The 288,358-nt window shown below is 41.7% G+C and overlaps 1 protein-coding gene across 11 annotated transcripts; it reads right to left on the bottom strand.

Moving 5' to 3' along the window:
• Window positions 1-49,060: 49,060 nt before the first annotated feature.
• Window positions 49,061-278,276, bottom strand: esrrga (estrogen-related receptor gamma a). 11 transcript variants are annotated; one of them, XM_070889448.1, is made up of 10 exons: window positions 277,608-277,895; window positions 276,124-276,174; window positions 261,791-261,883; window positions 261,262-261,343; window positions 122,245-122,657; window positions 119,633-119,749; window positions 88,432-88,542; window positions 85,764-85,925; window positions 54,631-54,900; window positions 49,061-52,079 (listed from the first exon to the last, which is right to left on the bottom strand). In XM_070889448.1, the coding sequence occupies exons 4-10, from the start codon at window positions 261,276-261,278 to the stop codon at window positions 51,835-51,837; spliced, it is 1,335 nt and encodes a 444-aa protein (XP_070745549.1). In that variant the 5' UTR covers window positions 261,279-261,343; window positions 261,791-261,883; window positions 276,124-276,174; window positions 277,608-277,895; the 3' UTR covers window positions 49,061-51,834. The 11 variants fall into 11 exon arrangements, with proteins under 11 accessions (XP_070745549.1, XP_070745551.1, XP_070745552.1 ...); XM_070889450.1 differs by lacking the exon at window positions 276,124-276,174; XM_070889451.1 differs by lacking the exons at window positions 261,791-261,883; window positions 276,124-276,174; window positions 277,608-277,895 and adding an exon at window positions 278,245-278,276.
• Between the last annotated feature and the right edge of the window lie 10,082 nt (window positions 278,277-288,358).

Below are 288,358 nucleotides of genomic sequence, written 5' to 3'. Positions count from 1 at the left end.
GAACGGATGCCTCCCCATAAGTAACTCCTTCCTGGCTGGAGTAGCGGGTGGAGTTAGATCCCAGCCACCCTGGCCACCTTCCCTCGTGGGTGTAAACGGCGAGCTCTTCCACACCTAGTGTGCCACCCTCTGCAGTCACGACCGGTGCTCTTTCTCCCAAGCACCCATAAATGAGGGATTCTTCCATGTTTCCTCGGCCGCCGCTGCTGCTCATCCTTATCAGGGCGAGCAGGAACATGACCATTCTCATGTTGTTCTCCTTGCTGTAGGGGCACATAAAACAGATTGTCCAGCACTGAGAAAAGCTTTCTGGCTTGACAAAGATGACCGAGTTCCAATTTGGGCTCATTTCTTCTCAGACACACAATACAGTCTTTAATCGGCCGGCTGTTTTATTCAGTTCCTTATGGAACTGATGTCTGCTTTTAACTTTTGTCTCACAACCATTTTACTCTTATCTTATCGGTGCTTCCTTTAATAGCTATACCGGTAGATTCTTCCTACTCCTGGGTGTTACCCGGCCTGTGCCTCTTTTAATAGCTGCACAGGTGGATTCTTTCTCTTACCCCTGGATGGGCCTTTACACGTTTTCCCCAATAACTATTACATTATGTCCTTATCATTACACAGATAATCGTACACTACTCTAAATTACTCACTAGACATACTCAAAATCATATTACTATATATGTACATCTGCCACCCGTCTCCGGGTGGCCAGGTTAATTCCTGCTTTCTTTCTTTCTTCTTTTGCCTCTGGGTGTCCAGCGGGGCAGTAGTAAGTCGGCCTGTACCGCAGGACCCGGAGTGTCCTGACTGGGTGTGGGTTTGAGTCCACGCTATCGGGGGAACGTCCCCTCCGGTGCTGCAGCACACCGCTCCTTTGGGGGTAGCTGCATGGTTCATTTCATCCCCTGGGGGTTCTGCCTGGTCAAGGGCTACGGGCTGGGGACTCCCACTTGGTGGCTGGTCCACCGCTATCTCTTCTGGGGGTCCCTCATCACCCGAGGCTACCGGCTGGGTGTCCCTGCTCGCGGGCTGGTCTCTGACCTTAGGTACCCTTTTGCGGCTGGTCCCTTTTCCGGGGCTGAACCACTGAAATTGGAGTGCTGGTGAACACGATGTTTTTGGCCGTGGTGTGCGGGGAGTCCTTCTTAAGGCTCTGACTTCTGGGGGTGCGTCCGAGTCCCAAATGATTGGGGGGACAGCTCCTCCAGTAACACAGTCTACCGCCCCTCTAGGTGCAGTCTGTGGGTCTGCCACGTCCCCTGTGGGAATTCCACAGTCGGGGACTGTTGGCTGGGGGTCCCTGTCTTTAGTACGGTTTACAGGTTTTGGCTGTCCCTTACGTTTAGCTGCTGCCCCTGGGTTGAAAAGTTTGCACTGATTTATGTGGAACCACTTTGTACGGCGGGGCAATTTTGTGGCATAGACCATGGGGCTTGCCTTGTGACAATGTGGTACGGCCCTATGTACAGTGCCTCGAAGACCCCGACTAGCATAGTTCCTCGCCATAACCTGGTCCCGTATTTCTCATTCATGGGGTTTGCGGGGTTCTAGCAGCAGTTGGTTGCTCCGATGCTGTTTTCCCATGTTGTTAGCAGCCTGCCAGTGAATCTGTTTAAGGTGTTCAAACAGATTCCTGACAAAGCTGTCCCGGTTCGCTTCCCTAAGCTGACCTTACGTGAGTCCCGGGGCTAACACATGGGTGGGGGTTCGCATGGCTCTGCTGGTCATGAGCTCGTACGGGGAGTATCCCGTGCTCTTTGACTGGCTGGCCTGGATCCCCATGAGGACCAGTGGTAGGACTTCTACCTACCCCTTGGGTGAGTCCCCTGTCTCTTTGCACAGCCTTTCTTTGATGGTGCGGTTTAAACGCTCCACAGGCCCGGATGACTGCGGGTTGTGGGCGACATGCCATTTTCCTTTGGTGCCGAGCACCTTAAGGGTCTCCTGCATCACCTGCCCGGTGAAGTGACTCCTTTGGTCGGACTCCACATATTGTGGTAGTCCCCATCGGGAGAATACTTATCTGACCAGGATCCTGTCTGCTCCCAGGGCAGTGGCTGTTCGGCATGGGAAGGCTTCCACCAATTTGGTGAATACTAGGCAGTACTTGTAGCCTTCCTGGGCAGTGGGTAGGGCCCGATGTAATCGATTTGGATCGACTGCCAGGGTCCCTCTACTCTCCTAATATGTCCCATCGACACCTTTCTTTTCTGGGGGTCAGGGCTGTTGGCCGCGCACCAGACAGCTAGCACAGAACTCGCAGACATCTTTCCTGAGTCCTGGCCTGTTGCACTCATCGCCAAATGGTCTCAGGTCCAGGGTGTCCTGCTCCTGGACCCTCGTGGGCCAGCTGGAGGAATTCTCTCCGGTTCTATTGCGGTACTACCCATTGCTCCCCCCTGAACAGCATGTCTTCTTTAATGGCGATTGCTGTAGTGGGTATGGGCCGTCTATCCTTTCCCCTTTATCTAGCGTGTTCAGGACAGTTTTGAGGACGGGGTCTTGGGTCTGAACCGTTTTTAGGTCCGGGGGCAAAGCTATCCCTGCCTTCCCTGCCGTCCCCATCATGCCCCTGACTGCTGCGATGGGTCCTGGGTTGTGCGGATCCCAGAGCTTGCCCGTGCAGGCCCCCTGCTTGGCTAACATGTCAGCCTGCTGGTTTCCCTCGCTATGGGGTTTGGTGGTGGAATGTGCCTTCAACTTATGTTTGTAAATATTCCCTTCCTCCCTTACGGCTTTCATGATCTTTTCCAGTAGGGGCTTAATTGCCAGGGGTATCCAGTTTGCGGATGTGTACCTGCGACGGGACCAGATAGACAGGTACTCCGTACACGAATTGCGTGTGAACATACTGTCCGAGCAAATCGTGTATGGGGTAGGGAATTCTTCGGGGTGTGTGACTACGTACACCACCGCAGACAGTTCAGCGTGCTGGGCGCTCATAGTACTGGGGAGTTTAATCGCCAGGGCACTGCTTGCCTCGGGATCATAAACTCCACAGCCTGTGAGTCGTTCACCCGCAGATACTGTGCTTGAACCATCCACATAGATTCCCCGGCCTGTGGGATGTAACCCAGCCTGAAAGCTTATGTTAATTTCCCATACCCCTTCTACGGAACATCGGTGGGCTGTCCCTGGATAAATCATGTTGGCTGTGAGTCTTGGCTCGCAGAGACCCTTTACCCTTAGGTCCATTTGAGAGAGGAGCAGGGTCCAGCAAGCAATGCAGGCACTGCTCACTGTCCCGTCCTTGATTCTCCCATCCAGGAGCATTTGGGTGGGCGTATGGTGGGTAAGGAATACAATAGGGGACCCCCCTGTGAAGATCAGTGATCTTCTCACAGCCCAGTGAGTGGCTAGGAGGTGCCGCTCACAGTTGGAGTATCCCTTCTCCACATCTGTGAGTATCCTGGAGGAGTAGACCACTGGTCTCAGCCAGCAGTGCCGCTCTTGGAGCAGTACTGCACTCAGGCTGTCCCCACTGGCTGCTACCTCCAGGAAAAACTCTTTACCCCCATCTATGGCCCCTAGGGCTGGCGCGGTCTCAAGTCTTTCTTGAGTTGGATAAATGCTGCCTCGCAACCTTTGTCCCATTCCCACTCCACTCCCTTGTGTAGGAGTCGGAGCAGAGGGGCTGCGGTGGCTGCATAATCCTCAATTAAATCTCTGCAGTACCCTGTTAGCCCTCGAAAAGATCTTACTCCTGTCACTGTGTTGGGGGCGGGTAACTTCTGCACTGCTTCCCATCTAGCTTTGTCAATGGCTCTCTCCCCAGCGCGCACAGTCAGTCCCAGGAATTTTACTTCATTCAGGCCGATCTGTGCCTTCTTGGGGTTTACTTTAAATCCCTCTTCTTTCAGCAGCTCCAGCAGCTCAGCCAGCAGTGAGCCATGCTCCTCCCCCTCATTGGTGAACAGGAGCAGGTCGTCCACATTCTGTACTAATTGCTGGGGTCTGCTGAAACTCTTTAAACAGTTGGCCATACACTGATGGAAAATACTGGGGCTGTTGTGGAAGCTCTGAGGGAGACAGTTCCAAGTGTATTGCTGTCCTTTAAAGGTAAAAGCAAACTTGTACTGATCTTCCCTTCTTAAAGTTATGGACCAGAACGCATTGGAAATATCCAGCACCATGAAGATGGTCGCGGAGGCTGGGATACTTCCAATGAGGTCGGCGACAGCAGCAACGGTGGGTGCACAGGTGGGGATGTTACAGTTGAGTACTCGATAGTCCACTGTGGCTCTCCAGGAGTTGTCCGTTTTCTTAACCGGCCACAATGGAGAATTCACATGTGTGGCTATTGGTCTCTAATACCCCCAGTTTAACCAGCGAACCCAAGGCTGTTTCCATGTCTGCCTCTGCCTCCTGGGGAAGTTGTACTGTTTCCGTGGTCGGGTCATGGGGTCCCCATCTATGCTAACCTCGACCCCGTTTATTCTCCCACGGTCGTGTTTGTGAGTGGCAAAAGCCGCAAGGTTTTTCCTCACATATTCTTGGTATTCTATCGGGGTGTTACTGACCAGTGATTCAAGGTCGTAACGCTCCTTTGGCTTCATGGTGCACACCGTCCCTTTTCCCTATTTTCCCGGGATAACCATCATCTCACTCTCCTGTCCCGTACAGACTGACCCCCAAAGATAGTGGTTTCTTAAATCCACTAGGATCCCATGGCCTATGATGAAGTCAGCCCCCAGGATCGCTCTCCCTTCCTGTTCCCAGTTCATCAGGACACAAGTCCACTTATTGTGGAGTGTACCTAAATGAATGGAAAGCAAAATGGAGAATGAGCCAATCTGTTCAGTGCCTGTGAAACCCACCAAGCTGTAGGGGACCCCATTAGACAGAGGTGAGGCGGCGGGGTTAGCTGCATAGACAAGGGCGCTTGAGGGTCCGGTGTCCAGCAGGTAAGTCCCTTTCACCTTCTCCAGCTCCATCTGAACGGTCGGTCTCCCCCATGCATCATACTCGTGGGAGCACAGGTGGACAGGCTGCGACTGTCCTAGTCACGGTTTTGGTTGGGAGAGGGCAGATGGGATTTCGGTACCGGTGGCGGTGACTACCTTCCCAGGGCCATCTAACATGGTCCGGAGTGCGGTTAGGAAGGTATCGAATGAGTGGGGAGGGATTGGCTTATCTGTCTCGGCCCTTTTGGCCGGGGCTGGAGAACTCTTTCCTGTGCTACTCTTCCAGGGATTTCTAAAATCTTTTCTCCAGTGCCCACTTTTTCCGCACCCGAAGCAGGTATGTTTTGTATCGGAGGGGTTACCCCCCTCGTGGTGCCATTCCCTCTTATCCTGGCTAGGTCGGATTTCATGGACCCTTCCCTTTTGTGGGAACTCTTCCGTCCCTCTGCCGTTCCGGTAAGCTAAGGTCAGTTGCTTAAGCACTCCCTGTTCGGTGGCTTGGGGATCACTTGGATCGAACCAGGCCTCAGCCTTGGCTCTTATTCAGGGTAAACTGTTAGCTACTAGGCTTCGGTGCCAGTGGGCTAACTCGCCCGGGCTTAAGTTATCTCAGTCGATGTTCCCACTACAGGTGCTCTGGTACACAGGCCACAGTCGGTCTGCGAAAGCCTGTGAGGTTGCTCTTGCGAGCTGCACTATTTTCTCCACTCTGGAGAAGGGACTCCCGTCATTGCAGCCCATGGCTTCTAAAATGTCTTTTTGGATGGCAGCAAGTGTTCTCTGTCCCCTTTTGCTCTCAGTAGAGAGGGACTGGTACAGGGATAGGAGAAGCATCTTTGCCATTTCTGCATCAACACACCCATTAATATCCCCTGCCTGTTCCACCTCCACAAAGTGAACTGGCATGTATTCAACCAGCATTGTAACCCATGTATAATCTGACCTAAGTTGTACACTGTGAGAACACTGACCACTAGGTGGTGAACTTGTGGGAGACACTCCTAACCTGGATCTTCAGATATAAAAGGGGAAGCTCCTCCCACTTCCTGCACTTGAGTGCTATGGAATAAAGGACAGGTCACACACTGACCTTCTCTCAAGCATGGGCCTCGTGTGCATTTATACTGTATAGTAAGGACGTATTAATAGCGACAAGAAACTGGGATTTAAACCACGCGAGCATGGCCACTAGCAGAACAGACGAGAGGTACTGTGTTAAGGAATGGTTGGGGCAGAGATTCAACATTGTTAAAGCAGCACCCAGTTCTCCAGGCAGACAAGGGCAGTCAGGCTTGCCCCAACATGTAGTCGAACCCAGAGGGGGAGATAATGTAAAGCTGAACGGCGATTCACGCCATTGCAAGTGACAATGCAGCCAGTAATGGGGCCATCAACGCTTGTTAATGGCGCACTCAAGGACAATAACAGATGCAGTCAGGGATGATCGACTGGCAAGGGACCTTTTGTTTCAAACAGCAGCTCATGCTGGAGGCGTGGAGGCACACACTCAGCTGGAGTTTGCAGAGATGAGCAAAATACCTGCAGAAATTGCAGAAATGAACACTGGGGGAAATCGCTGGAAGCTGAAGTTCAGCGAGTTCATGTGGAGCATGTATACAGTTCATACACCAGGACGCCACCGACAATGATGAAAGTGCTCCTCAATGGCATCCCAGTATCAATGGAGCTAGACACGGGGGCCAGCCAGTCCCTGATGGGTATCAAACAGTTTGAAAAGTTGTGGCCGTCCAAGGCCAAGAGGCCAAAATTATTGCCGATTGACGCACAGCTACGGACTTACACAAAGGAAATCATTCCGGTGCTAGGCAGCACCACAGTAGTCGTGACCCACAAAGATTCGGAAAACAGGTTGCCACTCTGGATTGTCCCAGGGGACGGTCCCGCACTACTGGGGAGGAGTTGGCTTGCTGTCATGAACTGGAAATGGGGCGATGTCAATGCAATTTCCTCTGTGGAGCGAGTATCATGCTCACAGATCCTGGATAAATTTGACTTATTATTTCAACCCAGCATTGGCATTTTCATGGGGGCCAAGGTAGTGATTCACATAAACCCAGACGCCAGGCCAGTACACCACAAGGCCAGAGCGGTGCCGTACGTATTGCGGGAAAAGATAGAAGGCGAATTGGACCGCCTGCTGAGGGAAGGCATCATCTCGCCAGTCGAATTCAGTGACTGGGCGAGCCCGATTGTGCCGGTGCTCAAGGCGGATGGGTCGGTCAGGATATGTAGCGATCAATCGGGTGTCACTCCAAGACCAGTATCCGCTACCGAGAGCGGAGAACCTCTTTGCGATGCTATCCGGTGGCAAACTTTTTTCAAAATTGGACCTGACCTTAGCTTACATGACCCAGGAGCTGGCGAGTGAGTTGAAGAAGCTGACCACCATCACGACACACAAGGGATTGTTTGAGTACAACAGATGTCCGTTCGGGATTCGCTCGGCCACCGCGATCTTTCAACGAAATATGGAAAGCCTCCTCAAGTCGATTCTAGGGACGGTGGTTTTTCAGGATGACATCCTCATTACGGGTCACGATACTGAAGAACACCTCCACAACCTGGAGGATGTGCTACGCAGACTGGACCGGGTAGGGCTGCGACTGAAAAAGGCGAAGTGCGTCTTCCTAGCTCCAGAGGTAGAATTCCTGGGGATGAGGGTAGCAGCAGACGGGATCATCCCTACTGCGTCCAAGACGGAAGCGATCCAGAGAGCACCCAGACCCCGTAACACGACGGAGCTGCGTTCATTCCTGGGGCTCCTGAACTATTTTGGTAACTTTCTTCCCAAATTGAGCACGCTGCTAGAGCCGCTACACGTGCTCCTTCACAAAGGTCGTGAATGAGTCTGGGGGGACAGCCAGGAAAGAGCTTTCAATAGAGCACGCAATTTGTTATGTTCCAACAATCTGTTAACGCTATATGACCCATGTAAGAAACTTGTGTTAACGTGCGATGCGTCGTCCTATGGTGTCGGGTGTGTGTTGCAGCATGTCAATGCCAAGGGTCAGTTCCAGCCGGTAGCTTATGCCTCCAGAAGCCTGTACCAGGCAGAAAGGGGGATGGTAGAAAAGGAGGCGCTCGCATGTGTATATGCGGTAAAGAAAATGCACCAGTACCTGTTTGGCAGGAAATTTGAGCTGGAGACAGATCACAAACCCCTAACGTCCCTTTTGGCCGACAACAAGGCCATAAATGCAAACGCATCGGCCCGCATACAGAGGTGGGCACTCACGTTAGCTGCCTATGACTACACAATTCGGCACAGACCGGGCACCGGAAACTGCGTCGATGCACTCAGCAGGCTCTCACTAGCCACCACTGAGGGGGCTACCGAGCATGCTGCTGAGATGGTCATGGCTGTTGAAGCTTTCGGAAGCAAAGGCTCACCCGTGACAGCCCGTCAGATTAAAGTCTGGACAAATAGAGACCCGCTATTGTCTCTAGTCAAGAAATGTGTCCTGAATGGGGACTGGGCAGCCACGTACAGGGCATGCCCTGAGAAATTTAAACCATTTCACAGGTGCAAGGATGAACTCTCGATTCAGACCGATTGCCTACTGTGGGGAAACCGCGTAGTCATGCCCCAGATGGGCAGAGAGGTGTTCATCAGAAAACTCCACAATGAGCACCCGGGCATTGTCATGATGAAGGCAATTGCCATGTCATATGTTTGGTGGCTAGGGATAGACGCAGATCTGGAACTTTGTGTTCGCAGGTGCAACACGTGTGCCCAGCTGGGCAATGCGCCCAGGGAAGCCCCTCTTAGCCCCTGGCCATAGCCCGCCAAGCCTTGGTCACGCATCCATGTGGACTACGCAGGTCCTTTCATGGGAAAAATGTTTTTGGTTGCAGTAGATGCCTACTCCAAATGGATTGAGTGTGACATTTTAAATTCGAGCACATCCTCTGCCACGGTAGAAAGTCTACGGGCAATGTTCGCCGCCCACGGTCTACCGGACATCTTGGTCAGCGACAATGACCCGTGCTTCACAAGCACTGAATTCCAGGACTTCATGGCAGGCAATGGGATTAACCATGTTAGAACGGCACCGTTCAAGCCAGTCTCAAACAGCCAGGCAGAACGAGCAGTGCAGATAATCAAACAGGGGATGCTCAGAATCCAAGGGGGTTCCCTCCAATGCCGCTTATCACGCCTCCTGTTGGCCTACAGATCCTGATCACACTCGCTCACAGGGGTTCCACCCACAGAGCTGCTAATGAAAAGGACACTCAAATCCCTTATACACCCCACCATGAAAGAAATTGTCGAGAGCAGGCGCCAGTCACAATATGACTACCATGACAGGAATGCGAGGGCGCGATGTATTGATGTAAATGACCCTGTTTTTGTCCTCAACTACGCTGCAGGGCCCAAATGGCTCACGGGCACTGTGGTTGCCAAAGAGGGAAATAGGATTCTGGTAGTTAAACTTACCAATGGACAAATCTGCCGCAAACATGTGGATCAAACAAAAAGGAGGTTCAGCAACCCCATAGTTGAAGCAGAGGAAGAACACGATGTAGAGTTAACTCCACCACAGGTGACCGAACACAGGAACCAAAGGGAGGAGAGCCCAGTCACTGTGGGCAGTCCGGACAGGCCTGAGGCACCGCAAACAGCAGACACTCAGGCCAGCGCCCAACAACCGGAGCCCCAACTCAGGCGCTCTACAAGAGAGCGTAAACCACCAGAGAGACTCAACCTGTGATCCCAATAAGACTTTGGGGGGGGAGGTGATGTCATGTATTCAACCAGCATTGTAACCCATGTATAATCTGACCTAAGTTGTACACTGTGAGAACACTGACCACGAGGTGGTGAACTTGTGGGAGACACTCCTAACCTGGACCTTCAGATATAAAAGGGGAAGCTCCTCCCACTTCCTGCACTTGAATGCTATGGAATAAAGGACAGGTCACACACTGACCTTCTCTCAAGCATGGGCCTCGTGTGCATTTATACTGAATAGTAAGGACGTATTATGAACCGAGAGGTCTCCCTTTGGAGTGAGCTTTCCCAGGTGGCTTATCATAGCCCTAAGCTGTTGGGGAGTGTGGGGGCCACAAACTGACTTTCCAGGGGCCCTGGACCCCGGCACTGGGTGTGGGCCAAACTTCTGTTGCCGGACCGAGCATATTGGCCCTGGTTCTGGCTTTCCCTGTTCAGGCTGAAACTCGGCGCCGCAGGTGGTGGTGGTTCGCTATCCCTGTCTGCCTCGCAGCTCGTTTGCCCCTCCTGCTGCTGTACCGGTGTAGTCACTGGTGCTACAGGTGGTGGCTGAAGAGTTTCTTCCTTCTCTTCCAGGTTTACCTGGGGCATATCCGGGCTTATTAGGCATACCATGCCTTTTACCTTGGACAGAGCAAGGTTTAAACTTTTGATTTGTTGCTGGCAGGGACTGTGGTCTCCCAATTCAAACCCATTAGTGCTAGCTACTTTATACGCTGCCTGCACATCTTTTAATTTTTCCTGGAGCTCTTTTATTGTAGGGTGAGGCGAGTGCTTTCCTCCCGCAGCAACTTTTCATTGTTTTTGGCCTCGGTAACCTGACATTGAAAATAGTCCTGACTGTTTTTAAACCTTTCCATTATCTGGGTCCTTTCCTGTTTTAGCTTACGGAGTTCTTCCCATAATCTTTGTTCGGCCATAGCCCTTTCCTGATAGTTCTCTGCACATTCCCATAACGCTGCCTCTAGTGTCTCATTGGTTTTGTCTAAGAGTTGGACCTGTCACTGTAGACAGACCAACCAAATGGCCTTCTCTACTGCTTCTTTGTGATCCTTGCTTGCTGTCCACTGGGCTGCAGCGTCAGCTGGACGCTCAGCGCGCAATAGACCAAGCACCCATTCTTTAGTGACACTGACCTTTTTATACACATAGGAGGAAATCCTTTCTTCCATCTTGGTTCTTTCCCCCAAACCAGCACTCTCTGCATCACACTCCTTGTACCAGAGTCCTGCCACGGTCGCCATTTTGTAAGGTGCCAAGGGTCAGGTTCACCTCTGACCTACTTGAGCAGTTTGAATCGCTCCCACTCCCTTGGGTTCTAGACTCTGGGTTTATTGGGGGGTGTGATAAAGTGCAAAGGACAACTGGTTTGATGCAAAAGAACTTTGACTTTATTACAGACAAGAAAATACAATGTCAGACTTATAATCACTCCAATAAAGAACAATACATTACACATTCAAAGGGGGTTACAGTAAAAATTACACCTCCCACCTCCCAATACCTAATCTTAGCTAGGTTAGACTCCAGGGCAGGCAGGGACTATGCTTACCAATCCTTTCTGGTCAGTTAGCGGTAGTTCGCGATTTCGGGGTTAGTTGAATTCTGTAGGTTCTGCTTGCCATACCCCGAATGTCAGAGAAGACTTCTTAATGCGCAATCTTCAGTTGGGTTGAGTCAGCTGATGCGGTAAGGCGCGTTTTGGATCTATGGGGTAAGTACCCGGATTCCTTCGTTATAAATAGGTTCAAAGTCTCTTTAGGTAATGTTTTCACCTGTTGGTAGTTAGGACTTAGATTGTAGAGTGGAAACTTTCGATTCTTTGGTTTCTTTCTGTTGGATGTTTGTTTCGAGTTTGGTCGATCGCGGTGGTTTTTCGGTGGTACCACGTTGGCTGTGGTTGGTTGTTGCTGCAATGGTGATGTTCTTCCTTCCCTCAGGATTTCAGGACTTTGAGGCTGGAGAAGTTAGTTTACAACTGTCGCGTTGGTTTCTCTCCCTTCTTGATGACATCAGCGTAGTATGGTACTAGGCGTAGTATGGCATACCCTCGGATGTATGGCCTAGTGTGTCATACCATCTGTAAAAAAAGGGGGCCAGTTATACGGTTTGAGTTGTCCTAATCTTCACGCCAAATCAGTCCAGAATTCTTTGTTTAATTTTGGCGGGCTTGACTTTTCTTTGTAATATTTTGGCGGGCTCGTTAAAAGTTATTATGTGTTTGGGGGGGTTGCATTTCTAAATCTGTTTCCTGATGGAAATATTAGCTTGGTAATTGCAATGTCCTTTTGTGCTTGGTTTTCGCATACAGACTGTAGTGGGCCCTTTTGTTCTTATTCATCTCTGAGTTATTGTTGTAATGTAAATGCCTCTTGTGAAGCAGGGTTTTCGAGTATCCATTCCTCCAGATAATTTACCTTAGTCCCAACACCCAGACAGTTCCAATCGTCAAGTTGACTTCTTTAGTTCTTTAGGCCTGCCCACAGACTTGAATTTGTCTTTTAAAAATCCAAAATTCGATTAAAGTTCGTAGTTTCTTCCATAAGCACTTTAGGATTTCCAACTTTCTGGTAGATAATCCCAAATTAAATTTCCTTTCCAATGACCCCAAACACTGTGGGATTCCCATGAATTTTTACCTTTCAGGAGATAATTCCAGAGTGTGGGATCTATGTGGCTGACTGCACAGCCATCAATGGTATAATGAAGGAAGAGGAGGATCCAGTAGAGGCCCCAGAATAGAGAGTTTAGGGGGGATTTAAAGGCTGGAGGAGGTTATAGAGTGAGGGAGGGGTGAATCGATGAGAGGATGTAATCACAGGATGAATATTTTAAAGTAGTCACATTGGGTAACTGTCAATGAGGTCAGGTGTGATGGACAAGCGTGACTTGGTGTGGGATAAGATATGGGCAGCAGAGTTTTGAATTAGCTAAAGTTTCTGCAGGGTAGGATGCTGGCCAAGGAACGACTGGAATAATCAGGTTTGGAGGTGACAAAGGCATAAATGAGGGTAAGGTCCACTATAGCAACTGTACTTCCCATGCAGCATCTGTTTCATATGGTGCTGAATTTCATATGGCGCTGAAGAGTTGATCAGAAGCTCCAAATTATCTCCCTAATCCTCTTTATCTCTCCATCTCCGTCCCCCCACTCCTCCTTTTAGAATGCATCATGAGACTATATTTCATCAGTGGCACCTCCACCACTGAGAAGGACAAGAACAGCATGTGGATGGGAGCACCATCAGTTCCAAATTCCTCTCCAAGTCACACACCAGCCTGACTTGGACATATATCATCGTTCTTTCAGCGTCATTGTGTAAAAATCCTGGAACTCCCTACCCAACAGCATTGTGGGAGCACCTTCAACACACTGCAGTGGTTCAAGAAGAAGAAATGCATTGTTTCTCTGGGAAACAATGGATGGGCAATAAATGCCAGTGACATCCACATGCTGATAATCAATGTAAAAAAGGTATCCTTTTCAGGGTTTTAATGAGTTTCATGCACAATAGGTACACAGGCTATCAATGCCACATTGCTTCCAGATTGCATTTATCAAGTGCAATGTGCAATGGATGCTGAGCAGGCCCAATACCTGATAATATGGGGCACAGGCATCTGATGTACAGCAGTGCTATGTGCTGGACATCACTTTATTGGTTCCTTTTTTCTGCACCCTCACACCCTCCACTGCTCCCAATTCTGTCTACTCTCTTAAAACTGATGACTCAGACTATGGTACAGTTCCAACTGCAACAACTACCCTCAGTACCTCACCCGAGTGACTATTTTTCATGTTAACAAATTATTTGTATTTTATTCTAACTATTGGTAAAGGAATCTTTCCTGTGTACCCATTCCCAGCTCATTTCCTGTATAATATTTGCAGTGATCTTTCATTTCCTTGCTCATACTACTCATGTGTAATGGGAAGCGGGCAGGGAAGTGGAGCTGAGTCCATGATCAGATCAACCATGATCTTATTAAATGGTGGAGCAGGCTTGAGGGGTCAAATGGCCTACTCCTGCTCCTATTTCTCATGATCTTATGTTCTTATGTAATATGAGATGTTGTTCTGTTAAAAGTAAGTTTCTGTTTTCCTGCTGCAGTATTATTTCATGTACAAGAAACAGTAATGTGCCATTTTACAGCTTTCAGTTCTGCAATATGAGGTACTGTTACAGATTTATTTTCCTTTGTACAATGGATTCTAAACCTTTGACTGGGAAAAACTGACAATGCCTGCCCACTCCACCACAAATGTAGTATCCATTACCTAATTGTGGATAAGTATTGACAGTGGCTACAGAGAAATCCTATTCTTCAGATTGTTCCATATAATGTGCCGAAAATTCCGGCCTCGCCGGGTCTGTACGAAGTGCGCACGGATCCAGCGGGGCCTCGCAAAAGCCGGTTTTCGAAGCAAGATGCGCATGCGCCAAAAACCGGCTTTTCCGATCTGTCAAGATTTCTCCTTGACAGATCCTCCACATTCCTGGGAGAAGGACATTCGCACCGGAGAGATCGGGCTATTTGCCCAATTCATGCCCAGCGACTGTCATTCAAACTTTTATGCCTGGTAAAAGCAGGTGCATAGCTTACTTTTGCCAGCGTAAGCGTTTTAAAAGATATAAAAATTAAATTTAATAATTCATTTTTATGTTAAAAACCATGTTCATTAAGGTAAGTTTATTTTTAACCCGATTAAAACACATTTAAAAAATTCCCCCAAATATTTTTTTCTAAAACATTTAATTACATTAAATTTTAATTAATTTTAAATATGTGAGTTGCTTTTTTAAAATTTATTATGCTGTGTTTCTTGTTTTAGGAGGGTTTTCTCATTGATAGTAATGGAAGTCTGTACAAATGCAGATCCCATTATTATCAATGAGAATACTAGACAGTGATTGGTGGTCCAGGCCCACGTGACTCCAGCATTTCCATACGTATGGGGAAGTCATCTCCCCGTACGATGCGTATCGAATGAAGGCTTCCGACCGGAATCAAAGGTGCCTCTGTGAGCACCGGGTATTTTCATTAAAAAATTTTGTATCGGAGGGGTTCATCTGAAGGAAGCCTCCGACCGCAATTTTCTCCCAATTATTATGTTTGATGCAAGCAGCTTCCATGAGGAAATCAAAGAATGAAAGGAGAAAGTAAGGAATGAACAAAACCACCTATATAAAATAATCACAGCAATCTTGTCTTGTTTTCTGTGGAAAATGTACATGCTGTGTTTCTACGGCAATTGGACAACAACAGAAATGTTCTTTATTATTACTAAGTGCCCGGTATAATGGCTCAACAATACTTCTAAATGTCACTGATAGTTATTCTCTGGTGTTTTGAAGTGGCGGTATGAACGCTGTCAGTTGTACAGCTTGGTTAAGCCTCACTGTTTCTGTTCAGGTAATGGTCCTCAAGTCACCAGCGTAAATCTCCAGAGAACAACCACCAGCAGCAGCTGCAGATGTAATGTACAAATAGAATAGAGGAATAGCTTCAGGGGCTGGCTAAAACTCAAAACTACACATTAGTACTCTTGTGATACCTTTGTGAGTGTCTTTCTGAAACACCAGTTGACCTTGTACACAGAGGTCTACATCTCTTTTCAGACTTCATTGAGGTGAGGAGTAAAGTGCAATAGTTGTCACTGCTGAGTGGAAGCTTTAAACAATAGTTATGTCAGCTGAAAATTCTGCTCATTTAAAGATTGAATCCCACTCAGTGACCAATGCAAGTAGATGTCAAAATCAGTAAAATGTTTGATATATAAATATCCTCCTTTTCCAGTCCAAATTACATGGTTTTCCACTTCTTACAAAAATACATTTTGGATAAAACACTCTGTAATTATTTGTATAATTTTAAAATCTAGAAAGTTTCGTAGAAATATTAATGAGGATGAGACAGTTCACACTATCATTGCCTCAAGTGACAATGTCATACTTGATTAAGTTAAAACAAATTATTGTATCACGTGCAGTTTCCCAAGAAAGTGATGCTCAGCAAAATACTTAGTGAAAATGAAAAAGCAATTGTGATGTTACACCACTCTTGGGGGCTCAATTTTGGCCATGACTTGCTCCAATTTTTTTGGAGTAAATTGGTTTTTCTGGCGTAAGTTAAAAAATGCCACTTTCCCCAATCAACTTGCCCCAAAGTAACTCAGTTAGGTACGATTGTTTTTTGTTTTGTTTTTTTTTCAATAAAGGGCGTTCCCAGCCACTTACGCCAGTTTTGGCCATTTATGCCACTTTAGCCAGCTAAAACTTACTCCAAATCGACTTAGGTCAGTGTATGTAGCCAGCTCTGAAAAATCTTGCGTGCAATTAAGAAATTGGCGGAGATTAGTACATTTAAAGCACCAAGACTTACAAAGCACTAAACAAAGCACAAAAAGTAATAAGCAATCAATCAATATCAAATAAAAAATAGAAGTCCTACCTTTATGCCAGAAACAAGTTTTTTTTTCAAAGTTCCAACCAGTTGGGTTTTACAATATATCACAGGGCTACCATTCTTAAGGACAGTAGATGTTAGCTCATCAAGACGGTTGGTCCTTTTTATTTTTTGCCTTCAACCTTCCCTTTTCCTTTCTTGTTGTGCTTATAGACAAACCGCATGTTCCTCAGAAACTTGGGATCAACTCCTTTCAGGGGCTCAAATCGCCAGAAACAAGTTGCTCGCGGGCCGGTGCGAGAGACCCATGAGCCAGGGATAGGGGAGGCAAACATTGGGGCATCCCATTGGCCAGGGAAAGGGGCGATGTGCATCGGGTCCTGCTGACAGCTTGCAGGACACGCTGGGAGGGCGAGACTCCACTGCGCATGCGGACAGCTGCCGGCAGTGTTTTCATGCAGGGCTGTAGCTCCGCACCCCCCCACTTCACCATGGATGGCGTGCCAGGACCCGGGACATGCGGCAGAGGGGCCAGGATACTCAGTAAGTTTTTTGCCGCTGTTTTGAGCGCACAAAGTCGGCGCATCTTGGCTGAGTGCGCCAAAAAAAGGGGTTGGGGAAAATCTAGCCCTGGGTCCTTACAATGAGTACCCCAGTATTTGTTTATTTTTATATATATGTTTTTTTTTAAATGCTGAAACCTCATTAATTATCACCACTCTCTACCTCCAGCACTACAACCACCCCCATAAATTCTCCATTCCTCTGGTTCTGGCCTTCTGTGCATGTTCCCCTCGCTTCACCCCAATATTGGTGGCCGCTTAGGCCCCGTGCTTGAGTATTCCCTCCTTAAACACCACCACCTCTCCACCTCCCTTTACTCCTTTGAGACCCTCCTTAAGACCCACCTCCTTAACCTGTCCCCTCCTTCTTTAGTTCAGCATCCATTTTTTCCTACCCCTATGTCAAGCACATTGGTGCATTTTTCTACGTTAAAGATGTTACATTAATATACGTTGCTGTTGTTATTGTTGTTGTGTAAATTGAATAAACAGAATTGGAAGCAATCTGATATGGGAAAATACTCCAAATAGTGCAGATGGAAAATTAAAACAACACTTAAACAAGTACCACATATAGTGTGGAAAATGGTGTAGGAAAGGATAAAGAGAAAGACTGGACCATAATAAAGAACAAATCAGAAGGAGCAGGAATTGAAAAGAGTAAGATTGGTAAAAATATTGGAGTCAGGATTGAGTGGTTTGTATATAAGGGCACAATCCATTCAAAATAAAATTGGAGCTTTGGAAACATTAATAACTATGGAGAGGTATGAAACAGTAACTATAATAGAAAATTACCTTAGATTTGGACAGGACTGGGTTCTAACATTTTCAGGAGAGAATGAGAGGGGAGAAAGGGATTGGAATCACTGTATTATTATAGATTCAATCTCAATGGAATTTCTAGGGGGTTACGTTAAGAAATAATCCAAATTAATAAATTTAAAAAGAATAAAAAATAAATTATAGTTCTCAGAGTTTGTTACAAGTCACCTAACAGTAGAAATGAGATAGAGGGGGAGATTTTTAATCAGTTCAGAGAAATAAAAAAGAAAAAGAGACCAAAAATATTGGATGAGTTTAGACCAGCAAGGAAGGAAACATTACTTCATTTAGTTCTGGAAAATTAAGTGGGGCAAATAATTGATGCGAGAGTGGGAAACAATTGGGAAATAGGGACTATGCCATACGTGGAATGTGAAAATAGAAAAGAATAATGAAGAGTCAAAGTTAAGGGGGCGGAAATTAGGCATCGCCATTTTGAAGCTTTAATCCTGGTGGAGCACTAAGTATAGCATCTTTAAAATGTTTGCGTCTCCCATCAAGAAATTTGCTTGAATCGGACCAAGAGCTGAAGGGGACTAAATAAATCGTTGCACACTTGACCTGGGGGGAGCACTACTGAAAATGTTCACACTAAATTTTGGAATCCATTGCTCATGCTCTGAAGTCCGAGTCTTAAAGGCATGGCAAGGTACGGACGCGCATCTGCAGCTCCACTTCCTCAGTGTCTTCAGAGCAGGAAAATATGGAGCAAGGAGGAAAGCAGCGAGCACACCGTCTCTTGGCCACAGCCTTTGAGGCCTTGCTTGAGGCAATGGAGAGGCGCAACAATACGCTACAGCCAGGAGGGGGATGAAGGCCATCGCCAAGGGTGTTCAGGAGGCTGTGGAGAGAGGTGGCCCAGCATGTCTCTGCCCGTGACACGATGCCCAGAACAGTGACACAATCTCACAAAATGTTCAACGACCTCACTAGGGTCATCAGGGTAAGTACCCTTTTCATTCACCATGCAATGCATTCATGTGAGCCTCACTGTCTCACACAATGTAAAGGCTTTGCAGTGCCAACCCCTTCTCTATTTGTACCAGGCCATGCTCCTCATTGCTGGAGCCACCCTAAAACCTCTCTATCACCTCATCAGGCATGCCCCGCCCTTCCAAGCATCTCTCACCTTCTAGCTCCAGACTCAGCCTGAGACCACCTACCAACACCTTTTAACTCTTCATGTGCGGTCACAGGCTTTCAGCTTTATACTTACTCGTAGCTCTTTGTCTCCAAGTCCTACCGTTAACACATCCATTGTGTGTTGCCACACAGGCTGAGATGCAGAGATGCACATCTTGGGACATTAGTAGCGAGTCACTTACTGCAGACATATGTGGCACATGAGTAGCTACAGACCCACTAACAACTTCTTGTTTTGGTCATTGCAGTCCAAACTCACCCACAATAGGAGAGAGCAGTAGCGGACGGGTGGAGGAGAGCCTGACCTCACCGAGGTGGAGGAGTTTCAAGACCCCTATAGTCTGCTCTATGAAGTTGCGGCTGGTGGTATGAGGGCGAAGTTGTGCAGCATGCAGTACACCACAATGAATAGTGAGACCTGTTGAGGGGAATATTGAAGGCTGCCTCCAAAACGGTTCAAGCATCGGAATCACTGCTTCAGCACCCCAATAATCTGCTCAATGACATAGAAACATAGAAATTTACAGCGCAGAAGGAGGCCATTCCGGCCCATCGTGTCCGCGCCGGCCAACAAAGAGCCGCATGGCCCTTGGTCAGCAGCCCTAAAGTTTACATATAAACCTATGAACAATGATGGAAAGGCAAAGAGCACCCAGCCCAACCAGTCCCCTGCACACACAACTGTGACACCCCTTATACTGAAGCATTCTACACGCCACCCCAACCAGAGCCATGTGATCTCCTGGGAGAGGCAAAAACCAGATAAAAACCCAGGCCAATTTAGGGAGAAAAAATCTGGGAAATTTCCTCTCCGCCCTATTGAGGCGATCGAAACTAGTCCAGGAGTTCACCCTGGCCGTATTCGATTCTCTGCAGGTTACGGCACTTTAAGTGCCCATCCAACCATCTCTTAAAAGTGGTGAGGGTTTCTGCATCCACCACTCTTCCAGGCAGCGAGTTCCAGATCCCCACAACCCTCTGAAGAAGCCCCCCCTCAAATCCCCCCAAAACCTTCCACCAACCACCTTAAAACTATGCCCCCTCGTAATAGACCTCTCCACCAATGGAAATAGGCCCTTACTATCCACTATGTCCAGGCCCCTCAATATTTTGTACACCTCAATGAGGTCTCCTCTCAACCTCCTCTGTTCCAATGAGAACAAACCCAGCCTATCCAATCTGTCCTCATAACGTTGCGGGTGGCAGCATGGCTCTCATCGTAGCGTTCCTCAGGCTGTGTGGTGGGGTTGTGGAGGGGGGCCATTAGTCAGGTGGCCAGGCCGTATCCCTTGTCCCCGAGCAGTCAGCCTTGGCCTTGTCATGGTGGCTGAAACAATCGCGGAACAGTGCTCTCCAATAGGACAAATGCGTCATGTGCGCTTCCAGGATAGCGAGCATTGACTGCGAGGATGCGCTGCGTGTGGTCACACATCAGCTGCACATTTAGGGAGTGGTATCCCTTTCTGTTTCTGAATACCTCTGCATTCTGGAATGGTGCATGCAAGGCCATGTGCGGCAGTCAATTGCTCCTTGAACCCTCAGGAAGCCCGTTCTTCTGGCAAAACCACATGCACGCTCATTCTGTTTCTCCCTGGTCATCAGGAAGGTAATGAAGTCCATTCGACAGGTGTAGAGAGCCCGTATGACATCGTGGATGCAGCGATGTGCTGCAAATTGTGAGATGATGCATATGTCCCCTGATGCAACTTGGAAGGAGCCAGAGGCATAGAAGGTGAGTGCCACCGTGACCTTCACTGCGACGGACAGCGCAGTCCTGGTGCCGATGTGAGGCTGCAGGTTTTCCTGCAGGAGATGGCATACCTCTGTAACTACCTCCTTTTGGAAGTACAGCCTTCTGACACACTGCTCCTCCGACAGGTCCAGGTATGAGCGTTGCTGCCGGTAAAGCCATGGGCTAAAGCCTCCTGCCCCGACGTCTAGGGGCTGTCCTCCTTCGGCCGCTGACATGGCCAACAGCCCTTCAATCTTGCTGCCGCCTTATAGGAGCATGTGGAATGCGACGCTGGCGGCATAATAATGCCCCCATTAAAGTTTTCCACTTCAGTTGTTAGCAAGCTGTAATGTTAGGTCTGTCTGCCACTGCAAACCTGGAGGCTCACGCACCGTGCTCTGTGTAAATGTTGCACTGACTGTGACCTCCGAGGGAAGTGCTTCCTCATCACTTTAAGAAGCCACCAGTTAACGACTATGGAAGGTTGTACCGACTGTTTTTTCAGGCGTGATTAGTGGCTGTCGCTAACTGAGGCGGTCGCACCTAATTTAGCGAGCGGGGTGCTAGCGTGGTCATTGCACCAGGACTAACGTCGTGATCTGACTGAAAGTCAGCAGCCAGGTGCTAACGTTTGGTGCCACCGGTAAACCTCAACTAAATTTTACAGCAGGGTGCTGCAAGCTATTATGCCCGCATTAACGCCCCTCTTGGCCATTAACTGAGGCGCTAGAAACCGAAAATCCAGCCCGAGAATTTTGGAAGGGAAAAGGCAATGTTCAGTGAGATAAAAAGGGCGCTGTCCCAAATTAACTGGCAGAAAAGTTAGAAAATAGATTGACAGATCAGCAGTGGAAAATGTTCAAATATGAAATGGGTGTAATGCAAAATAGAAGTTTTCTACTAGGTGTTGAAAGGGTGCATCAACGAAAGGAGTTCTTTGGATAAATAGATTAAAACTAAAGTGCCACTTAAAATCATCATCATCATAAGCAGTCCCTCGGAATCGAGGAAGACGTGCTTCCACTCCTGAAGTGAGTCCTTTGGTGGCTGAACAGTCCAATATGAGAGCCACAGACTCTGTCACAGGTGGGACAGGCATTCGCCGAGGGAAGGGGTGGGTGGGACTGGTTTGCCATACGCTCTTTCCGCTGCCTTCGCTTGAGCTCTTCACACTCTCGGCGGTGAGATTCGACGAGCTCAACGCCCTCCCGGATGCACTATCTCCACCTAGGGCGGTCTTCGGCCAGAGACTACCAGGTGTCAGTGGTGATGTTGCACTTTACCAGGGAGGCTTTGAGGGTGTCCTTGCTGCCCACCTTTGGCTCGTTTGCTGTGAAGGAGCTCTGCATAGAGCATTTGCTTAGGGAGTCTCATGTCTGGCGTGCGAACTATGTGGCCTGCCCAGCGAAGCTGATCGAGTGTGGTCAGTGCTTCAATGCTGGGGATGTTAGCCTGGACGAGGACACTAATGTTGGTACGCCTGTCCTCCCAGGGGATTTGCAGAATCTTGCGGAGACATCGTTGGTGATATATCTGCAGCGACTTGAGGTGTCTTCTGTACATTGTCTATGCCTCTGATCCATACAGGAGGATGGGTATTACTACAGCCCTGTAGACCATGAGCTTTGTGGTAGATTTGAGGGCCTGGTCGTCAAACACTCTTTTCCTCAGGTGGCCGAAGGCTGCACTGGTGCACTGGAGGTGGTGTTGAATCTCCGCATCAATGTCTGCTCTTGTTGACAAGAGGCTCCCAGGGTATGGGAAAAGGTTCTGTGGATAAATAGATTCAAACTAAAGTGCCACTTAAAAGGTAGACATATGAAACACAAATTGGGCTGGATTTTCGGCTTTGGTGATTTTGGGGCGATAATGGCAGTGGGGTGGTCCTGATACCGGCCGGGAACTGTTTACGCCCTAGTCTGAAAAATTTGGCATAAAAGAGGTTCAATGATTGGGGGCGCTAAATCAGGCATTACACCAGAAACTTTTAGCGCCCGAGCCGAAAATTGTGGCTGTAAAAAAGATCACCATTTTGTGCATGCGAAGATGCGTTTCAGGTTTCCCGGGTGAAGTTGGTATTTCTGGGTGTGGCGGCTTCCTGCGCACATGCGCAGAAGACTCGGCCAAGTAGTTGAACTTCTACAGAGATGGAGCAACATGCCAGATGTTTTTCCCAAGAGGTTTCTGAGGCCATTAGTTATGGCTGTGGAACAGAGGTGGAGATCATTGTATCTTGTTGGGGGAGGGAGACTGCTGCCCTGCATATATATACGCATCTGGCGTTAGATAGCACAGGAGTGCTCAGCAGCTGACATGGTGGCCAGGACTGGCACTCAATGCAGGCAAAAATGCAACGACCTCACGAGTGTCGTCAGGGTGAGTACCCTTAACATTTATGCTGCCAAAATCAATGTCTCACACAATATTAAGTCTTTGATGGAGATGCCCCTTCTCAATGTGTTTCAGGCAATGGTGTGGTTGTAGAATGCAGCAGAAAGCTGAACTCTATCTTCCCCAGCCATTACCTCTGCATCCAGGTTGCACATATCCTCTTGCACCCTAATCGGTGTCAAGCCTCCTCGAACTACACTGGCACTGATGAAATGCGTTTCATTGGCATAATCATGAGTTGCTTCTCTACCTGCTTCAACAGCCACACACATTGAAGTGAAGAAATTTGCACATGCACACAGTCGCAGCTATTGAACTATGGAAAGCATATGTGACACAGCAGGAGGTGGACCCTTACTGAACCCTTCTTCTTGTTCTTTTTTCAGGCAAAACTTTCCTGCAACAGATGGGAACAACTCCGGACAGGAGGCGGACAGCCTGAGCTCCTTGATCTAACAGAAGTTGAGCAACGAGTTTCGGCACTCATGGGCACACCAGTTTGCACCATTGCCTGGGGCGATGCCGAGTCCCCATCAGGTAGTGAGGTTATGCAAATGGAACACACAACTGATGTAACTTCATTGGCACCTAATCTGAAGTCGCCTAGCCCCTTTACATCTACATCTGCAATGCGACCTTCCTCCCATCACCCTCCCCCCCTCCCCTTCTATTAACCACACATCTGTTCTTTTCTGTTTGCAGATGACCAGCGACAACCTGCAATGCCTCCTCGGGAGCCTTCTATATCTGGGCACAATGGAGACAATGAGGGAGGTGATGAAGGTCTGCAGCCTGAACCGCAGAGCCCAGCAGTCACCACACAAGCAGAGACAAAATCTGGGAAAGAGGCTGATTTTCAGGCTCCTGGCCACAGTGGCCTACAGCAACGCCGAGTGGGAAGGGAAGTTCGGAGGCCAGCTCTCTGGAGGCTGAGTCAGCACAGAGGTCCTGCTGAAGAACAGGCAGACGAGGATCTGGACTTGGTGACAATGTCCAGGAGAACACACAGATGCACCGTGAGCTCATGGGTGCATTGGGTAGGATCCCCCAGAGCATAGACAAACTTGCTGCGAGTGTTGCAGAGACTGCCTCACGCATTATCTCTGCATCTCAGGACTCCAGCGAGGCCATCCTTGACCACTCACAGAGGTAGTTGGCCTTCAGCAATGACAGTGGCGTGCCCTTGATCATGTTGCAGAATCAATCGCATTGCAGGCACAAGCGACAATGCAGCTTGATGATGTCGGGAGCAGTGTCGAGGTGGTGCATGGAGAGGCGTGAGTTCCGGGGTTGGCGAGAGGCCTATAAAGGCCCAACGTGGCGGCAGTCGGGAGCAGCGTCGAGGAGGTGCGTGGAGAGGCGTGAGTTCCGGGGTCGGCGAGAGGCGTACTGGTGCAGCTATAGGGAGAAGGCAAAAAAGAAGTAGAAAGAAACAGAAAGGTGACGTCACAGCCAAGGGGGTAAGTGATTGGCTGGTGATTGGTGAGTAGTTTTCTTTTTTCTCTTCTATAACAGTGAGTAAACTTTAGCATTGTTGTTGCTTATCAAAGGGTTAAGTCATGGCAGGACAGCTCGGTCACGTGTTATGCTCATCCTGTACCATGTGGGAACTCAGGGACGACACCAGTGTTCCTGACGACTACGTGTGCGGGAAGTGTATCTGCCTCCAGCTCCTGACGGACCGCGTTGCGGAGTTGGAGCTGAGGGTGGATCCACGATGCAGAGAATGACATGAGTAGCACATGTAGCGAGTTGGTCGTACCGCAGGTAAAGGGTCCACAGCCAGATAGGGAATGGAAGACCAGCAGGAAGAGCAGTGCAAGGAAGGTAGTGCACGGGTCCCCTGTGGTCATCCCCCTGCCAAACAAATACACTGCTTTGGATACTGTTGGACGGGGATGACTCATCAGGGGAGGGCAGCAGCAGCCAAGTTCATGGCACCATGGCTGGCTCTGTTGCACAGGAGGGCAGGAAAAAGAGTGGGAGAGCGATAGTGATAGGGGATTCAATTGTAAGGGGAATAGATAGGCGTTTCTGCGGCCGCAACCGAGACTCCAGGATGGTATGTTGCCTCCCTGGTGCAAGGGTCAAGGATGTCTCGGAGCGGGTGCAGGACATTCTAAAAAGGGAGGGAGAACAGCCAGTTGTTGTGGTGCACATTGGTACCAACGACATAGGTAAAAAAAAGGGATTTGTTCCTACGGAACGAATTTAAGGAGCTAGGAGCTAAATTAAAAAGTAGGACCTCAAAAGTAGTAATCTCGGGATTATTACCAGTGCCACGTGCTAGTCAGAATAAGAATCGCAGGATAACGCAGATGAATACGTGGCTTGAGCAGTGGTACAGCAGGGAGGGATTCAAATTCCTGGGGCATTGGAACGGTTCTGGGGGAGGTGGGACCAGTACAAACCGGACGGTCTGCACCTGGGCAGGACCAGAACCAATGTCCGAGGGGGAGTGTTTGCTAGTGCTGTTGGGGAGGAGTTAAACTAATATGGCAGGGGGATGGGAACCAATGCAGGGAGACAGAGGGAAACAAAAAGGAGACAAAAGCAAAAGACAGAAAGGAGATGAGAAAAAGTGGAGGGCAGAGAAACCCAAGGCAAAGAACAAAAAGGGCCACTGTACAGCAAAATTCTAAAAGGACAAAGGGTGTTAAAAAAACAAGCCTGAAGGCTTTGTGTCTTAATGCAAGGAGTATCCGCAATAAGGTGGATGAATTAACTGTGCAAATAGATGTTAACAAATATGATGTGATTGGGATTACAGAGACGTGGCTCCAGGATGATCAGGGCTGGGAACTCAACATCCAGGGGTAGTCAACATTCAGGAAGCATTGCTGGTTAAGGAGGAGATTAATGCAATAGTTAGGAAGGACATTAGCTTGGATGATGTGGAATCTATATGGGTAGAGCTGCAGAACACCAAAGGGCAAAAAACGTTAGTGGGAGTTGTGTACAGACCTCCAAATAGTAGTGGTGATGTTGGGGAGGGCATCAAACAGGAAATTAGGGGTGCGTGCAATAAAGGTGCAGCAGTTATAATGGGTGACTTTAATATGCACATAGATTGGGCTAACCAAACTGGAAGCAATATGGTGGAGGAGGATTTCCTGGAGTGCATAAGGGATGGTTTTCTAGACCAATATGTCAAGGAACCAACTAGGGGGGAGACCATCTTCGACTGGGTGTTGTATAATGAGAGAGGATTAATTAGCAATCTCGTTGTGCGAGCCCCTTGGGGAAGAGTGACCATAATATGGTGGAATTCTGCATTAGGATGGAGAATGAAACAGTGAATTCAGAGACCATGGTTCAGAACTTAAAGAAGGCTAACTGTGAAGGTATGAGGCGTGAATTGGCTAGGATAGATTGGCGAATGATACTTAAGGGGTTGAATGTGGATGGGCAATGGCAGACATTTAGAGACCGCATGGATGAACTACAACAATTGTACATTCCTGTCTGGCGTAAAAATAAAAAAGGGAAGGTGGCTCAACCGTGGCTATCAAGGGAAATCAGGGATAGTATTAAAGCCGAGGAAGTGACATACAAATTGGCCAGAAATAGCAGCGAACCCGGGGACTGGGAGAAATTTAGAACTCAGCAGAGGAGGACAAAGGGTTTGCTTAGGGCAGGGAAAATGGAGTACGAGAAGAAGCTTGCAGGGAGCATTAAGACGGATTGCAAAAGTTTCTATAGATATGTAAAGAGAAAAAGGTTAGTAAAGACAAACGTAGGTCCCCTGCAGTCAGAATCGGGGAAGTCATAACGGGGAACAAAGAAATTGCGGACCAATTGAACAAGTACTTTGGTTCGGTATTCACTAAGGAGGACACAAACAACCTTCCGGATATAAAAGGGGTCGGAGGGTCTAGTAAGGAGGAGGAACTGAGGGAAATCCTTATTAGTTGGGAAATTGTGTTGGGGAAATTGATGGGACTGAAGGCCGATAAATCCCCAGGGCCTGATGGACTGCATCCCAGAGTACTTAAGGAGGTGGCCTTGGAAATAGCGGATGCATTGACAGTCATTTTCCAACATTCCATTGACTCTGGATCAGTTCCTATCGAGTGGAGGGTAACCAATGTAACCCCACTTTTTACAAAAAGGAGGGAGAGAGAAAACAGGGAATTATAGACCGGTCAGCCTGACATCAGTAGTGGGAAAAATTATGGAATCAATTATTAAGGATGTCATAGCAGCACATTTGGAAAGAGGTGACATGATAGGTCCAAGTCAGCATGGATTTGTGAAAGGGAAATCATGCTTGACAAATCTTCTGGAATTTTTTGAGGATTTTTTGTAGAGTGGACAAGGGAGAACCAGTTGATGTGGTGTATTTGGACTTTCAGAAGGCTTTCGACAAGGTCCCACACAAGAGATTAATGTGCAAAGTTAAAGCACATGGGATTGAGGGTAGTGTGCTGACATGGATTGAGAACTGGTTGTCAGACAGGAAGCAAAGAGTAGGAGTAAATGGGGACTTTTCAGAATGGCAGGCAGTGACTAGTGGGGTACCGCAAGGTTCTGTGCTGGGGCCCCAGCTGTTTACACTGTACATTAATGATTTAGACGAGGGGATTAAATGTAGTATCTCCAAATTTGCGGATGACACTAAGTTGGGTGGCAGTGTGAGCTGCGAGGAGGATGCTATGAGGCTGCAGAGTGACTTGGATAGGTTAGGTGAGTGGGCAAATGCATGGCAGATGAAGTATAATGTGGATAAATGTGAGGTTATCCACTTTGGTGGTAAAAACAGAGAGACAGACTATTATCTGAATGGTGACAGATTAGGAAAAGGGAAGATGCAACGAGACCTGGGTGTCATGGTACATCAGTCATTGAAGGTTGGCATGCAGGTACAGCAGGCGGTCAAGAAAGAAAATGGCATGTTGGCCTTCATAGCGAGGGGATTTGAGTACAGGGGCAGGGAGGTGTTGCTACAGTTGTACAGGGCCTTGGTGAGGCCACACCTGGAGTATTGTGTACAGTTTTGGTCTCCTAACCTGAGGAAGGACATTCTTGCTATTGAGGGAGTGCAGCGAAGGTTCACCAGACTGATTCCCGGGATGGCGGGACTGACCTATCAAGAAAGATTGGATCAACTGGGCTTGTATTCACTGGAGTTCAGAAGAATGAGAGGGGACCTCATAGAAACGTTTAAAATTCTGATGGGTTTCGACAGGTTAGATGCAGGAAGAATGTTCCCAATGTTGGGGAGGTCCAGAACCAGGGGTCACAGTCTAAGGATAAGGGGTAAGCCATTTAGGACCGAGATGAGGAGAAACTTCTTCACCCAGAGAGTGGTGAACCTGTGGAATTCTCTACCACAGAAAGTTGTTGAGGCCAATTCACTAAATATATTCAAAAAGGAGTTAGATGAAGTCCTTACTACTAGGGGGATCAAGGGGTATGGCGAGAAAGCAGGAATGGGGTACTGAAGTTGCATGTTCAGCCATGAACTCATTGAATGGTGGTGCAGGCTAGAAGGGCCGAATGGCCTACTCCTGCACCTATTTTCTATGTTTCTATGTTTCTATGTGATGGGGTCGATGAATGCTGCCATGCTTTCTGTCTTCCTCATTGTCCAACGGGGAAACGACGGTGCCAAAGCAGGCCACCAAGTTATGTTGACACATCGTGCTCCAGATGCTGAGGCCTAGCCCCGTCTGAATGTCAGTGGTTCGCAGGAGATGGAAGGTGCTGTCATTCCTCAGGCTGACTGCATTACGGATCCCATCACTGATTGTTGGTCCACACCCGAGCCATCGGAGACTGCTTCCGCCAATGTATGGGAAGGAGATGAAGGGAAGGGGGATGGGAAATGCCTGTCGAAGACACAGTAAGGGTTGGAAAAATCTTGAACACATGCTCTGGGATGTATAAAGTACTCCTGTAAATAGTTTTTGGTTATCAATTAAGTTGTCACAACGTTTGTTGCAGCAGAACGTTGTTTCTTCTTTTATTTGCTTTTGCATCTTTATAGTATCATTTGATCTTGTTGGGGGGGATTGTTTGTAAATTTTTCAGATAAATATTTCACCTTGACCATTTTCCTTTGGTGCCCTGCGTATCATTGCAAAGCTCAGCGTAGCTGTGCCTTTATTGTAGCACAATGCATGGCCAGTATTAGATGCATGCCTCAGCTTCCTCCATTCAAGCAAACCAGTCCATTATGAGGTGACCGGGTGCAGCTGCATATGTCCCATACTGCTGTCTCGAGGGAGCCGGAGCCATAGAAGGCCAGCACCAAAGTAAGCTTCACTGCGACGGGCAGTGCAGTCCTGTTGGCACTGGAAGGCTGTAGGTCTGCCTGGAGGAAATGGCATATCTCTGTCACCACTTCCTTTCGGAAACACAGCCTTCTCACACACTGCTCCTCAGAGAGCTGGAGGTATGAGTATTGGTGCCTGTAAACCCGTGGAGTGTAAGCCCTCCTCCCCAGATGTCTTCGACCTCTCCTCATCCGTAGGCCGACATGGTTATCAGCCCTTCTCCTAGCTTGACACCGTCCGGCAATAGTATGAAGCATGATACACTGGTGAACTAATATTGGCCCATTAAATCCTCTCGCGGACCCTGTAAGAAAACTATAATGCCAGATAAAAGTACAGTTTGCAAGTCTCAGCTACATACAGCTTTATATGCACTTCTGTTCCAGTGAATGTGAAGTGTGATATAGGATTCTTGTCTCCCTGTTTAAAAACGGCGCCAATACCGCCTGCTGCACCCTGAGAATGCCTGTTTTTCAGACGTTTCCTATGGCGTGCGTTTAATGAGGGTGTCGGGCTGAAATTTGCATCCGGGGCACTAGCGCAGCGTTGCACGAGGATTGACATCGTGATCTCAGTGAAATTCGAGGGCTGGACATTAAGTTTTTGCGCCGCTGCAAACCATTAGCTGAAAATGCAAGTCAGGTGGTAGAAACATAGAAACATAGAAATATAGAAACATAGAAACATAGAAAATAGGTGCAGGAGTAGGCCATTCGGCCCTTCTAGCCTGCACCGCCATTCAATGAGTTCATGGCTGAACATTCAACTTCAGTGCCCCATTCCTGCTTTCTCGCCATACCCCTTGATCCCCCTCGTAGTATGGACTTCATCTAACTCCTTTTTGAATATATTTAGTGAATTGGCCTCAACAACTTTCTGTGGTAGAGAATTCCACAGGTAAAAGCTGTACGCCCGCCATTACGCCTAGAAAAGTTATTTGCCGCCCAAAGTGACCCGAAAATCCAGCCCAATGCTTGCAAATGATTGCGGAAGTGAGAATGTAGGTGTATAAGGGAAGCAGATGGAAAAGTTGTTGGAGAAAAAGATTTTGTTCTGAAAAAATGCAGAATTCAAAATGGATGTCATCAGTTCTCTAGGCTATTAAAGGAAGTCAGAAAGGACATAGCAGAGGCTCTGACACAATTTTGCAATTTTCCTTATATACCCAACTGTTTAATGCAACCACGTCTACTCAAGAAAAGAGGATAAACTGAGTAATGATATATAATTTTATTTTAATTCTCAGGCTGATAAATCCCCAGGACCTGATGGTCTTCTTCCCAGAGTACTTAAGGAGGTGGCCTTGGAAATAGCGGATGCATTGACAGTCATTTTCCAACATTCCATAGACTCTGGATCATTTCCTATGGAGTGAAGGGTAGCCAATGTAACCCCACTTTTTAAAAAAGGAGGGAGAGAAAACAGGGAATTATCGACCGGTCAGCCTGACATCGGTAGTGGGTAAAATGATGGAATCACTCATTAAGGATGTCATAGCAGTGCATTTGGAAAGAGATGACATGATAGGTCCAAGTCAGCATGGATTTGTGAAAGGGAAATCATGCTTGACAAATCTTCTGGAATTTTTTGAGGATGTTTCCAGTAGAGTGGACAAGGGAGAACCAGTTGATGTGGTGTATTTGGACTTTCAGAAGGCTTTCGACAAGGTCCCACACAAGAGATTAATGTGCAAAGTTAAAGCACATGGGATTGGGGGTAGTGTGCTGACATGGATTGAGAACTGGTTGTCAGACAGGAAGCAAAGAGTAGGAGTAAATGGGGACTTTTCAGAATGGCAGGCAATGACTAGTGGGGTACCGCAAGGTTCTGTGCTGGGGCCCCAGCTGTTTACATTGTACATTAATGATTTAGACGAGGGGATTAAATGTAGTATCTCCAAATTTGCGGATGACACTAAGTTGGGTGGCAGTGTGAGCTGCGAGGAGGATGCGATGAGGCTGCAGAGTGACTTGGATAGGTTAGGTGAGTGGGCAAATGCATGGCAGATGAAGTATAATGTGGATAAATGTGAGGTTGTCCACTTTGGTGTTAAAACAGAGAGACAGACTATTATCTGAATGGTGACAGATTAGGAAAAGGGGAGATGCAACGAGACCTGGGTGTCATGGTACATCAGTCATTGAAGGTTGGCATGCAGGTACAGCAGGCGGTTAAGAAGGCAAATGGCATGTTGGCCTTCATAGTGAGGGGATTTGAGTACAGGGGCAGGGAGGTATTACTACAGTTGTACAGGGCCTTGGTGAGGCCACACCTGGAGTATTGTGTACAGTTTTGGTCTCCTAACTTGAGGAAGGACATTCTTGCTATTGAGGGAGTGCAGCGAAGGTTCACCAGACTGATTCACGGGATGGCGGGACTGACCTATCAAGAAAGACTGGATCAACTGGGCTTGTATTCACTGGAGTTCAGAAGAATGAGAGGGGACCTCATAGAAACGTTTAAAATTCTGATGGGTTCAGACAGGTTAGATGCAGGAACATTGTTCCCAATGTTGGGGAAGTCCAGAACCAGGGGTCACAGTCTAAGGATAAGGGGTAAGCCATTTAGGACCGAGATGAGGAGAAACTTCTTCACCCAGAGAGTGGTGAACCTGTGGAATTCTCTACCACAGAAAGTTGTTGAGGCCAATTCACTAAATATATTCAAAAAGGAGTTAGATGTAGTCCTAACTACTAGGGGGATCAAGGGATATGGCGAGAAAGCAGGAATGGGGTACTGAAGTTGCATGTTTAGCCATGAACTCATTGAATGGCGGTGCAGGCTCGAAGGGCCGAATGGCCTACTCCTGCACCTATTTTCTATGTTTCTATGTTGTGGGTGTTACTGACAAGGCTAGCATTTATTGTCCATTCTTGTTGCCTTTGAGAAGGTGTTGGTGTGCCTTGAACGACTGAAGTCCATGTGGTGAATGTGCTCCCATAATACTGTTAGGTAGGTAGTCCCATGATTTTACCTCAGCTACAATGAAGGAATTGTGATTTCTGTCCAAGTCAGGGTGGTGTGTGACTTGGAGGGCAGCTCGGAGGTGATGGTGTTCCCGTGCACCTGCTGCCCTTGTGCTTGGATTGGAAATAATGTACCTTTCAGGTCAGTGCTGGGTCCATCTTTGTTCTTTCTCTCTCTCTCACTCTCGCTCTCTATTATGATGCAAAAGTAGAGGGTTTAAAAATAGTGAGGAGAAGTGTAAAAGACTAGATATAGCGATAGTTTGCAGAACAGACAGACGGTTTGCAGATACAATTTAATCCCTCTCCTCGCCGACCTCTCGGAGGCCCAGAGGTTGGTGAGGAGAGGGAGGAGCGGAGGTTGGAGAGCAGTAGGAGGCCCGGAGGCTGGCGAGGAGAGGGAAGAGCGGAGATCAGCTAGGATTGGAGGACGGTGTTGGCGAGGACCGGAGGTCGGCAAGGTGCAGGAGGAGCGGAGGTCAGCGAGGCCCAGAGGTCGGCGAGGAGAGGGAGGAGCGGAGGTCGGCGAGAAGCGGCGGGCGAGGCCGGAGAGGTAGGGGCCCAGGAACGGCGAGGTCGAGGTCCAGGAGTGGCGCAGCATGGACTAGCAGGGGGCTCGTGGCCAAGGAAAGGAGCAGCACGGGCCAACAGCGAGGTCGTGAGGCCGCCACTGTGTCCTATGAATCCCAGTATAGACAGGACCTGCAAGAAACAGAAAGGAGGACAGTAGGAGTACGTGTGTGTGCATGTACTAGGCCCATACATCGGAGCCTGGTCTCCAGTCATCTTGGATCCCCTTGCCACTGGAACAAGACCTTGCTCTGCCAAGACTGTGTGCTGGCTGAAGTGCAACGACCACCACACGTTAAAAGAATTCACACACAGGCATATTCCACCCTTCAAAATGAAGTTCTGGACCTGGAACATCAGGACCCTCATGGATAACCCCAACAGTGGCAGACCGGAACGTCATATTGCTATCATTGCCAGGGAATTCAGACATTTCGATGTAGACGTTGCCGCCCTAAATGAGACCAAGTGAGCAGGGGAAGGCCCGCTCAAAGAACAAGATGGTGGTTACACCTTCTTTTGGAAATGTAAACCAGAATAAAAACGCCGCCTCCACAGGATAGGCTTCGCCATAAAAAATGAGCTAGTGGGCCGTCTCAGAGACTCCCCTTGCGGGATTACTGAACGCCTTATGACTCTTCGGTTCACCCTAGCCTCACCCTCACCAGTGCGCGACGGTCTTCAGTGCATTCGCCCCAACACTGGAAGCTACAGATGAGACCAAATAGGAATTCTACTCCAGCCTCGAACAATCCCTGCCCCGAGTATCAACGGACGACAAGCTGATCCTTCTTGGCGACTTCAATGCCAGAATTGGAAAAGACACAGACCTCTGGGGAGGTGTGATCGGCAGAGAGGGGGTGAAGAAAGCCAACTCCAACGGTACCCTCCTCCTGACCAAATGCTTAGAACATGGCCTTGTCATTATCAACACCTTGTTCCGTCAGAACGAGAAGTATAAGGCTTCATGGCAGCACCCTCGCTCCAAGCACTGGCATCTGCTAGACTACATCATCGTCCGAGCGAGGAACCGCAAGGACGTGCGCATCACCCGCGCCATGACACGAGCTGACAACTGCTGGACGGACCACCGCCTAATCTGCTCTGTCATCACCATCAACATAGCCCCAAAAAAACAATGGCAACAAAAACAATGCCACAGGAAAATCAACGCTGGAATACTCAAAGACCCTGCTAAGAAAGCCTAATTCAGCCAGCGCCTCTCAACCAACCTGATGACTCCCAGTGACCCAGAGAGACAGAGCAAAGTGGCCCTCAAAGCCTCCATAATTAGCACCTGTGAAGAGACACTTGGTCACTCGACCAGGAAACACCAAGACTGGCTCGACGAGAATGACCAGGAGATCCAGAAGCTAATAAGCTCCAAGCACAAGGAATTCTTGAACTGGAAACAGCAACACAACTCAAGAACAATAAAGCAGCTCTACAGGCGTCAGAAGGCCAAGGTCCAACAAAAAACCTGTGAACTAAAGAAGAGATGGTGGATGGAGAAAGCGCAGGAGATCCAACAACTAGCCGACAACCACGATGTGAGAGGAGTCTTTAGCGCCGTCAAGACTACCTATGGCCCAAGCACTCAAGGCCCTACCTCGCTGCTGACCAAGAACGGAGAGGTACTCATCAAGGACAGAGAGGCTGTCAGTGCTTACTGAAAGGAGCATTCGAAAACCTCCTGAACTGAGACTGTCTTCGAAGCGAGTGTTCTCGACTCCATCCAGCAGTATGCTATCCGCCACCATCTCAGCGCAACCCCAGCCCAACATGAGGTAGAAAAGTTCATCCAACAACTAATGAACAACAAGGCCTCAGGAGCAGATGGAATCCCTGCCAAATCACTAAAACATGGCGGAGAAGCACTGTTGATGCGAATACATGATTTCATTTTTCTTATTTGGAAGGAGGAGAGCATGCCAGGGATTTCAGAGACACCGTAATCGTGACCATCTTCAAGAAAGGTGACAAGTCCGATTACGGTAATTACAGAGGTGTTTCCCTGCTGTCTGCCACAGGGAAAGTCATCGCAAGAATCCTCCTCAATCGCCTTCTCGCTGAGACTGAAGAGCTCCTCCCACTAAGGGGCACAATGGACATGATCTTCACTGTGCGGCAAATCCAAGAGAAATGCAGGGAACTGCGGCAATTCCTGTACATGGCCTTCTTCGACCTCACAAAGGACTTTGACACTGTCAGCCGTGAGGGATTATGGAGCGTCCTCAAATGTTTGTCACCATCCTTCGCTTGCTTCATGATGACATGCAAGCCGTGATCCTGACCAACGGATCTACCACAGACCCAAACCACGTTCGAACCGGGGTCAAGCAAGGCTGTGTCATCGCACCAACGCTCTTCTCGGTCTTCCTTGCTGCAATGCTGCAATCTCACCCTCAGTAAGCTCCCTGCCGGAGTGGAGCTAATCTACAGAACATAAGAATATAAGAACATAAGAATTAGGAACAGGAGTAGGCCATCTAGCCACTCGAGCCTGCTCTGCCATTCAACAAGATCATGGCTGATCTGGCCATGGACTCAGCTCCACTTACCCGCCCGCTCCCCATAACCCTTAATTCCCTTACTGGTTACAAATCTATCCATCTGTGATTTGAATACATTCAATGAGCTAGCCTCAACTGCTTCCTTGGGCAGAGAATTCCACAGATTCACACCCTCTAGGAGAAGAAACTCCTTCTCAACTGGGTTTTAAATTGGCTCCCCCGTATTTTGAGGCTGTGCCCCCTAGTTCTAGTCTCCCCGACCAGTGGAAACAACCTCTCTGCCTCTATCGTGTCTATCCCTTTCATTATTTTAAATGTTTCTATAAGATCACCCCTCATCCTTCTGAACTCCAACGAATAAAGACCCAGTCTACTCAATCTATCATCATAAGGTAACCCCTTCATCTCCAGAATAAGCCTAGTGAATCGTCTCTGTACCCGCTCCAAAGCTAGTATATCTTTCCTTAAGTAACATGACCAAAACTGCACGCAGTACTCCAGGTGCGGCCTCACCAATACCCTGTACAGTTGCAACAGGACCTCCCTGCTTTTGTACTCCATCCCTCTCACAGTGAAGGCCAACATTCCATTCGCCTTCCTGATTACCTGCTGCACCTGCAAACTAACTTTTTGGGATTCATGCACAAGGACCCCCAGGTCCCTCTGCACCGCAGCATGTTGTAATTTCTCCCCATTCAAATAATATTCCCTTTTACTGTTTTTTTTTCCAACATGGATGAACTCACATTTTCCGACATTGTATTCCATCTGCCAAACCTTAGCCCATTCACTTAACCTATCTAAATCTCTTTGCAGCCTCTCTGTGTCCTCTACACAACCCGCTTTCCCACTAATCTTTCTGTCATCTGCAAATTTGTTACACTACACTCTGTCCCCTCTTTCAGGTCATCTATGTATATTGTAAACAGTTGTGGTCCCAGCACCAATCCCTGTGGCACACCACTAACCACCGATTTCCAACCGGAAAAGGACCCATTTATCCCGACTCTCTGCTTTCTGTTAGCCAGCCAATTCTCGATCCATGCTAATACATTTCCTCTGTCTCCGCGTACCTTTATCTTCTGCAGCAACCTTTTGTGTGGCACCTTATCGAATGCTTTTTGGAAATCTAAATACACCACATCCATCGGTATACCTCTATCCACCATGCTCGTTATATCCTCAAAGAATTCCAGTAAATTAGTTAAACATGATTTCCCCTTCATGAATCCATGTTGTGTCTGCTTGATTGCACTATTCCTATCTAGGTGTCCCGCTATTTCTTCCTTAATGATAGCTTCAAGCATTTTCCCCACTACAGGTGTTAAACTAACCGGCCTATAGTTACCTGCCTTTTGTCTGCCCCCTTTTTTAAACAGAGGCGTTACATTAGCTGCTTTCCAATCCGCTGGTACCTCCCCAGAGTCCAGAGAATTTTGGTAGATTATAACAAATGCAAAACAAACGGGCATCTGTTCAACCTCTGCTGCCTCCAGACCAGATCCAAGATCGTCCCATCCTCTGTCATTGAATTACAGTAAGCAGATGATGCTTGTGATGAGAGCATGGGCCTTACACTAAACATCCGTAACACAAAGCTCCTCTACAACCTTGCCTCCGCCACACAGCACTGCCCCCCAATTATCAAAATCCACGACCAGGCCTTGGACAACACAAACCATTTTCCATACCTACTGTCAACAAGGGCAGACATCGACGACGAGGTCCAACACCGCCTTCAGTGTGCCAGTGCAGCCTTCGGTCACCTGAGGAAGAGAGTTTTTGAAGACCAGGACCTCAAACCCAGCACCAAGCTCATGGTCTACAGAGCAGTAGTGATAGCTGCCCTCCTATATGGTTCAGAGACATGGACTATGCACAGCAGGCACCTCAAATCACTGGAGAAGCACCACCAACGCTGCCTCTGCAAGATCCTGCAAATCTATTGGCAGGATAGGCGCACCAAATTCAGTGTTCTCATTCAGGCCAGCATCGAAGTACTGACCACACTTGATCAGCTCCATTCGACGGGCCACATCGTCCGCATGCCCAACACGAGATTCCCAAAACAAACGCTCTACTCGGAGCTGCGGCAAGTGAGCCCCAGGTGGGCAGAGGAAACGCTTCAAGGACACCCTCAAAGCCTCCTTGAAAAACATCCCCACCGCCACCTGCGAATCCCTGGCCCAAGACCGCTCAAAGTGCAGGAAAAGCATCCGGGAAGGCGCCGAATTCCTCCAGTCTCTTTGCTGGGAACAAGCTGCAGCCAAGCATAGACAGCAGAAGGAGCGCATGGCAACCCAAGCACCCCACCAACCCTTTCTTTCAACCACCATCTGCCCCACCTGTGACCGAAACTGTAGGTCCCGCATTGGACTCATCAGTCACCTGAGAACTCATTTGAAGCAAGTCATCCTCAACTCTGAGGGACTGCCTAAGAAGAAGAAGAAGACAATTTAATGCAGAGTGTGAAGTGATGCATTTTTGGAGGATAAACAAGGCACAGGAGGAGTTAGTGTGCACATCAAACATCTGCTGGAAGAATGTAGTCTGGACCAGCAAAGTCCTCATCTGTGTCCTTTGCAGCAGAACTAGTGTGCGACATCATCCTCTGGTGAGCTGGCACCTGCACTCTCCTTTCCCCTGCCCTGGCTGCAGCGCACTTGTGCCCAGTGTCTCAATACCTGCAGATCCCGCCTCGATGCTATCCTCTAAATTACGCGTAGTGTCAGTATCTGAGCTGGTGGCTGCAAATGTGAAATCGAGTGACAGTGTGTCTTCAACTGCACTGTCTTCCTGCTCTTCCACCACTGCCTGGGCAGGTTGCAGATCTTGGGTATCTGAAATGAAATTGGGACAAGGTTTGGGTTGTGATGGGGGGAGAAGAGAAAGTAAGAAGCGCATGGATACACTACCTGCAGCTTGTAAGTCAGAAGAGAGTTGGTGATGAGGAAGAAGTGAAATGTGAGAAGGAGGATTACATATGACAATATCGTTATCTTCAATGGCTTCGGCCCCGCAGTTAGCCACGGCCTCAGCAATGGTCCTTCCCACAATAACCAGCACCATCTCCTCCATGGGGGTTAGATCATGCAGGCGTGCTTCTCCACCTCTGGTTAGTTGTTGCTGCCTCCGGTTGTGTGCCACCTTCTCCTGCAAGTGAAAGAGATGTGTGTCAGTGAGTGACGTACAATCTGTTTGGGTGCTGTTACTGTCATGATTGAATAGCTGGCAGTGTGTGCAAGTTGTGGAATGCAAGTGTGAGGCTTGCAACAGTGCTAAGTATGTGAGGGTGAAGTGAAGCATATAATGTTAGGCATAAGATTGTTGGTAGGTGAGTGATGGGGATGTGATGAATTGAGCAGTGGCTGAGGCTAGTGGTGCAGTTGGTAGGATATGGCATTTGAAGATGCATTCACTGACCTTGACGACTCGTGTGAATTTATTAGACCACTTCCGGCCCTGCATCCACGTTCTTGGGGCTGTACTCCTTGCATTAACCTCCATGGCTATCTGTTCCCACTGCCTTCTCATCATGTGTGGAGGGCCTCCTGCCCCTCTGCAGATACAGGACATCTCTCCTCCTTTCTGTCTCATCCACCAAGATTTCTAGTGCAGCGCCTGCTCTGTCTGATGGTCAGCCATTCTTCTTTCTTTCCTACGTCAGACTCAGTTGCAGAATGACTCCCAGCATCTGCTGCAGCCACAATGCACCTCCCCTTTAAGAGGTGTAGGCTAGCTTTAAGTAGTGCAGGCTAGCTTTGAGTAGTGCAAGTTACAAATGATATTGGGCCCCCTGCTGATGCGTGCAGCCAATGAACAGCGCGGGAAGTGCTGGCTGCACGCAGAAATCATTATAATTAGTAGGCAGCATGAAGTTGGCGTGCTGCCTGATTCCACTCTATGAGTGTGGTTCAATCGCACATCTCGATCCCCTTGCCTGTTTCTGGGGGCTAACCAAGTAATAGCCCATAGAGTAAAGGGGCAAAGATGTAATGATAGCTATTTACAAGGCAATGATTAGGTTATATTTATAATAGTGCATAGTTTTGGGGATCTCATTATAGAAAGAACATTAGAGCTATAGAGAATGTACAGTCTAGATTCACTGGCATGACCCCAGGAATGAGAAACCATAAGAAAGACTTGGATTTATATAGCACCTTTAACGACCACCGAACGTCTCAAAGTGCTTTACAGCCAATGAAGTACTTTTGGAGTGTAGTCACTGTTGCAATGTAGGAGTTAACTGTAGTTAGGAGGAGAGACTTGAAGCTATTTCCACTGGAGCAGAGAAGAATATAAGGAGATCTAATCGAGGTTTTTTAAATTATGAAGGGTTTTGATCAGATGAATAGAGAAAAATTCTTTAAAATTGGCACTGAGAGAGCATTGTTTATGCAGTGAGTTGCTAGAGCATGAACTGCTTTGTCACAGGGAATAGTTGAGGCAGGGACCTTTGCATATTTTAAAGGAAGAGTAGATAAACATTTGAAGTGGAGGAAGTGGCAGGACTATGAGGAGAGAACGGGGCAGAATGATTATTTTGAATTGCAGATACAATTTTGCGCTATAAACCTCTATGGCTCTATGTCTAGTTGAAAATTACGAGGAAAGCAACTAAGTAAAGAAATATTAAATGCTTCAGTTGAACATTCCAAATAATGTCTCCCTAGTTCTTAATTCTTTTTCACAAATGTATTTTGTTTTTCCCTGTGTAGTGCACTTTATCAGGCTGAGATGTGCTCTATAGCAGTTTGATGAAAGGAATGTTAGAACAGCTCTGGGCCACTGCCCTCCAAATGTTCTGTTTCCCTATATAGCCTCTGCTTTGTGCCTCCTCACAGCAGCATGAATAAATAAGAAATTCACTGCATGAGGAACTGTGCATGCAGCACTGTCACAAGTTCACAATTAGCCAGCCAGTGCTTTGTGTGTACTCAAACTGACTTAAGTGGTGGGACAGTCAGCAAACAGATGGTTGGGCTACAACACAACTGATGAGTTTGAATAACATCATAAACCATTAGAAGAGATCAATTCATTGGTTTCATCCAAATTAAGAGGTTCTGTTATAATTTAATGCACTTTTACCCTGCTGCTAGTTACGTATCTGTTGTTCTAGAGCTATTTATAAATTGGGAACACAATCAAATGTAACAACATCACAAATGTGAAGCACGAGTGGGTAAATAAGCCATTAGAACCCCTAGATTGTATTATTGTCCATAGTTTAGTGTTAATTCATGTAAAGCTAAGCCACTTTTTACCTATTATCATTAAAAAGTAGTCATAGGGATTTGTAGACTCCATCACTGAGCATTGTGAACGCTGGAGTCTGGGATTAAACAAACCTTGAGAGTAATTTCTGGTTTTGTTATTTGTTTTTATTTCATTTTTTCCAGAGGTTTCTCCTGATCTTAATTCTGCCTGCATGACACATCTTTCCCCAACTGAGACAACAATCTAGTCCTTTGCTTCTTCTAATGCCACTCTTGTGCTGGCTGCTGTGAGTTGCGGATAAGCAGACTGGATAACCAACGTTAATTATTCCCCCTCCGTCAGTACCAACTTTTCAAGCTATTATTTTCTGTCTCTTTTTCTGAAATTTCATTTTATTTTCTCCTCAACTTTTTAGTAAGGGTCTCCCCAGGCCATGTATCATTCCCTGGCCAAAAGAACAGGTCAGTAACCTGCTCTCAGACCTCTAAATACCATTCCCAATCCACTCAGGAAGACATTTTAAATGAATTAGGCAGGGGGAAGGGCACCAGGATGAAGCATTACAGAGGAGATACAAGGTCCACAGAGGGCTAGAGAGATAAACATCATTGGAATAAAAATTAGTTCAGAATAGGAGGGATCAGATGAGTGGTGGGGGGATTCAAGCAGACTAAGATGGGTTTAGAGTGCATGTGCGCAATGCCCGGAGTGTGGTAAATAAGGTTGCTGAGCTGCAGGCACAAATAGCAACATGGGATTATGGTATAGTAGCAATAACAGAGACCTGGCTCAAACAAAGGGAGGAATGAGCACTAAATATATTCCTAGCTACAATGTAATCAGTAAAGATAAGGAAGGAAAAAAATACATTATTGACCAAAGATACTGTTACAGCACATGATATAGAAAATGGTGTACTTGATGGTTCAAAGACCAAATCTATTTGGTCGGAATTAAGGAACAATAGAGGAGCTATTACACTGTTGGGTGTATACTATAGGCCACTGCATAGTGGGAAGGAGATAGAGGAGCAAATTTGGAGGAAGACTGCAGAAAGATGCAAGAGTAGTGATATAGGGGATTTCAATTATCCTAAAATAGACTGGGAAAATAGGCAAAGAGGGGGAGGAATTCCTGAAATGGGTACAAAGGAACTATACTGACCAGTATGTTTCCAGCTCAAGGAGGAAGGAAACAGTGCTGGATCTAGTTTTTGGGAATGAAGTAGGGCCAGTGGAGCATGCTTCAGTGGGAGAGCATTTGGGAAACAATGGTCACAATATCATTAGGTTTAGAGTAATTATGGAAAAGGACAAGGAAAATCAAATGTGAAAATATTCAATAAATACTAGTAAAATTGAAGCTCGTGGGATTAATTGGTCAGTGGATGCATGGATTAAAAAAAATGGCTAAGGGACAGAAAGCAGAGAGTCGTAGTAAATGGTTGTTTTTCAGACTGGGGGGGAAGTGTGCAGTGGTGTTCCTCAGGAGTTGGTGTTGGAACTGCTGCTCTTTTTTGAACATTAATGACCATTGGGTGCACAGGGCATAATTTAAAAGTTTGCAGATGACACAAAACTTGGAAATATAGTAACCAGTGAGGAGGATATAAGCGAAATGCAGGGAACAGCACCGACCCCTGTACATGGCCTTCTTCGACCTCACAAAAGCCTTTGACAATGTCAACTATGAGGGATGATGGAGCGTCCTCCTCAAATTTGGCTGTCCTCAAAAGTTTGTCACCATTTTCTGCCTGCTCCACGATGACATGCAAGCCGTGATCCTGACCAATGGAGCCACCACAGACCCATTCCACATTCGGATCGGGGTCAAGCAAGGCTGTGTCATCGCACCAATGCTCTTCTCGATTTTCCTTGCTGCAATGCTCCATTTCACCCTTGGCAAGCTCCCCGCTGGAGTGGAGCTAAATTACAGGGCAAACGGGAATCTGTTCAACCTCCGCCATCTCCAGCCCATATGCAAGGTCGTCCCATCCTCCATCATCGAACTACAGTAAGCAGACGACGCCCGCGTGTGCGCACACTCGAAGCTGAACTCCAAGACATCATCAACACCTTCACCGAGGCGTATGAGAGCATGGGCCTTACTCTAAACATACGTAAGACAAAGGTCCTCTACCAACCTGCCCCCGCCACACAGCACTGCCCCCCAGTTATCAAAATCCAAGATGAGGCCTTGGACAACGTGGAAAATTTTCCATATCTCGGGAGCCTACTGTCAACAAGGGCAGACATCGACAACGAGGTCGGCTAAGGAAGAGTGTGTTTGAAGACCAGGACCTCAAACCCAGCACCAAGCTCATGGTCTACAGAGCAGTGGTGATACCTGCCCTTCCATATGGCTCAGAGACATGGACTATGTACAGCAGGTACCTCAAATCACTGGAGAAGTAACACCAATGCTGCCTCCACAAGGTCTTGCAAGTCCATTGGCAGGATAGGCGCACCAACATCAGCGTACTTGCTCAGGCCAATATCGCGCACATTCTGAGGCTGAACTCCAGGATATAGTCGACGTATTTACTGAGGCATGCGAAAGCATGGGTCTTACGTAAGACAAATGTCCTCCACCAGCCTGTCCTCACCGCACAGCACTGCCCCAAGTCATCAAGATCCAAGGCACGGCCCTCGACAATGTGGACCATTTCCCATACCTCGGGAGTCTCTTATCAACAAAAGCAGACATTGATGAGAAGATTTAACACCACCTCCAGTACGCCAGTGCAGCCATCGGTTGCCTGAGGAAAAGAGTGTTCGAAGACCAGGCTCTCAAATCTACCACCAAGCTCATGGTCTACAGGGCTGTAGTAATACCCACCCTCCTGTATGGCTCAGAGGCATGGACCATGTACAGCAGACACCTCAAGTCGCTGGAGATATATCACCAACAATGTCTCGGCAAGATCCTACAAATCCCCTGGGAGGACAGGCGCAGCAACATCAGTGTCCTCATCCAGGCTAACATCCCCAGTATTGAAGCACTGACCAAACCTGATCAGCTCCGCTGGGCAGGTCACATAGTTCGCATGCCAGACACGAGACTCCCAAAACATGTGCTTTATGTGGCGCTCCTTCACGGCAAATGAGCCAAAAGTGGGCAGCGGAAACATTACAAGGACACCCTCAAAGCCTCCCTGATAAAGTGCGACATCCCCACTGACACCTGGGAGACCCTGACCAAAGACCACCCTAAGTGGAGAAAGTGCATCCGGGAGGGCGCTGAACCTTTCGAGTCTCGCTGAGAGCGTGAAGAAATCAAGCGCAGGCAGTGGAAAGAACGTGCGGCAAACCAGTCCCACCCAACCCTTCCCTCAATGACTATCTGTCCCACCTGTGACAGAGTCTGTGGCTCTCGTTTTGGACTGTTCAGCCACCAAGAACTCACTTCAGGAGTGGAATCTTCCTCAATTTGGAGGGACTGCCTATGAGGATGATGACTCGCTCAGGCCAATATCCCCAGCATCGAAGCACTGACCATGCTCAATCAGCTCTGCTGAACAGGCCACATCACCCGCATGCCTGCCACGTGACTCCCAAAACAAGCACTCTACTCTGAGCTCCGACACGGCAAACGCGCCCCAGGTGGGCAGAGGAAACGCTTCAAAGCCACCCTGAAAGCCTCCTTGAAAAAATGTAACATCCACACCGACACTTGGGAATCCCTGGCCCAAGACCGCCCAACGTGGAGGAAAAGCATCCGGGAAGGCGCTGAACACTTTGAGTCTCTTCGCCGAGAGCAAGCTGCAGCCAAGCGTAGACAGTGGAAGGGGTGCGCGGCAACCCAGGCTCCCCACCCACTTGTCCCTTCAACCACCATATGCCCCACCTGTGACAGAGACTGCAGCTCCCGCATTGGACTCTTCAGTCACCTGAGAACTCATTTCCAGTGTGGAAGCAAGTTATCCTCGACTCTGAGGGGCTGCTTATGATGATGATGGATAGTACCAGACTTCAGGAAGACGTAGGTAGACTGATGACATGGGCAGACACGTGGCAGATGAAATTTAATGCAGAGCAAAGTGAAGTGAAGTGATTTATTTTGGTAGAAGGAATGAGGAGAGGCATTATAAATGAAATGTTACAATTTTAAAGGAGGTGCAGGAACAGAGAGACCTGGGGGTGTATGTAGGTGATTTTTGAAGGTGGCAGGACAAGTTGAGAAAGCTGTTAAAGAGGCAGATGGGATCCTAGGCTTTATAAATATAGGCATGGAGTACAAAAACAAGGTTAGGCTAAACCTTTATAAATCACTGGTTAGGCCTCAGCTGGAGTATTGTGTCCAATTGTGGGAACCATACTTTAGGGAGGATGGCAAAGCATTAGAGCGTGGAAAGACTTCAGTTACGTAGAGAGACTGAAAACAAACTGGGAAGAAACTTGCCTTAGAGCAGTGAAGGTTAAGGGGAGATTTAATAGAGGTGTTCAAAATATTGCAGGGTTTTGCAGAGTAAATAAGGAGCAAGTGTTCCAGTGGCAGAAGGGTCGGTAACCAGACGATATAGTTTTAAGGTAATTGGCAAAAGAGCCAGAAGTGATATGAGGAACAGTGTTTTTACACAAGTTGTTATAATCTAGAATGTACTACTGAAAAGATAGCGGAAGCAGAGTCAATAATAAGTTTCAAAAGGGATTCGGCTAAATAATTGAAGAGGGAAAATTTGCTGGGCTCTGGGGAAAGAGCAGGGGAGTGGGACTGATTGCACAGCTCTTTCAAAGATATGGCACGGGCACGATGACCTAATGGCATCCTGCTGTGCTGTATCATTCTATGATTCTACGATAAGGTGAATGATAAAGCTCTGGAATGCCTCCTTACCAATGGAATTTTCCTTTTTTCTTGGGAAATGCTTGGTGCTTCTTTTAACAACAGAGCTGAAATTGCATGGGGCGATTATAGGTGCAAACCTACATTTTCTCACAACATAATAGATTCCCAGAACGCCTTTTTAATCATTTAAAAATTCTTAAATTAGTGTTTACTTTCTTTGAGCATAGCTTCCTGGAAGTTCAATTGAAATTAGTGACATTTACAGGTTGTGATAGCTTTTGACATCATGATAGAAGAGGGTTGCAACAGGACTAATGAAAAAGTTCCTCAGGTGTATATCTGTACACATGACAGGAAGTACCAGCAATGTGATAATGACCAGATAATCTATTTGAGTGATTGAGGTTAAATATCAGCCTGGACACTGGGGATGACTCCCCCGTTCTTCTTCAAAATAGTGCTATGGGATCTTTTACGCACACCTGAGGGAGCAAACTGGGCCTCGGTTTAACGTCTCATCCGAAAGATGGCAACAGTGCAGCACTCCTTCAGTATTGCACTGGAGTGTCAGCATAGATTTTTATGCTTAAGTCTATTGAGTGGGGCTTGAGCCCACAACCTTCTGACTCAGAGAAAGAGTTCTACTGCCTGAGCCATGGCTAATATGTTTCATTTATGGAAACAGAAGAGTGTATGCTAGAGGGAAACAATGAAATCCACTTTTTGGTCCTCTCATCCCAGAAAAAACATAACCCTGTTAATAAAAACATTCTAAAATAGCCCTTATATTTTCTCAAAAACTAAGGCTGGAATTTTCCAAGGGGTCAGCAGGTGGGATCGGTGGCAGGTTGGGTGGGAAGTGTTTTTTTTTTAACAGTGGGTCGAGACCTACCTTTCCCAATGTTAGGTCTGTCAGTGCTAACTCATTCATCATCATAGGCCTTGTTAACAGACTTTTTTTTAAACTTATCTTTTCACTTTAACTTAATGGGCACAGGAACCACGATGTTCGGGGACCACGGCTGTCAACCTGACGCAGGAGTGCAGTGGCCATTGCTCCAGCTGATTCCTTGACAGCTTCAAATATACTGTAAAAGCTCCCACCTGCCAGATCTTCACTTTCCTCAGCCACAAGCTGTTTCTCAGTCCATTTCCAGCACAGATTCTGCAGGCTTTCCACTTTCCACCAAGTATCACCTCTTTGGAAGAACTCTTTCACCATTGACAGAATGCTTCTGTCATCTGTACTTCACCTGCCATCTATTCAATCAAAATGGCTGCTCTTTATACTGTCTCACCTTCGTCCTCAGAATCCGATCATGATGAGCCCCAACACCAGCAGCATCAACAACACCAACCTTATCCTCAATTACCTGATGCTGCACAGGAAGAAAGCATCAGCACCAGACAACATTGCTGTCCGGGAGACCAGTGATGGCCTCACCATGGCCACATTTACTTCACTTAATGCTGTACACCCTGACTGCCACATCATGCACCAGGTTGGCACCACCCCACATCCACACCATAAAAGCATCCCTATAATGTCCAAGCCATTCCTTTCACACTCACCCCCATTGCACCCCCTTATGTCGCATCATTCACTGCAACTCACTAAGCCACTTCCAAAGGTGCACACAAATCTGTCCAAGGCAGCAAAGTGTTAAAAATAAAGGTTTCAATGTTTGACACCACATTAACAGAAACTTTACATGAACATTCGATAAAACACCCAAATGCCTACCATTGTGTGTTGTTAGTTGGTATGATTAGACTAGGATGAGGGTGAGTGTGAGGGGTGGCTAGTGAGATGGGCATGTGATAATGTAGATAGAGAGCAGAATGGTGTCGGACACTGTTCCCTCTGGTCCCTGGTGGCTGTCTCCGACCGGCATGACTTCAATGGCTGGGCATCTGCTTCCCGCCAACTTCTCGACCGTTTTGGTCAGGAACTCTTCAAGCGGCATGCAACTGAGGTCTGGCCATTAAAATATTTTATATTCATCATATTTTTCCACTAAATTTAATGAAGAGACAAAAATATAGCATACATTGGCGTTATGGAAGGCGACAGCCAAGAATGTCCAATCCTTAGCGCTAAAAAAAGAAAGTATAACAACTGGAGGTATGGAGGTCGGGGTGGGGAGTGAAGAATGAAACTTTAAAAAGGGAAGTAGAAGATTTCCCAAGAAACCGAATGTAATAAATATCCTCATTACTGAGAAACAATTAAAAAAAATCAAAAGCCCCAAGTTCCAGGGGAATGCTCACTCCAAATCCAAGGGTGTCAGCACCTTCACTGACACCAAACCAAATCCGCCCTCGTTTGCTAGAGCAGCCAAAAGCAGCTCTGCCTGATGTCCCACCAGGACCAAAGGTAAAAGTGATTTTTTTTTCCAAGTCTTCAGCTCCAAAAGGAGCTATTTAGCTTGCAAACAAGGGCTCCTTCCAAGATCGATTACCTTAGCCTAGAAGAGGTCTGAGACTTCCAGAAGGCCTCAAAAGGACTCATGCCAGCACTCAGCTGGCGTGACTACTGATGAGGCCTTTTAGGGACTTAAAGGGTGAAATTTCCACAGAAAACCTGGGAACTCCCCTAATAAACCTCTGATATACAGGGGATGGGTGGGGGTTTTATCCATCAAAATTTAAAAGGCCAGGACCAGAAATTCGGTGTAACCAGGTTCTGCCCCAAATTCCAAGCCCTCCCCAGGTGGAAAGTAGACTTTCCTTCCTCTCCAGCCCCAGCAATTTCAGGGTCTAAGCTTTATCCTATTTTGTAGCCCTGAGGAATAGTGAACAAACTTCAAAAATCAAACATCAATCAGTCATAAACGTTTCAGCATATATGCACTAATTTAAGTTTTGAAGCAGAAATTCTAATTTAGCCCAGGATATGCAATCAATTTAAAGATCAATCTGTCCATCCATTTGTCTCTCTTTTTATCTATAAACAATTTCAGACCAGGGTGGAGGTTGGATGGGTGGAACATTGACGGGACAATTTCCTCTAATAAATATTATTTCCCAATGCCCAGAATCTTAGAGATCAAAAATTACTGTGTATTGATTAGTCCTCATTAAGTACGTCTTTGCGGCCCACCACACACTGCTCATTTAGAAATCCCTGGTTCTGCCCTGTTAACTGCAGCACACTCTTTGGGTTACAAAATCTTCTGAGAATATAGAAAAGTAGAGCTGTTTACACTAATTAACATGCCATTGCTGCTTTGTGTTTTAATCAGAATGCAGTAAGGCTCAATCAGTGAGCTCCTGGTAGAGTGGAACATTCTAATAAAATGTCTTTGTTGTGGATGATAAAAGGGTGTTGGTAAGTTACACTACCAGCAACAACAATAAAAGATTTGACATTGATGCTTATTTTTTTCTATCGAGAATTAACATCTCTTTTGTAGTAACTTTGTGAGGGTATTGGATCATTTTTTTAAATTTTGTTTCTTCCCTCCATCTCAGTCGCCTTGGGTCACTCATTATTGGGATTGAGAGTACAGACAGGATATCTCCTCACCAAGGCTGCCGTGAAAAGGTATGTGACCATGGCCTGATAATGACACCACCTCCACCCTGCTCCGCCTGATTAACCCTGCCTCTTGTGTGGGTGCCACTTGATCTCCTGTCAGCAGTTAAGGTCAACAGCTCAGGTGGGGAAGGGAACTGTAAACTCCTCTCCCTGTAACAAGCAACATTAGAGCTCTACACTTTGGTGCCTCTATCTCAAAGCATGACTGTATTTTTGTGGTGCTATGTAGTTTGTAATGATAGCAAAGCTAGATATTAGAAACAAGCATCTGAGTTTTGAATCTGGCCACAATTAGTGCACTTGCACAAGTGAGAATCAATGAATCTCATTACTTGCTGTGTAGAGGTCCCATTATCACGAGATTATAAAAACAAAACATAAAACTACAATATTTTAATTTTGTTGAGCTCTGCTCCTCCAAAAAATACACATTCTACAAACTCGAGCATGTAAAAGTGGAAGCTTGTTTAATATTGCTCTACCATCATCCTGAAAGGCATAATTAGAGTACACATTGGAACTGATTAAAGTTACAGAATCATTGTCTCCTTTTGCATTAACAATATATACAATATAAAATAAATACATTTACACAAATGGACATTTGTCAGAGCACACAGTATGATACACGTCACAAAAATATACAGTTGATTGTTTACAGATGTGAAGCACAAAGCTTGCCTAGACCTACAGACATGGTTTTTCACTACAGGTTAAACTTCAACTCCTGGTATTTGTAGCTTTTTTAAAACTTTTTTTTTCTGCTTTTAAACTTTGCATGTAAGACTGCCGTAAATTGTTTGTAGGCAGGTAAACACAGATGCATAAATAATTTAAATACAACCACCAACACCCAACATTCTCTTCTATATAAGAAAAATAGCTGTTTATAATTTTTTTTATATTATTTTGAAACTTGTCTTTTTTTAAAATGCAAATAGTGGAATAAATATTTGTTCTGATTGAAATGCAAGTGCAACTGTGAGGAGTCACACAATCATATTGCCATAATTAAGCAGAAAAAAAGATAATTGTAAAGAAAAAAAAAGAAAAAATAGATATAGCTTAAAACAGAGAACCTTCATTTTAACTATCTCATTTTGCTGCTCTGAGTACTGGTAAATGAGACTTCGCTGCTGGTTCTAACCATAAGCATGCGCAAAATAAATCTTAAATCCTTCCCTTGCACTCCACAGAGCTAAGCTCCTATTACTCAAAATCAGCACCTTACTCCCAGGAGTTGGATTTTTTTTTAAGGGCCGTGCCAGCTTCTTAGTTCCCTATTACAGCTATAAACTTCAAGTTATTGACCACCTGAATGAGCTGCTAATGATGAATAAAGTCTAGAATCACAGTACAGTCAATTCTCTACTGAGAAACCACAATCTACTATATAGTCTCGTACGGCTAATGATACACAGTATTTATAGCACAAGGTTGATGCATACCGTCAACCTTTTTGTCTTTTTCTTTTTTTTTGTTCAAAGCACACAATGTAGCAGTAGTTTGGGAAACTTGTATGCACCAAAAACTTGTAACGACACAAAGCTGGTTTTAACAACCATTTGAGATGTTTGAACATAGCTATATTTACAGCATTTAAAAATTAGACATTTACCTATTGTTTGGAAATATTCAAATTCTTTTCTAAGATATACATTGTTATTCTACAATAAACTGTTACGCAAAATATCCCTTTTTAAATTAATGATTTAAATGTGTATTGTCGGAAGAGATATTTGTTCTGATTCTTAAACTATTTGTTCTTATTATTAATAGGAGCAATCTTATCACCAGTAAGGAATAGAATACACTATCTCCTGAGGAATTTTACATCCATTACTGTCTCTAATTCTACCCTGTGTCTAATGCGTACAATCACAAGAATCTAACACCACAATAAGAACAAGACAACAGTCTTTGAATTCAACTAAAATTAGAAGAACACAGCAAACATGAAACATTGCAAGCTGAACTACAACATTTTTTTTGTTTCCAATACATGACCTCAGGTTAGGCTCACAATCTTTGATTACATATGTGTACACAGAAGAGGATGTCACATGGTACAACAGGGAGCAGCTACTAATACTGACATTTGAGTACTTGGTACAGGTTAGCGCCTTCATTTGTTTTTAAAATGTAGCAAATGTAGCCTTTAAGGGGGAGGAAAAACATCTGATTAGTTACTAAATCAAATTTACACCTTAACAGTCATGTTTTGAATGGTTAATAAATATGCCTGTAAAGTACATTATTTTACATTAGTACCATATTTCCAAAGTATGCTGGGACAAGCTAGTGTATAATCGTGTTGCATTGGATTCAATTGTCAGATCGACTAGTCTATCAATAAAGGTGTAATCTAATTGCAATAATGAACTTGAAGCTATGTATTACCTTGTGTTAAAGAAGTTGAGGATTTTGACTGAACTGGCACTCAACATAAATTGCATCCATAAAAAGTATGCACCTTCTCATTCACTATTGCTTAAGATAAATTCACAGATTAATAAAATGGCTGTAGTGGTAAAGCTGGTACAAAAAACCCATAAACAACATCAACAACAAAGGTTTTAAAAAAAGTTTTGTTTGTTCTTCGTAACTGTCCATCGTTTTTCCAGCCAGCAAATAAATGCAGTATTTTCAGTATTGCATGACTGAGTAAAGCTTACTATTCCCTGAAATAGACATAGTTCCTAACCTAAGAAATATCTGGAAGACTTGAAAACAATTAAGGAATTAAATGGCTGTAACTGATCTAAGGTGGAAAAAATGCAATGAGAAGAAGCAGCCAATGCAACGCTGTTCCGTTGCCTAATTACAGACTGTTCATATGGAACCTAATACTGCATTCAGTCAATGCACTGTACTGTTAGGTAAAACAGTTGTCAGTCTGAATCCTTTGTTGATGGGGATATTTCTCTTCTTATTAGTTCAGTGGCATCCATATTATGGATTCCCATCCTTTGGCAGGGCTGGCTTCCTTCTCTCTCTTCATTTAGAGACCTCATTAAAAAGTTCAACAGCAAAATCTGCATGAAAAAATCCTAGAAGAATGAGAAGTTGAAAGCTGCTTCACAGTCATACTGCTAAATATCAGTGCAGTTTTTTTTTCAATTAAACACTACAGTTAACTTTTGTCTGGTTCAATTCCTACGTTTCTTCCCTTTGCTGTGGCCTGACCCATTCTGTGTGTTTTCATGGGAAGGCCGAGGTTCCTCTAGTCAGACCTTGGCCTCTAGCATTTCCAAGAATAGTTTGTGCATGGGAACTTTGCCTTCCAGTTTGATGTTGTAGAAATGCTGCACAGCTTTGGTAGAGGTCTGCCGGAGAAGAGGGAGAGTCATCAGTAGCTTACCAGCACGCCGTGGGTCTTCCCCATGCTGCCCAGCCTCATAGTCCTGCAGGGCCTCATGCAAGACATCTTGCAGCTTCTGAACGGCCTCAACATCTTCTATGTGCATTGAATCTACAAGACAATAAGACCAACATGAAAGCTCTGTTAACACCAGTGCAATTGAAAGAATACATGTGTATAATGGCATTTTAAAAACTTCAACTTATGGATCAAGTATACTTATTGCTTCAATCGTGCTTAAAATACTGATCAGCGGAAACACACTTAACTGCAAGTTTAAACAAAGCATTCTCAAACCTTCAAATAAAGGAACACTACATAGCTGTTTCACTTAAAAATTCATCTAATATCTGGATTGTGTTCTATGGATTTTAACCATCTAACATCTGCCTGTGTTGGAATTTAATAAATAAGTAAAGTATTTAGAAATATATTTTTGTCATTTAAGTTGTGTTAATTGCCCTCTACCTTGCTTTCCTTTACCAATGATATGGAGAAGCTTACAGGAAAGCTCCAAATAGACAACAACTGCAGCAGTTAATAGGGGTAACACTGTCATTTATAATCAATGAGCATATCACAATAAAATGCCAAAATAAATTCAACTTAATAATTTAAGAGGTGAAAAAAGCATTCTAAAAAGACAAGCTTTCCATGAAGTGGTGGAAAATTGGCCTTTTCTCTGAATATCAAGGGTACTTCAGCTTTTATTATGCTTTGCTTTCTTAATTCTCTGCAATGGTAATTAAGTTCTGTTTTGGTTTCCAATTTATTAAATATTTTATTTATTTTAGTGAGACTGTTTTTTTTCTATTTATTTATATATGTATTTCTGTTCATTTTAAAGAACACATTTCACAGCACCATGAATCACCAGTGAAAATGCTGCAATATGGCCTGGAGTTGAAAGTTTTACCATCAATAAAACTACCGGCATTTTCTACGATCTATAGTTTATAAAATATGAAGATTGGTATGCTTAATCTTCTTGCAATATTTTCTTTCAAGTTGTAACTGTGTGTCATGTGTATTTGCAGCACTCCAGCATAGGTCTTACAACTTCAGCTGTATAATTCCTGAAATGCTAAAATCCAGAGGAACACAAGTCTCATCCACTATCGCTCAGCTACAGTGTGATCTTATTGTGAAGCAGCTTAAGTCCCATTTGATGACATAAATAGGATTTTAGTCCTGCATGCAAAATGGAAACTGTGCAAATATATAACATATCCAGACAAAATCAAATCGGAAGCAAGGGGGAAAGTTTCCAAACCAATCTAGTAAAGAAGAAAAAAAATAGTGGATTAGTTGTCTGAAATTGCTGAGTTTAGAAATGTCATTGACAGCTGATGGGCTACTGCTCCCATCTTACTCTTGTTCCCTCATCAAAGCAGTGAAGTGCCAACAACAGTTCCTGAGACAAATAGAAAAAGTGCAACTTTTTGTTGAAACAATTTCCCTCCCATCAATCTGGGAATTTGCACATCAATATATGAGATGAACTGTTAATTACAAAATCAATTAAAAAATAATTTTCAAAACAGTCACGCTTTGGTTCTCTGGGGTACAATTTGGCAGAAGGTTCATCTCGGACCCACCAAATCAAGAGCTGTCATCCGAAAATAAGCAAAAGCAATCTGGTTTTTCATTTTTCAGCGTGGCTGAGCCCAGCCTGAGATTGATCAGCACATATGGCCTCAGAAAACAAACTGTCAATACCTTGAATGCTGTAGAATTTGAACAAATGGCTGTCCTCCCATTCAGCTACTCATTGCATTCCATTTAACAGATTTTATTGACAGTTTCCTTCTTGTAATTAAAGAGAAAACTACTGGCCGGCAACCAAGATAAAGTTCAAAGATTAGGTCAAAACAAAAGAAGGCAGGGGGAAATGGAGGGACATGGCGTGATTGTCAACGGTACACAACATCAGAGCTGTTATTGACACACAGGTAGCTAACGATCAGCATGTTATTAAAGAGTGATCTATCATGAACTTTATGCAAATGCTAAAGTGCCTAAAGACCGCGATAAAGCATTGGGGAGAAGGGAAAAAACAACAAAGCACAAACGATTTTATTCATGATTCATTCCCAGTTGCTTCTGCACTTTAAATTCAAATGTGGATAATGCTGGAAAAATTAACCACTTCTGTGCTGGTACAGTGCGTATGCAATTCAGTAGAAAAAATATCTGCTTTTTAGATCTTTATGACAATGCTCTGAAAGCAAAACTAGCTAATTGAAAACAGATTTTACTTTTAAAAGCAAATTCTTAATCCCGAGTGAAGCAGTACAATATGTCTGACTTTGCTAAACTAGCAACATCATTAAGTTAATGATTTTAAATGATTTATTTTATATAAAACTGTAACTGACAATATCAATTTCTCGCATACATTGTCAATTGCCTTTGTCCAACAATGAATAGCTTATTTTATAATGGGAGTAAAGGTAAGTAATGGACTAGAGACAAAATATTTGGCTTTTCTTTACAAAATAGACTATATATTTCAACCAGAATAAAGTACTCTTTCATTTTCCTATTTGCTCCATTGGGGACCTCACCAACACAGAAGGGGTTAAAAAAGATTGGGGATGGGGGGGGCAAGAAAAATAATGACTTATTGAAACTGTGCCAACAGTCAAGCAAATCTGCCAACCTGAATTAGCAAGCGCTATAGCTTTGAGGGTGACAAATTCTTCTTTCTCCAGCTTCATGCTCTTGTATTTCTTTACCAGCTGCAGTATGGCGTTATTGAGATCAAGAAGCCCAGCTAGCTTTGACTGATCTTCATCCATGATGTAGTCTTCAGCATAAACCAGCTCATCCTCAAAAGACAGTGACCTGTACACAATCCCCAAGATCAGAATCTCCATCCAGGCACTCTGGAGGAGACTCATCTGATCAGCCAGAGATAATGTGGAGAATCCTGGAAAGAAAAACAGGGCATAACAGTGTTACAATGCCACACACTGTGGAAGCATGTAGCTAAGATTACAAGAAACATCAAATTACTTTCAATTCACTATTAACATCCCTTCTCACCCATCAAAAAAACCTGAATCAATCCACTAGAGATTCACAAAAACAACTTATTCACTCTCAATATCGTGAGGGTTTTTGGGTGGCGGCGGTAGGTGGTGGAGAGGAGGTGAAGGGAGAAAACCTGAGCTAATCAAAGAAAATAATTTGGGTGTGTGAGGAGAGGGAAGTTAAATGAGCAGGGATTGCCATTTCTTTGATTAAATGCAGTAAATCATGGTTCGGCTATAAGGAAACTTTATAGGCTTTACTACAATCTCATTTTGCAGCATGCCAAACATTTCAAATTTATTTTTGTTCTGTCAGTGTTATCACATATTTAATATCACATTAATATCATGGAATCTTAATATATATTGCTCAACTCTACTGCTCTGATTAATTGCTTGATGATACAAACACAGTGGTGAGGACTAGGTATATTCTACTAGAGATCACTGTTGCACTGGCCCCTCCTACAGTAGTGAAGTAGAAGTGTTCCTTTTGGCTGTAGTTCTTCCTGTTCACCCTGTTGCAGATTGGAAGCTGTGGCTCTTGAATATCATTCAGGGTAAGCAAATGGCACAAATGAATGTGGTGATATCACTGTTCACCCTATATTATTCACCTGGAAATGAGCAGATATTTTGATGCAATTCAAGAATTTGGGTGGATGTAGAATCTAAAGTTAACATTTAAACACAGTTGTTTTGCAGGAGAAATATCTAAAGTCCAATGTTCAGGGTAAATGGGGTTATACGTGATTGAAATCATAATTTATATTTTATTCCTTCCTACAAATTTGTCTTGCACTGAATTTTGTTCCTGTTCCATGGCATTATATACGAGATTGACACTGCTTTCACTATTGGTGAGATGGAGGTAACACAGCTGTGGTAACAGAATAGCAAATCCGTCACTATTTTATCAGGGGAGGGGGAATTTTAAAACATCTGTTCAAGCAAGGCTGTCACGCTGAAGGCTTCGCTACATGAATCAGTTTGCTTCATCCCCGTCTAACTAGACCACTAATGGCAAACAGCTCATTATATGTCTTTCAGGCTATTGTTTATACCAACTATAGCACTAATTTATTATCTCCTCACCGTTAAGATCTACAATCTTGTTAACAGGACAAGAACGGTTTACAGCTTTTGAGGTGGTTTTTCTGGCCTGCCAGTGACATGCAATGGAATGCCAGTTGGCAGAGCCGACCAAAAGCACTTAATAAAATCATCAAAGGGGATTAACCATGCTTTCAAAGTGAGTGTGTGTGTTCACACATATTTGAAGGGAGTGGGTAAAGGGAGGGCAGGTAACAAATTATGGTAACAGCTTTCAACAGCATAACTCATCACCAATAGCAACAGCGTTATTGAACATACCTGTTCATCTTGCTCTTTTTCAACAATAATATTTCTGAAAGGTTCAGATTGTCTAATTTTGATACAACAACTTTTATCTGAAGTCAGGGCACCATTTAAACTCTCCAGAAATAACACAAGGGACTGCCAGTTTGCCGTCATGTTGGATGCTACCAAATGGTGTCTTTGTTAGATAATGCTGATGACCCTCTCTTCAAATTCTGAAAAATATTCCTCAGAAATATTTTATAATAATGATACAACCTGCTAACAAGAACACTATTTCACATCTGATTTACCGGGAAACGGCTCATTCTTTCGTTTTACTCCCATAGTACCACCCCTCCCCCCTCCAGAATTACCAGATGGTCTGTATGTGTGGCCTGCAGCACCTTCCTGTGATGAAGCCTTTTTTTTACCCTACCCAGCCACTGCTGTTGGTAAATAATTAGATTTACACATTCTCAATCTACACACATCTTCGGTCTAATAATTAAAAGCAGGATGATTAGTTTATTGAGTGGAAGGAGGAACTTTTTTTTATTGAGGCCTATCAATGATTTTATCAGGGCAGCACTTTTACGGTTGTCATGTGGGTGCAGGCATCCAATTTTTCTTATCTGACTGATTAATACAAACGCTGTTTCAGGATGCATTAATTAACAGATACAAATCTACGTTCTCATGAAGGGATCAATAAAGAGAAGAAAAGAGGCATCAAAGTGAATTTAGTGCTGATGATGGAGAAGGCACTGTATTGACATTTACGTGTGTGGAAACTCCAAAGTCTCCCCAGTTCTGCTGCAGGCCTCAGCAGCGATGCTAATGCCAGCGGTGCTTGTCCAGCACTTTTGGATAGGTGAAGTGATGCACTTCAGTCAGCTGAATAAGTCTAAGCATCTGAGTGTATGAAGGGCAAAAAATATCTGCCAGCAACTCTTTAAAAGGCACTTATAGTTCGAACAAGAAAACAAATGTTTCTTTCCAAAAATAAACGGTTGTTATCACAATTAAATGAGTTCCAAGATGCTCTATACAATTCATTATTTTGAATAATAGTCCTGCTTGTCTATTTATCAGCAGTCCAGCTCCTTTTTGGTTAGGTCCATTTGCTAGTTCAGTGGGACAGGCATGAAACATTGTTTAGTTTAACTTTACGAGTGGCAGGGAGGAGAGAAGAGTTTTGAAGGATGGAGATTATGCTGACATCCTTGTACCTCACTTGGAGTTCTCAGTTATATCCATTAGAACATGCCTGTTGTGAATTGCTCAAGTGTAACTCTGAAAATGGGCGAGGGGGATCACAATGCGCTATTAACCCCGCGCCCATTCAATGTAATGCAGGCAGCACGCCAATTTTGTGCTGCCTGCTCATTTCAAAGATTTCAGCAGGCAGCCAGCAGAAACCACGCCGTTGATTGGCTGCACGTTTGAGCAGGGGCCCCAAATCGTTACCAGTCAAAGCTAGCCTGCACCACTTAAAGGGGAGGGGCATTGAGGCTGGAGCAGATGCAGAAGTTATTCAGGAAGTGAATCTGACATGTCATCATCATCATCATAGAATCGAGGAAGACTTGCTTCCATTCCTGAAGTGAGTTCTTTTGTGGCTTAACAGTCCAATATGGGAGCCACAGACTTTGTCACAGGTAGTACAGATAATCGTTGAGGGAAGGGGTGGGTGGGACAGGTTTGCCGCACGCTCTTTCCGCTGCCTGCGCTTGATTTCTGCATGCTCTCAGCGTTGAGACTTTACGTGCTTGGCGCCCTCCCGGATGCACTTCCTCCACTTAGGGCGGTCTTTGGCCAGGGACTCCCAGGTGTCAGTGGGGATGTCGCACTTTATCAGTGAGGCTTTGAGGATGTCCTTGTAATGTTTCCGCTGCCCACCTTTGGCTCGTTTGCTGTGAAGGAGCTCCGAGTAGAGCACTTGTTTTGGGAGTCTCGTGTTTGGCATGTGAACTATGTGGCCTGCCCAGCGGAGCTGATTGAGTGTGGTCAGTGCTTCAATGCTGAGGATGTTGGCCTGTACAAGGACGCTGATGTTGGTGCGTCTGTCCTCCCATAGGATTTGTAGGATCTTGCGGAGACATCGTTGGTGATATTTTTTCAGCGACTTGAGGTGTCTACTGTACATCTGGGGTGGCGTGATAGGCAGAGAGGGAGTAGGGAAAGCCAACTCCAGTGATACCCTACTCATGACAAAATCTGACATGTAAAACAGTGAAGAATGGCACAACGTGGGAGAGAGCTGGCTCCAAGGTTTTCCGACGCTATACTGGAGGTCTTGGTGGAGGAGGTGGAACAGAGGAGACATGTCCTGTATCCATAAGGGGCAAGAAGGCCCTCCAGACACATGCTGAGAAGGAACTGGGAGCAGATAGCTGTGGAGGTCAATACCAGGAGCCAAGCCCCGAGGACCTGGGTGCAGTGCCGGAAGAAGTCCAATGACCTCACATGTTCAAGCTAAGTGAATGCATCTTCAAATGCTATATCCTACCAATTGCAGCACTAGCCTCAGCCACTGTTCAACACACCACACCCCCCATCACTCACCTACCAACAATCTCTATCAATCAGGACTCATACCGAACATTTATAGCTTCACCTCACCCTCACACGCTAAGCATCGCTGCAAGCCTCACACCTACACTTCACAGATTGCACACACCACCAGCTATTCAATCATGACAGCCACATCACCCAAACAGATTTCAGAACACTCACTGACACACTTCCCACTCTCTTGCAGGAAAAGGTGGCGCATAACCGGAGGCAGCAGGAGCTATCTGGAAGGGGACAGGTGAGCCTCCATATCCTAACCTCCATGGAGGAGACAGTGCTGGCAATTATTAAAGCAGCCATTGCTGAGCCCATGGCCAGCAGCGGGGCTCAAACCATCGAAGATGATGGTATCCTTATTCCTAATCCTCCTTCTCACATCGCACTTCTCCCTCTTCCCACAATCTATTCTGATTTACAAGCTGCAGCTGGTGTAAGCTTGTACCTCTTACTTCCCCCCGCTCTCCTCACCACAACCTTACCCATGTGCCTTTCTCCTTTCAGATACCCAAGAACTGCAACCTGCCCAGGCAATGGTGGAAAAGCACGAAGACAGTGATGATGAAGAGACACGGTCACTCAATTTCACACTGGCAGGCACCAGCTCAGATACTGACACAGCATGTAATTTAGAGGATAGCATAGAGGCGGGATCAGTATGTGGTGAGACACTGGGCATTAGTGGCCTGCAGCCAAAGCTGGGGGCAAGGATAGCACAGGTTCCAGTTTGCTGGATTCTGACTCATGAGGACTTCGATAGGGCAGGCTACGGAAGACGACCGATGGGTATGCACAATTAAATGGTTGGTGTATTGGGAAGCCTCCCAGAAAACCTGTGTGCAATGTCAAGGAGCATGGAGGAGACCGGCACCAACTTTGCACAGGGCTTTGCGCAGAGCTTGGAGTCCATCGTTTCTAGCATGGAAGTGGTAGCCAACTCCATTAGCATACTTGTGGACCCAACCATGATGCGGTGTCTGATGGCTGATGTCTCAGCTTCCATTGCAGCACAAATAGCTTCCAGCAAACGTGTGAGCGCTGCAGTGGAAGCTCAGATTTCTATCTTGCAAACTCAGCTTGCTGCCATCGTGGCTGTGGATACCAGTCTTCAAAGGGTCTTGCTGGGTGTCACAGCAGTCCAGCAATGTGTCCAACAGGTTACTAAGATTGCTGAGGCGCCGCCCCAGGGGAGTGGCAGTGGTACCATGCAGCACGAACCTCTATCAGGATGACATCATTCGTCCTCCCACCACTGCGACTCCGCCAGTGCCATTGCTGTTGCCTGTCAGCCAGCCAGCCCAGACTGCTGCTGTCCACGCTAAGATGGTGCAGTGTGCAGCTGGGCCTTCTAGACAGAGAGCTGCTCGAGGTCATCCTGTAAGGCCGTCTGCAGTCTCTCGCACTGAAAGTCAGCAATCTTCCACCAACTGTGCTGAAGCCACCGGGGTAGCACTGCGTAGGAGCACTGGGACAGGTAAAGGCACGCGGAAGACAGGCACTAACGGAATGCACAAGGGTGATTTGTTTGTGTTTCTATGCTGTGTGGCATGATTTCATTTATGAATTTTGTTTGGAATGTTTATTTTGTGGCCAAGCAGACACTGTGATGGTTAGTGACAGAGGGAAGGTAAGGTGTGGAACTGTTAGTGAATGGGGAATTGAGGATGAGCAAAAAGGTGCCATCTAGGTTGCCTCGTTCCTTCCTCTTCCTCCTCCTCCTCAGCTGTCCGCCATACAAATATTGGCAAGGGCTGTGCCTTCATGATGGCAAGGTCGTGCAGCATGCAGCAGACCATTACACCCATTCTGCCGAGTACTGCAGGGCTCCTCCAGAGCGGTCCAGGCAGGAGAAGCATTATTTCAGCATGCCAATGGTCTGCCTTATCACATTTCACGTGGCAGCATGGCTTTCACTGTATTCATGTTGCGTACATGTGCGTGGGCTGCGCACCGGAGTCATGAGACATGTCGTCAACGGTTAACCCTTGTTGCCCAGTAGCCACCATTTGGTTTGCCTAGGTGACTCAAATGCAGCAGGCATAGTGGACCGCCGCAGAATGAAGGCATCATGCCTGCTGCCAGGATACCAGGCATTGACCTGCATGATTCATTGCCTATGGTCACACACCAGCTGGACGTTGAGGGCGTGGAATCCCTTTTGGTTCTGGTATCGGGCAGAGTTGACATGCGATGCCAGCAAAGTGATGTGTGTGCAGTCAGTGGCACCCTGCACCAAGGGGAAGCCTGCAATCCTAGTGATGCCGCGTGCTCACTCCACCTGCTGCTCTCTGGCAAGAGAGAATGAAATGTAGTCAGCTCTTTTTGAAGAGAGAGCCTGGGAAAACTGCGAGATGTTGCAAATATTTCCAGCTCCAGCCTGGAAGGAACCAGACGCAGAAAATATTCATCGCCACGGTCACCTTCACAACCACTGGCGATGCAGTCCTTGCCCTGCTCTGAGTTGTGGCTGCAGCAGGTGGCAGATTTCAGTGCAGACGTCCTTACTGAAGCGCAGATGTCTCAAACATTGTTTCTCGTTGAGGTTCAGGTAGAAGAATTGCTCCCTGAACACCCTGGGCGAATATGGCTTCCTGCTGAGAGCACTTCCCCCCCCCTCCTCCTCCCCCTTCCAGCAGCTTTTCCTGCTCTGTGAGTCCTCTGTTCATTCTCCAAATCATGCTGTATTCCAAGGGGAATTTTTACTAGTGCACCCGTGTCTGGCAGCAAGTGGTTTGTGCAGAAGCGTTGAAGTCAGGAAAAAGTCCTTCAGCACCTGCCACACTGCTCCCTGTAGACTTTCGCAACTTGAAACAACTACAGGAAGCACCAACCACTTCTGGAATCATATCAACAGCCTTTTGAAATCAAACAGCAACTAACCTGAAAGTAGTGATGATCCCTTTAAATGGCGGTGGCAGGGGTCCCTTCTTGCTGCTGAACATGTGTTCAGCTGTGCGAGCTGACTGACATCATGATCTGCCTACTCTGCATACTTCCGACGGACATTCACTGCACATGCGCTAAGACCCTCACCAACCATGGCGTCTGCCGCACTTCGCTCCACAAGTCTGCGCCTGCGCATTGGATGCCATTTTGCCATGCAAGTGGATTCCCTAGCGCCCAAACAATGGCTGTTACCGATCTGAATTTTGTGCCTGGGTTTCGCCAAGATCCATCGCTGATGACATTGCAGTCTTACTTGGGCCATCTGAAAGGCACCAAATGAAGATGAAACAATGACCTAACATTGCTCTTGCACACCTTCTGGTGGCCAATTATACAACTGTATAGGAAACAAGGAAACAGACTGCTCGCCTTTATCAGGATTAGTATGTGGTGGACCTAAGCTAAAGAATGGAGAGAAATTAGAAATAAGGCAAGGTGCAATATATGCATTTTCCACTTTTTCAAATGGGCACCACCTTCATAAACAAAATATGATTTGCAAACTGTGTTTAGGATGTAAATCAGGCTGAAACAGATGAATGCATTTCTTGCGTATGACATGCTCACCATGAAAATTAGGCACAGTACTTCCTCCTCCCCAAACACTTTCTCATGAAGCCTCTGTCAATCTAAAATACATTGGTGAAGTAGCTAATATTCTGGACGTTGCCTTTGCAATATATTTGTCTCAGAAGAGATCCTGTATTGCCCCATGGGAGAGTTGGCACTTCTATTGTGAATCTCAGTTCATCAATTTTGATGGACTTCAGTGTTGCAATGGTAAGTTCTTGGTTTTGATTTCCCACAGAAAAGCAAAAATATCTTCCAATACTTACATGATGTCAGCATGGAATAAGCTGGTTACAATAATTTATACAATATTTTAAGACCTGATAATGTTGTTTTGAAGCAAAGCAGCTTTACATTTAAATATAGTTCCAAATCCAAATAAGCTATATCAATAAGAAATGCAGGAAATGCAATGTTCAAGTATTTTTATGCATTATAGAAATTATTTTTTATATTGTAACCTCTCCCCCACCCTTTCATCTAATTGGAACATCTGTAGAGTTATTGCACCCACCAAGCTACCCGTGAACTTTACAAAACACACTGTAATGGGTAATTTGGAGAGAAAGAGTTAGAAGAAGAGAGAAAATCAAGCCTATATGATCGCCTAGCTGAGAAAGGCAGCCTCGTTTCATTAGCATTTTTGTTAAATCATTTGACCATATGTTGCCAAACTACATATCAAAAGTGACCTATTTGGCTATAATATACATTGATACAATAGACTGGATCATCAGCAGATATTAGAAGGAGGGGAGAAAAATGTTTCCTAATACTTGTAAAAATGCAAAACTTGAACTTGGTCACACAATGTGCTACACTACACAAGGCCATGGGCAAGGGATTGTCTGCATTAGAAATACATACACACAGATTTGAAAACATCTGTTTGAACCCTTAGTCCAAAAATCATTGAGCATTTAGGAAAACAGTAAATATTGCAAATTCCATGAAACAGGATTCTTTCTGCCTACATTCAAATATATGTTCCAATGTTCAATAAGTATTGAATAATTCTGTTTGCTAAAAGACAACGAATATGGTGAAAATTAGACAATTTTAACACCTAATCCCCCTGAGCTTGTGTAACAGAGACATACTGATATGTAGACTGGTGCCATTGAGCAGTTTGAAGTGGTTTCAGCTTTTATCAGAGGCTGCTTTCATCTCACTGAAACAAGGGATGAAACTCTATGCGGCAGCAATGCTGGATGAAAAAAATACATTAACACTGCCATGTTTATCACAATCCATTTAGTAGCGTTATCATTTGCTCTCGAGGCAGACATCCCAAAGTCTATACCAGGATGGTAAGCTGCATGATTCTAATACACCTAATTAGGAATGCGCAGACTCTTAATTGCATACATTAAGACAATTCATAGCCAAGATTAATTCTAAATATACCCAAGCAGCTGTTTAAGATGCCTGGATTACAGTATGGACTGTACTTTTCCACTTAATTAGATATCAAAATTAAGCAGGAACAAGCATTTTGACATGACAGGATTGAACTGCTGCTTCATGTCCCAGAGCTGCACTTAAGTGACCACTAAACAGAGCTGCACAGATGGAGCAACATTAAATGCTGTACTGGAAAGTAATTTCAAATAATAAAATATCAATATTTACATTTTAATTACTCCTACTGAGAATCACTCTGTCATTTGACTATTGCTAGGACAGCATGGGGTAGTGAAATGACATTGGGCTTCTTACTGGGAGGACTATTTTGTTTCCATTAAGGAATGACAAGTGATCAGAGCCAACGACACCCGGATTTTTGTAAGAATGACACCATTAGTCCTAACCAGCAGCCAGCATCCACACAGCAATGTACAGGCACTAGCCGGGGGGGGGGGGGGGGGGGGGAGGGGGGTGAGGGGGGGAGCACCTGTGCACTCTGCCAGTAATGACTTTAATGGAATCAGATAACTCTGCACTAGTGAAATGTTCTAGCTCGTTACCTCAAAACTGTGTGATTTTTCCTTTAGCCCCTGGTGCAAGCTGTTTAGGAGATGCTGACTCCTTCCTCATCATTTCGGTGAACTTACTACGCACAATGCTGTAATAGCAAGACATTATTGAGCATTCCTCACCCTCCTGCTTTAAAATAAGTATTAGTTAAGGCCATTTGATCACCAAAACAGGTTCCCTTCTTAATGAACAAGATTTCTATTTTGATGGTGTAACTCTTTGACTGTCGGACTTATTATTTTATACTATGAAAAAATAACTGTTCTCCCTCACACACTACTCCTTCTCGCTCATCAATATCTTAAACCAAAATGTAAATATTAAAGAATATAATAAAAATAAATTGCAGACACTAGGAACAGACTCTCCATTACAGCATTATCAAATGAAAATGTTACATTCCAATTTTATGGCAACAGTTCAAGAATATTATTAGCCGCAAAATTGTGGTTACCGCTCCTCACATGAAGGGGAGTGCAATGTTGTGCACTCCATTTCCTGTTGGGGCAGGTCCTGGGGCACTACTCTGGTGCGTTCCTCGTGTTTCAACGCCCCTCCCCTTCGGTTAAAGGAGAGGGCCGCTGCGCACTCTGCCGGGCCTCTGATGGCCTCCATTGGGCCACCAGAGTGATGCCAAGGCCACAGCTCAGCACCCAAACGGAGTGCCGGGCTGCATGATGGCAGCCCGGACCACGTTAAAGGGGCCGATCAGCGAATTGGTCGGAAAGAAAATTCTGGCACACGGCTTTCCCAACCTCCCCATTGACTTCCGCTCCATGAGCGGATGTCGGCTCGGTTCACAATCCGCGAAGCTGGTGCTAACTCCTGTGCAATTTCGCGGGAGCAGTTAGTTAGTGCCACCGCCCCCCCCCCCCCCCCCACCGGGCGAAAACCATTTTGCCCCTGGAGTCATTAACAGGAGACCTAAAACAGGGCAATTTCCGACCCCGAATGTCTCGGTACAGTCGGCTGAATTCCTGGAATGACACACAGGCATTTCTGCATAATTTCAAAAATATACTAAATATTGGATCTAAATACTTGAAAAGGAAACATTTACAGGGCTATGGGAAAAGAGCAGGGGAGTGAGACTAATTGAACAGCTCTTTTAAAGAGCCGGCACAGGCATAATGGGCTGAATGGCCTCCTTCTGTGCTATGATTCTATGAAATATATACATCTGGTAGATAATTTCACTATAACTTGCAACTACATAATCTTAGTAGCTATCTTGCTTAAATTAATATCAAAATCAAAATTGTCCAAATAAACCATGATCGAAAAAATACAGTTAACAAATAGTTGACCATTTTATTCAACATCCTAATCTGAATTATCCAATCAGATCATCTGATTTCAATTGTTCCAGTGGCAGATTTAGGCCTTATAGCACTACTTTAGGAATAAGACACAAAGAAAATCCAATCCTCCACCACAGTAAATCCAGCCTCCATGGTAACTAACTGAGTGACAATTTTTATTGGTTCATTTCCAATTACCTCTTTTCTTGCCGATTATTACTTTAAAAACATTTCTTTAAATTGTCACCATCATAGGCAGTGCCTCGGAATCGAGGAAGACTTGCTTCCACTCCTGAAGTGAGTTCTTTGGTGGCTGAACAGTCCAATACAAGAGCCACAGACTCTGTCACAGGTGGGACAGATAGTCGTTGAGGGAAGGGGTGGGTGGGACTGGTTTGCCACACGCTCTTTACGCTGCTTGCGCTTGATTTCTGCATGCTCTCGGCGATGAGACTCGAGGTGCTCAGCGCCCTCTCGGATGCATTTCCTCCACTTAGGGCGGTCTTGGGCCAGAGACTCCCAGTGGGGTGTCAGTGGGGATGTCGCACTTTATCAGGGAGGCTTTGAGGATGTCCTTGTAGTGTTTCCGCTACCCACCTTTGGCTCGTTTGCCGTGAAGGAGCTCAGAGTAGAGCACTTGCTTTGGAAGTCTCGTGTCTGGCATGCTTTGACAACGTTTTTAATCGTTAAACTCTTAATTGTGTTTTGAAATGTTTTGCAGTGGTATAACCAAAACTCGATCGCTTGTAATATCATAGAATATTACAAAATAAACTTTTTTAAGCAAAGTTCACTATTATGAATCAATAGGTTTCTTTTGCATATAATATGCTCAGCATAAAAGCAAGAAAAATCAAACATTTTGATGCATTTTTTCAGCATTCCATTTTTGATACCGATAAAGTCTTTAGAAAGAAACACTAACCAAGAGCAGTTTTATAAAAATGTCTGTACTTTACAATTCACTCAATTTCTTATCAGCTGCATCAAAAACACTGAATGAGGCAAATAGCTGTGGAAAATGGCAGATGTGACAAGTCTAATCTGGGGTACTATGACACTACATTTTGTACAAAATACTTCATTTATGATTGCTTGAGAGGAATTTTCCTTAGTTCAGTGCATCTTACAAATCTAGGCTCAATACATCAGATTCCCTGAACACCCGTCTCCTTCATGCTTTAAAGGAAAGCCACTTCCCCATTTCACAGACCGAGTACCTTTTAATTTCAAAAAAGCCATGGTTCAAAATCTTAATTAATTGTTTCATACTGCTTCAGGATCATTATGCAATGTAATAAAGGACATGTAATTATGAAATTTTACAGCCATTACTGAGGCTGATGGCTCGTATTTCATCATAAGCTTCACCCAATGGCTTTTAGCTACTCCAGTTTCTTTGATGAAGTACAGACAGATCTATCACCCCCAAACAATAACCAGCCCAGGCATCTATAATAGCTACCTACAGATGAAGCAATAGATAAAGATAAACTATAAATCCCTGCACAAATGCAACCACAATGCCTTGGATTGACAAAAGAAGAGGATGAGCTGTCTAGGGGAGGCAGCAGCTGTGCATTAGGGCATCCCTCTCCAGCTATCTGTTAGCTGTTCTGTCGTGTGTCTTGTTTTACTCTTTCTTCTTCCCTCAGCAGTCCCCAGTAGATTTGTTGTTGAAGTCTATAGCTCCTTTCAGCTAATTCAGCAATTTTTTAAAAAGAACTCTACAGACCCCAAGTGTATGACAGTAACAAATGTGTTGAGAGATGGGGATCCTCTTCACAAAAGCTAACACTGCTACGAGGGAATGGGCCAACTGTGTATATACTGTTCCTATTGTTTTTTTCCCTTTATTAAAAAGTGCAGCAAATATTCCCTGGTGAGCCATTTCTATGCATGAATGCAGTAAAACTTTGGACTCTGAAAATCGACAAAGGCCTCACCAGTAATTAGAAGTATATGTACAGATTCAAGGTATTTTACAGTACATTTGTAGAAATCAGGTGCCTAACATAGAAAGCCCCTGTATGAAAATATATTTCTACAAGTGTACAACTGTGGGAAAGATAATCATTTACATGCTATCCCCTACAAATAAGTTCTCTAATTTTTTCCCCACCCAACTAGTTTTGAAGTGATGCTTTAAAGCAGCCATGAAAATGTGATTATTCTATTAACCCACCCCACCACCTCCGCAAAAAAATCAACAAAAGCTAGGAAAGAGAGCAAACAAATGAAGCGTCTAATATTTACTCAATATGTGTAGTTTAAACATTGGAAATGTTGGGCAAGCAGGAATAGACAATTAAATAACAGCCCTTTCTAAAAGCCCATTCATAGTGGAATCCTTCTCTCTATGTCTGGTCAAATTAATGTAGCTTATAAAATATGGATAGCCCTCTCCTTTTTCTCGGACGAGCCACTTGTTCAGTTCCTGTGTTTTGCTCTATCCAGGGCAATCGGTCGCTGTGGCACTTTGTGGTTTACCAGTGGTACTCAACTAGTGTAGTCACATTATAATCGAACTCTGGTTAAAAAAATACATTTTGGAAAAGATGATAGTAAGAGTATGGAGGCTGTTTCAGGAACTAAACTATTAAATATTAATAATTGGGTTGATTTTACTAGAAAGCAATAGGGGCAGAAAACATGGATTGAATCTCTTTAGACAAGACAAAACTGCATTGCTTGGCAAACCTAATCTTACACAGTTGTCTGATACAGAAGCCCACGGGCTTTTGTCAGAAATGCCAGCTCCTCTTTGCCCTCGCCCTGGAATCCCTGCTTAGCCTGATGCATTGCTCCCATCTGCTGATGTGCAGAGGTTATAATACTTTAGTGGACTCAGACAGCTCGTATCCAATTCCATTTCCAAGGCCTGCCAGCCCTGCCTGCTTGTTCTCTGATGGAAAGGATGGCCCATTTGAACAGTTGTTGGGGAAAGAAATGGCCATTTCATGCTTGTCTGTGAACTTTGCATGAACTGTGAGGAATAATGTACTGTGATGACAGCCAAGTTATTTCTTACAGTAAATTTGCTGTCTGGAATGAACTGAAATAGTGTTTGGTTTGTGTAATTACGTCCATCTATCTTTATATTCCAGAGGCATATCGCAAATTGAAAATACTAAAAATTGACTGTTCATTCTGATATTTAATGATTGCCAATGACACACCAATGATTTATTGGTTACTTACCGATGTGACACATTTGCATCTTATTAGAAGAAGATTACCATTCCTTGAATTCTGAACACAGCTGATCACGACTGATGGATTGATTTGATTTGCAAATGTAATCAAACTAATAAGAGGGAAAAATGTGCAATAATACCTTGTTTTTCGTCTGGCAATCACTCCCTGCCAACAGGCTGATATCCCTGACTAAGCAGCCTCAGAAAAGCATTTCTTGCTGCTACGCAGACAAAATGCTTTTCTAATGAAAATTATTTTTTCACCCGCCACATTCCAACTATCTTGGCAATATCTAGTCAAGCCAGCTGTGTTTGTTACCATTTATAAAGGCCATCATCAGTAGCTAGGCTGCTCTAATTTCAGAGCTGTGTTTTTATAAATACGAGAGTCTTGGCTAAAAGCAACGTTGAATGGTGTGAAAAAGGCAGTATGTCTGCTAGAGCCCATATCCTTATTTTCTTTTAAAAAAGTAAAAATAATTGCACCTCTTGATATTACATTTTCTTTAAAAAGGAATCTAAATAGAAATTACAAATTCTTACAGTACTGAAGATAGTTCAATGTGCTACCTATTATCTGTAATTAAAATAATCTGGAAGACTAGACAATATAGTTTTTAATACTATAATGTTGGTTTCTTTGCAGGGTGTAACGACACTACTCTTGCTACTATTAACACAAGATATATCCCTGTCCACTATCCTGTATCCTGCAGCTCTTGTGTCTCTAAAAGTAATATTGTAGGTTATTGATTTATTTTTGGGAGGAGGGGAGGAGAGGGCATGCTAACAGTATATTCTTCCAAAACCAACAAACTTTTCCAGATTCCTCCTTGTTATATTGCTCATATATCTTGTGTGTAGTAATCTCTGGGCACAAAATCTAGGCTGATACTTCCGTACAGTGCTGAGGGACCAGTGCACTGTCGGAGGTGGTGTCTTTTGGATGAGACATTAAACCGAGGTCACATTTGCTCTCTCAGGTGGACGTAACAGATCCCATGACATTATTTTTGAAGAAGAACAGAGGAGTTCTCCCTGGTGTCTTGGCCAATATTTATCTCTCAACCAACATCACTAAAACAGATTATCTGGTCATTAACTCATTGCTATTTGTGGGATCTTCTTGTGCAATATTGGCTGTCACGTTTCCTACATTACAACAGTGACTACAATTCAAAACTATTTAATTGGCTGTAAGGCGCTTTGGGATGCCCTGAGGTTTTGAAAGGTGCTATATAAATGCAAGTCTTTCTTTCTTTATATGTTCTGCATCAAACAGGTGAACACATACAGTATTCTGTTTATGTCTATACTTTGGACCATAATCTGTTCTTTTATTGAAATCTGCTTATCTCAGGGCACCTGTTTTCTTTGGACTAGGTGCCAACAGCACTGGGCCAGATGGAGTCAGGCCAGATGCACACATCGGCCGGAATCTTCCCAGCCCTGCGGAAGCGGGTTTGGAGGCGGGCCCGCTGTCAAAATGGCTTTGATTGACAGCAGGTCGGGATCCCGCTCTGAACTTGCTTCCATCAGAGTTTCTGACCTGTCAGATCTGCGTTTGGATAGCAGTTCCTCCAGCAAGCGGCGGGACAGGTAATTAACATAACTAAAAGGTACTTAAATGCTAGTTACAAGGCTTAAAAGCAGGCACTTACAATTTTACCAACCTTTTGACTGGTGTGGCATGCCTCGGAGAACATGCCAGGTAAGTGGAGACGGGTTCTCAGTGACGATTGCTTTGGTTAGTTGACAACTGCAGAAGTGGTATAAAAGCTACCAAGCTGAAGCCTTCAGGGTTTGGAAGAGACTTTGAGCTGTATGCACTTTGAAAGTGTTTGCAGTGAACTCTCTATTCACTGTCACCTCCTTGGAGCGACTTCTCTCGCCACTGACAGGGTGCTTCTGTCACCTCAACCTCACCTGCCATCTATTCCAGCAGCATCGGTGCCCTTGAAAAAAATCTCACCTTGGTCCTTAGAATCCCACCACAGTCAGCCCTAACATGACCAGGCACACCAGCATCACCACCAACAACACCAACTTTCTCCGCAATCACCTGATGCTGCACAGTACACAGGGCATCAGCACATCGGGACGCCAGTGATGGCCTTACCATGGCCAGATTTACTTCATTTCATGCAGTACACCCTGGCTGCCACATTATGCACCAGGTTGGCACTACCCCACACCAGCTCCATAAAGCATCCCTGCAATGTCCAACCCATTCCTTTCACACTCATGACCACTCTGGGGTACTTTTATGTCTCAGCATTCACTACATTCACTAAACCACTTCCAAAGGTGCCCACAAATCTGTCCAAGAATGCAAAGTGCTGAAAATAAAAATGTCAATGTTTGACAACACATTAACTATACATGAACATTGGCTGAGGGACCAAGTGCCTACCCTTGTGTATTGTTAGTTGGGGTATGATTGGACAAGGATGAGGGTGAGTGTGAAGGATGGCTAGTGAAATAGGGAACTGATAATGTAGATAGAGAAAGGGATGGGTGGAGGTGCAAGGTAAGTTGGTGTGAGTAAGGATGTGCAGGAGTAGGGTAGGAAAGGCAGAGTGATGGGGATGTGATGAGTGGCACAGCAGGATGAGGTTGGTTGTGGCTTTGCAGTAACGTTTCGTGATCTACTGAGATCATTGAAAGGTTTGCACCACTGCAGCTTGGTCCTCTTGATGACATCCCTGCTTGTGCCCTCATGTGCAATTTGCAACCAGGCTGCGTTGATCTCCTGGAGAGGTCTCATCCGTCTATTGGAATGGAAGAGAAACTCCCTGCATGCTGGGGGGAGTCATGGAAAAGCTTGGGTGCAGCCGTGCACCTTTGTGCAGAGCTTGTCATTGTTTGCAGTAGCTCAGTGCTGCAAAACACAAACAGAAGAACTGTCAAATAAAAGTTGGGAATGGTCCCTTTAAGGAAACCGACTGATGACACGTCATCAGATGACATCATCAGACCAGCTTCTATTAATTGGCTGGGGAGCCTGCAGGGCGGGCATAACAGGCCCCAGCCACTGCAGATTGAAGGGAGAGAGTGGGCTGCAGTTCGGAGCAGGTTTCCCATGCTGCCCGCATTGAACTTGCCTCCGTTGGTGAAATCCCGGCCATTTAGTGGAGACTAGTTATATGATGCAATGAGCAGTGTGCATCTACAGGATCCTGGAATAGCATGGCTGCAGAAAGAATGCATAAGTTGAAGGGAAATTGTACTGAAGACTTCAACAAAAGAGAATAATTACTTTATCAGGACTATCAGTAAATTATTGCCAGATGAGCAGGTCAGTCATGTGTAATTACCTGGTGTGTTGCTGGATTTTAAATATCCCCGTGAGCTATCACATTTAATGGCAATTAATCCACTGCTCATAAGCAACTTTCATGCTATCAATTGAAATAATCCACATTCATGTAATGATTAAACAACCAAAGTAAATATTAAGATGTTCTTTATGTGCATTTAAGTGCTTGGCACTTAAACTGGAAAACAAAAATTGCGCAATAGTAATAATGTTTGCAGGATACAAATAGCCTTGAGACTATGATCTTTGGCTTGAAAATATGTGCTAATAAAATAGTGAGCGAACAAATGAACAAACTTGCATGCCCTCAGGATATCCAAAAGCCAGTGAATTACCTTTTGAAGTGACGTCGTCGTTGTTGTTATGTAGGCTAATGTGGCAGCCAATTTCTACACAGAACTGTTCCACAAACCATCATCACCATAGGCAGTCCCTCGAAACGAGAATGACTTGCTTCCACGCCAAAAATGGATGAGTTCACAAGTGTTTCAATGAAGGATCTAATATTTCAGATCCTGAACTACATCCTGAAAGGTGGAAGATGCCTGTGCGTGGATTTTTTTAACGTGTGGTGGCCGTTGCACACCAGCCACCACACGGGCTTGACAGAGCTAGGCCTTGGTCCAGTGGCAAGAGTTATCCAAGACGACTGGAGACCTGCTCTGCTGCACGGGCTTAGTGTGCATACATATCGCAGTGTGGGCTGGCAAGTGCTGCCCCTGGCTCCGATCTCACAAACAACAATGAGATTACTGACCAGACTATGGGGCCAAAATTCAGGTGCACCAGAAAGCTGGAACAACTATGAGCTTTTAACCGGTACTCACCTCTGGAACATTTGGTGTGGTGAGTAGATCTATTTTCAGGACTTTGAATTTTTTTTAAAGTCCGACAGGAAATGGATCATAATGGGGGTGGGCCTCAGACTCAAAGCCAGACTGATTGGCTGAAAATGGGTCGGTGGGGCCATCCGCCACTGTCAATCAATGTGATGACATCACAGCGCGTGTGTGCCACCATGCTCTCTCCCCTCCATTAAAGAGGAGAGATGCAATCATTTTTTAAACTTTGGCTCTGGGCCACCAGGGAGGGTTTTGGCCGGGCCAGTGGCCTGACACCCAAGAGGGGGTGCCAGGCTGCCCGTTGGTAGCCCGGCTGAACCTGGAGGCAATATTTTGCCAGCCGATCAGCAAGTCAGTTGGCAAAAACTTTTGCATTGCGGCAATGGGTCCTCCCCTTTACGGGTGGCAGCGTTGCCGGGCCGCATAGTCTTCAGAGGGTGCACCGGCAGAAAAACCTGCCTAGGGCACCGTGCGGCAGGAGACCAACGAATCGAGCTGAAAATGGATAGGTAAGTATTTATTTTATTTTAATTTGGTGGGGCATCTACTTGGGCGGGACGGGGTCCAGGCCGAAAAATCCCTGACCTGAATTTAGAGTGGGTCGGCCTGTTGAACCCAGAGCGGCAGCCATTTGATTTTTAGGAATGTCCACCACAAACAGGCATTAACGGGTCTCTTTGAGACCCTTAATTTCGGCCACTATATGTTTTGGTGATGATGGTTGAAAGAGCGACCTTATGTAGAGCTCTAGGAAAACTCCCCAGCTCTTCTTCAAAAAGTGCAATGGGCTCTTTTACACTCAGATTGGTTCAATGTCTTATCTGAAAGACAGCGCATCCAACAATGCAGCACTCCCTCAGTACTGGACTGAAGTGTCAGCCTAGATTATGTGTTCAAGTTCTGCATTGGGGCTTGAACTCATAACTTCCTCACTCAGTTAGCCAACCAGGTAATAGTGAATATTAAATCTGACTGCACTAGTAACAGCCACTAATTCTAAACATTTTTAGATCTGAATACTCATCACCTCATTATAACCCTGGGAGCCAAATATTTGCATGGTGGATACTATGGTAAATGTCCAACAACACAAAGTAAAATTATTAACCACGGTCAAAATATTTAAGATCTTAATATTTTTATTTTAAATGTATAATAACCTAATTTATGCAATTAATTGTACCAATGTCAAATTTAAAGCTCAATATTCATGTAACTGGGAATGCGCAAATAGAATAACCAAGATCTGGCAGTTAAAATGAGCACTGGACTCCCAAAAAGAACAACTGAGTTACAAGCCTAGTTTCAATTACCATTCATGTTGTCAAAGTAGGAGTACCAAGGAAATGGTCTGGACTCTCCTAACTTTGCAAATGATCTGATTGTTACAGGGGAATTAGAGCAGGTTGGTTTAAAACTGCTGACTCCCACTTATAGTAAAGCCAAGCTTGCCATTAACACTCTACTAGTCTCTCTAGCCAGGTCAACATGTGCGTTGCCAGAAATGTGCTGACTCAATTTAACACTGTTCTGTACTGGTAATTAATCCTTTCTCATGTAGGTTAAGCAGGTGCAGATCCACCTTATCTGAGAAAAGTAATGCATTTAAGACACATGGAATTAACACTTGCATTGTTTAGACAACTAGATCAGGTCATGCACTTGAACTATTCACAGGTACATTCTCCTGCTCCCCCTCCACCCCCACTTCCCACCAACATGAATGTGATTGGAACTTGAAGTATGATTTTTTCCTTGTTCCCTATGAAAAGACATTTGGCATTTGACTCGCAACCTTCCCATTAGTACAGCTGAGAACAGGAACTCCCTGCTTGGGAGAACTGAAGGAGCAGCCCCACATGCTCCTGATCTGTGACACAGCATATTGGTGCTCCACTACATTGCAACAACGTGCTATCTCATCATTTTAATTAACTACCTCTTCTGTTCAGAAACTGTTTGTGATCTAAGAATCCTAGAAGAGTGAAAATACTTTTATACGTGGGTTTGGGATGACTGTAAGAGGTCACAATAGTAATCACAAACTCAATGGTGCTACTCTAGGTGACCATTATTTTTTAAAACTGTGTTTATTTGCTTCCTCAGTACACAATTATTAGCAGCTCTATTTGTATGGTTGATTTCACAGCCTGTTAGCTTGTGAGATCATACACAGAGGTTTCACAGACTTAAAGAACAAAGGAACTGCTGGGAAAAATGTTGACAGCTGCTGTGAAATCTTTTAACAATTTAAAGTTTTATTTGAATTGGATAGCCAGATCAATTTGTACAGAAGAATTTTTAGAAGTCTATGGGGGTTAAAAGAAATAAATCAATGAACAATTCTGCAGGCAAAAGCAGCCGTAGAACACAGGATAACAATGGAATGTTTTTGGAGCAAATGGGCAGGAGAAATGATTAGTGTACTTAGAGATTTTGATACTTAGCCCAAATAGGTTCTGCAGCTTTTTTCCATAGCCAATGAAAGACATATTTGCTTTTACCTTCAAATCTGTGTGGTGACCTTACTGTTCTATTGAATTCTTCTTTGCGTATTTATGGAAATGGAAAATTTATGTGGTGTTGTGCTGTTGGCAGCTTCTCATTAGCCACGTTACTTGTTCATTGTTTGTTTTAGTTTTAATCAACAATTACAAAAATCCTTTCAAAATCAGAGAGACAATCCAGAATAAAGCTGCACTGCCCTTCCTTTAACACTCAAAAGGTAAAATTACTGAAGTAGGGAGGAAATGTTGAGCAAAATAGGCAGAGAAAAAGTGCACTTTGAATGGAACAAGTGAGAGTGCAGTATAATAAACAGAGTAGCAATATCTAGAACACTTGCTAAGGAGATTGGGCTGCTTAAATTGATGAGCAGCTGATTTAAAAAGGTTTGTTTCAGCTCAGGTGATGACAAGCTCTCTGTGGAATTGAATGTGACTTTACCAGGAACACCCCAGCAGCCACAACCCTATCCAGCAAGCCTCCATCTGCTTCAACCAATATCCAAATGCATCACTGTCTATCAGGGCCTCAGCGCTGACACTCTGGATGTATTGATTAATAGTTGCCCTAAGCTCCTTTTAGCAAATCAAATTTTCACTTTTAGCAAGGATTTCGGTTCTGATTTACTCAGCATAGTGAAATGCATTAAATTGACTTTGACACTCTGAAAAAGCGGCTGAAAAACAACGCTTTCAAGTGAAGAGGAAATAGATATAAAAAATGTGTGGCAGCTTGTTTGTTCAGGTTAAGGAGACAATATTCCTTTTTTGTTTAATGGAATTTAGAGCTGTCAAAAATCCAAGCTCCTTAACCTTCCTTCTAAAGTACTTCAGTTTTCTAAACTAAATACACGTAACAACATCTGCAAAGAACCGTTACAACTTATTTCTCACTTAAAAGACTTCTGTAGCATAATTATACCCTTGATTAAGTAAACTTATATAACCCCTTGACAACTATCGAAACAGGTTTGCTCCCAAAACCTACATGTTTGTGTTTACTGACTCTATGCCTATGTGTATATAGAAATATCTGAGATGATTTGAATTTCTAACTTACTCCTATCTACGTGAAAATAGTGATTATTCTGAATCCAGGAGTTTACCTCAAACCCAGTAAGAAGCAAAGAGCAATGCAAAACAGAATGAAAATATCCTGTAAGCAATTCCAACAACACTAAAAACAGGAATACAGTAGAAAAATGATTCCTTGGATTTAATACTTAGTGCACCAAAAAATGTTTTTTTGATTCAATTGAACAAGTTCCTTGTTTATTGAGAGACTACAATTAAGATGCTAAAAAGAATGCTGCATTCCTCTTCCAAGAAAAAAATGTTTTTATGAGCAGGATTTTGACATGCTTACCATGGAGGCCAATAATGAAAAAAGGTTTTCAGAAATTGATATCCTTAGAATCAGATTGCTGTGATTTGGGGACTGTTCTTGGATTCACTACACTTCTCTTTGTACTTCAGAAAAGTCAGCATTTGATATCAGACAAGATCATTTCTGCAGTGTTCACATCACTAAATGAAAGGGTTACATGATAAAGCTTACATTTAATGCCCAAGCTATACAGTCAATTTGATGCTGTGGTGCCCTGATCTATTTAACTATACTAAAGCCCGATTTGGTACTGCTAGTGCTCAGCATCAGTTGTAATTATACTGTGGTTGGTACATAGATAAATTTCCAGTGATAAAAGTCTACTAATGAGCTCTTTTCAAAGTTTCACTGGCAGCCAGGAGTCAATGAGCAGCACTCTGTGCATGATTTTGAGTATACATCTGTGAAACTCTGCCTTCCCTGCTCAATAATGGTGTAAATAGACAGAGGCCATAGCTATGTACCCAAACTGCTATTAAAGGTGCAAATATAGAGGGTTTTGTCCAATATTATCTGGAGTATCAATCTCCACTCCACACAGTAAAACACCTAATTTACATAAATGAACATGTGCTTTTTTTGGTCAGTACAGAGAAAATTTACACCCATCCTGGTTAATATTAACCGTCGGAAATTTTTTTTAAACAGGTGAAAAATTCTGTTTTACTGTTTCAAAAAATGAGTGTTTTATAGTGAAATTAGCCTACAGAAGGACTAATGCAACTTAAGTCAAGAATCCATTAAGACTCCTTCCAAATGTCATCAGTATAACAATAAGTATTTTTTCTGAGGATTTACAGACTCAGCTTCTCAGTGCAGTGGTATTCCAAATAGGCTGTGTAATGGAGTGATATAGCCCAAAACTTTATAACACAATTTCCCCAATATCAACCAAGCTATGGAAGTGGAACATTTTCCTGCTGGGGAGGAGGAGGGAAAATTGGAGGTCAAATCAACCCCGGTCAGTCTCATTCAACTCCTGTTGGTTGAGCACAGACCAACATTGATAGAGGCAGTGACCAAGCATGGAGACTTGATATGGGAAGAACAAGAGGAAGGAAAGGAAACTAATGAACCTTGATGTCTTTGAAAGTAACAAAGTTACATGGGAAAGGTTTGGACACAAACGGTTTGTATTTATAATGTTAACTTTACCTCTTATGATGCAGCTCATGTTAATGACATCACTTCTTTATTTACATTCTGCTATTGCTATCAGTCTGTGACCAAGAATATTAAGGGATAGTGCAAGAAAGTGGAGTTGAAGTAGAAGATCAGCCATGATCTTATTGAATGGCAGAGCAGGCTCGAGGGGCCAAATGGCCTACTCCTGCTCTTATGTTCTTATGCTCTTACTGAAGATCTAAAATGAAGTGCTCCATAGATAAATATTCAAAGGAGAGAAATTTGCAGGGCTGTGGGGAAAGAGCAGGGGAGTGGGTTAGCTCTTTCAATGGCACGCTGGGCTGAATGCCTTCCTACTATGCAGTAAAATTGTATGATTTGGAATAAACAGTGTATATTCTACCATTCTGTTGCTATGACTATCTCTTTCTGAAGGTGAATTTTGCTATCAGCGCAGCTTTTCAAAGAAACGTTCTCACAAATTACCTGATAATATCCTTTTGCATTTGTTAATGTTTAAACAAGCCTTTTCAAAAACTCAAGTATGGTTTTCATTGGGGGAACTGGCTGGGAAGAATAATTGTGCTTGGCAGTACAAATGAACCAAATTAAAACATGCAATTAAAATTATATGATTACTGAAGCACCCTGGGTAAACTACTTTGTGCACTGCTGATAAATGAACTGCTTCATGTGGTTGGGCTCAATAATGTCTCAAAGCCAGCTCTTCTGCAGATATCATACATAAGTCACACTTTAAACAAAAATATTAAATGAAGACAAAAGACACGTATAATAGGATGTTTAAGTTTATCAACATTCTTGTTAAATGATTTTTTTTAAAAGAGGTTACTAATGGGGAAATTCTCCTTCTTATGCCCTGACCTTCCTCAATCAAAAAGAAAGCAGGTTAACAAGTCATTCATCTCATTTGCTGTTTGTAGGAAGTACAACTTAATGCATTTGCCTGCATAACAGTGACTAAACTTAAAGTGTAATTCATTAGCATCCGAAATGGGCAGCACGATCTGAGCACATGCCCGAAGAAGTCGGCCTGACGCCCAATCGGAATTAGACCTCAGATCTCATTTGCATTCAGCTAGCACACTGGGGACCTCAATCAGGCAAGCCAATGCAGCACGCTGGTCAGAGTCTGGCCAACTCTGACATGAAGATAGGCTGCAGTCATTTTATAAAGAGGAACACTCCTGCTCCTCTTGGCTCCACAGAATTGAAACTATTAAAAAGTTTTCTTACTTTTTTTGAGCGGCCTCTAGCGGTCCATCTAAGGACCGCTGGTTAGATGGAGCAAGGCCCAGTAAAACCGGGTGGAGCATGTGCACTGACCGCAAGCTTTGCCCATTTTGTGTCCAATTTCGATCGGGTGCCTGCAGGATCAGTGCATGAGGACTGAACGGGATTTGCCGTCTAATGCCTGTTACAGGTGAGTGCCCTGCATGCCTAGAGATCACCAGCTTCCAATTTGGCAGCTGGCTCACTGCTGGGGGAGATCGGGTGCAGGAGATCATAAAAACAGAAGAAAACGGAGCAGGAATAGGCCATAGAGCCCCTCGAGCCTGCTCCGCCATTTATTACGATCATGGCTGATCCGATCATGGAATCGGGTCCACTTCCTTGCTTGCTCCCCATAACCCCTTATTCCCTTATTGGTTAAAAAACTGTCTATCTCTGTCTTAAATTTATTCAATGTCCTGGCTTCCACAGCTCTCTGAGGCAGCGAATTCCACAGATTTACAACCCTCTGAGAAGAAATTCCTCCTCCTCCTTTAAATGGGCAGTCCCTTATTCTAAGATTAAACCCCCGAGTTCTAATTTTCCCTATCAATGGAAACATCTTCTCTGCATCCACCTGAAATCCAGCCCCCAATGTTGATTTATCCCCCAAAAAACAGGTGCAATGATGTTGAATTTCTCTCCCAAGGTATATTTTTATTTCTTCCCTTAAGTAGTCATGAATACAATGATTAGAATGGCATGCTTCTGTGAAATATTGAAGATTTTAAAGACTTTGGAGAGTAGAGCTCTGAGAAGAGGAAAGTTTCAAGTACTAAAGATGTAAGTACTGTAAGAGGATGTCAGGCAGTTTTAGTGTGTCACAGTTACTGAATGCAGCTTACAAAGGGGAAAAAGAGATACTAGTTCTTTTAACATGGGGATGAATTGTGGAGTGCTGTCGTAGCAATGCCTGAGTAAGCACCTCCAGCATTTTGTTAATGTGGTAACATGTGAATATTCTAATCCAACACAAAATATAACAATACGTCTGTCTGCTGCATTGCTAATCTTTTTATCATATGTGTGAAACCTAGCTTCAATATTTGATTCAGCCTACATTACTCTCTGGTCCATTCTGTGCATCTTACAATAGACTGGATGAAGCAGAGTGTGGAAGTACCACAGTATCTACATAAAAGAGATTAAAGCCGACAGGATTCCATTTTACAGCTCAATCATATTGTGTTAGCATGCGCTTATCCAAGCACGTACAAAATTGAAAGAGAAAAAAAAAAGGAGGCAGGCAGATAGGAGCCAGAATAGGAAGCATGAGCAATTTTAGAGAATATAAAAGGATGCTAATGGTGGGGGCCCTGTCATAGTAAAGGGCTATTAGGGCACAGCCTCCGTCTCTTGTACCCACTCATTCCACTCTAACTTGAAATGACTGAAGTCAAGTGCTGTCTAATTTCATTGTGCTCTTTGTCAGATAAGGACTGTTCAAATTTCATAACGCCCGCTTTCTGTTCAGCTGCTTTATTAGCATGGGTAGCCTAATTCTATTTACTGATAAAGTCATTTTATTTTTTCTTTAAATATTTGCCCCTGTTGTGGACACAGCTGAGTTAAGCGCTTTGTGATACAGAATTAATCAAAGCAATTTCTTTAGTGCTCTTTCTTCACATCAGAAGAACTGATTTTATCACAACCCAATTTCTTAATTCACGATCACTGTTAAATAATATTTCATCAGTGGCTATGTGGTTCACACGTTTGTGTCTTGTCTTGGACACATTCAGAAATTAAACTCTTTTTTTTCCAGCTGAATCTTCAACTATGCCTTTTGTTCTTATATTTACCCAGCATGAGAAAAAAGGCACCTGCCATCTAGAAGATCTTGAATTGCTGCGTTTAATTTTTGTCCAACCCCCACTTTAAAAAGACAATAGATTTTGGCTGTTATGAAACTCAGGTCAGATTTCTAACTTAATTTAGTTTTAGGGTAAAAATTATGTTCACCAAGGTGAAAGCTAACATTACCAGAAAGTGGAAGAGTTTTCAGTCATGCACCTCCAAGCAAGGCATAGCAATGGTTAATTCAGGATCAAATTCCAAATTCACTGCTCCATTACATTGCCACAATATGAACCTGAAAAGAGCACAACAGTACAAAAAACAAACAGCCCGACTTCAAACTGGTTCACCAAAATGCCATTTTTTTTTTGCTATGCCAATGAATAGAGAGTTCTGTTGCAGGCAGTGCTGGAAAGTCTGACATATTGCTTATTTTTTTGATGGTGGGTACCTGAAGCTCAGGATGGCATCAGGCCAATGTTTCCACTGATCATTACAGAAAATGCAAGGCATAAGTAACTATTTTATGTTTAGATAATGCCTTACCTGCGAGTGACCTTTGTTTTCATTGGTCAAAAATGCCAAATAGTAATGAAACAATCAAAAACCAAGATTAGATCAAAGATAACATAAGAACATAAGAAATAGGAACAGGAGTAGGCCATATGGCCCCTCGAGCCTGCTCAGCCATTCAATAAGATCATGGCTGATCTGATCATGGACTCAGCTCCACTTCACCGCCCGCTCTCCATAACCCCTTATCGTTTAAGGAACTGTCTATTTCTGTCTTAAATTTATTCAATGTCCCAGCTTCCACACCTCTCTGGGGCAGCAAATTCCACAGATTTACAACCCTCTGAGAGAAGAAATTTCTCCTCATTTCAGTTTTAAATGGGCGGCCCCTTATTCTAATATCATGCCCTCTAGTTCTAGTCTCCCCCATCAGTGGAAACATCCTCTCTGCATCCACCTTGTCAAGCCCCCTCATAATTTTATACGTTTCGATAAGATTACCTCTCATTCTTCTGAATTCCAATGAGTAGAGGCCCAACCTATTCAACCTTTCCTGATAAGTCAACTCCCTCATCCCCGGAATCAACCTAGTGAACCTTCTTTGAACTGCCTCCTTTCGTAAATATGGAAACCAAAACTGCACGCATTATTCCAAGTGTGGCCTCACCAATACCTTATATAGTTGTAGCAAGACTTCCCTGCTTTTATACTCCATCCCCTTTGCAATAAAGGCCAAGATACCATTGGCCTTCCTGATCACTTGCTGTACCTGCATACTATCCTTTTGTGTTTCATGCACAAGTACCCCCAGGTCCTGCTGTACTGCGGCACTTTGCAATCTTTCTCCATTTAAATAATAACTTGCTCTTTGATTTTTTTTCTGCCAAAGTGCATGACCTCACACTTTCCAACATTATACTCCATCTGCCAAATGTTTTGCCCACTCACTTAGCCTGTCTATGTCCTTTTGCAGATTTGTTCTGCCCTCCTCACATATTGCTTTTCCTCCCATCTTTGTATCGTCAGCAAACTTGGCTAGGTTAAACTCAGTCCCTTTTTCCAAGTCTTTAATATAGATTGTAAATAGTTGGGGTCCCAGCACTGATTCCTGCGGCAACCCACTAGTTACTAGTTGCCAACCAGAGAATGAACCATTTATCCCGACTCTCTGTTCTCTGTTTGTTAGCCAATCCTCTATCCATGCTAATATATTACCCCCAACCCTGTAAACTTTTATCTTGTGCAGTAACCTTTTATGTGGCACCTTGTCAAATGCCTTCTGGAAATCCAAATACATTCCACTGGTTCCCCTTTATCCACCCTGTTCGTTACATCCTCAAAGAACTTCAGAAAATTTGTTAAAGATGACAATCCATGTTGACTCTGCCTGGCCGAATTTTGCTTTTCCAAATGTCCTGCTACTGCTTCTTTAATAATGGACTCCAACATTTTCCCAACCACAGATGTTAGGCTAACTGGTCTATAGTTTCCTGCTTTTTGTCTGCCTCCTTTTTTTAAATAGAGGTGTTACATTTACAGTTTTCCAATCTGCTGGGACTTCCCCAGAATCCAGGGAATTTTGGTAAATTACAACCAATGCATCCACAATCCCTGCCACTACTTCTCGTAAGACCCTAGGATGCAAGCCATCAGTCCAGGGGATTTATCTGCCTTTAGTCCCATTATCTTACTGAGCACCATAAAGTTGGCATCACTACATTCCACTATAGGGTCGGCAGATAACTTCAAGTAAAGGCTTTGTTCCTTTAAATAACCTTTTTAATATGCTGTGGCTTTTGTGCCCTTAGAACAGTCTTCTAAGCTAGCTAAATTAAGTTGCTCTGTGTCATCAAGTACAAATTGTCAATTACTGTAGAACTGTAGATGGTTTGTTTGATTCTAGAGACTCATATCCTTGATAACCAATCCAGGGATCAAACCTTCTATCAAACATCCTTCCTTTGTTTGACTATGGTAGGGACACATGGTAAGGATACCCACTTACCCTGGCAATTGGAGTACTTTGCATTAAAAGCACCTTCCCAAATAACTTTCTTCTTTAAGGTACTATGATGAGTGTCATTTAAATATTCAACTATAATACAAATAAGATACAAATAAAATATAACCTGGCTACATTTTACATGGAGACTTGAAAAGGACCATGTTTAGCGATGATGCCTTATTGGTGGATAAATTCTAAATCAGAATAATAATATCTTTTAGTACCAAGAAGATGAGATGCAGAAGTTAATGGAAATATTGATTTTAACTTTATTGGTAGCTTCCCAAAGCTCCATTTTATGCACTGAGTTCCCACAAAGACAAGGAGCTGAAACACTTCTGCACTAAGAAACTGAGAGACTAAATTTTAATAGAAAGTAATATAAGTAATAAACTAATATTAGCCTATTCAAACCTTCTTCATGTAGCAGGATTCTAATCAGGATGCAAGTCTCAGTATATACCTTACGTTATATTTAAAACAAAATAGGGCAAGGAATATGATCTAAGTGAAATATTTATTTAACCAGTAACTTCCAATTGTCCAAATTGCATGAGACAATAAACAGCCAATTGTACATGTTAGTTTTCAGAATGTTCTAAACCTGAAATCTACAAAATAAAAATTAACATGGACATCCTGGAACTTTTTCTCAATCTACAGTATTCTTTAGATAATACTAATAGATCACCCGTGGCACTGCTGCTGAGTAATTTATGAGGTAGAGCATAGTGTTTCGCATATGTTATCTGTACTGATCTGATGTTGCCGCTTTCTTTCTCATTGATGTCTTGCAATTGCATCTCAAGGGCTTTGCTTATCTGTTGGATCAGGCAAGGGGACTCAGAGCACTTATGGAAAGGGTTTGGGCCTTGAAGGCTGAGGTTAGACTAGGTCTCTTAGTGCTAGTGATGCAGAATTTTGTGCATTCTGGATGGCTTACATTTTGGGACAGGGAGGCTTTATTGCTATTGTGGCTCATGTGACCATCATAGAGATGTCCAGTGTGCATGGCTATATGAAGAGATTTGTGTTTTGTTGTCCCCCCCACAACCCCCGCTTACTCCGTTCTTTTTTCTCTCTATTTTCTCTTTCCCTCTATTATGCTCGATCTTTCTTTGTGCTCATCTCAGTAACTCAGTCCTTCTGACGTTTTTTAAGTTACTTCAGCGATCTCTACCAACTGTGCCTTTTTAGTACAAAGGTCTCTGGGATCAGAATTGAAAAAGGTGAGATGAGGACAGTTATGGGGAAATTTGAGATTTTTGTTGTCAATTATTACAGAATTTATTTTGCGTTATTATATGGTAAGATTTCTTTTTTAGAAATTATAGGGGTTGCATGTTAGAAATGCTTTTTCTGCAATGGGATTGCATTGGAAGATTTTTTGATGGAAATTAATGGAGGTTCATGACGATCAGAACAGTCACAAAACTGGATAAATCGATAAACCAACCATAATTATTTTGATACAGAAATATTGCTGCAGGTCCGCAAAGGGTTAATAAAACTGCAGGTCTTGCTTCATTACAAATAACAATGGTGTCCAGTATAATTCAGTGAAATTTACATCTCATACTGTCCCCATCTAGTTTCAAAGGTAAAAGTTAGGCTCTTACTACAGTGAACTTACACATAAATGTTTCAAAGACAGGGAACTTAACGATAAAAGGTTGGGTGAAACCAAATGCAATGCGGTTTACTTAATACACAGCAATGAATGATGGTAGTGATGATGAAGTGGTAAATTTGTGTGTGTAAAGGCACTGAACTCACCTTCCCTGCCAGTTTCCATTCCCCCAACAATAAACATAGTTTTCCCCAACCCAAACAGAACTAACATTGGATGGTGATGAGCTACCAAATGCATCCCACAAATGAACATCACCAAAATAAATCTTTATAAAATCACTAGTCCTGCTCAGTTAGTTGCATAATGTGCTAAGTAAAACTGATGGTGTTTTTTGTAGTATCTCAACTGTTGAAAGTTCAGCACCAAACACTTAAAGGGCAATTTCTTTTCATCTTCATGACATGCTTAACAATGCATTTTTTGGGTTTTCTTTTGGTACCTGGAATATGCTTTGCCCATCCAATGATAACCACCAGCTCTCGGTCTGCCAGATCGCACAGTGTAGTGAGGGCTTTGATGTCACTGTCAGGAACGGTGGGATCAGGCATGGCGTAGATCTTCTCTGGCTCAGCCACAAGCAAGTGCGAGACAATCTTGTTGACTAGAATAGAAGGCCCAGGCAAGAGAAAGCAAGAAACGTTTGCATCAGTTTAGACAGCCTCATCACTCAGGGAATTGAGTAGCTGCAAGCGGTATCTCTTGGTAAATCTTATTTAATGTTGCCTTAATTAGAATCAATACAACCCAATTTTCATCAGAATGGCTTTGTTATGCACAAATAATCAATCAGGACCCAGAAAATCTCTTAGACTACATCCAAGGTACAAGACATGCTGCACTTCCTGACACAAGTCAAAAATTGACCATGTATTTTATAAATGTTTATTTAAAAAAAATGCTAATTAAATGAACTGCAGAAAATCAACACAGCAGCTCTTAGATAATGAGCAATGATCGGCAAGTGGTAAGACTATCCAAAATAAATAACACACAGAACAATGCAATCTTATTAATATTCAGATGTATTGTGGATTGGAAAGAAATTAAGATAAATTCAGAATTCAGAAAAAACAAATCGGTGCAAAGAAATGTATATATTTTTAAGCTAACCTTTTAAAAAATAAGCTTTAAACACATTACCTAGCAATTTTAACAGGGAGGGGGAGAGGGTTGTATGTGTGGTCAAATACTCAAGAATATCAAGTTAAATATAATTGTAGACATCTCTGATAGTCAGGTCTGTATGGGACTTTGTATTTTACAACCAGTTGAGGTGTTCAGTCAAGTGGCATGTCAGACAGACAGACATAATAATTAATTGCTAGTCTGGATTAGTGAAAGATAGAGAAATTATCCCAGATATTTTAAATACTATAATGGCACCGGAAATCATAAAGAGGAGGTGCTGCGCACCATAGCTGCACTTTTATTTTGTCAGGAAATATCATTATAGAATGCATAGGTTTAGAAAAAAAACTTTCATTCCTGATTCCAGTTATTCTGATTTTTTGCTATATATAAAATCTAGGGGAACTTAAAATGGTGTCACCTCTAGCGAAGTATAAGGTGAATGCACTATACTTCACTTTTAATAACTTAGTATGGTTTCCCCCAGGGTCCTCAAAATTACATTCTTGTACATTTCTTGTAGGAATCCTGACAGATAAAGTACACATCTTTAAAAAATTACATATATCTGATTTTTTGAATTTTTAAGATGGATTAAATTAACTCAGTTTTAAGATAAGGTGCAAATTAAAGGCTTCGTACGGATTTATCATTCTAACTACTCAAGGACTTGGAAAAAATAGATGGGTGTGATGTCAGGGTAACATTAAAAGTACTAAATATGTTCTCTTATTTGGATATCTTTATTAAAAATTGGATTCTGATAGGATTTTGCAATGAAGCCTTGTCTAATATAATGTAATTTACAGAAATGTAAATGTGAATGCAATGTTTCATCAATATGGTATATTGCACACTGTGCCCTCCCTTGTAAAAGTGTGAGCTCTAGTCCGATTAACATCTGAAATTCCATGAATTGCTTTCAGCTATACTTAATTATTTATTATTTAATAGAAAGAATATGTTGGAAAATACAAACAGCAACTATCTTGTCCGTGGCTATGCACAATTTTGCTCAAAAGGCACACGTAGAGCCATGCATTAAAATTATAATACATTTCTTGTGGCCAAAAGAATTACTAATATAGGCCCATACATTGTATGATTTTGAACGAGTTGCCAATAAAAATAAATGTAATCAACTTGACAGAAATAATCCAGTTATTCAATCAGGTTTGCAATGCAACATTGATGATTTATTTTATACCATATTTATTCTTTACTATCTTCTTTAACAGTCAAATAAAGCGAATGGAGGGGAATAGCACCTAAAATTTAACATGTACTCTCTTGATGGCAAACTCTCATCATAAAAGCTTAAAGATTTAAAAAGACAATATCCAGCTTATACAGGATTTGTAATCTTCATTCTAGTGTTTTGAGTTTAACACTATGGTTAGCTTAGAGGCTCAGAGAAAACATACCACAGATGTGTTTAATACTGTCAATGTTCCGCATTGTTTAATAATCCTCATTTTAAAATCACAGTCATGGGACACAAATATAAACAAAATTACAATTTCAAAGGGATTACGAACTTTTAGGAAACCACAAAATAAAATAAAATCTCTTAAAAATGTCTGATGACTCTGTCGCTAACCAGATTATAATTTGAGAGAAAATACATTTGCAACCCTACTGCTGTGAAAAGCACTGTCTGTTTAATTGAACTGCATAGAAAAAACATGGACAATTCAAAATATTTCCACCTGATTGTACATCATTTTTCACAAAGTACACCATGCTACCCCTTGATGAAAAACAAACTCTGGCGATTTATAAAATGGAAACTGGATTAGCTCTTCCCTGTCATCACTCTCATCTGTTTGCAAACTCTTTAACTGGTTGTGTGTGCGGGGTGAGTACACGGATAGATAAGACATGCTATTGTTTCACTGGATTGTAAATTAATGTGCTGAAGCTTTATATGCTAATGGACCTCCTGTACAATACAATATAAATTTATTATTTGTCCTTACATGGCTTTTTGGCTGGTTGAACCAGTTGAGGGTTCAAGTAAGGACTGTTCTCTGCATCTATCCTGCGCTTGTACTTCTGCCGTCCTCCACGTACTCTATCTAAGCGCACGCCTGGAAAAGAAGAAAAATAGCATTTAAAAATACAATGAAAATACAAACGCTCATTACTAAATCGATGGTTCACCATGATGGACGACTTGAATTAATACTGAATTATTTTTCTTCAGAGACTGCTCGATTGGCATACAGTTTAAAATTCAAAAAATGGTTTTATAGAACTATTAACTTGACAATATTCAATAACTACTTGTGAGTTTGTACCTCTATACCTGTAATACAAATTAAAACAGATTTTAAACCATGTTAGCAATAAGAAGCATCAGATTCAATGCATTGTTAGCTTATATGAAACAAACTCGAGAAAACATTTTAATGTCAAAATAACGTACATGGTATTACATTTCCATATTCTTTCCCCCATCAACTAGAAAATACTTCAATTAGTAACCAAAGTTCCAGGTAGTTTGCCTGTTTTATGAAGTGATGTGCATAAATACAGATTAATATGATAGCAAGAAGGTTTTTGAAAGAATATCCTTATCAAAATCATGGGAAGCACATTGACGAAAAGGAGTTTCTAATGGTCATTCTTCAAAACCAAATCATGACATTCACATATTTTAAATTAAAAATATTATAAAAGAAATGGAAATCATTAAGGGATATCAAGAGGAAGCAATGTTACATTAATAAAGTTTTCAATTTTAATTTAAATTTTAAAACAGATGCTCAATGTATATCCTTGCCAATTTTTAATTACTTTCCCAATAAAATACAAACTTTTCAGCCAGTAGACAGTATAGTATGTATGAATATTTAGAGCAGAGAAACAGAAGTATGATTTTTAAGTCAATTTTATTTGTAGCACTCCTACGACTATTAAAAAAGAAACCTGGAATTGTAGTTTACAATAAATCCAAGTGGGATCACTGCCTTAAGGACAATCTCTCCTTTTAATTTATTGACATCAAAAGAAGCCTAATTTAATTATATCAAATTTCTCCTGGGAATGTGTGTCACCATGGAAACCAGCTAACAGGAAGTGTCAATGATTTTTTTTGTTGCTTTGATTGTAACAGCAACAGTGAAAAATGTTGCATGGTTCACAACTGTCTAAATGTTGCCAATCACTCACATCACCGACCTGAAATGGGCTGCCTCCAAGAGCCCACAACAGGTCAGAGGTTTTAATTGAACAACATCTCTTTCTGTCGTTTCGACAAAAGGCAAGCAGGAAAAATGACTCTGGCAAGATAGCTCAGAGTCTAGCAATGTCCAATTTCTCATTAGGTCTAAGCAGCTATCTAGCTGCTAATACTGACAAGCCTTGAACCTTTTATTTTTGCTCAGAAATTACTTTGGCAGGAACAGGAATACAGCTTCATCACAGACGCCTGACTGCTGTTGCATTAACCCGAATGAGACCTCATAGACTGGCGATTCGGTGTGGTGGAAATGTGCCCGAATGCAACACGTACAAGTCTTTTGTTATCCTGGCAGATGCTCGGAGCAAGAGGAAGGCACCACAAAGCTGTGCACATTAATAACCTGATTATTTGTGTCTCTGCGCACTTGTATCAATTGGGAGAGGCACAGGAGAAAGCAAACCATTTACTAAGCTGAAAACAAAAGGCAATTACCAAGCAAGTAGGTTAATGCATATGATACTGCATGTGCCAAGACTGTCACACTCAAGCTTTAAGGCAAACAATGAACTGAAGTGAGAAAACACCAAAATGTTCCAACCTGATCTATTTGGATCTTACTTTTCCAGTGCTCCGCAGCAGAGATCCAGTGTTATAATACTGATGTGTTGTGCCTGAAACTGGAGAAGCAGGGTACCTCTACTAATTTGAAGGTAAATAGGACATATGGAAATACTGATGTCAGATGCTCAGGAGCAGTGCTGGAGTGGATTTCGCATAGCTTCGCTCTTTTCCTGTGCCACACCTGATCTTCCATATATATCATTAGTCCCACTGATCCTTTTCCTCCATCTGCTGGGATGGTAGGATGACCAACCTATGGCTACTTTCAGTGCCATTTTTAAATTGAGATATGCTTAGGCAGCTGCAAATTGCACTGTTCAGCATCCTGGCCCCAAAATACTGACATAGCAGCCCAGTGAAATTGAGCGATGCAAATTTTGGATTTGCATTCGATTCTAGTATCCCACCCCAAGGAGCTGAAGTCTACGCTGCTATCCTGTCCAGTGCTCAGTCCATAATTAATCAGAGTTTTTAATGCTTAGAGTCTGTAGAGTTATAAAAACAATTGTACCCAAAAACAACTCCAAACAACAAAGGAGGCTGGGCCCATCTGCACACTCTCTACCCCTTGTAGAACGTGTACTGGGCATCATGGGAAGGGGCAGAGTGATGGCTGTAGCGACTAGTAACGTTGGAAGAGACGTTGCGGAGGATTTCTTCACACCTCATCATCATTTTCCCTTATTCTATCTCACATACATGCCCTACATAACATTCTATTCAACATGGACCGAGTGGTCAGCTCCATTAACATCTCTCACATCTACTCTGGAAGCTCAGATAGCTTTCATCTTGGCATTGGGGGCCAATGTTGCCAGGGGTTTCCATACCATATTAAAATTGGCATTCCAAAATCAGAACGGGGTCCTCCAGCAAGAGGCGGAGCCTTATTCATTGCTTTAAGTAGTTCTAGACACCCACGGAGAAGCCCAATCCAACTTGCAGGCAGTGCACTTCTGGCTTGAAATGAGTGTGTGCTTCTTGTCCACCATATTGGAGGCCTATATGCCTGTTTGGCACCTGAAAAATGGGCACGGCGCTATTGAATTTCTAGGCCATAATGTCTGAACTTTTACTGGAACAATGCTATCCTAAATCATTTCATTCCAAACTACAGCAACCATAGACCTCTTATTTCTGCTATACAGCACAAGGGATTAGCTAACCACAATTATTATCTTTATTTCACTGGCAAGATTTCATTTTAAAGTTTTTTTTTTTAGGTACTGAAATGTGGTTTAATGTTTATGGGCTGGATTTTCGGGTCGCTTGCGCCTCAGTTAGCGCCCTGGAGGGGCGGTAATTGGCTTTTCTAGGCTTAACGGCAGACGTACAGCTTTTACCGCTCGACCGGCATTTTCGGCTAATAGTTTGCAGCAGTGCAAAAACTTACCACCCCGCCCTAGAGTTTCATTGAGATTGTGACATTAATCCTCGTGCAAAGCTGCGCTAGTGCCCCGGATGCAAATTTCAGCCCGAATGCCTCATTCAACGCTCGGCCCAGAAAACGTGTTCCCAGGGTACAGCAGGTGGTATTGGCAGCATATTTAAATGGTGGAATGAGAATCCTACATCGCAGGTCATATTGACTGCAACGGTTGGGCACATCACGCTGAGTGAAGCTCTGACTTGCAAACGGCACTTTTATCTGCCATTACAGTGCCCTTACAAGGTGAATGAGAAAATGTAATTACTAGTGGCATTACTAGTTCGCCAGCGTATCATTCTCCATGTTATTGCCAGGCAGCGTCAAGCTAGAAGAAGGGCTCTTGGCCATGTCGTCCCACGGATGAGGAGAGGCCGAAGATGTCTAGGGAGGAGGGCTTACTCCCCACGGATTTACAGGTTCATACCTCCAGCTCTCTGAGGGGGAGTGTGTAAGAAGGCCGCACCTCTGAAAGGAAGTGCTGACAGAGGTATGCCATCTCTTACAGGCAGACTGATGCCTGGACCGCTCTTGAGGCAGCCTTCAATACTCCCCTCAACAAGTTTCTAAATTCATTATGCTGCATGTTGCACAACTTGGCCATCATGAGGGGATTGCATGGCCACCTGAGGAGGAGGAGGATGACGATGAAGGGGAGCCTGGCGAGGCCCCCACTGGATAGCCACACCAACCACAGGGGTGGCAGCGTGGAGATGTTGCCGTACCAATGCTCGCACATCGCCAGCTCGTAATGGACTGGTTCTCCGAAATGGAGAGAACTGAGGGATGGAGCTAATACTGGATATGCTATGTGCTCCCATAAAGGCACATTTCCGGTGAACGTTGAAATGATACACAGACACTAATGGCAAAGGATGAATCATAAATTTTACTGCAACAAAGTAACAAAAACTCCCCTCACCAAAATAAAGCCATACAGTATACAACGTTATGTTGCACGGCACTGAATAACAATGAAGTTCCTTAAACCAACAAAACTTTTTTAATGCCGCAATTTTCGGCTGGGGCGCAAAAACTTCCTTGTGTAACGCCTGATTTTGCATCCCCAATTATGCAGGCAAGGGCGCAGACTTTTTCCAGATGTAATCAGGACTGCCCCGTCGCCATTACTGCCCTGGTCTCAAAAAACTAAAATCCAGCCCATTGGCTCTAAATTTAACTGGGACCCTACTATTGCTGAACTACACTTGAAACAAGGGGCCCAAGTTTCCACCGACCCTTAGAATGGCGCACCTCAGTGAGGTCCGCCGACTGTCTCGAACAAAAAGCGTGCCTAATCCTTACCGTGGTATTCTCCACGCTGATCAGGTCTCCTTGGGACTTGGCGTAGTGCAGCAGAACCAGCAGGGGACAGAGCTACAGCCCTGCGCCGAAAAGAGTGCCGGCAGCTGCGTGCGTGCGCAGTAGCTCCTGGCCCTTCCAGCCGTCCTGGCTCCGGGCGACCCTATCCCTGGCTAAAAGGATGACGCGATGTTTGCCGCCCCTATCCCGGGCCGAGTGGCCTGCCGCACAGGCCGGCCGCTGCCTTCCTGTGCTCACGTCAGTTCATTGTTATAGCCTCTCGCACCTCCGAGCCAGCGGCAGGAGAGAGGCGGCAGCAGTCGGAAAGGCGGGAGTTCGGGGCGTCGGTGAGGCCTATAAAGGCCCAGCGGCAGAGGAGAGGCGGGAGTTCGGGGCGTTGGTGAGGCCGATAAAGGCCCAACCAGTGCAGCTGCAGCGGGGAGAGAAGGCAAAAAAGAAGTAGAAAGAAATCGAAAGGTGATGTCACAGCCAAGGGGATAAGTGATTGGCTGGTGATGGGTAAGTAGCTTTTCTTTTTTCTTTTCTTTATCAGTAAGTAATCTTAAGCATTGTTGTTGCCAAATTAAGTTTATCTAAGGGTTAAGTCTTGGCAGGACAGCTCGGACACGTGTTATGCTCCTCCTGTACTATGTGGGAAGTCAGGGACGCCTCCGGTGAGCCTGACGACTATCTGTGCGGGAAGTGCATCCGCCTCCAGCTCCTGACGGACCGTATTGCAGCACTGGAGCTGCAGGTGGATGAACTCTGGAGCATCCACGATGCTGAGAATGATGTGAATAGCATGTTTAGCGAGTTGTCTTACTGTAGGCAAAGGGTACACAGCCAAATAGTAAATGGGTGACCAACAAGAAGAGCAGTGCAAGGAAGGTAGTGCAGGGGCCCCCTGCGGTCATCCCCCTGCAAAACAGATACACCGCTTTGGGTACTGTTGAGGGGGATGACTCATCAGCGGAGGGCAGCAGCAGCCAAGTTCATGGCACCATGGGTGGCTCTGCTGCACAGGAGGGCAGGAAAAAGAGTGGGAGAGCTATAGTGATAGGGGATTCGATTGTAAGGGGAATAGATAGACGTTTCTGCGGCTGCAACCGAGACTCCAGGATGGTATGTTGCCTCTCTGGTGCAAGAGTCAAGGATGTCCCGGAGCGGTTGCAGCACATTCTGAAAAGGGAGGGTGAACAGCCCGTTGTCGAGGTGCATATAGGTACCAACGATATAGGTAAAAAACGGGATGAGGTCCTACAAGACGAATTTAGGGAGCTAGGAGCTAAATTAAAAATTAGGACCTCAAAAGTAGTAATCTCAGGATTGCGTCCAGTGCCACGTGCTAGTCAGAGTAGGAATCGCAGGATAGCTCAGATGAATACGTGGCTTGAGCAGTGGTGCAAAAGGGAGGGATTCAAATTCCTGGGACATTGGAACCGGTTCTTGGGGAGGTGGGACCAGTACAAACCGGACGGTCTGCACCAAGGCAGGACCGGAACCAATGTCCTAGGGGGAGTGTTTGCTCGTGCTGTTGGGGAGGAGTTAAACTAACATGGCAGGGGGATGGGAACCTATGCAGGGAGACAGAGGGAAATAAAATGGAGGCAGAAGCAAAAGATAGAAAGGAGAATAGTAAAAGTGGAGGGCAGAGAAACCCAAGGCAAAAAACAAAAAGGGCCACATTACAGCAAAATTCTAAAGGGGCAAAGTGTGTTAAAAAGGCAAGCCTGAAGTCTCTGTGCCTCACTGCAAGGAGTATTCGGAATAAGGTGGACGAATTAACACCGCATACAACAGTTAATGGATATGATGTAATTGGCATCACGGAGACATGGCTCCAGGGTGATCAAGGCTGGGAACTCAATATCCACGGGTATTCAACATTTAGGAAGAATAGGCAGAAAGGAAAAGGAGGCGGGGTGGCGTTGCTGGTTAAAGAGGAAATTAATGCAATAGTAGGAAGGGACATTAGCCTGGATGATGTGGAATCGGTATGGGTGGAGCTGCGGAATACCAAAGGGCAGAAAACGCCTGTGGGAGTTATGTACATACCACCAAACAGTAGTAGTGCGGACAACATCAAACAAGAAATAAGGGATGTGTGCAATAAAGGTATAGCAGTTATCATGGGTGACTTTAATCTACATATAGATTGGGCTAACCAAACTGGTAGCAATGCAGTGGAGGAGGATTTCCTGGAGTGTATTAGGGATGGTTTTCCAGACCAATATGTCGAGGAACCAACTAGAGAGCTGGCCATCCTAGACTGGGTGATGTGTAATGAGAAGGGACTAATTAGCAATCTTGTTGTGCGAGGCCCCTTGGGAAAGAGTGACCATAATATGGTAGAATTCTTTATTAAGATGGAAAGTGACACAGTTAATTTGGAAACTAGGGTCCTGAACTTAAGGAAAGGTAACTTCGACGGTATGAGGGTTGAATTGGCTACAATAGACTGGCAAGACGATGGATAAGCAATGCCAAACATTTAAAGATCACATGGATGAACTTCAGCAATTGTACATCCCTGTCTGGAGTAAAAAATAAAACGGGGAAGGTGGCTCAACCGTGGCTAACAAGGGAAATTAAGCACAGTGTTAAAACCAAGGAAGAGGCATATAAATTGGCTAGAAAAAGCAACAAACCTGAGGACTGGGAGAAATTTAGAATTCAACAGAGGAGGACTAAGGGTTTAATTAAGAGGGAGAAAATAGAGTACGAGAGGAAGCTTGCAGGGAACATAAAAACTGACTGTAAAAGCTTCTATAAATATTTGAAGAGAAAAAGATTATTGAAGACAAACGTAGGTCCCTTGCAGTCGGATTCAGGTGAATTTATAATGGGGAACAAAGAAATGGCAGACCAATTGAACAAATACTTTGGTTCTGTCTTCACGAAGGAAGACACAAATAACCTTCCGAATGTACTAGGGGACAGTGGGTCTAGTGAGAAGGAGGAACTGAAGGATATCCTTATTAGGAGGGAAATTGTGTTAGGGAAATTGATAGGATTGAAGGCTGATAAATCCCCAGGGCCTGATAGTCTGCATCCCAGAGTACTTAAGGAAGTGGCCCTAGAAATAGTGGATGCATTGGTGATAATTTTCCAACAGTCTATCGACTCGGGATCAGTTCCTATGGACTGGTGGGTAGCTAATGTAGTGGACAAGGGAGAACCAGTGGATGTGGTGTATTTGGACTTTCAAAAGGCTTTTGACAAGGTTCCGCACAAGAGATTGGTGTGCAAAATCAAAGCGCATGGTATTGGAGGTAATGTACTGACGTGGATAGAGAACTGGTTGGCAGACAGGGGCAGAGAGGGGATAAACGGATCCTTTTCAGAATGGCAGGCAGTGACTAGTGGAGTGTCGCAAGGCTCAGTGCTGGGACCCCAGCTCTTTACATTATACATTAACGATTTAGATGAAGGAATTGTGTGTAATAGCTCCAAGTTTGCAGACGACACTAAACTGGGTGGTGTTGTGAGCTGTGAGGAGGACGCTAAGAGGCTGCATGGTGACTTGGACAGGTTAGGTGAGTGGGCAAATGCATGGCAGATGCAGTATAATGTGGATAAATGTGAGGTTATCCATTTTGTGGGTAAAAACACGAAGGCAGAATATTATCTGAATAGCGGCAGATTCGGAAAAGAGGTGCAACGAGACCTGGGTGTCATGGTTCATCAGTCATTGAAAGTTGGTATGCAAGTACAGCAGGTGGTGAAGAAGGCAAATGGTATGTTGGCCTTCATAGCTAGCGGATTTGAGTATAGGAGCAGGGTGGTCTTACTGTAGTTGTACAGAGCCTTGGTGAAGCCACACCTGGAATATTGTGTTCAGTTTTGGTCTCCTAATCTGAGGAAGGTCATTCTTGCTATTGAGGGAGTGCAGCGAAGGTTCACCAAACTGATGCCAGGGATGGCTGGACTGTCATATGAGGAGAAACTGGATCAACTGGGCTTGTATCCACTGGAGTTTAGAAGGATGAGAGGGGATCTCATAGAAATGTATAAGATTCTGATGGGACTGGACAGGTTAGATGCGGGAAGAATGTTCCCGATGTTGGGGAAGTCCAGAACCAGGGGACATAGTCTTAGGATAAGGGTTCGGCCATTTAGGACCGAGATGAGGAGAAACTTCATAACTCAGAGTTGTTAACCTGTGGAATTCCCTGCCGCAGAGAGTTGTTGATGCCAGTTCATTGGATATATTCAAGAGGGAATTAGATATGGATCTTACAGCTAAGGGGATCAAGGCGTAAGGAGAGAAAGCAGGAAAGAGGTACTGAGGGAATGATCATCCATGATCTTATTGAATGGTGGTGCAGGCTCGAAGGGCCGAATGGCCTACTCCTGCACCTATTTTCTATGTTTCTATGATCGGGGTGGCGGGGGGTGGGGGAGAGTTTTGATGGGGGGGGTGGGGAAGGAGGAGAGTTTCTTTAAATGATTTAGAAAAAGAACAAGCTGCTTGAATTGGAAAAGTTGTCCGTAGACTGTCTGCTGATAAGAGCAGTAAGAAAGGCAGTCAGCACCATCAAAATTCAACTTCTGATATAAATGATATTAAAAAGTGCATATTTTAGGAAGCTTTATATCGTGGAATGTGTAAATTATGCAAAAGGCCTTGTACACACTCTTTCCCTAAAGCACCTACATTTCTGTAGATCTGTCAGTCTATGTAACATCATCAAACTATAGCTCTGGTCAGTTACTAATCCTCTGATGCCTGTGACGGTTATTGTTGTACTCTGTAGTTGCTGGGTGAATTTGGCTCAATGCGCAATTTGAGATGATCATTTGAATAAGTCTGTTAAATCTACCTGACTAAAGAGGTGAGTTAATGCTTTAAATGCATTGACCTAATTTTAGTACCTGTACTAACGCATACTGCATTGTTTTCAAAACTAATGGTTAACCCTCTGCCTTCAGTAAAAAGTCTTTTTCCTATCCTTCATCTAAAAAGTGTAAAATGTATTTCACTTAATTGTGAGGATCCTTTCTGATGAGGACAAATGGTTAGTTTCATGTAAGCAATGCAGAACAATGTAACAGAGATTTTAATCATTATACGTCCAATATTAGTGGACAATGCATTCATATGTCATTCTTTATTTGCTACTTTGAGAGTTAACACATCAGTTGAACTATCAGACTGAAGGATATTACATGAACCCATTAAGCATTTGTCCATTACGGTCATCAACATTTTTTAGGCTTATATTCCATATAGGTACAATTGGTTTGCAGCACCACTGTTTTGATTAGTATTCCACCACAAGTTAGAAACTATACAGTCATGCATTGCTATAAAATGTCAAAAAAAATTGTATGAGTGTTGGCGTAAACAAATAATAAATCAGATATAGAATCATTGAAAAATTACGACAGAAAAGGAGGCAATACAGCCCATTGTGCCAGTTGAAAATGTGCAATCCAGCCTAATCCCAATTTCCAGCTCTTGGTATGTAGACCGGTAGGTTACGGCTCTTTAAGTGCACATCCAAGTAGTTTTTAAATGTGATGAGGGTTTCTGCCTCTACCGCCCTTTCAGGCAGTGAGTTCCAGACCCCCACCACCCTCTGGGTGAAGAAATGTTTCCTCATCTTCCCTCTAATCCTTCTTCCAATTACTTTAAATCTATGTCCCCTGGTTATTGACCTCTCTGCTAATGGAAATAGGTTCTTCCTATCCACTCTATCTAAGCCCCTCATAATTCTATACACCTCAATTAAATCTCCCCTCTGCCTCCTCTGTTCTAAGGAAAACAACCCCAGCCTATCCAATCTTTCCTCAAAGTTTTCCAGTTCTGGCAGCATCCTGGTAAATCTCCTCTACACCTTTTTAGTGCAATCACCTTCTTCCTGTAATGTGGTGACCAGAATTGCATGCAGTACTCTAGCTGTAGCCTAACTAGTGTTGTATACAGTTCTAGCATAACTTCCCTGCTCTTGTATGTTATGCCTCGGCTAATAAAGGAAAGCATTCCGTAAGCCTTTTTAACTATCTTATCGACCTGTCCTGCTACCTTTAAGGATCTGTGGACATTTACTCCAAGGTCCCTCTGTTCTTTCACACCTCTCAGTAACCTCCCATTTATTGTTTATTCCCTTGCCTTGTTGCCCCTCCCTCAATGCATTACCTCACACTTTTGCGGATTGAATTCCATTTGCCACTTTTCTGCCCAACTGATCAGTTCATCAATAACTTCCTGCAGTTCAGAGCTTTCCTCCACACTGTCAACCACATGGCCAATTTTTGTATCACCTGCAAATATTTTTTTATCATGCCCCCTACATTTAAGTCTAAATCATTAATATATACTACAAAAAGTAAGAGACCGAGTACTGAACCCTGTAGAACCCCACTGGAAACAGCTTTTCAGTCACAAAAACTTCCCTCAACCATTACCCTTTGCTTCCTGAGCCAATTTTGGATCCAATTTTCCACTCTCCCTTGGATCCCATGGGCTTTTGAAAAAGTGCAACATCCCCACTGACACCTGGGGATCCCTGGCCAAAGACCGTCCTAAGTGGAGGAAATGCATCCGGGAGGGCGCTGAGCACCTCGAGTCTCATTGCCGAGAGCATGCAGAAATCAAGTGCAGGCAGCGGAAAGAGCGTGCGGCAAACCTGTCCCATCCATCCCTTCCCTCAACAACTATCTGTCCGACCTGTGACAGGGACTGTAGTTCTCGTATTGGACTGTTCAGCCACCTAAGGACTCATTTTAAGAATGGAAGCAAGTCTTCCTCGATTCCGAGGGATTGCCTATGATGATGATGATGATGACGACTTTTTTGATCAGCCTACCATGTGGGACCTTGTCAAAAGCCTTGCTAAAATCCATGCAAACTACATCAAACGCACTGCCCCCATCGACTCTCCTTGTTACTTCCTCAAAGAACTTAATCAAGTTAGTCAGACCTTAACAAATCCATGCTGACTGTCCTTGATTATTCTATGTCTTTCTAAATGAAGGTTTTTTACTGTCCTTCAGAATTGATTCCAGTAATTTGCCCACCACCAAGGTTAAACTAACTAATTGCTCGGTTTATTCCTTCCTCCCTTTTTGAACAATGTTAGCAGTTCTCCAATCCTCTGGCACAACTCCTGTAGCCAGTGAGGATTGAAAAATAATGGTCAGAGCCTCTGCAATTTTCTCTCTTGCTTCTTTCAAAAGCCTCGGATATATTTCATCCGGTCCTAGTGATTTATCTACTTTCAAAGATGCTAAACCCCTTAGTACTTCCTCTCTTACTATGTTTATCCCGTACAATATTTCACTATCTTCCTCTTGAATTTCAACGTCGCATCGTCCTCCTCTTTTGTGAAGACAGCCGCAAAGTATTCATTTATTCAAAAGAGAGCACGGTACGGCAAGTGTTGTAGGGTGCCACTTACTAGGGTTAGTTCCTTTCCAGCTGAATAGCAAAGAAGCTCATCAGCTTGCAATCTACACCAGTATGTCTCCCTATCTATCCTCAATCTTTGTTTCTTTTCCTGCTCTCCTGCAGTCTCCAGTATCAGGTGCCCTGTTGCAGCTCTCTCTGACTTAATCCCTGGATCAGTGCTGAAAACAATCTCACCATCTTAATTTTATTTTCAGTTTTTCTAATTAACTTCAGACCAACAGTTTTGAATAGGTGAAATTTATTGCAATGAGACAAAAACATTTACATTTAAAGAAGTTTTAAAAAAAAGTCCATTTAGCATGAGGATTAAGTGGCATATTATAAAAGTTATTAGAATGATTAAAACAGCTCAATTCAAGTACTTACACGTTAACAGTGTCTATCAATATGGCAACTATTCTGTCTAGTCTTGTTCTGTACTAATAAGGGTCTTATTTTACTTGCGCAACTTTTACATATAAAAGAAAATAGAAGACACAGAGGATAACTGTCAGCTTTGGCAAAGCTGTAGATGACCCCCATACCTTCAGGAATGTGTTTTGGCCAGTTCAAAATGCTCTGCCTGAAATGTTAACTTCACACTAGTAAAGTGCACCCTAGTAAAGTGTTCAATTAGTATCAGTAGAATTACTGATCTGAGCATGCAATCAAACTTGGTAGAGCATAAAAGCTACTTCCAATTGGGGAGGATTATTAAATCTTTAACATTCCACTATATCTATTGACTTGTACTGGCAAATCTTGATAAAATGGAGCTGGAATTCACTACTTAATGCAATAAAGAATTTGTAGAAAACAATAAATTCACAAAGCACCTGACTTGAACAGGAAGGTAAGTGTTGATGTAGCTGGGCTAGGCCTGGTTGTACACTTTGCAGCTATAAATTCATAATGATCCTCAAAGTCAAAAACTTTAAGAAGCTTACATGAGTGTTTGAATCATTAAAAAAAACTTGTATAAAAAGATACTCCATTGTAAAAAAAATACATTTCTACCTGGTTTTACGACTTTCTCCCATGAATATTCCAATGTTTGCAAACATTCTTTTGACTACCAAGTTTTAATATAGCAAATCTCTGCTTTTCATCAACAAAGTATCATAATCACTGTACTTTGTTGTCAAACAGACCAAATTAACAATAAGATCCAAAAAGAAATATGGATTAAAATACAGCTTTTGATTAAATGCTCTCAGATAGCTCCTTTTATCTGGTATGGCAGAGTGCGAAACCAGACTTTGTTTATATTTTAAATTATCCCTTTTACAGGAGGCACACAGATGACAGTAAAATTGTTACAAGGCTGGTTTTTAATTTCATTGGTCACATGGAATCCTGCAAGGAATCGACTACAGTTTATAATCAACAAGCACTGCCAGATTCTAGTCCGTGCTCAGCTAATGCCCCACTTTGTGAATTGTTTGTGTTACAGATGGAATTAGGCAACAATAAACAAATGTGTTTTGCGTTTTAATTTTCATGTTATTCAAATAGCACACTTTAGTAAACCCAACCTCTTCTCTCTCTCTACTTTTTCCTCTTCTCTGTTCCCCAGAGGTTCATCAACTCCCTTTGGGAGAAAATCTACGGATAGCTGAAACAGCTTGCCTCTGTATCCTGGGGCTTAGCTGCAGCAGCATTAGAACTACCAGATGTCTGTCCTATTCCCGCCTTACAAAATGACTATTTATTGTTCTACCCTTTTCACCCGATATATATTCTTAAGAGGGTTGTGACCACCTTGCTGCCTGTCCACAAATATGTCTTATTTCCCGATATATAACGTGTAATTTTATAACTTTCTTTTTTCTGCTTATATGTTCATTTGTTTTTTTATTTAGAATTGTATTATGCATCTTTTAATAATATGGCAACATAATCAATACATAGAACATCTCCATGAAATATCCTGAGCCCCTAAAAAATATAAAACTTTTTCCTATTTTGTCTATCCAAGCATAGATGGCAATGCACTCCTTAGTAACAGTAGATACTTGATAAAGTTTAGTGTAATACATTGAAATGTTGCAGATTTAAAATGTGCGCTATGTTGAAGCAAAGTATGTAATGATAAAGCCAGCAATTTACTTTGGACAATAAAGCATCTGAGACCTATCATTGTCTCTCAAACTGTTGGAGGTGAGGCTATTAAAATTGTGTTTATGCTTTATATTTGATTCACATTGTAGTTTTTAAATATTGCATTCTAATTTCACAGAATATCAATTTGATGGTGCTATAGGCTAGGAAGCCATCTGCAATCTGTAAAGGAAATACAGACTACAGTACAAACATAAAAATGTGTAGTGCACAAGATTTAACCATGTACATGATTTTTCCCTGGGTTGGGATAGAAAATGATGTATAAAGAATTTCAGACCACCATTAGTTTAAAATAAAACACTTATTATTTGAAAGCAATCTCAAATTTGTAGTCTCAAATGCTTTCCACATCAATTTCTATTCAGATATTTTTGAGTATGCATTATAAAAGGGCCGCTGTTTTGTTGTCCTAAACTACTATTACATTGAACTTGCCAGTACATTACCACCAGAGTTTGAGCAGTCACGTGAACAGGGAGCCAGAGTTACTCTGCTCACTTGAATCACACTGGAGCTTAAGGTGACAGAGCTGCATGCATGTAAGCAGGGCCACTTAGCATATCTTATATTGCTGAGTCCTCCATTGACTGAAAAATGAAGCGCTTGTGTCAACTGTTTCCAGTTAGTAGAAAATAGAATGCTTGCCTCTTTTACTGTCAAGCTTTAAAAACAAGTTGTATAAAAGTCAGATGTCACACTGACAGCAGTTATATTGCTACTGGTGTGAAGCATAAAGCTCCACAACCTGGATCATCAGCAGTACACTGCAGTGTCGGCACTTATGTTGTAAAAGTCTCAATATGGCACCAGTAAAAAAGGTGTACCTGTATATAACTATAGTATTAGTTTTACATATGAGAAAATTCCATTTTTATACCAGGAAAATAAAAAGTAATTTTATCAACATTTCATAATTCAGAAACAACATTAGAGTAAATATATTTTAGGGATAGGGAATTAAATGATTAAATGCACAAAGTGCAGAGAAATTCATCATAAAATGTGTCTGGTACAATGCACATTGGAATTCTCTGCTTTTACTCTTTTGCTGAAAGGCGATCACCTGCCAGGGACTAAAACCTTCCAAATGGCTCTCTCTTATTAAAGACCAACTAAAACTCAATTTCATGCTAGACTTGTAAGTACATAAAGCATGATTACTGATGTAGTTTGCCTTGAATCCATTTGGGTACCTGTCACCCTTCTCTGCTCTACCCTGTGTACATGTTACAATACTGCCCAGGCTAATAAAGACTTCTGTCACAGCAATTGCCTTCATCTTTTGAGTCACATTCTACTCTCCAGGTAACACTGCCAACTTCACTTGCAGTAAATGAGCTCATACTACCACTTGATTTCTGTGTGTAAAGAAAACCAAAGGATTCCCACTCTGGGGCAAGAGCAGAAAGGAATAGATCTCAAGCAGTCTGCTTACATCATTCTACTTGTTTGAAAGAAAACGTGTTTATTTGCGAGTTACTTTGAAAGAAAACGAATACCGGAGTGAGGACTTAAGATTACATGTACACATTTAATATTGTGATTGTACCAGTGATTAATCATCATCCAAATACAATGAAAGATGATACCTTAATGAAAACTGGTTGCTGGAGTTGGGTAATTACTCAAACAAGATTTTGTTCTATTTAGAAATCATTAGTATTGGAAGTTAAAATAGAAACCAATTGAGAAACAACTGACTCTACTGTATACGAGTATTTGTTTGACTGAAGTACTGAAATATACATTTTATGGCGCAGAGTGGGTCAAGATAGACCTTTTTATAAAATAGCTTTCCTTTTTATTCACACCACTGTATGGATCATTCCTTGGTGAGAAGGTAGGCTACGGCTCACCATGGGGACCCGATGATAAAGCTGTCTACCAGCGACATTGGCTCAGGCACTTTCAAAACAGCTCAATATAAAAAATGAAGGCTCAGATATTGCCTCTACTTTACTGCATCAAGGGGAATTTTCAACCACCGCCCACCCATACAGTAATGTAGTGGTTATGTTACTGGACTCGTAATCCAGAGAAAACGAGTTCAAACACCTTCATAGAAACTTGAAACTTTGAATTACATTTTTTAAATCTGGAAATAAAAAGCTGGTATCAGTAAAAAAATAACCATGAAGTTGTTGGATTATCATAAAAACTCAACTGGTTTACTAATGTCCTTTAGGAAACGAAAGCTGCTGCCCTTACCTAGCCTGGCCTGTATGTGACTTCAAACACACACCATTGTGGTTGACTCTTAACTGCCCTCTGAAGTGACCTAGCAAGCCATTCAGTTGCATACCACTTTCTCAGGATAACTAGAAGGGCAACAAATGCCAGCCTTGCCAGTGATGCCCACTTCCCAAGAATGAATGGAGAAAAAAAGGCAGCTGGCAGTAGAAAATGGGGATGCTCAGCAATGTCCCTTGGACTCAATTTTCAGATGGGCCTGTAAAAGGATGCACAGCCTGCCTGCTCAAAATAGGAGAGGGGCTGCTAACATATGGGTTGTAGGACGCCGTTTGCAATTGTCAGGTGAAAATGGGTGGACTATGCACATCACACGCTATGCCCATTTGTACCTAACCAGTGGTCTTTAAAGGGGGAATTTTTGTGGAGTCAGGAGCAGTAGTAAAACGCTGCAGCCCACTGCTAGCTGCTGGATGGGCCCCACCCAGTGCGCTTCTCCCTCTTTTACTACAGACCTCTGGCTCAACTCACCTATGGACCTGCCTATTTTCCATTCCCTGGTTTGGCAATGAGCTGCCGGCTCATTGAGTGCTTGGCAGCTCCCCCAAATTGAAGAGGCCCAAACCTGAGCCTTTGAACTTTCCGCTGGCTTCAGGCGGGTGGTGGCAGTCGCTTCGCCAAATCCGTACCTGTTTTGGGCGGGAGTCGACCCATCATTTCGACTGGAAATACAAGTAGTCCATCAAATTGCTTTTCCTTTTCACTCAAAATTTGAAAATACCCAATTTTGGGGGATAGAAATCACTAATTTTATCTTTAACTCACATTTTGATCAACAGCTGAATTAGTCTTCTGGGTGCAATAAAACTGCAAATTTTCTTTCATTCATGGAGTTCTTTACACCTCAGATCATGTGTCACAGATATGTTTCTGTTCAGCAGGGTAAGGGTTAATAATTTTCAACATGCACGAAGAGGTTCAATTAATACTAATGAAGAGTGCAATTATTTCAATTTATACCACTGATTAATTGTGAAACACAATGAATATCAATAGAATAAACAAACATGACAGCCAAACCTTTAATCAAGTGGATGATCATTAGTCAATTAAACTTGTAATCGATTAATATATATAGTAAGTTGATCACCTCTTCTCACCCCAATAAACATCAAGTCTGTTTCAGATTTTAGCACTAGGGAGGATTTTAGCTATTGTTTACCAGATAAATGACCATCAAAAATCTAATTTACGTCAAATTTTAAAGTATTTGTTATTTTTTGCCTTTCTTATGCTCTCGGTTTTCTTCATTTATTCAATTTGACTGTAGTTTTACAGAAAATATGTTATATAAATAAATAAAATACAAATAAATTAACTAAGACAAACTAGCAGATCTCCTGTAGTATTGCTCACTGTTGCAAGCACAATCTCATTGGTAGGAGTCCGCTGAATGTGGTGAAAACAATTACTTTTATTTGGCTGCAGATCAAACGATCCCACCACTGCAAGGTAAAATATCAAATTGGCAATAAGTTACAGATATCTGCTCAATATATTAATCTTGTCCCTGCAGACATTTCCCATCTGCAAAATCCTCCTTTCTATTTTCACGCTTTTGTGCCAACTGTTTCCATCTTAAGTTCCTATCTCCACATTTACAATGGAAACTGCCGATGTAACCTTGTCACTCCTTAATTATACCTTCCTGCCTCAGTCTTGCATATGTTCGCCCCTCAGCCTGTACTGCAGATAAACTCCTATGCTCCAACCAACTCTGTTTCTCTACCCAAACTGCCATCAATTTTGCTACTTAATATAAAAAATAATACAACATTATAGTGTTAAATTTAAAAAAAGAACAGAATGCATCACTTTAAAATGGGGACTGAATTTCGTCTAGGTGCGATAGTCCAATTATCTCAAGACCTCATCCCCACTTGACTCCCCAAGGCTATGGGAGATAGACTAGTAATATAAAACAATCAAGGTTTCTGAGACAGGTACAGGCCTTCAATAGAAATATTGTTTAGAGGCATTTCAACACAGAAATTTACAACTTTAATATGTTATAAATCTTATTTGCATTAGTAAGTCTTCGGTCTCATTGAGAAAATAAGTTGGTGGCTGAGAAAATGTTTTAAAAGTATTTTAACTATTTTGCTGGCTTGCCTAAATGTTTCTGATTGATTATTCAGAATTGGTTGTTTCCATACAGCATTAGTACTTTTTTCACTGAAAGCTTATTTATTCACTGTAGTATTATATCATTACCACTTTTCTGCTATCCAATTGGAGAAAATATATTGAGGAAAATTAATATTTTTTTCTTTAAATTGTTAAGCATCTGTATAAAGTTGTTTAAAAGCTGTAATTCTATTTGAATATACTTGTAGTGTTATCTCTCTTCTTTCCATTTAAATTTTTCTCAGCCTTTTCTGAACTTTCCCCTCATGGTCATTTACCTCTTTCTACTGCAAGAGCAAACTAAATGAAAGTCAGATCTAATCCCTCTTCATAATAAGACAGCAGAAGAAATGTTTGAAAATGGGCAGATTAGGATAATGTATTTATTGCCTCCCCTTTAAGATATTGTGAGGCTTTCTTTCTGGTAGCCCTGATAGAAACTGACAAAATGCATCACACTCGAGGCTGGCAGATTCAAGTGTCAGGTGGCCCTTGGGCTCTAACCTGCAACCTCTGAATTCTTATCACTAGACCACGAGGTTGTCGTGGCCATTATTCTCAATACGTCTTCCCCAATCAATATTTACTAATTTTGTTACAGCAAGACTGTCCTATTAATGTATGGATGGTTAGCATTAAACAGAAATGTACTCACTGGCTATAAATCATCCTGCAAAACTCAAAGTCTAATATTCCCAATGTAGAAAATGTTGTATTTCCAATGACTTCAACAATAGAATAGATGCTGAAAAGTTAGAAGACTTAATATGTGAGCAGCAATTGTAACTTCTGTTTAACTTTATTGTTTTGGGGAGGGGTTGGGAGAGAAGGCGGCGAGTGTATAAATTTAAAGTGTCTGTGTGGACACAGACACCATTAGAGCTAAAGTGAATTGGATAAAGAGCTGTACAAAATGATTATCCAAAGCTTATTCTGCTGTCACTCTTCTGTTTAAATAGCACTTTCAGAATTAACATAGAAATAGCCTTTGGAATGTTAATCTTTCAAGATGATTCTTTATGAACTCAACATGGATTCAAAATGCTTCTTTTCATTACTTGCGTGCCATCTCAGAAAAAAACACGCTAGTCAATATTTCTTACCATGTCCACATTGGGTTTAGCCAGCCGTTATAAAATGGCAGTTTGTGAGCAATTATTTTCAATGCTTGCATACAGCAAATGGAATTACAATAGAGAAATTGTTCATTAAATGCTAGGCTTAGGGTGCATTGAAACTCTAACTTCAACGTTGGTACAAGGCAGCCTGTATATGAATGCATGCGCAGAGCTCTCTCCTGGGCAGCAGAATTGAGGTTTCAGCCTGGCAGTTCTCCGTATATACTAGCTAGCTAATATCTAAACAGCAGCTACTGATTTGATACTGGTAGCAGCAGTCTGATCATAGTATTAAAGAGGCATGACTGTCCTGCTCGGGAGGTGATCGGTTGAAGTAACAGTTTGGACAGACAGTATAATCCAACACAGTGAGTGTGTTGTAACCTTTTTCAGAATTTCAGTAGTTTCAAGAGGAGGAAATACTTCAAAATTGGTTACAACAGCTATCGTCAAGCAGGAAGCTTGGGTACATCACACATTTCTGCTGTGTAAGCATGTATTTAAGGGTAAAAAGAATCAATATTCACAGCTACTAGTAAAGTATATTATTGGCGTCACTGCACGCTGGGTCATTGATATTACATTGATTTAGTATAACCACTTTTTGAATACAAACTATTAAAGTAACCTACTGCTCTTGGGTTAAAAAATAGCTACCGAATACCCGTACAATATGTTAGACCACTAGAGCTAACTTGGTATTCATACTGAAAACAAAGTATTGACAATACAATCTTATTCATTGCACACTTTTCTTGTGATGTCACTTAGTGTATCTTGTATCCACTGCGCACTACCACAATGACACCATCTGGCGTCTTTCTAGGATGGGTGACTACAGAGGCAATGACAGAAAATGCTATATTTAGTAATCACCAAGTTTAACAACATGTCTGCCTATGTTTGTGTCAGCTTATTTTCTGCTACTTATACCTCGTTCACAGTAAACTTAATAAAGCTAACCCTTACTGCTCAGTTTATTTTACAGAAAATGAACTCCAAGCTAATTAACGATTTAATCAAATTGAATCAAATTAAAAATTGTAAATTATATTTCAAAAGCCTGAAAAAAATTGACCATTTACAATGAACAAATATCCCTTTCAAACACTAAAGAATGACCACGAAGTGCTTGTGATGATAATGAAAGCTGTCTAGTCCTCCTGCTTATCAAGGATTCACCAAAGAAAAAGTACACATTGTTAACATTAAATCCCTATAGGGGACCTGAAATAGCTTTCACTTAGCATTCCATTTTAATTGCTAGGCTGAAATAATTCCAATCTGTTTTTCTGGCGTGCCACTAATTAAACCTGCAAGATTACACAGAGAAAAATAAATACATCATCTCCGCTTGAAAATGAAAGTTTTCTTGAATGACAAATATTTTTAATCAGAGCCATATGCACAGGAGCTTGGAGGGCGAGCTTAATCTCAAAACCACTCCAGCAGCATAAAACAATTCAGTGGGTTATAATTAATGTCACAGTCATAACAGCAAGCTCAAGCCACTGTTTTTCTTTCTACTTAAGGAGAAATAACTAGCTGTTATCTCTGCGCCTGCAGAGCCTCCCCATTGTAGATTCAATAATACAAGAGGTTTCTTATCACCATTCGAGGTGAATGATTGTAACTGTGATATGTTTAGACAATGTGTTGTATTTAACCCAATTTACAGGTGCCCCAGCTTGGCCACAGCAGTAAACACTGGGGACTAATAGGGAATTAAACATGTACAATAGACTAACTCCATTTACTCTCAAAACTGAAATGCATTTAGTAAACTCACTTAAAGAGACAGTAGCCTCCTTCAGGGCATGTGCTGTCATTTGTTATTTTCATCATGGGGGAGGGGAAAATCTGCTTTTGGTTGCATTTATCTTATCTGGTGCAGTGACCAAGTTTGTTAGTACAGCATTCCAAGTACCACAGTTTATGTTGTTGTTCAAATTTGCCAATTCAAAAATGGTAGGTTTCTTTAATACACAAAATCTGTTCATCCTACTTGTCCAAAAAATAAAATTAAAAAAACAATCTATATAACCCATTTGTATCTCATCCTTTTCAGGAAATCCCACACAATTGCCAGTCTGTGTCAGACGCTACTTTCATTAGTGAAGCTCCAACAAGAAGGCAAATCTAAAGTGTGAGAATTTCAATGGTGTGTCCACTAGGTTTTGATTTTTTAGGGGTATTAAATATTGCCTACATAGGCCTTCAAAGAAAATGCTTTTTATAACGCTGGAGTATCACTGAAAAAAACATGCTGCCAGAGGAATCAAAGGAGGCGATTTATGATTTCATTCCGATTGACGGCCGATTAAATTAAAACAGATCAGTGTTGCAATTCTTGGGCAGGTGGCTCTAGACCGGTGACAGCCTCAGAACTATTAAATTGGTGCGGAGATGGAAAGCCTTCCGCTTGCATTCACGCACTTACTGATCAAACTGTGACAAATGAGATGTTACCGCTCTTGTAAAGCAAGGCTACAATCTGTCAAACCTGAACATAATTTGTGACCCTCTGTGACATCTTTTTTTCTTCTTGGTTTGAATATGGGAACAGTTGCAGAATTCCCCAATAAGATGCAATGTACTAAACTGATGTAAAATGCTAACATTAAGTACTTTAGTGTTCAACGATGTTAATAATTCGACCAGGTTCAAATGGCGTTTTATAAATTATTATGTATCTGTATACTACTCAGCTTTTTGAAATTTCTAATCACCAGTAATTCTAGTGGGAGGGTCCTAATTTCCATTAACAGCTGTCACCTTGCCTCATTTTGAATAGATTGGAAGCACCTTAGCTCTGTTAAAAGCAGTTTTTCTTTCCTTAACTTTATTCTCCTTTTTTCTCAAGTTGGACTTTGATCTGGGTAATTGTGATGATCTTACCCAAACAATACAAGTAGAATGCAAATGCAAAAGAAATAGGGTTGCTGGGAGTAACAGTGACTTTAAATTCTAATAGCTGAATTTATCACAACAGCTAAAATAACTGTACAGGAAGAAATGTCCTTTCTAGGTGCAGTTAGTGTAGTTTGCATGATGGATAACCTAACATGTGTAAAATGGCTAGTAGGATACTGCATCCATATTTGGCAAATAGTGCTGTAATGTGCACTAATCCAGTCTATCACGATGAACTTTTGAGCCAGCTTCTGAAATGCCCAGACATCAGGAGCTGTCATCAGTCTTTTGTTCTCCCCTTTATGCAATAGGGGCCCTGGTCAGTGCACTGAGAAGAGGCCTGCACCCTGCTAACCTTGCCTATTAAAGGCAGGGTCTTAACAGCTGTCTGGAGTGCTAAGAGGTCACAAACACAGTTTGCTATGCCAACAACTACTACTCATCCCTGGTGAGCATGCCACGAGACTTACGGTCAGGCTGATGTCAAGAGTGCATTGCAGGCATTTGCAGTTGTTAATGCTTTAAGAGGCAAGGAAGCCTATGTTGCTAACAAGCTATTGTATGAAGCAATAAAGTATAGAATTTTCCTGCAGCCTATTTAACTAAATTGCATCAAAATCATATTAACTCATGACCCATTTATCTTCTTTTCAGCTTTCTCAATGTTACACTTAGTAATCCTGGCTTCTTAAAAGGTTACTTGAGAAACTATGTGGGGTATGTTGCAGTTAATACTGAGTAAAACTGGTGTGTAATAACAAAACAACATAAGGGACAGTTGGCCTCTATAAAATTCTCAGGAGAAAAGTAAAAGAATATTGTCTTTGCTTTTGTAGTTATAAAACAAATATGTATGTGTAGGAAAATAATGCGCTATCTTCGAAGAAAATTCTCTTTGGATTGAATTGTTGGCATTAGTGCAATACAAGCCAAAAGAGTTATTGTCTCTTTAATGAACATTTTTTTCAGAGGTTATCAGAGTATTGACATCAAATTATCATACACTGGGTTTAACCACAGCCAATATTAAGACTACCATTCAGAGATCACCACATTCCATTTGTGTCTTGTGACAACATTTTGACACTAGGAATGCAGAACTAGAGGTCTTAGCCATAGCTGACACTCGCTTGTGTATGATTTATCTTATCTCCACACTTTAGCAACTCCCAAATATAGCCCAAATTAGACATTTAAACAGCTTGTAGGGCTTAGGTGAATATTTTAGGAATTGGTATGACTGCTTCACTTTCACAAATCAGTTAAGACTTTGAGTGGCTTCAGTACTCAAAAGAAGTGTGCATATGTGTAGCGTGCTTGTGTATATAAAAAGGTACCGTTCAAAAGGCACAAAAATAAACAAATACCTGACTGTGAAGGCACAAGATTTGTGATAACTTCCACCTTAGTTACAGATGGCATAAGTCTGTGATAATATTTATACTTTTGAACATTTCTTAGCTAATATACTGGATTTTAAATAATTGCCCAATATTATATACTTACCATAAGTCTGTGATAATATTTATAGTTTTAAACATTTCTTAGCTTATATAGTGGATTTTAAATTATCACTCAATATTACATACTTGCCATGGTTGCTATAGTAAATATCATAACATATAACAGGTGAACGATAGCTATCTGAGCCACACTTTTGAATTTGACCATTTCAGGAAGTAATGTTTATGGAATTTATAATTAAACTGGTTCATTAACTTAACAGTTACAGTTTCTTTAACTGAATTTGCTGAAACAAATATTAAAACTGAACGGTAAAATTAATTTGGTTAATAGAGATCTAAATTGAGAATCTTCAAGCTGTTTGAGGATTGCCTCAGATGCTTCTCTTGAATTTATTATAGCATGGCAAATTAATGATTCTTAAAGTGGTTCATTTTTTTTTAAATGGTAAAAATGCTGGAGAAACAATCCATCAGTAACATAAAGACTAGAATTATCATTTGTATATCCAAACTCAAATGCATAAACTTTAAATGTGTTTATAAAAATCCAATCATTTTGCCTGTGTAAAGTTAATCAGAAAGCATTATTTTTAAAGGCACTGGGCCGGATTTTCGAGAGGTTTGCAATCGGGTTTTCGCCACGATTTGACCCTCCGCGGCGAAAACCTGGTCGCAAAGTCTGGGTGGGATCCTCGGGTACCTGTGTGCAGCGGCGTTTCCAAGTACTGCCGGGGAGAGGTGCGCCGACATGCAGTGACATCGATTGCATTACCATACGAGTTTCGGCATTCTCCCGACCCGTACGCCACATCTAGAATAGCGACAGATCAAACCTATCTGTGCAGCCCTACCAGCAGCGGTAAGTATGAAAACCTGCAAAAACGTTAAGTTAAAGTTTTTTTTTTGCAATAATTAGATAGTTAAGGGTCTTGTAAATGTTTTTGGAATGTTTTTTGGAATTTCTTTTCTCCCCCTGACCCACCCCTTGCAAGGCCTCCCTCGCAGTGTAAATGACCTGGACTAAAGTTGCTGAAACTCACGTTTTGTGCCGCGAATGCTTGTGCAATGTCTCCCTTATCGATGCTCCCCTAATGCAGACGTAAAGGTCGAAAGTTCAGCCTAAAAATGGTCGCGCAGCGAAAACGGTAAGCTTCAGGTATCGCTACCGTTTTCGCCAAAAAAAAAACAAAAGTCGAAAATCTGGCTCTTAGCCTGTTGCTAGTTAATCTTCCACTGAAAATAAAAGTTCTGTTTTTTTTTAATTATCAATATAAGAACTGAAACAGATTAAGAAAGAATAAACTTTACACCTTTTAATATATACACCCAGGCTTAAAAAAAATTGAAAATACTGATATTAACAGGAAGAAAAATCTCTTAAGATTAACAGGGAATTAATACAAATGTAATTCTGAGCTTTATTTACAATGCTATTCTGGTTTTGTTTGTCATAGGTTCATGAACCAGAAGCGACAATCTACATAAGTGTAAGTAAACAGGATGGAATTGGAGAACCTTCTGTCCATCTGTCACCAAGATACATTCAGAATCTATTGGACTGTTTTATAATCTGGTGAATGGATGGTGCCTATGGCAATTACAAAATTCAGTTCAAAATGTGATAGCTGCCATATATGTTCATTGCCTCTCGCCCGTGATACTTCCATTCAACCTTCAGCCGTACTGATTAATGTAGGTGACTTTTTCGATGCTAGTAAATTGGTTTGTGGTGAAGAGAACAAGCATTGATACTATCCAAATGGGAAAACATGCTTGTTGGTCTACATTGGTTGTTAAGCAACAATAGGATTCCTAAATCGTGTATCTAAATAGCTGCAAATTTGGACCGAATAAAATGCTTATTCTGCAAAAGATTAGTTTGGAAAATTTAAGAATTTAAACCAATGGATCTATTTCAATAAAATGAGGCATTCAAGGAAATGGCTTTCAACCCTGTGCAAGTTCAAAAGACAAATGTTCTAAGGATATAATCAACTTATTTCACATTTGGCACAAAATATAAAAATATCTTTAGGCAGGGAAATTGTACGAGGGGATTAATTCTCCATTTCTGCATTCAAATGAAGTTGCTGTTTTGGAAGGCAGCCAGTCAGAAGCACATTTGTTTTTTTTCTTCCTTTTGAAAAAAATACTACTTGTGGAGAGTGGTACAGCTGGAAATGTCTTGTGTCCCTCGCTAGTTCCTCCCTGGAGACCCTCCAAAGGGTACGAAAATATTCACCAACACTTACCCCTTAATTGTATTCAAGCTCCCAGAAGGCAACACTTGACAAAAATCACCATTAGCTCCTGACAGTACAACATGTTCAGGAAATGCTTACCTGATCAATAGAAAATCTATGGGGACTTACTTTACAACTTTGGAATGGTATAAAAAATTCTTCCTTTAGTCCAATATGATAAAGTATGTGATAGCATTTGTTGTTTTTTTTTCCCCTTTTGGTTTTGTCTACCTGAAATGCTAAAGGCCAGCAGCTTGTTATTACAGAAAGCTTCTGTCAAATTAACAGGTAAATGTCAGAGAATGAGAATTAAAACATTCTCTTATTAAAAACGTATTTACATTTTGAATTTGGAGTTCCATGAAGCCAATTGTGCTTTTCAATAAAATTAATGAGAACAAAAAAATTAGATGTACACATAATTGCATCCATTAGGCGAAACTGGCGGTTTTAAAAATGGGCGATATTCCGGCGATCCCGAAAAATAATAAAACCATTAATGCTGGAAAAATCGCCCATTTTGGGGCGATATCAATGTAAATGGAAAGTCTAGCCCATAGTGGGTAAGTGAATGGCAATAAACATATATATGTGAGTGAATTTAAACCTTTCTAAAAGATAAAGTAAAGGTTGATCGGGAATATTACATCAGTTACTTCTTCATCAATTTGTAATTGCAGTACCTCTATGTGGGAATTGTACTACGCAAATTGCTTTAGTCAGAAGCTATTCATGGCTGGTGCCTTTTGAAATTAAAATGAGATTTTTGGGTCTCTGCTTCATAGAAATTTCTAAAGTACAGCTTGAAATGTAATTTTAGTGAAATGTAGATTGTACCATGTTTGGTAATGCAGAAGCACAATGAAAAAGTAATCAAATATAGATGTATATTTTACAATAAGCTCAACTGAGAGTAGAGTAGCATTCATTCTTTAAAGTATTTTACATGGGCAACTACATCAGCTGCAGTTTCAAATGAAGCATCATTACTGCTCTGTTTCACTAATGTAAGTGACATCATGCTCCAACTGATGAGAGTATAAAAAATGGTCCAATACTCAAAACGAATCTTTCTACGACCACAGACAAAATAGCCTCGATTTTAGCCAGGACCGAGAATCGGATGGGTGAAGTGCGAGGCGAGTGCCAAACCCCACTGACCTTGGCAGCTTGAGGCCTTGGTGACTTTAACTCCAGGGCCTCCTCATCTATATGCCAGCGGTCAGCTGCCCGTCCTAAATGGGTGGGAGTGGAAATTTGGGCATCAAGAGGTTGCCAGCCGGCAACAAAGGAAAGGTCGCTGGCAACAAGGTAAGTTATGGTGAGTGGGTTTTGGGAGGGTCCTGCAGTAGGGCTAGTGGGGAAACCCAGGGCAGGAATGGCCTTTAACTGCTCCAGGACCTGCAAGGAAAGTAAAAAAGGTACCTATTTAGGTTGCAGATCCTTTTCCTGCTGTCTTCATCAAGTGGGAAAGCTTCCCCACTCATGCCAGAGTTAAAATTGCAATCAGGCCCAATGACATAATCAGAGTCCAATCTGCATAATAAATATAGAAGGTCCCACCAGCTTCAAGGCAAGTGCCCTTGCTGCCTCATCAGAAGAGCAGGTTAAAATAGGACAGATGGAACGGGGCAGGACATCGGCGGGTAAGTCACCAGCCGATTTTAATTGCCTGCTTGCTTGGGTAGGATGAAAAGCACTACTAAAATGTCTAATGTGGATCAATTCTCTCAAAATATAACTTGTACCAAACAACTATACGGGTATAAAAACAGAAAATGCTGGAAATCTCAGCAGGTCAGGCAGCATCTGTGGAGAGGAAGCAGAGTTAACGTTTCGGGTCAATGACCCTTCGTCAGAACTATACGGGCAGACAGTTATAGTAACAGCCATTGAGTAATGTGGTCTGGAATCATAATTGTGTATTAATAGGTGATAATTACCAATTAGTAAATGAACATATATTGCCTAAATCAGCTTCAGTAATTCTAATACTGTACCTTACTGGAGGTTTGACTGCAAAACAAAAAGTAATATTGTTAAAATGCACAAGTAGAAACCTTCTTATGTTAGTCATTATCTAGCTTCATGTTCCAGCGGTTCCATATGAATTTAGGCATTGCATAATACAAAAACCAAGAGCTAGTGACAAGACGATGATTTATGCCTCCAGCCAGGAAGATTCGGAGGGCCCACGGAGGGTAAAGTGCAAGAGGGGGAGGCTAGACAGCTGCTCTCAGTGGGCTTGCTTTGGCAGCCAGGCTGTAGTTACCTCTTATGAAACCTGTACCTGCAGACGAGCTGATCCACAACTACTCTCCACTAGCAGATGGGGCGAGGAAGGAACTGTAGATAAATATTAAAAGGAACATAACAGTTCTTCAATCAAACAGCAGGTTCAAAAACTGGCAAATGAACTAGCAGCCACTGCGAAAACACGTGCTGCCATCAACATGACAAAATAATGCAGATTCTCTTCCATGTTGCAGTAAAACAAAACCTAAATCTAAAAGCAGTTCATATGGGGAAAAAGATAAAAATATAGGAGGAGTAACCTAGCAGTATGATTGCTCCCAAATGGCACTCATCTTCCCAGAGGGCAATACCAACTTCGAATACCTTCATGTTCTGCATCCAAATTTGTGCTTCATTAGGCTACAGAGTTTTCAAGGTTTCCATTGTAGACACTCTAATTGCCTATTTGAAGCAGTAATTCAAGTGTAAGGAAGGACCCCGATATCAAATTCAGCCACATCACAACAAATGGGAGTGCCATATTGATATATGTGTATATGGGTGGCTGGGGGTAGAACAAAAGGCTGCTATTTGTCTGAAGGCTCATGGGGAAAGATGCCATATCAAAACCAGCACAACATCCGTCAGGCCTGTCTCCAACTTCCCTTATCAATTACTGAGCTGTCATCTAAACTCTTGCACATAAGCAAATGTTAAAACATTTAAAACAGACCTGCATAATGGGCTGCTGCTGTAATGGCAGACGTACATCTTGGCAGATGTGAAGAAACAATAGATACCAAAGGTGTTACTGTACTGCATTTCAGTGAGAACAGAAGGAACTGATTCCGCTAGAGAAGAGTTTTATTTTTGCAAAAAAATGGATATACAGGTACCACATTGTGTATTGAACATATTGCATTAGACCATTACAGTTCTGAAGACAATGCCGCTGGGATTATTCTGCACTTGCTGGTACAGTACTTGCACCATATGTGTATGATGCAAGTGAAAAGCACCCAATTATACTGCCTGATTACTTTTTTTATTCAGGGATGGATAAGAAGAAAAGCAAGGGGGAAGGGAGTTGCAAAGTTTTGATGAGAGCATGTTACCAGTCTCGTGCATTTAACATCATATTTTGTACTGGTTGAAAAGAAGCAAATATAAGTCCACAGAAAATTATTGTAAACTGTATATTAAACTTGGCTTTGTCGTGACTGCAGTTAAACTACAGTTGCTGTAAAGCAAAATTCACAGGACCCTGTTTTGGAATTAGCCTTACATAGGTTGATAGTTTTGAGATTGGACTAGCACCAGCTGCATTAAAGTGCACTTTTGGTGGCAGTACGGAGAGAACATTGGTGAAGAAATCCGTATAACAATGACATTACAATGACAGTGTCCCTTTAGCTGTGTCAGCATATCACAATATTTTTGTTTTGCAAATTCTTGACATTAAACATTTCAGGATACATTAATAAATTGAATTATGTTGTAAAATGACCCATCCCTTCTGTTCAATGTGGTACCTGAAGTGGATTAGCTCAATTTTTTATTTATTTATTCTGTGAAAGATGGCCACATTTGAAAAGGTAGGTCATGTGGATTTGATTTGTGGTGGTTTTAAAATGCAGTCTAGTAGAAGGTGATAAAGGGGATTCTCTCTCTTTCAAGAGCCATTACTATTAACATTTAATTACAAAGCAGAGTGAGTGCTCCTCTTGGAGGAGTCAGCTTTACCAGTCCTATATAAAACATAGAAGCATTGCCCTTCCAATTTCCACATACCATTTATTTTAATATTGTGTTTTTTATTGAAAGTTTTCTTCCCCCAGCACTTTCTATTTTCTGTCGCTTGTTGGCTGTTCAGGACCATGCATTCTCAGATACTTAGAAACGTGGGGAGTTGAACTTCTACATGGCCATGACAAACACAGCTTTGTGACCGGTTGGTAAAGAGGTGTGATTCAGGTGGGCGAACCCAGACAGAATCAGTTCCCTTCCTTCCCACCACAAAACATCCCACCCCCACGAGCTCAAGATTGAATGTCTCGTTTTCATGTAATCTGCCATGTACTAGGAATTGACAAGCAAGTTGAAATAGAACTTTGGAAACTGAACTCTCCACCTTGTAGTTGGAAGTCGAGTGTTTGACCAGGAGCTTCTTTATTGAGCCTGTTTCATTACTTAAAACAAACATGGAGAAAAAGTCAACTATACTTGGCTTTCATAAATTTCTGCTGTTGAAATGGCCAACTAGAGTTTGACAAAATTACTGAACCCACTGTTGACTATGATCATAATTATTTATATTTTAGAATTTTATGTACAATGCATTACTTACATCAATAGCTCAGAAAATGTCACTCTCAAATAAGTCAATTTAAATACATTGAATGTTATGAAATAAGTTTGTTAGGACTTCTAAAGTCAGCTAGGTATATACCAAAATACAATAAATATAAAACTGACTTGTATGTTTTATTTAAACTTAGCTTTGCACATTTGTCAACAATACATACAATTTATTAATTGGTATTCATATTTTGTGTGCTTCTGTCATTACAGTTCAATATAAATTACTAAAAACAATATAGATCAATGAAATATGACTGTATTTATTCATACTGTACCTTACATTGTACTGTAAAAAACAAATGTTTTATTTAAGGTTTTTCCTTACCTTTCAACGAATACGAAATGCGATGCCTGCAGAAGGAAAGGCTTAATAAAACATTTGGACATTAAAAAACACACCATAATGCACCTTACCTTCTTTAAGCATGCCTACTTTTAGGCATTTCATGAAACGGCAAGCCTGGCAAGACTTGCGTCTACGCTTTGTGATTTCACATTCATTTGTTGCTGGGCAGCTGTACTCGATGTTACCTGCAGTAACAAAAAGGCAGAAAAATAAATCATGGAAACATTTTGATTGAGCATTCTACTTTAAGAACACAGAGCTGGATATCTGCTGATTTCTTAAATCAGTCCCAACTCTTCCTCGCTCTCTTTCCTACCCTCCTCCCCAACCTTCTCTGGTCCTCTGTGGTTAAATACATTAGTGTCTTAATGAAAATGCATTTTGTTTATTGTCCTCTGGAGAGGAGGGTCATCGCACAGAGTGCATAAATTGCTAGTGCAGACAAGGCAGGTTGGCAGTGAGTGTAATTGTAACCTTGATACTTCATGTTAGCAGCACTCAGGGTCCATCACATTCCCCTAGAAACATATGCAACTCCCTGTAATTAGCACCGCATCCACCTGGGACAGCAGCTCTGATGAAATATTTCAGAGTTAATCACACTTTGTAAACACTGATTTATATTGACTACCCTTCTCTGAGCCGATGCTTCCTCATTAAATAACAGATTAGTAGAACACTAAGAGACTAAATACTGAAAACTCCTCACTCAATGCAAAACCTTGTGTAAAACAACCGATCTGGGAAAGAAATCTATTCACACATACATCCCTTTCACAAAATTGCTTAACAAAAAAGGTTACACTTCAACTTGTATTCAGAAGACACAAATTGTACAATCTCTACTTCAAGAACAAAAAAATAATGCTTGAAATTCTGAACAATGTTTACATATACAAAGAAAGAATAACATTCTTAAACATGTATTAATATTTATTAGAACAGAGAGGACCATTAACTTTGCTCGCAGAAAGCTGAACATATGGTCCAGAAGTTTTATTTTTTTTCTTTTAGAATAAAATGATCGCTCTCTTTTCTATATTTGCTTAATTGAAGATATTAAAAATTAGGAAAACCTACTGGGGTCCATTCATGGAAATATTTATGGCTAGATGCAATCTGTAACTTGCTGTAAAAGTGTCGTCACAGCCACATAAATAGCAACAGCGATTGGTCTGCATAATGTAGCATATGGGGCAATGATTGTGCATCTACCACGCCAGTACCATCAAGCACAGCAGCCATTGATGCCGTACGAGACAGGAACTGCTGAGCAACAAACAAAATCAGTGACCAAATACTGAATCCATTATAACTTAATTACCTGTAGATGCTCTTAGAAATTAAATGGTGATGCACTACCACAAGTGCAGTAATCTAATGGATTCAGGTATTACTGGAGAGTAGGAGCTTTGTTGCAATGGCTCTGTGTTGTGTATTATGCCACCACATGCACTGCAAGTTCTCACTGAAGCTCTGAATGTTGTGCAAGAATGGAAAATTCCTATCATCTTAAACCATGATTTCAGATAAGAAATCATACTTCATGCCAAAAAAGTCACAAGAGTTATATGACTCGATTCCTATTGAACAGATATTCTGTAGATAAAGCAAGCTATACATAAACTATTCAAAGCCTAGGTCCTGTTTGATCTAACTGATTTTTTTTTCTTTTGATCATTCTTTCTCATCATAATTTATATGTATGCTTTGTACAGAAATTACACAAACGGACACATAAATGGAGAAGGCAATCATTGTTAATAATGACATTTACTTGTGAGAAAAACTGATTGAAAAGTATTTTTTCAAAAATTATTTTCAGGTTACAATCTCACATCACCTTCATTAATTATTGTATGCATCATTAACTAGTCATTAATTACTGTACACACCATTAACTGCTCATTTTCATCTTGTATATCAGGAAAAAAATTCCCAAGTTCCACCACAAAAGGTTTAGATCTTTATTCACCTGAAATTAGTGTATATACTTGAGAATGTGGAACCCTGAGCATTTAAACAAAAGGAGAATAATATGAGCTTTTTTTTTTTTTAAGAACTACAAAAAGTTGGGCAAATTTTAATTATGCCATAAATAATTGTACTTTACGTACAAACAGTAGTAAAAGGACATGCCAATGAAGAACAAGTCCATTCAATATTTATCTTCAAAAACACAGTTTTTTCATAAATACAGGAGGTAGTGACTGAATAAAGCAACTTTTAGAATATTTAAGTTATTTTTCTTTCTGCATGAATCCACGTGACAACAGTTGGCTGGTTCCTGCTAAAAATAGCGGAAATGACTATAAGGAGTCATAGAGGACTGAACATCTCGTGCATTCTTGAGGAAATGTTCAGTTTGAGATTGCTTGATGCGTACAATTGCTGGCCTCTTTACATCACCTGTGGAAAGTCTTTTAAAATTATTTTTTTTAAGTGCTTGTTCGTCGGACAACTTACTAGCTGATTTGTTATTTTGTCAACTGATAACCACAACTAATTTAGGGTTATCAGTTAACTCATGAGAAGCTGAATAAAGCAAAGTTGCTCCATTATTGTTGAAAGAAGAGTACACAGTAGGGCCTTTGTCTAATGTGTGTCCTAATAGTATATCTTTTGCCTTTATTACAAAAAAGTTGTAAGAATATTTGGGAGAATAGGAAAGAGGCATTACCTTGTATAGTGCGCTTGAAGAATGCTTTGCAGGCCTCACAGGAAGCAACACCATAATGATATCCTGATGCTATGTCACCGCAGACCAAACACAACCTTTTGGGCATGGAGTTCAACATGTACTCGCACTTGGTCTGCGAGTCTTCGGCTATAGTGCTCGAACAGTCGTCGTACCGTTTACGGGAGCTGCCGTTGCTACCCAGGCTGGTCGTCGTGTAGAGCGGGGGAGAGTCCAGGCCATTCTGGTGTCCATTCATAGTGGAGCTGTAGCTCCCACTGGCGTCCGACGAGCCTCCTGGACTGTGGTGATTGATACTATCTGTCAGCGAGGCAGGGCTGGACGGCTCTGTCTTAATGTATGATGAGCAGCTCGAATCAATGTGTCGATCCTTGGCTGACATTCTGCAGAGAAGCCTGTGAAAAGCATTGAATTAAAAACAACACTCTTTAGGGCCTTTCTGATAGGCAAGGGACCAGGCATCATTCATTCGTTAGTCAATACAAGTTGTTCTACACGAACATAATCAGCATAAGGGCATGACAGAGGTTTATCAAAGCTGGAGACAGGTGGTAAACAAAACTTAAAGGTGGGGGAAGGAGGGGGTGGGGGAAAAGGAAAGAAATCATCAAAAACTGTTTCCCTCCCCGAGATGATTTTTCTCATTTAAATTCTTCCTCAGGAAGAAATTCTAATTGTCATTGCACAACAGTTAAAAATATGTATTAGCTGAATATAATTTTTTCTAGCTTATTGCTAAAAAGACTAAGATTTTAAAAATATAGATACATTGGGCAAAATTGGCACAGCAAGATTTAAAGCAATTACTGTAGTTAACACTTTGCGATTTAAATGTGAGTTGTCTCAAAATGCTAATAGAAAACTTGTAACAAAAAAAAGTACAATGGCAAAAATCCCTAAAGATTGATTTAATAATTTTTCAATTGACACAAATTAACCCCCATTTGAAAAACACAACCAAATCTCTGCGTTCAGTGCAGAGTGACATCAAATTTTGCATTGACAGCACAAAATGGAATGAAGTCAATTCTTCATCCACAAAAGGATAAGATCATAACCTCCCAAATAGCTTTTTTCTGACAGAAAAGGTTTTCTTTGTTAAATATAGTTTTTAGAATTCCATTGCTCTTGCTGCTAATGTGAATTTTAGTGCCTCTAATTTTAAATTCAACTGCAGACCAGAATAAAAACTAGCACCTGACAACTGAATTTATAGATAGTTGTGCATGTTCCAGTCCCACATTAATAGTGCCATGGAATTTCAAGGGGAGAGAGGGAGAGTGCACTAATAATTTCCAACTGAAGTCTGTGAATATAATGTATTGGAGAGCACTAATTACAATGTAATAAGTGGAAGAGTAAGTACTCTAAATTAGAGGAATTCACAGAGCTGTTGTAAGTCAATGCACATTCAGCTCTCTCTAATGTTGACTTGGGAAAAATTTAATCCCCACTCTTTGCCCCGAGTGGTAGTCAAGGGATGGGAGAGATATCAATTAATTACTGCTCTCATTAACAGCACTGGCTGCAAGGAAAATTTGTTACAGGCAAGGTCCTTGACTCATGCAGCCTGGTAAAGAATGTCCCACTGATACCACACAGAGCTGGACAGAAAGAGCAGTTACCTGCTTGACACTTTAACCCCTTTCCATACTAACAAAGAGAAATGTATAACACACTATTAGGTAGGAAAATACAACTGATAATCTGTTGAAGACAAATTTTAAAACAAACCTTTGCAATCCTAGAATTAAATGAATGATCAAATGCAATTAACTAATTGCAAGATATAAGGCAGGAAGCCTACCAATCAAAAAGGATTAGTATGTTTCCAGCTTTACTTCTATCTTACTATGTTAACTGCATTTGGTAAAGTAATAGCAAGGTGTAAGTATTAGTGTTATCATTTCCTTCAGTTGCTGGGTTTCCCGAGTGTGCTTACACTTGCCATGAGAATGTATCTATCTCCAGGTAGTAGACCTATTATGTCTCCAACCAAGTTAAATACATCTCCAGATACAATCCTTAAATACCTTGTTGGTTACACTTATACTCCCTTGATGAGTAGATGTAACACAGTTATCTGTCTATTATTCTCACAGTCACCTGAAACATTCCAGATTTCCTTGAAAGTTTGATTAATCCCAATCAGAAAATTCTAAAGTTTGTAACATATATACTGCATTGCTGATTCTGGAAGAGGCACGCAATGGACTCTTCAGTGGCCTTAGCAGCGCTCTGGTTTCCTTATCAATTTTGGAGCAATAAGAACCAAAACGTTGTGACTAACAGTTTATTGATCGGATAAATCTCCAGGGCCTGATAGTCTGCATCCCAGAGTACTTAAGGAAGTGGTCCTAGAAATAGTGGATGCATTGGTGGTCATTTTCCAACATTCTATAGACTCTGGATCAGTTCCTATGGATTAGAGGGTATCTAATGTAATCCCCCCTTTTTAAAAAAGGAGGAAGAGAGAAAACCGGGAATTATAGACTGGTTAGCCTGACATCGATAGTGGGGAAAAATGTTGGAATCAATTATTAAAGATTTAACAGCAGCGCATTTGGAAAGTAGTAACAGGATCGGTCCAAGTCAGCATGGATTTATGAAAGGAAATCATGCTTGACAAATCTTCTAGAATTTTTTGAGGATTTAACTAGTAGAGTGGACAAGGGAAAACCAGTGGATGTGGTGTATTTGGACTTTCAAAAGGCTTTTGACAAGGTCCCACACAAGAGATTAATGTGCAAAATTAAAGCACATGGTATTGGGGTAATGTATTGATGTGGATAGAGAACTGGTTGGCAGACAGGAAGCAAAGAGTAGGAATAAACAGGTCCTTTTCAGAATGGCAGGCAGTGACTAGTGGGGTACAGCAAGGTTCAGTGCTGGGAACGCAGCTATTTACAATATATATTAATGATTTAGATGAAGGAATTGAATATAACATCTCCAAGTTTGCAGATGACACTAAGCTGGGTGGCAGTGTGAGCTGTGAGGAGAATACTAAGAGGCTGCAGGGTGACTTGGACAGGTTAGGTAAGTGGGCAAATGCAAGGCAGATGCAGTATAATGTAGATAAATGTGAGGTTATCCACTTTGGTGGCAAAAGAGGAAGGCAGATTATCTGAATGGTGACAGATTAGGAAAAGGGGAGGTGCAACGAGACCTGGATGTCATGGTATATCAGTCATTGAAAGTTGGCATGCAGGTACAGCAGGCAGTGAAGGCGGCAAATGGCATGTTGGCCTTCATAGCGACAGGATTTGAGTATAGGAGCAGGGAGGTCTTACTGCAGTTGTACAGGGCCTTGGTGAGGCCACGCCTTGAATATTGTGTACAGTTTTGGTCTCCTAATCTGAAGAAGGACATTCTTGCTATTGAGGGAGTGCAGCGAATGTTCACCAGACTGATTCCCGGGATGGCAAGACTGACATATGAAGAAAGGCTGGATCAACTAGGCTGATATTCACTGGAATTTACAAGAATGAGAGGGGATCTCATGGAAACATATACAATTCTGATTGGATTGGACAGGTTAGATGCAGGAAGAATGTTCCCGATGTTGGGGAAGTCCAGAACCAGGGGACACAGTCTAAGGATAAGGGGTAAGCCATTTAGGACCGAGATGAGGAGAAACATCTTCATTCAGAGAATTGTGAACCTGTGGAATTCTCTACCGCAGAAAGTTGTTGAGACCAGTTCGTTAGGTATATTCAAAAGGGAGTTAGATGTGGCCCTTACGGCTAAAGGGATCAAGGGGTATGGAGAGAAAGCAGGAATGGGGTACTAAAGTTGCATGATCAGCCGTGATCATATTGAATGGTGGTGCAGGCTCGAAGGGCCGAATGGCCTACTCCTGCACCTATTTTCTATGTTTCTATGTTTTTTTTGGAGGCCATTCTACCGGCTCAAGCAATGCAGCATTTCCCCTTTGACCTGCAGGTCATCAGCTGAAGTGAGGGTCAGTGCTTGGACTTGAATACTGCGGCCTCAGCTGAGTGAGTTTTGTTACCTCTTTGTTGGGCTATGAAGAAGAGAAAATGGTATCACTCAGCTCATTGCACTTCAGTGATCTCCTATGGTCACGCAGAACCCAATGATGCCTTCCAAGGCAGCAATTCATCCATTATGAGGCAGATAAATGGAAGAAAAAGTTCTCCCTTTGCCTTATATCAAATCCATATAAAGACAAGTCAATGTGGTCACGAAAATATGGCCACTGTACTTGTTAAACTGGATGGTTCCATTAAACTAGATAACAGTGCTATTAAATTTTGTTAAAATTGTTTGAATATTTTTAAGTGTGCAAATCAATAATTCCTGCGTGCAAAACATTGCCTAATAAACAATGTGGCAGCCATCATATTTGGACTGTTTTTTCAAAATGATAGCAAACTGGCATGGCTGACTCCATTTTTGATCCTCCCACACATATACAGACCAGTGAGCACCATTTAGCATGCAGGATTTTCTTGCTGGTAAACCACAAACTCTGAACAATAATGCACTTTTTTTTTGGAATAATGTGATTTCTTAACTGATCTTTCCTGAATACAGGATTGTAATTAGCTTCAAAACAATACTTGTCACATTTAAAAAATATATATTAAAAATTTAGTCGTTGCATAAAATATTTTCAAAATAGTGATGTTTACAATAGACCTTGAAAAGCATTGCTATTGATCTGAGAATAAACCACTCTTTGAGCTTATGGCAACTTACAACTATAAAGTTATTTTATCTGAACTAAATGTGATTTGAAGACATTCTTATGAATCAGTTTCCTTTTCCATCTCATTCAGATGCATTTTTTTTCTTGCTCTGAAAAGATTCTACCAACTTAAGGAGCAAGCTTCTCTGAATTTAGATTAGCAGTTCTGAAAGTAATCACTGTAATTCTTTTGTGCTCCAGTGAAAGAATCCAGTTAGAATGTTAACGCTTCTGCTTTGAAGAACACACTGTAATTCACTTTTCTGCCTGAACTAATTGTACTTTCCACACAAGGTGCCAAAATATGGATCAGTCAATAGGAAAATGGCACCAAACTGCATTCAACTTGGAACAGGGGTAAAAAAGCACATCTCGATGATACAGTATGTCAGAAATCAACACTGCAACTTTTGATTTGAGAAAACATGACCATTTCAGTGTGACAAGGTGTCATTATGGAATCTAAATGATACAATGGCTTGTCAACTGCTGGAGCAAACATATCATCATTGCATTAAGGCGTAGTGGGGAGGAGAGAACGCTTTTTACTTTGGAGACAGCAGCATTTTACAGCTGTATCTGAGATTTCTATAGGTAAGGATTAACATCATGAGTGTCGACAAAATAAGTGTCAGATGGTCAGAATGGGGAACAAAACAGATTATGTGCTCTTCTGGAAATGTATGGATTTGCTTTTTAAATTGTGTATATAAATTTTAAAAATCACCTTCACATAGATTGTGAATTACTACAACGAAGGGCAGAAAATAGAATATTCTATTCTTAAACATTGTTGGATGGATGCAAGGGATCTGTTGGAATTCAGAGAGTTAAAATTGGCAAACTACAGATATTACAGCAAGGAGAGTTAAGAGGAAAACTAGGAGCTTCACACTGCAACTACTCATCAGAGTTTGACATAATGTCACACAATTCTGTTAATAGCATACTGCAGTCCCGTACTCTCCTGGCAAGAAGTGGCTATTGAAATACAACAATAAAGCAAACTACATTTGCTATAATGGAGCTGAAAGGGATAAATTAAAAAGGGTCAAGTGCAGACTGAAGGAAGCTTGCATAAAGGACAAGACAAGAATTCTCCAATCATGATGTGTGCCAATTGGAGATCTATGATGTATATTCTGTGCATCGGGAATGGATGCAATTATGTGACAATAATAATCTTTTTTCAAATCCATTTTCAGATTTCTAGTTTAATTTTATTTATTTTCAAATTTCATTAAAAATAGTACAAAGAGTATTTAAGTTCCTTTATGCAGATATTTTGCCCTAATATTCTGTAAGATTAGTCCTCTATAGCAAGTCTGTATATTTGCTGTCCAAGTCATGCAGCATGCCAGAGAAGATCAATTCTTAAAACATTTTGTAATGTTGGACTCCTAACTGGTATCATGGCTGTGGTTTAAATGTCACTTCTGATTAAACCCAGTCAAACAGCCCAATGACACAAACAAGTATTATCCATGCCAATGTGTTACTGTATAAAAAGCTTGCGATACTGACGCATAAACTTTAATTGAGCAGACTATAAAGAACAAATTGAAATATAGCTTAAAACATTTCTAGTCTACCTCCTCACAAAAACAAATATAAACCAACCCGATTAGATTAAGTGACTGTTGTAAAATTCCATTGTTTATTGAATTTGGTGAATCCTGATACATTTATCTATTTTCCCTTTTCTCTAAGTGTCCCTCCTGCTCTATTTTTGCTGTATCTCAATTATGCAACATCCTTCAGTTGATCGAAAGATATCAAATGGTCGACGTGTTACCCATCACTTACAATAAAGTTCACAAGTCTTTATCTATTATATCTGCCAGTTTGTAGAGTGTAGTCATGTTCAATTACATAAGCTAAAAGTATCACAATTTCTATAACTGCAACTTTATTTTACTTTCTTTAAAAAAAAAAGCCAAGAATTTACTGCAGATGAAAAAAACAGTATAATTTCACTTCTCCTGTGCATTCATTCATCACCTTATTTGCCTTTCGTACAGCAGTAATCTGTAGGCTTATTTTTCTTTTCCCGAACTTGATGAAAATGGAATCTAACCTTTTGATATTAAAGGACATTGGTCATGGTTTCAGAATCTCAGCACGGAGTAGAGAGGGGCCCAGCTGAAATAAATCTAACCTTCCTACAGAGTTTTTCCTAATCATTTAAAAGAAAGAACCACGTGCAGAAATAAACTGTTCAAAGGCTTTCTTTTCCCTCCAGTTCTGCAACCACATGAAGAAATGCAAATAAAAAAGCTTTCAACAGTATTGGCTACTAATGAAGTTGCTCCATATGCCAGCACCCTCATAGGATTGTGTCCTGTTGTACTACAGCTCATCAGTGTCACCGATGATTCAAAAGCAGACACCTACCATCCAGATTTACTGCTATCACTTTCACAACTGGGAATCCATAAAAGGGTTGGTTGCCTTGCTGTTTTCCAGTTCTGGAATGTCTTCCTGGTTTTGTGGCATAACCAAGGTTGCACAGAGTAGAAGGAACAGCTAGCTCGGTCAATCATTGATTAGTTGGCACCAAGCTTGGGTCTTAAAAGTGTGTAGATTATAAGAAAAAAGACGGAGGGAGATAAAGAGTTAAACGCAATGAATAGGGAAAATAACTTGTGAGGAGGCAGGCTGTACGAGCAATGCTCAACAGTAGCGTCCTCAAAGATAATCCTGCCATGAGACTAGGCTTCTTTAGAAACACAGCCATTAACCTTCCAATCTATCTCAGCAAAAAAATCCCAAGAAAATAGACCTTTACATTGGTACCGATACTTTTAACATAATTTCCTCTGCCATTTGTTTTTGTACTAAAAGCTGTAAAAATGTAAGTGTTGCAACAGGGTTGAAATTCATTCAAGAGGATATTCTAATGAAAATGAAATCTTTCCATATATCCAATTGTCCTCATTAAACAGAGATCACCCGGTGTTTTAGATACACTGGGAGTCAATTGGTGCCTGGGAAAATGGGCCCTAAAAAAAGAATTTCCTCACGAAATACATTCCCATTCAAGTAAACCTTTGCTCGCAAATTTTGGAAAAAAAATGTTTTTCCCTAAAATTGACTGCAGTCGTGCAGTAGATTTTAATAAATGGACTTACTGCACAGCTTGATGCAGTTTCATTTACACAAAACTTCCACTTACCTCGAAAATAAAATGCACAGGGTGTGTTTTCACTGTGATACTCCTGCAGTCTGCAAAAAGCCACGCTCTACACCTGTTCAGTTCTTCACAGAGTGGCATTTCATCACAATCACTGTTTAACTGAATGTTTAGCCCTAGCGTCTTGCACCATGCTGTCAGCTAGCAGCAGGGAGTCATGGAGTTGTTGGCACATTTGATTTTACTGCCATTAAGAAACTGACTTTACACACTGATTGTCCCAGGTCCCGTTTCAGATACTCCACGGTAACCACCTTCGCTTTTTTTTATGATGACACTGTGACAAGGTGATTTTATACACTTGGATTTAGTAATAAAGATGTCAGTCAGACTGAGAACCATCAGGGCTCTTAATGAATTCAGGTGGGGGGGGGGGGGAAACTGGGGTCTGTTCACACATGTACATTTAAAGGGCATCACAGCAAGATGGAACAAAAGTGTAATTAAAGCCTATTTCATTAAAAGGGGCATCTTGATGAAATATAACAAGACTGTAAAAAAAAAAAAGCCTATTTCCTGTGGCTCAAGTATGAAAGACATGTCTTTAACCAGATCAGATTCTATAAATTGGTTGTCAAGAAAGGATTGTTGAGATTTATACCCATCTATCAAGCTACAGAGGTAGCTGTGGCAGAGCAGGCTGCTGCGACTCCCATCTGTAAAGCACCTTAAATCTGAAGAAGGCCATCTGCTAGAACAAACAGCACAAAATCAAATTTGAGTTATTGTTTATTTACTTTTTTTTTTAAAAAGTGCAATGCTCAAATTCTAATTCAGTGATTAATTTTGAGAAGATTCCTAAATAAATCTGTTTAATTTCTAACATCAAAGATCTAAAATTTCAGCCCTATACGTGGCAGAACCATTGCATTACTTACAGCATGAATCGGTTTAGCTTTGATTAATTGATAATGTACTTTTTTCAACCGTATTTCACTGTAAGCCATGGTAAAAATATATAATGTACTTATATACATACAATATAATACATACAGCTGTTAATATTAGTCCTGATTGTATTTTGCATCAGTTTCAGTTCAATGTTAAGTGAGCCACTCATTTGGCATTAGTGTTTTAACTCCCTATCATAAGATATTGTGTTCTCTATGCTATCGAAATGAAGTGACAAAGCACAGGAAGAAATGGCTTCCTTCTGGCAACACAGGCAAGACTGGGATTTTTATATATTTGACTGACAGATAAAGTGCGCTAGTTTAATGTAAAAGGGTTTTTTTTGCACAAAGAATTAATTTTGAAATTATATAAGTGAATGCATTGATCATAACAGCGCATATCCTCACTCTTAACATTAAGAGTTATAAAGGTACTGGTAGAAAACAAACAGAAAAAAAGTATCTAACCACGCATTTTCCAAGATGGCTGGGTGTTGTGGCATCATGAGCAGCAACTTTAATTCTAATAGCAACTGAACTGTATTTGTGCTAAATTACCTGCTGCAAGCACAGATCAGTCCCATCACTAAAAATATAAGTTAGGCTCCACTGTTAACAAATGCAGAGAAGCAACAGGCAACATCTTAAATTTTGGTACAAAATTTGAATTGATTATATTTTTGCAGCATCATGCAATGTTTTTTTTCCCCAAGTGCCATCAAGTTTGTCACAGTGAAATGTTTCTATTGCTGTACTTAGGTTTATAAAGAATCTTGCTGTCCAATTCAGTTTCGGAAGGTCCAGACCTGAGATTTAACTCAATGAAGTGGCTCTTTTTAAAGTGTATATTCTTAATGGGGCACTTCAACCCCCAGTCTCTACGCTGCCATAAGTTGGTGAAGATGAAAGCAGACTTGCACAACAGCGATATGGAAAGCTAAAATACAGGCTAATCATTAAAACAGACCCTTTCATGAACGTTCTTCCCTTGGACAACAGAGAAAGAAACTACTTCTAAAAATGTGTGTGTATATATATATACATTAAAAACAGTGTAGAGCTTTCATGCCAGTACAAGATGGTGTGTGCAATTTGGCAAGGGTTCCATCCATGTGGCCACATCCAATGGTTATATACAAGTAGGGTTTATATTGAAGCATTTCCTTCCACACAGAGCTAACCGAGTGCGTGCTATAGATTGACCATTTGACAAAAGGGAGAAAGAAGCAAGTTCAGGTTCAGTTGCCATAAACAGCCACTCATTTTAAAATTACAGCACCAGCCACATTGATTCGAAGATTTTGTAACCCACAGAAGGTACTGCTGAGCTGTTGTCAGACTGAGCTGAAATTTCACAACATACTTTGTAAAAACGATTGTAACTGAGAGTCGGTTTTCTGGAGCTGAACACAAATGTATGCTTTTAAAATTATTAAGATGCATGATCTAGATTTCCAAGTACATGCTTATATGGATTAAACAGTGGAAATCAGCACTCAGTGGTAGTAGTTTCACTTTAACAGGAGATGTACAGGTGTTCTGTTTAGATTTTATTGTAAATCAAATGGGACAATATAAATTTCCGACCACAAACAAAGTTTTACTGTATCCCAGTTCATAATTTGGTCACTATTACTTGCTGCAGAGTTTGATTTTTATTAATTTCTTCCTTAGTTCCAGCACCATCAGTAAATATAAATTCTATAAAATTCAAATAGACCTCACATTAAAATTACACCAACAGTCTGCAACCCTTTAACCTTGCAAAAGGTGAGGTGTATAAAAAAGCAGTCAGCTCATCAAGCTACTTTAGATTTTTACTTTAATACATATCAATTTAAGCAGTTTGAAATATGACTCCTGTAATTGCATTACATTTTTAAGATCCAAACTAAATTTTTCATGGTGAGTTTAATAGATTAGTATTAGATTGCAGCCTATTTAAATCATGTCTATACATTTATAGTGGGTTATTCTTTCTATTCTTACCCCACATATTAAGGTCCTTTTCTCAATTTTGTTAACATACTTTATTAATGTTACTTTGGTTATACAGCCTCAATTATTTGGTCCTATAAGTCTTTGTACTTGCCCATGGTCAGGTAGGATGACATATCGGATGGTAAGTTTATTTTATATACTTTTTTTTTTAAACATGCAAACAGGGAAATGGCAAAAGAAGGCAGGAAGGCTGGCTTGTTGGAGATGCGGAGTTGAGACAGATGCAAAACAGAAGCCTGGTGGAGAACAGAAGTGGGTCAGTCAGTCAGTCACTTTTCATTGATGGCTTTTAATAAATAGAAATTGTAGAAAAGTTTATAAACAAAAGTTTCCTAATCATTCTGGTGATACAATATCAAGTTACTAACAGGTCATTTATCTAATTGTGGGGACTTGCTGTGTGCAAATTGATTGCCATATTTGCCAACATTACAACAGTGGCTACATTTAAAAATATAATTCATTGGCTATGAAGTGCTTTGGTCCTTAGGATGTGAAAGGTGCTAGTCGTTTCTTCTCTTTCTTTATGAATAATCCTGATCTTCAGTTTATACTCTCTTAAAAATGCACCATTGCTCATCCTTTCCAAGAAAAGCTTTGGTAGAATGAGCCATGTTTTGGTTATGTAATAGAATAACATAGTATACAAATAAAATAATATTTCTCTTCCTCCAAATGTTGTCATGGATCACTGAAAAAAAACTTTTTTGGATAAAAATGAGATATATTTATTTCTTAACCTATGCGGAACCCCACAGCACACGCCCCTCCCCTTCCCCACCCCCCCCCACCCCCCTCCTCCCCGCCCACCGCCGACTGTGTGCCAGATGTCTAATGCAAAGGGTTAGAAGCAATATTGCATGGCCAATCCTTCTCGTGTCTGGTTAAATGAAGCTTTTACAAATGACAGTAGAATTAACTTAATCTATTTGATAAAACAGGCAGTGACTGCTATATTTTGAAGGACTTGCTAAAGATGCTAAAAACCTAATTCTATACCTATCTGAATTAAAATCAAAAAGTATTTTTTTAATGAAATAACTCGTGATGAAACAATTTTTAAAATCTCGATCTCTTCATTAGTCATTGCCTCTTCGTTTCCCCATCTGTGTAGCAGCAATACACTTATTACAGTTTCAGTAAATTTACAGTAACAAGACATTCCCTTGACAAATTAATCACTTTCCAAGCATTTTATCATATAAATAAAATATCACCTCTGGAGGGAAATCAGTTAAATCAGTTGATTTAACCCATCTATCAGTAAGGCCTAACGTCTTCCTATTTTTCCAAAACAGATGGACTTTTCTGCTGACCAGGGACTATTATAATGCACTTCAGAATTGAAGGCTGCATGGTGATGCCTTCAGAAGGGGCTAGGTGTAGGTTGCTGAACATGTGGGGAATTACAGCACATCATGGGAGCTGTAGTTAGTGATGTGGGGCTACCTGGTGTCACAAAATATGCAGAATGCTGCACTGACCGCAGCAGGGCATTTCATCTGAATTGATCTTAATAGGCTTGACGTGAACAAACCTAGGGGAGAAGCCAATCAAGAACCGTTCCTTTAACAGCTGGTCTGCATGGCAATAAGACACCATAACCCTTCATAGAGGATGAGCTGATTTTATTTCCATATCATGACAACTAATTGAGATTCTGATCGGATGTACACAAAAAGGGAATCAATTTGAAGAGACCCCCCCTTCCTTTCTGTGGGCCTAAGGTTAAAATACTCTCGCTTGTGGACTGATGGTAATTGTTGGTTGTAAAGGTAAAAAGTAAAACCAGAAATGGTGGCAATATTAAATTAAAATGGAAAATGCTACAAGCAAATAGCAGCTTTGTCAGTATCTGAAAGAGAATAGGTAAGTTCATATGTCAGATGAAATCCCTTTGTAGAAACAAGAATCTATCTTTTCCCTTTCAGATGCTGATGGTTCTCCTGTGTATTTTGAGCATTTTCAGTTTTTCTATCCATTTGCTAAAGCGTGTGCTACACTCCTAAGATATATTGCACTGCATGCCTAGTGTTAAATTGTGCAGTAACAATATGGTAAGACAGATAGGCTGCAGATTGTTCTTGAGGAACGTTTGAGCCTAGCACTTAAGTTAGCATTTTTTTATTTGATCAGCTCACACAGAGAACTGCTTTACAAGCAATACTCTTCATTTCAACACATGAATATTCAAAACTCTATTCAGAAATCTAATGATTCCTGGTAGAAAATCTGCATACAACAATTATACATTTTTCAGTTAACGTTTGGATTATAATTCAATAACCTACTTGCACTAGTTGTCTAAAAGGTTCAAAAAATTCTGTCCTCTGCCAGGGCAGCAGCTGTGGTACTACAATTGGTCTCAGTCCTCCAAAGCTAGAGAGGCGAATAGTAACACTGGCCAACCAGGGGACCCACTTCTGCTTGCAATTCAGTAACTCATCCCAGAAGTTTATGTGTGGGTGCCAGGCAAGGTCAGGATTTGGTTCAGTTACGATGCTTCCTGCAGCTGAATAGCCCACCAGCACTCACTGTTCAAGGCTCACACATGGCCACTTGAGCAAGGTACTGAAGGATGACAGTGCCGATGGAAATATGGCCTACCAGATACCCATGGGGGAGGAAAAGGAAAAATATGGAAAGAATAAGGTACTGCATTAAATAAAATAAATCTAATATGGATCAACTGATCTGGAGATACACAAATGTATCAGATTCAATTGCAGTAGTGCAACGTTCACAATTCAGCGATTTAAAAATGGCAACTATGTTATGCCAAGCCTTCAATGGGAGGGAGGGAGAGGGTGGATTTTCCACTCAACTCTCGGCGTTGCAACCATTGAACAGCCCAAGGCTACAGCCAGGGTCCCAATCCATTTTCAGATTCGGGCCTCATTTGAATTTTATCAGCGAGCTGTGGGCAGCACTCCATTTAAGTTACTGATTAGTTAGTGACATAAAAATGATCGAGCAGCCTCTAGCGCCTAAATATGGGTACTAGCACTGCAGCAATATATTTCCAATTGGCCCATCAGATTTTAAACTGAGAAATTAAACTCACACCCTCCACGAACATGACATATTGTTAGACCTCCGAATTTCACATCGCGTGCGGCCATGCCCAAATTATGCCAGGATTGTGGCAGACTTCATGTTGGATTGGGCAGTTTTTAGTTGTCCCGAGTGTCTGCCTGAAACAGGGTGTTGGCTTTCTTAAATATGCAAATTGGGGTCCTACAAGCAAAATTTAAGTACAAATGGGTGAAGCTTGCCCAAGAAATTTTCAGTTTTTACTTTTGAGGGCTCAGGAGAAGAATAAACTCTATGCCTGTTTAAGGTGCAAGTCAAATTTCTTGGCCATACTTCCAGGTCCAAAAGTCTCAGACCTCAGATAGTTAGAATTTTCAGCTCTTGGAATTATTACAGCATTTATTCACTCAATGTGCATTAAACCCCATGTAGACGTGGCCAAAGTTAAGTTATCTTAAAAAGTGACTTAACAATACATTACTATTCTGAAATTACACTGCTTTTGAGTTGTGACAGAAGCTTTTATAATGTTACATCAAGAGAAGTAAAATTTCTGCCTTTCCCTGTCCCTGCAAAATAAAAAACAAATAAATGTTAAAATTATTTTTTTTGCTGAAATGTTCAGCAGTAGCACATTTTGCCTTGAGGCAGTGGCTCATGTCCTAACTGGTGAAATTAGGAATTTATTGTACTTAATTCGACAAACTTTTAAAAATAAGTTGATACATCCACTCCAATTAAAAAGAATACAGTTGGTACAGGACATTCAAAATGAATCTTTGAACCACTAACAAAAATGTCAAGTGTTTCAGACACTCACTGGTGCATTTCTCTTTGAACTATGTGGAAAACAGATATGTGGACTAGATAGATGTGTTGTCTTTAAACTCCTTGTTTGATTTATTTCCCCTCTTTTAGTTCTATGTTTTCCAATTGTTTATTTTCCATTTGAAATTCCCTATCAGATTTGCAGACTGCTCAGCAAGTGAGTTGATGACAGGGAATAATAAAATGCACAGACTTGACATTCTAAAGAGGTTCTAGCAAATTCGCCAACACTTAGTGCTCTGTTAAAGGGCTACTACACTGCAAATAAATCACATCCTTTTAGCTTCCTCTTCCTGCAAAACAAATATCATCCAGAAATATTCCTGCTGTTGCCCAATACAGACAAAAAAAATGTCCTGTACCAATCCAGATAAAGATAATTTGGTTGTAATCTCCTCTATGATCTATATACTGTATCTAAATCTATATGCAAATAGAAGCTTTCAAGCATTTAACACAATCCCCAGCATCTAGGGTGAGAGCTTTCAGTTTACATTGGCTGCTTAAATAATTTACTCTGCTTGCTTGCCTATTGGCACTGAAGCTGCTCCGGTAAAACCCACAAAGCACACTCTGAATAACCAGATGGACAAACTATGCAGCAGGTGGGACAGATGGCACACAGCCCTGTCTGACGCTGGATGCTTCAGCACGAACTAGCTTCCTTCCAGGTATATTAGCATCAATCCAACAGAAACCAATCTTCATCTGAAATTCTGCTTGTTTTTTTGGACTCTTCTGTATCCTCTAGAAAACTATTATGTTGACCAAAAATCTCCAACGCTGTCCTATTTTGTCAAAGGGTGACTAAATAACTGTTGCAAGATTAATAATACTATTCACTACAGTAATGAAATGATAGTTAACCTTAAAACATATGCTTTAAGTTTAAACAGTCCAGCTGAAATGATTTGATTTAAGGTGAACATAGGAAAGACCAGAGAATATACATGTCGTAGTAGACTGGACACCTATAGATGTGCATGTCTTTCAAGAATTGCAAGCTTTTCACCACCTTAATGAACAGATAAGTACATGCTTAAAATGGTGAGTGTGTTTGTCCATAATATCTCCATAAATTGCTCAACCTGAAAGGGTCTAAGTCACCCATATATTGTAATCTACTTCCTTTCCTTTTTAAGAGTCTCAAAGCATGCTTTCCATTACACACATTAAAAGAATGTTGTCCTCAAGTTTTAATCGGGCGTGCTCTACTTTTTTCACTAAATCTCTGAAGTTGTACTACGGAGTCTAAGACCAGCAGCTGTAAAGTCTGAAGTACAGCTGGCTGGACTGAAGTCATACTGAAGGCTGCAAATCACAATTTGTATGCCAGGATAAAGCTCTGCTCGCCTGGTGTATGTTTTAACATTAGGGGAGAGTGGGCTGAAGCATCCACTTTCTCATAACATTAATGTTAAGTTTATAAAGTTGCTAGATCTTCCAACCGACCACCTGAACACCTTTTAAACCCAGAATTGTGTCAGATTGGAGTGTTAATGCTCAGCCCAAGTGGTATGACATTTGGCTTTAGTGGAGTTTAGAGTCTAGAGTTCTACTGTAGCTTTCCTGTTGACGAGCATCAGAAACTGCTTCACATCAAGTATATTAGCAAATAAAATAACAGCCTCCCAGCACACTTTAACAAAAACATACCAGCAAACCCTTTTCAGATTCAAGTCAGTATTAATTTGATGATCTCATTTTTCTTTTGTGGAAAGCTTGAAAGATTTCCACAAAAATGAGAAACAAAAAATAATTCTTGGACAATGTTTTTTTAAACTAGTAGGGCGGAGACCTTCCTAAGGTACCCTGCTCTTTGTTTAGGAAACAAACTGAACCCAGCGGAAGAACGCTTCTCGCTTCGGTCTGGTCTGTTTGGGTTGTCCACATCCTTCTGGCGCAAGCCTGTTTCTTGCATTGTGCACACCAGCTGCTGACTAGATTTCGACCTAACTGTTTTGTTTTAGGGAGTAACCGATGTCATGCACACAAACAACGTGACCTAACCCAACTCACGGTGCTCAATCTGGAAGGGAAAAAGGGGAAATAAAGATAAAAATAAGAGTCTGACTTGCTGCCTTCCACAAGGCTGCCATTGGCACAGAAAGGCTACATTCCTGCACTCTGTCAGGGCTAACTAGCACCTGCCTTTATCAGTGCTTTGTAAGATGGGTTTTAGTGACATGCTACTGAACACCAGCATCATCCTGTCAAGACAAATTTGAGGCACATACAGGGGACTAAATTGCAATTTATGATGCTGATTAAAAAGAATAAGGATCACTGCAGTGGTTACTGTTCTTTCAAAATGTGCAAACAAAATATAACTGTTTGTAGGTCTACTGTGGCCACAATTGAAGATTATACTGTCCAACATAAAATTAAAATCTGGCTTCCTACCCAAGCTTGAGCTGAGGAATTAAAAAAGAACTTGACAAAAAGGTCCATATATTAATTACAAAATCCACGGGGACTATCCTGGAGTTCAGCAGCAGCAGTCAGCTGAAGCATTATTGAATTACTCTAACTTATAAGCTTTTGTATGTAAACCCCCTCTTTCAAAATAAAATCTTTAAAAAATAAAATAAGCTTTAACTATTTGAAATAGCTTTTAAACTTTTGGGGGTATATAAAAATAAAATCTTAGTGCTTAAAAATGGATTCTTTAATATTCTTACTGTAACAAATTGAAAAAATAACCCTCTGGATTGCACGCTTGCCTAAAGCAGACTGAATGAAAATGAAATAGCTGCACTAAATCGACTTTGGGAAAAGGTAGTCATTTTACGCATATCTCCTCGGTTGAATTATCCAACACTGTCGCAAGGAGAAAAAAAAATTCAAACACTGAGATGCCATAGTGTGGCTTACCGCTGTTTGAATTGAAATCCGAAGTATGAATCATTGAGTTTCACTGATGTAAAACTTGCCATTTTATTCACACTGGGTAACAAGCTGCCTCCAGAAATGATTGCTCGTGCCTATTCAAAATATACCAACATTTCAAAGCTCTCATCATTTTACTGAGTAGCTGAACAGGACAATTACTACAGTTAAAACATTTTGTACTTTCAGCTTATCTGAGGCACCCTGATGAAAAAAAAAGTATTACAAACAGAATGCAGCCACAATTAATAAACGCTGGAGCCATTGCCCAGTTAATATTACATGCATTTTTTACTTGAATAATTGAAATACGCATAAAGATATATCAAGTTAATGCTATTTTCAGAATTTCTAATGTTTGTGCTTTAATATCTTGTGCAAAAGTATTTATATATATTATATATCAAGGTAATTTACAAGTTAGACAAAGAATAATGCAAGAATAGCCTAAGAAAAGACAAGATAGAAAGCTGAATCTTTAGCAGCAGTTAGGTATAAAGTCACCCCTTGAGTTATCTGCTTGAGAATTTACAGACTGGACAACTGGACAACATCAGCATTGGGCCTCAAGTGAAGCTGGACATATACTTGTTCTGAAATGTCTTATCTGTGTAACCTGCTGGGATTAGTTTAACACAGCAAAGCCAATTATAGCACTTGCCATTACGCCAGCTATCTCCACTGCACCCCCGCCCACCCTCCTCCCAGCCATACACGCACTTTATGTCAGAGCACTGTCCTTAAGTGTGGAATGAACCTCTCCTCTTGATTTCCAGAAAGAACAATAATACAAATTAAGCCAAGTATGTGCTGTGATTCAGCAGCATGTTGAAGCAGGCAAGACCCATTCCATCTGTGGAGCTGTGGCCACATGATTGATTGGACAGGTGTCATTCATACTAATGTTAAAATCTGACAGTGCTGATCTGTAAGGCTCTACTGACTAATACAATCTGGAGCCAATTACATCGCTCCATATGGGTACAGTAAAGCGGCCGTCGCAACGAACAAACGCGCCCGGCTCGCGCCATGACAGCATTTAAGGAAAGGCCGTTTTGTCAAGCAAGAGGTAAATCTGCATCGCTGCACAACCCTTTACTGTGGCTTATATCAATTTACATTTCGCTTATATATGAGGTGACACTTGATAACGGCTGAACAGGCATTTCAACGTAAATGTGGCGGGAAGAGAAAGTAATGTTACGAATCTGATGCGCAACTTTTTTGCCGCTTAAAGTCCAGGGAGGGAAAAGCAAAGGAAGAGGCAATAACTGAGCATCAAGCCAACGAGATTATTCATGTCTAAGCCATACTATCAAACACACGTGAAGTATGATTGGGGACACAGGGGGTAAATATTTCACTGTCAGGCAGCATTGAAAGCTGCAATTCATTTCTCTCTTGGTTTAGGACAATGACAATTTAATACAAGGCGAGTGAATGTAAAAGAGATAATACAGCACAAACTGCTTCAGTGTAATCGCCTATTTCCTCTGGAGAGCTTAACCACAGTGGCACAGACACACACTCTGAGCAGATCAAAAATATATTGTTTTTGTTTCTCAGTCTCTCCAATTAAAATATTATAGGTAGGCTTCTGTAGCTCTGTAAGGTTTGGTGAACACAAAGCCAGGGACTTGTTAATAAAAAAAGCTTTGGGAGGGAATAAAATCAGGAGTCGCAAGGGTTTTATTTTTACTGCAGGTTAATTACTGTAGCACAGGAGGCTCTGACAACAAAAGAGTGCAGCAAAATACATTCAAATGAACACACTAAATAGCCATCTTCCCTGTAAATGCAAGGTTGTCACAGTGTACATCCTACATCTTTCAAATGGAACATCTGACCTCTTGCAATATTTAAAGCTCTGTGCAAATATGCAAAAGCAGCTGAACAGCAGGAGAAAACTCCATTAAAGGCATTTTGAGATGTGAAGGTATTTTCTTATAGGTTTGTGACGTTTTTCCTATACCCCGAGCCTGTTGCTGACTTGAACAGAGGCGATCATTTAAAGAGATGAATGATACAATGAAAAGTGAGAGAACTTGAGACAAGTTGTCAGCTAGCAGAGATCAAGGTGCAGCCCCCCCCCTCTCCTTGTTTGCTGCAAGCTGCCACAGTTAAAAATCTCCCCATTAGATTCAGAAACAAAAGTCATGTGTACAAATTTTATTTGGATGCAACTACATTAAGCAGATTATTAAAAAAAACAATTGTACAAATTAGCTTTTAGAGCAAAAATTAAACAAACCTTTTTTTAAAGTATCCTCACATCCCCATAAAATTAAGCCCGAAAAAAAATTATATATTATATATATATATAGATAAATAGATTCACACACGCACACATACACAACATATATATAGCATTTGACAGCAGAAACCTTGCCTATTCCTTTGGCTTTCTCACATTTTTGGCTAAATTACAAATAGCAGCACAATATGCAGTAACAGTAGACTGCTTCTGGGAATCTGGAGATAATTCAGAGAACATCCGTTGCACTGAAGAGTAGGACGTAATCCTGGCACAAAACATGCAAGCAGGCAGCAGACACACAGGGACATACACATATACAACAAATCCCCTATAGCCCTGCAAAGCAAAAAACCCAGAATATAAAAAAAAAAGGTACCTACTCTTCGTCGTAGTGGAGAGAAAAAGATTCAGGGAGACAAAGTTCTACCAAATCCATGTGCGCTCAGCACCATTATTCGAGCCCACACTCCTGGCAATAAATCAAAGTTCCCTGACAGAGTGGCGCAATTAACACAAATGTTCTCTGGTGACAGCCTATAGGCAAAGCCAGCTGGGACCAGGCTCGCACTCTCCTAATCAAGGTCTTAAAGTCCCGATTGTAGCTTATTAATATGAAGCAGGTCTTTACATATGCAATCCCCGACCTCACCAGTCATCGCATTGGTGGGTTTGTAGCCACTCAGAGCAAAGCACTGCAGACAGGACAATTCCTACACTGGCTGAGGGAAGCAATGCAGGTACAGTAGGCGGGAAGTCACTAAACTGGGAGGAGGGAGATGAAATTCCACAACCATATACAGTACAGCATTTAAAGCACAATTTTCTATTAATCTTAAAACACTATGAAAAAGCTTAAAGGGACATTGTTCATTTGCTTCTTTGCAGAAGTTACTTTAAAAATGACAGATTTGATAACAGAATTTATTTAACTACAGGTTTATTACAATTACTTTGCCTCTAGTATTCTCAAAATTCTTGTCAAGTAGAATGAAAATCTCATGATATATATTTACTAAAAGCACTACAGTAAGTCATTTTTAACATCTTTTTCTATAAAATACACAATGTTTTTTTTTAAAAACTCTTTTGAAAACTAAACTGCATTTCCCAAAAGTCAGATCTGTATAGCTTCACTCAAAACATTTTAAAGGTAAGCACCATTCTATATTTTAAAACAAAAATAGATTAAAATCTAAATACAGACTGCACCACAACCTGAAAGCTCCTTTTAAAGGGCTCTCTTGTCATTTTTATCTTTTTAAAATTTAAAAGTCTGGATTGGTTAATAGGTTTTACATATTGATCCAGCTACATTACTTGCATTTTTGCTAAATTTTGCAAAGTGGCAGCTTTTTTCTCTCTCTTGTAAATTTAGAATAAAGCTGAGAGTTCAGGAATCGTGATTCAGGAAAATTTAATAGGGGGCCTTTTACGCCTTCGTACCCAACTTGAAAACTAAGTATCCACTAGAAGTATGATGACAAATACTTCCCCTGTGCAAACATCAATATCTTTACTGTGTTGACATGAATTGCTTGCTACAGAGCAATACGACAATGTGGCTTGAAGCAATTGTAGAAAGGCTAACCGACGTCAAAGCCATTGCAGAAACTGTTCTGAAATACAGCTCCTCCAATCATGGTCTCTTTCAAATAATGCGAGCTCCAACAGCTGGCTGTCTCCCTGCATTCCGTTAACCCAATGTAAACCCCTTTTCCTGTCCAAAAGCAAGGCTGTCTCAGAATTGCTTCTGATGTTAAATTAACCATTCAGCAGGCGCAGCATTGCTGGCAGTTGCTTTCTTGCAAGTGTTTCCTAAAGATTTGTTAATCACTCAATACAAGTTGAAAATATTTAACGAGGAAGAATTCTGCCTAATTACTGTATGGCTGAATCGATTTAATAAATAAATTGCCTATATACATTTACCATGCAATCAAAGACCAAGCGCTAGTAATTTTTGTAGATTTGGTTAGTCGAATACTTACAATTAACACAACGATAAATGATTCGTAAACTAAACTTCTACACGTTGCGTTTCTAGTTTTCATACATTTTCATCTTATAATTTAAATTCAACTTATCTAACGTTGAAATTAAATCCAGTGACTTAATGATATTGCATTTTACCCGCCAGGACTCTCACTCAAAAAAAAATAGCATTCAAATGGTATTGAAAACTGTATTATGCTGCAATAGTAGAAGGTCCTGGCATTGTCTAGGCAGTTTAAGCATGGTCTTTTCCCAGATTTTCACAATCCAGAAACACGCACTCTCCTGACGCCACACTTACAGTTCTTCAGATAAAACACCACATGGCTGCACCCAGCCCCTTTGACTTTAAAATCATCCAAGAGAACATTTGAAATAGAAACAAGATGTTTATTTTAGTTCCGACACGTCCATTTAAAAAGGAGGTTGCACATATTTAACGACAAAACATTTTTAAAAATCTTTTCTGTTTAGAAACGGGAGGAGCAACCCTGCACCTAGCTCCATCAATTGCACATGACCGGTCCTTGATATTGTTATATGCTGTACTGACAGTACGTACCCACAATCTATTTTGTCTGTGATGTGCTGCTTAGAAGAAATGTTATCATGTGCAATGGCCTGGATCATATGGTATTGACCAGCCTGACACATTTCACATTTATTTGTGTCGGATCCTGTTTTTTGGTGGGGTTGTGTCAACTGGCCACAGCATGTACCAACAGAACCTGCAAAATCTGCCTCAGCATAGACCCAGCCACTTTGCACTCGTCAGTGTGAGAATTCTGCATTCTTTCTGAACACAAACTTTACATTAACCCAATGTTTGACAATAAGCACAGGAAAGCATAAGCAACCTGCTGTGTATTCGTATACAGAATGCATTTCTTCACAAAGCCAGTGCAAACACGTCATTGTTCAATGGAGCTACAATGGAAGTAGCATAGTGACCACAGTAATGCCTACTGTGTAAAAATGCCACACCTTCATGGGGGGGGCGGGTGAGGCACAAAGAATTTTAGCAACATGCCATAGGAACAGCACACTTTAAAAACATATAATTGCATTGTGCTGCATACCTTTCTGTCCCACTGATGCAAGCACCAACACAAAAATCTCCAAAAAAGCAACAAACTACATTAATACAAGGAAAGTGAATGCATTTCCGAGCACTTTTATTGTTCCAAATATTATCGGTGTGATATCAGATCTGTACAACTCTTACACCCAAGCAGGCTTGCTTATTGTTGGAAATAGACCACAAATTGTATAAATATGATATCACACTGGTGTACATGGGATATTAATTTCTAATTAATTCAGATTAATATTGGTTGCTCCATTAATGGCAAACACACCACTACAGGTATGTTAATCCATAAAGTACAGGATGCCCTTTGAAGACTTTAACTTTTCCTGCCATACTCTGTGTATACTAATGATCCGTAAATTCCAAAACCTAATATAGAGCGTAGCATTAAATAAATGCAGTAATCAGCCAATTAAAAAAAAAACATTTTAATGGATGTAAATGTTGTGGTTTGCTTTGCTCTTTAAGTCTGGTGCAGTCATTCTTGCCATGCTATAAGGGTTATAGTAGACACAGTCATGTTCTTGTGTTCCCAGATCTATTTGGATCGCAAATGCAAAATATTCAACACAATCCTAAAAAGTACTATTTGAACTCAATCCAATATTGTAGAATAGACCATTGTAGCCAAGAAATAGTGAGAAGATAAATATCATATAAATGCCTATTTACAATTGGAAGAGCCTTTAATAGCTCAAATTTCTACTGTCAAGAAAAAAAAATCAACTGTTCAGCTTGTGAATGCTAGAAATAATCCAAACACATGTCATTTTAGGTCCATCATTAATATAGTGCTGAAAGTAGGCAAGAACATTAAGACCACAAACACACATTACACAGATCAACATTACCCACGCAATTAATAAGCACCTGGGTACATTAATCGGCAGTGATGAATTGAGTATTGTCGTCCACTTGCATCATTTTGTTTCTTACATTTTGCCTTCATGCACATTTCAGCGATGGAATGCAAATTTTATTTTGAACAGTCTCTTGCTGCCATCATCATCAGGAGTTTTAAATAATTTGGGAGGGGGGGGGGGGAAACAACACAAAAAACTGACAATATTGAGCTGATATCTAAAATTGTGCTTTTGAAAAGTGCTTGCCAAGTGTTTTGTAACCAATGGATTAGAGGAATGTTTCTACTGATTACAGACTGTACCCAAAACATACATTAGATGGACTTCTGAATCACCTGCAATTTTGAGTTTACATCCATCTTACTTGCAATACCAGTGTTGTAATCATAATTTTACCCATATCTTGCATCCTCTTTATTTATATCTCATCAATAAAAATTAATGCTGGTTATTTTGGTCAAAAAGCTTTGGAGTATTATTTAATTTACTTTGTGCAGCAGCAGATATTCCAGGAATGTCGTGCTATTAAGCTGTGATGAGTAGCTTTAACACCGGTCGCTAAAATATCCTGCTATCCCATTTCTGACAATAGAGGGCAGTAATGACTCTATGCTTCCTTCCAGAGAGCACAATGAATTTCCACAATGTTCTTAGTCTGCAACTACAGGCTCTGCCAACATGCACTTATCTTCAGAAAGTGGAGGAAATAAAAGAACGGCCACATGCAGCAGATACTGATTTAACCCTCAGAAGGCACATTGTTGCCCAATTGATATGAACAACTGATAAAATAATCTCCATGTGCATCAGGCAATGCAACTGTCACGTTGAAAAAAAAAAGGTGTCAGGTCTCAGGCACCCTACCATTTTGATATGTTAATAACTCTTCTTGGCCTGTGGGTGGTCTGCTTTTGATGCTATTAACAACTTCAGCACTAAATCAAGTGACGGGTATATTCAGGGGAATAGATTCAAAATCCTCACCCCATTTAAACCTTATGATAATATTAATATGATGGAAAAAATAATCTACATACGTTTAAGGAAAAAATAACGTGCAACATTCTTTACTTTGGATCAATTTAGATCTACCCTGTACACCGTGATTGTTTAATGTCCCTGTTCTACAGAAGACATGGAAAGAAAGCGACTTCAGTAATTTACTTGCTATAAGCAATTCAGCCTTGCATAGCATGTTAATTCATTTTTAGTACTTTCATTAAAAACTGCCATTATTCAAACTGCACATGAAGTATTTGCAGGGTTAATGCAATGCGCTTCTAACATTGCATACATACGCACTGTATCAGTACACAATACATCACCTTTATGCATCATTTAGCCTTTTTAAGCTAGCAAAATGAATTGTGGCTTTCCATTTCATATCAGCTAATCATGGGGCCTAGCTCTTTAACCACTACAATACATTTAATCCCACACGCCAAATAATGCATAGCATGCGGGTAATTAAAAAAGTCAATTAATTAGGAATCAAGCAGAGCCCCATCACCTTCTCTCCCAGGCCACATTTCACAGATCATTTTATTTGCGTGTCCCTGATCTAAACGTCTGCTGTGATTGAGGCTTTTGAAAGAGACGTTATTTCTGACATATTATAGAAATATGTTTAAAATGAAAAGTGGAAGTGGTAGTTACTGTTTATAGAGTACAATCAAGCCTTTACGCTTCCTGTCATCTCCTTTGCTACTTTCCCATGTGGTTTAATTTCACCATAGTATTACGAACACAAACTAAATGTTCTTGCACTGTATTTCACTATCCAAATATTTTTTTTATATTCATGTAACAATATAATAAGCAGCTTATAATACCCAATTCAAATCAAATATGAAAGTACACAGAGTCGTGATCTCAAGTCATCAATGTCTTTTAATAGTTTTGTGATCACATCCAGAATGATTCTGGTGGATTCTGCCATTTATATTACTACAGTTCTGAATTCTTGAAAGTTCAGCAAGGATGACACTATTGGGGCATCCAAATCATCACAATGATATCCTACATTACAACAGTGACTATACTTCAAAAGTAATGCCTTAAAGGTGAGCCCCAATCCCACTTGAAGACCCTGTTTGCATTGTCCCACTACCCATGTTACCAGTACAAGACAGGCACACAGTGCATTTTATTTATATAAACCAAAACACCGATGTGACTGAACTTTATCATTTTAAATCCTTCCAGAATAGAATGCGTATCAGATTCAACTTGATAGATAAAATCATTTCAGACATCCCAGAGAACTAAGAATATCACTCAGAAGGCAGTAATAGTGATTTTTTTTTTAAACTGAAAACTTCAGTGTAAACAAATAAAAAAATCAAACTTGCAGGATTTTATCAGTTGGATGCAGGTGCATTTTTTCTCCAGGGGGGAAGAGAGGCAATAGCCAGGTGGTCAAATAATAATTGCAAGTGACCATCATACCAACTACTGTATATTCTACACGATAACAAATTGCATTTCTATAGCAGACCTCATGTAGAAGAAAGTCTCGGAAAAATGTACTCACAATAAATTGTTCCGCGGCCATAATAGGAACCGAAATGCACCTCCTGGACAGCAAATACCGTGGACTGACTTAACCAATTGGTTACTCAATATGAATCTGGCTGAATTTAATAAAGCAGTTAATAGCACTGCCGTTAAACTGACGGCTCTTTAGTTATCTGCAGAGCGGGACGAGGTGGGGCGTTGGGGGGTAAGGTGGGGAGGAGAGTTTTTTCTAAAATCAGGCCAATTCAGCAGTCTTGAGGTTGCCTGTGGAACTGAAAAATCTGCATATTTGAGGTTTTGTATGGAGCTTGCAGTGCCACTGTCCGAAACCTTAACTGGAGTGGTGCTGGCAAGAGGGCTTGTTTGACCCCTATTATCTGAAAGCAGCTACACAAGGGACCACGTACAGCAACACACACACACACACACACACAAAACCCCGAGAAATCATGATGCATTACAGTACAGCACTTGCAAATAAATGTGGTCTACTGAGATATGGTCCTTCTAATCCTTATCTAAATTGCAATTAACACTTCACAGCTACAGATATCTGCGCAAAACCAAGCTGTGTTCTGTTATTTTTTTTGTTATTGGACGAAAATCAAATCAATCTTCAAATAGGATTGGAATGAAAGAGGCTGATCTCTAATTGCACGAGTAGATAACAATTTCATACTTTCTGCCCAAGTACAGCCATCAGGCTACAGGCGGAGCAAATAAAGAAATTAGCTAGGAAACACTGCCACTGTATAACATTTCATTATATTCTGCATCATATGCCAGATAACACAGGGCAAATATTTGCAAAATAAACAAACAGTCATAATGCTGAAAGAAATGGAGCATTGTGTTTTGTGTATAGGTCTGCTTTCTTCAAATAATTTGTCACCCTAGATAGTCACAAAATGAAGTCATGAGGGCTTTATAAAGTAGTGTTTATGAATTTCTTATCAAAATCTCATGTGGCGCCATCCCAATTATCAGGTAAGAACAATCATATTAGAAAACACATCGGCTGTTTAATGTAATTTGCAATTGTTAAAAAAACAAACAGACGTACAGTAATTCTATTGCAATTAATCTCCAATCTAAACATGGCAGCACATAGAGGGAGAATAAAATACAGTCTGTGTTAACTGATGCAGGCCTCTTAATCTACCATGACTGAATGCGCTTATCATCTCTGCTACACTTAGCTAAGTTATTTCTTTGTCCAAACATTAAGGGGAAAAAAAATCAATTCAGCTCAGGTTTTCCCACATCTTCATATCACTTCTCATCTGAACTCTATGGAGGTAGAATTTCAATTACCTTGGAGAACTCCCAGTGAGCCAGGATGAACACGGTCCTCCTGGTCACAGCCAGTAATTGTAGAGGGGTCTGCATCTTACATTTGATGATATGGCTTACAAAAATAGATATTCCAGTTATTTGATAAAGGTATAAAAGTCTTCATAGGAACATTGCCACTATTTCTCTGCTCTGTCAAGCAGCACGCGAACAACTAATTCGGTTACTTTGTAAATGTAATAATTAACATATTTACAATGTGGAAAAAAAATGCTGACTTTAATTGTAGCTGCAACAAGGTTCCCTGGGGAGGATAAATGAACTTTGAATATTCACTATTTGGTTGAAAAAAATAATTAGCTTGCCATCTCACTCTCTCCTTTCCCATTAGATCGCTTTTTTAAAAAAAAGCATTTCCCTTTAGCACAAAACATTGGATTTGCTAAAATGATCTCCGAATCTTTAGTAAGGATATTAGATAGCTTCCTGTTTGCATGTATCAAGCAGCATCGGCAAATACTGAATACATTTTACAGCAAGTTGTAAATGTACAGTAGGTGCGTTCGGTTGCTCTGTTGTTACAGTAGTAACTGGTTATACCCAGCTTGTGAGGAGTTCAGTTCAGACAGCTACAAGATGGAAAGGATCCGCTTTATGTGGATTTAACCCATGCCACCACCAAGCTAGAGCAGATACACTTCCCACTGCCCAATCGCAGCTCCACCACCCTGCTATGGTAGTCTATCATCTGCACTTTCTGGTAAAATTATATCTTGGTTACCAAATACTTACTATTGATTCAATTTTCAGTATCATGAGTTTTCGTGCAGTAAGTAACAACCCTCTAAAAAGGGTCTATAGAGTTCTACAAATTAAGAGTCAGCAGTGTCAGGATGTAATGGGTAAATCTGTAGCATTGTTGACCCATATCCCTGGCTGGATGTACATCAAAGAAACCTGAAATGACACTAGATTGGAGACGATTCTATGTTTCCTCCTCTATTTGCGTTTGCAATGTGACACCAACGCACCAAAGAAGCCCTAAAGTGCAATTTTCCCTTCCACACTTTTGGAAATATTATGCAAAATGTCCTAAGATGTTCATCACTTTTATGAGGAACTTCACATTTTCTATTTTTAAAATGCACCCAACTGGACACAATTAACAGACACCACTGTTCTTGCTAAAAACACAGGACAAGTATGCAAAAACCATATTCCTTTTAATATATTGAAAAGAAAATTGCAATATACTCATAACAAATGGGATAAGATGTTCCAAATCAATCTACAGCTTTAGTTACAGTGATTTCATACAAAAGCAGCATACCGCCATCCACTGGGATTAAGTGTCTCTTTACTGTTAAATACTGTAGGCTGAAATCTATGATGGTGCACATTTTCTGCTATTTTAACTTGAAATTCAGAAATTATAGAAATAAACTGAAACCCAATCATCATCCTACTATTATGCGTCTTAATCCGATTAGTACGTAATTTCAGAATGTCAAACCACTTGCTAAGAATAGTATTTTGAAATAATTTATTCCTTTTTCATTATAGCACGGTCTCATCAAATGTCAGTAGATATTAGTTGTGACTTAAAACCTCACGACACACAAACACAATAAACCCTTTTTCGCTTCTGGTCGACAGTAGGTGTGAACTGCCCTATCGTTAGCGCCATGAATATGTTAGCAAGTGAATAGCCCTGACCCTGGAGTTAATCCTTTAATCCCTTCGCATCTGTTTGGCAACGTTTCTGCAACCTTCTTTTTTGACAACTTATTTTTTACATTGTTAACAGTGAACTGTCTTATTCTGTTAATTTTCAGATTGTTTTATAAAATTAATTTAATGTCATATTCCACTTAACATGTCATTAACAAATTGTGTGTGATACAATAGCTACAATATTTACTATGAATCTATTATGGTACATTGTTTAAATACCAACTGGACATACTAACAGACGCTAAGGATGAAACATTCAAAAGCAGTAGCAGTAATGGGTTAATTACGATAACTCTTCACTATCTTTCCACAATAAAGGGTAGCTTTATCCTGTCAGTTTGGAACTGCCAGATTTATGGAAGCACTTTATGATGATTTATTCATCCTATGTTGCACTTTCAGTCTCAAAATATATTTATAATTCAAATTGAAAATACATACACTATAGAATAAACAATATTACAATACATTTACTATCCAATAAAATTTCTATTTACTGGATATAAAGAGAAGTAGAGAAAGTACAAGATTAGTTAAGAATGCTAAATGATGATTCCAAAATAACATGGATACCTTTGCTTTAAGCTGAATTCTGCTCAACACTCTGTGGTAGTGGCTTTACAGGTTCCAAAAAATGACATAATTTAAATGGTCTACAGTCAAGAAATAATTGATGAGAAACATTCTCTGTCCCATCGACATGTATGTTTTTCATTTTACGTGATTTGAAGTAGTTGCGCAATATTTTACCAAAGCATACTTTCAAACATGTCACAACGTAAATATGTTGTGAAATATATCTAGTGTTTGATTAACTTCATTCTCTCAAAATTACACACAAATACTCCAGTCATACCAGAATTTTGAAAAGAATCACCTTCTGACACAAGCGCATATAAATAGTACTCGCCAGGAGGATTAGACTTTGGAAGGAGAAGAAATAAAATGCCCAGAACAAAGATTTAGTGCTAAGGAAGCGGCTGAGATGTATAAAAATGTGCCATCATGGATCACAAAGTGGCTGAGTTACATCAATAGTTGGGAGATGGATTGAAAGCCATTTTATATTTATAGTTTAAATTTTTACATAGAATATATATGTTCAGACTATTATGTAGACTTTACTTGTCTTTTTAAAGTGTTTCACATTTCATGATTGATTTTCCCTTTGTTTTGTTAAATTTATGTTCTTGTTTCACCAATGTAAAAATAAATTCAATCTTAATAAAAAGTATTTTCAAAAACACTTAGATTCACTATTTCACACATATTATGCATCTGCTGATTCTATATAAAGTATAAGGCTGGTCGATTTGTTATTTTTAACGTTGATCATTGATTTGAGGTAGGAGAAGAGTATACAGTCTGATGGAAGTTGGCGTGGATATGCAGCGGCAGATAAAATGTGAGCTGTCAGTTAAGGTGGGTGGGTGCAGGATGAGGCACCCAATGATGGAAGGAAGGAATGCAGAGGAAAATACAGCAGTGGTATCTGACTTGGATCAGCTCATATATTTTTTTTTGAAGAGATCAATTAACCTTCTCAACTTTTTTGAATATATTAAATGACAATAATGTGAGGCGGTAATAAAGAAAGCATAAAAGAAAGTTTTATTAAGTCACCCTGGTACAAAATAATAATCAATTTTTAGGTAGCATTAATGTAGTCACTGACATTTTAAATGGTTTCAAATGGCTGCTTACTTCATACTATTACTACTGTATGGCCTTGTACCCATTATTACATGTTCAAAGGACTCAGTCGTCTGTCAATACAAATCTATGTAAGGCGGCAACTACCAATAATAGAGTTGACCATTTCTCGACTGTATTTACTTTCTTGAAGCAAGAAAATCTAAATTATGTGTGAAATTACGTGTGGAGATACACAGTACGATTTCAACTTTCAGCATAACATCAATTGTGGACATCTGAAAATCTGAGTATTTTATAATAAATTACACACACATGTACACAACACGGAAATATCTCGCTCAAGAATATGCTTGAGACTTTAAGTATAAGGCAGTCATTTATAGATCAATTTGACTTATACAATGCACTTAGTAGTGATGCAACCTGTACACTGGATTTTAAATGACACATATGCAAGAACCGGTACATTCGAGGAGACTAGGCAGCATGATCCTTTGAACTTAGAGACCTAGATTTAAAGTGATAAAAGTCTCTTCTTTTAGTTGGCTGTATGAGTTCCAAGTAAAAGGACATTGGACTGTTTCAACCCATTTCCTAGTGGCCACAAGTCAACAGGCCCAAATTGCTCATAATTCAGCACAAATTGCTGCTATCATCAGTTTCACTGAGAGATGTCAGGCATGACTGGTATTGAAAAGGTAAAATCACACCGGTCGATTAAGAGAAAATGTTCTGAAATTGGGGTTAAGGCACGTTGTTTATAGCACAGTAAAGGGACCATCACTCTGCTTTTCGTACTTGCTCTAGGAATGCTCAAATGTGTGAAAAATAAAATATGTTTCAGTATCCCAACTGGTATGACTCAGCTCAATAATATGCATCAAACAATTGGAATGCTCACATAATCCACTTACACAGATGTGTAATTCTTAGGAGTTTATGACCAAGGACCAAAATCTTAAACAAGACCAATGGAGGATTCATGGGGAAGAAACTAGTATGGGTTGCTAGTTTTTGGGGCGTAAAAAGGAAAAAAAGCATACTAATTTAGCTGTGGGACGGCCTGTGCCCAATCTGCACAGGTGTTGGTTCCACTGCCAAACTCATGGAGCCCAAATTTTAGGGACACTGGACAAAGCCTAAAACAGGCATTTTGTTAATTAGGGGCTTAACACATATTAAAGGAGCCCTTTGACAATTTGGTTACCACATGAGTCCAATGCCTGTCCCTCTCAGGAATCTTCAGCAGCCCCTGTGGCCACCAACTAAAGGTAAGTTTTTGAAATTAGTTTTTCACCTTCCTCTGGAGCCAGGAGGAGCAACCTCAATATCCTATCCATAGCTTGCTTCAATACCCCTCCAGGGATTTATTCGAGGGCTGCTGCTGGTGGAGCAGGCATCCCGAAATTGCCTGTGGTAGTGTCCGAGTAAACTGATGAGGTTCGAGGACCAATTTCTATTGATCCTCTGGTCTCTCTCTCTCTCTGGTATCAGCTGTGGCTCAGTGGGTAGCACACCCATCTCCGAGTCTGAAAGTTGTGGGTTCAAGTCCCACTCCAGGGACTAGAGCACAAAACCTAGGCTGACACTCCAGTGCAGTGCTGAGGGATTGCTGCACTGTCAGAGGTGCTGTCTTTCAGATGAAACGTTAAACTGAGGCCCCGTCTGTTCTCTCAGGTGGATGCAAAAAATCCCACGGCACTGTTTCGAAGAAGAGCAGGGGAGTTATTCCCACTGTCCTGGCTAATATATATCCCTCAATCAACATAACATAAAACAGATTATCTGGTCATTATCATATTGCTGTGTGCATATTGGCTGCCGTGTTTCCCACATTACAACATTGGCTGTAAAGCGCTTTGAGACGTCTGGTGTTGTGAAAGGCGCTATATAAATGGTAGTCTTTCTTTTTTTCTCTGGTTGGAACGCGCTGGATCTGCAGCACCAAGGCGGGGCATGAAAACAGGCCCAACCTAATTTTTACCCCATGACACCCATCTGCAAAACAGAAACTATTGCTTGTTGATATTGCAAACTGTTGCCTAGGGCCTATCTGCAGCAAGTGAAAATGTTCCTCGTTTAAAAAATAAGTTTATCTCTTGGGCACAATAAAATGATTTTGGCTGCAAATTGTTAGCTGCAGTTGGCAAACTATTCCCCTTGGTTTATGGAAGTGACCTCAAGTGTGTAGTAATGCCCTCACTCTTTGGCACGAGATGTTATAACTATCTTGGCACTTCCTGTAACCTTTGGGTCAATAGTCAATAGCCTCCCAAACTGCAGCCAATATTTGTACTGTCAGTAGAGATTTGGGCTTGGCCAAAAAAGGTGAAACCGGTGTAAAAGGTGCACAATGAACTCATAACATACCAGGAGCCAAACATTCCTTCATTTGTCATTAATGTTTAACCTGATGGATCACACGTCAAAAAAAAGAGAATTATGTCACGATAGTCCAAATTTTGGCTTAAAGTAAAATGGACCATTCAATTATTTCTGAGTTTATCAGTTAAACTGGATTGAACAGAATATTTTCTCTAAAGTTTATTTTTAAAGATAAATAAACAATTTGTTATTTCAAGGCAGAAATTACTTGATCAACAATTAATCATTTGCAATAATGAATCATTTTTTTCTAGATCAACACATCCAGAGAAAACTATTAAAAAAGAACTTAGCCCGTGTAGAATTTGTATGAAGGTAGGTTAAGTGGACCACTTCAGCTAACAGAACAGCCTCAATTGTTTCCCTTCCCAAGATTAAGCTGCTCAAGTTATTTTGTCATAGTCGCAGAAGCTCCTTCAACCCACAACTTAATGTAGGAAGATATAGGCTACAATGCAACTTTTGAAAAAATAAGCACAAATCTTCATGAATTTTGAGTAATGTTCTAATTTGTTCAATTTTCATGTCAAGTAATGTAATTAAAAACATATTAGTTCAGTTTGGCAAACATAAGTTGCTTTTCTCCAGTTCAATGAGTACACCTATTGTACATTGCCGTAAATATAGAAGGGATACTTGTATGAACAGGCTCAAGCAGTTCCAATCGGCCTGAAAAAAAACCAAGTCATACTGTACTTCTGATTCAAAGTCTATTTTTGCAACCTGGCTTGCAATATTAAACAGGCATTTATCTATACACCACAGAGTCTGATTGCATCACATAACAATATGCACTAAATGGCCAACTACAAGATCACATAATGAAGCATGTTGGTATCACATTCATTGCAGTATTAAGAATGAGAAAACTCTGCAAAAAGATCAAGCAGATCCAAATTAACCCTAATTCCCCACAACAATAAAGATTATTGCATTTGACTCTTTTTAAATGAAAAACAACAATCAAATTCTAGGATTTCTTTGTTAATCCCACTGAAAGGTTGTCAATCCATTGCTCGCAACTGAACAATGCAAAGCATTCAAGCAGTCACCTACGGTCCACCCACTGAATAAGTGTTCTACAAGTATAATACCATTAAAGTTTCTTGAATGGTATTCTAACTGTAACCTCTTATGCTTTAGATCGCTTATACAGGTCTATATCATGCAAAGGAGCATGCATGGGATCCCATTCAGCAGCCAAAGAAAGCACATTGGGATCATTTTGAAGTTATAATCATTTTTTAAAGTATTGGGATAAATCAATTAATATTACTGAATTCCAACAATGCTGAATTTTCTCATGAAATTCAACATTAGTACAAAGGCTCCCTTATGGTTCTTTAACTAATTTTCTTTTGATCACAATAAGTATTATAGTTATATATTCTGCAGTATTGTGAAATGCTCGCATCAAAAGAACTTGCATTTATATCAGAAGCAGAAATCTCTCTCAAAAACGAGAGAATAAGGATTAGAAAATTTGGGATCCTAGCACTGAAATAGGACTCTTAATTGGAAATGTTATTGTTGACACTTGCTGTGTAGGCGCTGAGCATTATTGTCCAAGTGAATTCTTTCATCTTGTCACTGGCAATTTTAATTGTGTGTTTCTCTCATTTTTCTCATTCTGTCCTGAAGTGCTGATTCACACCTAGACACCTGCTGCCCTTTAGTACCTCACACAATTGCTTATTCTTCACATGCAAGCCGAGACAACAAGTGCCAGCCAACCATTCTTTCATGGTGGGCATCATAGCGGAGTCCAGTCTTGTCCTCACCCAACAGCCAAGAATGTGCACTTTCCCGTCACTAGATCAAGAACAGGAATGCCGACTAATTGTCCTGTTTTTACTGGGTCTTCCAGGTTGCTGATTTTCACGAGTTCCGCAGTTTTACATTTGGCTTGAAACTGGCCGTGCAACAGCAGCACTAGGCAACCCAGCACCACTAGCACAACATAAAAGCTTATTTAGAAACACACTGGATGGTGTATTTCTATACTGAGCCATCAGGGAAAGGGAGGGGGCTTCATTCCACTTGCTTTTAATTCCTAGATGTACAATAAATCAGTAAATAATTTTGTTTTCAATGATGTAACGAGATTACCTATTACAGGAACTCTAGTGTGATGATCTTCAAAATTATCAATTAAATTTCTCGACAGGTATTAATATTTATAGTCAACTATTTGATTATATTTACTTGTCCTATACAGAATCAAAAGCTGCTAAAATTGACAGCCAGTGGTAAATGTTCTTGCTAATACCCATGCAACCAATTATTGCTTCTAAGGTTCAAATTAACTTGTTGCTTATTGTCTGTTACAGCATATATATCTCTCAAAAATAAAACCAAGTGAAAGGCCTTCAGTCCCATAAGATAAATATATATTTAAATGTCTGTTTTGACATAAATATGTAAATATTATTCATAAACCTGTTACTCTTTTCAGACAAATTCTACAATACAGTTCTCACTGCTTTGTTCAAAAGATTAGCAAACCACTATTAACTCCAGAACTTAATAAGAAAGAGTCAACAGAATTTCAAAGATTAAAGCTGGACTAATGTTGCCATTTTTTAGATCAATGCAAAGCAGATTTAGGTGCATGCTGGCACAAGAGTAGCAACATAACTCAGGACTCAGATTAGCACATTGAAGCAAAGGATGTGAAACTAAGCCTAACCTAGCATTATTTGAATTTCATACTAGATGAAGTATAACTCCAGGTACTAGCAAATCCATATTTTGAATATATCCTGGTAGTCGACTGGATCTCTCAGCAACCTTACAGACTTTGGACTGGATTTTCGGTCTTCTTCTGCCTCTCTTAGCACCCCGGAGGGGCGGCAATGGTGACGGAAAGCACTTGCGCCCGGGCGCTCCGCTTCCAGCACCCCGCCGGGACATTCGGTGCTGGTATCGACGGGGTGCGGAGCGTTACTGCCCTGAAGTGGCGAGCTGGTGAGCAACGCCCCTGGTTGCGACACTGGCTCGATTTTTGGTTGCTGCCTGACCCTTAGCGCCCTGGTGGAATGCCTGTGCAAGCTCGCCTGTGAAAGCAGGCATTCCAAGCTGTAGTGGCCGCAATGGGGTGAGTAATGCTGACCTCAGGTAAGTGTGATTGGTTTTTTAAAATTTGTTGTGGTGGTGTGAGCTATGGATTGGGAATGATTTTGATGGGGTTTTTTCAGGTTTCCCCCCTCTTCCCTCTTCCTCCTCCCCCCCCCCCCCCAGGCCTCGATTATGGCGCTCTAAGGCTGGCTGTTTAGCTTGGAATTTTCCTTGCTCAGCTGGCCAGCGCCCTAAAATCAGTGTGCAGTGCCTCCCTTAGTGCCCCGCTCCAAACTCCGGGCACAGCTGATGAATTTTGAGGTAGCAGACGCAAACCATTTGCTGGCGCAAAATTAATCGCTCCGCCCGGGACACCAGCTCAACTTAGGATCGACTGCATTTCTCCCCCTTTATGTTTCATTGTTTTTAATATTAGGGGAAAACAGACACATCTGCGTGCGTTCCACTGATACCGATATGAAAAACCAGCTTCCTGTGGGGAAAGCACACACACACGTCCTTTGTCGCTGAGTTCAATGCAAGGTGCAGTTAGCAGTATAATTTGTGACTGCTCGTTGTTCAGCAGGTGCTGGTCCGAGACCCGTAGCTGTGATATGACTAAACCCTTAATTTGAGATGTCTGACCTAGATCAACTAAAAATACACAAACTCTTAAATCCTTTAAAGACCAAAATCTAGGAACAACACATTTAAGTTATATTTTATTCTGTTGATGTTATTTAATACTCAAAAATAGATATTTTCCCAAGATTTAAAAAAATTCTTCATGGGGTTAAAATGATCTTAAAACCTATAAACAGAGTAGCAATAACCTTCGCTCTAATCTGCAGTACCTTACAGTAAGCTACAACCAAACGGAACACTACGGGAGCGAAATTGCCACGTCCTGATTGGGGGCGGTAACCTTCCGGGGCCAGGACTTTTAGCACCCAATGCGGAGGTCCCGCCCCCGCAGCTGAATTGGGCTTACCGCCCCTGAAAGGAAGCGGAGCGCAATCTCTCATGCTCCACTTCCTTTCGGGGCGGATCCCGGGGCACTATTGGGGTGAAATATTCAGCGCTACACGAATGCTCCACGTAGCGCTGATGCGCTTCAATGCCCCACCCCTTCTGTTAAAGGGGAGGGCCGTTGCGCACTCTGCACGGCCTGTGATGGCCTCCACTGGGCCAGCAGGGCAGCATGCGACCGGGCCAGTAGCCCGGCACCCAAGACGGAGTGCCGGGCTGCATGCTGGCGACCCAGACCATGCAATTTCCCGGGAGTCGGTAACGCCCCCTTTCCCAGGCAAAAATGTCCCCGGAGCTGCTAACGGGGCTATAAAATGGGAAAATTTCACCCCTCAATTCTTATCCATTCTGTTGCACTGACTGTAAAGAGTATTTAAAACTTTGTAATAATTACATTCTTATTTAAAAACAGACACATTCTACGATGAAAGACAAAATTTCATTTGGGATCAGCAACAAAGTGGCTTCAAATCCAAATCAATCTGAATTGGGGTGTAAGTTGATTAATCGACTATTATTTGGATTCTGAATGAGTTGCTAAAAAAAATGGAACCTTTTAATAAAGGATTTACTTACTGTTTTATTGGGTTAGATTTTCCACTGCTATAGCCTGAAATTGCGATGGCTGCCCCTTGACTAACCCATCATATGATAGGGAACCAGATTTCAGAAACTAACTTTGATTCCTCTCCATACAACCAGTGCCACCGCCAATCCATCAGTAGAGGGGTGATGATAAGTCCTGCGCCAGTGGCAGGTTACCTCTATGTGCAGGGATCTGGCCAGGAGTCTGCTGTGTATCACTAATGAGCCCCTGACCAAGGAACCAGGGGTCATGGAGGGATTGGTGTGGCATACACAAGTCCCACCTTAACATTCCTCCAGCAGTGAACCTGGCCTGACGGAATATTCAGCCCCTTGTATCAGTTCTCCTCCACATGTAGGCCCCAAGTTTCCACATGATTTGCTCCTGATTTTTAGGAGCAACTGGTGGAGGGAGAACGGAGTATCTTAGAAATCGGTATTCTCCACATTTAAGTTTTCTGCAGTTCTAGTCAGTTAGAACAGTTTCACTTTTGAACAGAATTATTTCTTCAAAAGGGGGCGTGTCCGGCCACTGACGCCTGATTTGAAAGTTTCCACAGTGAAAACGTACTCCAAACTAACTTAGAATGGAGCAAGTGAAGATTTTTGTAGGCTTGAAAAAACCTTGTCCACACATTAAAAAATCAGGCGCAGGTTACAAATTAGGCGTCGGGAACAAGGGGGGGGGGGGAGGGGGGGGAGGGGGGGGGAGGGGGGGGGAGGGGGGAAGGGAAGTCATTAAATTCTACAATAAATCCTTAGTTATACTTATACAAATATTATACAAATAAATCCAACCTGAATAAAAGTTTATAAGCAAAGAAAAGATTAAATAAACCATGTTCCTACCTGTGTGAAAGTGCTTCAGGCAGGCCTTTCAGGCAGCGGTTTGCCGTCGGGACCGACCGACGGCAGGGGGAGACAGGGAGAAGGCTGCAGGAAGCCTCAGTACTTGAGGCAGCCGTTTGCCGTCGGGCCCGACCGACGGCAGGGGGAGAAAGCTGGAAGAAGCCTCAGTGCTGATCATGGAAGGGCAATGTGGTTTTATTAAAAAATGTTAAAAATTGAACAGCTACAAAGAATTTGAATAGTCTCAAACAAGTGCATGTGTCCTGTTTATCACAGTCTACCTTTAATTACAGAATACATTCCCTCACACACAGAAATATCAAGAAAATTAAAATGCAAGCCTTTGCAAGGGTTAAATAAACACATTTTCACTTTTTCTGCAGCACTTTTTAATATGGCCGAGTGCCAATGTTTACTTCAGACTGCGCGTGCGCGAACGCTCCAACGTGCACGCGCAGGGTTGCCGGCATCAAAAAAACTCATTTAAATTGTACCCGCCCCCTCCTACTTACAAAATCGGCGCGAGTGGTAGGCTCCGCCCGCTGTGCGCCGCGCCAAGCAGACATCGAGCTGCAAGGTGCTCGAGAATACCGCGTTTTTTTTCAGGCGCCGTTTTCGGCGCGAAAAACAGGCGCCCAGCTCGGAGGGGCGCCTGTTTTGCCGCGTGTGGAAACTTGGGGCCGTAATGTCAGCAGCCGAGATTTAATTAGTATTTGTGAATTATTTTAAAAAAATGAAGTCTACAGAGTTTATCAAGACATTTACGCCATAGAGAGAGAGGTGGACCTGGTTCTAGCTGGGGCGGCAATCAATTCATACAGGAGGTAGATACCCTGTAATAAAAATCAATGTCAATGGGATCTCCTGGACTAGTTCCGATTGCTTAAAAAGGGACCAGAGAGGAATTTTCCAGATTTGTTCTTCGATTGGCCTAGGTTTTTAATCTGATTTTTAGCCTCTCCCAGGAGATTATGTGGCTCGAGAAGGTAGGGAGTATCTTCATTGTGATACTTGGGGCATCACAACTATATGGGACCAGTGGGTCTTTTCATGTCTGTCATTTTCATATGTTTTTATGATTATTTCCAATAAAGCAGAAAAGGAACATTTTATAGAAGTGTTTAAAATTATGAACGGTTTAGACAGAGTGAATAGGGAAAGATTATTTCCTCAGGTTGTGGAGTCAGTAATGAGGGGTCAACAATTTGAAATTGCCAGTTAGAGAGTGAGGAAAAAGGGTGGGGGTAAGTTCTTTACACAGAGACTTGTAGGAGCATGCAATGCTTTTCCACAGGGAGTGGTTGAACAGACTATTCCATCTTTTAAGGGAAAATTGGATAAATATTTGAAGCAGAGGAATATACAAGGCTATGGAAAGAGAGCTGGGCAATAGGATTGGTTTTGGATTGATGAAGCCAGCACAAACATGACCGGCTGAATGGGTTCCTTATGTGCTGTAATCCTCTGTGGTTCTATAGGTTCTTGACTTTTGAGATGATTTTGAAAGGTTTGCCAGTTCTACCCACTGAAACTCATTTTATTTTTTATCTTTAGAATCAGTCAGACCAAACTTTGGGTAGTCTAAAGCTCCATTAATCTAAATACTCCTAATTTTGCACATGTTCAAGTACAAATAACACATTCTTTTTTTGTGGAATATATAGAAGTCTTTTGGCTTTTCATCTTTATTGTTTTCACCATTTTGTGTTTTCATTGACTTAAAAAATATTCGTGGGGATTTTAAACTTTGGAGATATTTTTCTTCTACAAAATTAAAACTGTGGCAAAAATAAGGAGTTACAACATAGTCTCACCCTTATCATAATTGAAAATGACCTCTGAGCATGTACTGTTAAATTATAACCTGCACCACGCACTGTATCAAAGTTCAACACAATGTTAATTTATTGGACTAGAAAGTGCCATCTGCCAAATTTAATCATACTGACAAGATGGAGGTAGGCAAGGCACAGGAGAAACAACACAAAAGACAAACTGTCAAAATAACCAGGGTGGATTGATGGAGCTTTAGCCATGTCAATGAATACTGACCTCAATGGTGGAACATGGATACTGCAACTGATTCAATGCGTCACTCGAAAGTTGCCCATCATGAAGAAAGGACAAACGCAGTGTTACTGTGTGCCGTCTAAAATAATTTAAGCTAGAAAGCACTGTGATTAGTACTTTCAAAGTTGCAATGCGTCCTCAGAAGTTTTTCTTGATTATAAGATTCAATTTTTCTCTTTCATCGATTGTCACAGACTTATTCGAACTCTCAGAATTGTTTCTCCATTTCTCCACAGAAGCCACACACCACTCAATTTCTTTCAATCTGGACTGTAGACATAAGTTCATGAGGGTTGGTGAGATGGGGAAGTATTGCCCACCCCCATAAAAAAATGTTATGTCTCCTCTTTCCCCAGCTCCAAAATTCTAGATTACTACCTGATGTACTCACCCCCAACCCCGCCAACTCTTTATAAGTGGATAAACCACTGATTAGGCAATTTTGGCTGTGGTATTCTCTATTATTGGCAGAGAAGATATGCTTTTAGGAAACACTTATTTCTATCATAGCGCAAAGCTGTAACATTTGGTGAAATATATTTGCTTTCCTGGCAATAAGATGGAGCAAATTCAAACACATGTGGTGGATTTATCCTACAAATGGTGGTCTATAGTAGTAGCTCTACTCAAGAGCATTAAATTCCTAATTCAGAAGATTATGAAATCAGATTTGCCAATTGAAAAGGTTTTGCCAGTTCTCAGCTGGGCTGATGGGTCAAAAACTATACAACAATAGGGTAGAAGAATATTTTTTGAGACATACTTTTGTCTGACTTTCCACCATTAAACTAGAGAGCGAGTTCCTGCTCAAAGTTGTACTTTCAAAGGCAAGATCGAAGTTCAAATTCGGAGTTTCCACTGACTTGGATCTGACCTGTACTCAGTTTTACTTTACAAGGCCAGTGTCGCCATTCCTGGCCAGATAATCTAGGTAGATTTAGGTCATTTCAACCTAACCTGCCCAGCAGGAAACTGAGGGGATCAGGTCAGACACCGCATCAGATTTTACTTTCCATTGAAAGCCGATCCGATCCCGAGCGGGTTAGATTTAAATTACTCCAGGTATATTTCCTGGTTGGTAAACCAAAGAACAATGCTGATCAGGTCATAGGGAAGTTTGCGTCAAACCTCCCCCACCACCCAAAGAAAAAATATTGTGGATATGGAAGGGTAAGAAGGAGAAGAAAAAATGAAAAGTAAACAAAGGATTGAAAGAATAATCAAAATTTACACTGACACAATTTATGTCATTTAACAGACATTCTATTGATGCCAATGCACAATTAAGGGAACATTTGCTGAGGCACGAACTCATTCCCTGTGCATTCTGGCATTTGATCGACAAAGATGATTCGATAAGAGGAAGTCTTTGCTTGCTGCAGCGGTTTCCCATTAAAGACGTTCCTGGTGTGAAGCTATAACATTGCACCTGAGAGCAGGGGATAATGCATTCAGTGCATTAATACAATGATTCTTTTGACTGCTTCTCTTATAAAGTTAGACACCAAATGTAACTTTTAAAATTGAGTATCATTACAGCTGACATCACCTTTCTTACAATATATTTAAAGGCACTGTACTATGCATCAAAGGCAGAGCTAGTTATTATTACACACTTGTTTTGGAAGGTGAGATGTTTGAGATGCTCTTCATTCTTTTTGTTTAGTTGTGACTTCAGTCAGCAAATGTGTTATCATGGAATAAGCTGCTAGAATAAGCACCTCTGAAGAAATGCAGCACATGCTGAGTACTGACCTTTAAAACCACAATAAAGTTGCAGTAACCCAATCCTAGAGACCAGGTGCTCCAGATATATAGGGTTACTGCTTGGCTCTCAGCTGTTCTGAATTTACAAGAGGGCAGGAAAATGGTACTGCGCCCACAAGGGAATTGTTTTTCTGCTAATCAACACAGCAACGCTTCACAGGATATGGTGTCGGGTTGCAAATGCCACTTTAGAATAAAAAAAGGGGGTCCCTCAGGCAACAAATAGAGTCATCACAATATTGGCATCTTAGGAAAAAGCAAAGTTAAATAAATCTTGAGAAAAGTGCATAAAAGTTGGAATGCAGGGTTGGAAGACAATGCCGACACAAGCAAATTTCAATCAAAAAAATCTTACATGCACAATCCCACTGGAGGCCTCAAGCTTGCCATTCTTTGACAATGTAATCATCAAATCTTTTTTTCAGTGTTATTTGGAGATGTTCAGGTAACAAAGCCCAGTCAATATCTCATTCAGGTGAAGCTTCGAAAGTCTAACAAACCTGGGCTGTTGGCCAAGCCTTTTGAAAGTGCAACGGTTACTGAGGCTCACTTAACTGAGCAAAGATTTGCTCTGCTCAGAGCAGGAACTTGACTACAGCAGAACCAGTACTGACAGCAAGGGTGCAGACCTGAATTCTAACAATGCTGTATCCAGTCTGTGTGCAGGCAACTGGAACTGGCACTCACACTGCATGCAAAGGGCCATACCCTTGCTCCTCTTCAGGCTCGGCTTGTTCTGAAGGCTAACATCAAGCAATTAGTATAATTAATCTGAGACAATGAGATGTGTTACCACTTATCAAATTGATTGTTCTCCCATCAAAACAAACTAAAGAAGCTTTTTCCTGTAAGGTACTGTATAATTCCACAAGATGATTCAAAATGTCATGTTGCTGCAAGCCAATTAGAAACACAGTCACTATCTGTGGAATACATGATTTAGAATGGTTTAGCCATTCTACTTAGTGCATACTACAAGTAGTTTTATGTCTTGCAGCATTAAAGAAAAGGACAAAACTGAGGCTACAATATGTTCACTTATTGCACAGTGTTGCAGACACATTTTAAATGGCAAAAGTAACCAGGTTTTTATGTCAGATCTTAAATTATTCAACATACTCTTAACACTGAAGGAATCTTTACATTTTGAATTTCTTTGCTTCATAACCCACTTCCTATATACACTCCAAACAGAAATGCTCAAATATTCCTTATTCCTTATTTTGGTCATTTATTCCCCATCTTCCATAAAGTATTGCAAATTTATCTTGAGTTAAAACTGACCCCAAAACTCAATTCAAAGGCACAAAGAAAACTAATAAGGCTCTTCTAGTTATATTTTCATAACTTATTCATTTAGATTCAATATGCTCAATCTACATCATAGAAACTCGGAAGAGCAATGCGGTTTAGATTCCCCCCTCCGGAAAAAAAATATTGAAATAATTTCAAGTCTCACCAGTGGAAATGGCTTTCTGCAACACCGTATAAGGAAGTACACTCTTAGAACAAAACTAGTACGTAACATGTACCCTACATCACGGTGGTTGAAAGGATGTGCAGGACCTACTACTTCAAGTGCCTGCCTCCTATATAATCTTATTTTCTATTGTAAGGTGGGAAAGAGAAGCCGACACAGACTGATCAAATTTGAATCAATTCAACCTGAATTTAATCCCATTCTCTATGCAAACAAGTCTTAGAAACTAGTGTAAAGTTGGGGCTTTCCACATGACCAGGATAGCACATACACTGTGCTTCCCTGCCATGTTCTCAGTTCATACCATAGGACTGCGAGGTGTTAAGTCCCAGGGATTTTATTTTTTCTAAAATCCAAGGGTCTGTTGATATTTAGCCGCAGAGATCAAACACCACTCATGCAGGACATAGCGAGAATATGAAAGGACATGAAGTGAACAGCCCCGGCAGACACACTGTTCAGTTGTCAGTCAGACATAGCCCACCGCCACTGCCACCACCTTTCACAAAGCTAAACATCTCTTTATGTCAGAACAAATTGGGCGATCTTCAAATCATTTTTTTTCTCCTGATGACAGAGAGGGATTCAAAGCAGGGAACAGAGTGTGGAAATGACTGTGAAAGGATAGGTCAGTTCACAGGAAATCACGGGGCTGTTCAGTACGCTGCAGCGATATCCTGAACTGGCAATAATCACGACTCAGCTACAATACAAAACAATTTATTCTACAGGCATGGCCGGTTATTTCACTGCCTAAAGGGATCATCATTTCACATGTGTAAAAAAAATAAAAAATAACTCCCACATGTGAAACACTTAAGTGTCAGCAGCAGCACACCACACTATTAAATGGGAAAGCTAATCTTTTGAAGGACCAGTGTACCCACAGAATAAAAATAATCGCTCACTAGGAAAGGGGGAGGGTGGGAATCCCAGGGGGTTCTTCCACTTGTGTAACATACTGTCAGAACTTACATGTACCCGCAGCACTCATGAAAGAATGGCCACTGTCACCAGCGCTGGTAAAATACCCACATTTTTTTGACAGACACATTTGCACCTGTGCATATGCCACAGATGTCCAATTGGGTTTCAATGATCCAAGTTATTCTTAATTCTTTCAATAACATAGCATGTTTTGGCAACATTTTTGAAAAGTGTTGCCTATTTTTACTTACTTCAGCGAGAATATAATTTTTACAGGTATATTTGGCCAAATGTTCATTCTCAAAATCAGAGCACAGATTATTACTTGTGCAAAAACTGGCAGAAAAATAGAAAACCTGTCTTGCCAGATGGATAAGATATGGATTTGATACTGCAGTCTTTTACAAATTAGAGGAAAAGCAACAAAATGTTAATGTATCAAAATATTTAATATTTCCTTTTTTACAGTAATTAAATTTTTTTAAACTTGTATTTAATATTGCGCCAAATACTCGTGTTATACAGCTGGCTGCAAATATATCCTGACCAACAAAGAAATAATACTGCACTTGTCTTTATGACGTTGATTCCCAAGGCTCACATCCACCTGCTTCCGTCAAGTTTCATCAGTTCTTGGCCATGCCACCAGATGAAGCACCACGTGGAAAGCATTAGGCATTCCAGCTCTGGGCCGGGGAGGGGACAGGAGAGGAGGAAAGAAAAAGGAGCAAGGAAGAAACTGGAGGAAGCAATATATAGACAAAAGCAAGGAGAAAGGAAGATAGAGTAAAAAGAGAAAACAAAAAAGAAAGGAAAGGAGACATACAAAAATAGAGGCGAAGAGAAAGAAAAAGAATGAGAGGTACACATGCTCACAGGGGTAGAGGGAGGGGAACAGACACACACACAAATTGAAATAGATACAAAAGCACTGGCTTCCACTGTTGGCCCATGGCTTTTGTGAACAAATTATAGAGTGAAACTGACAGCAGCTTTGGCTGTTGCAGCCTCGCTGTCCCATCCTTTCAGCTACATGAAGATGCATAAAGGATAAGTGTCATCCAAGGCAAAGGCACTATAGAGAAAACAAAAAATACAACAACTGTCACAACATTAAAACTTTATATATTTTACTGAATGGAACTACGGGCCCAAGTTTCGGCCTCAGTTGCTCCTGATTTTTTGGAGCAACTGGTGTAGAACGGAGTATCTTAGAAATTCAAATTCTCGGCATTTAGTTTGCTCCAGTTCTAGTCAGTTAGAACAGTTTCACTTTCGGGCACTTACGCCTGTTTTCAAAGTTTCGTCAGTGAAAACTTACCCCAAACTAACTTAGAATGGAGTAAGTGAAGATTTTTGTACGCTCAAAAAAACCTTGTCTACACTTTAGAAAATCAGGCCTAGGTTACAAATCAGGTGTAGGGAATGTGGGGGGGGGGGGGGCGGTGGATTTAAAGGGAAGTTTACAAACATTAAACACTTCAGTTTTACAAATAAAGAGCCATCATCAATAATAAATGATAAAAACATCAATAAATCAACCAATAAATCAATCAAAAAAAATTAATGAAATAATTTTTAAAAAATCAATAAATAAAACATTTTCTACTTACCGACTGCAGCACCAAGAGCCCTCCAACAGCGTGCTGGGATGCCCCCCCCCCCCCAGTGTGTCTCTGTCAGTGTCTCTATCTCTGTCTGTCTGTCTGTGTCTCTCACTCTCTGTCTGTCAGTGTCTGTGTTTCTGACAGCGAGGGGAGGGGGAGGAGGGGAGGGAGGGAGGCAAAGGGGGAGGGAGGGAAGGGGGAGGGATGGGGGAGAAGGGAGAGAGGGGAAGAGAAGGGGAAGGGGGGGCAGGGGAAGGGGGGGAGCAGGGGAGGAGGAGAAGGGGAAGGGGGAGGAGAAGGGGGGGAAGAGGAGAAGGGGAAAGGGGGGGGAGAGGAGAAGGGGAAGGAGAGGGGGGGAAGGAAAGGGGGGAAAGGAGAAGGGGGGAAAGGAGAAAGGGGGGAAAGGAGAAAGGGGGTAGGAAAGGAGAAGGGGGGTAGGAAAGGAGAAGGGGGGAGAGGAGAAGGGAAAAGGGGGGGAGAGGAGAAGGGGAAGGAGAGGGGGGGAAAGGAAAGGGGGGAAAGGAGAAGGGGGAAAGGAGAAAGGGGGTAGGAAAGGAGAAGGGGGTAGGAAAGGAGAAGGGGGGGTAGGAAAGGAGAAGGGGGGGGGTGAGGAGAAGGGGGAGGGCGGCTGAACGGGCCGGGCCGGGTCCGGCGGCCGGGCCAAGACTTCGGGCAGGGCCCGTCACCAGTACCAGATTTACAGGTAGGTCGGGTCGGGTCGGGTCCGGGGTCGCGAGTGCGGGTCGGGGTCGGGAGCGCGGGTCGGGGGGGGGGAGGAGGGAGGTCGGGTTGGTTCGGGTGGCGGGGCGGGTCGGGGGCGAAGCGCGGGTCGGGTCCAGTCTGGGGGTTCGGGTCGGGTCGGGTCCGGGGGTGGTGAAGCGGGAGTCGAGTCGGGTCGGGAGGAAGCAGGAGCTGGGCATGGGAGGCAGCCTTATGCACGCAGCCCGTGAGGCCATTCTGCCAGGACTAGGGGCTGCGTGCTTCGGGCCCCTTCCACACAGTTTTGGGCGCCTGGAGCTACTGCACATGCCCGACTCCAGAGGACCAGCAGGGAGCCGGAGAATCTGTAAGTTTTTTTTTAGGCGCACTTTGTGGCGCGAAAAACGGGCGTCCAGGTCGGGGCTGCGTCGTTCTAGGCGCGGCCCGAAACTTGGGCCCCATATGTGTACTTACGAACTGGCACATAGGGCTCAATTTTGGCCAGGAGTTGCTGCGTTTTTTTTTTAGAGTAGGCTGCTTTTTCTTGCGTAACTTAAAAATCCCCAGTTTCCTCAATCTATTTGCACCAGCGTAACTCACTTAGTTACATTTTTTTTAGGTTAGTTTTTTTTCTCAAAAGGGGGCGTTACCAGCCACCTATGCCAGTTCTAGCCATTTAGGCAACTTTGGCCAGCTAATCGTTACTCCATTTCCACTTAGGCCAGCATATGTGGCCAGCTGAGAAAACCATTGCGGGGAGTTAAAGAAATCGGTGCAGGTAAGGAAATCGGCACAGATAAGTGCAGCAGATGCCCGGACAGCAGCAGCAGGAAAGGTAAGAGACAGGGGGGAGAGAGAGATGGGGGAGGAAGAGAGAGGTGGGGGGAGGGAGAGGGAGTGGGGGGAGGGAGAGGAGGTGGGGGGAAGCCTTTGACCGGCAGGGAGGAGACCACTCAGCCTGGGCTAGGGGCAGAGGAGAGGACTGGGAGGCCACTCAGCCAGAGCTAGGGGCGGGCAAGAGAACTGATAGTCCGGTGAGCACTATCAGTTCTCCTGCCCACCCCTAGCTCTGGCTGAGTGGCCTCCCGGTGCGATCTCTTAGAAATCACCGGCAGGCAGAAGCACTAAGAGATTGATCGCACCGAGAGGCCACTCGACCAGGGCTAGGGGCGGGCAGGAGAACTGACAGCACTCACTGGCAGGCAGGAGAACTCACAGGTTACCATGACAGCCCGATCTTTTTGGCGCAGATCAAGGCTCCACACCCCCCTCGGGTTAGGTCACGCCAAAATTAAGAGATCCTAAGGGGAAACTTACAACACATTTTTTTTGGCGTACTTGGGCGACAAAAAAAATCGTGCGTAACTCTTCAAGTACGCAAAAAAAATGCTTCAGGGAAAATTGAGCCCATAATATGGCCATTGTCTGCCTTTTCCAGTTATTATTTCTCATTTTAGGACATTTACATAGATCTCCCAGTTCAGTCCTCCTCAAATCCCACTAGCTGCAGGACCTTGGGATACTACTGTAATATTTTACATTGTTTCTATCCTAGTTAATATTTATCAAAAACCACCAAAATCAATAACAACGATTTAGCTTGCATTACCTACACAGTGGTAAGTATTCAACCAAATCTTTTACTTATAATATATGCAAGTTATTTGGAACTACTGCAGACACATACAAGAGTGCTTAGCAGTGAGCCCTCTTATGCCTCATTGATAACCCTTAAAAACAATTCAGTTTAGTTCATTACAAATCTGTACAGACTTGCAATAATTAGATTGGTACTTCCCCAATTTGTTCAGCTGACAAGTAAGTGCACTGGCCAGTGTGGAACTGAGCCACACAAAGCAAGAAAGTCCAGGTTTGATCACCGAGTGAAACAATCTCAGCCAAGTATCAGAAGGAGTTTTACAATTTGCCTCAGCATCCCTGGACTAGGAAGGGGAAAACTCAGTTAGAGTACTCACGTGTGCGCGACTTCCCCCCCACCCCCCTTGTTCCAATCGCCTGATGCCATTCACTAGCTCAGCTCACATACTAAGAATGGACTCTTCAGCAACAGACTAGAGGCTGATGTTACATGTGGAACTACACTGTAATACAATTTTATATCTTAGAACATAGAACATAAGAAATAGGAGCAGGCGTAGGCCATCCGGCCCCTCGAGCCTGCTCTGCCATTCAATAAGATCATGCTGATCATCAACCTGAACTCCACTTTCCCGCCCGATCTCCATATCCCTTGATTTCCCCTAGACTCCAAAAATCTATCTATCTCAGCCTTGAATATACTCAGAGACTCAGCATCCACAGCTCTCTGGGGTAGAGAATTCCAAAGATTCACAACCCTCTGAGTGAAGAAATTCCTCCTCATCTCTGTCTTCAATGGCCTACCCCTTATCCTGAGACTATGCCTCCTAGTTCTAGATACTCCAGCCAGGGGAAACAACCTCCCAGCATTTACCCTGTCAATCCCCTTCAGAATCTTGTATGTTTCGATGAGATCACCTCTCATTCTTCTAAACTCCAGAGTGTATAGGCCCATTCAGAAATGTTGGCATGTTTATAAACCCCATCAAAACATAACAGATTGATCTGAATATTATTTATCCTATAAAGCTAATCAATGTAAGTTAGCTTAGACTAGTGACTGGTGGGAGATGCATGGCAACAAACCAGGGGGCTCTCATGTTGGGGAAACGCAGCTCCAATAAGTGGCATTTAGAGTCAGCTACTCCAGCCACATAAATTCAATTAGCTCTTAGCCACGCCAGTAACTGGTCCCCTCATGCTCTGCAAATTACCGAGTGCCACATCCTCAATAATACTATCTAATTCAACCCAGGTCTGAGCTGGGAAAGGCGGAAGATGGGAGCAGGATGAAGCAGCTGCACGGGAAACGTGTCCCAATTCTTGCCCACTTCCTCTTTCTCATCATCATCAGCGTCATATTCCATGGAGAGAGAAATATCTCCCCTGCTCCTCTTCCTCATCACCTTCCTCCTCCTGTGCCCCTCATTGCGGTGGTAGATTATCAGGAAAGGAGGGTAGAAGCCAACAATGGGTGAGCATCACCCCCTTGGGATTAAGGTGCAAGGTTCTGTCCATGTGGTGCTTCACAGGGTTGCCAGAGCGACAGTGTAGGAGCTCAGTCACAAAGCTGATGCCAGCAAGATGCCACAAACATTGTCATCTCCGCCATCAAGCTGACCGAGTGACCACTATCTCCATGGCCTAGTCCTGGGTGAAAGCACCCTAATGAGAGCTATCTGTACATATAGGTAATGCTCCATTAATTCAGATTCAGTGCAGATCCTGTTCCTGATGGGAATCCAATTCCGTTATGGTTTGTAATTCTTAACAACTCCATCTTTTTTTTCAAAGAGGGGGAAAATAAATTGAAATGGGGGGTTCCATTCAACATGACAAAGTACACCTCATGTTAGCCAATACAGAATGACAAAAGCAGCTGCCATGGAGGTGGTTGCAAAGATAGAAATGAGATAGGAAAAATATATGGTGATGAGAATTTCCCTACAAAACAGCTAGTTTAGCCTAAAGTCTCACAACACACTATTACTTACGATTAAGGCAGTTCCAGCTGATTATTTTGGTAATCGAACTCTGTCAATTGCTATAATTATTAAAGATTTCACTACATCATTTCTCATAAAAATGGCACAACTTCCTTGTTCTACATTTTCTGCCTCTTGCATATGGCAGTAATATATCAGTAGTTCTGCAGAATAAACCCTAGTTTATTCAGATCATTGGTGCCCTTTGCTCAGTTCATAAACAAAAGGCCAAAAATATATTTGTGTTTTATTACAACAATCCCAACATTCTTTTGAAGAATAAGATCAGAACAACCAGATCAAATGAGTAGACAGTACTAGACTACGTCTGGACCAGCTTGCTCGATAACAAGTCAATTAATTGATTACATTTCTGTTGATTAAAATGTTTCAATCAATTATAATCAATTAATCACCACAGACCTACTCAAGATAACCTATGGATCATGAATGCATAATAAACATGCAGAATGCATATGTGCATGAAATACAAATAAAGATATTTCAACCCATGCTCACGCATAGTCTTAAAGCAAATAAGATTAACTTTCTTTTCTAAACCACAGGCAAATGGGTTTAAAGGCTACATAAAAATCAGCAATGTGGAAACTACACAATACTTAATCATCTTTTGTGATTGCTCAATAAGGATTAGCACTAAAGAAAGGTTCAATATTACATTTCCTTTTCTTATGCATTTTTATTTACTTTTGGTAATAACTGACATCTTTAATATCCAGAAATATTGAAGTAGTCTTTTAAAGAAAGTTAACAAGTGCAAATTTAGGCACAATAAAATGCCCCAGCACGCAAATAATACAATATCAAGTGCTTTACACACAGTCAAAATTGCTATCTAAGATGGAAAGGCTGAATTCCTTGCAGGTTTTTTTGAACATAAAGTCCCAATAAGAAGATCAGCACAATATACGGAAATAATGGAATATTCATCCTCCTAATCCATATGCAATTCTTCAGGAGCTGTTGAGCAATGAATGTGAGGCATAGCTGTATTCAGGATTTAAATAAGATGTCTTTCTAAAACATACAGTTATCATTTCTGCACCATTGCTCTCAATATGACAAGGTTAACATTTTTTTCCAGCTGAAATGAAGGGACCACAATGCAGTGTTGTTTTAAACAAAAAATATTTAAAATCGTCATGTTTGTCAGTGAATTCAAGATCTAAAATAACATTTGGCCCTCATCCATTTCTATTACAGGGAAAAACAATATATTGAATATCAATATCAGGTACAGATGTTTGCCTGGATATTGTATGCTATTGAGCTAGATCATTTGCTATACTGTTGCACCTTTAATCCTTTCTGGATGAATCAGGCCACAATCAGCTCAACAGCCCCTGCAGAAAATAATGGGAAATTCTGAAGTTCTTTGAGACTAAAATGGATCAAGCAATGATTACAATATTGCATTAAGGGCACATACAGTATCAACACAAAATTAACTGGTCAAGTTTGAATTACTGGTACTACCCATTTACTTTATTCGCAGATAAAAGTTAAATGTCCAAGATGTTAGTTATCATTACACAGAAAACTGTCTAGCATGTGTCTGTGGGAATGCACCACTTAAAATTCTTGCTAACTTGGGTTTCATGTTTGTTTTCATTTTTGTTTGGTTTATACATTACACGGCAACTATTGTATTTGCACACTGCACATCCTTGAAGAAATAGCCGCTTGTGCGCTGAAGCCCTTTCAAATGCAGGACCACACAACCAATAATGGCTTTCTATCCTACATACTGAATTCAGTCCAGACCCCTCACAGTTTTTGATCAGGTATTCAGCTGTCCTCTGCATGTTTCAGTGTAGGCCGTTTTAGGTTCTGCCACAGTGGAACAAATTAATGGAACATACCAGAGTTTCTTAACCCTCCCCCTCCAAAATGACAATCGTTGATTGCGTATGAAAATTAATAACCACCAAGAAACACTCCAACTGTCAAAGTGGGCACAAATAATATGCCCCACCACCCACTAGGTAATGTAAGTAAATGACAATGTTTCAGAAACACTATGATCCATGGCCACGTAAAATTAATAAACAGTGCATTGGACAGTAATTTAGATGGTCTGTTGCTGTTCTACATAATTTAAGTTTTTATAAACAAATGTTTCAAATTATACAATACCGACTACATGCTGCTGATGAGAAATTCAGTTATGAAAGGCCTAAGGATTATTTGTTTTTGGAAAAGTGGAAAATGGTTTCCTATTACACTGCTGCTGCTATTGTGACTGTATGAATTCAAAGTGGTTTTGATCAGGGAACTACTTATCTGCTAAAGAAAAAAATGCTAATTCTATAATGACTGAAACAAAAGAAAACAAGGATGCATGCCTGAGAGATAGCCACAGAAAATGCATCACTTAGACAAATGAACCATCAGCATTATCGATCTACCTGCGTTAGCCCTCGTCTACATGATAAAAATTATAAACTGAAAAACTACATGTGAACAAATAGATCAAGTGCACTGGCAAGAAAATGCAAAGAATATTAGCCAAGAATAATGACTTGTACATAATAATATAGTTAATATAAATTGTTTAGAGCCCTTTGGTGCTGACAAATATAGCCGTGCTGAATTTCTGAACCATTGAAGCCACTGAGGAACAATTTTGTAGATTTCATCAACAGCTCTAATTATGTTCCTGTCAAGTCTAGAACAAAGTAATCCATAACTGGGGAGCCCATTCAGAGACAGTAACGCACAGAGGTAATTTATGCCCAAGACACAAGGCGCTTTTGTATTTAGTGTACACAACACTTAGCTAACAAGAGGATGTACGGAATTTATGAGGAAAACCACAAACAGGCAGCTCTTGATGATTTTAACAAATTAAAGACAGTGGGAAAGCTCTAGAGTGAAAAGCAACTGTTCAACAACTGCTTTAGTCAGCTCTTGAACCACAACAACTGCAATAAACGATTCTATTAGCCAAGACATTAATCTGAATTAATTTAACCCTGTTACCTACTGTATTTCCTTTCCATATTTGATACCATGTGAAACTGAAATTAACAAGAACATAGGACGTGTTCCTTTATAAATATCTAACAAAATATATGCTCCTGGCAACAACACAACAATAACTTGCATTTATATAGTACCTTTAACGTAGTAAAAACATCTCAAGGCACTTCACTGAAGCGTAATCAGTCAAGCGCCAAGCAAGAGATATTAGGACAAGTGAGGTCACTGAAGTAGGTTTTAAGGAGTGACTTAAAGGAGAAGAAGTAGAGAGTCGGAGAGGCTTAGGGAGGGAATTCCAGAGCTTAGGGCCTAGGTGGAGTGATGAAAATCAGAGACGCGCGAGAGGCCAGAATTGAAGGAGTGCAGAGATTTCAGGGGGTTTTAGGTCTGGAGGAGGTTAGCGAGATAGACACAACTCTGATCTAAAATGTTAATGTACAGTATGCATGATTTGGAGCATTAATCTGGAAAGAATTTTAAAGTTTTGACCAATGTAAATAAGTATATAGGGTCAATACCATTATGTCAATATATATACCATTTTAGTACAGGGCAGGTAATGTTTCATAAAATATTGCAGTATTTATGGTCAATTAGGATTCCCTTGGCATTTGGGAATAGTTTACTAGTTCAGTCTGAAAATCATTAGTATAAAGCTGTTCACTTACTTCCCCAGTGAACAAGAGTTCATGTAATGTAGTGTCTACAACAGGAGAGATTACCAATGAGTGGCATACTGTGTCCAGGAAGGAATAAAAAATGCTGAATTCTGTGTTTTGTAGTGATGAGGAAGTTGTGAATGAGAAACGGTCAATCAGTGCAAATTCAGATTATTGCATCAACCCATGCAGCAATCTGGTCTTGTCCTCCAATTACTTTACACACAAAACTACAATATTTTCTATCACTACCTTGCCCAAAAAGTGACATTTTATCCTGCATCAAAAAAACCATCCAGTTCCCTTTTGAAGACTCCCATAAAAAAAGTCTGAAATGAAGGATCACCATTAAACTCGTGTTTAATAAGTAATTTTGAAACTGTGTCTGCTTGTATTAGAATTCCAATCCATTCCCAAAAAAATTACCAGCTGTTACTTTTATCACGACTGCAAAACCAGAATTGTATTTCCTCAAACTTGCCGTCAAGTATTTTGTTTCAAAAGGAGATTTAGAAATTTGTACTTGTAAACTCTAGATATAACACAGTAATTGTGAAAATCTTCAGTTCAAGAACTGAACTCTGGGAAGTCCATCAGCTGTCCTCCCCTAGTTCAAACAGTGGGAATTTATCCCAGTTGTTGGGATAGTTAATTTGCAGTCCCTAATTTCATAAGCCCTCACACGTCCTACCAAGCTGCAGTGACATGCTTTACAGCATGCGTTTTGAAAGGCAAAATGATATAATATTTTGATTACCTCAATAAAATCCAGTAAATTTACATAGTAAATAATTACAATTTGACTTCTTAATAATATTTAAATCACTTCATCAATGTATTAAAGATGTCAGGGTACACTAACGAGTTCATAATTTCTCGAGTAATGTCTGCCACATTTTTTCATAGTGTTATACAGGGTATTAGCAACTTTACTCTTACACATTTTCTCAGTTATCAATAAGCTGCCAAACAGTTCTGCCAGTGTTCCTTTACTTTCTCTCATTTCCTTAAGAATCCCCTTGTGCATGCCATCATGTTCTTATCTACTCCCAGTGGCTCCAGTTTTTGTAACATCCCTTCTTCTACTAATATCTATCTTCTCGGCACATTCTCCTGAAGTGTGTGGAGAAGATAGATTTAGATCTCAGCTGTAGGATAGATGTGCATACATCTGCAGTAAAACAAACACAAGTCAATTTCTCTTTTTGTTAAATGCGAAATGAACTTGTTGCTGCAACCGGTCCTCTTAAATGTTCCCCAAAGAAACCTCCTTGGCAGAAATGAATACTCAGAGGCAGCAAAGCACATTAGCATGAATTTTGAGACTAGCAGCTCAAATTGTTCAGAACTTTAAAAAAAATTCAGAACCATTTAAAAATTGATGGAGTTACTGACAGTAGGGTACAGGCAGATTATGGATAGGAACACTTGTACCTGCTTGGTTATACCGAAAAAAATGAATGACTAATTAATGAGCAGTGAAATAAATCTAACACACTTTATTCAGAGCTTCTGTTACTGAGTTGCAATCTTTAATTTATTAGGTGATTTTTTTTTTAGTTATTCTACGTTATAAAACAGAATCACTTCAATTGGGAAGCAGATTTTGTTTTAAATATTACCGGATGTTTTTGGAACTGGAAAATGGTTAATCTGTGTTTCTTTTCACTGAGAAATCAAGGTGAAGGAAGACTCATTGTGCAGGACATCACCAGAGCTGTAAATACTAAGTATATCAGGAATGACCAATTAGGTGGGTCCAACCTTCTTTATAAAAGCCTGAGAATTGTAGGAGGCAAGAAAGAGTGAAGGAGCTCCTGAGTTCCACAGTCTATGGTCCTGAGAAAGAATGAGTATATAGATTAAGTGATAGATTTTGACGAGGCAAGACAGGAGGAGGCTCGAGTGGTGCACAAACACCGGCATGGATTGGTTAGGCCGAATGGCCTGTTTCTGTGCCATATATCCTACGAGTAAGAGTAGGTGACGTTGCTGTATATTAAGTATTGATTTTAACATTTGGGGAATCTATGTAACAGGAAGAGTGTGTATAATGATGTACTTTTAATTTAAAAGGAGCAAGTAAGGAAAACTCAGAACCACTGACATCTATATAAAATAAAGATGGCAGAATCCTGGGGATCTGTAACTTAATGGAACAACAGAGGACAAGCCATCAAATCCAGCACAGTATTTATTGACCTTCTCACTTGAGAGGGTGGGATGGAATGATTTGAGAGGAAACTAGATAGGTTTTGTGGGATGCCTTATGATGGTCGCTTCATTAGAAGCGTATCGTGCTAATGTTGTTGAAGGTTTTGGAGATATTCAAAACATTGACAAATGATTCAGCAAATAATTCAAGGGCATATTAAAAGGCAGTTACAGTGGACCAGCAATGCAGGTAGTAGATCACAGTTCTTGCAACCACATGATTTTAATAAGTTGAGTGGCACTAAGGAGCCATGCTCCATCTCAGCATAAAGGGAAGTCTGCTTACCATGCTGCAAGAACATTTCCCTTTGGCTGAACAGTGTTGAATTGTCAACAGCTCTGAAACAACTTGGAGCCAATTCCATCCCACCCTCTCAAGAGGGTCAATAAATGATTTCCACAGGGACTAATTCAATTATCATCAAAAATCGGAGATAAAAATGCATTGAAAAAAATCTTCTCATTTCAAAATTGAATATCAACCAAAAAACTGTATTGCCAGTTTTAAAAACTCTATTGCTCTACTTTCATTGACAAAAGGGTTTGGTCGTCACAGTTCTAAAGTGGCAGGGTTTTGTGTGACAGGGTTTTGTGTTCTAAGAGTGAAGGCCAGCCAGTATTTATAGTGAGGCTTAGTTCCGCTATAGGCTGGATTCCAATTGACCTGCATCTTCCTTTAAAGCATTTTAGTCAAATTACTAACCAGCACTGAGATTGCAATTGCTCAGTTATGATGTTTTCTTTGCTAGCGATCCACAGTAGCAGAGAATTGAGGGTTAGGTATAAGAAATTGGCAGAAGCTCAGTTAAAAATACATAAACCTACTTTCTCATGGGAAGAAGAATTTGTAAAAAAAAAATGATGGGTGGGCCAGACAGCTGGCCTATCTACAGACACGTGTCCTTGTAGGGCTGGTTGAAAGATGATGGGAAAGAGGGAAGGAAGATTTTTAAAAATATCTTGGGACCAAAATTAACCATCCCTGAAGGGACAGTACCGCGTTGGGCGGCCAATGTAAAAAATCGTTTGGCCACTGCGGCCGGGTGTTTTTCCCTCCCCGAGCCATATTCAGCTCGGGGGGGATTTGAGCGGTGCCCACTTCCGCCGGAAACAACGGGGTGAAGCCACAGTAAAGGAAGGTTTGCAGTGGTGAACTCAGTAACGCGCGGGCCACTGAAAAGCGGCCACGACAGCGAAATTCAGGGATAAAAACGTCGGATATTTTCTGGCAGTGCCCCCACGAAGATTTCCAGTCGGTGCACAAAAGCAACACCGCTGGAGTTTTGCCGCGATCGGGTCCATTTGATGGGGAAATAGTTATATTATATATTAGTGTTTTTATTTCAGATTCCAGCATCTGCAGTATTGTGCTTTTGAAATAGTTTTATTAATTGTTTTGGCTCCATTAAACCTGCTGAGTGCTGCTCAGAGGATTTCACAGACTTATGTACAACTTTCAGGTCTGACTCTTTAGTGGAGGCCTGTGGGCTGCAGAGCTTGCCAGGGTTCACCCTAAAGATGAGAGGAGTGTTGGAAGGGTGATACCTGGTCAGACGCAGGGCGGCACACAGGAGAAGTCGTCACAGTCAGCACCGTGCAGAGAGACAGCAGGCAAGAGAGGCAGCAGCCATGATTTGTTCATTCTGCGCCAGACCAGTGTGTCCGCCGTCTTCACCGGCCCGAATCAGGATTGCGGTTGGCTGCTTGGGGATAAGGGATCTACTTGGCTGCTCATTCCACTGCGGAACCCCAGGACAGCGCCAGAGCATGCATAGAATGATGCTCATTGTGCCCCAGGTGTATCATCGAGCAGTGCATAGGCATCCTTAAGCAGAGGGTCTGGTGCCTGGACCACTCTGGTGGCGCCTTGCAGTACCCTCCTCAACCTGTCTCCATAATCATTGTGGTCTGCTGCATGCTGCACAACCTGGCCATCATGACAGCCGTTGGAGGTCGAGTCAGCAGTACCACCTAGGGAGGAAGAGGAGGAGGAGGATCCCCGTCGCCCCAGAGCTCGGAGGCGTCGACCCATCGCAACCCTGGAAGGGAGGTGCAGCTGCATCTCATAGCTGCTCACTTCAGATAATCCCATCCACACATGGCCCTTCAAGTCCCACTTTCAAAGGCCATTGCAATGAGTGCCTTAATGCAGAATTGCCCACTCCCAAATGAAACATCTGGCCAGATATATGTGCCAAAAATAAAGATTTATCAAATTATCCAAATAACTGGAAAAAAAAGAACATAAAGAATATAATACTGTCATCATTTTTTTACCCCTGTGCATCTCACGATAACACCTGTTACGCGTGACTACCCAAACACTACGCCTAACTGTCATCCCTGTGGCTGCATCATGGGTCCGGGAAGGCTGCTGCGGTTGTTGTCTGGGACCTGCAGCTGGCCTTCTTGGATGCCCTGGAACACCTCTGGACCTGGAAGGGCCGGGTGCAGACTGGGAGGATGCTGGGAGGATGCGTCCTGACACCTCCCCTGCAAACTCCCTCCATGTATTATGTACTGGCGGTCTGCCGGGTCTCCCCCACGTCAGGAAACAATATTCTTTTCTGTCCTCCACACCGTCCATCAGTGTCTCCAGCTCCACATCAGTGAACCCATTGGCTCTCCTTGCACCTCTTATACCAGCCATTCTTCCAACCTCCTTTCAAACTCCTTCCCCCCTCAGGGGCCTTGCTGCAAACCCTGGCCTTTAAAAACACGAGGGAGCAGCTGGCTCGTTAGAAACCCTTACCTGCATGCTGAATTTCTCAGTGGTCATAACGCTCAAATTAAGACAGCCACACCGCTGAAAAATCCACTTTGGAAGGGTTCATTAGTGCTGGAACCCATTTTTTCACTTTTGGAGCTGAATGTGGGATGGCCCAGCCACGAAAAATTTTCGGCGCTAATGGTCACAAAAAGGTGGGGGGAGCACCAGCTTTCCAGCAGCCCCTTGTCTTTATTCTTTCAATACAAAAGAAGTTTCTGTTCAGAGGAGGATGGAACAAATTATTGGCCAGTTAGCTTTCTAAAACCAAATTCCAAATAAATCAATTATAATATACACTGCTGATTTTTGTATTTCCTTAGCTTTTACTACTGAAGTTTAAGTGCAATAGTATAATCCACCAATATAGTGCATATTTATGAATTATTTAATGGTGCATAGTAGATCTTTGCACTTATGGTCAATAATTTTTTTTTAAATGACCACCTTCGATTGCAATGAATTTTCCTTACTTAACATAAGAGAAATTTTACATCTTTTCCGATGAAATGTGCATTTTCCCCACTAGTTAAACTCACCAATAATAGCCTTGATAAATGGTCTGTCTTCTGGAAACCGTGGTGCAAGTTATTGAAATTTGTGGCACGTTTGTAGAAGCTATTTGATTCAAAATTCACAGGAACTACCCGATGTAGCCAGGCTGTAATCACACGGCAGGAAGCTGGCACCAACACAATAAGACTAGCAGCAAGAAGTGAAGGGAATTCTCCTTGTTTTTAAATGGGCGAGCCTGAATGAAAAAAGGTGTCCGCCGCTAGCAATTTCTTATTCTTTCAGTGTAATCATCAATTTGTGCGTCAAGTGGTTCAGCAGATCTACAACTATCTGTGGCAGCACAGGAAGCCCAGCATGGTAACGTCTCTGCTAATTTAAAGCCCTTGTGTTGTTGAATCAAACTTGACAAGGCACCGGCAAAACAGAAACTATTATGCCACGTGAGAATTGGCATAGGGTTGAAATAGTTTGCGTGGCAGAGACAAAAGAGATTGCAAAAATGGAAGACAGTGAAAGTGATGTTTACAAATACGAGAGAAAAGAGGCTTGTATCAAAGAAAAGTAATTATAAAATTACTTCCGAATCATTTTCTTTGAACCACTTTAGTTTACTAGATCTACAGTAGCTCTCTAAATAAGCACCCCCTTCCTACAATGTGTTAAGAAAAGACTTTGACTTCTCTTACTTCTGTAACACAAGTCAGTTTTCTTTTTAAGAATAAAGATTTATGTCTGAAACCAAACCAACAGAATATTTTTCATTTGCACTTACCTAAGCAACAGACATGAAATATATATATTATTTGGCTGTGTGAAATTATAATAATGAACTGAATCATTAAATGTATAAATTATACATAAATGCATCAGAATTCTTAATCCAAACAGGACTCATTAAACAAATTGTCAGTGGTTATATCATTACTTTCATTATTTGCACAATGCAGCCAGAAAATAAAACCAGCGAAACATTATTTAAATGGGAAAAATTATATTTACATTCTGTTACATTTTTAAATTAAAAGAGTCAAAACATGTTTTTTTTTCTCTGAATCACCCAGTTATCTCAATTTGTTAGTGCAGTTGAAGCCATGGAGTGCGATCATTTTAGTACAATCATTTTTCTACACAAATTCACTTAGTGAGATCAGTAATTACTACTCCATAAGTTAATAAGTTTAAAGTTTTATTTTGTATTATATCCTGACAAGTAAATTTTAAATTGTTTCATCTGTATCTAGAATGACTGTAACCTAATTATATAATTATTTTGTGAATTATAATGTTTCAAAGAAAACAGAATTTCTCCTCTGCAATAAAATGGCCACTTCTGCTTGGGTTACCAATAAGGTTAGTTCCCAAGGGTGATCACATTGAGCAGCTTCTACTATATAGAACTAATGGCATTGCAGGATCGTGGTGAACCATACATGGTCACCAAGCTTTAGTGGCTTCACCTTACAAGGAGCACAGCAGTGACAGCTGACTTTTATTTCCACAGCTTTAACAATCTATTTGCTTAAAACATATTAAAAATATATATAATCTAGAAAGGAGTTAAAAGCCATAACTGGATTCAGATGGTATGTGGAAACCATTTGAGGTTTGTTCCCCCCATGATGCCATCTCAAGTATTCAATGGATTTTGACTACCCCCCCATCTCTTTCATAGTAAATGTTAACATTATATTTGAGTGAAAACTAATTTGTTCACTTTACATTAAACTTGTATTAATTGCCCTTCCAATAAACTGAAGGTTCAAAATAAATGCGATGCTCATCTTATCACAATGCAGTACCTTTTTGTGTAAGAGTATTTGAACAGTTGGATCAAATGACTGCTTGCTTGCTTAATGACAAGTAAATTAATTGATAAAAAATCATTTAACTGATAGAAAATGAATTAACTATAATTAATCAATGAAAATACCAGTACATTTATACAATAAAGAGTGCTTCAGACTGGAAAAATAAAAAATTGTAAGAAATGGCTAGATAAAATAAACCACGAATGCTAGTAAAATCCTAATAACAGGAAGAAAACTAGAGCTTAACATGTATAAATAATGGGAAGTTACAAGATCTTAAAGTTGCAAAGCAATATATATACTGCAAGTGAACAAACAGGTGATTATTCTCTGCAATATAATCAAGAACTTGCACATCCTTCTACACAGAAAAAGGTGAGGTGATTCTTAAACTGAAGGGCAACCCATTCATCCTGTCCTGTTATCACATTTGCCATAAGGGGAACCAATTAAAAGGAAGGGTGGTCTAAAATCTTAAAGATAAGACCTTCAGACATCAAGTTACATCTGCATTACGCCAAGGAAGGAATATCCATTCTAACTAGTATGTTGATGGACTAAAATATCACACAACAAAAATCAGACCTATCCAATAGGCCAGAGACAGAGCTTTACACAGCTTGTAATTTATTAGTATTTGCTGGAAACATTTTGCAACATCTAGCAGAAACTGTTTTTCCCATACATCAGGCTTAGATCAAATAACACTAAATCATACCATCCTATGAGTATCTGATAACAAGTTGCCTTCTTCTTCTGTTTTTGCCTTTTGATCATGCTGTGACTATGCCCTTAGTATTACATAGGTCTCAGCTACACCTGGGGTAGAATGAGGGAAGGGTAGTAAATGAGCCCCACATCCATCATTTGGACACTATCGAAGGTGTCCTTAGAACACAACTTACAATCCCATGTGACTAAATGTACATTGCCCTTGGTGCTGGTTCATAGTACATAAGCAGGCCTGGTATTGAGGAAGTTCATTCAACCTTCACCAACTGGTTCCCCAGATTATTTTATCACGTTATTATAACAGTGGCTAATTTCAAGGGTAAAGAGTCAAATCATATCAATTTTTTTTTTAAACGTGTACATTTTATAAGGAAAGAAACCCGATAACGATTATACAGTTTATATTAAATGTATAACTTGCTTGGTTGCTGTAGTGTGCACAGCATGATGGGTATTAATTTTAAAGTGGCCTTAAAATAAGAACACGTTCACGATACTCATTATAAAAAAAATGGCGGATTCTGATTTGAACATGTTGACAAGGAGGGCTTGGATAGTTTAGAATAAAATCATACATTCCTTTAAATTCCGTATTCAACAAGCTAAATTGTTACTGACTCTGTTCAAAACCTTTCAGAATTACATGTCACTAACCCTGACATATCTTTAGTTCATATAATGCATATGATCAAAACCTTCAAGTACAACTACAAATTCTGTAAGAAATTCCAGACACGACTTTGAACTACTGTGCAATGCAGTGCAACAAAAGCTAAAATGGTTCCCATTAAACATGCTACATGCTTATTCATTCTTGATGTTTAGTAATCAAGTTCAGTATTAAGACAGTACTTTCACATCTATGATATCAAAGGAAACATTTTCTGCTTTAGCTCTTCAAAATTACATTTACTTTAGCAAAAAGTACATTTTGGTTATAGACTCTGGAATATCATTCAGTTCTGTGAAGGCAAATATCTGTTCCTAACCAATCTAAATAAGGAGTGTGAATCAAAGCCAACTGTAGCAACATTCACGTACTTTATGACTAGTTTTGATTATGGGTGGTTATATTAAATAATAGCAGGAAATATGTTGTCCTTTGGGGTCTGATGACTTACAAAATCAATATGACTTATAAACTAAACCGAATACCACATACAATACCATAAATATGTCATTGCTATAAATTCACTTTCAGTACAATTTAAAAATGGATTAATAAACAATTCATCTCAGAATCTGTTGGGCTGATCTATAGCAGTTCTGTGCAGCTATGGTATTAAATTAAAGAAATGAAAATTAAGTTAAAGTTCCTACATAAGATGGACACTGTCTTTTTTAATGCAGTTTTTCCAAGGATCTATGTGGACAGATTTGCAAATACCACTTATCTACATTAAGGGTCAGAATATCCATCAATTCAGCATCTGTTTTAGGCTGTCACAACAAAGTCACAGTCTTACATAATCTTAAAACCAAAATACAGATCACATTCCAGTGATCCAATTAAGATAGAAATGCTTGCAATCAGCCAGGAAGCAAGTTCTGCAACAGATTGTGGGGCTATAACATCAATTTCTTAAGTGCATTTAAAGGATTACAATTGTTTCTTCTGGCTTGGTATAGAAACACCTATCAAGGTACTGCATGCCACATTACTGTAATTGGGTACCTGAACAAATGCCTCCATTGCAGTTGGAGATATAATAGAAATGTGTTGCCAATTTTTTTAACATTTGAACTCCATGCCCTGCTATTTCAGTTGCTTCTACATTTTTTGCCTTTTAGACTTTCTCTGGCAGCAGCATGCTGTGTAGCTGTAATGTGCACAATTGGTGAACAATAATTTCAGCTAATAAAGAACAGCTTGGGAATTAAGCCTCTTAAGTTCAGTTTACATGGGACTCAGATCTAATTCAAATCATTTCATCCTAAATAACTTCCAGTGTTTTACCTTGTTAAAATGCCTAAAGGCTGTCATGGTGTTTACATGAGGAGAACCTGATTTATTTCGAGGGCTGATGCTCCCATGGAGTGCACAGTATAGCACTTGCTATGGCATGTTGAAGCATGCATCATTATATATGTATGGTAACAGGGTTGTTATGAATCAAAGCCCTGTAGAATGTATGAGGAAAAGAACCCCAGTCTGACCAAAAACATCAAACGTCCATAATAAAAGGGGATAGGTGTCATGCTGTCTTTTCATCCTTGGGACGATGCTTTTAATCCAGCTGAGACTGAGCAGATGAAACTCTCCTCCCTCTGCTCACTGTATGGATTCGATGTGAAATAAATTTAGGAAGCCCCAACTCCGTTATTAGCTTGTGCGAGTCCACAGCACAAAAGTGCCCATAATTTGTCACTTATCGCCACTAAATTGACTAAAATAGGTGACTTAGAGGTCACAAAGATCACTGCTGGTGTAGAATATGGAAAAATCACATTGCTGCAGAAGAGGATACTGTTCTGAGGCATATTAGCAAAACAGAGGGAGCTTTAATCTTTATCTGATCATTCCATACTGATTCGGAAGTGCTTGGTACAGATACTGGATGGCCTGGTTTTGGCACTGCACTCCTTGATGAGCACAAACATGGAATTAAAGTAAAAAATACATGAAAATTCTAAGCATACATGATATACAGATAATAGAAATTTACAGCTCGGAAGGAGGCCATTTCGGCCCATCGTGTCCGTGCCGGCCAACAAAAAGCTATCCAGCCTAATCCCACATGACTGCGTTATCTAATCCGTCCTCAAACTATACTATTAGCATTGTTCTTAAATAGGAAATATGGTCATGGTTAAATTGTCTCAAAAGATATTTAATAGTTAACTAACATGTGTTCGCCAATTATGTTGGGAAATAAGATTATTAAAGGATACAGAGAAAGGGTAGGAATGGGGATTAAAAAGATTCAAAATGGTTCACAAAATTATGGAGTAGGCTTAGTGGGCTGAATTACCTATTCCTTTTCTGGCATGTTGAGATGCTTTTGTAACTAATTCCTTTATTAAAGTTATTCTTTTAGGTTTTCCTGCTCCACACCCCATTCCTCAGCCCTCATAAATGCTCCTCTAACCATTCTCTTCTCCATTCTGCATTTTCTCCCAGTTTGGTGAAAGGCCATATCCACAATCATTTCAGGGTCAAGACCCATCATTTTTTTCTGCTGGAAGTAAATTTCTCTCTGGTCTCTTATTCCTCTAGTTAGTGCTCACTGAGGACTTTGTTGCTGTGTAAAGCCTATATTTATGACACTTTAAATTCAGAATATAGCAGATGTCATGATGGTGACTTTGACACACAAACCAGTAGTCCTCATATCTTAATTTACCCACAACTTTTAGCAGAAAAGATGGCTCATGGCTACCTTTCTTTATATTTCAGCTGGTCCATAGTAATTTTGCCAGAAAGATATTTGGGAGAATCGGGCAGGTTTTGTGAATGCGGCAGGGGATTTTTTTTTAGCTGATTTAATAACTGGATGTGCCCAAGATCAAGGACCAGTGCCTCATTAACTTGACCCTATTTTCCACAAAAAAGGCATTTCAACATTGGCACAAGAACCAACTGGAATTTAAAGAAAAGTTTGTTATTCTGCATTTTCCTGTTATAAATTACTGATAAGGACTCCTAGGGAGGTTAAAATGGTCTCTGGCAGTAGAGCAAAACAGACGATAGTGAATCGCAGCCCATTTTACACCTCACCTGATTTTCTTTTGTATTGACATCAATTGCAAAAGAAAATAGGGCAGAATGTAAAACAGGCTGCCAATTCAGTATTGCACGCTTTACACCACAGCGAAAATCCAATTTCACTCTCCGTCCCCCCATTCCAGTTCATGTATGAAGTCTATTCTTCTTTATATTATTTATATTTCTGTGACCAATGAAAGACACAGGGCAATTGAATTGGGTACCAATGGGCAAGTCACATATTTTCAATAGCCTGATCCAGCAACTCTGCTTCAGCAAGTCATAGTTACCTCTGTATTTGAACTTCTGCATACAAACAACAGAATTCCAAGCAACAACATTGATTTAGAGAAAATACCTTACCTGAAGAAGCAAAGCACATGAAGCTTTGTTTATGATACTGAGTGTGGACTTTTTTAAAAAATATTGATACAGAACATCGAGGTGCAACTGCACAATTCATTTGCTCAAGGTATCAATGGAGATGTTTGACTTAAACATTCATACATCTGGTACTGCTCTAGTCAATACCTTCCGACAGTCTAGCCACTGTTGTCAATGGTGGACTCTATCTTGAAGTAGGCCATTGGTCTGCATACAATCAATGCTTACTGTTCTTTTGCCTAATTGCTCACAATTCCTTTGAATAATATCAATTTTCCCTTATATGCTTGCTGCCATCAACAAATTTTATATTATTATTACAACTATTGACTGCTGTTTACTAAAAGCTTCATTATCTGATGATTACTTGCATCAACTCACATTTTAAATATAAAATATTAAATAAGCTATTTAACAAGCGGTCTCAAATGATAGGAACATCTGGAGAAAAATGCATCTCATAGAAACGCAAAGCCCAGCATCAGTCATTACAAATGATCACAATGGATAGGGCATAGAAGTACTCTGACTATAGTATTGAAAGCGGGTGTAGTGCAAGTAATGCAATGGAAAATATGTCTGCACCATTAGTTACATTTTCTTTTAAGCAGTAATTTACAAAACAGAAATTATAATAAAAGTATCAAACTATTCTTGCCGCAAAATTAAAGTATTATTTTTATGATCTTATGGACAATCACTTAATTCAGTATCTTCATCACAAAATAGAACTATAGTAATCAAAATATAGCATACATTTTGATATTGTGTAGAAACAGTAACAGTTCTGAAAATGAATGACTTAAATATCGAACAAGCTACTCAACTTGAAGTACTAGGGTATATACCCAAGTACTTTGTAGAGAGAAAATAGCTTGGTTTGGTAGGTTTAAATACACACTGTCCCCATACAGCTTTAATTGAACATACATTTAAGTTGCACTATCCTTCCATATCTGTGTGGCATGTCACTCACTGCTCCTTTTTTATCTAACTTTGTGAAAAAAACACAGACAACTGACTCCAGAGTCTTTGGTCTTATCAACTGTAACTGGTCATGTGCACCTAATAGCAAAACATGCACATTACATCTCAACATCATCAGAAATATTATCACCAAATATTGAAGAATTGCTTTCAAATGCTGATAGGGAAAGCATGCTGATAGCATTCACAGCCTCAGTGCAATTAAAACACTTATCAAATATATCAATAACATTTCATTTTTCCTATGCACTTATCTAAAATAAACTGTTTTAAAATACACATTAAGAACAGATCAAAAGAACGCACTTTGCTACTCACTCGTTATTGTTATCATTGGAATGTTACTTTTTAAAATTTAAATATCAAAAGGTTCTCTAATGGATAAAGGAAAATAAATAGTGATTAAAACAAAAGTTCCAACTAGGTTTATACCAAAAAAGCAAAAGATTGAAGAACATGAAGAATAAAATAGTGAAAGCTTTTGAGACAGAAACAATGAACACCATGGTTGGCTTATATCTCTACATTTTGGAGAAATGTTCTCTTACATGAGTGAAAATATTCTGGCAATCATAATTCTAAAATCCCAAATTTGGATGCTAAATACTAGTATTCACGTGCTAAAAATAACTGTGACAAAGAATGCAACATGGAATTGGCTACTTTCTTTCTGTCATGAAACAAATTAATTCATGGAAATTTATCCAGCTTTTTCGATACAGCAGCTACAGAATATAGACGCTGTGTCTGAACTGATGTCTAAGGGAGAGGCCAATCCACTCAATTCAAATACAAGCATCTTATGGGTTTTATTTGTATATATATATGTCTTATAAACAGTTCTTTTGAAGTTTGAGAGACACAAGTTTAACTTTCTTCTTCTCAGTCAGTTTTCTTTAAAATTATTCCTTAGCCTGTTCTAAATTATCCAAGGGAGATAGATAGGTTAGAGAAACTCTATGGACAGTCAGCAGCAAACCAGCACATAAATACATAATACTCAGAGACCCTAGCTGGGATTTTAACACCCCTCACCCAGCAAGAATAGTGCATGGGAGGGGTTAAAATGTGAAAATTCTAGCTCTTGCCTCCAGCCCACTGCATTCCCGGCCGCTGTGATTTTTATGATGCCAATTCAGGCTATAAAAAGCAGGCGAGGGCCTACTTAAATTCAAAAGTTGCAGCTCGATGACATCATCGGCACCATGACGTAATATTAACTTCATATCAGGGAATTCCCGTGCTGGCTGCAGCAGAAGGCATCAACTGGCCAGAAGAGGCCAAGATAAGTTTTTTAAATGTGCTTTGGTTAGAACTCCTTGTGGGTGTGGGTCAGGAGGAGCAGGAGTGCTCCCCCCAAGTCGCAAGGAGTCCTTGGTCCTCCCCAACCCCGGCCTCCCACCGATCGTCTCTACACCCCTCCTGCCACTGACTGTCAGTGACCGTTCCCACGGGTCACTGGCTTTGGCTTCCTGCCACCAAAGTACTGCTCCCACCCACTGGTAAATCTGTCCAGGTGCTAGGAACTTTTAATTAAATAAAGCCCACCATCAAGATCGACATCCCGAACTGTCTGGGTGCACCATTCCCACTACCCTTTCAAATCATGGCCTCTATGTTCAGACAAGTTTGTATTGCAGCCAGTGTGAGTTTCTTATTTTCTATCTTTTGAGGCAGGATAGTTAAGCCTTTGTCTACTGCATTCAACAGTGTGCCGTTGCTTTTGTTCACTTATCCACTTGCTGTTTAATAAATCTGTGGTTGCTTTTAGCTGAAGTCACTGTCCAGTGAGGCATTTATTCTATCACCTTCCGAAGTTGAGAAAGATAGGTAGATGAGGTTGCAGGGAGGGAGGCAAATGCAGAGGTGGGCAAGCCTGGACCAGCAGTGATCTACAGTGTTTTTGTGGAACTCAGAGGAACACTACTGCTCTTCTCGACTCCACCTAGAAACATGTCTGGGTCATTTTTTGAGCGGCTAGCAGCGGTCCCTTTAAGGATTACTAGAGAGGGTGCTCAATACATGCTGTCGACATGTCCCTGAAAATTGCAATTGGCATCCTAACTACATCACAGGATCCTGATTTGCATAATCAAGAGGCTTACTGCCTGAAACAGACGGGCACTTCAGCCACCCAAGGGGAGGCCCCTTTAAAAATAATGTTACCGTGGTAATAACTGACCCTATTTTGAGGCCTTTACTGCCCAGTTAAAAATGATTTGGCCAAATTAAAATCAGCCCCAAAAATATAACAATAGAGCTTGAAAGTATTAATATGATAATTTTGTCAAGTCATTTTCAAAGTGGCTTCCTTGGAAGCTATATAAACTAAAAAAAATGCATGCATTAAAAAAAAGAAATGTTAACACCATATTAATACAAACTTCCCTACAAATTAGAAAAACTGTGAGCAGGAACACAGGATGGCATGGAGCAACCATGCATTAAACTCACTGTGGTACAGGACTGGTTATTCCCCACAATCCTTCATCTGGTGAGTCCTCCATCTCAGCCAGGTCATCTGAAGGAGCCATTTCTCCAGATGGAGCAAGGGAAAGCAAATGAAAATGAGGGCAAGTCAGCCCATCCTGCTGTTATAGATGCATATCATTATGGCCAGCTTAATAATGATACAAACAGAGCTGAGAATAGCCCTCTTGGTCAGGGAATGGAGTATTTTTTTCTTCATGACTTTGGAAGGATGGGGATTAATAGTAGAAAATTGTGGCTGTTCTCCTGTTTCCATACTAGCAATCCCAAAATTAAATCTAGATGCAGCTACTAATTTACAATTTCATCAGCAACTTAAGCACTAATGTGGTAAAGTAACTGAGACCTGGAAAAATACCTAAGAATCTGCAATATTATTTGAAATATAGGGTTTCGTTAATCAACCAATTGGACATTTTTGATTTCAAATTAAAATAATGGATTGCCACTGAGTTAAGAACTACTGCAACTTTGATCCAACTAGACTGAATTCTGTTCTGTAGAAGGCAGTTGATATTATCAAAGTAAGAAAACAAAACTAACACCAGTGTGTTTATTAACATTTAGCAAGGCAATTGAACTGGCTTTAAATGTAGTCTGAACAAAGTGAGTTCGGCTGTAAAAATGCACAAGACATGACTCTGAATTCAGGTTCTCAACAAAATGTGTCATTTTTCAGGTATCCAAATACTTGATCATTGCATCAATCAAAGCAATCAGCAGACAGAATCTTAAAATATATAGAAAGAATATCATTAATCTCTTCAGTTCGACCAAATAAATCATAAACAAAATCAAAGTGCAATAATTGATTATTTCCACCTGAACCCATAAAATAAAATTACATCTGTAAAATCACTCCTAGGCAGCATATATCTTCTTGTTAAAAATCTTTGCGCCCACATATCCTGGTCCAATCATTCGCAACCCTCTAACCTGTGTCACCTGAAGACCACACTTTGTCTTTGTGCAATGCCACAGGAGATCATTTTTAAGCAAATGCTGCGCACAGGCACCCAATCTCTCAGACACACACTTTGGAGACTCCTATATGGCTTTGATTCTTTTTTTGTGAGCAGTGACTTTCATGGAGGATAGAGATAACAGCGAAGATTTTGACATACGTGCCACTGACCATTAGGCCAGCGTTAGCATGTCCCCAAATGGTCATCCTGCTCCAGCTCATTGGCTGGCCAGTGGAGGAATGCCGAGCAGACCAGTAGGTATGTAGGACCAGGGACAGGGGAGGGAAAACTGATTGTGGGGAGGGAGAGTAGGGGGGGGGGGAGGGAGGGGGAGGGGGGGAAGCCGCCAAGCCCGGGTTAGCAGCGATCCACAATACTCCTGTGGGGACTGGCCTCCTGGCCCCATGAAAATGAAATCAAGAACATTTTGGAGCCATTTACTGAAATTGCTGCCTGGAACAAATGTGCGAAGCTTGCGCAGCAATGCCATAGGACTCAAGTTGCATATTAGAAGAGCCTATCGCTGCAAACAGGTGAGTGCTCTGGCCATCCATCGTTCGGCCCCTTCCAAAATGTTGGTGGCCGAAGTTCCACCTTTAATTGGGCAGTAAGTGATCATTAGACCATTTTAGACCATTAACACCCTTATCTACACCGGTGGGCCGCCTTAAAAGATTGGCCACAACCAGTATATTCTCTGCACTGATATACGATGGAGAAATAATAATTCTCACATAATCATTGCAAATTTCATCATTCACTTGGTTACTAGGAAATAATAGTGAGCATATATTTAGCACAGTAGAAATAATTTTTGTTATTTTGGTGAGGCTAAGATTCCTCCAGCTTTTTTCAGCTACATTCTTTCTTTCATCTCTCTGCCTTGTGCACTGGCTATAATAGAGGTTGGACAATCTGATCCCAGAGCACTGCGAATGTTGTTCTGAACTGACCACCAGGGGGTGCAAAAGCGTTCTGTGATGGCTCACTCCGGTTTTTCCTCCCTTCCTGTGAGTAAGTGCCTGGCGTCCACCTTGTCCGGCAACTCAGTGTGAAGGAATTGTAAGCACGATCCCAGGTGCCGCCACTCTGTGGCATAACGCATAGCCAATGAAAATCTGCCATTTATTCCCTGAGTGGGAAAAAACAATTAATGGCAAGTAACTCGTTGGTCTTTCATAAGGGAATTAAGTTTCATATGTTATAAGCGTGTTAATTTAAAAAATATAAATATGGATTTTAATTGTTCCCTCTTCAACTACAAGAGGTTTTTTTTCCTCACCCTCAGTTTAAGTTCCTATAAACTAAATAGAATGGGCAGCAGATCTGTTACTGGTTCGCTTTCAACAGAGCTCTCTCATCATCTGCTGGAAGACATACAAGAGTGACTGGAGTTGACTCACTTACTGACTTCATTTGCATCTTCCTGCCGGGGAGATCCTTCTTCTGTTTGCCTGGCCAAGATTCAGATCTTCGACGGGAAGGTGGTGGAGGGGGAGGGGAGTGGTGAGGGTGAGATGAGATGGGGGTGGGATAGGAAATAAATCACAAGGGCTAACCTCAAGTAATGTGAAACCCCACCTTAAGACATAATTAAGATTTTTAGTATTGAATTATAATTTTTGTATATATTAATCACATGTTAAAAAGCCGCTGGAAAGCGGAAAAAGTTAGATGAAAACACATAGACAATAATACACTGCGGAACGTAGTATTTTACGAGTAAACATTTCAATGCAGTTTTACAAAAACACACAGACATCCAGAAGGCTTGTGAACCTCATCCATTAACTACTGAGAAAATAGAATTTTCATGTTTTGTCAAATTCAGTAGATTGACATAGAAAAAAAGGCGGTTTCAATTCCCCATGTGGTCATTGGAGGGGGTTAATTAATGCCTAAAATGGACGCAAAGTGGGTGAGGGCTCATAGAGTCTCGTCCGATAATGTGGGATAGAAGCACAAACCAATTTCAGGTGTGTGTCTCATTTCTATGAACAGGAAGCTGTTCGTGGTACTCCCGCTGATTATTGGCAGCTCACCCATTGACAGGGAGGGAATTTGGGCTTTTAATTGCAGCTTGCACCTCTTAGAGGGGCAGTGTACTTTGCCTGTATTGGATGCTCCTGTGCTTGAATGTGAAGAATGCAGTCCAAATGAGTACTTCAAAGACTTTCAGACAGCACTGTGGAGGTCCTTGTGGAAGAGCTCAACAGAAGAAGGAGGTCCTGTTACTGGATGATGGGAGAAGGGCACCAAGTTAAATAGCCATGCAACAGTGGCAGAAGTGGCTGAGCAGGTGAATGCATCATGCAAGGGACCAGGTAGCAGTAATGACATTTCTGATAACTTCCATGGAAGCTCAGACTGTTACCATTCAGGCTCTGTGTTCCACCATTTTCTTTTAGCTTGCTAAGCATGAAGGAAAGCATGGATAGGGCCTTCCAAATTGCCACATCAGTTCAACGCTCTGTGTGCTAGTCTCATGCTCCTGCAAAGTACTATACCAGTGGCTGCAAGATGGGAGATGAAAGGCTGCCGAGTATCCAATGAGGGTGCTTGTAATGGCCACCATGAGCAATCTCGAGGAACTCATACCGAGAGGACCTGAGCAGCGCAGTCCCATGAAAGTGGCAATGGCACCTCTGGTGAGACACATGTTGTCTTTTTCTCTGGATAAAAGCAGGACTGCTTCCCAGCCATCGCTTCAAACAGTGCCCATGCCAAAAAGCCGGCCGAGCCAAAATGCCTAGGCAGTAGACAAGATGCTACAGTCTGCAGGGGGGCCTTCTCAGGTCCGAGCTCCTCAACATCGCTCATGATGGCCATCTCAAGCATCCTCATTGGAAACACAGCAGCCTTCCATCGGCCATCTTGTAGTCACTGGGGTAACACTTCAGAGGAGCACAAGACTAGTACAAAGAGCATCTAAGGCAGATATTCAGGGTCATCTTTAGATTTTGTATGTATTTTCTGGCAATTTGATATTACAGATTTTGACTGAATTTGCTATTGTGCAGAGTTTCATAGGATGAATGTTAGTTGACAATGCCATATGATGTGTAGAAATTCCCACGGTGGTGATTAAGTTGAGGTTATTCATCTGGAGAATGGAAGGACTGAGTCTGATGCTAGGAGGGACTTTTGGTATAAATGGGGGTGGGGGGGGGAAGGGGTGATTGCGTTCCTTAATGATCTACTGGTATATAGCCCTGGTGCTGGCAGGATTGGTACCCTTGCTCTTCCTCAGCATCCTGCATTTCTTCTTGCTCCTACACCTCAACTTCTTCATCCCCAGGTGACACCAGCAGTTGGTGTGGGTGGAAGAGAGGGGTGATTGTAGGCTGTTGCAGGTTAAATGCATCATGGCAACTGCCAGGTAATCACGCACTGACTTACACGATGCGCTGCGTGACATTGCACACCAGCTGCATGGTCAGCGAATGGAAGTCCTTCTTCTTCATATATTCTCCAGGGTCTTGACATGGAGCTAGCAAGGCAATTATGCCCGTACCAGGGGGGAAGCTTGCAGCTGTGGCGAAGCCCAGAGTCCTGTCTTTCTGCTTTTGCTGCCTCCAACTGGTCTGCTTTGGCGAAGAACGTGTCTGTACTTTCTGCAGCCTGGAATGACCTTGCGGTATAAAAGTTCAGGGCCACCATCATCTTCCGAGCCACAGGTAATGACGTATGTGTCATGTATGTAACCTTTATGTAACAACACTGCAATACTGTATATACATAAGATATGCACACCTTGACCACAGGGGGTGAACTTGTTGGAGACACTCCTCACCTGGTCATCCAGGTATATAAAGGGAGGTCCCAAGCAGGGTCATCACTTCTTAATCCTGTGAATAAAAGTTCAGGTCCTTGTCCATAGAATGTGCCTCGTGTGGATTTGTGGTATTGTGTAAGGACTTTACATTGGCGACGAGAAACAGGAATCAATGACCCACGAGGATGGCCACCGGCAGCACAGATGAACAGTACTGTGTTGGTGAGGACTGGGATGATTTCATTGAGAGGCTCCAACAGAGTTTTGTCACGAAGGACTGGCTGGAAGACGCAGCAGCCGACAAGTGAAGGGCTCATCTGCTGACCAGCTGCGGACCTAAGACTTACGCGCTCATGAAAGACCTGCTAGCACCCGAGAAGCCGGCGGACAAAACCTTTGAAGAGCTCAGCAAACTAATCGGTGAGCACCTCAAACCGGCGAGCAGCGTACACATGGCCCGACACAGATTCTATACACACCGACGTCGGGAAGGACAGAGCAAACCGGATTTTGTTGCGGACCTCCGGCGCTTGGTCAGCCTCTAAGTTCACAGATGCCTGCAGGGGGGAAATGCTAAGGGATTTCTTTATTGAGGGCATCGGTCATGCTGGGATTTTCAGAAAGCTAATTGAGACCGAGGATTTGACCTTGGAAGCGGCGGCATTGATGGCTCAGACTTTTTTGGCAGGGGAGGAGGAAACCAAGATAATATCCGCACGCAATTCTGCCTCCAACGTGGCGATGGATCAGGGAGTCAATATCATAAACGCGACACAGAGCCCGCAGGCAGGCAAGGGCAGTTCGAGACACCCCAGGCAGCAATAGACCCAAGAGTAAGTCTCCAACAGAGACGATGGCAGGCTGAACGGACATTTACGCCCCCCCAGTGGACAATGCGGCCCGGGATGGGACCATTGACACCCACTAACAGGGTAAATCAAGGGCAGTCAAAGGGACAATCAGCGAGAAATGCCTTTGTTACAGCTCTTTTGTTCACAACAATGGGAATCTCAGTTCATGCTGGAGGTGTGGGGGCAGACATGCTACCAGAACTTGCAGGTTTCAACAGTTCGGCTGCAGAAATTGTAACCTCAGTGGCCATTTAGCCAGAATGTGCAGATGAACCAGATGAGGGATCTGCAGGATGACGCTTGGGACAAATCAATGGATGCTGAAGTTCAGCGGGTTCATGTGGCAAACATTCACAGCTGATATACCAAAACACCACCCATGATGATGAAAGTCCTATTAAAATGGCATCCGTGTGCGCATGGAGCTGGACACGGGGGCCAGCCAGTCACTCATGAGCGTTCAACAATTCGAAAAGCTGTGGCCACTGAAAGCCAGCAGACCCAAACTAGAACGCATTAAGACGCAATTACGGATGTACACCAAAAAAATAATTCCAGTGCTAGGCAGTGCAATGTTGGTGGTCACACACAATGGATCGGTGAACCGGCTGCCGCTCTGAATTGTCCCGGGCAATGGTCCCGCACTGTTGGGGAGGAGCTAGTTAGCTGAGATGAACTGGAAATGGGGGGATGTGCACGGCATGTCATCTGTGGAGCGAAGTTCATGCTCATAGATCCTACAGCAATTTGAATCACTTTCAACCTGGCGTCGGGAAGTTCAAAGGTACCAAAGTAGTGATACGCATTACCCCGGACGCCAGACCAGAGCGGGAGAAAATTGAAAGCGAGTGGGACCGGTTGCTGAGAGAGGGCATCATCTCGCCCATTGAATTCAGCGACTGGGTGAACCCCATCGTTCCCGTCCTAAAAGCGGATGGCTCGGTCAGGATCTGTGGCGACTACAAGGCCACTGTCAACCGGGTGTCCCTACAAGACCAATACCCGCTCCCGAGAGCGGAGGACCTTTTTGCCACACTAGCAAGCTGTTCACCAAGTTGGACCTCACTTCAGTCTACATGACCCAAGAACTGGCCGACGAATCTAAACTACTAACCACCATCACCATGCACAAGGGACTGTTTGCTTACAACAGGTGTTCATTTGGCATTCAATCAGCGGCCGCGATTTTTCAAAGAAACATGGAAAGCCTGTTCAAATCCATTCCCGCAACAAGCGTATTTCAGGACAACATCCTCATCACCGATCGTGACACCGAGGAAACACCTCCACAACCTGAAGGAGGTGCTACACCGACTGGACCGGGTAAGCCTGCGACTCAAGAAGTCTAAATGTGTGTTTTTGGCTCCTGAGGTTGAGTTCCTGGGCAGGGAGGTTGCTGCAGATGGGATTCGGCCTACCAAATCGAAAACGGAGGCGATTCGACGAACGCCCAGGCCCTGCAACACATTGGAGTTGCGTTCACTTCTGGGACTCTTGAACTATTTTGGGAACTTTCTGCCGAACTTAAGCACATTGTTGGAGCTGCTACACGTGCTCCTGCGAAAGGGTTGCGATTGGTTTTGGGGGACTGCCAGGAACGAGCTTTTAATCGGGCGCGGAACCTACTTTGTTCAAAGAAGTTGTTGACCCTGTACAACCCCCATAAGAAATTGGTTCTGACGTGTGATGCATCGTCCTGTGGGGTTGGGTGCGTGTTGCAGCAGGGTAACGCTGAGGGCCAACTACAACCTGTGGCTTATGCCTCCAGGTCGCTCTCTCAAGCATATGGGATGGTTGAGAAGGAAGCATGTGTCTAGGGGGTGAAAAAGATGCATCAGTACCTTTTTGGCAGGAGGTTCAAATTAGAAACAGACCACACGCCGTTGACATCCAGGCTGTCAATGCCAATGCATCAGCTCGCATATAGCGATGGGCTCTCACGCTCGCTGCGTATGACTACACCATCCGGCATCGGCCCGGCACCGAAAACTGCGCTGACGCGCTCAGCAGGCTTCCACTGGCCACCACTGAGGGGGCAGCGGAGCAAAGCGCTGAGATGGTCATGGCTGTCGATGCCTTTGACAGCGCAAGCTCCCCCATCACAGCCCGCCAGATCAAAATCTGGACCAACAGAGATCCCCTCCTATCCTTGATTAAGAAATGTGTCCTGACTGGGAATTGGGCGCCCGCACACGGAGCATGCCCTGAGGAGGTCAGACCGTTCCACAGACGGATGGATGAGCTCTCCATCCAAGCCGACTGCCTATTATGGGGCAGCCGGGTAGTCATGCCCCAGATGGACAGGGAAGCATGCATCAAGGAACTCCACACCGAGCACCCAGGCATCGTGCTGATGAAGGCCATTGCCCGGTCACATGTGTGGTGGCTGGGAATTGATTCAGACCTGGAACACTGTGTTTGCAGGTGTAAGACGTGTGCCAGCTAAGTAATGCCCCCAGGGAGGCCCCGCTCAGCCTGTGGCCCTGGCCTCCCAGGCCATGGTCATGTATTCACATAGACTACGCGGGGCCCGTTCACGGGAAAAATGTTTCTCATTGTGGTTGATGCGTACTCGAAATGGATCGAGTGCATCATATTGAATTAGTGCACAACATCCACCACTGTGGAGAGTCTGCGCGCGGTCTTTGCGACCCACAGCTTGCCGGTCATCCTTGTTTGCGATAATGGCCCATGTTTCACAAGCTACGAATTCCGGGAGCTCATGTCGAGTAATGGCATTAACCATGTCAGGACAGCACCGTTCAAGCCAGCCTCCAATGGGCAGGCGAAACGTGCGGTCCAGATCATAAAACAAGGCATGCTCAGGATTCAAGGACCCTCCCTTCAATGCCGCCTATCGCGCCTCCTGCTGGCCTATAGGTCCCGACCGCACTTGCTCACGGGGGTCCCGCCCGCGGAGCTATTCATGAAATGAACATTCAAAACTCAGCTGTCACTCATTCATCCAGTCCTGTCCGACATTGTTGAGGGCAAGTGCCAGTCCCAAAACGAGTACCATGACCGAAATTCAAGGGGGAGATGTATAGAAAGTGATGACCCCGTATTTGTTCTCAATCAGGCTTTGGGGCCCAAATGGCTTGAGGGTACTGTAATAGACAAAGAGGGGAATAGGGTCATAGTGGTTAAACTTAACAATGGGCAGATATGCCGCAAGCATCTGGACCAAGTTTAAAAAAAAGGTTCAGCATGGACACTGAGGAACCTGAGGAAGATCATGAGATGGTATTTACACCACTGCCAGTGAACGAGCAACAAGAACATTCAGCAGCATGCACAGTCCCTGCGGCCAGCCCGGAATCACCACCACGCTACCAAGGCTCAACAACCAGAGCCCAACTGCTGCGCTCCACGAGAGAGCGCAGACCACCCGAGAGACTTAACCTATGATCCCAATAAGATGTTGAGGGGGAGGTGATGTCATGTATGTAATCTTTATGTAACAACACTGTAATACTGTATATACATAAGAGATGCACACCTTGACCACAGGGGGTGAACTTGTGGGAGACACTCCTCACCTGGTCATGCAGGTATATAAAGGGAGGTCCCACGCAGGGTCATCACTTCTTGGTCCTGTGAATAAAGGTTCAGGTCATGGAGTGACCTTGTTCATAGAATGTGCCTCGTGTGGATTTGTGGTATTGTGTAAGGACTTTACAGTATATGACCTGGAGTTGGGCTCCAGTTGGTGCTGCGACAGGTAACCTAGCTCTATAACTGCCTCCCTGGTGAAGCAAACTGGAGGGAAGATGTTTTTGCCCATTTAACTCATGTGGGATAAGGCCTGTGGCCTCCTCTCCTTCACTTTCTTCTCTCTGCAGCTGCAGGTCATTCCACCATTGCTTGCTGCTCTTCCTGCTCATGATCCTCCAGCCACAATGGCAGATCGCGCAGCACACCCTTGTTGCCAGAGGGCATTTGTGCAAAAGCCCCTGGGCAGAACTTCTCTTCCAGCTCCAAAAAAATAACTTGCCAAATGTCTTGTGGTCAGCTACAGCTGCCAAAACATGCACAAGGAGGCACAAAAAGCCCACTAGCAGAATAAAATGACTAACCAGATACTTGTCTAACTGCAGCTGAAGATTCCTTTAAACAACACTGGTACAAGGGCACCTCTCAATTGTTGTCATCCAGGGTTTGTGGACAGGTTTTATAATGGACAAATTCAACATTGAGGAAGTTGAAAATGGCAGTAAAGTCCTGAAATAGACCTTTATTTACATTAGGCGTCCGCCAGTTTTAGACGAGCAGAGTGCACGACTAAAATGCGTCTGACTCAAAATGATGCCAAGTGCACTTCTGGTAGACAATTGGCGAGCGACATCCCCACACAAATTCAGCGGCCTAGCATCTATTTTCCCTGGGCAAAACAGGCAGCTGCAAGTTTAAAATGGCCCCCAGTGAGATCCCAATCTTAGCCATGCTGCCTTTTGGTACAACGCACGGGGACATGTCAGCAGAAGCCAGTCGTGCAATTCTCTTAGCAATCAGCTCAAAAGTATTATTTGCTGAAGCCTCGAATAGGCTGCTTGTCTATCCTAGCAGCAGCAGAATGGCAAGGGGCTAGTGTTCCAGGGTGGGCAGAGATAAAAAGAAATAGAACATTTTAAAATGAGCACAAAATACATAAAGTATTTATGCATACCCAACAAAGTGACCTCATAATGTATTAATATTAGTGGGGGTTTTGGGCAGGGTGAAAGAAAAGTCACACATTTTAAATTTAGAAATTGCAAACATAAGACGTCAGCATGGTAAAATGGTAGTTTGCAGGCTGTGACTGGGAAGTTAATTGACAGCTTGACTTAACATAAATGCAATCCATGGATTTTTACCAAAACTGAAAATAAACAGGAAAAACTATATTATTTCATAAATAAAAGCACATAGCAGGTTGGGAAAATTAATTTAGTAAGATTAAGCGATGGCAAAATCAAGTTTAACCTAAAATTGTGTTCCCTACATGATCTGTATCTTAAACTCTGCAGTAAAACTTGAACAGTTGGCAGGTTCAGAGGATTCCAGGGTTGGTTGCTTATGAAATACATTTGTTTCCACCAGCATATCTCTCAATTTCTTTACCAGCCAATGTGGGACACGAAAAGTACCTGGAGTGAGGGACGCTTGCAACTGAATGCAGCCATCACCAACAGTCTTTTGTCAAGGCTTATTTTAAAGAATCATTATTGAGAGGACTCTGTGCTTTAATAAGATGAACTCTCAGTTAATATGAACTGAATCAGTCAGTCTCGGCAGAGGCTCTTTGTGTAACACCTCACAAAATGTAGGACAGTTGGGCAATAAAATGCTTTTTACTTCTGCAGTACTTTCACAACTGGAAAATACCTGTTTAACTTGCAAGTTTTAGCTGTCTGGAGCACATCAAGTGACTTTATCCAACAACTTTAGGAATCACAGTACAACTGTCAAATACACATGAAACATTGCCAAACAGTTTATCATTGAAAGATGGTATATGTGTATCTACAGGCTTTCAAAAGCGAAACCAAGGAAAACAATGCAAAGCTTCTCTGGAGGGTTACATGTGAGAAAATGTTTGAGAGGTGCAAAATAAAGCTTTCAATATGACCGAAGTAAATGCACAGTTAAAAAAATCAGGAAGGTTTACTCGGCAAACAAAATGCATATTCTGTTGGGAAGCATTTTGGAACAAGCGACAAGAGGGCAGCTGTTAACAGTGTCCTGCGCTTTTGCCTTCTGTACCATTTTGTTCACATACTGCACGACAGTTGTTTGTTTACTATAAAGAACATGTCTTGACCAGAGACTAGAATAAGATGGTCTTCCTACAATTTATGACAAAGCTTTTAAAAACTTGTGCAAAAACCCATGGACCACAAACTTAGCTCCATGGTAAAAATGCCTCTTTAACATTCAGTGTTGATATTTTATATATTCTTGAGTAAAACAATCAGATAAAAGTGCAGACAGAATGCTTCTATTCTACTGCTCAGTATTTAGAAATTAGAATATCGTATTTAATTGTCTTCAAAATATATAAAGTATACACAAAGGTATCTAGCCCAGGTCTTTGTTCATCTCAAAAATGATGGAATGGCTGGGGGCACTATGGAGTTTTACTGGAGAATGGCATCACTATGAATCCCTCCCAGTTTCCCCATCGTGCTTTTAATGTATAGTCTCTATATGATATGGCAGACACAAAGGCTTGCTGCCCAGAAGAGACCACTTTGCAGTTAAACACTGCAGATCGTCACAAAGATGTTAATTTCATGCAACTCACAACCAGCAGTCCATTTAAAGCACAACTGATCCTTACTCTGGGTTGAATATATGAAGCAAATGCAAGTAAAACTAATTTAACCTTTGAAAACTTATCTCCAGGGGAAGAAACAGTCAAAATCCCTTTATAAGATTTTTAAGCACTGCAATTATTGATGAGTACTATATTACTTCAATTTTCTCTGATCAGAAAAGCAAAACCACCAGAGACTGGAGCAGCTGTCAAGTCATTTTCCGACTGGAATGAAGTAGTTTACAGTGGGTTTGTGTTGGTCTCCGAAGACCCAGTTAAGAAGCCTTTTTAAACTGCCTTAAAAAAGCCAACTCATACATTAATCAACTTCAGCCTCTGCCCATACTTGCTGCAATACATCAATTACTACACTTTTCTAATAAATTCCCGTTGACGGTGACTGCCTTATTAAAGCCTACTAAAACGATACAATATAAGTAAAAGGCTATTAATATTACCTTTCGATGCAGCTATCACCTTACCGAGAATTACTGCACAATCTGCTAACGGAATTCATACTGCATTACAATTAACATCAGTAAAGCTAATTCTAACAACATCCAGCTTGCTAATTTTACACACTAATAATAAAAGACATTGCTATGCAAGATCAGCCTCTTTTATCATGCTTCCATGGCACACCAGAGATCTCCTGCCATTGTTCACATGAAAGACAATTATACCAAAGAACATCAAACCCAAAAATGACAATCTGCTAACCAGCACTGGGTATTGCTAGATTCATTTCTCCATTTTCTGAACCAATAGACAACAATTCTCTGTGGACTCGGGGGGGGGGGGGGGGGGGCGGGAGGTTGGAAGGAAAGAAATGCCCTGCACTGATTTATGCTTCTCTCTTCTGCATTCATCAACTGACTGCTGCCATTTTCAGATCAACATTTTTATAGCCTGAGGTTCAAATGCTGGACACGTTTGAAGAAATGCACCAATAATGATGGCCATATATTTCCATATTTAAAAACAATGCCGCATGTTTGGAAAATGAACTGCAGCATGCCACGGGGGAGTCAGTGCTGCAACAGGTTGCATACTAAAGCTCAGCCCCGGCAGCGGCAACAACGCAGGTTCCCCCCCCCTCCCCCACCCCCCGAAAAATGAACCGTTATTGTTTACACAGCAATAAAGGGCCAACAATCTGTTTTGTGCGCCTGGTTAAGGGGCTGCATGCCGACCAGTTTGTTTTGGGTGATACAGTCAGCTCAGCAAATAGATTTAAGTTTATTATGTGAAGAGGGATAGGACTCTAAAAGTTAAATTATACTAAATATTTGCAAGCTGAGAGTACTGCATTACATTGTCCGTCACTCTCTTCTGTTTCTACAAACATACATTGTACTGGAAGCAATAAATAGTTGGATCAGAAGCATGTACTTAGAAAATTTCATGTTTTGTAGAAAAGGCTATAAAATTCTGCATCTTGCACAGGATAATAAAACAGCCCAAGACAAGGTCTTCCAGCTTTTTTTAGTGCAGACCCCATGACTTATATCTTGCTTTACAAAATGTACCATATAGCCTAGCTGGGTCTTCTCTTTCTTAATGCTTTTTTATCAGAATCTTTTGACAAGAAACTGAAGATTAACTTTGCTTGAGTACAAATGACATTTTGTCTGCTTTACATTATCTTACAAATTATCAGGCACTAAATCCCCTCTACTGACTGGCTGAGCTACCTGCTGTAAAACACTACCTTACAGTGATGGGTGACAATCGTGGCACTGTCTCAAAGTTGTACTGTGCATTGTAATATGGACATAACATGAGCTAACTTTATGTTGCTATACTGATAACCTGTTTTGATTTTTTAATTACAACACTTGGAACATTTCAGGATTAAGCACACTTTAAAAGCCTATTTTCAGCATTTTGTTAAACTCAGATAATTACTATAATTCCAGCTGCCTTCCCCATTCTACTTCGAGCAACACAGAAACAGACAGAAATAAATACTGCAAAAGGAGCTTTAAAATAGACCAACATCTATACTATGACATTAATCTATAGCAAATGTTTTTGTTGACCCAATCTATCTTCATTTTGATGCTTTTGGTAAAGACTTCATTTAATCTTCATTACTCGTGCTAGCATACTGTGTTACAATCTGGAGGTTGTAAATTAAAAGGTCAATTATTGAAACAGCTCAGAGAATGAAAACCAATCATCTTCTAATATCTTTAAGCTTAATACAAGTTAAAATAGTCAAGAACTTTCAGAAATCAATATGGTTAAGATTTTTAAAAAATTATTAAATTGATGCAGGTGCCCTCAAGTACAATCTCTTTGTATGTATGCAAGGGAACTGTTAAGAGATGTTTTAGCACTGATTTCTGATGATGGGGCAGGTGAAGGAATAAGGAGAGTGCATTTCCATATTCCTCAAATGTCCCCTCGATGTAAATTGAACAAGGAGAGACACTGACATATATGCAGGCTGCACCGTGCTGTCTTTTTAAAGAATTGCATAGATACTCGGCAGTCATTTGGGTAAGAGAAAATTATGTATGGTAGTGAGGAAGAATCGTTTCCTTTGTCCCTATCCAGAATTCTAGAATATCAGAATAACCTGTGTCGATGAACAATGTAGTAATATTTTTGAATATAAAGGTGTACTTTTATGAATTAAAAATTATTTTGAGAAACTACACAGTAAATGTGTTATCAATTTTGTGGATACATTTTGACAGTTCTGATATACAGCACAGAAACAATCCTGTAATATTCCTGAAAAAGTTCATTTTACCTGCTATACATTACTATCTTTAACAGGGCATGAAACCTAATGCTGCTGCTGAATAAGTGGATGCTGCATCTCATGTGCTACCTACAGCCTGCACAAGAACCACCGAGCTCTTTATTTTGGTTCCTTTCAGTGCTGTATTAAATGTTTCTTCTTCCCTAAAGCAACTGCTTATGAACCTCTAGGGAATCTCAATTTCATTTTTCGAAATATGAACTAGCGGTATTCTAATTTCTCTCCTTGGTATGCAGTCATGGCCTTTACTTTAATACAAAAATAACCTTTACAATAAAAAACATACAATTTAACATTTCCATAGACAAAACCTGATTTGCATTAGATTCAGTTCTGGGTCTTAAACAACTAATATGCTAAAAGCAAAGCTTTTGAAGACTTTTCCCTTCACCCCAATAATCCATCCTCTGAAAAAAAAGAAAAGTACATGGCTCTTGATTTATCAAACCACCTGCAATCAAATTAAATTTGTTCTGCACAAGCCTAACTGTATTACTTTTTATACAAGCCAAAGCAATCTTCGGGATATGTTTGTGCACAAAATTAGGTTGTGCGGATTTCAGTTAATTACAGTACCACAGAAAGGATAATGAAATCCATCACCATTTAGTACAGTGTAACACACAGAAAAAAATGGAAACTAGAATGACAGCATGAAATGATTAATACGTTCTTTTCAATGTAATTAAAAAAAAACATCTAAATGATCACGGTAGGCTTTCAGGGGTCTGAGACATTGAACCTGTACAGTTAGCATACGTTTTTCTTTCACTGATGTATAATGTTTGAATTTGATAGCACAGTTATGTTTCTTTTAATTTTTAATGCCATTTTTCTTCTGGTAAATTAACCCGTATCTTCCATCTCTCTGGCCTTGACAATTCTGCTGCTGAGAGGATGGATGGCCTGCTCCCAGATGCAGCCAATGGTCCTTATAGCAGGCCACCAGAAAGTATTGGGGATCAATAGACAAGCCTTTTATTTTAATTTGTTCTAAGGATATAGACAATGCTAGCAAGGCTGCAGTTATTGCTCATCCAAGGCTGCACTGAAAGAGTAGTGGTGGGCATTCTCCTTCAACTACTGTAGTCTTTGTGGTGTTGGTCCTACCAGAATGATGCGAGACAGGACATTGCCGCAGCGACAATGAACAATGATATATGCCCAAATCAGGAGGTGTGTTACTTGGAGGAGTAGTTGGAGACGGCAGTGTTTTCACAACAATGCTGCTATTGTCCTTCTCGATGGTAGAGGTCACAGGGGAAGGAGGTGCTTTTGAAGTCTCTCTTCCAATTTTCTCTCTGCCTCTCCATGTCTCCCTGTGGGACAACTCCACTGACTACACTCTCTGCTGCTCAAATGGGGAAATGCGCAGACAGAGCGAACACTCATTCGGCACTCCATGGCTCGGAGCATTAGCACTCTGATACCCAGTGCCATTGTGCCAACCCGTAAATCTACACTTGTACCCATTTCACCACTGAAAACCAAAATTGAGAGTAACTAAAACTCTCTGACTGGGGTTTCTCCATTTTCAGGTATTTGTTTACCTTACATTTATGGAACCAAGAAATGGTCATGTCTTGCCATCAAACATTGCTATATGTCTAATAAAGAACAGTTTACATACTGCTGCTCACTTTACACTGCTATTTAACTTATGCTTTTAGGTTATAGCTTCTTAGCAAACAAATTACTTTTGGCACTAGACTAAAAAGTTCTGTGAAAAGGCTTCATATATTTTGGGTTTATGACAAAATGAAAATTGGGCGAGTTCTATAAAGAGCAGGTGATCACCTCCACCAGATTACCACCCAGGCAATGAAGACGAAGACTGAGAAATTGGTCTCCTTAGCGCCTCAAGTTATTGCCTCCAGGGGGCGATAACAGGATGCTAATGACTTACCGACCAAGTGTGACGAGATGAACCACTCCCGCTAACCTCGGCAGGAGGCTTGCAGCGGCGGTAGAACATTGCGCCTCGATCTCCTTCACCCGGAGATCGTGACGTCATCGCCCTGGGTAGTGACCCGATCCCGAATTTCAGTTCTGCTCCTGCAGCATCACTGGGCGAAAACACTGGCAGCTGCAGGAGGCATTGATTGGTAGGCCGGGAGCTTTAGGGCCGACAGTTAAAGCCAAGGTAAGCACAATATTTCAAAAAAGGTGCTTTTCAATTTTTTTGATTCCTCTTCAGTTACACTTGATCAGCCCGGCACTCTGCTGCTGTGCATGGGGCTGATCGGGCCAGATCACGGCTGCTGTCGGGGACCAGCTCACTGATCCCAATGCAGAGCCTGCAACCATGGCCCTTCTCTTTAAGCGCTGCAAAACTACCATCCCGCCTGCATCCTGTAATGCTCCAGGAAGGAATGGGAGTGCTTGATTTAGCGCTCCACTTCCTTCCTGGAGCGCAAACACCGAATATTTTGAAAGCTGAAAAACATGAGCACCTGGCGTTAGTTTTTACAAATTTCAAAAGTTAGTGCCCCAAACAAGACGCTCCCCAATTTCTCCCCCAAAATTCTTCCCCAGCGAATGACACAGCTAAACAGCCGGTAGCCAAAACAACCATTCCAGAAAGAAACCCAGTCTACCAATATACGAGAGCATAACTGGTTAAGTTTGGTGAATTAGATTATGGAGTTGACCATGTCCTCAAAAATCCTTGGACCTTACGTTGCACTCCTGCCATAATTTAAGCACGAGATTATGGAAAGTGGAGTAAATTAGGTCACGTCACTGCAAGGAATAATTGAGGAAGCGAGAAAAGGAAGGGAGAAGCTGAAGATTCAGAGGAACTTTCACCAGCTAAAGAGCAGGTTATGCACATGCCATCTGAACTTTAGGAGGCATGTAGCCCAGGGAGACCAGAAAGTAAAGGATAAAAAAATCAAAAAAGGTAATATATTCCCATCCCAGAGAGAAACACATAGAAAAAAAAAACTTGCACTTATATAGTATCGTTCATGACCTCGGGACATTCCAAAGCACTTCACAGTCAATGATGTACTTTTGAAGTGTAGACACTGTTGTACATGCAAGCACAAGTTCTTTTCTTATTTCCAATTTTAGGCAGTAGCAGGTGAGGGATTAAAAACTAGAAGTGCATCTTTAAACTCAGGAGATACATTAAACATTCTACCCACTTTATAAAAATATTTTAAGTGAGAATTATGTTTCCTCTCCAAATATTTCCCACTTTTATTTTGAAATATCTAAAAAAAAATGAATACTTTTAAAACTATAAAGACTGCAGTAATTAAACTCGCTGCTGCTTGGTCTCAAAATTTAAGAAAAATGTCATTTTAATATTTTCGCTCTTCACATTGCCAGGTCCAAAACTCTTCCGTGAAAATCAGAATCGCTACATACATTGCAAGCCATGGTTAAAAGAGTGCCCCATCAGTTAATATAGTTTTGTTACAAGTGGAGTGAAAAAAAAAACAGAGAATGACCAAAGAAACACAAAACATATCTCCTCTTACTTGATTCTTAAGCTCACTCATGAACCTCTTCACTCCTACAACTCCAGCCCTAGCCTCTTTCATCAGTTTCTCTGTTCTGCACTCCTGGCCCCTCTCTGTTTCTCATCTCATGGATAATGGTCCATTCACAAACACTTTACCCAATTCTCTGCTGCCAATGCTCCCCTGCTTCTGCAGTTCCCAAAAGATTCATTTGCATCTTTGGGAATTTTGAATGTCTCATCGCACTCCAACTGAAAGACACGGAGAGGGGGAAAAATAATCATACAAATAACTCACAAAAATAGGGAATAGTATAGAAAAAAGTACTATTACAAAATAATCACACAAGGGGAAATAGCAGCAGGTAAAAAGAGTTTGAGCATTGTGTAAAAACAGAAATAAATAAGCTATTTTTTAAGGGCAAGGACAGGAGTAGGCACCTTTCAAAAGCTAGTAAATATGAAAAAATATTGAATTTACTAGGAAACTGACTACTGTACACAAATGCCACTAGTAAATAGTTCTGTAAATTCTCTTTAAAGTCACGTTCAGTTATTTAAAATCAGGTTACTCACAGGTAGTGGATGAGACACTCTGATTAAAAATGTTTATTTTTTATGAGAGACCCATTTTAAACTGTATTAATAAAACTGCACCAGGTTACCACTCTTAAATATATCAAGGAGTATTATTTAAAGCAAGGAAATTATTTAAAGCAGCACGTTCGAAGATGATGCCCAATTGCGGGTTTGGTGGAAAGTTTTACGTCAGCCAATATGCAAGTGAGTTTGAGTGTAAACTTGAGCAAAAAATTCAATTCGGAAAACAGCCGCAATTTTGAGTGCAATTTGCACTCGGATTGCCGATTGTGCCTGAAGGGGGAACTCTACTCCATTAACACTAAAACTAAAAAGTTAAAAAGTGACGAGGAAATGAAAAATAAACTTGCAAAAATGTGGAAGAAAAAACATTTAAAAATGGGGCAGCATCAAAGTGTCTCCTTCCATGTTCCTTCAGGGAAAGCACCAAGCTTCCATCTAGTACCTTCATCTACTGGTATGGATCAGATTCTGGATCTTGAGATATGGTGAATCATTGCTGATGTCCTATGACCCATCGCTCCATGGCACAGGAGCATTAGTAATTCATGGATAGCATTCTATTGCATGTAGAAACTATGGCCTGGAATATCCTCAAAACTATTCCTGCTCCATACTGTAACTTTGCTAAATGTGTGGCAGAAACTGCATTGTGGAGGAGACTAAAAAAATCAAAGATGTTGCTAAAACCTCATCATTAGCCCCATCATTCCCCATTTCTGGTCATTATTAGTTTGAAAAATCGACAGGAACCGTTTTTCCATTACAATATGCATAAATATCTCAAATGTAACAGTCGAGAATCAGAGTGTGAGCAAAGGACAAATTGGTGTGAACCACAATTATTCAACTCGTGAGATCTCAGTTTGCTCGTTGGGAGTCAGCAAGAAGCAAAGACAAGGGGCTAGAAATTGCATCATGCCCCAGTTGGATCGATAACTTCTGCGGGAGCACAAAAGTATTGCTGGGTGAAAAAGATTTGCAGCTGACAGGAACTTTCGCTTTAGCAATCCAAGAGGAAAATGCAGCGCTAAATCAAGCGCAACCACTTCCGTTAGAATGCTAAAGGGAGTGAGAGGGGCGGTATCGGCTGAGCGCTGAGCAATGTTCAGTGCAGTGTTGCCGTCTGTACAGGCTCCTTCCGTCGCTTAAAGGAAAGGTCCAATGCTGGGGTGAATGAGTTTTGCTACTGTCTGTGTTGGGCCGTGGCACCTGTGCATAGCAGCCCCAAGTACTCTAAGGGAGCGAATATTGCATCCGGGGCAGTAACGGGGCTCTGTGCACCGGATGACATCATGATCTCTGGGGTGTAAGAGGGTGAGGCGGTAAGTGTTAGTGAGGTGCAAAACCACTCGGGAGGTTCACGACTGTCAGTCATTTCGCCGCGCCCGGTCGGTAACCCCTTAGCGCCCCGTTACCGGCCCCCGCAGGTGCTAACGGGAGGCGCAAACCTGGCCAATTTCTCCCCTAAGGTGCTTCTCCAGAAATAAAAAATGATCCAAAGAGAGGCCAACTGCTCATATGCAGCTGCTGTAGATCATGCTTTTCCCTGGTCACACACCAACTGCAGGCCATAAGGTGGCCAGATGATGTGCTCTCAAGTCTCCTGTACTGTTGAGACAATTGCTAGATGTGTAAAATGTAGCCCTTGACTGCTTTCCCATTTCCCTGTCGAGATATACCTGCCATTCACTTAGTACTTCTCTTTAGCAATCTAAGCAGAAGTCAACAACTCAGGGATATGGCAGGCACACTACCCAATTAGGATCAATATATTATGCAGCATTCTGTGAGAATCAAGATGATTCTTGCTACTATCTAGTTATTTGATAGATGACCACTATCTAAACAGACAAATTTATGATCCACTAGTCCCTGCTAAACTCAAAAATAGTGGAAAACCTGTTACTTGAATGCAATTAAATGGAGCAAAACTCTTGTTAATAAAATACTTAACCACTTTTGGTGAAAATCTGGACACCTATTATTCTATGTCCATAATCAATGGGATAGACTTCCGCTATCAATGGGACAGACTTCCGCTATCAATGGGACAGACTTCCGCTATCAATGGGACAGACCTCCGCTATCAATGGGACAGACTTCCGTTATCAATGGGAAAGACTTCCGCTATCAATGGGAAAGACTTCCGCTATCAATAGGTAACTAACAACTCCAGTGATATTGCACTGAGTCTCTGCACACTGACCAAAACTCATCACTTACAGTTTTTAAAACATTTGTTCAGCTACAGAAAAAAGTCAGTCTAAGGGTACATTCATACTGTCACTTTCACATATATTAAAGCAGTTTTGGGTGTGCAGCAATGTGAAAGTGGCAGCATAATTAGAAGACTCACAAACTCACTGAAGCAATGTGGAGTTTGAACTCCTCCAGGAAACCATCTCACACCAGTTTGAGTTTGTACACTCAAGTTCAACTCCAGATATAATGATCACATCTTCTTTGTGAACTTTGCAACCAGTTTCAAGTAAAGTTCCTCCTCTAAAGCAACAAACACAGCATCTTTTTGAACTGTGAGCATTTAAATCCCTCTTTGAATCAAACAGAATGAACTCAGAATAGCCAAAGCCATGAAGAGGATGGACTATTCCATTTATGAATTCATCCTTTATAACACTAAGGTTGAAACTGGAGAACCATGACAATTGCTTGTGTTTAAACTAGATCTCTATGCTTCTCCCACTTCCAACCCGCCAAGCCAAATCTCCCTCAGGCCCCCTCAAATCTAGACCTAAACCTCCATCTTTCTCTACTATGTTCCCACCTTCTCTCTGAGCTCATCTTGTCCATGACAGCCATCTTTTACTCATTTGACTCCATTTCCAATAAACTTCCTTTTCTGACCATCTCTCCCAAAGTCCCCTGTTTCAATTCCTTCAATCAGATTTCTACTCCTCACACAGCACTGAAATGTTTGCCTCTGCCCCAACTCATTGGCAAGTGGCACCCTCATAAAAACTTTTGTCACCTCTAGACTCAACTAGTCCAATGTGCTCCATCCTCCACCCTTTGTAAACATCCAAAACTCTGTTGCCAGTATCATAACCCACACCAAGTCCCGCTTATCCACCATTCCTGTCCTCACTTACCTACATTGGTTTACAGTCCCCCATTCCACAAGACATTTGTTCAACAAAATATTTCCCCTAAAAATAAAAAAAAAACAAGCCACTTCCAGGAAGTGCTGTAAAAACAATGTCAATTTGGATAATAAAGGCAGATAGTGGAAGGAATTCTCTCTGTTTGGCCTCTGGAAACCGCTCATGCTCAATAACTGAAATGGAACTGTACCTGGTTTAAAACAAATTCCATCATACAATATAAATTTTGAATGTCTTTGACCTAAAATAGTCTTATTCGGATAGGCATTCTGCGTGCCATTCCATCTAATTTTGCACACTGTTAAGTTGAGGGTATTTTTTCCCGAAAGTATCACACAAATTGTTCGATAGTAAAAAATACAATTTTAATACTCTCAACAAAATAAAGGGTCTTTTCAATAAACAGGTTCCTAAAAAAATATAATTTCCAAGGATTAAGTAAAAACTATATCTGGTTATGTCAGCATTTGCAGTCTGCAAAATAGATCAACAATAGCAATTAAATATGTTACAAATAGCATTAAGACAACTGTAGATGGAGAGGAGGGAATAAAATAAGATATCCAGTTTTTATTTAAATCTCCCCTCCCCAATGAAAAAAATCCAACTCCTAGCAAAAGCTCTGACTGAATGGAAAACCAGAAATAGAGCTGATCAATACTTTTGACTGTGAAAGCAATTGTGTTCTCAGGGGTAGTGCGCATTGTATTTCTAAGTGCCTATGCAATATGATCCTTGGCCACTGTGAATGGAATGGAAACAGAATGCCATCTGAGGGAGATGCAAGTGCTAATGTGGTGAGGTAATGTGGTAAAGAATAGAATCCAACAAGGAAAGCAATACTGCAGAGCTCAAAATAAGGTAACTGGTCCCTCTAAAATCTTAAAATATATATTTAACTTAATACCTTCATCAAAATAATTTTTTTTTTGGTTACTAGTTCCTCAAAGAAGAAAAAAATTCTTTATATTAGATCAGCTTAATGGTTAATTACCTAATGAAGAGGAAGAAACAAACAAAATCACAAGGGGAAAAAAGAACAAACACTTTACAGGTTAAAACATGGCAATGTTTATCTATTTTAGACCTTTCAACTATTCACTTTACGATTTGTTTATTTAATTGGCCTGGAACTATTCCTAAACATATTCCTGGCACAAGTTTCATGGTTGATCACCGAAATGTCGCATCATCATCATGCTGGAGTGCACTACGGTCACATCACTCAAGCTGGTAATGAGCACCTTAGGGATGGAAATGACCATAATGCCCAAAAACAACGATGTTATCAGTATTATCAACTTGATCGTTTTAATCTGTATAAGGGGAACATTTCTTTCGGAACGTTTAGCGCTTACATATTCTCAGCTGTCATTCTCTGAAGTATGATGCTGCAATTTTTTCAGTCATCGGCACTGAAGATGCCATTTATTTTGATCAGAATGGAGTCACTGGACCTGGTGCACACTTGGGTCAGTGGGTACAGGACTAGTTTAATATTGAAACGTTTGATTAATTAATTAGTTGATTCCCAGACTTTAAATAATTAGGCCTAGAAATGTTTGTTAACAGGCTAACTACGGGTAAAATGTAAATATTAAACCAGTATGATTCCTATCTCATCAGTCCATGGCTTTATTGCCATTGTTGCCTTTAGGATGATAGAAAGATTGGGCTGAATGCTGCAGCCTCACTGGGTGCGTACGATGTGCGCATACACCCGGCAATGCCTCGCAAATGCCGGTTCTCGTCATGCAATGCACATGCGCCGAGAACTGGCTTTTCCGATCTGTCAAAATTTCCTTTGACAGATCATATGCATCCCCACAGGAAGGAGAGATTGGGCTATTTGCCCAATTCTTGCCCAGCAAATGTCCTTCAAACTCTTACGCCTGGTAAAAGCAGGCATATAGCCTATTTTTACCAGTGTAAGAGTTTTAAAACATAGAAAAATTAAAATTCATTACTCATTTTTATATTAACAACCATGTCCATTAAGGTAAGTTTATTTTTAACCCTATTAAAACACATCAAAAAAGATTCCCCAAAATATATGAATTTCTAAAACATTTAATTATTCAATTTAAATTAATTTTAAATATGTGAGGAGCTTTTTTTATTTATTGTGTTGTGTTTCTTGTTATAGAGGGGTATTCTCATTGATAGTAATTGGAGCTCGTACAAATAGCTCCCATTATTATCAACGAGAATACTAGATAGTGATTGGTGATCCAGGCCCACTTGATTCCGGGATACATATCCGTATCTGGTGGACATGTTCCTGTACGTTGCACAGTGAATGAAGGCCTCCGACCAGAATCCTACATTCCTCTGGGACCACCAGGTATTTTCATAGATTTCTTTTGGGTCGGAGACGTTCGTCCAAAGAAATCCTCCGACCGCAATTTTCCCCTCATTAAAATGCATTGAACAACGTTGCCTCACACACATTGACCATGTTACATTAGTTGCAATCTACTTTCCTCTACATATGGATGTGCCTTGGCGCAACTAGCTAGCACTTCACGTTTAAGAGGAAAACAGAGAGCCCAGCATATGTGGCCCATTTCACATAGTTACACACACACACACGGGCCGCGATTTCACCAATGGGTGTGAGTTGGGTGCAGGTGACATCAGTGGTGGGCGAGGAACATGCTTCCAGCTGCAGCCCACCCTCTGACAGCAATCTTCCGTGGCTGGGGCTTGTTATGCTCACCCTGCGAGTTTCCCGGCCAATTAACTGGAAGCGGATCTGATGACGTGTCATTGGCCGGTTTCCTGAAAGGGACCATTCCCAACTTTTATTTGACAGTTCTTCTGTCAGTGTTTTGCAGCACTGAGCTACTGCAAACAATGACAAACACTGCACAAAGGTGCATGGTTGCACCCAGGCTCTCTCATGACTTCCTCCAAATACTTATGGAGGAAGTCGCAGCATGCAGGGAGTTCTTCTTCCATTCCAATGGACGGAGGAGACCTCTCCAGGAGACCAACGCAGCCTGGTTGCACATTGTACAGGAGGGCACAAGCAGGGATGTCGTTAGGAGGACCAGGCTGCAGTGGCGCAAACCTTTCAATGATCTCAGTAGATCACGAAACATGACAGCAAAGCCACAGTCAACCTCATCCTGCTGTGCCACTCATCACATCCCCATCACTCTGCCCTCCCTACTCTACTCCTGCACATCGTTACTCACACCAACGTACCCTGCACCTTCACCCATCGCTTTCTCTCTATCTACATTATCAGTTCCCTATTTCACTAGCTACCCCTCACACTCACGCTCATCTTTGTTCAATCATAGAAACATAGAAAATAGGTGCAGGAGTAGGCCATTCTGCCCTTCTAGCCTGCACCACCATTCAATGAGTTCATGGCTGAACATGCAACTTCAGTACCCCATTCCTGCTTTCTCACCATACCCCTTGATTCCCCTAGTAGTAAGGACTTCATCTAACTCCTTTTTGAATATATTTAGTGAATTGGCCTCAACTACTTTCTGTGGTAGAGAATTCCACAGGTTCACCACTCTCTGGGTGAAGAAATTCCTCCTCATCTCGGTCCTAAATGGCTTCCCCCTTATCCTTAGACTGTGTCCCCTGGTTCTGGACTTCCCCAACATTGGGAACATTCTTCCTGCATCTAACCTGTCTAACCCCGTCAGAATTTTAAACGTTTCTATGAGGTCCCCTCTCATTCTTCTGAACTCCAGTGAATACAAGCCCAGTTGATCCAGTCTTTCTTGATAGGTCAGTCCCGCCATCCCGGGAATCAGTCTGGTGAACCTTCGCTGCACTCCCTCAATAGCAAGAATGTCCTTCCTCAGGTTAGGAGACCAAAACTGTACACAATACTCCAGGTGTGGCCTCACCAAGGCCCTGTACAATTGTAGCAACACCTCCCTGCCCCTGTACTCAAATCCCCTCGCTATGAAGGCCAACATGCCATTTGCTTTCTTAACCGCCTGCTGTACCTGCATGCCAACCTGCAATGACTGATGTACCATGACACCCAGGTCTCTTTGCACCTCCCCTTTTCCTAATCTGTCACCATTCAGATAATAGTCTGTCTCTCTGTTTTTACCACCAAAGTGGATAACCTCACATTTATCCACATTATACTTCATCTGCCATGCATTTGCCCACTCACCTAACCTATCCAAGTCGCTCTGCAGCCTCATAGCATCCTCCTCGCAGCTCACACTGCCACCCAACTTAGTGTCATCCGCAAATTTGGAGATACTACATTTAATCTCCTCGTCTAAATCATTAATGTACAGTGTAAACAGCTGGGGCCCCAGCACAGAACCTTGCGATACCCCACTAGTCACTGCCTGCCATTCTGAAAAGTCCCCATTTACTCCTACTCTTTGCTTCCTGTCTGACAACCAGTTCTCAATCCATGTCAGCACACTACCCCCAATCCCATGTGCTTTAACTTTGCACATTAATCTCTTGTGTGGGACCTTGTCGAAAGCCTTCTGAAAGTCCAAATATACCACATCAACTGGTTCTCCCTTGTCCACTCTACTGGAAACATCCAGAAGATTTGTCAAGCACGATTTCCCTTTCACAAATCCATGCTGACTTGGACCTATCATATTACCTCTTTCCAAATGCACTGCTATGACATCCTTAACAATTGATTCCATCATTTTACCCACTACCAATGTCAGGCTGACCGGTCTATAATTCCCTGTTTTCTCTCTCCCTCCTTTTTTAAAAAGTGGGGTTACATTGGCTACCCTCCACTCCATAGGAACTGATCCAGAGTCAATGGAATGTTGGAAAATGACTGTCAATGCATCCACTATTTCCAAGGCCACCTCCTTAAGTACTCTGGGATGCAGTCCATCAGGCCCTGGGGATTTATCGGCCTTCAATCCCATCAATTTCCCCAACACAATTTCCCGACTAATAAGGATTTCCCTCAGTTCCTCCTTCTTACTAGACCCTCTGACCCCTTTTATATCTGGAAGGTTGTTTGTGTCCTCCTCAGTGAATACCGAACCAAAGTATTGTTCAATTGGTCCGCCATTTCTTTGTTCCCCGTTATGACTTCCCCTGATTCTGACTGCAGGGGACCTACGTTTGTCTTTACTAACCTTTTTCTCTTTACATATCTATAGAAACTTTTGCAATCCATCTTAATGTTCCCTGCAAGCTTCTTCTCGTACTCCATTTTCCCTGCCCTAATCAAACCCTTTGTCCTCCTCTGCTGACTTCTAAATTTCTCCCAGTCCCCGGGTTCGCTGCTATTTCTGGCCAATTTGTATGCCACTTCCTTGGCTTTAATGCTATCCCTGATTTCCCTTGATAGCCACTGTTGAGCCACCTTCCCTTTTTTATTTTTACGCCAGACAGGAATGTACAATTGTTGTAGTTCATCCATGCGGTCTCTAAATGTCTGCCATTGCCCATCCACAGTCAACCCCTTCAGTATCATTCGCCCATCTATCCTAGCCAATTCACGCCTCATACCTTCAAAGTTACCCTTCTTTAAGTTCTGGACCATGGTCTCCGAATTAACTGTTTCATTCTAACCAACTAACAACACACAAGGGTAGGCACTTGGGTGTTTTAGCCAATGCTCATGTAGAGTTTCTGCTAATGTGTTGTCAAACATTGAAATCTTTATTTTCAACACTCTGTTATTGGATGAAGTTGTGTGCACCTTTGGAAGTGGCTTATTGTAGTGAATGGTGAGACATAGGGTACCCTCCGCAATGGTGATGACTATGAAAAGAATGGCGGAGGCATTGCAGGAATGCTTTATGGTGCTGGTGTGGGATGGTGACAACCTGGCGCATTTCTGCCTCTACCACTCTTTCAGGCAGTGAGTTCCAGACCCCTACTGCCCTCTGGGTGAAAAAACTTCTCCTCAACTCCCCTCTAATCCATCTACCAATTACTTTAAATCTATGTCTCCTGGTTATTGACCTCTCTGCTAGGGGAAATAGATCCTTCCTATCCACTCTATCTAGGCCTCTCATAATTTTATACACCTCAATCAAGTCTCCTTTCAGCCTCCTCTGTTCCAAAGAAAACAACCCAAGCCTATCTAATCTTTCTTCATAGCTAAAATTCTCTTGGCAACATCCTCGTAAATCTCCTTTGTACCCTTTCTCGTGCACACATCTTTCCTGTAATGTGGTGACGAGAACTGTATGCAGTACTCTAGCTGCAGCCTAACTAGTGTTTTATACAATTCAATCATAACCACCCTGCTCTTACACTCTATGTCTCAGCTAATAAAGGAAAGTATCCCATACACCTTTTTAACCACTTTATCTCCCTGTCCTGCTACCTTCAGGGACCTGCAGACATGCACTCTGTTCCTCTACACTTCTCAATACCCTACCATTTATTTTGTATTTCTTTGACTTGTTAGCCTTTCCCAAATGCATTACCTCACATTTCATTTGACACTATCTGCCCATCTGACCAGTCCATTGATATATTGCTGCAGTCCACAGCTTTCTTCTTCACTATCAACCACACGGCCAATTTTTGTATCATCTGCAAACTTCTTAATCATGCCTCCTACATTGAAGTCTAAATCATTGATGTATACCACAAAAAGCAAGGGACCTTATACCAAGCCCTGTGGAACCCCACTGCAACTGCCCTTGTACATTTCCACTCTTACCTATCCGAATGCAGGTAGGATATCTCCATTAACGGCTTCTTTTCAATGAACTCATTGAATGGCAATGCAGGCTCGAAGGGCCGAATGGCCTATTCCTGCACCTATTTTCTATGTTTCTATGTTTTTTTCAATTCCTCAGGCATCACCTCCAAAGTCGCTCAAGGGTGCATTCTTGGCCCTCCTCTTCCACATCTACACGGTTACTTCTTAGAGACAAAATCATCAGGCATGGGCTCTGATTTTATCCAACACTATCTCTCCATTGCTAGGCTGCAATTTCTCCACAGGCGACGAGATCGGAGCGACCAGGGTTGAAGGAGAGTGGGGAATGTGCTTCCAGCTCCATCCCGCCCTCTCTCCCGAATCTTCTGATGTTTGGGTTTATTAAGCCCACCTTGCGGGCTTCCCGGCCAATTAAGAGGAAGCCGGTCATTTGATGACGCATCATCAGCCGGTTTTCTTAAAGGGACCATGCCCACGATGGTTTTGATAGTTCTTCTATCACTGTTCTGCAGCATTGAGGTGCTGCATACACTGAGAAGCATGGCACAAAGGTGTACAGCTGCACCCAGGCTCTCCCATGACTCCCTTCAGATGCTTATGGAATGAGTCACAGCATGCAGGGAGGTCCTCTTCTCTTTCCATGGGCGGAAACCAACACGGCCTGGTTCCACATTACACAGCAGGGCAATAGCAGGAATGTGGTGGTCAGGAGGACCAAGCTGCAGTGGCGCAAACCTTTCAATGATCTTAGTAGATCACGAAACGTTACTGCAAAGCCACACTCACCTCATCCCACTGTACCACTCATCACATCCTCATCACTCAGCATTCCCTACCCTATTCCGCACATCCTTTCTCACAGCAACTTACCTTGCACCTCCACCCATCCCTCTCTCTATCTACATTATCAGCTTCCCATTTCACTAGTCACCCCTCACACTCACCTTCATTTTTCTCCAATCATACCAACTAACAACACACAAGGGTAGGCACTTGGGTCCTTCAGCCAATGTTCATGTGTAGTTAATGTTGATGTGGTGTCAAACATCGAAATCTTTATTTTCAGAACTTTGCCTTCTTGGACAGATTTGTGAGCACCTTTGGAAGTGGCTTAGTGAGTTGTAGTGAATGGTGAAACATAAGGGAACCCCCAAAATGGTCACGAGTGGAAAGGAATGAGTTGGACATTGCAGGGATGCTTTATGGAGCTGGTGTGGGGTGGTGCCAACCTGGCACATCATGTGTCGGTCAGGATGTATAATGTCAAGTGAAGTAAATCTGGCCATGGTGAGGTCATCACTGGGCTCCTGGGCAGCAATGTGGCCGGGTGCTGATGCCCTATGTAGCATCAGGTGATTGCGGAGAAGGTTGGTGTTGTTTTTGCTGATGTTGTTGTGTTTAGTTGATGTTGGTGTTGGGGGTACATAAGAACATAAGAATTAGGAACAGGAGTAGGCCATTAGCCCCTCGAGCCTGCTCCGCCACTCAACAAGATCATGGCTGATCTGGCCGTGGACTCAGCTCCGCTTACCCGCCCGCTCCCCGTAACCCTTAATTCCCTTATTGGTTAAAAATCTATCTATCTGTGACTTGAATACATTCAATGAGCTAGCCTCAATTGCTTCCTTGGGCAGAGAATCCCACAGATTCACAACCCTCTGGGAGAAGAAATTCCTTCTCAACTCGGTTTTAAATTGGCTCCCCCGTATTTTGAGGCTGTGCCCCCTAGTTCTAGTCTCCCCGACCAGTGGAAACAACCTCTCTGCCTCTATCTTGTCTATCCTTTTCATTATTTTAAATATTTCTATAAGATCACCCCTCATCCTTCTGAACCCCCACGAGTAAAGACCCAGTCTACTCAATCTATCATCATAAGGTAACCCCCTCATCTCTGGAATCAGCCTAGTGAATCGTCTCTGTACCCCCTCCAAAGCTAGTATATCCTTCCTTAAGTAAGGTGACCAAAACTGCACGCAGTACTCCAGGTGCGGCCTCACCAATACTCTATACAGTTGCAGCAGGACCTCCCTGCTTTTGTACTCCATCCCTCTCGCAATGAAGGCCAACATTCCATTCGCCTTCCTGATTACCTGCTGCACCTGCAAACTAACTTTTTGGGATTCATGCACAAGGACCCCCAGGTCCCTCTGAAGCGCAGCATGTTGTAATTTCTCCCCATTCAAATAATATTCCCTTTTACTGTTTTTCTTTCAAAGGTGGATGACCTCACATTTTCCGACATTGTATTCCATCTGCCAAACCTTAGCCCATTTGCTTAAACTATCTAAATTTCTTTGCAGCCTCTCTGTTGTCCACTACACAACCTGCTTTCCCACTAAACTTTGTGTCATCTGCAAATTTTGTGTCACTACACTCCGTCCCCTCTTCCAGGTCATCTATGTATATTGTAAACAGTTGCGGTCCCAGCACCGATCCCTGTGGCACACCACTAACCACCGATTTCCAACCCGAAAAGGACCCATTTATCCCGACTCTCTGCTTTCTGTTAGCCAGCCAATTCTCGATCCGTGTTAATATATTTCCTCTGACTCCGCGTACCTTTATCTTCTGCAGTAACCTTTTGTGTGGCACCTTATCGAATGCCTTTTGGAAACCACATCCATCGGTACACCTCTATCCACCATGCTCGTTATATCCTCAAAGAATTCCAGTAAATTAGTTAAACATGATTTCCCCTTCATGAATCCATGTTGCGTCTGCTTGATTGCACTATTTCTATCTAGATGCCCCGCTATTTCTTCCTTAATGATAGCTTCAAGCATTTTCCCCACTACAGATGTTAAACTAAGCAGCCTATAGTTACCTGCCTTTTGTCTGCCCCCTTTTTTAAACAGAGGCGTTACATTAGCTGCTTTCCAATCCGCTGGTACCTCCCCAGAGTCCAGAGAATTTTGGTAGATTATAACGAATGCATCTGCTATAACTTCCGCCATCTCTTTTAATACCCTGGGATGCATTCCATCAGGACCAGGGGACTTGTCTACCTTGAGTCCCATTAGCCTGCCCAGCACTACCCTCCTAGTGATAGTGACTGTCTCAAGGTCCTCCCTTCGCACATTCCTGTGACCAGCAATTTTTGGCGTGGTTTTTGTGTCTTCCACTGTGAAGACTGAAGCAAAATAATTGTTTAAGGTCTCAGCCATTTCCACATTTCCCATTTTTAAATTCCCCTTCTCATCTTCTAAGGGACCAACATTTACTTTAGTCACTCTTTTCCGTTTTATATGTCTGTAAAAGCTTTTACTATCTGTTTTTATGTTTTGCGCAGGTTTACTTTCGTAATCTATCTTTCCTTTCTTTATTGCTTTCTTAGTCATTCTTTGCTGTCGTTTAAAATTTTCCCAATCTTCTAGTTTCCCACTAACCTTGGCCACCTTATACGCATGGTGATCATGGTGATCATGGTGGGATTCTAAGGACCAAAGTGAGATTTTTTTGAAGGGCACCAATGCTGCTGGAATAGATGGCAGGTGAGGTTGAGATGACTGAAGCAATTTGTCAATGGTGAGAGAGGTCGCTCCAAGGAGGTGACAGTGAATAGAGAGTTCACTGCAAACACATTCAAAGTGCCTACAGCTCAAATGCTCTTCCAAAACCTGAAGGTTTCAGCTTCTGACACTGGAAAGTGAACAGCTGTGAAATGGTAGCTTTTATACCACTTCTGCAGCTGTCAACTAGCCAAAGCAAGAGAGAGTCACTGAGAACCCGACTCCACTTAACCTGGTGTGAAACCCGAGGGATGGCAAACTCAGCAAAAACTTGGTAAAATTTTAAGTGCCTGATTTTCAGCCACTTAACTAGCATTTAAGTACCTATTAATGATGTAAATTACCTGGCCTGCCACTTGCTGTCGTGTCTGCTATCAAAACGCACATCTGACAGCTGAGAAACTCACACGAAAGCAGGTTCAGAGCGGGATCCTGACCCGTTGTCAATCAAAGCCATTTTGACAACGGGCCCGCCTCCAAACCCGCACTTGCAGCGCTGGGAAGATTCCGGCCATTTTGCCTACTCACTGACACGGGCCTACCAACCTATAAAGATTGGTCAGACTCATGTCACTAGATAGAGAAATTTCAATATATATCATGAACGTGTGTTGGCTTCAGCTGTTGTACTGGAATTTGCACAGTTCTACTCCACTACAACATTCCCAGTGCTAAGAACATGACGGTTCTGCTGGTGACAGTGAAAGCAGGCCAAATTTGAATTTTGTAGTTCCATATAAGCAATTTCATACCAACTTTGCACCACTACAAGCATCAAATTTGCCCAAAATTTGTACTGCAACAGGGGCATTTATCACTGTTATAACACATCTACCTATCGTAAACAGTCAAGTGATGTGATACCAGTATTGACAGGCCAATAGCCTGTGTTTCTATGAGAATACAGATGCTTATCAAGTTACCTTATAAAATCAGTTCCTGAGATTGTGAGATCAGTAACACTTATGAAGCAAAGTGATGCAAAAGCTATGCTAGTCGGTTCCTCCATCCTAATGGTTCAGTTTTTATTGCTATTCATTGACCTATGCTTAAGTGTGGACATCTGGGTAGGATCAGGGTCAATTGTGATTTCACTTCTTCCCATACTCGCATTCACAGTCGAGATTCATAAGTGAGAAATGGCCAATTGAACAAGGTACTAGAAGTCACCATGGAGGTCAACAAGGAGTCAATACCTTCAGGAGAGCAGAAGAGAGGAGAAAATTGGTGAAAGGAGGAGAAAAACAGTTAGTAGATATTTCAAATACCATCTCCCTTCAAAATAAAGATCCTGAATGATAATTTTAAAGCTCGAATTTGTAAGATTTTCTTACCCACAACATTAGATTCTTTCTCTGCACAAAGTAAATAATATTTTCTTGGACTTTATATGTACTAATGTAAAAATGAATTTTAAATAACTGCATAAAATATTAACTGGAAAAATACAAAGATGCAGTATACAGTCCACAAACATATTTCTTCAGCTTTAATAATTTCCCAGTCATTTTAAGCACAATATTCTATAAATTTTAGAGTTAAAAATCTCCAGTGGTCAAGCCTGTACTTGCCGCATCTAGTCCATATAAATTCACACATGCTCAGAGATCTTGAAACTAGTCAACCAGTCAGAAAGGAACTGACGTTAATTAGTTATGAAGTGAGGAATGAACAGGCATTAGTAGTGAGACTAATCAATGGGAAAATCAGTCCGAGCAGGCAGACTAATGAACTGCTATGCATCTGTTTATTTTTAGATGGTTCCAGCATTTTTACATTAAAAATAAATACAATACAGTTTACTTACTGCTAACCATTCTAGTATTGGATTTGTTTCAGGACTTCCAAAAAAGGAAAATAAGCCAAATTTATTTCAGAATGGTATGTTGCAGCACAGCATTTTGAAGCTGCAACCAGTTATTAAAATACAGAAAATTAAATATCAAATTAAACCCAGTGTATGGATAGGTCCAGCAGAGCACAAACAGCTATTTGACTGCCAAGACCATACACTCAAATGGCCAGCTACTTACTGTAGCTCTTAGTGCTTCCTGATATAAAAATTATTTTCGCAATGCATGGATTGCTGAATCAGAATCCAGCTGAACTATCTATTTATTTATTCCTCTTTCCCAGCTACTGTTGCATAAACTAAAAAGAATGGGTTAATTTTGAATGTGCCAAAAATTAAGTTCCAGGAGTTCAGAAAATAACTGCAAAAGCCACACAAAATAAACATTGAATCAAAATGCTAAAACAGGAACTTTATTTTCAAATGAAGAATTGCTCTCAATGAATAATGGAGCTATTTGAGAAAAAAAACAGGCTATACTAGTAATTCTAGATTTAACTGTATGCATCAGATTAGTTAATAGTTTTTTTTTTCTGTGCAAAGCGCAGTGGAATATTTTCCACTGTAGAAATGCAATTATCATGGCTGAGATTATAAGAAATAAAAAGCTCATATGCAAGTGAGTCAAAACTAATATTTATTTCTTTGGAAATATCCCTTGAATTCACCGAAGTAAAACATGCTTATTTTGTTGTGTTTATTTGCTCATTATAGAAATGCCACTTTGGGACGCTGAGGTCCAATCCTGCCAATTTTTCCAAGTCCTACATTTTCATGGTTGCTTAGAGCTGTTAAATGTGAAAGCATTTGCAATAAGAAATTTCATGGCCCTAAATTACACTAGGTTATGGGCAAATCAAAATAAAAAGATTTACAGTAATCAACCATACAATTTGGTTCTTAACAGAACTCAGTGTATACCTCAACAGCTCCTGGGTTCTTTTTACTGTTTTTAAATAAACAATAGCTGCCTTAAGCTACATTGCAGTATTGTCATACAAGTTCCCATATATTCACAGTAATTCTCATTTGTTTCAAAAGCAGTTTCTAGCTATATTTGATTGTAAAAAATAAACCTGATTTTTCCCTTTGTATTGTGCTTTGCCTATGTCCCCACCTCCAACCCTTTCCTTCTTCACATGCAAACTCTACAAATATGAATAAAACAGCCCTCTAAAAGCATTGGAGCATTTAAAGCTGTGTTAAAGCTGTCAAGAGTATTGCCGAGCCCACCCTGAAGTGGACCAACGCCTGTCATCTGATTTGCTCTAATTTTTGCAATGCATTCATTGAAGCATAATGACGAAGATCAGACCATGTAATTTTATGACATAAAATATAAAATACGAAAGAATTTTTTGGCAATTCCAAATGAATCCAAGAAGCAAGAGCCTGGCCAATTTTAAAACTACAGCATCATCATCATCTTGGGCAGTTCCTCAGAATCGAGGAAGATTTGCTTCCACTCCTGAAGTGAGTTCTTTGGTGGCTGAACAGTCCAATACGAGAGCCACAGACTCTGTCACAGGTGGGACAGATAGTTGTTGAGGGAAGGGGTGGGTGGGAGAGGTTTGCCGCTCGCTCTTTCCGCTGCCTGCGCTTGATTTCTGCATGCCAGCATCATCAGTTCTGACAATGTATCACTCTCAAGTATTTGTAGGAAACATAACTTGTAGCTCAATACTTAAATTCTTTTAGCTATCTTTGGCTGGTGGATGACCAACTGATTAGGACCATCATTTCCGCTGTACTTCCGAGGCTGGGACTGGGATACATTTCTCGGCTGACCCACACCTACTTATTTCTTTCAGATGGGCAACAGAGAGTGGTGGGAATAAAAGAAAAAGACTTGCACCGGGATGTCTCAAAGCGCTTTACAGCCAATGAAATAATTTTTGAAATGTAGTCACTGTTGTAATGTGGGAAATGCGGCAGCTAATTTATGCACAGCAAGTTCCCACAAACAGCTATGTGATAATGACCAGATAATCTGTTTTTGTTATATTGATTGAGGGATAAATATTGGCCAGGGCACAGGGGGATAACTCCCCTGCTCTTCTTCGAAAAAGTGTCATGGGATCTTTTACGTCCATCTGAGAAAGCATCTCATCCAAAAGACGGCACCTCTGACAGTGCAGCACTCCCTCAGCACTGTACTGGATTTATGTGCTCGGGTCTCTGGAGGAGGATTTGAATCCACAATCTTCTGACTCAGAGTTGAGTATGCTAGCCACTGAGCCACAGCTGAATGAAGAAACATCATGTATTTAAAACCCACAGGCCTTTGATCCCAGCTGGTAAGCTCTGGTACTGACCCTGACAATGTTTGTGAGGTTAAGGGGAAGTCACTTAAACTTAAATAGTACAGGTGGGCACTTAGGCCACTAGGACTGCATCTTCGGCAAAATGCGACATAGGATGCATTGTTCGGGCGGGTGTGAAAAAGGGTGGGCATCCTCTGACAAAACGTCAATATCGTGCCTAATTCCTCTGAAACTTAGAGCTCTGTTATGTGTTGCAACACATGATTCAGCATACTTGCACCAGGCAGGTAAATATGACAGATTTAATTCTATGGATCTTGTTTATTTTTAAGCAATTCTGTATCAATGCAGTTTCCCACTCACTCACCTTGTCACCATTATGTTGCACTCGCCACTGCAATCACTAACCCACAGCACAAACATATCAACTCAATTCCTGACACTAGCATGATATCGTATCAACAGCTGTTGCTCCCCGCACTACTATAGTACCATTACCCAAGACGACTGGAGACCAGTCGTCTTGGGTAATCCTTGCCCCTGGACCAAGACCTAGCTCTGTCAAGCCCGTGTGGTGGCTGGTGTGCAACGGCCACCACACGTTAAGAAAATTCATGCACATACATCTTCCACTCTTCAAGATGTAGTTCAGGACCTGGAATATTAGGTCCTTCATTGAACACCTGTGAACTCATCCCTTTTTGGCATGGAAGCAAGTCATCCTCGTTTCGAGGGACTGCCTATGATGATACTACCATGCATAGAATCAAAACTACTGTATTTTAATGATATCGAAATAATTAGAAAACAAGAAAAAATGTCACACTTTGTTTACTGGAAACACATTTTCAAACCAATTCTTTATATATTCAAATTTGATAATGCAGATATAGTGATTCAAACACAACAGATAGACAGGAAATGTTGACACTGCTCACCCAATTTTTTTTTAAATCCACATAATGAATTCTTGTATCTGATCAATCATGTGGAAGGATCTATACATTTTATATATTATTTTAATAATATCGCTCCTGAAAATGCCATTTTATTTGAAATATATATATTTTAAGCATTATATTGACTTGATCTTTCATCCTAGCTCCTTTCAATTCTTTCTACCCCGTCATTTGGTTCAGCAGACTTGTTTGTGAGACCATCATATCCACCACTTCCACATGCTGCCAGGGAAATGGGGTCAGGCTACTTGTGGATGGGCCCATACAGGCCCAGTCACCTCAAAACCAATCACATTCAAAATAATGGTGCGGAATTTTCTGTACCAATAATGGCAAAGCTGTCAACGCTTGCTGTTATTACAGGGTGAAACTGACACCAACTTCTGGCACCTGCACATGCGCAGTTAAACACAGAAATCCGTAAGTTGCTGTCAATGATATCCTGCTCCTCCACTGTTGCAGTCTTTGTCAATGGAATCTGCACAGAGATCATTGTAATGGTGTGAACTTAGGCTAATTACCCACTATTCTCGCTCTAAAGACAGACAAAATAGTATGAGCTTGAACAATCAGGAGTAACTGAGTTTTTAATGGCATAGTAAGTGATAATTACTGCTGAACAACCTCTCTGGCCAAGAAAAAAATATTTTACAAGTGTGGAGTCTCATTCCTTCAGAAGAAAATTAATGTTGCAGATATTTTAAAAATAGAAATTAATTTTCTTTAATTTTTTTTAAATAGTTTTTCTCTTATGTCTCTCTCATGTCCCAATCTGTTTTTTTGCTTCAGGTACAATGATTTAAATGTAATTTATATTTCCTGTCTTTTACTTCCTGCTTTTGCAGTCTGCGTGGCTCAGTGAGGATTCTTCAATCTGATTGGTTGAAGAGCCTCCTTCCTGCTTTCCCTGTTCATAGATGCCACAGATCTCCTATAGAGAGTGCTCAATTCAAACAGATGCCAGATGCCGGCTGCCTGAAAGTCTCCGCTGACAATCCCGCTCAAAGTCTGTGGGCAAATATACACGAGGTGAATGGCAAAAGCCATTCCTTCGCTGCTCACAGCAAAATCCGGCCAGTGTTTCTGGTTCTGTCAGGACCTTGACAACCCAGCCTCTGCCCAACCCTTCTCAATCACTGCCTCACCTACCTTTCCTGATCACTCCCCTCTCTCCTGGTCAGACACTCTCCTGATCATTCCCCATTACTGAAAAAGACCACCCCCCTTCTCTGAAGTATCGTATGAACTACCAGCAACGCAGCAGCCCCAAATTTGAATGTTGTTGATCGACGAGCTGCCCAAGGATGCCCAGTAGGTGTCCGCAGCTTACTGGTCTGAAGTAATCGAGGCCTGAGGCCGAATATCAGGTTTTCCGGCACAGTGACCATTCCCTATACTGGATCCACACCAGCCTGGCAATAGAATCTACATGATAGTTTAGCCGTTTCTGAAGTAAATCTCGTTACCCATTTATAAAGTACTGGCTTTGTCCCATTTATAAAGAAATTAAGAGTAGAGCAATATTTTTTAAAACAAAGAACTTCCATTTATATCGTTTTTTTCATGTCTTAGACCATCCAAAGAATTTTGCATCCACGTAAGTACTTTTTGAAGTACAGTCACTGCTGGTATGCATTTCATACACTTCAAAAGTAATTCAATGGCTGTAACACACTTTGGGATGTCCCGAGGTCATGAAAGGCGCTATATAAAATGCAAGTCTTTATCTTTTCTTTGTAGTTAAATATAGCAGCCAATATGCACACAGCAAGGTCCTACAAATAGCAAATGGCATGCATGATTAGCTCATCTGTTTTTTGAGGGGTAAATGATGGTCAGGACACCAGGCGAACAACCTGCTCTTCTGTGAATAGTGCCATGGGATCTTTTACATCCACCATAACCATGAGTGCAGGCAGACAGGGCCTCGTTTAATTGGCTCATGTGAAGAATTACACCTCTGAAAATGAAGCACTGTGGGGCTTAAATCCACAACCTTCCAACTCAGAGGTAAGTGTGCTACAAACTGAGGCAAGCTAAAAAATATAAATAAAGAGGAGAAATGTTTGAAAATGTAATGCTAAGTTGACTTACAATGACTATGAGGTTAAAATTTACACTCGACTGGCTTAATGCCTGTGTTCTACTGGCTTTTTAATTTGGCCCTAAATGTAGCTAAAACATTCCATCATTGTAACTTTCCATTCTGTTTAAGGCTTTGCTTCTTAAAGCTCCCCTGCTGAGCAATGCTGGAAATAAAGAAGGGCTAAACATTGCTTTATTAATCACAATGAGTTAGAGTAAACCTATCAAAAATAACTAATGAAAAGAGTTTTGTTACAAACAAAGAAGGTTAAATAGTCCACTATTCTTCCAACAGCACCCTACTTTCTCTCTCCCAAAACCCACTCCCCTCCCACCCACCCCCCTCCCCGGCCCCCATTTAATCCTGGATACGAGCTCGGAGCTAACAAGGTGTGAAACGTCCTTACTACACAGTATAAATGCACACGAGGCCCATACTTGAGAGAAGGTCGCAGTTACCTTTATTACCAAGACCTCAAGTGATGAAGGTGGGTGGAGCTTCCCCTTTGATACCTGAAAGTCCAGGTTAGGAGTGTCTCCCACAAGCTCAACCCCTTGTGGTCAATGTTCTCAAGGTGTACAACTTAGGTCAGCTTATACATGGGTTACAATGGTAGTTGAATACATGACATCACCTCCCCCCCAAAGTCTTACTGGGATCACAGGTTAAGTCTCTCTGGTGGTTTACGCTCCCTTGTAGAGTGCCTGAGTTGGGGCTCCGGTTGTTGGGCGCTGGCCTGAGTGTCTGCTGTTTGCGGTGCCTCAGGCCTGTCCGGACTGCCCACAGTGACAGGGCTCTCCTCCATTTGGTTCCGGTGTTCGGTCACCTGTGGTGGAGTAAACTCTACGTTGTGTTCTTCCTCTGCTTCTTCTATGGGGTTGCTGAAACTCCTTTTAGTTTGATCCACGTGTTTGCGGCAGATTTGTCCATTGGTAAGTTTAACTACCAAAACCCTATTCCCCTCTTTGGCAATCACAGTGCCTGCAAGCCATTTGGGCCCTGCAGCGTAATTAAGGACAAAACTAGGGTCATTGACATCAATATATCACGCCCTCGCATTCCTGTCATGGTAGTCACATTGTGACTGACGCCTGCTCTCAACAATTTCTTTCAGAGTAGGGTGTATAAGGGGTAACCTGGTTTTGAACGTCCTTTTCATTAGCAGCTCTGCGGGTGGAACCCCTGTGAGCGAGTCTGGTCGGGATCTATTGGCCAACAGGAAGCGTGATAAGCGGCTTTGTAGGGAACCCCCTTGGATTCTGAGCATCCAATGTTTGATTATCTGCACTGCTCGTTCCGCCTGGCCGTTTGAGGCCGGCTTGAACGGTGCCATTCTGACATGGTTGATTCCATTGCCTGTCATGAAGTCCTGGAATTCAGTGCTTGTGAAGCACGGGCCTTTGTTGCTGACCAAGACATCCGGTAGACCATGGGCGGCGAACATTGCCCGTAGACTTTCTACCGTGGCAGAGGATGTGCTTGAATTTAAAATAGCACACTCAATCCATTTAGAGTAGGCTTCTATTGCAACCAAAACATTTTTCCCATGAAAGGACCTGCGTAGTCCACATGGATGCGTAACCATGGCTTGGCGGGCCAGGACCAGGGGCTAAGGGGGGCTTCCCTGGGTGCGTTGCCCAGCTAAGCACACGTGTTGCACCTGCGAACACAAAGTTCCAGGTCTGCATCTATCCCTGGCCACCAAACGTGTGACCTGGCAATTGCCTTCATCATGACAATGCCCGGGTGCTCATTGTGGAGTTCTCTGATAAACAACTCTCTGCCCATCTGGGGCATGGCTACTCGGTTTCCCCACAGTAGGCAATCGGCCTGAATCGAGAGTTCACCCTTGCACCTATGAAACGGTTTAAATTCCTCAGGGCATGCCCCGTACATGGCTGCCCAGTCCCCATTCAGGACACATTTCTTAACTAAAGACAGTAGCGGGTCTTTATTTGTCCAGACTTTAATCTGACAGGCTGTCACAGGTGAGCCTTCTCTTTCGAAAGCTTCAACAGCCATGATCATCTCAGCATCATGCTCGGTTGCCCCCTCAGTGGTGGCTAGTGGGAGCCTGCTGAGTGCATCGGCGCAGTTTTCAGTGTCCGGTCTGTGCCGAATTGTATAGTCATAGGCGGCTAACGTGAGTGCCCACCTCTGTATGCGGGCCGATGCATTCGCATTTATTGCCTTGTTGTCGGCCAAAAGGGACATTAGGGGTTTGTGATCTGTCTCCAGCTCAAATTTCCTGGCAAACAGGTACTGGTGCATTTTTTTTACTGCATATGCACATGCTAGCGCTTCCTTTTCTACCATCCCGTAGCCCCTTTCTGCCTGGGACAAACTTCTGGAGGCACAAGCTACCAGCTGTAACTGACCATTGGCATTTACATGCTGCAACACACACCCGACCCCATAGGACGAAGCATCGCATATTAAAACAAGTTTCTTACAACGGTTCATATAACGTTAACAGTTTTTTGGAGCATAACAAATTGCATGCTCTATCAAAAGCCCTTTCCTGGCTGACCCCCAGACCCAATCGCGACCTTTGTGTAGGAGCGCGTGTAGCGGCTCTAACAACGTGCTCAATTTGGGAAGAAAGTTGCCAAAATAGTTCAGGAGCCCCAGGAACGAACGCAGCTCCATCGTGTTACAGGGTCTGGGTGCTCTCTGGATCACTTCCGTTTTGGACGCAATAGGTCTGATCCCGACTGCTGCTACCCTCCTCCCCAGAAATTCTACCTCTGGAGCTAAGAAGACGCACTTCACCTTTTTCAGTCGCAGCCCTACCCGGTCCAGTCTGCGTAGCACCTCCTCCAGGTTGTGGAGGTGTTTTTCAGTATCGCGAGCCGTGATGAGGATGTCATCTTGAAAAACCACCATCTTTGGAATCGACTTGAGGAGGCTTTCCATATTTCGCTGAAAGATTGTGGCGGCCGAACGAATCCCGAACGGACATCTGTTATACTCAAACAACCCCTTGTGTGTCGTGATGGTGGTCAGCTTCTTCGACTCACTCGCCAGCTCCTGGGTCATGTAAGCTGAGGTCAGGTCCAATTTTGAAAAAAGCTTGCCACCGGATAGCGTCGCAAAGAGGTCCTCCGCTCTCGGTAACGGGTACTGATCTTGGAGTGACACCCGATTGATGGTGGCCTCGTAATCGCCACATATCGTGACCGACCCATCCGCCTTGAGCACCGGCAAGATCGGGCTCGCCCAGTCACTGAATTCGATTGGTGAGATGATGCCTTCCCTCAGCAGGCGGTCCAATTCGCATTCTATCTTTTCCCGCATCACATATGGCACCGCTCTGGCCTTGTGGTGTACTGGCCTGGCGTCCGGGTTTATGTGAATCACTACCTTGGCCCCCATGAAAGTGCTGATGCCGGGTTGAAATAATGAGTCAAATTTGTCCAGGACCTGTGAGCATGATACTCGCTCCACAGAAGAAATTGCATTGCCATCGTCCCATTTCCAGTTCATGACAGCAAGCCAACTCCTCCCCAGTAGTGCGGGACCATCCCCCGGGACAATCCAGAGTGGCAACCTGTTCTCCGAATCTTTGTAGGTCACGACTACCGTGACGCTGCCTAGCACTGGAATGATCTCCTTTGTATATGTCCGTAGCTGTGCATCAATCGGAAATAATTTTGGCCTCCTGGCCTTGGACACCCATAACCTTTCGAACTGTTTGATACTCATCAGGGACTGGCTGGCTCCCGTGGCAAGCTCCATTAATACTGGGATGCCACTGAGGAGCACTTTCATCATTATCGGTGGCATCCTGGTATATAAACTGTATATGTGCTCCACATGAACTCGCTGAACTTCAGCTTCCAGCGATTTCCACCAGTATTCATTTGGCCTCGTAGGGCTTACATCGGGCCCGTCCTCCTCGTACATCAACCTGGCTGCAGGCTTCCTGCACATCTGCGCCAAGTGACCGCTGACGTTGCAGTTTCTGCAGGTATATTGCTGATACCTGCAAGCTCTGGCTGGGTGTTTGCCTCCACACCTCCAGCATGAGCTGGAGGCCCCGTTGTTGGAAACAAAAGGTCCATTACCAGTCGATCGTCTCTGACTTTTGTCTCTGTAACTGTCCTTAAGCGCACCATTAACAGATGTTTATGGCCCCATTACTGGTCGCATTGTCCATTGCGATGGCATGAATCACCGTTCAGCTAGCCATTGTCTCTGTTGAATTCCCCCTTTGGGTTCGACTACATGCTGGGGCATGTCCGATTGCCCCTGTCTGCCTGGAGAACTGTGTGCCGCGTTAACAATGTTGACTCCCTGGTCGTTTGCCGCATTTGAGCCAAGACTTTTGTCATACATCATTCTGGTTTCTTCCTCCCAAGATAAATGTCTGGGCTATCAGAGCCGCCGCTTCCAAGGTCAAGTCTTTGGTCTCAATCAGTTTCCTGAAAACCCCAGCGTGCCCGATGCCCTCAATAAAAAAGTCTCGCAGCATCTCCGCTCTGCATGCATCTGGGAACTTATATAGGCTCGCCAGTCGCCGGAGATCTGTCATGAAGTCTGGAACGCTTTGCCCTTCTTGCCGCCGGTGCGTGTAAAACCGGTGTCTCGCCATGTGCATGCTGCTCGCCAGTTTAAGACGTTCCCCGATCAACTTACTGAGCTCTTCGAACGTCTTGTCCGCCGGCTTCTCTGGCGCTAGAAGGTCCTTCATCAGGGAGTACGTTCTGGATCCACAAACCGTCAGATGAGCCCTGCGTTTGTCGGCCGAATCCTGTCCCAACCATTCCTTAGTGACAAAACTTTGCTGTAGTCTCTCAATAAAGTCGTCCCAATCATCACCAACACAGTATCTCTCTTCTGTGCTGCTAGTGGCCATGCTTGCGTGGTTTAAATCCCAGTTTCTCGTCGCCAATGATATGTCCTTATTATACAGTATAAATGCACCCGAGGCCCATACTGTTACCAATTATCTTTATTACCAAGGCCTCAAGTGATGAAGGTGGGTGGAGCTTCCCCTTTTATACCTGAAAGTCCAGGTTAGAAGTGTCTCCCACAAGTTCCCTTGTGGTCAATGTTCTCAAGGTGTACAACTTAGGTCAGCTTATACATGGGTTACAATGATAGTTGAATACATGACAGGGTGATTTGTTGGAATTTTTCAAACCACAAATTAAATGTGTGCATTGTGATGATGCCAACGCATATAGAAGCAATGACTTAAGACTTTCCCTCTAACATTTGTGCAATAAAAGCCAGACTCTGCTGGATTTGAGCTTTTTATATTCCTAAAGGAGAAAATCTGCATTGTTATTTAGGTTGAACCTTGCATGCAACAGCAAGAACTAAACCTGTTCAGCTGCTGACTACAGTCAGCAGCTTGCCAGCAGATGCAGAAACAGATTTCCATGTGTCGACCGGTGCTTAAATGTTTATGTTACATTAAGCATAGCTGCACAACATAGTGTACCATATTTCACTTAATATTACTGTTCAAGGTGAGAGGTGGAATGTGTGGAGTGTTTTTGTAAAAATGTGACATATATACAAATTCCATCACCTCAATGTTCACACAGATATAACCAATATATACAGAAACAGTCAAATGACGATTGCCCTATTCTACTTTTGTGCAAAACTAGAAGGCGAGTGAAACTATTTTTTTTTAAGTATCAAATACTACATGTAGAAAAGATATAGACAATCAAAGATATGAACAAAAAGTTTGAAATGGAGAATAATGGAAACCCAGGAAAGAGTTACAAGGTTGCAATTGAATTGAGGGGTTCAGGTGATACCAACCACGGTAGGAAACCTTGACTGGTTTACAAGTCATCTGAACTTCAAGCTTAGATTACAGCTTTGAACTCACGCATATCTGCTATTTTTCATAACATATACCATTTCATTTTTTTGTGTGTGCACTTTTGCAGTTCACTTTTCAGCAGTGTTTTACTAAGAGCAGCTAATAACTTGAATTTGTGACCTTGATGCAGCATGATAGTCATAAATGTGCATTGTTGCCCTGATATGTCAACAAAAAGATCATTAAACCTACTGTCGTTAGTAGAAATTTACCACGATTGGTATACACTACCTACTCCCTGAAAATCGTGGGCAACACGGAAGTTAAATGTATTTTGAAAGCAGGATTTTTTTTCCTCTGTCGTGTAAGAACCTGGCTCCAAAATACTTTAAAATGTTCCCCGTCAACTTGTCTATAATATTGCGAATGTCTACTGCATACTTTGGCTTGTTCTGATCGCTGGATTTTGTAACATTAGCTAACAGTTCATCATGTAATTCTACTAATTTTAAATCTTTAAAATATTTATTGATAATGGCCCTGAATTCGCGGCTCCTAAGGGTGCGTAGTAGGTGCGCAGGCACCTGTAGGGGCCCTGCAAGTTCCGGATTTAGGCATTCGAAACCCATGCACCTCAAGAATCCTCTTGACAGATCGCATGCATTCAGAAGTAAAGGGCCTTCGCAGGTGGAGAGTTGGGCTATTTGCCCAAATTGTGCCCAGTGAATGCCCTTGAAATTCTTCCGACTTTTAAAGGACAGAAAAAGATATATTTTTCCATAATTTAAACATTTAAAATCCTGTTAAATAAGTTTATTTTTAGACCCTTTAAAATATGTAAATTTATTTTTCAAAATATTAAATTTTTCTTTTAAATCATAAATTAAATTCCATTTGGATTCATTTTAAATATGTGATTAAAAAATTAATAATTTTAAGGGTTTGTGTGTTTTGGGGGTGATCCTGTACAAACAGAACCCACCACAAGTATGAATGGGAATACCCCCACTTGGATTGTTTGGGCCAGCCCACGTGATCCCAGGGATGTGTACAAAGCGCCCAAGTCCCTGGGATACGTGAGCCTCTACACAGGCCTTTGCATGGAGGATCAGGACCAGAACTCTTCGAACTTCACGGACCACTAGGTAGATTCATAGCAATTTTTCAGGTCGGAGGCATCCGCCAGAAGCCTCCGACCGCAATTTCTGGGGCAAAGTAAATTATCAGCATCATAGGTTACCCTTACACTATTAAAGATGCAGTCATTAACACAGGCTACATCAGCGAACTTGCAATTATAACTTCAGAGGTTAATTCAACTCCCTCTTTCCAGCAGCCTCAGTAACTCACCAAGCCAGTTTACCAGATCAAGTTCTCAGCACTCACTTACCCAAAACCAGTATTTTTTTGTCAGGTTTAAATCAGCAGAAATAAATAAATTCCCCCCCAAATTGAAGGGATATTAAAGTTAATCTTTCTGATTCTGTTTCAAATTTTCTTTTGGTTTGAGCATTGTTTTTCAAGTTGTCTTTTACTTGTAATACCCCACAAGAAAACTTCAGTCTTAACCATTTCTGTAACACTATATAGTTACGGAAACCTAGTGAATTTCTAAGAAGAACTCTTTTAATAGTTGTTTTCCATCCTCTATATTTTTCATTATATATGCAATTTTGGAAAATATACTCATATGAAATGGACTCTTCGATCGATAGAAGTATGTTGCACAGGATTCCATTTGTGAATGCACTTTGGCATTATTTTCTAAACTTTTATTTCAGCTGAATGTATTTGCCCTTCAGTGAAGGGCATCCACCATCAAAGTTTTCCTCTTGTATGGCCCTTGCAAATCCTTGTGGGCTACATGTCTCCAATGCCAAGAGGGCAGATAGATCGCATTCTCGCATATCCCCACCAATGTCCTCTTTGATAAGCTATTAGGAGCCACAAGACAGCAGCCCAGTGAGCTCACTCCTTCCAATGTCCCCTCTTCCATGCAGGATAAAAGAATTTTAAGACTTGGAGCCAAGAGGGTGAAATTGAACCTGCATGGTTCCACTCCATGGTGCTGCATGCTGGTGATCCAACATGCAAAACCATCAAGATTCAATTGTTTCTCTAAACAAGAAAAGACTTGAGCATGACATCACAAATTGCTATTGCAGACTAGCAAAACAGCAGCCACAATTTCCAATCTGGAAAATATGGTGAATTCCTAGACACCAAGTAAAACACAGAAACCAGAATCTCTGGGATGATTTTAACTTGTTGCACCAAGTGTTAATGGGGCAGTAATGGCTAAAAAATGTGGCTGGTAGCTTTACTGGCCCGTTAACAAGGACATTACTGCCAGCACCATTTTGAAAGGGGCCGAGTACTTGGCACCCAAATCGCCTGCCTGTTTTAGGCAATAAACCCGCTTTAAGGTGAAAATCGGGGTTCTCGGACCCAGATTGCCATATTAGGTTGGAACTAATCACAGTGTACGCAGTGCACGCTCAGATCAGTTCCACAGGAGATAGAGCTAAAGAGGTCCAACACAAGTAAGGTTGAAATAATTTTTGTGGGGCACAGAGAAGCAGGAGTGCTCCTCCAGGACCCACAAATATAATCTGGGCCACTACTGTCCTAGCACCCCCCTCCCCGATTGCGACCTTTTCCCACACTTGCCTTGGTGCTTGCTGCGAATGGGACAATGTTAGCCTGCCTTACTTTGGTGAGCTACCCGTTTGACGCCCTTAGAAATGAGGGCCTTAGAATTGTGGCCGTCTCATTGCCATGGGTACGCAACTAGCCAGCTCACTCAGTCGGTCGAGCGCCCAAAATTCAAATTCGACCTCTCTCTCTCTCTCTCTCTCTCTCTCTCTGTCTCGTCAATAGAGAAATGGACATTTATTGTTCAAATAGTCAGAAAGAAGCCCAGGTCGCTCACACACGTTCCCAAGTACAACATTGACAGAAGCCTGGCATGGGTCACCTTCAAATTCTCTCATCCAGAGGAATGGCTGCTGGGTGGGGGAGGGGGAAGAGAGGGACAAAGTGAAAGGATGAAGAAAGAAATTATTATAAAGATGAGGGGATAAAACTTTGTGAAATAAACAGCATTTTGAGGTCTGTATTAAAGTAGCTGTCTCCTGCGCTGGTTTCCCTAAGCATAATTTGTTTCTCTGTTGCAGAGAAATAGGAATGTGCAAAACAGAACAACGCCGATCCGTTCTGGCAAATAATTAAAAGCCTCCCATTCAGAGACATGAAGGAGAATTCCACCTGATTTGGCTCTGAGCCATGGAAAATTTCAGACAGGCAGCAACAGTAATGGCAGAACACTGAACAGGCTCAGAGCAGCTAAAGACTATATTAAGATACTGGCAAGCCAATTTGTACACGTTGCATTCAGTATTCTGTCACTCTTTACAGCAAACAATTCTAGCAGCACCTGACAGAATAGGGGAGGTTTCTGTTATCTGCCAGATGGTATTATACCAGCTAAATAAAAGTAAAAGAGCAGCAGCTACGAACCTGTTCACCTGCCGGCGAAAAGGAAAACCCAATTACAAGGTGACGGAAGATGAAACCAAAATGCACTCCAGCATCAGTGATTAATCTAAACACACCCACTGCCTGATGTACATTAGCTATATAATTAATAACTTCTTAAGGGATGCTAGCTTGGCAAGAGTTGTAGGCAAGCTGTGGACATGCATTCTTTGTGGCCGAAACAACGATCATATATTGTGCATGGTTAAAAACAAAATGGAGTGTGTCGTTTTTCTAAGCTTTTAAAATTTGTGTGCCCTCCTTTCCTTTTTCGGTTCTTTTTCTACAAACTGTCATTCCATCTCTTACCCGCCCCCCACCCTACCATATCATACATCATTTACCTGTCAAGAAAGCAGGCAATTTAATCAGAAACTTTTCTCATTGCAGCTTTTGTGCTGTGGAAGAAAAGGTGCACATGAGTGTTCCGGGCTTATATACTGGCAAAAGAAAAACATTTTCCTCCTATGTGGAAAGCCTTTAATCTCTGATCCAAAATGGACCAAGAAAATTTAAGAATTTGTCAGGTGAGGAAGCAGCAACACCATTCCCTGGCCTAATGCATTAGAGCACCAATATACTTTGGCACTACATTGCCAATGGTGGTTTTAAATCAGAAACAGCACATTGATAGAAGAGTCGAGAAGAAAACGTGTAAAACATAATTTACTACAAGGTCCCAGTGCACTAGCTGCAGTTGTTTGCTAGTATGTTTCTGCAAATAGCTAAAGGTTGGCACATATTTTCCAGAAAATGCACAGCAAACCAATATATCAGTATTAATATTATCAATACAGGGGTGGCCGAGGCCTTCAGTAAGATATTAGAATTCCAAATCAATTTAGATGCTCATCCAGCTTACACCAGTTTCAGGTGAGCTGATTCACAAAGAGATGGACAACTCCAGAGATTGGTCCTTTTCCCCATAACTCAAGAGATAGGTGAGCCTAAGCGAAGTACCGAAAGTTTCACTGGATACAACAACACTGGACAAAATCATTAAACAAAGCTTTTAGAGAAAGATTGGCATGAGTGGCATCAACATGCCTTATGGTGGATTGGCATACAATACAGGACATGGGTGAGTTTGTAATCTCACTCTTGGGGCTGGATAGTTACTCGGAGGTGGGGAGGGAGCGGGGGAAGGCGGTGAGGCTGGATTGAGGTCGGGAAATCTATAAAGACGGGTTTCCCTCAGGCCTGTTGAAATTAACGGCACAGAGTGATTAACATTTTTTTTCCCAGCCACAGCCAGATTGAGAGGCTGGCTGTCGGGCGAGTGGGCCTCCGGCACCAGACCACAGCTGGGGAGTGTAGAGGAAGGAGAGGGGTGGGCTCAAGATCGGAAGCCTGAGGAATCGGAAGCCGGGGGATCGGAGGCCTCGGGCACGAGATCGGAGGCCTCAGGGGGGTGAGATCGGAGGCCTCAGGGGGGTGAGATCGGAGGCCTCAGGGGGGTGAGCTCGGAGGCCTCAGGGGGGTGAGCTCGGAGGCCTCAGGGGGGTGAGATCGGAGGCCTCAGGGGGGTGAGATCGGAGGCCTCAGGGGGGTGTGATCGGAGGCCTCAGGGGGGTGAGATCGGAGGCCTCAGGGGGGTGAGATCGGAGGCCTCGGGGATGTGAGATCGGAGGCCTCAGGGGGGTGAGATCGGAGGCCTCAGGGGGGTGAGATCGGAGGCCTCAGGGGGGTGAGATCGGAGGCCTCAGGGGGGTGTGATCGGAGGCCTCAGGGGGGTGTGATCGGAGGCCTCAGGGGGGTGAGATCGGAGGCCTCAGGGGGGTGAGATCGGAGGCCTCAGGGGGGTGAGATCGGAGGCCTCAGGAGGGTGAGATCGGAGGCCTCAGGGGGGTGAGATCGGAGGCCTCGGGGATGTGAGATCGGAGGCCTCGGGGATGTGAGATCGGAGGCCTCGGGGATTTGAGATCGGAGGCCTCGGGGATTTGAGATCGGAGGCCTCGGGGATGTGAGATCGGAGGCCTCGAGGATGTGAGATCGGAGGCCTCGGGGATGTGAGATCGGAGGCCTCGGGGATGTGAGATCGGAGGCCTCGGGGATGTGAGATCGGAGGCCTCGGGGATGTGAGATCGGAGGCCTCGGGGATGTGAGATCGGAGGCCTCAGGGATATGAGATCAGGAGTGAGTACGGAGGCCTCAGGGATATGAGTTTGGAGGCCTCAGGGGGTGAGATCGGTGGCCTCGGGGATGTAAGATCGGAGGCCTCAGGGATATGAGATCAGGAGTGAGTACGGAGGCCTCAGGGATATGAGTTTGGAGGCCTCAGGGGGTGAGATCGGAGGCCTCGTGGATGAGATCGGGGGAATCTGGAGGGTGGTCGGAGGAATCGATGGGGAGGTCGGAAAGCTTGGGCGGAGGGCGTTGTCCGATCGAGGGATATAGGTACGTTGGATCCAGCAGACAAGTGGAAAGGTACTTACCTCCTGGATCCAGCAGTCCTCACCTCTTGAGCCCCAGGAAACCCGACTGGCCAGAGTTAAATTTGGATCAATATGAGGCATGCAACCTCATTATAATATTTAAATGACCACCTGCCTCCGTTAAATCGGAAGTGGGCGGTTTGGAGGTAGGCTGGGCTCAGGATTCAGATTTTTTACAGTTTAATCTCCCACCCGACCCAAACCTGCCTGTGTTTTGGGGTTAAATTCCCCTACCATATTGTCTGGAATAAGTGCAAAAAGAGGGTACTTTGTTTTTTTTACAAAGCAGTGATTTCACATGGTTAGTATTTCTACATCTTGCACCATCAATTTCTTCACAATTGTTTATTACTTCAATAACTATCCATTTTGCTGCACATAAAAAGAACATGTAAAAAAAGGATGGAAGAAGAAAAGATCATCTTACTCATCATACACACTTCTTTCACTAACTACTAACAATCTGATTTTTCATAGGTTCTACCTTTGTAGAATTTCCCCTTGGTCCCCTGAACAGAGAAAGATCCAAATAGGGGTCGGCCATTCAGCCCCTCGAGCCTGTTCCACTATTTAATTAATCATGTCTGATCGATACCTCAATTCTATTTTCCAGCCTTTATACCGTATCCTTTCATACCCATACCTAACAAAAATCTTTCGCTCTGTCTTGAAAGTTTCAACTGCATCCACAGCCTTTTGGGAGAGAGGGTTGTTAGAAATCAGTGGTTCAAAATATATAAAACTGACACAAAGGATACTGTAGTTGAATCGTTGTTTTGAACTGGAGCCGAAATATCTCCTCAGCAGGGTATGAGAAGCTGAGAAATGCTAATGTTTTGGTACCCTGCTGAGATATAGCATTCTGCACTGACAACCATTATCTGTTGTTTTCAAGTTAAGACTTCAACTTTGTTTATGTATTTTTAAGACAATTTGTTATAGAAAGACTTAGATTGGATAGAAGTCATGAGAGTTTACGTAAACATTTGCTACGTCATAAAGGAGGGAACACTCTGAAGCGAGCAGTTTTCTGGTTTGGCCTCATGACATCAAAGGCAGTTTGCAGACGGAAGAGATAAGACACAACTTTCAAAGAACGAACCCTGGGAAAGTATAAACAGAGAAGGACATATGGCCAAAATCGTCAGACATCTTTAGGGCGGGTTCCTGAAACAAGAATCGAGACAAAAAACACGAAACGGTATTGGATAGCAAGTTTTTAGCGGAACCTCTAAGTCAAAAGGTTGTGTCAATAGCCCATGTCAGGCCCACTCCTAAAAAGAGAATAAATGTAGCCTTCTCAAGGCTGTTCTCACAAATGGTGTGAGGGGAGAGTGAAACAGAAGTTGGGCTGGTCGAACACTCTTCGAGTGATCCCATGCTTTACCGAAGGAAACTCTAGACAAATAGAAAGAGACAGCAAGCTGGAGAACTGCTCACGTGCGCCAACCGTTTGTCCGATCGGATCGATATCAACTACCTGTTACGGTCATATGTTTTTGCTGTATAACTAATGTGTTATATTCCGTCTTAAACTCTGATTAAACACAATATACCCACCAGATTGGTTTACAGTCGATCCTGATTATTAAAGTAACCAGAGATAGTCTTAAACATGGCAAGTTTCCAACAGGGTTCCAGATTTTCACTACCCTTTACTACCCAGGCTAAGTGGATGCAGAGAGGATGTTTCCACTGATAGGGGAGACTAGAACTAGGGGGCATAATTTTAGAATAAGGGGCCGCCCATTTAAAACTGAGATGAGGAGGAATTTCTTCTCTGAGGGTTGTAAATCTGTGGAATTCGCTGCTTAAGAGAGCTGTGGAAGCTGGGTCATTGAATAAATTTAAGACAGAGATAAACAGTTTCTTAACCAATAAGGGAATAAGGGGTTATGGGCAGCGGGCAGGGAAGTGGACCCGAGTCCATGATCAGATCAGCCACGATCATATTAAATGGCAGAGCAGGCTTGAGCGACCATATGGCCTACTCCTGCTCCTATTTCTTATGTTCTTATGTAAAAAGTGTTTCCTGATTTCACTCATTAGTGGCCTAGCTCTAATTTTAAGATCTTGCCCCTTTATTCTGGATTCCCCCACCAGAGAAAATAGTTTCTGTGTATCTAATCAATTGAATGCCTTTATCATTTTCGAAAAGATCCGAGTATTGGAACCAAGTGTTGGCCCTTGTTATTGAAAACATAATATAAAAGTGGTCCATTTAAAGTAGAAACATAATGCCATATTATTTAAACAAATGGGTTTAGCTTTGGCATCCAATCTAAAAGATTACATAATTTGTATTCAGTACTACACAATCAGGATCTAAACAATAGTCTAGTTTATTTGAACTATTTAGCACTGGATAGATATTAAACCTACACAGAGTTTCCCAGAGGTAATTTTACTAAGGTGGTATCTGGCATATATCTGGGATCCATGCATAACAAACTCTGTGTCCAGATTTTAATATTACTTAGTTTATCAAAATCTACGGTGAACATAATGGTTAGTGTTGCTTTCTACTATAATTGGGCAAAATTAATTATAATGGGATTTCTCCCATTACCTTTTCCATTTTTTTTATTTTCACTCTCTTTCCCTTCCTCCTAAAGCAGCCTACATCCATTTTGTCCTCTTAAATCAGGATGATGCCTCCACAAATGTCACTGATTCTGTTCTTCGTTCAATCCATTAGGTAAATGATACAATAAAGGAGCCCTGTGATAACAATTTCATTACAATACTTAAATAAGAACAATATGATAGAAGGCAGACATTATCTGAGAACAAGTTTACAAAAACATAATTTGCCTATAACTTATAATAAGAAAGATTTTGTGGCAACCTAAGTGGTTTAATCAAATGTTCTGGTAAGATGGTTGAGAAACATTCACAGTAAATACATGGAGGGTAAACTAAATAAAGTAATTAAAGGAATAATTTCACCACTCAGGTTTATCGTTACCATTTAATATGTAGATTCTATTTTCTCTGCCAGCTGTAAAGTTAAGTGTTTAAAAATATTAGACATAATTAAAGATGAAATAATGGTTGTTGCAACGTATAAAGGTGCCGCAATACTTATCTGATTATCACCATTTTATTAACAGTCACTCAAGGACAATCACAACACCAGTTGACTCGTCTCTTCTTCATTATTCTTTACTGACTGTTGGAAAGTAAACCTAGATGTGCCAATTACTCTAAAAAAGCAGAAATTATTGGCACATAATTGGAGTTTGTGGTCAGCAGCGAAGCAAAGGCACTTGCCACTGACTGCAAAGAAAGCTGCCACAGAGATCAAAGTTTGACTTTTTCACTGCGTCAGTGATTGCAGCGCAGTCTAGTGGGAATTCCCGAGCGCGATCTGCTGTGGGGTCAACAAGCTGTCTAAGTAGCCAATCACATTGCAGAATTCTCACAGACAGGGAAGCAGGAAATGAGAACCTGCTTTTATCCCAACTTTTTAAAAAAATGTTACAGGGAGCAAAACAAAGATTGAGGCTTTCACATGGGGATGAGGCAGAACTTGAAATATCATGAACAAACGTGAAAAAAAATACAATTTTTTAAAAAAGTTTCTTAAAAATTATAATTTATCATAATGGAGAAATTTGACACACCGCAAAATTAGAATGAGTTTTTCAGGGTCTTCACGTTTAGCAGTCAATATGCCATTAAAACTCCGTTACACCTAATCCAACAAGGCCTAACTTTTAATGGGCTATTTAACAGCAATACGGAAAAGCTGAAGTTTTCATTGGTTCATTGATTTGACAGATTACACTGATTGTCGACTGTGGAGGATGGTGGCGGGGGGCACAGCGTAGCCAGTGTCGTTGCAGTAAATGACTGACCGCAACTTCAGGATTTCCGCGTTTCGATGTGAAAGCAATATATCCTGAAGTTGCAGTCAGTTTCAAAATGATAATAATAGCGAACATTGTTAGTTCGTTGTTATCACCTACTTCAAATACTGGCCCCAAAAGTCTATTTACAGAAGATGGCAATATATAAAAAAATCAACAAATCTTTCATTAGTCCCCTACTGATAGGCAAGAGTGTTGAAGCAGAAGTTTAAGATGTGCATATCGTCGTAAATGTAGCTGAGGAATATGGCTTCAACTCGTTCTATGAATATGAGTATCAGTTGTTTAGTTACCACTGTTGCTGCACACTACTACATTTTGCATCACTGCATGGTCGATTCACTGGATGCCATTGCAATATTAGCACAGAGGGTAATTTTAACCCTGAAAAACAGCTGGGTTTGAGTTAGGTGGGAAGTAAAAATGTAAAAAATCGTAAACCTGAACCCAACCCGTCTTTAACCAGTACACTTCCAATTTTAACTGAGGCAGAGGGGTGGTGCGGGGAGAGTGGATGGGGGGACAACCTGTTCCCACGAGGTAGGTCATTCATTTAGATGTTTTCCTGAGGCTGCATGCCTCAGAATGTTTTCTCAGCTTCAGCTTGAATGTTGGCCGGACCTCGGGAAACCCAACAACTAAAGGGAAGTCGAGAACTGTTAAGAGCTTTTCCAGCTTTCCTTGTGGGTCAGGAGGAGAAGGTCACCAAGAAAACCTGTTAACCTCCCCAATGATCGGATCGGACACCACCACCCCTCTCCCCACCGCCCCCCCCCCCACCCCACACACCCGCCGCGATCCGATGCCCTCAGTGTCCTCACTGGTCCACAATATGCTCCTGGCATCCCGCCCCCCCACCCGCATGACCTCCACGGACCCCACGATCTTCTCCCCTCCAATCCCCCCCATCCATGTTCCCCCAACCCCCGATCTCTCCCTCCCTCCTTTGTGCTCCCTGGCTGTGGCCTAGTGCCGCAGGCCTACCTGCCCTACAGTCAGCCAGTCTCTCAATCTGGCTGACTGCGGCTCGGAAACTGATTGCAAAAGTGGCAATCAAGTCCTGCCGTGAAATGCGGCAAAACTAAGGGAAACCCGCTCTTCCAGGATTACCCCCCACCATCCCCCCGCCCTGCTAATATTGGGGTCACAGTGTTTGCATCAAGAAACAGCTAAACCTACAATACAGTTCTGAACCAGAGATGCTCACAATATGCCAATAGCAAAATATTACCTTAATCATTGCAGTTTTGGAAATGCCAGCAATGGAAATCTTTGTCTTTTGTCACATTATATTTTACAAAGTCAAAGAAAACACATTACAGTCTAAGCAATGCCATACTAATGACAGTATCTTTTTGCTAGCTGTAATGTGCATGAACTGCATTCCTCCTGGACTCCACAGTAGCTTGGCCCAGTGGTAGAATTCTCTCCTGAGTCAGAAAGTCATGGGATCAAGTCCCACTCCAGGGACTGGAGCTCATAACCTAGGCTTACTCCTCAATGCAGTACTGAGGGAGTGCTGCAAAGTTGAAAATGTTGTCTTTCGGAAAAGACGCTAAACTGAGGCCCTGTCTGCATGTTCAAGTGAATATAAGAGATCTTAAAACACTATTTAAAGAAGACCAGTATCTTTGCGAATATTTATTCCTGTCACCAGCTCCAAAAACGGACTAACTGGTCATTTACCTCACTGCCGTTTATGGGACCTTACTGTGCACAAATTGGCTGTCCAATATGCGTAAAAAGTAAAGCAATTCATTGGTTGTGATGTGCTTTGGGACACCCTGAAGTTGTCAAAGGTACCTGATACAAGTTCTTTCTTTCATCAGTAAATTCACTAGGCGCCACAAGAGTACTTCAAATCATAGCATCATAGGTTTATGAATCCAGCACTCAAATTTTGAAATATACTTAACCAAAATGCCAAACTAATTTCTGGAAAAAAGGATGTTATTTGCAAAGCACTTTGAAATGGCGGTTCAGAGGAGGTTTCATCATTTGCAATAAATACAAATGATTGCAGTTATTAGTCATTTTAATATTTTATCACAAAATCTGTGACTAAAAAAAGCAAAGATATAAAATAGCTTAGCTGCTACGCACAGTCATTCAATCTGATAAAGATTAATATCTCATAAGCATGTATCAGGTTAATTTGCATACTGTAATCTAGAGCGGAAGGCTATTCACTCCAATTACTGTAGATGTAAAATAAGTGCGAGCTAACTTCATTTTTTAAAGAAAATCTAATCCCATTCACTTGCTAAGTTTTTTTTTGAAATCTGCTATAGAGTTTAAAAGCAAACTTGAGGTTTCATCTGCTTAAGAATGATCTGTCTTAAACAGGACTGCATCATTTACATTTTTTTTAGTTTTGAAATTTAAATAAAGTGCCATTTTCAGCCCATTTAAATCAGAATATACAATTGTTGAGCTTCACTGGCTTTTAAATTCCAAATCACAGGAGATAAGAGGTATCATCTGTCGTGGAGCTGCAGCACACAACACGGATATTCATTCATGCAGGACAAGACTATTGTGCCCATTAAACTATAAACAGCAAAAAGTAAACACTTCAAGATTCAGCTCAAAACCAGCATTATTTCCCAATCATACTCAACAGCTGACTCACGGTAAGATGAGCAAGGAGTGAAACAATATAGTATAGAAGATTAAGGAGGAACGCAATAGACATTTTCAAAATTATGAAAGGTTTTGAGAAGGCAAACAGTGAAGGATTGTTTCCACTGGTTGGTGAATCGGTAACAAGGGGTCACAGAGACTGAAGATTATCACTAGAAGAATGAAGGGGGAAGTTAAAAGAGGTTTTGTTCACAAGAATATCATTAGGATGTGGAATACTTTACCACAAGCAGCTATTAATGCAGTGACTGTAACATCATTCAAATGGAATCAGATAGGTATTTGAAAAGGAATACAAAAGGATATGGGGAAAAGGGAGGAAATAATATTAAAGTAGATAGCTCCAGCTGAAGACCTAGCACCAACGGCAGAGTGATGGGTCAAATGGCCTCCTGCTGTGCTGTATGAATCTAAATATATAATTTCCTCTGAAATGCTGCTCAAGGGCTAAAAGAAATATCTACTCAAACCTGTTAGATACTAATTAACTTTTTTTTTGCTACCTGTATTGTGCATGATTTGTAATCCTTCTATATATCTGTAAATTCATTCATTGTTTTAAGGAAGAGAACAGCCTAATCTTCATCTTCCCTAAATACAATCATTATTTGTATAATAATCAGTATGAAAATGCAAGAGCATTGGTGGTCAATAATCAAATTAGTCATTTTTATTGATGTCCCCAAACAAATTCCAAGGTAAGAATGTAATCTACTGCTCTGTCAGTGTGTACTATTAGGATTAGATTTGTTGCTGCATATTCATTTAGGAAGTAGCAATTAGTCCCCCCCCGCCCGCCCCCCGCCCCCAACCACCACCATCTCCAAAAGCATGACAGGAGCTTTGGTGAACAAATTTATGACAAGTCCAATTATAACAAGGGATTAACAAAATAGAGAACCGAGAACATTATACAGCCCACACATAAAATACAAGCTACAGACAAGAGAAGTTTGTTCGCCAATTTAAAAAATCAAAATATTGCAGATACTGGAAACGTGAAACAAAGTCAGAAGATGCTGAAAACACACAGCAGGTCAGTCAGCATCGATGGAGATGACAGGCAAGGTTACCTTTCAGGTATGGACACTTCTTTTGACCCCAGTTCTAACGGAAGGTCTGCACCTGAAACATCACCTGGTCTGTTCGCTCCACAAATGCTGATCGGCCTGCTGGGTGTTTCCAGCATTTTCTGTTTTTTCCAATTATTTTGTTGGCTGCAGCAAACATATACAGAAGTCTTGTTATCACACAAATGGTAATGTATACAAAGTCATGTTTTTGGGCAGGAGAATATCACTGGTCCATCTGGCCTACCACTCCAAATCTCCAATCAGTTTCCTTACTGTGATTCTGAAGTGAACAGCCCAGTGTCACCTTTCCTCGTAAGAATGTATCAAGTCCTTTGTAAAAACCTGCCGTGTTTTTCAGTTCTAACATGCCCATTGGTAGTCTCTTACCATATTTCTATCACTCTCTTACTACATTAAAAAGTTGTCTAAATTTCCCATTTACTGTTGGCATCCTTAATGTTAAACTACACCTTGAATCCTGCATCTGACAGAAGAACTTTCCTGAATTCAAATTCTCTATACACATATGCCCTGAAATTGTGGTCCGCAGCATTGCTAAGGAGCATGCTGGTGACCCCCAAACAAAATCCGCACTTACCGGATGCGAGGCCCCTCAAAAACTTGCATTGTTTCACTGCGGAGTTGAGTGCAGCGTAGTGGCCCAAGGATCCCAGGCGCGCACCATGTGTGTAAGCAAGCGTACCTCAGATCAAATGGGGCAGAGGACCAATCAGAAAACAGAAATCTCTGGTGCCCATTCATTTGTAGGGCATGGATTTGGGAAAACTTTTTTTGCCATCCTCCTGTTTCTGGTGCACCCTGGCATGTTAGGCAGTCGATGCAGAATTTCATGTGGAAATGTGGATCAATTTCCAATATTTAGGCCATGTAAGAAAAAAATTAATCTCTAAATGGCAACACACACTTAGAGCTTTGGAACCAGTCATTCCGTTCAAGCAATGCTGCATTTAGCCATGAACTTATTGCAGACATGATTTTAATGCACAAAAATGAAAGTGCCCCAAACCTTTAAAACATTCCAAATATACCTGAAGATTTATGAGAACCTGTCTTTTGAAATAGTGCAATTAGCACTTGCTGTTCCTGAAAAAACAGGTATTTATATTTAATCTTACTTTATCTTAACTGCTTTTAAGTTTGATAAGTTTTAACTCCATTCATCGCACACTGAAAACCATACTGTTTGATGCTTCACCTAATATTGCATATCACCCCTTCCCTTACACTGTGCAAACAGGCTCCTGTGCCTGTTTGCACCAACCATAACATTTTCCTGCTTAATTGTGTGCAGTTGGTGGGCAATTAAGCAATGAGGATTTGACAGTCGCAGTGGAGGCTCTGTCTAGTCAGAACTCGACAGATTGCAAGTTCGCTATTTAGCACATAAATCCTGGACTTGTGGTCAATTTCAAAGGCAGTATGATGGTCTACTCTGAGAATACACCATAAGACCGACTGCAAATTCTGCCCCATAATTTTTTTTAAATGCTCTCATGTGTCCCCTCATTCTTCTCTTTTCCTGAGAGTAAATTTTCAGACAAGTCAATCTTTCCTTATATCTCAGCCCTCTAAATTCAAGAAGTCGCTTCTAAGCCCACCTTTGGAACAATAATTCATCACTTTGTCTGCATAGGGAGATCACAACTGAACTCTACTTCAGATCTAGCTTCATCAAGGCCGAAAACAACTTCAACATTACCTTTTTACACTTTTAAGCCACAGTCCTCGCATCCTACATTCCAACATTTAATTTGCTTTCTTCAGCACCTGAAAATAGTGGACTGTTTTAATGAACTATTCACCAAAATCCCAGATCTATTCCCTGCGCTGTTACCTCAGGTATGTTGCCATTTAATATGAAATCTAAATTCTTCTACCTAATCTCGTTACATTATAATTAGCTGTGTTGAATACCGTCTGTCAGCTCTCAGCCCATTGATCTCACCTTTGAATCCCTTTGAATTATCATACATTAGTCAACACCATTGTCCGCTGCAACCAATTTGGTGTTAGCTGAAAAATGAAGACACCTTGTAGAAGATTCGAAGACATTTATAAACAACTGTAGCCCAAGGACTAACCTCAATCGGCAACTGGTTTCCGCTCTGACTCTTCCCAAGCACCACAACCTTTTGTTATCTACCTTTCAGCGACTTCATGAATCAACCCATTACGTGGGGCAGGTAAAAACATAGAAAATCTCAAAGTGGAATGGAATAAAAATTCTGGCAGTTCTCTTTCCTAATATCATTGCAGTTGTATCCAATAATGTGTTTCTCTTCAAGATACTTGTCCAATTTACCTTGGAAAACAAACTACTTACCTTACAACCTGCCTTGATAAGCTGTTCCAAAACCGTCTACCTTTTTGGTAAAATAATATTTCCTTATATCCCACTTGACTCTGGCACCATTCACATCCCCTCACTCTGTTGCCTCATTCCAATACAAATAGCCCCAACAATTCAACGTCAGGTAGATAATGCCCACTGGTGATTGGTAACCTCTTCAAATTACTCTGGTTAACCGGTCAGACATCACACCTGCTCCTCCTGACCCCACACTGGTTCTCTAGTCAGATCTGGCATATGATAGCTTATGCTACCCCTCATCAAAATCTTAAACACATTCCCCATAATTCAGCGAAGGCTCACAGGTCTATATTTGAGAGTTCATCCTTTGACCCTTTTATTAAAAAAAACAGCAATGCAATTTAAAAAAAATTTCTGAGCCCTAAAATTTCAAGCTTCATTACATGTATTTACAATTTTAATGATACGTGCCAAAAATGTATCGATTGCAAAGTTCTGTGCAAGAATGATGCATAAGATTATAAACAAGTCATTTATTTCAGCTAACTATAACTCATTATCCTCGGTCTTAAAGTCAGTTATTAACCCTGTTGTTTTGATCCTTGCTGATTGAATGAAGTGTGGACATTGAAGTTTTAGGCCCTGAAAATCTAAAAAAGTTCTACTGCACTTTAAGATCTATTGGCAGTCTCATCTAAAATGTACGAGAGTTTATGCTGCGCATTTTTCAATAGTGAAAAACAGTAAAAATATTAAATGTCCAAATTGTACTTATTTCTTATGACAATGTGTAAATTATTCTGAAAACTGCTATATGTTTTTAATTTTGTTTCCTCCATAATACTCCTAAAACGTACATGGAAACATATTATTGGTTCTGCTATATAAATAAACAAAGAAGACATGATATTCTCCACTTACCAGAGCCAGTGAATGGGCGCAAGTGAGTTTGTATATGTCAAAGCCTTAAAACTTAAAAAATATATATTGTAGCCAATCTTAAATGATACCTACTGAGTCTGAATGCAAAACAGTGTCCAGAAGTAAGCTTTGTCAGAAATCTGCCCAACTTGCACCTTATATAAACTCCTCTCATACTATAGTCAAAATGGTGGACTTGGTGATGCGAGTTGAGCAGTTCAGGTGAGTAAATGTAATCTTTAAAGCTCAACTAGAAACTGAATTGAACTTGAGATTTGCTTCCAAATTGCCAGAATTGTATTTTTCTGTGTTTGGGATCTTAGTTATGAAGAAAATTTATTTTACAGAGTTCTGTAATTCTGTAATTGAAGTGCAAATCTTCTCGTAATTTCACTTTTTGTGCTTGGAAAGCATTATATGACTACCATTGCTGTTTTTGTACAGTTTAATAAATGGTGACAACAAATGAATAATGCTTTCTGTTTTGAATCAATTAGCAGTTTGTATGCGCTATCAATGGTTAGAACTGCTGAATGTCACCTTTGGCGGAAATTCTGAATAATTAATAATACAGCATTACTGCATAAAGAACACGGTTTATCTTAACTAATTATTTCATTGATAAGGGTAGGTTGAAATAGATGGTCAACTTTCTTACCAATGTAATTATTTTAATATTGAGTGTAGAAAAATTGCATGATTTATTGGCAAACCATAGTCGGCTAGTTTGTGATACTGGATTCTATATTGTAACATAAACACATCATATGGTCTTAATACTCAAGAAACATAAATATTAAGATATAATGATTATCTGAAATTAAGTTCTATAGAATTAGCATGTATGACAAATGGTTAATTTTGACCATCTAGCAGGTAGAAATGTATTGAGACACTATGGTTGCCATTACATTGAATGTTCTCTATTATTATCCCTATTTTATAACTTATTTTCTCTCCAGTGCCATTGGTTCACCCTGCAACAGTACAAGTATTTTGCCAAGGACAGGCTGGGAAATGTAGGCAATGGTTTCCCAAGTCTCTGCCCATATCACTTTGAAATAGTTTCTATGAGGTGTACAAGAATGGCATAGATTGCCTTCTCCTCTGATTTTCCCTCCCCTTCTTAATGAGAAAGCATCACATCTCCGCTCTGTATTTCCTCAGATGGCAACCTGGATTTTGCAGGTACTAATGAGGAAGAACTTTTACCCTGTAGCTCTGTGATCAGTGAGTCCATGCACCAATATTTTCTTCCTCATTACTATTTGATTAAAAAGGTTAGTCATCAAATGTTCATTTTTGCTTTTTATTGGATTTTTTTCCCCCAAAAGGTTTTTAGTCTGTGGCAACTAGTTTATGCTGGTTTATTTTCCATTAACACATTGATTGACCTTACAATAAAAGCACCCCTACTATTGCAATACTTTGCGCTATTAAGTTTGGTGACTGGCATTCAGACCCATATAATATACAACTCTTTGTTAGAGAATTGTAATGCTTCACATTTAGCACAAAATTATTGCTTCCTTGATGTATAGATTCGGAGTTCAAAGCGACTTTGTTGAAAACAAATAAGGCTTCTTAATATCTTCTGTTTTATAAAAAGGACTCAGGTTTTTACTGTAACGTTTGATTCAGGATATATAGTTTGTGTGCTTATCTCACTGACCTTGGCTGTTCAACCATGTGTGCTGGTTCTATACTTGGCAGGAACCCAGCTCAAAGAACAAAAGTCAGTGGCATGGATACACAAACCATATAGCTTTAACCGCCAAGCCGGATATTACAAAGAACACATACACGCACAAACAAAAAATTACTTTGGTTCTTTGAGTGGAGGAATATTCAACATTACTGCACAGTAAAAGTTTAAATTGAAGGATTGCTCAGATAAGACCTCGAGAAAAGATCATTTAAAAATCTAATGATTGTACCTTAATGATTTAGACAAAGGAATTGAATGTAATATCACCAAGTTTGCAGATGATACTAAGCTGGGTGGCAGTGTGAGCTGTGAGGAGGATGCTAAGAGTGACTTGGACAGGTTAGGTTGAGTGGGCAAATACATGGCAGATGCAGTATAAAGGTAGATAAATGTGAGGTTATCCACTTTGGTGGCAAAAACAGGAAGGCAGAATATTATCTGAATGGTGATAGATTTAGGAAAACGGGAGGTGCAACGAGACCTGGGTGTCATGGTACATCAGTCATTGAAAGTTGGCATGCAGGTACAGCAGGCGGTGAAGAAGGCAAATGGCATGTTGGCCTTCATAGCGAGAGGATTTGAGTATAGGAGCAGAGAGGTCTTACTACAGTTGTACAGAGCCTTGGTGAGGCCACAACTTGAATATTGTGTACAGTTTTGGTCTCCTAATCTGAGGAAGGACATTCTTACTATTGAGGGAGTGCAGCGAAGGTTCACCAGACTGATTCCCGGGATGACAGGACTGACATATGAAGAAAGACTAAATCGACGAGGCTTATATTCACTGGAATTTAGAAGAATGAGAGGGGATCTCATAGAAACATATAAAATTCTGATGGGACTGGACAGGTTAGATGCAGGAAGAATGTTTCCAATGTTGGGGAAGTCCAGAACCAGGAGACACAGTCTAAGGATAAGGGGTAAGCCATTTAGGACCGAGATGAGGAGAAACTTCTTCACTCAGAGAGTTGTGAGCATGTGGAATTCTCTATCACAGAAAGTTGTTGAGGCCAGTTCATTAGATATATTCAAAAGGGAGTTAGATGTGGCCCTTACGGCTAAAGGAATCAAGGGGTATGGAGAGAAAGCAGGAATGGGGTACTGAAGTTGCATGATCAGCTATGATCATACTGAATGGTGGTGCATGGCTCAAAGGGCCGAATGGCCTGCTCCTGCACCTATTTTCTATGTTTCTATACCAATGTGGAAAATGTGGTGACCAAAATAATCCCAGGTTCACCACTGACCTGTGCTGAGTTATCGATCTCAGTTGGAGCAGTGGTGAGGGACAAAGAATTGGCCTCAGAGTCCCAGGTTGACTATTGGGGAGGGAAAACAGCCTTTGATCACAATCCTGAGATTTGCTAGAAAGCGCGCTTTGTGAATGTCAATTGATGAAGCCAGATGAGGACAGGCTCAGGTTTGATGTTCTACTTCTCATTGCTGAACAGCCTGACAACAAACATCTTGCAGCCGCCCCCCCCCACGCTCCGATGAAGAATGACCGCATCAGCTTTGCCATTTGCGGGGCGAAAATGGAGGTGGGGCGGAAAGTTACCGCCCGGGTAACGTTTGCGTTGTGTGGAGAAATATTTGCCATCTGGGCCCTGTGCTGGGGGCACAGCGCGAAGGGAGGCATTGTACGACTTTTGCAGCACAAAAATGGGAACCTCGCCAACTAAAGTGCAAGGCCGGGAGCACTCTGAGAGAGGCCTTGGGAGGGGGAAAAAAACAACAGAAAAACATTCACAAAAACATTCCAAAAACATTGCCCGCACCACCACAACACAAATCGCTACCAAAAAATAAAAGAATAAACACTGGAACTTACCTTTTTTGCAGTTTACCCACCTCACCACCGCTGGCAGAGCAGTCATCGTGGGCCGCACTTCGGGATGTACATGTCGGGTGCGAGTCGAAACTACTGCTGGTGTCGCAACGAGAGGCGCTGCACACCTGGAGCAGCACTTCCTGGTGGTGGTTCTAAGTGCCGCCGCAAAACCTGACCAGAGGATCGCGACCGGCCGCAAAAGTCCTCAGCGTCCCATTTCTCGCCGTGGAGGGTCAAAACCCAGCGAAATCTGGAGCGCAAACGACCCGAAAATCCAGCCCATTAATAACTAAAATATCATATTTAATCCCACTTCTCAGCACTCTTACACAGACTTCAATATGTTAAGTGATAACAATATTTTTCTTATAACCAAGTGAAAATTCATATTTTTGTTCACATTGGGGAACTGTCTTATAGGGTTAAAATGCAAAATAATGGACAGCTGGCAACAGGTTTAAACCAACAATCACAAATTTCAATTGGACTGTGAACCAAGACAACAAAATTCAAACAATTTATATCAATAGAAGAGAATTGAACACTTGCCTTAACTCACTAGCAACTCTAGTTATTCTTTATAATGTGTCGTACACTGTTCATGACAATAGGCGAAAGGCTAATAAACTTGATGGCAATATTAGGCCCAATGTTAAAAGGGCATCACATGGCTGCCACTGTTGCATGGTAAGTTTGCTTTCAGAGTAGATTACTAGAAAATAAGCTATGCCATATGTATTGGAGAATAATGGTTACTGAGAAGTGATTACAAGGCAGTAATTTAATAGAGGGGTTCAGGTGATGTCATAAGCCGCAAGAGCAAACCTTGAGTGGTTTATAACTGTCATCTAAACTCTGAGATTAGATTACCGCCTTGTAATCACTACAAGGTATCTGTTAATTTTAATAATACATACAGTAAATTGTATGGGTTGGTTTTATTCCATTTTGGGTTTGTTTTTCTGCTGATACTGGATTTCAATGAGGATGCCAACTGCCAGAGCACTTGGGATCATTGATTTATGATGACGATCACGCTGAAACATAAACGATTGTGAAGTCATTACTCTGCACTTCATTGAGAAATCACTTTTTCCAGCAAATTCTATGGTTATGTAGAACTGCTTCTGTAATAGTTGCAGAAACCTGCCTATGTAGGCCAAACTAAAAGGACAACGGTTTCTTTAATTGCAGTTTTGATGTAATGACAATCCGTCAAATGTACATCCTCTGAAATGGAAATCTCTACACAAAGATCCAATGACAGCAATCCCAGCCACATATCAGGAATGCAAAAGCTACATATTTACTTAATCAGTCACTATTTTCAGATTTTCTTCTGAGCTGGCTTAGGCCGAGAGACATCAATTATTTAAAGGAAGTAACATGATGCTTCCTCTGTTAAGTCAAGTCTGCAAGCAGACCCCTAGAGAGAATAAAAAATGAATTAGCTAGAATTTATTAGTGAGCTTGATGCGAACAGAGAATCAGCCATCATATCTGCACCAGGTTTCCACACACCTTCAAGCACCCTGCTGGTTTTCCCAACAAAATAGCACAGCTACAGCAGGTACTTTTCGGCATGAGAGGCGGACTCTTTGAAAACTGCTTCACAGACAGAAAGTACATGTCCAGTGGCTGTCCTGATTCACCCACGCACAAACTGTATTCAACACACGTAACAATTATTCATCCACCTCGTTCTCACTAAAGGCATGGCAATGCAATTTTATCGTTATAATCAAGACCATATGACAAAAGCAGAGGCCATTAGGGACCAATTTCAAGTGTTCTTTGCAAGACAATGATTTTCAGATTGCACTTACATATGCTGAACAGTTAAGTTTGCTTCACTGCACCTGCGCTGATTTATGCAGCTTTCTGCTGCGCTCTTTCTCCACTTGCCTCCTCCCCTTCCCAAAAAAGATTTTTCTGGCCAAGCGAAGAAAAGTTTCAAAGGCTGACTGAATGTTAATATTTTTTTTCTCTTCATTTAATTGAAATCTGCTTTAAATCTTGTTCAGCACTTACCCCACTTCAACCTCCAGGTGCCAGAGGGCTTGTTACTTGTGAATTATTTAACAATCATATTTGCGGTCGGAAATTGATTTTTGAGTAAATCCATATTGATTGAGTTATGCGAGACTAATGATTTGAAGTAAAATGTAGCTGTTAACTTCGAGGGAGGGATAAAGAGAACGTTTTCTGCATCAAATTTTCACTTGCAAGGGACCCTGGCACCCTGTTTTCACCCTGTCATAGCCTGTGATGACTAACTGTCTGCCAACCATGACCAAGCGATTAAAGCAGACAGCATCTGTGTATCTTTGCAGTAATAGGAGCCTGCTTTCTATCTTCCATGCATTGAAACTTGAGCAGTCTATTAGCTCCTGCATTTTTAGTTGGATGAATTTATTACTCTCCAATTTTTTTTAACCAAAAGCACAGCTTTCTCCAAGAAAAAAAATAAAATTCATCCTTGTTTTATTTTTCCTTCTCCAGATTGGTTAGAAATCTTTTAGCTGAATCCTCACTGATTCTGATGGGTACATTATTGTGCATTAGAAACATCTGCATCAAGAACTTTTCTGACTGCAATAAATGCTATACAAATACTGTCAGGCCCTTTCGACGTGCCATTTTTCTGTGTCTCATAGTGAAGTTCCCCTTTTTATTGTACATGACTCCCTCGCTGAGACAGCAGACACACGACCTGTTGCCAGGCGTCAAACACTGGCACTCAAGCTGATGAGTTCTCACCCTTCACCTCCACTTGATATGTTGTTTTGTCTCCCTCCGCCCACTCCTCACTCACTCACCATGTGGGGAGTGCGAATGTAAACCCACATTTTAATTGTCAAGAATGCAATACAGAGACACAACATGCTGTCACTGGATTGCTTTCTAATCTCAGGTATGTTTATTTGTTTATTTATTTCTTAGAGTTGCAGTTTCTGAGATTCAGGATCACTGATATGTTGGTTTTCAGATCAGATACTTCAAATATTATGGAGGATCATGTGACCTAGAAATGCAAAAAATATTTTCATGATGTCACCCAACAATCCTGAGTTTTGAGGGAAAAGTATCATGGTCAAATGTGAGAATATGGCTACTAAAAAATCTAAAATGATTGATCAGTGGGGAAAATGTATCACTGGATGTGATACTGAACCATACAGAACTGTAAGCTCCCAAGTCCAGCCTCTGATCCATGCTGAGTTCATTGATCTCAGTTGGAATAGTGATTGGGCCCTACAATAAACCTCAGTGTCTCCAGACTAGGGAAGGGGAAAGGGAAGAGGGAGGAAATCAGCCAGGATTCTAGCTCCCGATCACTATCCAGTGACCACTGCTGGGAAGTATATATGCGGACATCAGGAGAGGGTGCCCTTCAGAGTGAAACAACCTGCCGATACTCACGGTTTAAGCTTCCACATGAAGAATGGGCTCTTGGGCGAAGTTAGGGAGGGCTGCTGACACGTGTGGAACTGCACCCCAGCGTCTTCAATGGAGGGAAAAAAGGGGGAAAAAAGATCACGTTTTAATTGGACAATTCTTGCCTAAACAAATAGTTAACAGGTGCTCACCAGCCATCAACAGAAAGGATTTAAACTCAAGGTACGCCATCCTACATATCTTCCCCTCCCTACACCTTAATGTATTGAAATCAAAACTAATCACGCTCTCCTATTTTTTCCCAGGAGTTCAAAATTATGCAAATCTATACATCCCTCCATTTCCCCTCCCTCCTACAATTTACAAAGTTTAAAATGATTCCTTAGCATTAGCTAATTGGTACTCTAGAACTTAGATCATCTTTCCTTCCACTCATTTCAACCTTGATAATGTTCAGCGCTATGAGCCTTAGCCCTTCACCTAGTCATTCAACAAAAGACTCAGCTGATCCATCAGAGGAAGGAAAATAACAAGGGGAAATCAATCTACACACCTCCAAGTGGCTGGTTACAGAGCCACCAAAACTCTGGGTACTGGTTGCCTGCCTACCCTCTTGGTCAGGGAATAATGCATGGTGCGGGGGAACCTAAAAAGTGGGGAGGGGGGAAAAAGGAAGAAATAATTTCAAAATGAGATGGGGAAATTAGTATAAATAAATTATACACAATAACAATCAAAAGAAAGAAATGTTTAAAATTTAAGGACATATTGAGTTTCACTTGAATGTTTCATTTTCAAAAGTCTTGTTTCTGCTATTCCAAATACAACTCCTACACACAAGGCAGAACACTTCCATACAACGATTATAACAGTATGTTCAAACAAATCTCTGAGACCAATATTCCAGATTAAGGCTGTTCAATGGGAATGTCTGTGAGCATTTGGCTGAGAGGTATGTTGTGCATCTAAATTTGAAATAATATTAGGCCAAAATATTTTATTTGGGGCACCCGCTCCTTGCCTTAAGCTTAGTTGTGCATCTACACGGGAACAGAGATTGGGGATTCCCTCCCAGGCCTCCGCCAATGCCTCTGATCTAGGAGATAGAGGTGCACTTGAATGCCCTGCAATTAACTCAGTGGAAACATGGGAGCGGGCAGTGAAATAGACCTGAGTCACATGATCAGATCAGCCATGATCTTATTGAATGGCGGAGCAGGCTCGAGGGGCCTTATGGCCTACTCCTGCTCCTATTTCTTATGTTCTTATGTAAGTAACTGCCTTGAATTGGCTGCACACCCAATATAAATGAACTGAAATCAGGAACTCAGTGGCGTGGCATGATCAAACCCGAGCCTCAGCCCTCTACCAATCCATTGTGCCCACCACGGCACCCTAAATTGTTGAAGGTTTTCTACGTATTCTTTTATATATATTATATATCAAAGAAAGTAATGGCTGGCAGTGGGATTAAGGTAGTAATTAAATCCGGGAAGGAGGGGGTCTGCTAATGTTCAGAAGCCACTTCGTACTCTCAATTTATGACATCATCAGAGCCACTCGATTGAATTACTGCCTTGTAATTCACTGCCAGCCATCTATTATCCTATATTAATGCCCTTAAGGGTAATTTGAATACTCTGATGGAATATTTATCAAGACCTGAGGCTTGATTCTAATCATGGCACAAGTAAAAAGATTGGGTGCATCTCATTAAAGTCTATCCAATATAAATTAGCTGTACGTAGATTAGTAAGCAATTTGTATCTCTACACAGCTGACTTTGAATCTTGTATAGCTACAAAACACATACACAATGGGGCCAGCAATTCCAACTACAATGTTATTACACAACTGTGTTTTTGTTTTGCTCTCACCAACACACAATAACATGAGTTTATCAGAGAAAATATCAAAATATATATTGTATAAACATTTTCACTACAGATCGGTGCAGAACTCTCTGGAAGGAATAAATGCAATGAAGTGCTCTATGGATATCAGCAAACAGCTTTGTTTTTTAAATTCTACCAATGCAAATCATTAACAATCACCTTGTGTAATCTCGTCCTCTATAGTACAATATAATTCTCACACAACAGCATAAAAAGCTTGCAATTTTTTATAACTGAGCTGGTCAATCAGCTTTGAGAATCCAAAAATATTATTCTTATTTTGTAACTCGATGCAGAATGTGGGAAACTTCTATCCAATATTTTAACTCACTTCTATAAATACTGCAGAACACTGCACTGTACATCCTTAGTATGCTGAAGTGAAGCTAATCATGCCAATGTCCATAAAAATCCACGGAAATAATTTAAATGGGGAAACAAAAGGAATTGGGTAATTGTTCACTACAAAAAAAGATCATAAGCCAAATTTCAAGTCAGATAGCACCACTTTTATGTGCAAATGACTTGTAATCAGGGAACAGAACCTGCTGTTCAGCTGCAAGCAGCCACTTAAATGATATTCTGGGACTGGACCAGTAAAATTGGTGGACCTCCGACAGTACATATTCTGATCAGGCAGAGCTAGCTAGGACTTGTAAGAGAATTTGCATATATGACTGTGTAGGGTTTATGTATGGCCATCTATTTTTAAGATTAAATTAGAATTGCACATAAAATATGCACAAACATTTTTGCTTCCAACTCGGGGAGATCTATGACCTAGCCTTCAACATGATTAGAAACAGGACCCAGCCTGCCCTCTTCTTGCATTTCTAAAGCAGTGGGTTGCTGTGTTAGTGATATAAAGAAGCACTTGGTCCAGGCAGTGATTTAAGTGTTGGCGTTGCAAGATATATGGGCCCCTATTGTATTTATATTTTGGTACCATTCAGCTTCATTATGGCACATGAAAGCCATGGTTAAGGAATTATACAGTTTTTTTCAAATTTATCAATCGCATATATTTTTAACATGAAGAAATAAAACCACCTGAAGCATCAGTGGAAATAATGCTACATAAAAAGAGCTGAACAGAATGCTAGTAAGAAAATGTTTTTTAAAATTATTCATCCTTTCAAAACATGAAGTTAGGTGAACTGATTTTCTAACGGTACGTGAATACACAGTACATTAAACTTTGGGACAGAAATTGCTTTGTGTGAGTTTTTGCAGGCAGAATGGACCTCGCGCTCGGAGTGCCTGCCTGATCACATGCCCGCAAGGAAGAGCCCAAATACATGGAACTCATGAAAATAAAATAGACAAGCTGCCAGTGTAATTCACGTTGTTATTTGGCAGCTTGCCTGGTGCGGGTACAATTTTGTACACTCCTGACGTGATTTAATGACAGCCTGCATCTCTTAAATGGGAGGTACATATTGGCTGTAGGCAACAATCTGTGGGCAAAGTCAGGCACAGGAGAGGCAGCAAGGGCCCCCCTGGTTTTCATACCTTGCTTTGGAGGTTTTGGTGGAGGAGGTCAGCAGGAGATAGGGCATCTTCTACCTACCAGGCAACAGGAAGATTTTCAGGCCAGCTGCCAGGCATGAGTTAGCAGAGGTGGCACAGAGCGTGAGTCCAAAGAGTATGGCGCAATAGCACATGTCAATAATGCAGGAAGAAGTTGAATGACCTCACAAGCAAAGCTAAGATAAGATTCCTAACTCATATCTATCATTACACTAGGATTAGCCTTACACCACCTATTGTCCCAGCACTCACTGCTCTTCCCTCCCTCGATTGCCAGCATTTTCCTACAATCACTGCACCACATTTCACTCTGCCTCCTTCAGTTCCTGCCACTATCCTCACTATTACTTCCTTCACCTCCTCACACCTTGCACACACTAGCAACACTATTCTACCCTCACTTGCACCTCATCAAAACCTCTCACGACTCTAACACTGATACATTTCCTTCTTTCTTGTAGGCAATGTCACACGCCATAACAGGGAGTAGGCAGCCATGGGAGGAGGATGATGCTTCATCCACTTGAAGAGCAGATTCTGGCTTGTGAGCAGGGGCGTGTCAGGAGCATGGCATATGGCTAGGCTGGAGGACAAGTCCTGCAGGATTTTCAATAATTTCCATCCTTCTCTTCTCACTTAAATCCCACCTTTTTCACATGATTTTGGATGAAGGAATTGAATGTAATATCTCCAAGTTTGCAGATGACACTAAGCTGGGTGGCAGTGTGAGCTGTGAGGAGGACGCTAAGAGGCTGGTGGTGACTTGGGCAGGTTAGGTGAGTGGGCAAATGCATGGCAGATGCAGTATAATGTAGATAAATGTGAGGTTATCCACTTTGGTGGCAAAAACAGGAAGGCAGAATAATATTTGAATAGTGACAGATTAGGAAAAGAGGAGGTGCAATGAGATCGGAATGTCATGGTACATCAGTCACTGAAAGTTGGCATGCAGGTACAGCAGGCGGTGAAGGCGGCAAATGGCATGTTGGCCTTCATAGCGAGAGAATTTGAGTAAAGGAGCAGGGAGGTGTTACTACAGTTGTACAGGGCTTTGGTGAGGCCACACCTTGAACATGGTGTGCAGTTTTGGTCTCCTAATCTGAGGAAGGACATTCTTGCTATTGAGGGAGTGCAGCGAAGGTTCACCAGACTGATTCCCGGGATGGCAGGACTGACAAATGAAGAAAGATTGGATCAACTAGGCTTATATTCACTGGAATTTAGAAGAATGAGAGGGGATCTCATAGAAACATATAAAATTCTGACAGGATTGGACAGGTTCGATGCAGGAAGAATGTTCCCGATGTTGGGGAAGTCCAGAACCAGGGGTCACAGTCTAAGGATAAGGGGTAAGCCATTTAGGACCAAGATGAGGAGAAACTTCTTCACTCAGAGAATTGTGAACATGTGGAATTCTCTACCACAGAAAGTTGTTGAGGCCAGTTCGTTAGATATATTCAAAAGGGAGTTAGATGTGGCTCTTACAGCTAAAGGTTTCAAGGGATATGGAGAGAAAGCAGGAATGGGGTACTGAAGTTGCATGATCAGCCATGATCAAATTGAATGGTGGTGCAGGCTCGATGGGCCGAATGGCCTACTCCTGCACCTATTTTCTATGTTTCTATGTTTCTTTGATGCGTAACAGATTGCAGCTGCTTTCAGCAGCCAGTCATCTGTCTCTGCTTACCTATGCCACTAAATGCTAACTCTTCTCCCTTTCTTACATTTTATGTCCAGGAGATGCACACAGCCCTCGGGAAAAAAGGAAGAAGAAGAGGGCAGCAGAGCACAAAACAGTCGCTCGCCTTATATTTGCAGTCACCCATTCTGAGACCGTCACTATGCATAGTTCAGAGGGGTTTGCATATGGAGATTCACCAGCACGAGTGTGTAGGAGCACAGGCAGCGGGATAGGATGGCCCAGGAAGCAACTCGCTGGAGGGTGAACTCACATCCTCGCCCTGCTTGCACAGGGTACAGCTGGAAACCTTGTCTACTCTACACAAGCAGACTGATGGCAGTCCATCCAAATGGACTGGGATGTCTGCGACAGAACTCAAGCACAACATCAGAGAGTACAGAGAAGTCCAGCTCCAACTTGTGCATGGCCTTTGTGTGCAGCATCGAGACCATGCAGCCAAACACGCAGTGAGTGGTCAGCTCTATGGACATTGCAGGATCCCCCACAGTGATGGAGTATCTGGTGACAGCTCTGATTCATTTGAGAGAAGCTCAGAAAGCTGCCACCTTGGTTGTGGAGTCCAGCATCTCCACTGGCTTACAAAGCCTGAAGGAGGGCATGAGTAGGGATTTTGAGAGCCTCCCAGCACACCTGCAGCACTGTGTTCTCGCACAGAGCAATGGGAGTGCTGAGGCTCGGGCTCCTGAGAGTGGCTTTGGCTCCATGGTGCAGGCACCTGCTCAAATCAGTGCTGCTGTTGGTGCCAGACAGCCAGTTGGACCAGATTGCCCTGGCCAAAGCCGAGTTCCAGCAGTCTGTAACCAGCTCCTCGATGGTCAGAACTCCTCGCGGTTGCCCACCATGTTCATCTCAAGTGCCCTCAGTAGCCTTGCACACAAGAAGCACTAAGGGTTGCACAAAGATGATTTATACATCAGTCATGTAAGGATTTGTCAAATCAACAATGAAGTCTGTGGAGTAGTGAAGTAAAATATTTGTTTTGGTATACCTGTTGGCCATCATAATCTTAGTGATGTAAGAGGAACACAAATGCTGTACAATTTGAGAGCATTAATATGGCGGGGTTGAGGACTGGGTCAAATGGAAGGAGGGACTGTTGGTGCTGGGTCAGGGCATGGATTGATCAGGAGAATCTCTCAATAATTTACTGTATCACAGCTCTGGCATCTCGCTGTACTGCTGGGCTGTGCTCGTCTGCTTCCTCCAGCTCCTCTTCCCCTTCTGCATCTTCCTGCTCCACTTGGTCTTCCTCGGGAATCTCTAAAGTAACCCCTCTTTGAATAGCTACATTGAGGAGCAGGCAGCATTGATGAACCTGTAGACTCACTCTGGGCTGTACTGAAGGACCTCTTCCAGAAAACGGAACTGTTGCTTCAGGATCCCTTGTTGATGCTTAGCTCTCATTATATCTAAGCTATGCCTGGGTTCCTGACAGGAGTCATCAGCCAGTTGGAGAGAGGATAGCCCTTGTCCTCCAGCAGCCAGCCTGCCACCCAATGGTCTAGGTGTTAGAGGGGAAATTGGGAACTGGTACAATATGAAAGCATCATGACTACTCTCAGGATACCGGGCACAGGCCTGCATAACTCGTTGCCTGTGGTCACAAACAAGTTACACTTGGAGTGAATGGAAGCCTTTCCTGTTCAGAAACAGATCTGCTTCATAATGGGGAGCACACATGGCTACATGCATGTAGTCGATGATGCTCTCCACCTGCGGGAATCCAGCAATGTGGACATATCCCAATGCTCTTTCTTCCTGATTGTCAGCCTCCATAGGTATGAACTGTTGCTGCCTTACACACAGTGCACCAGTCACCTGCCAGATCAGCGTGTGCACTGCAAACTGACTGATATTGCTCATGTCCCCCCACAAGTGGTTGGGAAGGAACCAGGGGCATAAATATTCAGAGTCACAGTGACCTTCACAGCCAGACAGTGCAGTGCATGCCCTGGTGTCGAGCTCCAATTCTCGCTGCAATAGGTGGCACAGTACTTGACTGTCTCCCTGTGGAAACGCAGCCACAATTACACACTGCACCTCTGTGAGGTCCAGGTATGATGATGGATTCCTGAAAACCCTCAGCCTTGCACCCTTCCCTCCTTCACCCTCTCCTTGCAGCCTATGCAGGTCTTTCCTGTGTTCCTTGCTGCTGCTTTGGATGTCAGTGAACAACAATTTCAGAAAGGGGTCGTGATTCAGGCAGGACCCTGACTATAATATTTAAATAATTCCTGCTTTTGTTGCAGGCGGCCACCAGGGACATCTATCGACTGCTCAGACCAACATGGCGCCACATGCTCTTCCAAACATTTTCCGCACACTCCTGAATTCGACTTCATTGTGCCCGTTTTGGACCCCTGAAACATGTGAGATGCATCACAATTCCTACCCAAAGTGTCTAATCATATTGAGAATGTCAAAAATTAAAAAGAACAAGGGGGAAACAAATATCAAGACTAACCATATTATAACTTTGCTTTGCTGGTAATAGCATGATCTGATGCACATGCAGATAGTATATAAGAATACACCAGATGTTAAAGGTCAATCTCAATCATCATGGGTTTTTTCAAGATGGTGTGTGTTCCCCACCATGAAACAGTATGAAATATGGTCCATAGCCTGAAGCACGTGTGTGATTTGGCATACTTAAGGATTCTTCTAGATTTCATGCTTTTCTTTTGTATATTATTTCAAGCTGTTTAAACTAAACTCAAAAAGTTGCTTGCCTGTAGCATGTTCTTGTGTCTTTCTTTTAAGTCTGGAAGACTGCAGCACTGAGATATACAGTAAACCATTTATTGGACTACATAGCAGCAATGAAGCGGCAACCTTTCCTTGATCCCGAAACAATCATCTGCTCTTTTTCCCTTAGAGCTGTGCAGATTCTGACTGCCCACTGCCCAGTAAATGACCTAGGATGACAGAGTGTTTAAACAGGGCTAAACAGGTACCAGCATGACTAAAACCAGAATAAGCTGGTGCAGTATGGCAACCTCAGCAACTTCACACTCCTGTTCCCTGCCAAATGTTTCAATTGAAGCAGGCCAATCTGTAATCAAATTCTCAGTAACTCCTCTCATTATTGTGGAAATTATATTTTTGTAGTCATTTTAACCCTTAAGAGCAGATCCATGTTAATACATGTAGTACCACTTTAGCCTTTAGAACACATCTGTATTTGGGACTTCTAGAATATTTAATGACTCAATTAGTCTAGAAATTGGTTTTTCTAAACACGGTCAATGGATGCAGCATAAAGCATTGTATTATTTTGCTCTCTAATCATTTTCAGCTTTATAACATTACAGAGGATCACTACTTTAACCATTAACAGTCCACAAAATACAAATATTCAATGAATGAAGTGTCACAAAGTCATCTGTATTTATGGTCACCTTTATAAAGTGGCCACCTGTCTGTACTGGCCACACTTTCCAGTCCTGACCAGCAGTGAGCACAAGTCAGTGGAAATTATACTGTCACCCATGTAGTCCATATTCCAGCCACTTCTATTTCCTATTATGCCCATTGAATCACAACTACATGCAACAGTTGGGCCCAGGATTGGGTGGGAGTCAGAGTTTTCTGAATGGGTTCTACCATGTTTCTCACTCTTTAATTTCTCAAATGTCAGAAAATGTTTCTTTCAGGCTGACCAGAGTGCAGCCATTATGAGAAGCAAGATCTGTATGTTAACTACAGAGCGAGGGAGTAGACAATGTAGTGGGGGGGGGGGGGAAGACAGCAGGGCAGAGGTACCAGAACTTAGCGATGGACCCTGTTTGCAAAATATCCTGGAGTTACCATGGAATGTGTGTCAATGCGGTAAAGGTTGTCTGCTACTGTGAGAAACTGAGTGGAAGAGCAATTGGACCATGAGAGACCATTAAATTTGGGAACTCAATTGTCTGCTTCAAATCTCCTCCCATGCATGCATAGGTTCCACTACATTCAAAGGGTGGATCCTCAACAAGGTGAATAGAAAATGACAGCTGAGATCGTACAGAAAATCTGCAGCTGCAGTCATTGAGAGTGGACACCCATGAAGAATGGCCAATGTTGCTGGTTCAGTGGGTGACTGCAATAGGCAGGTCCCACTGTAACTATCTTCTAGGACAGATTGGCACAACAAGCATCAAGGTACTTCACCATGGAGTGATAGGGTATAAGCTTAAAGTTATGGCTCCCCGTGTGGTGAGATTCCAATCTCAGCTAGGATGTCTGGGAATAAACTAGACAGAGGCAAGACAGAAGAGAAAAAAAAGCTGGAGTCAAAGCTCCTGCAGTCTCCGAGCAGGTGGCACATTCTTTGTTCAGCACCATTGGCAGAAGCCAGGAAACAAATCATCCACCTGTCCTCTACAAGTAAGAGAATTATGTGCCATGGAGGGAATGGCAAAACAATATGCTTAAGAACAAGAAAGAGCAGCAAATTATTTTAGAAATATCTGACATTCTGTAGAAGAAAAAGTCAGCATCTTTCACTTTGGACATAACCATACGTATGTTCCCAATAATGCTGTACATGCTGTATTATTTCTATTAGCACTTTATATCAGCAATTGATTACTGTACAATTTATGTAGACTGCCTTAAAAATATTGCTTTCTTTTACAGCTATAACCTGTGTGACAAGCATATACTGTGCAAAATGAAATGAGCAGGGGTGATTGCCAAAAATGTATCAGAAAAGGTCAGGGAAACTAAAGCCTATCTGGAAACAACACACAAACCCAGAGATATGCATCTTAAATCATGCTAAATTACATGCTTCATGCTGGTGACTCGGTCATGGGAAATTATCGAGCTACGTGATGTCTCATTTGTTTTTAAACACATTTATGGTAAATTACTGAAGGAAAACTCATAAATGTTTGCATTTATCTAAATATAGTTCTGATGCTTTAGATTTTTTGTTTAAATATGAAAAAAAAATCTGCATGTCACTTTTTTGTAATTATGTTACATTAGTATACCATATAGCAATATGCAATGCATTCATTGCGGTCTGATTCAGATTACTATAAATATGTTTGCCCTTTACACTGAGCCTGCCTGAGGGATTAGCAAACCCCCAAAAGTTCAGTTGAATATTATCCAAATGTACATCTCTGCTTGAATAAAGTAGTTAAGCAGCCTGCAGTGTAGTGTGATTGCTTCTGGCCTATTGATAATTTTCCCCAAAATTCATTTCTAATTCTAAAAATCTAAATCCAGTTATTATTGAAGCCCACATGGACTGGCTGGGCCAAATGGCCTGTTTCTGTGTTGCAATTTCTATATACTTCTATGTGTTGTAACTTCTATCTATCAAATATAAGTTTCCATAGAGTCACTTCAGTTGCGCCTAATGTTGCAACACTGATATTAAAACAGCAATTATCCAATTTAAGAAATGGCATCTCTTTTTCTTGGTCTATTAATTTAAAATATTTGAAATTAATTCTCACTAAATTAGCTTCCTCGCATGCTCTATTCTATCGTGCTGAAGAAAACAAATAGAATATTGCAAGAGATCAATAGATGAATACAGGCTGCTATGATTTTTGCAGTATCACTGTCACTTCTGTTTGAATGCACTCATTTCAATATCGCAGAACCCAAAGACACAACTTGAGCATTGACAGTGTAAAATCCAGCCTAAGAAGACTAGCACTGGACTGGAATCTCCTTAAATAGATAATAGATGTCTAACTGAGTTGACTGCCAACCTCCACCAACATTACTTATTGTTTCCATTAACACTAAACCATATCTGCTGATTGGTTCTTTTCACTTCAGTGACAACAGGGCTACAAAGCTGTAAAGCTTTATCATTTATTTTTTTACTGTTACATAGGATTACATAGGATATAAAGCACAGAAACAGGCCATTCGACCCAACCAGTCCATGCTGGCATTTATGCCCCACTCAAGTCTTCTCCCATTTTTCTCATCTAAATCTATCAGCATAACCCTCTATTCCCTTCTTCCTCATATGCTTGTCTAGCCTTCCCTTAAATGCATCTATACTATTTGCTTCAACCACTCGCTGTGGTAGCGTGCTCCACATTCTGACCACCCTTTGCCTCCTAGAACCCCAACCCAAAGATCCAGTCTATCCTTTTGATCGGGAAAGTTGCAAAACACTATTAATGCCTCTCTTTAGTCTACCTATTAGAACAATGAAGAACTGAGCCCAGTCTAACCATTTCCCTTCCATTTCCCAGCTGATCCAACTAAGATTGGAAAACTCACTTTCTAGGCAGAGTCGAAGTATCAACATCAATCCGAACTGGAATTCAACCTTTGGTCTCTTTGGAAGGATTGTTGCACTGCAGAATTACAACCACCAAGCTGCCATACAGCTTCATTAATTTATGAAACAAGCATAATTTCAAAAGAATCACCTCTTATGTATCCAATGTGCATAGCACCTGGCTGTATCAGTCACATTTCTAAAATATTACTGCACCAATCTATAAACCTGTATCCAACCAAACTCATTCAAAGAAGTCCAGTGCCATTTTTAACATAAGTAGTATAAAAGTTTTACACAATCGTTGGTATTTTAAAGGGGAAAATAGTAGTACTAACTAATTCTGTCATTGAGGAAGGGAGCCATAACAGATGATTGGGTAAGATAGTAGGTTAAGAACAGCATCCTCTCAGTTCCTGAACATGGATTGGAAACTAGCCCAAACAGGTGAGACAAATATCACCTGCTTAACAACTTATAAAAGTCCCAAGTGAAATGAATTTGAGTAGTCTCAAATCAGTCCCGAGCAAACATGAGCACCACATAAAGCTATCCATAATGTGTCACTAAACTCTCAGTCTCACTCAAAGGCCAGAAAATTGTCTGATGTCAGAAATGGAGATGTTAAGTTTGTCCAAAAGGACACACTCTTTTGAAGTTAAGATAAAGGTACATTTATAGGATATGCCATTCCACACACCAACCCTATTTTATATAATTGTTTGATTCACTGAAATATTGAGGGATAAAGAGTAATGAAGGTCATAATTGACTCATCTTGCTATAAGCAGGCCTCCCTTCTGACAGTCATGGAATAGCCCTGACATTGGAGTCATTATTAATTTAGTCCATTCCACTTTCTACCTAAAAGGCCACTATAGAGTAGTAACAACCTTCTGTGGGAAAACATAAGTGAGCACATGGGAATTAGAATAAACAATAATGAAGCATAACTTTATAGAACCTGGAACAAGTTTGTTTTTTGGGGAGGAGGGAGGAGATGTTATGGAACCACTCTCATCATGTACTTCATAATCGAGGAATCTTGTGTCACACAGTGGGCCACTTGACAGTACGTTATTACCTGTTCTTACGACAGTTTCCAGATTCTATGACATTCGAGAAAAGCTTCTCATCCGTAAGAAACTAGTAAAGTTATACTGTGGAGCTAAACAAGAAGAAACTTTTTGGAAACAATCCTTGGAAAAACTGTAATCAGGAATAACAGAAGTTGAGCCAGAAGCCAATATACTAACTATATATTTGTTTGCTTGAGACTCCAAATAAAAGCCCAGCAACTTCTTTGTTGTCTGAAAACTGAATATGTTAAAAGGATGTTATTATTCAGGCCAAGTCCTACAAAATCAGTAAGAGTTACTCCAAAAGCACAACTTAAGAGTCAGCCATTTTAATTGTCAGATTGTATGGTAGCGTAAGTGTAAAAACTGCAGTACAATGTGCATGACACACTGTTTTCAGGTAAGCAAAATGCAATAATGGAAAAATTACATCATGACGGCAAAAATGCCACATAGCCCATCTTCTCCAAATAAAAATGTTTGACTAAACACTTTTCATGACGTTTGTACCCTTTTAATATCTATTTGTTTCCAGGTGTATATGTCATTTGCATCTATTTCTCTAAAATTGTGTTCCTGTGTCTTGAAAGACCCTAAACATCAAACCAAAAATCCCAAAACGTATGATTCAACTATAAGCCAGAACCCCCAAAAGAGTAACCAGAACATTCGGTAAAATCATAGACTGTGAACTTTAAAAACAATGCCATGATCCCAGTTTGTAGCCTTACATTTAATCATAAACCTAAAATTTAACTAGAGCATCTAACCATAAAACCTAAAATAACAATTCGAACCCTTAAAACCTAACCTGAGTTACAACTCAATTACTTCGAAGAGCCTGAGGCAAACATGTTCAGTCTAATGAAGTCAAGATTTCCCAGCTGCTAGGGTGGAGTGGAGGGAGAGAAAAATTAGAAATGCATTACCTGATATGTGAATGTAAAACTTGCACCTGCAATGGGTGCATTCTGTATTTAATTTTATTTTTCTAAATAAAACAATATCCCTCAGAAACCCGACTCGGTTACAAAGTACCTTCATTTGCAAATTAATTTACTTCACCTGGCAAGCAGCAGCTTAGCTGTCAAGTAAGCAAGGTGTCCTCTAGCCATCAAGAGACAATGCATACTGTTGTCTAAACTTCATGTCAAACCATCTAACCCATTAGCTACAGCTAAGGGACACTAATGATTGAATATGCAAAATCATTCCTCTCCTATATTTTTGTTTAAAATTCCTAACAGCGACATTTTCTTAAAAAGCCAGCATGTTCAACTTGCAGTAAAACAAATCATATTTTACATATCTCACAATATTTTTGCTTACAAGTAATAATGATCATAAGCTTAATGGTGGTACTAATTAATAGTAACACTGTCAGTATTCAAGTATTCAATTGGAAAGTCTTAGAAGAAACAATCTAGAAATCAGAAAATTAAATTAAAGAATTGATGAGTTCACATTTTAATCAGCTACATAGTCACCTTATCTATAATCGACATCTCTCCGCTATCAGTACCACACTTTCAATACTTGAATTTTCTAAACACCTATTTACATTTTGAATGATTTGTTGTGTGATTTATTTTGGGGATGGGAAATGATGCAGGAAACACTGTGACAGGTCATTTGTGTTTGGTAATTCTATGGATATTGGTTTTGAATTTGTAGAAATATCCAATGTGATAACAGTTACAGTGCTGCAATAAATAGTTCAAACATTATTATACACCCAACAATGTTTGACTGTTCTGTGTGTCCTATCCATTGAAAAGCTCACAAAAAATGAATTCAATCTTTTTTGTTTTAAGCTCTGGAAGCTATGGTTACCATTTCACATTCACTAGTTAAACCGTGTGCAGTTTTTGGAACCAATGCAAGAATTTCTCAGAAAGCACAACGGATCTATCAACCTGCGTTACCAAGGAGAGGGCATTTGATCAGCTGACTGTATGCATTGTATGATATTAATTATGGGCCAAGCTTAAGATTTGTAGTGAGATTTGTTTGTCAGTATTTAACCCTCCATAGAAATGTTATTCTATACACAACATAGTGGGAAGAAACATTTTAACTTGGTGAAATTCAAGCAGATGCACCACTAATAAGTAAAAACAATAAGTTAAAAAATAAACACGTCATAGCAATACTATCAACTCCATTTCAGTGTAACAAATAAGTAGATAGAATGAATATGCTGTCTAATGCAAGTGAATAGTCATATTGCTCCCATAAATGCAAAGAAAAGCATAAAAACACAATAGTGATAAAACGATCTAAACAAATAACACAGCGGCAAATTCCCTGACTATTCCACTATTAACTCCTATTTCAACAGTCCCGAGCTGCATTGTTAAATGATATAACAGTAGGAATAAGTATATGATTGAAACACTATTTTGTTTCCTTAAAGTGTTCTACCGTAAAACTTACCAGTGCTGGATCCTCGCTATGACGGAATATCAGCGAAAGTGCTGGCGACACCTTTGAATGAAAGAGCAGTTAAGCTAACTCTATCCTAATTATTTTTTTTGCAACTTGCTTCTAGTTTTTTAAAACAGATACATAATATAGGTAACACATATATGCAGCCGCAGAAATGAGAAAACGACAAGACTCAAAGGCGAAGAGGAATCTTGATTTTAAATGGGGAAAAGTGGCACCAGCACAACGTGGGTAAGCCAGAGTGCTTGATTTGCAGGAACTGACTGTCAGGCACTCCGCGTCACTATAAACACTAAAAAGCAATGGTATCAAATTTCAAGAGTGCCACTACGAGGGGTTTAAGTGGAGGGCGAGTTCAACAACTTGCATGTGACCGTATCATATCAAGACACTGTTTCAACGTAAACAAGAACCCAGCTCCCTATTTGAAGTGTTTTTAACGTATAGCTTTGCAAATACACAATACGGAGTTTACATGTTCATGGGCCTGCAGAGTTTTCAAACCCACGCATCCCTGATTTGTGTTTCTCAAGGTGTAAATAAATACTGAAACAATCTGGCAATGGTATGCATTGCAGTGCGATTGTTGCAGTAATTCATTCAGTCTAGGCTAAATCCAGAATCAATCTTGTATGTGTACACTGCATTAGGAGCTTGCATTGTGTCCTGTTTGCTGCAACATCCTGGAGAGCAGCGGGCCTCTAGTATAAGAAGCGTATTCTCCTCACTGACAACAACTTGGCGAAATCCACTCGAAATCTACACTGGTTGTCATGGTAGGTCTTGCTGCAGCTTACAAGTTACACATTGCCGTTTTAGGACCGTCTCGTTAATCTGCACGGTTCTGTTCCCTCGGCTGCCGGCGCTTTATTGCCGCTAAATGTCTCAGAATACAGCCGGATCTCATGTTGTTTCTCGCCGAGCTAATGCGGCACGCCGGCCCAGCATTCAATGTGACTTTCTCCCTCTCACACAGACTCTCTCTCCCCCTCACACACACTTGTCTTCCTCTTTCTCCCCAGTATACATTCTCCTAACACACATGCACTCTCACACAAACACATAAACTATATGTATAAGGAACAAGCTAGTTCTAGCACGTATCTTGCTTCCCACCACCAGCCCCATGTGGTCACAACAAAACTGAAGCAAGCAAAAAAAATGCAACTGACGCGCCAGGATCTCCAGGCCTACAGTGGATCAGCTGTCAAACCTAATCATCTATTTTCAGGACAAGACCTACAAATGATCATTAGACATCCTCGCCCCCTCTCGCTGCAGCCGCCGAGCCTGCCTGAGGAAAGAATGGCAGCAACTTTAGAAGCCGAGGTTGCTGTACAGTTGCAACCTTCTGCAAGGGTAACCTCAGCTCAACACCAGCCGCTTCACAGGCGCTTTAATAAAATCGCAAATCGGAGACTGTCAGAAAAAGCTGCAACGTTTGAGCAAATGTGTGATGGATTTACGATTACCTTGGACAACCTCCCTATCAGATCGAGAGCTGGTGCCGGGGTTTATTTGGTAGTTTAAAGTAAATGGAAGCCAGCTACTTTCGCTTTAATGTCCACGGGGTTTCGGAAACGCTGCAACCCTCTTTACAACACACACGCCTCCCTTTCCTGGGAACCCGTACTCTTTAAAGTATAGCGGGGGGGTGTGGGGGTGACGGCTGAAGTGGCTGCGACTGTTTCCCCGGCAAATCGAAGGGGATCGGGGCCAACGGGGTCAAGATCTCGGCGTGGATCCTGCGCCTGTGTCATTTCAAGCGGCGGCAGTGGGGTTTGAGCCTGAAATAACCGTGCTGCGAGCTGCGGTCATGTGATGGGCACACACCCGCTCGGCAATGCGCCCGTCCGTACTCAGCGTGACCCGCAGCGTCACTCTCCCTGCTTATTTTATCAATGACAAGCTGCAACAGACGGGACAAAATTCACAATCTCACGGCACTGGCGCTGCTCCAGACTGATAAGAAATGCGCACTAGGAGTGATTTCGGCTCCCCCGCTCCCCAAAAGCATGTATTAATATTGAAGCGTTCGGCGATTATGTCAATTTATTTTTAGGTTAACCCCCCCCCCCCCCCCCACAAAAAAAAATAATTCTCACCTACATAAAGGTTGACAGAGTTCTCACTTCATCTGGTACCTCATGTCCAGGTACAGTCCAAGACTAGTAGATTCAGAGCGACAATTTTTTGCGAAGGCAAATCCCGGTCTTCCGATAGAACGGGTGTGCGTGGTGTGCGTGTTTAAACCGGGAATGCCAGTGCATTAACAATGATAGATGCTATGTATCAGAATGCTGATCTTTGGAAGAAAGTGATGTTATCAAAATGGTCTTAGAAGGGCGTCAATCCGTCATGCGTTATTTAGCAGAGTTATCACTGTTATCAGTGAGAGTGCGGTTTATGTTATATACAGCTTCATGTTTATTTTGTATTAACTAGACCCGCGCATCAGAAATCATGGCAATCGCCTATTAAAGTACCCTAAGGGAAGACACGATTGCTTCGCACGTTGACAGCCGTGTAAAATCACTGAAGTCACGTCTAAAACTAAGTTTGAAGGCATTGGCTATTGTTTGCTTGGTCTGGTCGGAATAGTTTGTGTCATAGCTTTACAGTTCTTAGAGTAGTTGTCAAACCATTTACCATTACAACTTTCCGTGGTAAAAAATGATTGCTGAGGAAAGAGCTATTCATCTGTAAAGGACAGTCTTACATTTCATCCCGTCTTTAACTTGTCACGCAGATCTAACCTACATACTCAGTCTGAAACTTTGAACTTTAAAATATCATCGTGGGAGTCAATTTATATTTTGTAAATGTTTGATCTTATATGAAACGGGCAATAAAACCCATGAATGTAATTACATTTGTGAGTTTACATATGCGCAAACCGTGGTCGCAGATTGTGTTAAAAGACAAGCAACGTCTTATTCAGTATTCGATAATACCTGGAACACCATAAGTTGTATTTCTGTACTTAATATAGTACATCGAAATCAGCTTTACAAAAAACACGGATATATTTGTAACGTAGCAATCTGTAACCACTATCGGCGGACACATGTGCTGTGGTAGCGACAAAATATTTAATTTATAAAACTGCAAATTCACTTCTCATTCTGTTTCGTTGTAAATTTAGTCTGAAGGATGGCTCCTTTCACAATGCATTCAACATTTTTTACTGCCTTCAATGATGAGGAATAAAAAAATATCGAATATTGAGTAATTCCACTCCAATTTCACATAACAGCAAGCTTCATCTTATCCTAGTTACAGAGCACGGCGGATACGACAGAGACATTTAACATGCATTCCATCTATAAAATATGCATTATCTTGCTTCCTTCAAGTGAAAAATTGCTAGATGACACATTTGTCAAAATACTAAGACGCAGAAATAGATTAGCTATATGTTGAGCTTTAAGGCACATCTATAAAAATGCAATAAAATAGCTACACCAGATACATATTGCGAAAGTCTTACAGCATAGTAAGATATTTGGTGTCCAAATATAATTATTTAGGTACTCACATGGTTCGTGTTTGCAGTAAGATTGAGTTAATCACAGCTTGGGACCTTCCTCCTGGACTCAGCAATAGCAAATGGCCAAATAGCTGCACTCAACCTGACCACTTAGCAACTTCAGAACAGACAGAGAGGGGGAGATCAGTATTACCATCCCATGCTCTGTAGCCTATAAATAGCCAACTTTTTGATTGATACAAGGAACAAATGAGAGAAGAATGCGTAATTTTGCGCATGAGCCCCCCTTCAAGTAGAAGAGAGTGAAACAGAATGTGCGAAGATAGATAGTGTGTTTGTGTGTGTGTGTGTGTGTGTGGTGGTGGGGGGGGGGGGGGGCTGGTGGTGGGGAGACAGAAGGAGACAGAGAGAGCCCCAGGCAGATCCACGCGGCAAACTTGTAGGGTTTGAAGGATTTGCTATTTATCTCAGAGCGCCAGCCTGATACACCTGAGGAAGAGAGTATCCCCAACTGTAATGATAGGAAAATTGGCAGAAATCTGTGCATGTTTTCAGCATTTAAAACTTACGGTAGGAACGTGCACATTGCTATATTTTGATCTGTGAAAATAAAATAAAAACACTCATCTCCTATTTTGGGATAGGTGTTATGAGGAAAAAATTGAATCTAATTCCGGTGTATTTTCTCTGCGGTTTTTTGTGTGCAAGATTAAGGCATAAGATCAGTTGCCTATTCTTGTAGTGCAATACCATAGTTTATTTATTGAAATAGTTTATTTCTGTGTTACTAACTAATTTTACTTGAAATAAACGTAGTGTGCCTTCTTGGTGTTTTGCGGATTAGTTTGACTAATTCTTTTCTATACAAATTAGTAACACTGTTTAGATTATGTGTTACTCATCGTCTACTCCTAAATTAGCAATGTGGTTTGAATGCTGGAGTTATGAAAGGTTAATTTTTGTGATATGGCATATAGCTCTTCGCTCTCGCCGACATTTAATCGCCCTCTCTGTTTTACACTTAAATTGTACCTTTTTATGCTGCTTGTGACACCAATGCTTCATTACAAGAAGACTTGGAGCTTCATTTGAACCATGTGCCTGTTTCTGTATGTAGAATTACAGGTTATTTTATTTTCCTTTCGACTCGAAAGGCTTTCCAGGCGTTTTAAAGGGGTGATGTGACTAGAAATCAGCCTTTGATTTATGCCCATCAGTCTGTTTCTGCACTGCATACATTTCCAATCTCATGGCCCATAAAATAATAACAAAGGATCCGCATTAATCCGTCTGCAAGGCTGGCTTTGAAAACTCATGTATATGACTTAAAAGTTGAAGACCAATTTATCAACTTCCCACTTTCCCACTGAACATTCTAATTTCTACTAACTTAACTATTTTACTGACGAGAATACTCACCTTTACCTGAATGGGTGGGCTAATTGAAAATAAAATCAATACTTCAATGTTCAAATCTTCCCGTAACCGTCTGACGACTAAACCATATTTTTGGCTGGCATTATAATTTTGTAACATCAAAAACATCTAATACAGCCGAGGAAGCTATAATGCAAGTAGTTATTTTAAAATAGACTTCACTAAACATCCTCGCCATATAAGGATGATTTACAGAATTGGATCCAATATATAAAAAGATATATAGACTTTTGTATAACTCATTATCTGTAAGTGAATCAGCATTAAGTAAACTTTAATTTAAAAGCACGTTGTCTCTTCAAATTTGAGAATTTCAATACTATCCTGCACCAGATGACATCGGAATGTTAAAAGTGCCAGGAAGTGTTAGTCTGCCTCAGGACTCGAGCATTATTCCTCAACTCTCCTGTCTCGCACATACGCGCACACTCTGCTCTGACTCTCAGTGAGGACAATATCAAAATAAAAAAGGGATTTTCTTGAAAAGTGCATCATCTACAGTTTCATGTAATGGAAAAACAATATAAATAAAACGGTCGCATTCTTTGAGGAAATCTAACATTTTTAATCAGACGTTTGGCTAAATTTACATTAATAAGCGTTATTTATTGTAACGCATGTTTAATACTGAATAACTTACAAGTATTTATTATGTTGTCACCAAATCCTTACGTTAATAGTATGGCTAAATAAAATCCGCTTTTGCGGCATGTGGTGCATTCACTGTCTTCAATCTTTGCCCATTAACTCTTCACTGACACATAACGTTAGTAAGATACTGCTTCTGAAAGTACAATAGGGTATGCTGCTGAATTGCCAGCGCAATTTTGAAGCAAAGGGGGTACTGTAAAATATTTCTCTGCAGGTATGAAAATGATTAGATGTTCAAAATATTGCTTTAGTCCTCGTTGCTTTCCATTGTGGGAGTTCACCGCCAGATGTAATAGCGATGTAGAAAACAATGCACATTGTTTGAAAGAAAGGGGGGCAATATAGCGCACGAACCGTCTTCCTAATTGTGCGGTTCAGTGAGAAATGGCAAAGCTGTCGGATCACGACGTGTCTTTGAATTTTGCAAATCAGGTTGTTGAACACATCCGTACACCGATAAGTGACCTTACAGTGTAATTTGGACACATTGTTGTGTACGGTCTTGGTTTAGGATTGCTGTACCCTTCATCGGACATTTGGTTCAAAGAAGATATTAATTAAGACAGATAAAATATTGATGCAAAGTACCTAGCTTGTTTGAACCATTAACCTTGTAATAAACGTGCTTCAGAGATGAAGAAATCGAAAAACTGTATCTTCGGTACAGGCGCCTATGGTAATGCAATCACTTTTGTAGTAATCATTCCGAACAACATTAATGATTTAGAAATCACATTTATAAAACTTGCAGTAACTTAAAGATATTGATTCAGGGCAAATTTACCATTACCCTTCTTCAAGTGGGAAATATAACATTGTGTACGTTGAGAGAGAGATAGAGAACCCGGAAACCGAGATTTGGTCAAATTATATAGGACTGGAAAGCCGAGGAGGTACTGATATTAGACGAAAACTACAGTGCATGTCTGGAGAAGAAGAGTTAGGCAAAGTAGAAAATACCAACTGAGATCTTTAGAAATCTGGACAGAGAACTGAAGGTAGAGAAGAGATACAGACTAGAACTACAGGCGAAGCAAGAGACAGTGGTGTCTGCAAACGGAGATAGGGAAACCGCTGTGAAAACTTGATGCATGAAGTTACAAATTGCGATTTGCAAAAACATTTCTCATATGGTACTTAGCAGTAATGTGATGGGAGTGTAGATGCTAAAGGAGGCAGTATGCGATTAATTATGTTATACATTAGTAATAATGCACTTGCGCAAAACAAGGTGAATATTTCTGCTGAGAGTCAGTGGAAACTTTTTTTTAGAATCCTCCTCGTTACAATTCAATCTGCATTGCAGTACATTTGACAGCAATGTTTGTGCGTGCGAAACTTGTTTCTCTGTGCGTATGAGTTAATTTATCTGAGAAATATAAGTACATGTAGCGTGTGAAAAATTGGGGAAATGGTTACAGTTTCATTTCCAATGTTTCAATCTCTAATTTATCGTTAAAGATTTCTTAAAATCTAAAGTTCCGTCGTTGTTTGCTTTGGTACACTGTGATACTTTGCGCAAATATAAGACCACACATTTAGGTCTTCAAAGAGACGCACGCGGTTAAAATTCAATCATGAACATATTGGGATTGTATCTATAGTTTCTATATAGCTGGCATATCATGGAGTATGTTTGCTTCATGCAAGATAAAAAGAAACGTTGCATTGAAAGTTTTAAATCAACAACCTCCACGTGGTTATTGGCAGAAGATAGGGCGGTTGTTGGACCACCAGGGGTTAAATAGACAACAAGCCTTTGATTTGTTTATGTCTTTCTCGGCACAGTAACATTCCGAAAACTTTCACCTCTTGTCAAAAATGGTGCAAGTGGTGATTATGACTATTCTCTGCAATTAATGCAACACTGCGGTATCAGAAATGGCGCAAAGTATGCTAGTCTCACAATGTTATCCATTTTTAGGATTGTAGAAATGACGAAGTAAATACCATTTAGCTCGTATAATGCAACATCCACAGAAAAGAAGCATTAATCTGAAGGACAATTGGTGTAATTTATTACCCGGATCGACATTTGTCTCCAACCTGTAACATATACAAGGAAGCAAAACTTGCAGTCATAGGTCTGGCAAACTAACTTCTAACTTATGAATAAAACGAACGCGGCTAAAAAGAATCCAATATGTTGGTTGAAAGCATTTGATTTTGAGGCTAGTGATGTTCATTCAAACGACGTAGGATGTTTTCGTGTTATAGGGATGGCAAGGCTGAGGGATTACTTCCCGATAGAACAGTGACCTCCAATTTCCCCGTATGAGTACAGAGACTGTGTGTAACAGTCTGTTAGTTTGTTATACGTATTAAATAAGTTGCAAAAGTGTTTTTTTTTTGCCTAATCGTTCAAGTGCCTGTCTGCCTTATCATGTCAAAGCATCTACAATGACACAAGACAGCGATGGTTGGAAGTGATGCTGCACCAAGGCACACTGAAGGAAAGTTGGAAACTAGGGCTCGAGAACTTAGAATAGGAATTTTTGGTGAGACGGACTATGTAAACCGTGATCGCAAGCGGCGTGGAGTTACACACTGAAGCAAATGGGATATTTTACAAAAACACAACGCTGGTGGCACAGTTAGAGTCTCAACATTCTGCTAAATTCTAAAACACGACTTATATAATCTTAATTGTGTAACTGCAACATTTCTCTAACACTGCTTGATGCTGCGCTGCAATACAAATATATGAAAATTATAATGCAAGGTATTTTTTGCAATAAATCTGAGCAGAGGCAGAAGACCAGATATACAGAGATCGAGATAAACGCGGACCGAGATTGATAGCTGATAGCAGGGAATGCGATAGATAGGTAAATAGCCTGATGGAGAGATACAGGGAAACTCCAGCTCAATGTGAGGAAAATTGCCATAAATAATATCATCTCTTTCCATTATGTGTGAAAGTGCAACTACAACTCGAAACCAAGACCACTCCAAAAGAAAATGCCTGATATTATTTGTTCCGTGGCCAAGCGCAGCTTCTTCAAGCTGAAAGGTAACTCGGACCTTCACTTCATGTGGCAGGACTTTCATGTTAATTGTCCCCATATCGTGTTTTTGTTGTACCGCACCGAAATGGTCGCTTAAATCTCAATGTGAACATTATTTTCGGGTGTTGCCCGAGTTATCTCATCTTCCCATATCAATGTATCGATGCACCTGCAGCAGGTCAAAGAACTAAATACACAGATTATTTCCAGAGAACACAATAAAGTCTGTAGCTTATCTCGTTGGAGGGTTGCGCAGGTCTTGATCTCGTTGGATTTCACTGCGCTTTATAGAGTCTGGTGTTTATTTAATGAACGCTCTTTTTGATAACGTGGGTATATATTTCAATTATTTTGAGTCTGATGAGCGATTGAAACATTATCACGGTTACCAAGGTAGCACAGGTCAGAGGTTAAAAGTTGAACCAGAACATGCAGAAAGGAGTCTGATACAAGATTTCAGTTGCATTGATACAAGGATGTGTTAATAAGTTGGACGTTCTTTCAAAGAATAATAATATTCGATCTTTATTGTCTCCAGCAGAAATATGTCAGAGCTCCAATAGCGACTACTGTGCTTGGTCTGCCTGCTGGCCACACAATGATTATAAGTTGCTTTGATAGTATCTGGGTAGTTTACATATATTACATTGGAAAATAACATTTCCGTGATGTTGATATGAGGATCATAAACAGAAAGGAACAAAAGGAAAGAAGATCGAACTACATAGCAAATAAATAATCGGGCTAAGCCTGTGGAGCTAGTATTGTTAATCGTTGCACAATGATGAAAAAGTAAGTTATAGGGTAGTCACGTAACACGATGGTGTGAAACATTCCCTTTCAGATGTCGAGATTCATATAGAAGTCCAGATCAGTGATGTCAGTTAAGGACAATTCGCTGTCTGTAAAATGATTCACGTTAGTCTAGGTTGACATTAACCATTGTAGAACTGTACCTTCACTCGTGGTATTGTTCATGTTAGGTGTCGTGGGGACAACGTATTAAGGGACCGCATTGTTTCGGTATCGTGATGGAAAACATTGGTCCAAGTGAAAATAAAGGCTCACTTCACCCAAGGAATAATAATGTCTCGTTTGGTTAATGTTATCTTTGAAATATCTAGGTTGCAAGTGTTGAGAAGGTCAATATATCAATGTATGTAATTTGACGGTGTTTTAGATTGTTTTACTAAAGCAACATAGAGGAGCAAGCATCCACATTAGGCTTCTGAATATTTAACTACATTAACACAAAATGGCATTAACTAAAAATACCCGTACCTTTTTATTTACTTACAGTTTCCCATCAGTAATGTTGTATTATTTCTGAAGGTCATATATCAGCTACAGGGTTAGACAAACACATGCTTGGCCTTTCCCCCTCCTCCCCATAAGCAGATGCTCCAGTTTCATAACTGTCGCACCTAATAGTTCTGCAAGGAATAGTTAACAAGGAATCTGGGTCCAGACCCTTGACTTTTGAGTAAGCTAAGGGAAACTTTAAACCTTCAGCAGTATCCTCTACAGAGCCACCTCCGAATAACATCATACAAGTTGGAAAGACTTGTCCAAGAAGACAGATAGACATAGGGGTCTCATCAGGCGATGTAAGTGAGGAACTGCCTCTCCTAGAATAGTCACAGACTTCCCGACGTCATGCCTGCGTGAAGTGGATGTTTGTATGTGAGTATGCGAATGGGGGTGTCACTGTCGCCCCCAATTAATTAATCTTCCAGAATTAAAATGACCAATGCTTATTTTCTTGTTGGACTGGAAACATACTGATCTAGGAAAAAAATTTGAATGCCTTTTATAAGGCATTTCTCACTTTGACCACATGCATTATCTTTATTTCAGTGCATCTTGGAATAGTTTAAATCGCCAATATTATTGTCCTGTTGTTCTTACATATCTCTCTGAACTGTCTGCAGATCTCTACCTCTATCTCATTGTACCATTTTCCTTTCTTTTTCTTAACTCTTTCAATATGGAATCTAAAGACAACTCTGGGACATCCTTACGGTCCAGTGTTACCACTCCATCTGCTATTTTCCATCTCTATCTCTCCTGAAAATATTATAATCAGGAATATTAATATTCCAATTCTTCCCATACTTAAGCCATGTCTCCATCGTCTAGCTGAGAGTGTTGCAGCAAAAGCACAATATTCTTATTGCTGTTGATAACATGCATAGTATGATAGCTCAAAGGTCACAAGGTGTGAATAGCTCCATTTCTGGATTGCATGGTCATCCTTCCCCTCCCAACCAATCACTGCTTTGTGTTTCGAAGATTGATCCTGTGACATTGATTATCTCTCCAGGTTAATCTTCAAATTCCAGTCTTTTATTCGTCTCAAAACTCTCTCCTTTAAGCTTCATTTCAAATAGGGAAATAGAACAACTAGTGTGTGAGAGAGGGAAAGAGAGAAATAGGGAAGAAAAGGTGATGATAGTAAAAAGATACAACAGGATAAGCACATGTGTAATGTTTACTTTATAAAGTGTTTCACTTAATACATTAGGGATACTATTATACTAAGATTGTGCAGGCAGAGAGAAATGGGTGACTGCCAGACAGACAAGGAGGACCAGGTAGGTAGGGCAGGAATCCTCTGAGTGCATCTCACTCGCTAACCGGTCTTCAGGTGAGGGTGATGGTTCCTCTGGGGAATGCAACCAGAGCCAAGTTCACTGCACCATGGATGGCTCAGCTGCATGGGGGTGGGGGCGGGGGGAGAGGAAGAAGAGTGGAAGAGCAATAGTGGTAGGGGATTCAATAGTTAGGGGACAGGTATTTCTGTGGCTGCAGACGTGACTCCAGGATGTTATGTTGCCTCCCTGGTGCCAGTATCACTGAATGGCTGCAGGACATTCTGAGGGGGAAGGGTGAACAGCCAGAGGTCGTGGTCCATTTTGGTACCAATGACATAGGTAGAAAGATGGCTGAGGTCCTGCAGGCAGATTTTAGGGGGCTAGGAAAGAGATTAAAAAGGTAGTAATTGCCAGATTACTCCCCGTGCCACATGCTCGTGAGTCCAGAAATAGGAGGATAGAGCAGATAAATGCGTGGCTGGAGAGATGGTGCAGGAGGGAGGGCTTTAGATTCCTGAGGCATTGGGACCATTTTTGGGGGAGTGGGACCTGTACAATCTGGAATGGTTGCCCCTCAACAGGGCCAGGACCAATATCCTTGTGGTGGGGAAGGGTTTAAACTAGCTTGGCAGGGGGATGGGAACCTGAGAGTAGATTCAGAAGGGTGAGAAGCAAAGCTGGAAATGGAAGGCAGAAAATTAATATGCAATTTTGGAAGGCAGAGGAAACAAAGGCTAGATAATAGACAACAAGGGAGTTTGGTAATGCTAAATGGTATATACTTCAATACAAGGAGTCTGAGGAATAAGGCAGATGAGCTGAGGGTACAGATAGATATGTGGGAGCATGATATAGTTATTATTTAGACATGACTGAAAGAAGGGCAGAAATGGCAGCTCAACATGCCGGATTACAGGGTTTTGAGACGGGATAGAGAGGCGGGGTGAAAAAGGAGGAGGGGTCATAGTATTGATTAAAGAAACAATTACAGCTGTCAGGGGGAATGATATGTTAGAAGGATCATCAAATGAGGCCATATGGGT

This window comes from Pristiophorus japonicus, chromosome 9, assembly GCF_044704955.1.
Source record: "Pristiophorus japonicus isolate sPriJap1 chromosome 9, sPriJap1.hap1, whole genome shotgun sequence".
Taxonomy (NCBI): domain Eukaryota; kingdom Metazoa; phylum Chordata; class Chondrichthyes; family Pristiophoridae; genus Pristiophorus; species Pristiophorus japonicus.
The sequence above is the reverse complement of the archived record's forward strand: the minus strand, read 5'-3'. Positions and strand labels throughout refer to the sequence as shown.

Bases quoted from the DNA above. Each gene is read 5' to 3' on its own strand.
- esrrga (XM_070889445.1), bottom strand. From the start codon at position 210,893: ATGAGACATTCAAAATTCCCAAAGATGCAAATGAATCTTTTGGGAACT. The intron at 119,750-122,244 runs GTAATGCCTCTT...TTGTTACTGCAG, and splicing joins CTTCAAGCGCACTATACAAG to GTAACATCGAGTACAGCTGC. The intron at 88,543-119,632 runs GTAAGGTGCATT...CTTCTTTTCCAG, and splicing joins AGTAGGCATGCTTAAAGAAG to GCGTGCGCTTAGATAGAGTA.